The 288,358-nt window shown below is 37.9% G+C and overlaps 1 protein-coding gene across 1 annotated transcript; it reads right to left on the reverse strand.

The window, feature by feature from the left end:
* Positions 1 to 18,170: 18,170 nt before the first annotated feature.
* On the reverse strand, positions 18,171 to 234,844 carry ABCA12 (ATP binding cassette subfamily A member 12). The gene is made up of 53 exons (XM_030802777.1): positions 234,346 to 234,844; positions 201,142 to 201,235; positions 153,764 to 153,917; positions 144,222 to 144,313; positions 142,159 to 142,256; positions 139,314 to 139,499; positions 135,579 to 135,757; positions 126,460 to 126,572; positions 121,664 to 121,739; positions 116,974 to 117,092; positions 113,917 to 114,023; positions 107,969 to 108,225; positions 107,765 to 107,877; positions 106,441 to 106,565; positions 103,662 to 103,835; positions 100,132 to 100,296; positions 99,605 to 99,815; positions 98,488 to 98,627; positions 95,882 to 96,001; positions 92,373 to 92,463; positions 89,751 to 89,930; positions 88,898 to 89,213; positions 84,503 to 84,617; positions 77,520 to 77,849; positions 76,371 to 76,440; positions 76,148 to 76,282; positions 74,463 to 74,609; positions 73,353 to 73,539; positions 70,469 to 70,687; positions 69,010 to 69,206; positions 67,318 to 67,478; positions 65,612 to 65,848; positions 65,117 to 65,267; positions 62,599 to 62,851; positions 61,594 to 61,680; positions 60,736 to 60,829; positions 56,774 to 56,901; positions 55,218 to 55,305; positions 53,353 to 53,458; positions 45,631 to 45,685; positions 44,884 to 45,061; positions 43,283 to 43,398; positions 41,821 to 41,980; positions 40,478 to 40,731; positions 37,493 to 37,697; positions 35,638 to 35,747; positions 35,202 to 35,343; positions 34,033 to 34,167; positions 31,605 to 31,708; positions 29,538 to 29,630; positions 24,152 to 24,257; positions 20,754 to 20,891; positions 18,171 to 19,371 (listed from the first exon to the last, which is right to left on the reverse strand). The coding sequence occupies exons 1-53, from the start codon at positions 234,412 to 234,414 to the stop codon at positions 19,264 to 19,266; spliced, it is 7,788 nt and encodes a 2,595-aa protein (XP_030658637.1). The 5' UTR covers positions 234,415 to 234,844; the 3' UTR covers positions 18,171 to 19,263.
* Positions 234,845 to 288,358: the final 53,514 nt, after the last annotated feature.

Raw genomic sequence — 288,358 nt, forward strand, 5'->3', positions numbered from 1 at the left:
TCACTGTATTAGTCCATTTTCACACTGCTGATAAAGACATACTTGAGACTGGGCAATTTACAAATGAAAGAGTTTTATTGGACTTACAGTTCCACGTGGCTGGGGAGGCTTCACAATCAGGGCTGAAGGTGAAAGGCATGTCTCACATGGTGGCAGACGAGAAGAACTTGTGCAGGGAAACTCCACTTTTTAAAACTATCAGATCTCGTGAGACTTATTCACTATTACGAGAACAGCACAGGAAAGACCTGCCCCCATGATTCAGTTACCTCCCACTAGGTCCCTCCCACAACATGTGAGAATTCAAGATGAGATTTGGGTGGGGACACAGCCAAACCATATCAATCACTGACTTTGTTTAGAGGTGCCTTTGCTGGAGCTTGGTGAAAATAAGTTGATCCTGTTATTATTTTTAAATTCTCTACAGACATTGTACCCCAATTTTGTCTGCACTGTGGTGGATGATCCCTTTACCCACACCCCTTGAGATACCACAGGAAAGGAGTTGCAAACAGAGGGAAAAACGCAGATTGAGGAAGAGTGTGTTTTGTACCATGCACTCACAAACCCATCCCATACACCTCCCCGCCCCAATTGCGTGAGAGATATTTGCAAATTGTCTTATGTTTGCCCTCTGAGTCAGATTTCCTACATGTGCTGAAGTCAATCGTTGTTTTTATTTGAGGAAGAGAAGATTCACTGAGGATGCTTGAGTAAATGAACTCTGGCACCCTGTATCTCATTTGGGTGAGGTTTTAGTCCCCTCATCCCTTTAGTGGCTGAATTCCCCACCACCACTGCCTGCTGTTGGATCCAGAGTTTTAGCAACCTGTGGCTCTTATTTCAGCTCTGTCTCTGGTCCATGGGCCGGTTTATCTTTTTTAAAGTCCAGTTATGGTTTTGTTTTTACTTCTACATTTTATCTGCCATTGTTCAGTTTTTACAGTAAAGATGGGGCAACAGAGCTTGGATTTAGAGCCAGTTTCTCTGTTTTCTATTGGTATGTACCTGTGAATGTATATTAATGAAACAAAACATAATGAAAATGAGGGGAGCATTTTATAAATACCCACTGGTTTATTCTTTTTAGCTTTTTACTTAGAAGCATGATTTTTATGTCTGTTAAATCTTAATCCATCTATTTATGTGATATTTCTTTAATGGAGTTTTAATATAAAAATATATATTGTTGCGCTTCTTGCTTTGTTTAAAAGATGTTTACATTTTAAAAGCTGGGAAAGCATTCAAAGTATAATTTGCTGAAATATTGTAAGGAGACATATACTTTTCCATTGCTAAAATCTATAGAAATAGAAGTCTACTTCTGTGTTGCCATTTTTCTTAAGTAATCAATTTACTAAGAAAACTCATTTCTCTGTGGTAGGTTTTTACTCACTGATACATAACATAATGCCTTCACGCCTTAATTGGGTTGTTAGGTGGGATTTACATGATTCACATGTGATGCTGAACATGATTCATATTCTGTGCTATATTTTAAGAGAACAGAATAGAGCAACAACTACAAAAGCAGATGGGACAAATATGTTAGAAGCTGTTTCAGTACCTATAAGTATTGTAGAACCACCTGGTTAAAAAGCAAAAGGATGTTCATCATAATAGTTTTATATAGCATAGTTGTTGAGAACTTCTTTCTGAAAATAATGACCCCAAACAGGCTCAGCTGTTTCTTCCTCTTGTATATGGCAGTTGGACACATATCTTACTTTTTTATAGCTGCATTAGTTTTTAAATATGAGTTTAAAAGAAACAAGGCTAGAGCATAACTTGATTTTCACATCATTTAAAAGCATTATTAGATCTCTCAAAAGTCTCTTCTTTCCAATTCTAATTATACTGGCATGATTATAATACAAGTTTTCAAGGGGCATTAGTACCTGGGATCTATATTGAAGCAATACAATTTATAATTCTGTCTATGGAGCTGAAGTATAATATAAATTCAGTAAGATGTTCAAGAGTTACATATTGTTTCTGAATTTACTTCTTCAGTGAGATATCAATTATCCATAGTAGATAGAACTGTGGATCCCAACCTTGGCTGCACATTAAAAACACCAGGGAAACTTCCAAGATTCCCAGTGGCCACACCACACCCTAAACCAATTATTTTAGATTTTCCAGGGAAGGGTAAAACCCTGGAAGCAGTATAATTTCCCCAGGTAATTTCAATATGCAGCGCAAATTGAGAATCACTGAATTAGGAAGTACCATAATGGAGAAGTATGTCTAAAATCATTTTCTTCTTCTGATAAAATGCTGTATTGTAAAACTCAGACTTAGATTTTGTTGACAGAGAAAAGTTGAAAAAGGATTTTTAGGAATTATTACATTTATTTCTTCATTTATCCATCCATCTATTTATACATTCAGTATCACTTATTAATTTCCAATATGTGCCACATTGGGCCGAGTTTATAATCTTAAGTTACGGAAAATATATTTTTGAAGACAAGTTGATCATTTCTTGTGATAATCTAACCTTAAGAGATAAAGCAAAGGAACAGTTTTCTAACAATTGGGGTTCAGGCTACAGTGAAAATAATTTTGTCAATTGGAGAGCTTGTTAACACAAGACTCTTTTCTGTTTGAGTAGATACATTAAGGTGAATGTGCTTAATGAAACCCAGTTAAGGTGATTCCTGGAATCAACAAAATGCAGAAACTTCATCTTCCCACTGTTAGGTGAAAATAGTCATTATTTATAAAAATTTTTGCTTTGAGAATTTTTGTTTTAGAAGATATACCTGTGAGCAACAAAGTCTTTAAATCTGCATTCATTACTGGTTCTGAGAGCTGAAACCAAGCCGTGGCACCAAAATGTTAATGAGAGCTATCATTTATGCAGAATTTACCATGGGTACTCTGCTAAGTACTTTTAACATCCATAAAACTTTCATAACAATCCTTTGAGGAAGATATTAGCATTACCCCCATTTTAAAAATAAGGAAACTGAGTTTTATAGAGAGGTTAAGTAAAACATGCAAGGTCACTGTATTAGTCCATTTTCCCGCTGCTGATAAAGACATACCTGAGACTGGGGAATTTATAAAGAAAAAGAGGTTTAATGGCTCACGGTTCCAATTGGCTGGGGATGCCTCACAATCATGGTGGATAGCAAAAGGCACATCTTACATGGCAGCAGACGAGAGAAATGAAAATCAAGTGAAAGCAGTTTCCCCGTATATAGAACCATCAGATCTCGTGAGACTTATTCACTACCATGAGAACAGAACGAGGTAAACAGCCCCCATGATTCAATAATCCCCTGCCAGGTCCCTCCCATAACATGTGGGAATTGTGGGAGCTACAATTCAAGAGGAGATTTGGGGGGCGACACGGCCAAACTGCATCAGTCACTTCATGAGGGCAACTGGGTGTGAACCTCAAAACTAGGGGGTGAACTTCAAAAGCAGTTGGTGCTTAAGTTTAAAAAGCAATTATTTAAGTCCCTGTGTTATACTCCCTCTCAGAACTGAAGTGATTGATTTTATTTTTTATTATTATTGTTTTTTATTGAGATGGAGTCTCACTCTGTCACCCAGGCTGGAGCGCAGTGGTGCGATTTCAGCTCACTGCAACCTTTGTCTCCTGGGTTCAAGCCATTCTCCTGCCTCAGCCTCCCAAGTAGCTGGGAGTACAGATGCCCGCCACCACACCCAGCTAATTTTTTGTATTTTTAGTAGAGATGGGGTTTTACCATGTTGGCCAGGCTGGTCTCAAACTCCTGACCTCAAGCGATCCACCCGCCTCTGCCACCCACAGTGCTGGGATTACAGGCGTGAGCCACCGTGCCCAGCCTGATTTTATGAGGGCTTATGTAAGTATACACATAATTAGTGTAAATGTTGTAAGTATATATTGTCCATAGTGGAACCTTAGTGAAGAGCATAGAAATAAAGTGTATTATTCTCCAAATTTCTCTGAAAATGAAAATCCCCTGGGTACCTGTTAACACTGTCACTTATTCCCTAGTCACACTGACTCCCTGAATTAGAATCTCCAAGGGAAGAGCCTGGAAAGCTGAATTTTTTCCAACAACGAGCCCTAAGTCATTCCTATTGTAAGGGAAGTTTGGAAACACTGCTCTGAGTTAAGCATTATAATCAATAAATAATGAAGGCACAAACTCTTTATACCTGAAAAAATATCTTGATATTTTTTTCAGGTGTAAAGTGCTAGATTATCATGTCTAAAGAAATAAAGATCCATTAAAAGGGAGTTGCTTGGCCAAAGAAACATTGAAAAAGAGTTTCTGAAGGACAGAGGATGGTAGACCTCAAGGCCCACTCAGCTCTGATGAGGGAAGAAGGTTTCCAGAGTCAAGGATATATCTTTTGAAGGTGTATCTTACTATGGAGATGGATGCTTCAGGCTCAAGAAGCCTGATGACATTAAACATTGAAATCACATAATTATCTCAACTTGCCCTGAGTCTCTCTGCTCAGCAAGTAACCCTCTGATTAAAGCATGACTTCCTATATAGTGTGCATGAGGGGAGATAAAATTTGTTGGCTGGGGGGTAGGAGTGTTCGTTAAAGTTCTCATTGTAAATCAATAATCTGACACTCAGATTTTAGCCATCAGTGTTTTGAATTTTAATGCAAGTCCACCCATAAGAGCTGTATGCCTTTTGTGCTATTAAGTTATGATTCTGAGGCTGCAGAGATGAGATCTGGTGAAAGGCTTGCTATTCTGTGTGAGAAAGACCTGCCTGGATAGACCTGCCATTATAACCTCTCTGAAGCTTTTTGTCATTTGCCTCTCTGATTTCTATGCCTGTGTCCTGTAGTTCAAGGTGTTTATCTGCTGGAGGGTAGGAGTGGGGGCATGTTGGTGGAGAGGGAGGCAGGAGGGGTTAGGGAATTGGAAAAGTTCCAGAAAGAATGTGGAGGAAAGGCCAAGGTAACATTCAGTTTATAACAAACAAAATAGGAGTACAGAGCAGGACAGTAACTCTGAAAGGGACGGTATTGTTTTAAGAATGGATTTGCTGAATTTCTTTGACTTTCCTCCCTCCACCCCTTGTAGTAGATTAACAATCTATCCTGGAAAACTAGAGAATGAGTTTAAGATCACAGAGTTCTCTTATAAAGAAAAGACACTCTTTGTTTTAAGATTTGTTGTTCATTTGTGGAAGGAAGAGCAGATGTAAAGAAAGCATACCTGCTTTCTATCCTTGGGATTTAAGGGGAAAAAAAGGAGAGAAGGTAAGAGGAGAGAGGGGTGAACACAGTGCTAATTTTCTACCTCAGGGCATTGACCTGGAAGCATGTGTATCCATTAAATGAGCTTAATGTGGAAGGCAAGATATTTTAAATATTCATTAAATGAGTTTAACATGGAAGGCAAGCTGCCGTAGATCTCTCTTGTACATGCCACATCAAAGTAAACGATCCTGCACAAGATGGTACAGTAAAGGAGACATTGGGTTCTGGATTGGTCACCTTCAGTTGAGTATGGCATGGTCACTGACTTGTGAACAGTGTTCTGTCATGGATCCCACTCTGGTGAACTGGGTGACCTCTGAGCTAAGTGTGAGCTTACGTGCCTATGGGAAAAATGGAAGATGTAACAGACACTCGAGGGTGAAAGTGAGTTGGCCCAGAAGCACTACCATATTGTAACTAAGTCAAGAAAGAGACCAGATCACAAGTTATGTCAGCCCCTAATCCTGACATAGAAAATATTACCCAGGGAAGAGGGGACATTGTCCACCCCAGAAACCATCAAAGGTACAGGACGCTACCCTTGGCAAACTTGACCTTTTTCTGACCCCACTAGAATATGTGAGATCCCTCTTGTGATATAACTAGGAATTCTCCAGCTACCATGTATTTCTTTGCTCCCCTTTCCCATCCTCCCTACTTTCTGTCTTATATTTTATTCAACTCATTCATGAGGTTTTCTTTCTGTCATTCCCCAGAAACTTTTTTTGTCAAGGTCATCCCTGAATATGTCAGATCCAACTGTCAATTTTCAGGTTTTATTTTAATGTAACTAGCAGCTGCCTGGGCAAGGTCGGCCACTCTCTCCTTTTTAGAAACAATTTCTTTTCTTGGCTTGCATGTTACACGTTATTTCTGGATGCTCCTTCCCTACCTCAAAAATACTGTGCTGCCTTGGGATGCTCTCTTTAGGTTGCTTCACTGATCTGGCCACACTCATCTGCCTGCATAATCTCATTCAGACTTGTGGCTTGAATTTCCATCTATATGCCAGTGCCTTCCACATTATTTTTTTCTCCAGCAGAGATCTTTTCCCAAACTCCAAACACAGAGATCTATAGTTTAGTCAAAATTTCCTCTAGAATGTCTGACATCTCAAACATAATGCGTCTTAAACCCAGCTCCTGATTTCACCGCCTTAAACTGTCTTTGTGTCTCCAATTTTCTCATTCTCCAAAAATGACAATTCAATTTATCCAGTTGCTCAGGCTAAAACCCTTGGATTCATTCTTGATTCTCTTTATCTTATGTATTCTTCATTAATCTGGCAGTAATTTCTATCAGCTTTTCCTCAAAAATGTACCCAGAATTTAACCTTTTTTTTTTTTTTTTTTTTGCTATCTCCATAGCTGCCAAGTTATTCTGCTACACTGGTTTTCTAGATTGCCCTGACTTCTGCTTTAGATCACTACTGCCTGTCCTCCATAGCCGCCAGAGTGGTCCTTTGGGTTTCGCTGGATTCTATGGTAAAAAAAAAAAAAAAAAAAAAAACCAGCAGGACTTTCTTATGTAATTGTATTTTTTTTGTTGGTTCTGCTTGTCTCTGCTAGACTTTATTAAATACACAAGCTATTTCCATGTTATGAACAAGACAGCAACGGGGAGCCCTAGGCTTGTCCTAGACTTGTCTTCTCTCAGTTCAGCAATCCCATGAGAAGGAAATGTCTCTTCCAAAATTTAAATATTAATTCAGGAATGATTGACTAACTTTGCTAGAGTCATGTGTCAATCTGTAATCAAAGTGGTGAAGAGAATTAAGATGCTCTGGCCATCCAGGGTCATATGCACACCTGGTTGCTGGGATGAAGACGGGCCACCATAGTCACCGGCTTCATTGAGACAAGCTGGAATGGGAACAAAGGAACCACAGAAATAAGAAAAGAGACTAGGGGCCAGGCATGGTGGCTCACACCTGTAATCCCAGCACTTTGGGAGACCAAGGCAGACGGATCCTTTGAGGTCAGGAGTCGGAGACCAACCTGGCCAACATGATAAAACCCCATCTCTCCTAAAAACACAAAAATTAGATGGGCATGGTGGTGCACGTCTGTAATCCCAGCTACTTTGGAGGCTGAAGCATGAGAATCACTTGAGCCTGGGAGGTAGAGGTTGCAGTGAGCTGAGATTATGCCACTGCACTCCAGCCTGGGTGACAGAGTGAGACCCTGTCTAAAAAAAAGAAAAAAAAAAGGAAAAGAAAAGAAAAAGATTGGGATAGAATTTAGGGCAGATAAAAAGTATAGCTTAATACCATAATTTAATGTATCATCTTTTTTGCTATAAATCAATTATTTAATCCCTTTGATTCTTGTTCCCATCTAGGGGCAATAATACTGCACATGGTTGCTATGAGGTTCAAATGATTTTATACATGTAAAGTTTTTTCATAAAAAGTGAAATTTTATACTTAGATAATTGTTAGCTATTATGAAATCTAGATTAGTTCATCAGGGGCTTGCAAAATGTGAACAGATACAGAAGCTGACCTTCTGTGATTTGTAACAATAGCATAGATGTCGACAAGAGTCAGTCATACAAGCTTTTACCACCACTTCTACTCAACGTAGTACTGTAAATTCTTTTTTTTTTTTTTTTTTTTTTTTGAGACGGAGTCTCGCTCTGTCGCCCAGGCTGGAGTGCAGTGGCGCAATCTTGGCTCACTGCAAGCTCCGCCTCCCGGGTTCACGCCATTCTCCTGCCTCAGCCTCTCCGAGTAGCTGGGACTACAGGCTCCCGCCACCACGCCCGGCTAATTTTTTGTATTTTTTAGTAGAGACGGGGTTTCACCGTGGTCTCGATCTCCTGACCTCGTGATCTGCCCGCCTCGGCCTCCCAAAGTGCTGGGATTACAAGCGTGAGCCGCCGCGCCCAGCCTAGTACTGTAAATTCTAGCTGGAGCAATTAGGCAAGGGGAAGAAAAGGCATGCAAATTAGAAAAGAAGAAGTAAAATTATCTCTGCCTGCAATGATATTATATGTAGAAAACCTAAAGGTTTCACATAAAAAAATCCTGTTAGAACTAATAAATGAGTGCAGCAAAGTAGCAGGATGCACAGTAAATACAAAAATAAGTTACATTTCAATACACTAGTAATGAATAATTTGGAAAGGAAATTAAGAAAACAATTTTAGGCCTGGCACATTGGTTCATGTCTATAATCCCAGCACCTTGGGTGGCCGAGGCAGGAAGATCACTTGAGATCAGGGGTTCGAGACCAGCCTGGCCAACATGGCGAAATCCTGTCTCTATTAAAAATATAAAAATTAGCTGGGCATGGTGGCAGGTGCCTGTAATCTCAATTACAGGAGAATTGCTTGAACCCGGGAGGCGGAGGTTGCACTGAGCCAAGATTGTGTCACTGCACTCTAGCCTGGATGACGAGCGAAACTCCATCTCAAAAAAAAAAAAAAGAAAAGAAAGGAAAGAAAACAATTCTGTTTACAGTAGCATCTACTATGATCTGAATGTTCTTGTCCCTCCAAAATTCATGTGTTGAAACTTACCGATCAGTGCAGTGGAGCTGAGAGGTGAGACATCTGGAAGGTGATTAAGTCATAAGGGCAAAGCCCTTATAAATGGGATTAATGCCTTTGTAAAATAGGTCTAGGGAAGCTTATTTGTCTTCTCTGCCATGTGAGGACTAGCAAGAAAGTGTCATCTATGAAGTGTAGGCTGTCAACAGATACCTATGAATCTGCTGGCACCTTTCTCTAAAAAGGGTCTTGGTTCTTTTTTCTGACTATCCAAAGGGTTTTTCCTTTACGTTTCAATAATTTTACAAGAATATTCATCTCAGTGAAGTCCACCCAGATACACAATGTATCATTTCAATATTTAGCTTTGATGTTTATTTTTTAAGGTAAGTTTTTTTCAGTCATAATTTTTAACATGTGCTCTCTTCCATTGACTGGTTTTCAAAAAGAAAGGAACTTCTATTACATAACGTTTGATCTTCCTGTGTATCTTTTAAATCTATTATTGTCTGTCAAATCCCATCAGATAACTTTTTTAATTAATAACTTTATTTTTTATTTTTATGGATTCATAGATGTACATATTTATGGGTACATGAGATATTTTGATACAGGCATACAATGTGTAGTAATCACATCAGGGTAAATGGGGTATCCATCGCCTCAGACATCTATCCTTTCTTTGTGTTACACACAAATTCTATTATACTCTTTTACTTCTTTTAAAATGTCTGATAAATTATTATTGGTTGTAGCCACCCTGTTTTGCTATCAAATACTAGATCTTACTCATTCTATCTAACTATATTTTTTTACCAATTAACCATCCCCATTTCCCCCCTGCTCCCCCTCCCCGACTATTCCCAGCTGCTGGTAACCATCCTTCTGTTCTCTATCTTCATGAGTTCAATTGTTTTAATTTTTAGTTCCCACAAATAAGAGAAAACTGCAAAATTTATCTTTCTGTGCCTTGTTTATTTTACTTAATGATCTTTAGTTCCATCCTTGCAAGTGACAGGATCTCATTCTTTTTTTATGGCTGAATATTACTCCACTGTGTATAAGTACAACATTGTCTTGATCCATTCATCTGCTGATTGACACTTAGGTTGCTTCTAAATCTTGGCTATTGTGAAAAGTGCTACAGTAAACATGGGAGTGTAGATGTTTCTTCAGTAGACTGATCTCCTTTCTTTTGGGTATATACCTAGCAATGAGATTGCTGGATCATATCATACCTCTAGTTTTTGTGTTTAAGAAAGCTCTCCATAGTGGTTATACTAGTTTACATTCCCACCAACATTGTATGAGTGTTCTCTTTTCTCCACATCCTTGCCAGCATTTGTTTTATCTTTTGAATAAAAGCCATTTTAAGTGGGGTGATATGGTGTCTCATTGTAGTTTTGATGCACATTTCTCTGATGATCAATGATGCTGAGCACTTTTTCATATACCTGTTTACCATTTGTATGTCTTCTTTTAAGAATTCTGTATTCAGACATTTAGTTGTTCAAATAGACATTTTTTTAATCAGATTAGTAAATTTTTTCTTGTTGAGTTGTTTGAGCCCCTTATATATTCTGGCTATTAATCCCTTGTCAGATGTGTAGTTTGCAAATATTTTCTCCTATCCTGTGGGTTGTCTCTTCACTTTTGTTAATTGTTTCCTTTACTGTGCAGAAGCTTTTTAACTTGATGAGATTCTATTTGTCCATTTTTGCTTTGGTTGCCTGTGCTTGTGGGATATTACACAAGAAATCTTGGCCCTGTCCAATGTCCCGGAGAGTTTTCCAATGTGTTATTTTAATAGTTTCATAATTTGAGGACTTAGATTCAAGTCTTTAATCCATTTGATTTGATTTTTGTCTATGTTAAGAGGGGTCTAGTTTCATTTTCTGCATGTGGATATCCAGTTTTCCTAGCACCATTTATCAAAGAGATAGTTCTTTCTTCAATGTATGTTCTTTGTACCTTTGTTGAAAGTGAATTCACTGTAGATGTATGAATTTATTTCTGAGTCCTTTTTTATTGTGTTCCATTGATCTATGTCTGTTTCTATGCCAGTACCATGCTGTTTTGGTTACTATAGCTCTGCAGTATAATTTGAAGTCAGGTAATGTGATTCCTTCTGTTTTGTTCTTTTTGTTCAGAATAGCTTTGGCTCTTCTGGGTCTTTTGTGGGTCCACAGAAATTTAAGGATTGCTTTTTCTATTTCTGTGAAGGATGTCATTGGTATTTTGATAGGGATTGCATTGAATATATAGATTGCTTTGGATAGTATGAACATTTTAACCATATTGATTCTTCCAATCCACAAATATGGAATACCTTTCCAATTTTTTGTGCCCTCTTCAATTTCCTTCATCAGTGTTTTATAGTTTTCAGTGTAGAGATATTTCATTTCTTTAAATGAAATATTCTTTAATCTTAAAGTTAATTCCTAGGTATTTTATTTTATTTGTAGCTATTGTAAGTAGAATTATTTTCTTGATTTCCTTTTCGTATTGTTTGCTATTGGCATACAGAAATGCTACTGATTTTTGTATGTTGATTGTGTACCCTGCTACTTTACTGAATTATCAGTTCTAACAGTTTTTTTTATGGTGTCTTTAGTTTTTTCCAAATATAAGATAAATAATCTGCAAACAAGAATAATTTGACTTCTTTCTGACTTGGATGACTTTTATTTCTTTCTCTTGTCTGATTGCCGTAGCTAGGACTTCCAGTACTATGTTGAGTAACAGTGGTGACAGTGGGAATCCTTGTTTGTTCCAGAGCTTAGAGGAAAGGTTTTCAGTTTTTCTCTGTTTAGTATGATACTAGCTGTGGGTCTGTCGTATATGGCTTTTATTGTGTTGCAGTGTATTCCTTCTATACCCGGTTTTTGAGGGGTTTTTCTTGTTACCATGAAGGGATGCTGAAGTTTACCAGATGCTTTTCAGCATCAGTGATAATGATCATATGGTTTTTGTCCTTCATTCTGTTGATATGATGCATCATATTGATTGATTTGCATATGTTAAACCATCCTTGCATCCCTGAGATAAATCCCATTTGGTTATGATGAATGATCTTTTTAATGTGTTGTTGAATTTGGTTTTGTTAAAGCCAACTAAATATGTCCTGAGAAGGACTTCATGCTTCTATATTTGAGTCCTTGTGGATAAACTGCAACCTAACTTAATAGGTAGACAAGATTGAAAACCTAACTTAGGAGTATGCTCCTCTAACAATCACTGAGTCTTGGCCAGTCCCAGCAGCCATACTTCAACCACTCATACACTGCTGAGTGTTCAAACTGTGTTCAAATAAGGCAAACATGGAGCTGTAACCAATCCAGCTGTTTCTGTACCTCACTTCCAGTTTCTGTGCGTCACTACTTTTTTTGCCTATACGTTTTTTCTGACCATGAGGCACCCCTGGAGTCTCTCTAAATCTGCTGTGATTCTGGGGGCTGCCCGATTCGCAAATCGTTCATTGCTTAATTAAACTCCATTATATTTAATTTGGCTGAAGTTTTTCTTTTAGCAGTTTGCCAGTATTTTGTTGAGGATTTTTGCATCATTTTTATTTAGGGATATTGACCTGTAGTTTTCTTTTCTTAAATGTATCTGAGATAAAGTTTTAAAACAGATTAGTGTAAAAAGAAAATCTCCTAGCTTAGTTAATGTGTGCTTATGCATTTCACCAAAGAATATGACAGAAAGTTTCAGGATTTTTCTGGAGTTATATCTGGTTTGCCTTTAGTAGAACTTTCCATTTATTTCATTCTTAAATGATATATGCATTGGTTGGAGCATCTTGCCTACAATTTTTTAGCTCAGAATATTTAATGAATATCTTCTTTAATGACTGGACTGCTTTAAATAAAAGAAAGTAGGCCGGGCGCGGTGGCTCACGCTTGTAATCCCAGCACTTTGGGAGGCCGAGGCGGGCGGATCACGAGGTCAGGAGATCGAGACCACGGTGAAACCCCGTCTCTACTAAAAATACAAAAAAATTAGCCGGGCGTAGTGGCGGGCGCCTGTAGTCCCAGCTACTCAGAGAGGCTGAGGCAGGAGAATAGCGTGAACCCGGGAGGCGGAGCTTGCAGTGAGCCGAGATTGCGCCACTGCACTCCAGCCTGGGCGACAGAGCGAGACTCTGTCTCAAAAAAAAAAAAAAAAAAAAGAAAGTAAAACTTCTCTGGTAATACTAAATATTTCTTTTGGGCTGATTAGTGAAGCTTTTGTCTTTGAGAAGAATTCGGTTCGCAATTCTATGGAACTGCTAAGAGCATTAACTTAAGTGAAGGGTTTTCCTCTTCCACTAGAAACTTTCAGTGGATCCCATGAAATAAGAACTAAAAATCTGTTCTGAGGTGTTGAAAGAGCCATCTTGGCCATAACCTGTTTAGGGCATAGACCGTTTCACATTGTGGGCTTCCTTACACTGGAAATTATAGCTCCCATTTGAATGCAATAATAAAACATAAAAATGAAAATAGATATAAACTGAGGAAAGAAATCAAATAAACAGAATAGCAAAATTATCTGCTATATTGAAAACAACAAAATCTCAGTAAGTACAAACCACAACTCTTTCGAGTTAAAATAAATGGAAATTATTAGTAAACCTTCGCATATCTAATGACATTGCTGGTTTTCTCTGTGAGATGGTTCAGTGGAGGGGGGCGGGGGCAGGAGGTAGGAAGGTGAAAGAAGAGGATCGTTCCTAAGGATTTCTAAAGGAAGAGGATAGTCAGGGACAGAGTCTTCTTGTTTGTGCTAGAAACAGTACTGGAGATAGCTACAGTAGACAAGGGAGCAGTTTTCAGGGCCCACAGGACCAGTGATTCTCTTGCCAAGTCAGCACAGACATAAATACAGCTAATCACTAAATGATGAATGGATTTTAAATATGTAAGTTGACATAGTCAAGTCTTTTTGTGAGGGAGGGGTCTATGTCAGAATACAGTCTGTGGCATCAAATTCATTCTTTGGCTGTATGATTCTGGGCCAGATAGTTGCCTTTTTCCAACCTTCAGTAACCAATTGAAAGTTTGTTGTGAGAATAAGAAATGTGGCAAACTTGACCTGTATCTCACAGATAAAAAATTATGAATAAGTGGTAGGTCCTGCTATCTTAATTGTAACTTTTTTTTTTTTTTTTTTTTGAAGAGACAGGACTCACTCTGTTGTGCAGGCTGGAGTGCACTGGTGCAATCATGGCATACTGCAGCCTCAACCTTATGGGCTCAACCAATCCTCCCACCTCAGTCTCCCAAGAAGCTAGGACTACAGATGCACACCACTGTACCCAGCTAATTTTAAAACTTTATGTAGTGTCAGGGTCTTGCTGTGTACTCAGGCTGGTCTTGAACACCTGGCCTCAAGGGATTCTCCTGCCTCGGCCTTCCAAAGTGCTGGGATTACAGGCGTGAGACACCACATGCAGCCAACCTAACTACAACTTCTTTCTTACCTAGCTTTTCCACTTATGCAATGAGAGTGATTGAGTATAACTCTATCTTAGTGAAAGTATTTGATTTAAATAGCATTTTTATTTTCAATATCCTTGGGCAAGCTGGGCGTGGTGGCTCATGCCTGCAATCCCAGCACTTTGGGAGGCCGAGGTGGGCAGATCATGAGGTCAGGAGTTCAAGACCAGCCTGGCCAATATGGTGAAACCACATCTCTACTAAAAATACAGAAATTAGCCGGGCGTGGTGGCTCATGCCTGTAGTTCCAGCTAGTCAGGAGGCTGAGACAGGAGAATCACTTGAACCCAGGAGGCGGAGGTTGCAGTGAGCCGAGGTCATGCTATTGCACTCCAGCCTAGGTGTCATAGCGAGACTCTGTCTCAAAAAATAAAAAATAAAAAATAAAAGAAAATCCTCAGGCAAATGCCATAATAGGCAATAGTGTTACTAAAATAATTGTATGTCCAATGCTTGGCATTTTAATGAAATGCACTTTATGCAGAATCCACATTTTAACTTAAAATGTTGGTCATCTGCACATTTTCCCCAAGCAATTAACTTTCAGCTTTAAAATTAAAACAAACATGATTACAAAAAAGTTACAGCAAAAATCCTACAAGCATTTCTAAGTTGAAATAGACCTCTTTGGTTCTTCAAAAATTTATTGAGCAGCAACAATTTGTTGATATTTTGTTGGATATGGGAGGTACAATGATGAAGAAAAATAGGTCACTGTGCTTAAGAAACTTAGAATCAGGGAAGAAAGAGATATGTACAGAGATGATTTATAATGTGATATGAAAATAATTCTGCAGAGGCATGCACAAAAATGCTTTTGTAACAAAGGATAGAACAATTAACTCTGCCTGAGGCTCTCTTGGAAGTCTTCCTTAAAGATAAGGCCTAAGAGAAGTGTAATGAAGATGAAAAGGAGATTCTGGATAAAAGCTGAGTAGGGAGGGAGAAAAGGTCTTCCAAGAGAAAAGAGCAGTGTGAGCAAAGTTGCACACAACTGAGAGAGGCTCTGACATAAATAGGAAATAGCGAGAAATTTATTACAGTAAGAGCATAAACTACGTGGGGAAGAGAGATTGAAGTGTTGGAACCAGATTATTAAATACTTTGAAGATCAGTTAAGGGGTTTGTATTTTATCCTGCAGATTATGGAAAACCAATCTGGATTTACAAGCAAGGGAGTGATAAGATTAACCTTGAAACAAATGATGCCAAAGGAAATAGTATTCATTTCCTTGTAGCTTGTTGTCTTCTTATGTTGAAAAGCTTAGGTTAATAAAACAAGCAGACTTCTGGGGTCAGGTGAAGGTAAGAGGATGGAAGCCTAGTTCGTCATTCCCATCTTTACCTAGGTCAGCATTTGCTGTTTGTCTAGAAGTCGATCAATAAGGAAGAGAGCATACTGTGGAGAAGGCTGTCTGGATCATTTTTCTATTTTTTGAGACAGGGTCTCACTCTGTCATCCAGGCTGGAGTGCAATGGCGCAGTCAAGGCTCACTGCAGTTTCAACGTCCTGGGCTTAGGTGATCTTCCCATTGCAACCTCTTGAGAAGCTAGGACTACAGACGTGCACCACAATTCCCAGCTAATTTTTTGTATTTTTTTTTTAAGAGTCAGGGTTTTGCCATGTTGCCCAGGCTGGTGTGAAACTCATGGACTAAAATGATCCACCCACCTTAGCCTTTCAAAGTGTTGGAATTACAGGTATGAGTCACTCTACCTGGCTTATCATTTTCCCATTCTTGTGATTTTTTTGTACCCACTGTATAAATATTATGAAAATTAGGTTTTATGCATGAAGTAAAAATTGCCACTATCCTCAGAGGTAATTTAGGTAACTCACATTAAAAAAGTAGATTCTGGGACAGGCGTGGTGGCTCCTACCTGTAACACTAGCACTTTGGGAGACCATGGATGGAGGATTGCTTAAACTCAGGAGTTCAAGACCAGCCTGGGCAACATAGCGAGACCTCATCTCTCCTAAAAATAAAAAATAATTAGCCAGCCTTGGAGGTGCACACCTGTAGTCCCACCTACTCAGGGGGATGAGGTAGGAGGATCACTCGAGCCTGGGAGATCGAGGCTGCAGTGAGCTGTGATCTCTCCGCTGCACTCCAGCCTGGGTAACAGAGCAAGACCTTGTCTAAAAAAAAAAAAGAAAAACAACAAGAACAACAACAAAACAAAAACAAAAAAAAGCAAGCAGATTCTGTAGGTATTATCCAGAGTGGAAGTTACGGGAACTGGGAATTCTCTAAACATTTCCTCTACTGCAGAGAAGCCCAAAGGGATGTGGGTTCAAATATTTGTTCATATATGTTCCTTAATTACATATAAAAATGTGCCATGATACTCTTAAATAGTACATCCTAGCAGAAAAAAAGAGGAAGAAAAATAAATGTGCAAAAATGTACAAAAACAAAACCTAGCATTCTAATTCTAAAGAAGATACCCAAATCCTTCCATTGTAGTGGATTCACTGTAATATCTGTAATATGGGACTATGTATCATCCTTCTCTTTTCTTCTGTCAGAATAAACTACCGCATGGGAAACCTCACTGTATTTCAGAAATTTAAACAGAATCAGGTTGCTTGGTTTTCATATCAACCATGCCAGCTTCTCTTGTTTCTCCTTCATTTATTTATTCATTTAACCAACAAATATTTATTGAGTGCCACAAATATTTATTGTGTATATAGGTACCAGTTGGAGAGCCAGGAAGATCAAAATAGATCACTGTCCTCATGGAGTTTCAAGCCTAGTGAGAGAGAGAAATACTAATCACTCAAATAATGGTGCTACTATCATCGTCCAGAACCCAGCTGGGGCTTCCCTGCCCATTGAGAGGTAGATGAGATTGGCTGGAGTCCCTGATCCATGTCCTATGGTCAGAAGCTCTGCTCCACACATGTCCTGGCATCTCCCCTGTCTCATGGTCTGACAGCTTCTGGGATGAAGCTGTCACTGTACTGTACCTCTTTCAAAAAAGGAATTAACATATCTTCATTCCAGTTTCCACAAGACACTCAGTCACACAGAGCATTTGTAAGTGTGTCTGACTTCAATGAAGATTCAGTGGTAACAGGGACCATCCACAGTATGGCTGCACAGTGAGTGAATATGCAAAAAGTATTTGAATACTCATAGTGTTAAACGTCCATTCAACTGCTTCTCTTTCTCACTGGGCTTCCATCTGTTTCAGTACTTAGCCTTCTGCCATCTCACTGGTTCCACCTTTCTCCATGTCCCTTCTGTCCTTTTCTTTTGCTTCCTTTCCTACCATTGCTCAGAAACAAGCAGACAACCAGCCAACCACAACAAAGACAATGGACAGCAAACAAATTCCTTTTATTCTTTCATGGAACTCGGCTATCTATTTATTTTGTCACTTGGGACCCTAGAGACACCCACGCTCTCAGAGTTATACCTTCTACTCCAAAAGGCGTGCCTACATATTAAATTCAGCAAAGACATTTTCCATCCAGAAAGAAATTGTGTTACCATCTGTTAATGTACATTATATATATATATATATATATATTTAGTTAGTCTGGATATATTACAAATGATGATGCATGCTCTGACAGAAAAGTAGGAGGTTGGGAGGAACAACAAAGTATATAGTATTAGAACAGCAGACCAGATTTAAAATGAGAAAGCCGGGCAGTCTGGCTTCTCTAAGAAAGTATGACATTTCTGAAGCCTGTTAGCCAGGTAAAAAGTGTGGGGGGAAGAGCATTCCCAGCAGGAGAACAGCATGTGCAAAGATCTGGAGATGGGGAAGACTGTGGAGTACTGGAAAAAGTGGGAAGGGGCCAGCATGGCTAGATCCCAAAGGGCCAAAGAGAAAGATGGGGATGAGGGTGGAGAGGCCAACAGGGGCCAGATCAAGCGAAACTTTGCAGGCCACATGACTCCCATTTTTAGGTTCCTGTCTCCTCCCTAACAAATGAAATGACAGCATGAATGAGTTTTTCTAAACTTGAGTTTATTGGTTTTCGAAACAGTCATGCCAAAGCTGACAAACTTGTATAGATACACACCCACACATACACACACATACACACACACACGGTACATAAAGCACCTTTCCCCAGGGCCACGTCACTTGCCATTATTAAGAAGTCTATCCTATAGCCATATACACGATTCTGGGTCACCCAGATAATTAGCTGAAAATTATCTTCATATTCATTTTCCCTCCACAGGAATGTTTCCTGAAGAGAAACCCCAAATATGAGGGTTTCTGAAAGAGCTTTAAAAAATGTTGCCTGCCAGCAGCACATGGATTCTCTTTTCAGGGTTTGTATCTACCCAGCTGACACACCCATTCCCCCCTCCCTTCCCCCCAGAGCAAGTGACTTCTTGTTCCACCTGCAGCTTACTATTGGCAAGGCATGGCAGGAGTGAATCTAGGTTCCATTTACCACCAGGGTAAATTGCCCTCTCTATTGCATCCTTATGGAAAGGCACTTTTTCGGGTTCAGCACGTCCCCATGCATTCAACAGGTACCGAAAGTGACATACACATACATTGTAAACATTGTGCCCACTGCTCTGCAAATGTTCATTTGGCCCTTAGCAATTCACACATCACAGCAGATTCATGTATTCATGATGATGTTCATTCTGTTGTTTTCTGGAAATGAATTATGTTGTTTGCTTGCCCAGTGGCACCTGCCACAAACCATCTCACTTTTCTTCTCCACTCTTATTTTTCAACTACCAAAATCCATGCCTTTTAAATTGTCTTTTTATTGAAAGTAATAAATTAAGATATTCATCTTGAGGTGGCTTCACCTTTGCATAAGAATCACCAGCATATACATTAGCATGCTCACAGTGTTGAGTATACAGGAATTCATTTCAGTAGCAACAACACTCACTGACCTTAGAAGGAAAAGTTTCCTTTTATAATTACTTGTTAGTCTAACACAGTTGTAACTTTCCATACAGTATAATACTTTAAAATGAAGATATCTTGCGGAAGTGTATCTTCTGTGGCTTTTCTTCAAAATGAAGCCATTGATCATAGGCTGAGATTGAGTTTGCTGGAAGTGTTAAGACTCCATCTGGTCATCTTGTGAGTCAACACTTATAGTGGAACCTTGGCTGCTGGTATCAGCAGTTTCATAGGACTTCTGGTCTTTGGCAAAGTTGATGAAAACCTGATTTTTCAGGGAAAATAAAGCCATTAGTGCCTGGTAAGCCAAAGGAAGAAATAAAGTTAATTCATTCTCTCTCCCTCTCTCTCTCCTTCCTGTCTCCTAGTGCAAGCGTGTATATATGTGTAGGCAGGCCCCTATAAAATCCAAATCCTAGTTTTATAAAACTAGATTTTATAGGGGCCTGCCTACACATATATACACGCTTGCGCTAGGAGTCCTTTCAGAAAATCAAATTTAACTGGGGCTTGAAAACAGCACCTGTATCTATGACCACATTTATGACTATGATTTTATTTATAATCATGTCAATCTTAAGCCATAGTTGACTATCTGTAGCCACATTTCTGCATTCATATGACCTACATCAATGTCTCTATCACGTATAAACAAGGAGCCCAGCCCTGTGCCCTTATTGAATGATTGTGTAGAAATGTTGAGAGAAATTTCACTAGTTTCAAGAGTTAATGCATTAAGATAAAATTTGTATAGAAAGCCCATGTTAACACTGTGTTCAGTAAGCCAATTACTTAACAGGCAGATCTTTTCACTTTGTTTAAAGTCATTAAATCTATTAGTCATAGTTTCATCCAAAAACTATCAAGAGTCTATTTTTTGCCATGCTACTGGTAGTTGCTCATAGGTCGAAGACTAAATCTTCATTTTCGGCAAAGTCATGATTGTCTAAAGCCCCCATTAAAATGCGTAAAGCCCCACAAGAAGAGTTGTCCATCAAATGCAGCGCCGTATACTGACCCCTAAGGGCCTTACTTTCAGACCTAGTCCAATGACAGATATAATCAAACTTTCTATATGTTATGTTGGTTGAGCTGTGCAAAATTAAGACAGTACAGAAGTGATAAAGAATGACCTAATAAGTCTCTAGTTATTAAATGCAAATGTAATTAAGACAGATGATGTAAGTGAATGGAAAGGATTCTGCATTTACCAATTTAATTGCCTGAATTTAACAGATCTAAAGGTCTGGCACCAAATTCTAATTACCCTGTCCAACCCTAATCCAGGAAGCCAATCAATCAATAGAAATGTTCTTTAAGTAACCTACCATGGAAGAAGGAAGGAAAGTGTTAACAGCTGTTTGTTATGTATGTGAAAATAGTGGGGTTTTTTCTTTATGTATACATATAACTTTATGGATACAGATGTCTTATCAAATGGAAAAGTTAATGTCTTTCACATCTTTTTTTTTTAATATCTCCAAATTAAGTGAGAAATTGATTAGGCTCTTTGCTAAGTTTTTCAGGTGCAAGACTAGATATTAATTCAATTAAAAACAAATTGAATGTCATTAAAAAGAAATAACCAGAATGAATAATAATATTAATATGTGACGTTGTGCACATGGATCATGGTATATATCTTACCTCTTCCAGAGTGGTCTGACTCACTAAGAAATTTGTAATATTTAAAGCAGTCTTGTTGGCTTCCAGCAGATCAAAAATGTTTGCGACTCCTCCTGCTGTGACTGGTACATGATACTCTAGCATGCTGAGGTGCTGATCCTGTGGGAACCAAAGGAAAAAAATTTAATTTGCAATGTCTGGTACTACTGACATGACTACACATAACTTTACCAAGAGTTCAGGAAAATACTGAAGTTTATTCCACTGAAAATGATGCTACAGTATAAATAATGAGTATATTTTGAAACTAACAGCTTGCAAAGATGAGATGAAAGTTTTGTGAATGTCAAGGAGAAAACAAATTTAAAAGTTCATGAAAACTCCAAAGCATTCTATATTCATGTGAAGTTATACAGTCATTATAATCTTGCCTGGAAAAGAATTTGTGGAATGGTATTTCACATGTGACATTCTGCTCAGCTCACATGAGCTTTCTCAGTGCTCAATCTTAAGAAATTTCATTTTTGTGTTAGAATTGTTCTAAAACGCTAAAAATTAGCGGTTCCATTCATATTGGCTAAAGACAGTAGACTTCAAAAGCATTGAAGCTCCTTCAAATGACAGCTCATCCTTTTCCCAACTCACCCTAAAATTCTTCTCAATTTCTTTATTTTGGTCACCCATATCACCATCTACTTAGTTTAATCCATTCTTGTTGCCTTGGAGTATCTTTAACAATTTGCTTTTCTGGATATTTAGTCAGTTACCAGATCTTATTTATTTTTCCTTTAAAATACCTCTCAAACTTAACCTTTCCTCTGTATTTGCACCACCAATATGATTAACTTGATGCTTATTACTCCACATCTTAGTTACTGCAACAGCCTGTTCAGAACCCCAGAAACTCTGTACACTTACTTTCTTGCACAAAGCAGCTGGGATAATCTTTGCTGAGACTAGTTTGATCAGGATATTTTCTTATTCCAGAATCTACCCATGTGACCCCAATGCATCAGACCATGACCGTGTATTTCAGACCCTTCTCCTCCCCCTTTGTGCATTGCTTAGCATCTCCCATCGACATGTAGTTGCATTATATCTGTTACTACAATCGGGCCATCTCGCCTACTTTTGCTCTCAGATTGTTGTTTTGGCTATTTTCCTTCTAGATATCTAGAAACCACCACAGATTTGTAAAGAATGGTCTGCTAGGGAGAAATCAGACTTTTTATTATCACTGCATTTGCCTTGTATAGCCCTGGTCCCATGAGGAACAGACCAGGGAGAATGTAATTTCATCACTCAGTGAAACAACACAGATTTCAACCCAGAAATCCACTAAAAGAGAAAGCATTACTACCAACACAATTTGTGCAAGAAAGATGTCCTTTTACTTTTAAATTTGATTTAAATTTAGATGATAGAAAATGAGCTTTGATAAGAATCCTGAAAGCTAGGCCGAGTGTGGTGGCTCACAGCTGTAATCCCAGTGCTTTGGGAGACCAAGGCAGAAAGATTGCTTGAGGCCAGGAGTTCAAGACCAGCCTGGGCAACATAGTGAGATTCTGTCTCTACAAAAAATACAAAACTTAGCAGGGCATGGTGGCACATGCCTATGTGCTTAGCTACTTGAGAGGCAGAGGCGGAAGGATTCCTTGAGCCCAGGAGTTCAAGGCTGCACTGAGCTATGATCATGCCACTGCACTCCAGCCTGAGCAACATAGCGAGACCCTGTGTCTTAAAAAAATTTTTGTTTAAGAATTAGGAAAGCTATTCTTCCTAGAATATTCCCTATTTCTAGAGAAATAGAGAAGTTAGCCAAACTTGGAGAGGCTGAGGCAAAGGTTTTTTATGAAGATAAAATATATTTAAAATGCAGTTTATTTTCTCTAAAATCACTTCAAATTAACATTGTGTCTTATAATTTATGGAGTATCTTTGTGGACACTTTATCATTTAATTCTCACTTCAGTTTTGTGAAGTAGATGTTATTATAGTAGTACTCCCTTATTTGTGGTTTTGCTTTCTATGGTTTGTTACCTGAGTAGTGTGCCTTTCTGAGTAGTGTGATCTAATTTGGCACCACCCGATCTGGCATGTGAATCATTCCTTTGTCCAGTATATCTATGTTGTGTAAGCTACCTGCCTATTTCTATATAAGAAAAAGCATAGTGTATACCAGATTTGGTACTATCTATAGTTTCAGGCATCCACTGGAGGTCTTGGAATGTATCACCCATGAATAGTGGGACACTCCTGTATTCCTATTTACAAATGAGAAAAATGAGGCTCAGAGATTAATGGCTTGCTGGGAATCACATGGGCACAATTGGGCCTCAGCCCTAGTCTTTCCAATTTCTTTTTATCATTCCACATCCGATTTCCTTTCACATCTGATTTCAAAAACAATCATTTGAAATCATCATCTTCTACACATTGCCTGTATATCAAAGATGTAATAATGATAAATTTTCCTGTCAAGTACATTTATTTTAATTAAGTATGGGCTATCTTAGGTATATGTGCATATATATATGTGTGTCCCTCCCATGCCTACGCATATGTGAGATGAAATCAACTGTACAATATTTCATCTAGTCTAGAACTTGAGGACTTGATTTCTACTCAGTCCTGCTCCAACTTTTGTGGGCTTCTCTTTCAAATGAGGGGGACAAACCAGATAATCATTCTGGAGCTCTGTAGTTTTTTGTTTTTTTTTTTTTCTAAGAAGAAATGACCTTGGTCATATAATACCTGTCATCCCTCAGTTCCCTAATATATATAATGAGTAGATCAGCAAGGTATACAACTTGGAAACTAATACAATATGATCATAAATCCTTTGTGAGGAAGAAACAAAAATACATGTATGTGAAAGGACTGTGTTAAGTAAGTACAAAAATATATAATCAATTGATGCTATTTGTTCATACTAAGTATGCTTTGGCATATCTTACACATCTTGAACTAATCAATATATTAAGATTGATAATAAAGCTGTAGTCAACTTGGAAATCACAAATGTCACTATGACATTACCATCAAAACTAGTCAAGATCAAAAGGCAAGATAATCACTTACATTGTTGGGGTTTTTTTGTTGGTTTGTTTGTTTGTTTGTTTGTTTTAGATGGAGTCTCACTCTGTCACCCAGGCTGGAGTGCAGTGGCATGATCTTGACTCACTGCAACCTCCGCCTCCCAAGTTCAAGCAAGTCTCCTGCCTCAGCCTCCCGAGTAGCTGGGATTACAGGCATGTGCCACCATGCCCAGCTAATTTTTGTATTTTTTGTAGAGATGGGGTTTCACCATGTTGGCCAGGCTGGTCTTGACCTCCTGACCTCAAGTGATTGCCCACCTTGGCCTCCCAACGTGCTAGGATTACAGGCGTGAGCCACTGCACCCAGCCATCATCACTTACTTTTAAGTATGTTTTTGGAAAGTGCAGCTGCATGAACTTCGTGAGGGTCTCCATGGTCACTTTGTTATTCTTCAAGTGAACTTTGACAGTAAATCCTCGTCCAAACCTAGAAAGAAAAAGTGCAAAATATGATCTGAGTTACATTTTGCTGAAATAGCTCCTCTAGAATTCTAGATAATGAAACAGGACCCAAGCCAACCATTATAGCACCTTTTCTTTATATAAAGACTATCATTTTGCCATAAAAGTTCAGGACATGTTGCAAACTGGAAATAGTGCACTGCTATGATTTTTTTGTTTATTTCTACCTCTATATAAAATCAGAGTCTTTGGGTAAAAATTGAGTTGAAAAGAAAACATAAAATCTTGGCTTTCTATGACATTCATAAATTGGCAATGAATGTCAATTTCTGCAGTTAAATACCTCCCTTTTTTTCTTTGTGTTTATTATTATTATTATACTTTAAGTTCTGGGATACATGTGCAGAATGTGCAGGTTTGTTTCATAGGTATACATGTGCCATGGTGGTTTGCTGCACCCATCAACCCATCATCTACATTAGGTATTTCTCCTAATGCTATCCCTCCCCTAGCCCCCCACCCCCCAACAGGCCCTGGTGTGTGATGTTCCCCTCCCTGCGTCCATCTGTTCTCATTGTTCAACTCCCACTTATGAGTGAGAACATGCGGTGTTTGGTTTTCTGTTCCTGTGTTAGTTTGCTGAGAATGATGGTTTCCAGCTTTATCCATGTCCCTGCAAAGGACATGAACTCATCCTTTTTATGTGGCACATATACACCATAGTATTCCATGGGGTATATGTGCCACATTTTCTTTATCCAGTCTGTCATTGATGGGCATTTGGGTTGGTTCCAAGTCTTTGCTATTGTGAACAGTGCTGCAGTAAACATACATGTGCATGTGTCTTTATAATAGAATGATTTATAATCCTTTGGGTACATACCCAGTAATGGGATTGCTGGGTCAAATGGTATTCCTGGTTCTACATCCTTGAGGAATCGCCACACTGTCTTCCATGATGGTTGAACTAATTTACACTCCCATCAACAGTGTAAAAGATTTCCTATTTCTCCACATCCTCTCCAGCATCTGTTGTTTCCTGACTTTTTAATGATGACCATTCTAACTGGTGTGAGTTGGTATGTCATGGTGGCTTTGGTTTGCATTTCTCTAATGACCAGTGATGAGCTTTTTTTCATGTTTGTTGGCAGCATAAATGTCTTCTTTTGAGAAGTGTCACATCCTTTGTGTTGTTCACATCCTTTGACCACTTTTTGATGGGGTTTGTTTGTTTCTTGTAAATTTGTTTAAGTTCTTTGTAGATTCTGGATATTAGCCCTTTGTCAGATGGATAGATTGCAAAAATTTTCTCCCATTCTGTAGGTTGCCTGTTCACTCTGATGATAGTTTATTTTGCTGTGCAGAAGTTCTTTAGTTTAATTAGATCCCATTTGTCTATTTTGGCTTTTGTTGCCATTGCTTTTGGTGTTTTAGTCATGAAGTTTTTGCCCACGCCTATCTCTTGAATGGTATTGCCTAGATTTTCTTCTAGGGTTTTTATGTTTAAGTGTTTATGTTTATGTTTAAGTCTTTAATCCATGTCGAGTTAATTTTTGTATAAGGTGTAAGGAAGGGGTCCAGTTTCAGTTTTCTGCATATGGCTAGCCAGTTTTCCCAACACCATTTATTAAATAGGGAATCTTTTCCCCATTGCTTGTTTTTGTCAGGTTTGTCAAAGATCAGATGGTTGTAGATGTGTGGCATTATTTCTGAGGCCTCTGTTCTATTCCATTGGTCTATATATGTGTTTTGGTACCAGTATCATGCTGTTTTGGTTACTGTAGTCTTGTGGTATAGTTTGAAGTCAGGTAGCCTGATGCCTCCAGCTTTGTTCTTTTTACTCAGAATTGTCTTGGCTATAGGGGTTCTTTTTTTGGTTCCAGATGAAATTTAAAGTAGTTTTTTCTAATTCAGTGAAGAAAGGCAATGGTAGCTTGCTGGGGATAGCACTGAATCTATAAATTACTTTGGGCAGTATGGCCATTTTCATGATATTGATTCTTCCTATCCAGGAGCATGGAATGTTTTTCCATTTGTGTCCTCTCTTATTTCCTTGAGCAGTGGTTTGTAGTTCTCCTTGAAGAGGTCCTTCATATCCCTTGTAAGTTGGATTCCTAGGTATTTTATTCTCTTTGAAGCAATTGTGAATGGGAGTTTACTCATGATTTGGTTCTGTTTGTCTATTATTGGTGTATAGTAATGCTTGTGATTCTTGCACATTGATTTTGTATCCTGAGACTTCACTGAAGTTGCTTATCAGCTTAAGGGGATTTTGGGCTGAGAAGATGGGGTTTTTTCTAAATATACAATCATGTCACCTACAAACAGAGACAATTTTGACTTCCTCTCTTCCTATTTGAATACCCTTTATTTCTTTCTCTTGCCTGATGGCTCTGGCCAGAACTTCCAATACTATGTTGAATAGGATTGGTGAGAGAGGACATCCTTGTCTTGTGCTGGTTTTCAAAGGGAATACTTCCAGATTTTGTCCATTCGGTATGATATTGGCTGTGGGTTTGTCATAAATAGCTCTCATTATTTTGAGATACAGTCCATCAATACCTGGTTTACTGAGAGTTTTTAGCATGAAGGGGTGTTGAATTTTATTGAAGGCCTATTCTGCATCTATTGAGATAATCATGTGGTTTTTGTCATTGGTTCTGTTTATGTGATGGATTGCATTTATTGATTTGCATATGTTGAACAAGCCTTGCATCCCAGAGATGAAGCCGACTTGATCATGGTGTATAAGCTTTTTGATAATGCTGCTGGATTTGGTTTGCCAGTATTTTATTGAGGATTTTCGCATTGATGTTAATCAGGGTATACTGGCCTGAAATTTTCTTTTTTTGTTGTGTCTCTGCCAGGGTTTGGTATCAGGATGATGCTGGACTTGTAAAATGATTTAGGGAGGAGTCCCTCTTTTTCTGTTGATTGGAATAGTTTCAGAAGGAATGGTACCAGCTCCTCTTTGTACCTCTGGTAGAATTCAGCTGTGAATCCATCTGGTCCTGGGCTTTTTTTGGTTGGTAGGCTGTTAATTACTGCCTCAATATCAGAACTTGTTATTGGTCTATTGAGGGATTTGACTTCTTCCCGGTTTAGGATTGGGAGGGTGTATGTGTTCAGGAATTTATCCATCTCTTCTAGAATTTCTAGTTTATTTGTGTAGAAGTGTTTATAGTATTCTCTGATGGTAGTTTATATTTCTGTGGGATCAGTGGTAATCTCCCCTTTATCATTTTTTATTGTGTCTGTTTGATTCTTCTCTCTTTTCTTCTTTATTAGTCTGGCTAGTGGTCTACTTTGGTAATCTTTTCAAAAAACCAGCTCCTGGATTGATTTTTTGAAGGGTTTCTCAAGTCTCTATTTCCTTCAGTTCTGCTCTGATCTTAGTTATTTCTTGTATTCTGGTAGCTTTTGAACTGTTTGCTCTTGCTTCTCTAGTTATTTTAATTGAGATGTTAGGGTGTTGATTTTAGATCTTTCCCATTTTCTCCTGTGGACATTTTAGTGCTATAAATTTCCCTCTAAACACTGCTTTAGCTGTGTCCCAGGGATTCTGGTATGTTGTGTCTGTGTTCTCATTGGTTTCAAAGAACTTATTTATTTTTGCCTTAATTTCATTATTTACCCAGTAGTCATTCAGGAGCAGGTTCTTCAGTTTCCATGTAGTTGTGCGGTTTTGAGTGAGTTTCTTAAATTTGATTGCACTGTGGTCTGAGAGACTGTTTGTTATGATTTCTGTTCTTTTGCATTTGTTGAGGAGTGTTTTACTTCCAATTATGTGGTCAATTTTAGAATAGTGATGTGGTGCTGAGAAGAATGTATATTCTGTTGATTTCATGTGGAGAGTTCTATAGATGTCTATTAGCTCCACTTGGTCCAGAGCTGAATTCAAGTCCTGAATATCCGTGTTAATTTCCTGTCTTGTTGATCTGTCTAATATTGACAGTGGGGTGTTAAATTCTTCCACTGTGATTGTGTGGGAGTTTAAGTCTCTTTGTAGGTCTCTAAGAACTTGCTTTATGAATCTCGGTGCTCCTGTATTGAGTGCATATATATTTAGGATAGTTAGCTCTTCTTGTTGCATTGATCCTTTACCATTAGGTAATGCCCTTCTCTGTCTCTTTTGATCTTTGTTGGTTTAAAGTCTGTTTTATCAGAGACTAGGATTGCAACCCCTGCTTTTCTTTTTGCTTTTCATTTGCTTGGTAACTATTCCTCCATCCCTTTAGTTTGAGCCTACGTGTGTCTCTGCACAGAGATGTGTCTCCTGAATACAGCACACTGATGGGTCTTGACTTTTTATCCAATGTGCCAGTCTGTGTCTTTTAATTGGGGCATTTAGCCCATTTACATTTAAGGTTAATATTGTTATGTGTGAATCTGATCCTGTCATTATGATGCTAGCTGGTTATTTTGCGTTAGTTGATGCAGTTTCTTCATAGTGTCAATGGTCTTTACAATACACTTGTAAAGTTAAATGCATTCTAATTTAAAGCAAGCAAGGTCTTGATAAGCAGGTCATTGGAGATTTGGTGTCATCAATAAAAATTAATGTTATTGGGGTTTTAAAAATAAATATTAAATTAATGTGCTAGCTAACTGTTTGCACCAAGAATAGAGTTTGTAAAGAAGTCACAACAGACTCTCTAAGAGCAACATAATGCCTCTTTCATCCTTTTTTCCTTATCTTGGTTAATACTATCTTGCAAGAAAGTCAACTTGTTATAGAGAAAAGTACAAAATATTCCGAAGTTTGGAGATTAACATGGCTATGTATAAATGCATATACACTCTGGTGTATACAAACTATTAAATTTGATAGTAGTATGATATTTATGCACATTTCTCCAATGTATTCCTGATTAAAAGGTTTTGAATGTGGTACGAATGTTAGGTAGCTTACTGAAAGACTGTGCGAATGGCAAATGAACAATCTATGCCTTCATTTACTTGTCAAGGTCTAATTTATTATTGGGTAAACTCTAGAACTTCCACCTGAGAGTAATTTGGTTGTGAATTGTTTGTTATTCATTTTTTCAGCTTTGGCCTTCTAAATTTATGTGCTAACTAAAATACATTTATGAGTTAAATTTATGGGTTAACTAAAATATTTAAGTAAAAATTCATCAAATCCTCAATAAAATAAATTTAAGGTGAGTCAATGACTAGCTTCCAAAGATTAGCTTGTCCATTCTAGTTTTACCACTTAGGCTGCTGAGATAATCCTTGAATCTGAGTGAGCACCATTAGATTGATGACCCAACACTATCTGTTAAACAATGCATTTGTTCTTCACCTGCTCTTTATGTGCTGCAAAGATCCAATACATTGGAACTTTCCATTCACCATAATGGCCAACCTGGTACAGAGAGCTTCACATTCTTCCATGCTAAAAGACAAAGCAGGATCATATTAGCATTCAGGATACAGAAAACTTGGGTTGAAGTTCATGAGCATAAGCATAATTGTTTCATTATGGCACTTGGAAATACTATTTTAGTTTTTTTCTTTTTTCTTTTTTCTTTTTTTTGAGATAGGGTGTCACTCTGTTGCCCAGGCTAGAGTGCAGTGGCTTTAACATGGCTTACTGTAGCCTTGACCTCCTTTGCTCCAGTAATCCTCCTGTCTCAGCCTCCTGAGTAGCTGGGACGACAGATGTGCACCACCACATCTGGCTAATATTTTAATTTTAATTTTTTTTTTTGTAGAGATGGGGGTCTTGCCATGTTGCCCAGGTCTTGAACTCCTGGGCTCAAGTGATCCTCCTGCCTTGGCCCCCCACAAAGAGCTGGGATTACAGGCATCAGCCACCATGCCTGGCCTACTTTCTTGATTCTCTTTTAGTTTTTAGTTCTTTTAAAGGAGGACAAAAACCAATATTTTAAAATATAAATTAAATGTCTTCAGATAGGGTTTATTACTGTTTCTTCTAAAACCTGAGGCCATCTCTCTCTCACCTGGAATACCCCCCCATCAAACCTAATATTTCTTTCAATCTTTGATTCAAGACCTACACTTCCTCAGAAGTGTTTTCAAAATAACACTAAGCTTTTTCCATTATGCCACGTACCCCATATTCTGTTGGCTTTCCTACTTTTGGATTTATAACTAGTTAGCCTGTACTTCATTATACAGTCTCTAATTTCATGGTCTATGATAATTGGAGGTGATTTTAGGTATTACCCTGTCCACCTCTTACAAAAGCCAATGGAAATTAAACGATTGGCTCCATTGTGCTGGGGCAAACTAAACAAGTCTCTTGATAACAAGCAAATCTAATACTTTTTCTACTATATGACAATTATAATGCAAACATAAACTTAATACAAATTATAAGACAAGGCCATCCTCATAAGAGAGGCATGGATAAAATGATTTAATGTCTCTTATACTTAGCTGATTGGAAGTGTCTCCTTCGTGGAGGAGAGGCATATGAGCTGATTCCGGAAGGACTGGTAAGATTAGAACTTGGAGAGATTTTGTGAAAAGACCATTTCAGGCCAGGCGTGGTGGCTCATGCCTGTAATCCCAGCACTTTGGTAGGCCAAGGTGGGTGGATCATTTGAGGTCAGGAGTTTGAGACCAGCCTGGCCAACATGCTGAAACCCTCCCTTTACTAAAAATACAAATATTAGCCGGGCATGGTGATGGGCACCAGTAGTCCCAGCTATGTGGGAGGCTGAGGCAGGAGAATTGCTTGAACCCGGAAGGTGGAGGTTGCAGTGAGCAGATGTTGTGCCACTGCACTCCAGCCTCGGTGACAGAATAAGACTCTGTCTAAAAAAAAAAAAAAAAAAAAAAAAAAAACAAACCATTTCAAATAGAAAGCACAGCCAAAAAAGGGGCTTGGAGATGGGAAAGGGTATGGAGATGGGCAGAATGCAGAACCAGGAAGGAGTCGTTCAGATTGACTGATAGGAGAGGGTGTTGCAGGGGAAAAAGACTGAGCATTTAGATGAGGCCATAGAATGGAGAGCCTTGCATGTTGAGCCTAAAGATTCTGAACTTACAGGCAATAGGGAGCCACAGACGAGTTAAGAGGGCCATAAGTCATGAGAAATTCGATGTTAAAAAGACTGCTTAGACCTTAGACTCTGTCCCACCACAGAACTATATTCTCACCATAAAACCTGCCTGACTTGCTCCTACTACTATAAACATAAAATAGTTTGATTGAACTGTGGGCACTCGTCATCTATACATATACATATATGTGTGTGTATATAATTTTGTATGTATATATATATACACACACACATATATATGTATGTGTATATGTTTATTTATGTTATACAGGATTACCTTTTCCCATCTGTCATCCTAAAATTGTGTGGATTCGCTTTAAAGATTCCACTCAGTTTACCTGTGAGATGTGAGGATGACGGAACATTTGTTCTGTACTTCTTCCGAAATGATCTTCCAGAGGTGCCGTTTCGACTTCGGATCCATCCCAGAGCTCGGCTCATCCTTAATAGAAAGTTACAACAAAAATTTGTCAAATTAATTAATTTTTGATGAAGTTCTTTTCATGAGTTACTGCATTTCACTTCCCTAGAACAGAAACACTTTTCGAGGTCCTGTGACTAACTTGTTTTATACTTAATAGGCTTCTTTCTGCTGCTGTCAAAAAGCTCAAAATTAATCATTTAAAATTGTCAATCTGTTTTAAAAAGTGTCTAAGTGAAGTTGACACCCTGTTACTTTACATCCGTCTCTTATGTTTCTTTGGAAAAAAATTCCACTTCAATTACTGGCAAATTCTTATATTTAATTCTATCTTGCCACATATATAAGCCACATCAACAAGATTACCACCCTGTTCCTGATAGCAGAATTGTGGCTATGAGTGATAATATGCTATGTGAAGCAGAAAGAACATAATTTGATATTTCAGTTAATTTGTTTGAAGTATATTTTTAGTTTTCTGTTATTAATTGAAATTTAACACTCCTTGGGAAATAAAAACAAGATTTGTAGAAACTGCCAAGTAGAAAGATGTACGTTATTTTTCAAAGTAAATGATGTTATGAAAAATCATTCAGACATGAAATTAGAAAATGTAGCAGTAGATAATCTAAACATACAATAACAGATTTTGACAGAGGTTAAACAAACTATAGGTCAAGATTAGGTAAAAATTTAAAAAATATACTTGTAACAAAAAATATGTACATACCTAGAGGCTTGTTTTTACGGAATGGTGTAAAATCTAAAGAAAGGAATGGGTTATGTGGAAGCTAATATAGTTGAGCTCATAGAAGTAGAGAGTAGAATAATGGTTACTGGAGGCTGGAGGCATAGCGGGGAGAGGAGGACAGAGAGAGATTGGTTAATGAATACAAAATGACAGCTAGACAAGAAGCATAAGTTCTAGTGGTCTATAGCACTGTAGGGTGACTATAGTTAACAATAATTTATTGTATATTTTCAAATAGAAGAAAGGATTTTGAGTGTTCCCAACACAAGGAGATGATACATATTTGAGGTGATAGATAAGCTAATTACTCTGAGTTGATCATTACATATTATATACAGGAATCAAAATATCACACTGTACTCCATAAATATGTATAATTATTATGTGTCAATTAAAATAGTAGTTAAATAATTAAAAAAAAAATAAATTGGTATTAATTTGGGGAAACAAAGGATACATTGTCACTGCTCCTGTTTTTGAAGAAGATAGCATATTTAGTAAATGCATATAGAAGAAAACTTGGTATCTTTCATGTCAGTATTTCATTTTGGTTCATTAATACATAATGTTTACATAAAACGTTTAACATTTTAAAGTACTTTACATTTGTTATTTCACAGAGGTGCCTAAAGATTGTTTTGTTCAATTTAAGGAACATTTACACAATAGAATTCCATTATAAGCATCGATTGGCAGAGATATAATGCATTATAAGCTTCTGGTATTATAGAAAGATGGGCTGTGCATCATTCTATCTGGCAGTTGAAATGATTTGATCCACTGTATGACTTGATCCCTGGAATAATGTGGTGACTTATAACTGCATTATGATTCCTTATAGTTAAGGCTCTTTCAGAGTTTGGAGGTCCTTGAATGAAGGGGACTTTCCAAAATAAGGGCAAGTATATTTTTCTGAAATAAACACCCTTTTACAAAGTTAGACTTGGGGTGCAGAATATTAACATTACTACTATGTGTAATGTATATTTCCAGGTAATCAATTAAATTTTCCACCTCTTAAGAAAAATGTAAATGTGGACTGCATTTCTTCCCCACCCTATAACCCCCACATTCAGATGACATAGGATGGATCCATCACATCCTAAGCTAGATAACTCATATTTTAAAGTAACAAGGAAATAAAATTTTAGCACAACACATTGTCCTAAAATGTGTCTGTCCTCCATAGTAGAAGCTGGAAAATGTGAGTTTACCTACTCAGTTCCTAACAGAAAAAGAGAGATGATTTCTTCAATAGGTGGGAATCAAATTGTACCATATTCCATAACTTACTTATTTGAGTACCCTGAATTTGTTTCACTTCCCATTTCCGTGCCAGTGTTTCCTCGGAAACGCACTAAGCCATTGCTTTCAGATAAAACATTTTTGAGGGCATATTGTTGTGGTAACAAATTATTTGCTGATATAAAATCCTTTATTGAGATAGTATACATAAGGTGCTTTGCACAATAGCTAGCACATAGTGAGACCTCAATAAATGTTGACTGCAATCATGATGATGAAATGTTAACACATACAATCAGACATGCTGTTCTAATTATGGAGTGGCCTTTTTAAATAATGATTCTCTTACCAGCAGTAGAATGGAAGGTTTCCCTATCAAGGCTAGTGCAGTGGATAATTTTCTTTTTGTGCCATAACTGCACATAGAGGTAGCTCTGTCCTTGAAGGGCATCAGGTGAAGTCTCCTAAGGAGTTTATGAACAGTCTGTGGGCAATAAAAGAGGAGTTAGGTTGACCTTCCTGTGCCAAAACTTTTAAAGCACTAAATGGAAAAAAAAGATGCTCATGAAAAGAAAATTTTATCATGGAGAATATATCTGGAAAAAAATGAAAACACTTAAATTCAACATAGATTTTATTTTTATTTTCAAAGAATCACTTAAGGATTAATAGCTTATTTAAAGAGATTCTTTGGGGGCTTATTTTCAGATGGGATTCCCTCCCCCACTAAATGTGTGCGTGTGTTTACAATTGCAGATTGAACTATTTGCTGCATTACCACAAGATTCTCTAGTAAGGCTTAATAGAACTAAAACAGAATTCACAAGGCAGGGTTCTCAATGACTGTTACCACTGCTTCTTCTCTCTTCTTACTGAGGGGTGAGTTGTCACAAAGGCTTTCAACCTTTTTAAAACTGACCCAGTATCAAAACATTAGCACATTAGGAATCATGGGTTCTTGTAGTTATTTCTGTAAATAGTCCTGGCAAATAATGAAATCCTAGTTAAACAACAGGTCCTCAGGATTTCAAAAGTGGAAGAAACCGCCCTAAGGGTTAGCCATCTCATTAAAATGGCAAATAGTTGCAGTGAGATCTAAAGCCACAGATTAAAAACCAAAGTGGAAACTAATCTATTTTACTTGGGCATTTTGCCATTAACTCTATGTGTCGGTGCTAATCCAAACACTAAAAGATGTACAGGCATCACCAACCAATGCTCAGCCCAGAGCCTAACGCAAGTGTGATCCTCTATTTCACAGTTCTTAAAAGGGTAACTGAACAAACACGAGCCAAGGAGTTTCTAAAGCTAATTTCATAGGTGCATATATAATACACATGACCCAACTAAGAGGGACTCACTGCCATTGCCACTGCCAGAAAGAAAATGACAATGTTTTCCAGGTGGTTTTGTGGGGAAATGGTGGGGCAGGGGGGATAGTGGGGTGCAGTGGGGTGGGGGATGGAAGTAGAAACAATAATGGTTTCAAATTAAGTAGTTTTTCACACTTGTACTCACTTCTTTAATATCCTTTTCTGGAATTCCATGTACCCTGGCATAGAAATACAAATGTTCTTCCACAGTTACCAGGTCATCTAAGGCATCTTCCTGAGGACAGTAGCCAACTAATGAGCTGTGAGAATCAACGTGACCCAGAGATCTGAATTGACAGAATCAAAAACACAGATGAATTTCAAAAGATTTATCCCTCCTGGTTCCCAAATGCTGGGAAGGTAGCTCTATTTTGGTCATGGTGGTCAGTGACTTTGATAAAAAGGGATAAAATAATCCCACTATCAGATTCACATTTAAACATTTCCACCCACCCTAATAACTTTGTTCTCCCCTAAGGATTGAATAATATAACCACAAAATAACATTAAATGTTCATTTCAAGTATTTTTCTCATTTAAGTATGTTGTACTCGCTAAATTGAAGCATTAGTTTTTCATACCCGGTCTTATTTCTGATTAGAATGTTTCCACTTGAAGGAATGATGTCTCCTGTCAGCATCTTGAATATAGTGGTCTTTCCTGCTCCATTCACTCCAAGAAGCCCAAAACACTGGTTTGAGGGAGAAAAAGAAGATATAAGCCTTAATCCAAACCAATGAGACATTGCTTTTGTATCTCTCCCTCTTCTCCCTGGGTAAAATAAATTACCGAGAAAAATAAATCACTGGAATTATTCATGGATAGTGTAATGCTCTTGATAAAACTTTCTCTTTTAAAACAAATGGATACTATGTATTCTTTTTCCTTTAACCATCTGAATATATATATATATATATATACACACACACATACACACACACACACACACACACACACAGGACCTATTTTACATGTTATGTTATATCATCACTCTATGTGACATGATAAAATACCCCACAAATAAGATCTGCTAACCCAACAAAGTAATTATATTTATACATTTCACATTATTCACACAAAATCACAACTTTACTGAATAAGCTATTGTGGCAATAGTTTCTTCGTACTGTCAAATAAATTTGATGCGTGTAGTTTGCAGCTCTGCTTGGAAAACTAAGTGGCACAGCCATATTTGCTTTCTCTTTTCAACGCTGCCTTAATATTGCTTCTGTGAAAATGGCAAGAATATAAATAAATAGATGCAGTCCTAGGACCTCACTTCCAAAAACTGATGTCTTTATGCTGTTTTTTGGGAGGACTGGAAATGAAAGGGTGAAGACAGCACCCTGAACAGGCTTCCTGACCAAAATCTACCCCAGAGTAAGTGGACAGTAGTTTAGGAAGGGGCTCAGCACTTGCTGTGTGGTAGGACTTGTTGAATTCTCTCCGCCAAGCGAGAACTCATAGGGTAAATAATATTAACTTTTGCACCAAACTAATACCTGGACATGTGTAAATTATATATACAGTCAGCCCCCCTTATCCCTGAGTTTCTAACCTTTAGATCCAAAGGTTTGATTGAAATATATTCAGGGGGAAAAAAGCATCTGTACTGAACATGTACAGACTTCCTGTGTTCTTATTCCCGAAACAATAAATGGTAACAACTATTTACATTGCATTGGGTATTATAAGTAATCTAGAGATGATTTAAATATACAGTGGGATGTGCACAGATTATATGCAGTACTGAATTATTTTATATCACGGACTTGAGCATCTGTGGATTTCTGTGGATTTTGATATCCTTGGGGGTCCTGGAACCAATCTCCCATGGATACGGAGGGATGACTCTATATGTGTATACATATACATATATATATATGTATGTGTATACATATACATATATATATATGTATGTGTATATGTGTATGTGTGTGTGTGTATATATATATATATATGTATATATATATATGCATGTGTGTATTTTTTCCCATGGAAATATTCAGATTAACATTTATATTTCTAGAAAAAAAATTGTGGGAAAATAATTAAGATTTTTTTTCTTTTTTTTTTTTTTTTGAGGCAGAATCACTCTGTCACCCAGGCTGGAGTGCAGTGATACGATCTTGGCTCACTGCAGCCTCCACCACGCAGGTTCAAACGATTCTCGTACCTCAGCCTCCCGAGTAGCTGGGACTACAGACGTGCATCACCACGCCTAGCTAATTTTTGTATTTTTAGTAGAGACGTGGTTTTACCATGTTGGCCAGGCTGGTCTCAAACTCCTGACCTCAAGTGATCTGCCCACCTCGGCCTCCCAAAGTGCTAAGATTACAGGCGTGAGCCACTGTACCTGGCCAATAATTAAGATTTTAATTTGTCACATAGTATGCCAATGAAAAGGACAATTAGAAACAAAACACAGTTTCTTACCTCTCCAGCAGGTATCCCAATGCTGATGTTGTTTACAGCTATAATCTTTTTGTGGATAAGTTGGTAGGTCTTTGTGAGACGATAAAGTTGGACCAAGTCAAATTCAGCTGCACCGCTCTCAACTCTTAATCTCTCAGCCCGCACATCTTCATCTTCATCTATTGTCTCCCTTACATGTGAAGAATTAAATTTTCTGAAGAAAAGCCTAAAAATGGACCCAGTGATTTTACGTCAATGATTTTGAAATGACAGCATTCAATTTTGACATGTTTTGATGGATTTTCATGTCACTAACAGTGTACTAGTCATCATTAGACTTCTTTTACATTTGTAATGAATTATGCTACTCAGATAACTTAAGAAATCAGTATAGACCCTCCTCACTGTATTCACTATGATATTTGTGAAACAGCTTTTGTTCTCCATGCCTTAAATGTTTACAGATCCACTGTTAAGATTTATAATTCTAATTTCAGTAATAAGAAAAGTATGTGTTTGAAGGTTAGTTCCTAACAGAGCAACTAAGGAACTCCAGAATCATTAGGAAAACTCATCATCTACAAACCTAAGACCAATGATCACCTTTTTAAAAAAATCCTTTCAGCCGGGTGCAGTGGCTCACACCTATAATCCCAGCACTTTGAGAGGCCGACGGATCACTTGAGGTCAGAAGTTCAAGACCAGCCTGGCCAACCTGACAAAACCCTGTCTCTACTACAAATACAAAAATTATCCAGGCATGGTGGTACACGCCTGTAGTCCCAGCTACTCAGAAGGCTGAGGCAGGAAAATTGCTTGAACCTGGGAGGCAGAGGTTGCAGTGAGCCAAGATCACGCTACTGCACTCCAGCCTGGGCAACAGAGCAAGACTCCGTCTCAAAAAAAAATTTTTTTTTCAATTAAACTTAAAAAACCTCTCTACTTTTTTTTCTAATTTTAGAAATAGCATAAGATCTACCATTTTAACAAAATTTTAAGTGCACAATACAGTATTGTTAACTATAGGCACAATATTGTACAGCAGATATATCTACTTTTATAATCAATAATATGAATACTATTGTTATTCTGTACTTGTTTTACTAATGATTCACCTAAGATTTAGCCAATATTTTAAGGTTATCAGCCCTCCAAACTCATTAAGTCCCAAACCCACCTTGATATCTTGGCTAACACAGAACAACAACAACAAAAAAATTTAAAGAAATCAATCCAGGCTTTCTTCCCAATGTCCCTGTTTCTTCTGATGAGATCCCCAAAGACCCCAACTGCAATGTTTCTTCTAGTCTTCCTTATTCCAAAATCATGTAGTCAGTCTCCAAATACTGGAAATGCCTTTTTTGTTGTTGTTTATTTTTTATTTATTATTTTTTTTTTGAGATGGAGTCTCGCTCTGTCGCCCAGGCTGGAGTGCAGTGGCACCATCTCAGCTCACTGCAACCTCTGCCTCCTGGGTTCAAGCGATTCTCGTGCCTCAGCCTCCCGAGTGGCTGGGATTACAGGTGCGCGCCATCATGTCCAGCTAGTTTTTGTATTTTAAGTAGAGATGGGGTTTCACCATGTTGGCCAGGCTGGTCTCGAACTCCTGACCTCAGGTGATCTGCCCATCTTGGCCTCGCAAAGTGCTGGGATTACAGGCGTGAGCCATCGTGCCTTATAACACCCTATCATGGATTATTTTCTGCCTCGTCCTATAGGCTTTTATTCTTCTCACCTAGATTTCTCCAGGAGCTAAAACTGCTCCAGGGTCTCTGACTCTTCCATTCCAATCTGCGCTCCATCTACAAAATTACACTTCGTCAAGCACAACTTGATCATGTTTCTCTCTGTTCAACAACTCTCAATGAATGTTCATTTGTTTGTTGAATAAAGCCCAAACCATATCTCTTTGCCAAGCATTTAAGAGATTCCATAATCTCCCAACCGCATGTTAAACTGTAACTCCTACTTTTTCATTACATTTATTCTGTTCTAATTAAGTTGTAATACTTCTTTCTTAAATATGCTCTAATATATTTCTCTATCTCTGCTCTTTTATTTCTTCTCATTATTTACTTAAAATTTTATTTTTCAATAGATGATACATGTACATGTCATTAAAATTTAAATGGTACCGAAGAATATATAGTAAAAACTGGTCATCTTCAACCATATATATCTCTCATCAGCAGAGGCACTCATAATTAGAGATAGTCTATGGATATGTCTGCATAAATATTTCTTTTCTTTTTAACTTGAATGGCAATATACTGTACACATAGTTCTGAACCTTGCATTTTTAAATTAGTAAATATTAAAGACACTTCCAAATGTTACATAGAGAACTATATCATTCTTCCTAATGGCTGCTGAATGTTCTATTAGTGAATCTATGGATATAATTTAACTAGTCCCTAAATGAAGGACGTTTATGCTGTTTCTATTCTTTTGCTATTAGAAATGGTTACCATGATGAATAACTTTAAACATACATAAGTTTGTATACCTGTGAGCATATATGTAAACATTCCAGAAATGGAATTGCTGGGTCAATGGCATGTGTATTTCTCCGCATTTATGATGCTGTCTTCACTTTTTCTTAGTCTTCTTTTCCCAGACTCATTGCCAACATGCTCCACACTCAATCCTCTTTCCCCATTTCTGCCTTGAAAGTGTTTTCCATTTTCACAAACTCAACTCAAAGACTACATCTTTTGTTCATGTACATATTTACAGTTCACCACTGTACCTTAATCTATTTAAGGTTAACAACTGTGCTTATTTAATTTTATTCCCTCACTCAACAGCAATAGTTGCAGTCACATATTAAGATTTGATAACTATTTACTAGAATAAAATAGTGAATTATGTGATAATTTTTAAAAAGTTTTTGAGCCAAACATTTCCATATTACCAATGGAAAAGCTTAGACTATTGACTTCTTTCTCAATAGCTTGAATTGAGTTCTGTTTTAGATGTCAAACGTTATGGTTTCATTATATTTACCTGAGTTTCTTTATCAGGGATTCATTGATTAAGAGTCGCAAGAAAAAAAACATGGTGCCCTGAGAAACCAAAGCCACAAACATTGCACCTAGTTTATTCATCTCAAAGGTTTCATTTGGATATTCCACTCCATATGCTTTTAAGAAGTCTAGGACCGACTGTTGTTGAGAAAGTTCAATCAAACCGTAGCCAAAACAGAATTGTGGGAAAATCAGGAAAATGCGCTTGAGGGTTTCAGAAATAAGTTCTAAAGTCTGAAATAAGAGAAATAAAAATAAAACTCAGTGTTAAGTTTCCAAAAAGCTGACAAAAATTTAAAACTAGATGTAGACAAATAATGAAACCTAAAAAGCTTATCTGGATTGGCAATTATTTCCCATGTAGGCTGAATTTGCATACAAATATTTAGTATACTAAATGGTGGATGTTTATCACTGAAATACAAGCAGAAAATCATTATATGAGGCCACCTATAATGTTGGACCTAATCCTGGAGGCAAAATTATTTCTAGACCTGCCTTTAATCCCAGGAATGTAGGGCTAGCCAGTGTGTTGGGGTCTGATACACGGTATCATTATGTGCCTGAGGGAGGGAGGTACTTGGTACAGTAAAGTTTTGGAACCCAAGGTAATCCCTACTTGGAGAGGGACTAAAATGCTGAAATGAAGTAGAAGAAGAGCCAACATGTTTCCAAGAGGGGCAAATAGCTCATTTTCACATTATTCACACGTGGGCCAACTACTTCCACTTCATGAATTTTCTTCCTTCTCCCAGAGTATGCTTGTCTAGTCCTCAGTTCACTTCATTTCCTCTCTATTCTTTTCTGTTCAATTGCCTGGCACTGTTAGTGCTTCTCTTCTTACTAATCCTAATTGTCAGCTCTGAATGGAAAGTGATGCTTACAATGAAGTAGTCTCCAATACATGATTGAAAGGGGCTGAATTAGGTTTCTTCTCTATGAATGTTCAAATGATTCGAAGCTCATAGTCATATAATAAGTCATTGTCCTTGTCACCACCATACCATAAGAATTTGTTAATGAGTAAGATGTTTAGCTGACCAATGGTTGCGTGATTTATGTAGTGCCGCACAATACATCTGATTTCACCTCCGTCACCCCATTCAAGCCCTATCAGGTGTCAATAGTTTTGACACTCAATACATAAAATGATAGGCATTAACTTAGATGAGGCCCAAAAAGAATTTTAAAAGCTGCAGTTTCTCCTCTTCCAAATTTAATAGAATCAAATGATATTCTTCTTTTTTATGCAGAATAAATAAAATCTTTCCACCTGGAACATGTTGAAGCTTTTGATAAATTCACTGAAATAAGAGATCTTACCGGATCATTAGGCTTTTCCTTGGAAAGAAAGTATACCACTGACAGGGAAACAATGGAATTAATGCCAAAAAACAAGTTGACACAGACATAAGTGATGAAGGCCATTCCTGTTTCATGGAAGAGCCCAGCCAGCAAGTACATCCAGGAAAATGTTGCATACCTGCAGGTTAAAAACACAAAGAATTAAAATTATGCCTTGGCCAGAGATGGTGGCTCACACCTGTAATCCTAACACTTTAGGAGGCTGAGGCAGGTGGATCACTTGAGCCCAGGAGTTTGAGACCAGCCTGAGCAACTTGGCAAAACCCTGTCTCTACAGAAAAATACGAAAATCAGCCAGGTGTGGTGGCATGCACCTGTAGCCCTGGTTATTTGGGAGGCTGAGGTCGGAGGATCAAGCTGTGGTGAGCTGTGATCATGCCACTGCACTCCAGCCTGGGTGACAGAAGTGAGATCCTGTCTCAAAAAAGAAATGCCTTAATTATTCTATTTTACAAAAAATAACAAGTTAGATGGGCTTCCAAAGTAAAAATAACCATTAGGGATGAGTTGTCAAGCCTTCTAACTAGATCTCTCTTTCATTCCTTTTTGACAAAAAAAATCCAAAGAGTGTTTTTTTAGACAGTAAAAAGCCTCTTTTAAGAAACCTTGGGTAGTTCTACATCATTAAAACTACAAATTAATCCCTCCTGAATATGGTATTATCCCACCTAGGCAAGCCTTTTAGGTTGCTCAGAAATATGAGTTTAATCAGTATAAATCTTGTAATTTAAAGTTGAGGAAAAGTAATGACACTGTTCAAGTCTAGCTGAGCAGAAAGAGCATGCTTAGAAGCTGGCTAGCCTGTTTTGAGCAAAACCTTGAGCAATTTGGGGGGCAATTAAATAGATCTAGAGACAGAGTTCCTGCATTAGCTACAATTGCTAATTAAGGGTTACTACCATGTATTCAGGGCAGAAAGATTTGTTATGCTAAGCATTGATTATCTCAGCCTGTATTACCTGTATTAGCTTAATATAGAAACCATATTATGTGTGTGTCCTTATACATCTATAAAAAGATAAATATAAACAAGTATACATGAATGTATATGCACTTAATAATGCTGTGTATACTCATATAATTAGTCAGTACATAAATTTATACATGTATACACATTTTCTCATCATTCTAAAGCTTTCATTTTTATGTAAATGAGATCACGTATGTAAATTAGAAAGCATGACACTTGGCACCCAATAAATACTTATTAATTTTAGGTATTACTATTAATAACATTAATTTTCAAAAGTATTATACTTTACAGTCTATGGACTAGCAAGTGCAATGTATCGTTAGTCATCACTCATGTCAAATGAAACCCCAAGACAATTGTAATTTAGCTAATGAGATTTAGTCCTATTTGTGTCTAGGGGCATTTAATTCTATTAATTCTTCTTTCATTGCTTAATCAGCAGCTTACCCAAACAGGAGAAGTAGGAGAGATACAGCGCCTAGGTTGTTTTCACTGTAGAATGCAGGTAATTTGAAAATCGCAATGATACCAATTGAAAATGCTACAGGCACCAAGTAGAAAACCTATGGAAATATTTAAAACAATGTTTAATATGTGACAAGCATCTTTCAAAAAAAAATAACCCATCTAGTTTAAAACTGCAACAAGTTGACCTAGAAAAATTTGAAGAAATGAATTCTTATTTATGTTCCCATTGCTTATAACATTCAACTTATTTTACATTGATTTCACTTTAGAATTTGTCTCCTGCAATATGAGGTTAAGCCAATCTCCATCTTTAACAGATATACAAGGAGCCCCTGGTGTTCCTGCCTCTAGGCTTTGAGACTTGGAATGGTTCAGTGACAGAGGTTCAGTGAGAAAGATAAGACAGCCAGGTATCTTGGTATTACATTCAGTCCTCAAAGTATTGATTTCGTTTTGAATGCTGGAACTCTCTCAGATGGTTGATTTCTAAAGCTTGGTTATCAGTGTGAACCACTCTGTGCGAAGCAGCAGGGCATTGGGTCCCACATATCCTTGTAATCACAGGTATACAAACAAAGAACTTAGCATTTTGTTGGCAAGTAGAAATATTAAATGCTGAGGAGTTTGCAGGAAGACGGACACAATGAAGGTGGTGGTAATTTAATTTGCAGGGCGGGTAGGAATCTCCTAAATTGGAATGAGCTCCAGATATAAGACAACGGAATCCTAAAGTACTAAGTAGACCTTCACAGAAGTATGTACTTGAAATTTTCTTAACATTAAAGCTCCTGTTAAGTCCTGGGAAGTCATTACTATTCTTTTAGATTTGACTCCTACAACAAACACATTTTAGACCTCACTGGATACATTCACAAAATGGATATGCAGTTAATTACTCTCCAACCTTTAAGCCAATGATCTTGACAGCAACGCAGACAATTTCACCATAATCACCAGGCAAATGCATACCCATCCTGGGCTTTTGGCCAACATTGGTATGTCTGGAGTCAGGAACAACCATCTGAACTTGGGACCATTTTATGCAAATGAGAGAGCTATCAATGAAATACATCCCTTCTTTTTCCTACTAATCTTCTCTAATGTGTCATTAGCAGGGGATACTACTTCGCATTTTTCACTATTAGTTGATTAAATTTTTATAAGCTTGATTGTTTGGCACAATTAGGTAAGGATATTTTGCTGCTAAGCTTCTATGTCTCCACAGTACTGACTGTAAGACTTCAGCGTGCTTAAAATCACCTGGGGGATCTTTTTAAAAATGCATATTCTCCACCCTCCCCTCCTAAGATATGGATTTAACAGATCTGGAGTGGGGCCCAGAAATTCTCATTTTAAGTGCCCTAGGGAATCTGATATAGTCCACAGAGATGAGGGCAGGTAGGTTATCTTTCCTCCAACCACTGGATGAAGATAAGCCTGACTCAAGTCATTTTCTTTATTTCCTGTCTTTGTGATAACAATTTGAACAAACTAGAGTAAATAACTCTTGAATAGAAAACTGATGTCTTCTATCCAAATTGATTTTTTATTTCCTGCAATGAAGGACATAAGTTACTCACCATGTCATAAATGAAGTTTGTTACCCAGTAGCATGTCACACCAATGCCTGAAATGTGCTGCAACTGTTTGGCTTTGGTTTGATGTTCCCTTACAACATAGGTGACAAAGCTGGCGGTGGTGACAGAGTAGCCCATCAAGATAGACAGTGCCACTAAAATATCGATTAAACTGCTGATTCTAGAGTGAGCAATAGGGAGAGGAAAACACACATAAGTTTTTGGAACTCTTTTCCTTTCAGAAAGATTCATAACTAAAACCATCAACAAAACAGTACAAGAGTTGGCTGTGACACAAATGAGGCATCCTGCAAGGCAGCCAGATAATATTTCCAACGTGACTCTACCGTGACCCTAGAATAAATGTAGTTCTAGTGCATCTGAATTGACTAGGGATATTTGATAGAAAAACCTCGGTCTCCAACGGTTACAGAGTCTATGCAAGGGATGTATCATTCTTGAGCATAGGAACCATACTTAATTGCTATACAGGGAAGTTGAAGTGATGTAGCACTTATCACTTGACTTATAAAAGCAGCAAACGCTGTGAGTCTGCAGTCGACAAGCTCTACTTGGCAAGCCCACTCTACACCCTTGCAAAAACTTCCTTTTATCCCAGTCAGTGACATATTACCAGCCCTTCTAGATTGACATTCATTCAGATACAACTGTGATTTCCAAATACAGCACTTTATACAGAGGCTCAGCTATGTCAAGGAGAAAGTAGTCATGCTAGAGATATCTGCTTACGTGGCTTGTTCTTGGTCTTGCACTCCTGGATAAGGATGGCTATACATGATGATGCCTTAAAGAAGAAACAGTTCTTCTATTAGTAGGCATTCAGTTAATCAGAAATACCAATTTTTAGATGAATAATATTCAACACTTTCCTCCTTATATTATTATCTAAACAATTTTATTTGGGGGACCTTTTTTTTTAAAGGAAAATTATTTTTCCCCTAATCCAATTAATGCCATACAATTGATGGCACTCACATAAAAAGAAGTTTTTCACATTGTGTTTAGAATCTTTGGGAAGGGAACAAGAATTTATATTTCTTATATTGCATTTCTCTCTAGTTTGTTATATTTAAATAATTATGTTCCATTTATTCCTTCTATCTGGTCATATATATGTTTGTATTTCAACAGCACTTCAGAAATGCATTACATTTAAATAAGCAATTCAAAGCAGGACCGATTATTTACATGAGGATCCCTTAAAGAGCAGACAGTTACTTCCCCCATCCCTGTTTAGTGCTGTGTCTGTGGTGGGGAAATAGTGTAGCCTCAGCGGACTCCTCATTCCCGTTTATTGCTTCTAAGATGCTTATTTTTCTAGAGCTCTGCCAGAGTAGAGCTTAGGAACTTCAGCCATACCTGAGACCTTTTCATTGAGACATAAATGTCTAAGAGGATTCAGAGATACTAGCTGGCTTCAGAAAAGTGGTCACTTAATTCCAATACAGTCCCAAATTGTTGGGATCTCCCAGTGTTGCTTATACTTGAGTAAAAAGCAAGGCTCTTTTCTTCCCTTCCTTAGGGGACCTTGGTTAGCCAAAGTCAAAAATGAGCTGTCAACAGTTTCCCAAAGGAAAACAATGTGAAGGTAGAGTGTGTATTGTCTGAGCAACTGTGGAAAAGAGTGGTAGGGGATGCCACTGAAGATAGCTCCTAAATACTTGTTCCTATAGTGTCATAAACTAAGTGAGAGCTTTCTCACTTAACTGTTCATATAGTACTTGCTCATTGTACTACGATGTTAAGCCCCTTGCACAGCACTGAATATTACAGATGATTCTAAAGGCAGATTTTCTCAAGTTACATTTATAACTTTCATTAAGTTGAATGTAACATCTTTTGAATTTGAGTTCTGTAACTGTTGTATATTAAAGAAAAAATGTATGGTTAAAGCAAGAAACTAACAACAACAAAAACCAAGTTGATTTATAATGTTAATCACATCACTGGAGGGATACACTTTTCTTATCTTTTGTATAAATTAAGTGTCCCTTTTTAGCTGAGTTTCAGTTTTCCTGGGGGCCCTACTTGAACCCTAATGGTAAATTATTATATAGGTAAGGGAGAACTTTTATTTCTGCTTTGTATTTCAGAATCAAGAAATACTCTATTTCACCAGAGGAATCCTTGCAAATACATTTTACTCCACTATGCAAAATCCTGTGGAACCAGTTTTTTATGCATATTTTTAGCTGAAAGATCAAGGAAATGTGTCACAGTTGGGGACCTATATCATAGTTATCTCTGTAGGTTCTACAGCATCCAGCATGATGTCCAAAGTAGAGAGATTGGTCAATAAATGCTCTTAAATGAACTCAGATCTTAAGATTTCAATGAAATATTTTTCTCACATATAATGTATATTAAAAATAAGACATCTTCTGATGTCTCCACAGTTATAAACCTTAATTTCGATGCTTCCCATGTACCACTGCTTCTAATGCAACAAAGTAAAAATAAACACTGGGGTGGAAGGGGCAATGTGTTAGTATTCCTGAAAAAGAGCCTAGTTGTATAACATTTGTTAAGGAAAACAAGCAAACCTGTATTTTTTGAGAAGAAAGAAAAGAATTTTCATGTTATATTAACCACTAGAGGGAACCACATGAATAGAATAGATATTGACATTGCAAAGGAAAGCTAATGAAAAGATTTTTATTAGCATGTTAGAATTCAAAGAAAATCAATTTTATAGTTAAAGTAAAATCCCAATTCATGCAAAATCTAACAAAGATGGCTTCAAACAACTAGTGTGTTAGAGGGAGGCAGTGGGAGAATAATTGGGTTGATTTTTAAAACCAGTAATATTATTACAATGGTAGACTTCATATATGCATTAAGAAACAATAAAAGTAAGTTAGGGTGATGTAGCATTTCTTCTTTGAAAGAAATCGGGTTCCTTCTAGAGAGAGTGGAAACTTACCACTTCCGTAAGTCTATTTAAGAAAAATTATTAGAGGCTAGAAGACATACTATTACTAATTTCTATATAACTCAAACTACATCTTACATTAGTTTTAATTAAAATAAACTTCAGTTTAGGGTCAAAATAAACTTTATGTTTTAGAATTCTTAATTCTTTATACTCTGTAACTTAAAATGTAATGTTAAGAGCTACAACAAGCCTGCTGGAGTCTAGAGTGACTCAGATTGCCTTGGTCTAAATAAAGAGCACTAATTACAAAGGAAGCCAGAATACAGGTTTTAAAAAGCTGACCCTTCAGAAACAGTATTGGTCTCTTGTTCTCTTTATCTTTGCTACATTTCTCCCTAGTTATTTCTATAGTTCTTATACTTTCATTGTCTGTCTCAACAATTAATGTCTTTTGCTCTGAATAAAACACCCTACTGAAAGTACAGCGTCCAATAGTATTTCACACTGGTTACACTAGACCCAATTCACTTTAGTCATCATTTAATTTAATTTACCACTTTTGACTTTGCTCTTTATTGATGCTCTAGGTCTAAGGACTATCAATCTTGTATTTTCTTCTTGGTTTCTCCTGCTAGGAAAATGCCAAAGCGATTGGGGAAAAAGATACTGTTTTCTCTGAAATGAAGACTCCTCAAGATCCTGTTGCTGGAATGAGTATTGGACTCTGGTCTACTTCTACAGTCACCAGTACATCTGGCATACACTATGATGCCCAACAGTAGGGAGCTGAAAGAAATGTAGATGTTGGCATTTCTAAAAGAGATGTATCTTTTTTCCTACTTAATAGACTATTAGCCTATAAATCTCAATCTTGGCCAGCAAATCTGTTTGCCAGCTTTTCTTTATTCTTTTAAATTTTTTTTTAGGATCAGCAAGGAAAAACAATTTGAGCAAGGCTCAAGAAGATGAGATGATCTTATAAACAGTAATTGAAATATGTGTATTTTTTGAAAGTCTGTTTCGACTTTCAAACCTTATTTTAAAAACTATGTGAAAGCCTCTTGTGAAACTCAACTGAAGTAGGCATGGCTGAGTCCAGAGGAGCAGTGTGGAGGATTAGAAAGATAAACAGGCAGGAGTCACACAGCCCTGGATTCAAATCCCACTTCTAGGCCTTAGAGAAATAATATAATAGTAGGGGATAATGATATTCACCCTGAAGAGTGCTGTAGGGATCATCAATATTTCATATAAAGCATGTCATATGGTCAGTGCTCAATGAATGGCAATGCTTTTGTCCAGGTATAGAACTTCTTAGTATAAAAGTTTTGTCTTTCAGAAAATTAACAAAGATATTCAGGACCGGAATTCAGCTCTGGATCAAGTAGACCTGATAGATATCTACAGAACTTCCCACCCCAAAACAACAGAATGTACATTTTTCTCATCACCACATGCCTTACTCTAAAATTGATCACATAATCAGAAGTAAAACACTCCTCAGTAAATGCAAAAGAACTGAAATCTCAACAAACAGTCTCTCAGACCACAATGCAATTAAATTAGAATTCAAGATTAGGAAATTCAGTCAAAACCACACAACTACATGGAAATTGAACAACCTTCTCCAGAATGACTCTTGGGTAAATAATGAAATTAAGGCAGAAATCAAGAAGTTCTTTGAAACTAATGAGAAAAAGAGAGAATGTACCAGAATCTCTGGGACACAGCTAAAGTAGTGTTAAGAGGGAAATTTATAGCACTGAATGCCCACATCAAACAGCTAGACAGATCTCAAGTTAACAACCTAACATCTTAACTAAAAGAACTTAGAGAACCAAGAGCAAATAAACCCCAAAGCTAGCAGAAGACAAGAAATAGCCAAGATCAGAGCTGAACTGAAAGAGACACAAAAAATCCTTAAAAAAATCAACGAATCCAGGAGCTGGTTTTTGAAAAAATTAATAAAATAGACATCTAGCTAGACTAACAAATAAGAAAAGAGAGAAGAATCAAATAAACACAATCAAAAATGATAAGGGGGATATTACCGCTGACCCCATAGAAATACAAACAACCATCAGAGAATACTATGAACACCTCTATGTAAATAAACTAGAAAACATAGAAGAAACTGAATCCCTGAATAGACCAATAACAAGTTCTGAAATTGAGGCAGTAATAAAAAACCTACCAACCAAAAAGAGCCCAGGACCAGATGGATTCACAGCTGAATTCTACCAGAGTATAAAGAAGAGCTGGTACAATGTCTGCTGAAATTACTCCAAACAATTGAAAAGGAGAGACTCCTCCCTAACTAATTCTATGAGGCCAGCATCATCTGATACCAAAACCTGGCAGAGATACCAAAAAAAAAAAGAGGCTGTGCATGATGGCTCACGCCTGTAATCCCAGCACATTGGGAGCCCGAGGCGGGTGGATCACCTGAAGTCAGGAGTTCAAGACCAGCCTGCCCAACACAGTGAAACCCTGTCTCTACTAAAAAATTCAAAAAAATTAGCCAGGCGTGTGGCAGGTGCCTGTAATCCCATCTACTTGGGAGGCTGGGGCAGGAGAATTGCTTGAACCCAGGAGGCAGAGGTTGCAGTGAGCTGAAATCCTGCCACTGCACTCCAGCCTGGGCGACAAAGCGAGACTCTGCCTCAAAAAAAAAAAAAAAAAAACCAACTCCAGGCCAATATCCTTGATGAACGTCAATGCAAAAATTCTCAATAAAACAGTGGCAAACTCCAGTTTGCACATCAAAAAGCTTATCCACCACAAGTTGGCTTTCATCTCCAGGATGCAAGGTTGGTTCAACATATACAAATCAATAAATGTGATTTATCACATAAACAGAACTAAAGACAAAAACTGCAAGATTATCTCAATAGATGCGGAGAAGGCATTTGATAAAATTCAGCATCCCTTTTGTTAAAAACTCCAACTAGGTATTGAAGGAACATACCTCAAAATAGTAAGAGATGTATATGGCAAACCCACAGCCAATATCATACTGAATGGGCAAAAGCTGGAAGCATTCCCCCTGAAAACTGGCACAAGACAAGGATATGCTCTCTCACCACTCCTATTCAACATAGTATTGGAAGTTTTGGCCTGAGCAGTCCGGCAAGATAAAGAAATAAAGGTATTCAAATAGGAAGAGATAAAGTCAAATTATCTTTGTTTGCAGTTGACATGATCCTATATCTAGAAAACCCCATTGTCCAGCCCAAATGCTTCTTAAGCTAGGATAAGCAGCTTCAGCAAAATCTCAGGAGACAAAATCAATGTGCAAAAATTGCTAGCATTCCTATACACCAACAGCAGGCAAGCAGAGAGCCAAATCATTAATGAACTCTCATTCACAATTGCTACAAAAAGAATAAAATACCTAGGAATACAGCTAACAAGGAAGTGAAGGACCTCTTCAAGGGAACAACAAACCACTGCTCAAAGCAATCAGAGAGAACACAAACAAATGGAAAAACATTCCATGCTCATGGATAGGAAGAATCAATATCGTGAAAATGGCCATACTGCCCAAAGTAATTTACAGATTCAATGCTATTCCCATTAAACTACCATTGACATTCTTCACAGAATTAGAAAAAAATTTTAAAATTCATATAGAACCAAAAAAGGGACAGAATAGCTAAGACGATCCTAAGCAAAAAGAACAAAGCTGGAAGCATCACACTGTCCAACTTCAAACTATACTACAAGGCTATAGTAATCAAAAAAGCATGGTACTGGTACAAGAACAGACACATAGACCAATGGAACAGAATGGAGAACTCAGAAATAAGACCACATACCTACAACCGTCTGATCTCTGACAAACCTGACAAAAACAAACAATGGGGAAAAAGATTCCCTATTTAATAAATGATGCTGGGAGAACTGGCTAGCCATATGCAGAAAATTGAAACTGGACCCCTTTCTTACACCATATTCAAAAATTAACTCGAGATGGATTAAAGGCTTAAATGTAAAACCCAAAACTATAAAAACCCTAGAAGAAAATCTAGGCAATACCATTTGGAACATAGACACAGGCAAAAATTTCATGATGAAAATGCCAAAAACAAAGCAATTGCAACAAAAGCAAAAATTGACAAATGGGATCTAATTAAACTAAAGAGCTTCTGCACAGAAAAGGAAACTTTCATCAGAGTGAACAGACAACCTACAGAATGGGAGAAAAATTTTGCCATCTATCTGTCTGACAAAGGTCTAATATCCAGAGTCTTTAAAGAACTTAAATTTACTGGTGGCAGGGAGGAAGAAAACATTAAAAAGTGGGCAAAGGGCATGAACAGACACTTCTAAAAAGACATACATGCAGCCAACAAACACATGAAAAAAAGCTCAACATCACTGATCATTAGAGAAATACAAATCAAAACCACAATGAGATACCATCTCAAAATAGTCAGAATGGCTATTAGTAAAAAGTCAAAAAGCAATAGATGCTGGCGAGGTTGCAGAGAAAAAGGAGCACTTTTACACTGTTAGTAAGAATGTAAATTAGTTCTACCATTGTGGAAGACAGTGTGGTGATTCCTCAGAGATCTACAGGCAGAAATACCGTTTCACCCAGCAGTCTTATTACTACGTATATATCCAAAGGAATATAAATAATTTTGTTATAAAGATACATGCACATGTATGTTCATTGCAGTACTATTCACAATAGCAAAGACATGGAATCAACCTAAATGTCCATCAATGATAGACTGGATAAATAAAATGTGATACATATACACCATGGAATACTAATACTATGCAGCCATAAAAAGGAATGAGATCATGTTCTTTGCAGGGAGATAGATAGAGCTGGAAGCCATTATCCTCAGCAAACTAATGTAGGAACAGAAAACCAAATACTGCACATTCTCACTTGTAAGTGGGAGCTGAATGGTGAGAATACATGGACACATGGTGGGGAACAACACACACTGGGGCCTGTCAGAGTGCAGAGGATGGAAGGAGGGAGAGCATCAGGAAGAATAGCTAATGGATGCTGGGCTTAATACCTAGGTGATGCATTGATATGTGCAGCAAACCACCATGGCACATGTTTACCTATGTAACAAACCTGCACATCTGGCACATGTACCCCTGAACTTAAAATAAAAGTTGAAGAAAAATAATAATAAAAAAGTAACCACTAAAATATGTCAAAAAAGAAAGAAAAGTTTTGTCATCATATTTAGATTTGTGAACAGTATTTGTAAACATTAATTGTTTTTAAAAATTGTTTAGCCTATAGACAAGCATATCGTTTAAAAATATTTTTCTATGAGCTATAACTACTTGGTTGACAGCAGACATGCACGTGAAGTCAGCATTATTATCCTGATTTGATAAATGAGAAAACTAAATTAGCCTGAAGAGGATTATCCAGAATGTTCCATCTGGTGATAGTTACTACTTCTAAACTCTTTTTAAAGACCTGTGATTTAGATACCATAAAATACCTGCCACTGTGAAGAAACAGGATGTAAAGTGCATTTTTATACACAGAGTAACAAAAGTTGCAATACAGGACACTTTTGTGTTAGTAACTTTACCATGTCGGGCAGCATCGTATTTTGACATGTTAACTCGCAGAAGGAAATTATTCAGGCTGTTGAGGTAAGCTGGAAGGGAGTGATAGCCTTCTGGATCATACCACACCTATTAAATTCCAAAAGAAGGCAAGATCAATATTGTGTTCAACTAAATTAGGCTGTCTTAACATCTGACAGGCTATCTTATTTATATTTAAAATAAGAGCATCAGTTTTCCAATAATTTATTTTATCTTGGAAGATTATGCACTGTTCTCTAGAGTATTGACCATAGGCCTATAAATTTCCAATTTAGAAACAGGCAGAAATCGGGAAGAGAGTTGTTCTGTGGATAGCACTAAGTTATTAGTTACTCAGGATCTCTTCTAGGCAAAGCTTGAAAGAAACTGGAGAAATCATTATCTACATCCCTGTGGCAGATCCATGGGATTCTGAGACTAGAACTAAGGTATCCTGGCTGTCAATAATGGTAATAAAAACTAATGGAATAGACCAAGCTGGAGAAATAAATAAAATACATATACAAGCATTGTGTCCTTAGCACAAGATTGAAAACCTTGACATTCCTCCACTAATTTTTGATTCCTAATTATAACCTACAAAACAAGGCGTGATTTTACCTTCTATGTCAAAAACAGAGAGATTTAATATACTGGTGAACCTCAATTAAAGGAACCCAATTAATAATTCAAAATGGCAAAGTTGATTTGGAGAGAAATGATTTTATATTAGAAATTCACGTTTGTGCAAGAATATTTACTGTGTGCGCGGAGAGAGAGAAGAGAGGAAGAAAAGGAAGGCAGTGAAATCCCCAGCACCACTAATTACTTTCTATATGATTTACTGTAAAAATCAGCTAAGACAGACTCAGTGATATTTATCACACAGGGATGCTGTGAGCAGAAAATTAGGTAGTTTGTATAAAAGATGATACTAGTGGTTAGCACATAGTAGTCACGAAATGGACATTAATTTCCCCACTTTCCCAAGGACTGTGTATGTCTCTTACTACCAGATGAGAAATATGTGTAGACAATTTTAAATCCCTGTGACTACCATTGATCACATAGGTAAGAATATGCATCTGATCCCGTGACTCTACCTCATTTTAGGTATAATCTAAAAGGAAAAATAAGTGAGCAGAATTATTTATCTCCATTAAATTTGGTGAAGTTTCCCGGTTCTTTAAGATGCAAGGCTAAACATACACATTTTCATCTCTAAATAGTTATGACATATATATAAAGAAAAGTGCAGGTCATAAAGTATAGTTTTACCAAAAAAATTCTGAAGGAAGTACATCCCTTAAACTATCACATAGGTTGAGAAATAAGAATTGCCAGCCTCCAGAACGCCTTTTCCCTGACCCTCCATGTCCTTCCAAATCACAATACCCTCCCTTTCCCCTAAACAAATGGTTGAGTTTTGCCTATAAACTCTCAAAGTTTACAGTAAATGTAATCATAGTCAATGTATTCCTTTTTGTCTTTTCTTTATTAATAATGTTTGGGAGATTTAACTTGCTTGTTATATGGAGCTGAGTTCTTGCATTTCCATTGCTGAAAGTTTTATTGAATGAATATGAAACAGTTTATTTCTATATTCTGCATGTGGGCATTTTGGGTTGCGTTTTTGGCTATTATGAGAAATGCTTCCATGTATACACATTTGTACGTGTGTCCTGATGCTAATGTGTACATGTTTCCCTAGGGTATATACACAGAATTGGAACCACTGTGCCCTGAGTTATGCACCATGCCAAATCGATTGTACCCACATTTTGTTTTCACTTCATGAAAATGATTAAACATATCAATTTCACCTTCTCATTTGTATGACATTCCAGAAAAAAAGATCAAAACTTACCTTGGCAAGTGTTCTATTGGCAGGGACTCCTGTTATATCAAAACGAAGGTCTTTTGTCAAAGGCAGCCCAAAACTCCAACCTCCATATCTACAGAGAGTAATAAAAATATATCTTCGTTTTAGTGGAGAAAATCTTCTTAAATAAATCTAAAATACTTAACGAGGAGCTCAACTTTTTTTTTTCTGTTAGGAACACATTTACAGTATGAAATGAATACTGCCTGACAAATATTTTACATTTTTATCAATTCTTTTTATCATATTTCAGTCGCAAATGTACATTATAACTAGAGGAAATAAGTCCTTCTAAACAATTGCATATGTTTAGTAGTCATCCTGAAAATGAGTGACATACAATGTAATCAATTTCTCCATCTTAACTGACCCATCCACCATCTCAAATATCTTAATATCTTAGTACTCAAATATTCCTTTTAGGTAATTAATACGGAAATGATATAATACCAGTTCATACCTTTCTTCAAATGGCTCAATTTCTTCTATATAATAGATTTCCCCTATATTGTCCCCAGATATTGTACATTTTTTCTCCCTGAATATTTGAGGGCAAGTTGGGTCTTGTCAATTCATGTCAACTGCTTGTCAATTCATGGTATAAAAACGAAACGTTGATTTTCAAAATCCAAGTAGTAATTTTAAGAATAGGTTAATTTAACTGCCTACCAAATTAAGGTCAGATTAAATAAATAATGGTGCAGTCACACTAGAATAATCTTGTGACTGTCATCCTAAATGTTAGTGCTATAGAGCTATGTATTTTTGACATGCAAATAACATCACAGTATGTCATTCACTTGGTTTAAAGGCAGATTTTAAGACAGTTGGTTTATAATAAACCCATTTTGTTAAAAATATTTACATGTATATCTGTGACAAAGAAACTTCTGAAAGGACATACACCAAAATATCAATAGTGCTTATATCTGTGTGGAGAAATAATATTCTTTTTCTTCTTTTTGCTTATCTGTAGTTTCTAATTATTTTTTACAATGAATATTAATCATGGATGTATACTGAGAAACAAAGGAGGGAAGAGATGGAGGAAAGAAGAAAATGGTAGCCATTGAAGGTCTGCCAACTTTGTGTCCATGATAAATGCTTAGGTGACTTAAGTACAAGCCCATTTCCTTGCTACACATAAACAACACATTTTGTCCATATGCAGATATCACACTCTTAAGTTTTGAGATATTCATATGGAACTGAGGCCAATTGTCATCAAAAGTCATGCCTTAAACCTCTCCAAGTTGGTATAAGCCAGTCAATAAATTCCCTTTGGCTTCAAGGAAAAAAAAATATATACAAATTTAACAGTACATTTTTGAGGCCTAAAATAACCAATGGTTTTCCATTTTCTCAAATAAATCTTAGAGTCATTATTTACATTTCAGTATGTAAGGCTGTTTAAATAAAACTGAGAATTTAACCATGTAAAATATAAACAATAGAAATTTGTATCTATTGTCTCTAGTTTAGACAGCAGCTACCATTAAAATTAGAAAGCAATTAAATATGTTATGAACAGAGTATTTTACCTTTTTTGGACAAACTCGTTTGCAGTTGATATAAGATAATTTTCCACTCGTTGCCCAGTGAGGTTATAAATTACCTGGGATGAGTAAGTTCTTCTGTGCGGTGGGGAATAGTTAAATTTAGGACATTCCTGGAAAACAAAGTTAAAAATGAATTTTTTTCTGGACAATGCTGTGCAAGTTAAATAGACAATGTCAAGGAGCTTCAGTCTCATGATTTGTCTATTACTGCAACTGGTAGAGTGTGATAAGACTGTCCTTTGACTCTAAAGAGCTTTGAAAAAGAAGTCATCTCACCTACGCCAAGAAATTAGAACAAATAGTTATTATTCATGTAGAGCAAATCCCTATGTTTAGGACTCACTTAAAGGCCTGAAAGAACACAAGTTAACAAATGTGTGATATTTCCTTCACTGTGCTGAGGCTTAATATGTTTGGACAATAATGTTAAACATTAAGATGATAAAATTTCCTCAATAATTCTCAGGGAAGGAAAAAAATGTTTGCCACAAATTGAAAATATAACACTTTTCAAGGATTGATAGCAGCGGATGAAAAGTTTATGATACATTAGTTTTAGGTGTGTAACCTAAGAGTCAGAGCTTAGTTATATGTATATTAGTTAATCTTATATATGTATATATGTGTATATATATATATATATTAGTTTTATATATATAAACTTTTAGTTTGGAATTATTTTAGATTTACAGAAAAGTCACAAAGCTAGTGGAGAGTTCCTGTGTGCCCCTGGTCACTTTCCCTTGTGGGTACTTATATTACCAAGTATATTTGTTTAGAGCTTAGTTTAACCATTTATATTTATGCTTGTAACTTTCTGCGCTTCCTGACAACTTAATTTTCAGTGTAGCTTCTCACGCTTCATTGCAATAAAGTTAAGTTTGGGAAAAGTCTAGCACTTTTTTATAGTGACACCTGTCTATCTCAAGAACATAAAGTTCCAGCTTGCTCTAAAAAAAAAACGGTGCTGGATTTTATCTTTTATCAAGTTATATCAACGTGAAGATCGCATTCCAGAGTGACACTGCTTTCACAAATAATTAAAAGAGAATACCCTTATGTGTTCAGTGTAATTTTTAAATTATACTATACATAGAGAAATGCACATGTATTATCTGTACTGCCTGATGAATTCTGACAAACTGACACACCTGTGTAACCAGTCACCAACAACCAAGACAAGATACAGAATAGGACCAATACATCAGAAGCCCCCTCATCACACTCCCTTCAAATTAGTATCCTCCCAAAGTAACAGACACAGAGTAGTTTTGCCTATTTTTATATTTTATATTAATAGAATAGTATAAATGTGTATTCTTGTGTCTGGCTCTTTTCACTCTCTATTATGAGAATTTTCCACATGTTATGTATAGTGGTAGATCAATCATTCTCATTTTGTTTATATACTACTGTGGAAATATATTATATTTGACATTACCTATTCTGTTAGTGAGCATTATTCACATTTCTGATGGGTATATAGTAAGAGTGGAATTGCAGGTCCCACAGATACGCAAATTTTTACCATTAGGATATATTGCCAAGTAGTTTTAAAAACTGTTTGCACAAAATTAAAAAAAAAAAAAAAAAAAAAAAAAAAAAAAAAAAAAAAAAAAAAAAAAAAAAAAAAAAAAAAAAAAAAAAAAAAAAAAAAAAAAAAAAAAAAAAAAAAAAAAAAAAAAAAAAAAAAAAAAAAAAAAAAAAAAAAAAAAAAAAAAAAAAAAAAAAAAAAAAAAAAAAAAAAAAAAAAAAAAAAAAAAAAAAAAAAAAAAAAAAAAAAAAAAAAAAAAAAAAAAAAAAAAAAAAAAAAAAAAAAAAAAAAAAAAAAAAAAAAAAAAAAAAAAAAAAAAAACTGTTTGCACAAAATTAAATTCCCAGAGCAGAATATGAGAGTTCTGGTTGCTGCATATTTTTGTTAACACTTAGAATTTTTCCTCTTCTTCATTTTAGCCATTCTGGTGAGTGTGCAGTGGTATTGCTTTGTGCCTTAAATTTGTATGTCCCTGATGACTACCTTTTTATATATTTATTGGCCATTTGGATATGCTCTTTGTACAGTGTCTCATGTTTGTTGCTAATTTTTCTGCTGTGTTATTTGTCTTTTTCTCATTGATTTGCAGTTCTTTATATACACATTTATTCTGGATATGAGTCCTTTGTTGTATATTGTAAATATCATTCTCTACTCTGTGGATTTCTTTTTTACTCTCTTCATCTTTTGAGTATACGCAGTATAATTTTTTTCTCTCTCAAAAAACTTAGTACTTTATCCATATTGTATGTCTGGTATACAGAGCATCAATTATGCAAAGTGACCTCATTGTTATTAAATAGTTGGAAATAGATTTAGGGATGTTAATTAAATGACAAAATTGGTTGGAAAAAATTGAAGATCTACTGGATTTTTAATTTATTTATTTTGAGACAGGGTCTCTCTCTGTCACCCAGGCTGGAGTGCTATGGTGCAATCGCAGCTCTGCAGCCTTGACCTCATGGGCTCAAGCGATCGTCCCACTTCAGCCCCACCAAATAGCTGGGACTACAGGTGCACACCACTACACCCAGCTAATTTTTAAATTTTTTGTAGAGATGAGGTCTCACTATATTGCCCAAGCTGGTCTCGAACTCCTGGGCTCAAGCAATCCTCCCACCTCCCAAAGTACTGGGATTACAGGCATGAGCCACTGCACCTGGCCTAGATTTTTTAGATTAATAAAAACTATACAAATTTCAATTTTAAATATTAAGTTAGGTAACTTTTACTGTGAACTAAAGAAATACATAAAGAACTTCTGAAGTTAGCTAAATTAGATAAAGGATTTTAAAACTTTTAATACTGGGTTAAGACGAATTTTTTTTTTTTCACCCAGGCTGGAGTGCAGTGGTACAGCCTTGAACTCCCAAGGCTCAAGCCATCCTCTCACCTCAGCCTCCTGAGTAGCTGGGACCACAGACACGTGCCACCATGCCCAGCAAATTTTATTTTACTTTTTATATTTTTGGTAGAGATGGGGTTTCACCATGTTGCCCAGGCTGGTCTTGAACTCCTGAGCTCAAGCAATCCACCAGCCTCAGCCTCCCAACGTGCTGGGATTACAGGCTTGAGCCATCACACCTGGCCAAGACTAATTTTTAAATATGCAGGGATTCCAGCAGATTCTTGTTGGGTCCCAACTCTTATTGTTAGTAACTATTTTGCATAAGAACACCAAAGTAGGTTGCATTCACTGAAGATATTTTCATTATAAACTATTATACCAAGACACTTCAGTGTACAACCGTATGTCACTCTGAAGAAAATACTGCAAGAAATTTAGTTGGCAATATAGTAACTATTAGAAACTAACAGTGACCTTTTTTCTTCAACAGTCTTGAACTTTTCTAGTGAATCTGGTTCTCGTACAATTGTGGTGAACTGATAGGCTTAGAAAACTAAGGTCTGCATCTATAGAATACAGACAAAGTGGTGAATACTTTTTTTGTTTTTTCAGGAAATGATTTTTTTCCTGAAGCCTGGAGGTGTTGCTTAGAGACATATGGAGTTCTGTTCTAGACTTATACGTTTTTGACTTCCCAGCTGACCACTACAGTGGCAGTCTTGATATATTTCAAATATGACAGTTATGGTCGCATTTTTTCATGTGAAACATAGAGCCTTCTACTTAGTTCTAAATTGAGACCAAAAATTCATTTTCGGTTGGTTTCCACAAATACCATCATAGGATTACCTACCTTTGGAAATTGGTCCTGAGATGGATTTAAAACAGTAAGCTGATGTTCCAAGTCAGTATTTTTTGAGCTGCCCAGATCCATATTTCTGAGCTACTAGCTTCCATAAAATGAACTTACACTGATTCTTTGGTAACCTAGAGAGATCTTTCAAGCTTTCGATATTTATTCCCGTATTTTTCCCATTTCACTGAAACTGAATTCCATCTTACCTGGACATTTTCTGAGCAGGAGCAAACACCAAAATTAGTGATGGGTTCTCCACTGGTGTTCCATTTTTCCAGACTGTCTTTGTTTAAACACTGTCTGCAAGTTAAAATGATATTGCTGTGAGGTGTGTATGTGTATGTGTTCTCATGTTTACATATGAGCATGTAAACAAGTATTTGGTATTAAGTTCATATGTATAGTCACAGATACAATTTACTGATTTTTCATAACTTCAGTGTACATTGCTCCACCATTTCCAAATGATTTGGCATTTTGTGATGGGGGACAAGGGAAAGCATTTATTGATTACATAGTACTGAGACCAGTGCTTATTGGATTGTCTTACTGTGTCAGGATGGGGCTTTTTCTCTCCTTTTTTCTCTTTGCTCTTTTCATCCTCTCTTCTGAGAGGAAGAGGATACTTTAGCATAATAATACACCAGGGTCAAGTTTACAAGAGTTATGTATTAATACTATCTTAGACATTCGAATAAGCAACACTGTATAGTGCAAACGAGAACTGGAGTCTCAGCTATATAAGTATCTTAGTCTCTGTGAGCCTCAGTTCTTTATCTGTAAAATGGGATTAATAATCCACAAGACTGTGATTATTAAATGAAAATATGTATCCAAGAGAGTTGTACAAATCATAAGACATCTAATATTTATTAGTATAGCACAGGATAACTAAGAAATGAACAAAATTCATTAGAGATAGACAAAATCTGTTAAACAGGGATTTCTATCAGGGTACAGCTTTCTTCCAGGCAAATAACAGACACACACACCCACATACACATGCACACAATCAAACCGGAATGTTGAAAACAACAAAAAATAAAAGAGCAAGAACCACTTACAGATCACTAGTGTTCAGACACATGTTGTCAACTCCAGGGAAGTTCCACATTGCCGAGACAAGTGCCTCTGTGCTTGGGTGATAATTCCTGCAATATTAAAGGACAGAGACAAATTCATGATTTTTCTCCTAGTCTCTCATATTAAAATCATGCTTGAAGAAATGAAATGTGCTGTGTATAGAACGGTTTTCTTTTTCTTTTTTGAGACAGAGTCTTGCTGTGTTGCCCAGGCTGGAGTGCAGTGGTGCAATTGCACAGCTCAATGCAACCTCAGCCTCCTGGGTTCAAGCGATGCTTGTACCTCAGACACCCGAATTGCTGATATTGCAGGTGAGCGCCACCAGGCCTGGCTAATTTTTGTAGTTGTAGTAGAGACAGGGTTTTGCCACATTGGCAGGCGGGTCTCAAACTCTGGAGCTCAAGTAATCCGCCTGCCTTGGCCTCCCAAAGTGCTAGGATTAGAGGCGTGAGCCACTGCACTCAGCTTAGGACTGTTTTCTTAATCTAAGAAATCTAAAAAAAAGACACAGTCTCAGGAAAAGAAGGGTATCACAGGAAAATGCACATGTCTCTTTTTGGCTGCCTTCTTATTCACCTAATTGTCACATGCATCAGTGATCACCTATTGTATATGTAACATTATATTACACAGGATTCTGACATTGCTATTTAATATTTGTGAGACCAATAGAAAGTTATTTGCTGTATATTACAACAGATTGGGAACCAGACCTAACCTGGCTTTCTTAATTAAAGTCTAGTCATTAAAAATAAATATCTACTATAACTTTAGTTTTAGATGAATGCAAAAACTCTGAAAAAACTATTTGTTGGCAATAGAAGTAACATATTGCAATCAGTCAAACTGTTCATTCCTTTAGCAGAATCAGGTACCGTGGCTTCTAAGTACTTTATCCTCCAGCATCTCATGGCATTCATTCAGGTACAACCACACTCCTGGAAGCATTTTGGAAACATTCTTTTAGTTAACAGAAAGAAACTTACGCATAGAAGGCTGTCTGTTCAGAGGTACCATAAAGAGAGGGGGCAATCTGAATCTCTGGATAACTGTTGCTGGAATTTCTCAGTGTGCCAAGGCCCATGGCAGTGGTCACAAAGACGATGGGGAGGATAACCTGAGCGATGAGACCTTTCCAGTTCCTGCGGGTGTGGTGGAACCTCTTGATGAGTATAGCCATGATCTTCTTCAGCAACAGTCCAAAGCCATCCAGCCTCTCTCCTCTTGTCAGGATTTTGTCTGATTAAGAAAAAGAGATTGGATATGGTTCTGGGAAATCTTGATAAGCAATAAAGTAACTTCAGAAACTATAGATAAATGGTATAATACAGTGTGGTGGGAAAAGCTTTTAAAGATTTGGATTTGAGGTTCAGCAATTTTATTTCTCAGCCTTAGCCTTGCACCTTCCATTGGGGAAACTGAGAACTGTAATATCCATCTCATATAGAACTGTGTGTAAAGTGATTTGAAAATTCTAATTCACTATACACAAAATATTATTAGTCACAGGCATAGTAATTTTACATGTCAAAGTTAGATATCTAGAATTTCATAAATGAATATTGACCTCAAACCCTAAGGTCTCAATGCAGACTCAGTGTATATTACTAATACCCAAGAGATAGTTTCTATGAAGAGACTAAATTCATGTGAGACAAATACAAACTCAAACACCAACCTAATCTAACAATTTGTTCCTATTGTGAGTAACTTAGTGACTGTAAGTCTAATTGGCTTTGATTTTAACATGAGGTCCAATTACTTCACACTAAGAGTAGGAAAAGGGAAATCCTCTCTTCCAGAGTACAACTCTGGTTCAACCACATATTTATTACATTCTCTTTAGAAATTTGAAATGATTATATGGCCTTTCAAAACTCCATTTTTACCACTAGAGTTATTAAAAAAAGGAACTCATTAGAAAAAATATCTACCGTCCCCATACTTTGAAATGCTTTTCTAGTGCTGAGAAAAATTCCATGGCAGAGCAGCTATAGAGGCCATAAACCATTGCTTCCTCAATAGAGCTCTATGGCTAATAATTTCAGCAGCTCCCTCTAAAAACAGGTTCAAATACAGCATTCTCTCCGAAAGCCTGCCACCACGCACGCCTTCATAGGTGATAAGATGATGGTATTCATCAACTCTGCGTATATTTTAAGTTCTCCATCAGAAATTATGCAGCACAAAAATCATGATCTTCATTTAGCTGATAAGAAAAAAATACAAAGCTGCTTAATTTAAAATGAATTCCAATTAAACAGAGTGAACAAGTTTAAATGCAAACTCATATCTCTGCAAAAGGGAATTGTAGAAGGAGCTGAATATTTTCAGTTAATTAGTATGCTTTTCTGTTTCTTGAGAAATTACATGTGGATGACTTACAGGTGTATCAAATGAAATAAATGTGCTTTCTAAAAGATAATGTCAGTGAAGGGAACATTTGGACTGAAGAATAGTTTCAAATTATAAGACACATGCAGAGGCACATACTTAGCCTTTGCTTCCTGCAGCAGATGACCACTTTCTAATCAAAGTCCTCAATGCCATGGAGGCAACAATTATATTCCCCAAAAGAAAAGAAATGAGAAATATGACAGAGGACAAATTAGCCTCCAGTTCCAGAATTATACAAACATCAGAAATTATCTTTCCTGACTTTGAGAGCCAGGCAAATGTTTAATTAAAAGTTCTGTTCCTAGAGATTTTTTTCTGTAAGCAAAAACTGTTGAAATGACTACTCCATGATTTATATATCATTTTACTCTATGCTTCCTTAAGTAAATGGTGTTTCCAGAGGTATAAATTAACTATCAGAAAGAGAAGAGACAATAAAAGTTATTTTCAAAAGAGCCCAATCCCACAAAGTTGTGTCAAGCAACATGATTTTTTAAGCATATCCTATGTTAAGGACTGGGGGAGGAAATCTACTATTACAGACTCTTAGCCATCAAGTCCAAATTAACTAACTCAAGCTCTCCCCAAAAGCAGTTTCTCAGCACCTGAAAGACTCAGAGTCAGGTAGGTTACACATGTTTTCCATTGAGGGTACCATAAAGAGTGGCAACTCCTTTTTTTTTTTTACTTTTTTTTATGACTATTGTCTCTGCTTCATCATGTCTAATAACAAGGAGTGAACTACCTTACATGGTAATCTTGTCCATTGTTAGCCCCAATTACAAGAAGAATTTTAACTTGCTGAGCATGAATTGAAATTGTAGAAGTTACTTGTTGAAAACAGTTTCTGGTGGGTAGGTGGAATACTCATCACCATGCTATCAAGGGAGTTCTTTCCCATTCTTCAAAGTGCTTTTGAAATAGAGAATTCAATTTGGCTTAATGAATATTTTATATCTTAAAAAAGGAGGCTTAAATTTCCTTAGTGTTTTTTGAATTTCGAATGAAACTTTAGAGTTGAATTTTTATAAATCAAAGTCTGTCTGTGATTCTTCTCATTTATGTCATCTATTGGAATTAAACAAAATATCCACATTAGATTCATACCATCTCTGTCTGTGAAATTGCTGCTGCTCACAGATAAATCGTCAGGAGTTGAGATGCCATTGGCATTGGAATTCCCAATTTTCTTTTGCGTTAAGTGCTCAAGACTCATAGAACTATTTTTTTGTGACTCTTTGGTCAAGTTCAGAAAGACCTAGAAAGAGAAGCCAGATCACTTCATTAACATGAAAAGTGCATGTCTTTTCTCATTTCTAAGCTTACCTTTGATTTTGAACTTTTATCACATTTACTGAGACAAATTTTTCCCACCTGACTTCAAGTGAATATTTCTGTATGTAAAAGATATATGCTCTCTAGCTGGGGCAACATTTTATTCTCAGTCTTTCATAAGAATAGTATTGAAAAAATGTTAAGCTTTTCTAATTTTGTGAAATATTTATTTTAAAATTTTTTTTTTAGAAAAAATGGCACATATTTATTCAAAGGGAACACCAAGTTATATCAGCTTGAAGAAAAGAAAGAAATATTGAGGTATACCTCCTCCACAGTGGTATCTGAAATGCCGTAGCACCCGATGTTGAGGTCACCCATGCCATTGTCGAGTGCCCGTAGGAGTGACAGGTAGGCCCCTGAGACTTTGGTGCTGAATGGAGGAAGCACATAAACAAGCTCTCCCCCAATATCCTCCTTGAGGTAGGCTTCAGGGAGATGTGATCGGATCATTGCTGTCACGGCCATGGTGTCACATACTGCATTTGCATTTAAATTTGGACTCTAAGAGAGAAAAGTAGGAATTAAAACACTCTCCTCTCTTTACACTATAGTGCCTCAGGGCCCTAATCAGAGGGTGAGGTGATGAGCTCTTTTAGGTCACTCCACACCTGAGTCAGATCATACATCACTGCTCTAGAGACCCCTTTGTCACTTGGGTCCCTATTCTACTGGCCTCATTCTCCCACGTCACCCTGTCCCTTCTCTAACCCCCTCCCTCTCATTTGCTCTACTCTAGCAACAACAGTCTCTTTTCTGTTGCTAGAGGGCTTTGGGTTCAGGCACATCCCCTCCTCAGGGTCCTTGCAGCTGGTGGTCCTATGCCTCCAGATAGTGATATGTCCCATTCTCTCACCACCTCCAACTCTCGGCTCAACTGTCACTTTATCAAAGAACCTCTTTTCTTATTACCCTACTTAAATATTGTCCCACTCAGCATTCCCTGCTTTATTTCTATCCATAGCATAGAAATAAAAATTTACTAAAATATTATTTATTAATAAATATAAAAAATAAATATTTACTAATAGAAATAAGTGATTTACTAATTGCTAATATATGAAATAAGTTACTTATTGATTGTATCATCTGAATTCCTCATACTCCATCAGAATATAAACTCTAAGAGGCCAGAGATTTTCATATTATCAGTTCACTGCTGTGTCACCAGTGCCTGGGACAGTGCTTGGATATCATAAGGCATAATGCACCTAATACATAAATTTCTGAATTAATGAGTATAATAATTAAGAGTACAACTATTAATAGCATAACATTTTCTTATATTTTGTAAGTCACAGGAGGATTAGATATAAAATAAATGGAGGTAGTTGAAAACTTCCTAATAGCATATACATCTTGCACAGTATTTTTAAATCATATATTCTGTTAGGTGGTGCAGGGATCTTTAGCAAGCATTTTTGTTCTCCAAAAGATGTAAAGCCACCGTTGACCTGTGTAAGTTACAGTCCCTGCACTGCCACTTGAGGAGTACTAATCAGAAAGTGAACTCATGACTTCATATTCGTTTTATTTGCTTTTGATAAAGCAGAAAATTGAATTTTTGGCTTTCTAGGCTGAAATGTTAGGAGAACTTAAAGGCTGATTCTCCATCAGTAACCTTAAGATGTCAATCATTTTTTACCTAGCACATTGGTTCTGAATGTGCAGTCCCCAGACCAGCAACATCAGTGTCACCTGGGAACTTGATAAAAATATAGTACATTCTGCACTCCCATCCCAGACCTACGGGATCACTCTCTTGGGTTCAGAAGAGTGGGGTGGGGTGGGACCAGAACTCTGGGTTTTAGCCAAGACCTCCAAGATTTTGATGCTCACTCAAATTTGAGAAGCACTAAGCTAGTATACTAATGAATTTTAGCAATGAATAAAGTTGGAGAGACTCTGCTTCTATTTCATATAAAACTTAAATTTATGGCGCCATAATGCGGTATATTTTCTCCCATTCCTACCTTCTTCTTGGTGAGTGTGAGGTGATACCCATCGCCAAAGGCTTCCTTGAGGTAAAATGGGGACCCACAGCACCTAAGCCCACCCTGCTCCAGGAAGGCAATGCGGTCACTCAGCACTTCAGCCTCGTCCAAGTGGTGCGTCGACAGAATTATTGTTCTGGCTTGAAAATACAGACAAGAACAACAGAGAATGAAACATGAAAGTACAGTTCCTAAGACACACAGAGTTGGCCAGAGTAAATCCTGTGACATCTGAGAAGAGTCACGTTTTATGAGCTAACTAAAAAACTGACTGACCTCAAAGAGCTTCCAAAATGATGCAAGAAAAATTCAGGGTCAGGCTCACTGGTTCACGCCTGTAATCCCAGCACTTTAGGAGGTTGAGGCGGGCAGATCACTTGAGCTCAGGAGTTCGAAACCAGCCTGGCCAACATGGTGAAAACCCATCTACAATTAGCTGGGTGTGGTGGCGGATGCCTATAATCCCAGCTTGGGAGGCTGAGACAGGAGAATGTCTTGAACCCAGGAGGTGGAGATTGTATTGAGCCAAGATTTATGCCACTGCACTCCAGCCTGGGTGACAGACGAGAGTCCATCTCAAAAAAAAAAAAAAAAAAAAAAAAGAATAAAGAAAAAAAAGAAAAATTCAGAAGGGTGTTCTTAAATATTTGGACGCATTTTTTTCATATAAATTAACAGCAAATAATCCTTTATTACACTGAGTGACTAAATGTTCACCATTTGTCATGTGGGCATTGGCAATTCTTCACAGTCTATTAGAATTTTGCTCCCATGGGTTCATTTTGCGTTGTTTCTCTCTCTCTTTTCCCCTTTCTTCATTATGAAAAAGCAATAATTTAAGACTTTTTGAATATTCCTCTCTGATTATTCCACTCCACTCTGATTACTCTGTTGCTTCACATCCTGTCAGCACTTACTTAGTCTGTTTTCAGTTTATTTTCATTTGTGTATGTTTGGTATCTCTAATTTGATTCTTAGCTCCTATAAGCATTAAACTTTGAAACTTCTGTTGGATTTGCATGCTCTCAAAAAGGCCAGTTAAGTGCTCAACTCACAGCGGGCAGTACACAGATATTAACCAATTGACCCAGAAAGTTATCTGGGAGAAAAATCTTCAAAATCTTCAGAAAGGAAAGAGCCAATCTTAGACTTTTAAAAGATATCATACCCGATAAATATGTACAAGCATTATGTATCTATACAAATAAATTTTAAAATGTTAAAAAAGATATCATAAACAGAAAAGTCGTCAACTTGCTTTTTTTTTTTTTTTCTTTTTTAGACAGTGTCTCACTCCGTCATCCAGGCTAAGCGCAGTGACTTGATCATAGCTTACTGCACCCTTGACCTCTTGGGTTCAAGTGATTCTTCTCCAGCCTCAGCCTCCTGACTAGCTAGGACTACACATGCCAGCCACCACAGCCAGCTGTTTTTATTATTATTATTATTATTATTATTATTATTATTATTATTATTTTTAGAGACAGGGTCTCCCTATGTTATCCAGGCTGGTCTCAAATTCCTGGGCTCAAGCAATCCTCCTGTCTTGGCCTCCCAAAGTGCTGGGATTACAGGCGTGAGCCACTGCACCCAGCCTCAGTTTGCTTTTGTATATGCCAGAGGGCAGAAGTATGACTGTCGGGTGGAGAAGTTCTGAGAAACTACTCATACCAGTTTTGTTCTTGGATATAACATCCCATATACTTCGGCGAGAACATGGGTCAACTCCAGTAGATGGTTCATCCAAAATTACTACCCTTGATCCACCAATGAGTGCTATGGATATAGATAACTTCCTCTTCATTCCTCCTGACAACGTTCCAACTCTCTTATGACGATGGCTATATAATCCAGTATCTTTTAAAGTCCTTCAAAAATAATGTATGATGGTTATTTTTTACAGATATACTATTCGAGTACTGGAAACATACAATAACCCTAATTGATATGTATTCACTAAGTAACTATTATGTGCTCAGTAAGGTAAAATAAACTCTTGAGGTTTCATAATATACTTTTATTTATCACCTGGATACAAAATTAATACCCAGAAAAAAATTAATTTTTTATACAAAGTACAAAATTAATGTACTTTACAAAGTACAAAATTAATACTCAGAAAAAACCACAAAGGAATATATAATTCATTCCTTTGACAAATATCTAGAGAGTTCTTGCCTATTTTGTGCCAGGCTGTGTTTTATGTACTTGGGAAAAGCAGTGAACACATAAAATTTCTATTCATAAGGAGATTATGTTCTAGTAAGTGTGTGTATTGGGAGGGATATAGGGAAATCCAGTCAATAAATATATTCTCAAGTAAGTTTTGGTGGTGATAAGTGCAATTAAAAAAAAATAAAGCAGAGAATATAAGATAAGGAGTGGCTGGGACATGCTATTTTATGCATCAATTTTATGTATGGCAGTCATCTCAGAAAAGGTGACATTTCGGCAGAGACCAGGAAAGTGGTCATTTGACCAAGAGAAAGTCAAATGGCTATCTGGGTGGGGTGGGGTGCTGTAAGTAGAGGGAAGAGAAAGTAAAAAGCCCTGAGGCTGGAGCAGGCCTAGGACAGTCACGTGTGTAGCTAGGCCAGTGTGCCTTGAGCAGAGTGAATGTGGAGGTGAGTGGAAGGACATGAAATCAGAAGTGAGAATGGAGGCAAATCACTTAGGACCTCATAAGTCTTGATAAGGATGTTATTGAGTATTATGCTGAGCATGGAAGGAAGCCACTGGACGATTTAAATCCAGGAGTGACATAGTCTGATTTGCAGTTGAAAAAGATCTCACTGGCTGCTCTTTGAAGAGCAGATTTCACAAGAGATGAGTGAAATCCAAGAATCCACTTAGGAGGCTTGGACCAGTGTAGTAGCCATGGAGATTAGAAGCAAAGGATTCGGGGCAATATGGGAGCCAGAGATGAAGACAGTTAAACAATTTCACTGTAATAACTGGCCGGTAAGGATGACCTTCAGTGTTTGCAATATTAAAGAAGTAGAAAAACTAAAAAGTAATTATTTCGTGAGAAAATATTTCCTATTGGCATCATTACCAGAACTTTACCAACCAAGCTATGGGTCTTTGAGAAGAGTTAGCAACTTAGGTTCTCATTCCTGTCTTAACTTGCCTTTTTACTTCCTCGTGGAGCTGCTTTTTAGTCCAGTGAGGAACTTTGATGGAACCATATAGGAGAAGGTGCTCCTTAGTAGTGAGGTAACTGAACAAGACGTCGTGCTGCATACAGACTCCCATGTTCTTCCGTACCGTGTGTAAGTCTGTTTTGATATCTTTTCCATATACAAAAATGGTGCCTGCTGAGGCCCCAAACAGCCCAGTTAACATGGAACTGGAAATGAAGAAATGAGAAATTAGGTGTAAGCCAAGCATTGAAGCTAGACATTAGGACTAACTATATCTCAGTTGTTAGAAGGAAAAAATAGTGTATCTTCTCAGGCAAGGGCAAACTATGAAATAAAATGGTATTTAATGGGAATAAGAAATATTTTAAGTTTTGAATAATTCAGAGTATTACATAAATGCTACATGATGATGCCAAAAACGATCGGGCTATTTTTTTTTGAGACGGAGTCTCACTCTGTCGCGCAGGCTGGAGTGCAGTGGCGCAATCTCACCTCACTGCAACCTCTGCCTGCTAGGTTCACACCATTCTCCTGCCTCAGCCTCCCGAGTAGCTGGGACTACAGGCATGTGCCACCACACCTGGCTAATTTTTGTATTTTTAGTAGAGATGGGGTTTCACTGTGTTAGCCAGGATGGTCTCGATCTCCTGACCTCGTGATCTGCCCACCTCGGCCTCCCAAAGTGCTGGGATTACAGGCATGAGCCACTGCCCCCAGCCATGAGTGGGCTTTTAAATTCCAAGTACATTCTCACTCCTTGAGCAAACCCATGCACTTTCCTGACATCCCTGAGCATCTACAGGTTGGCATGTCTCAAATTTACATCTGTAGCCCAGACCTCATTATTCAGCTCCAGGATTGCTCTATATATCTATCAGACAATACCACTTCTCTGTGAGATTTCTTACAGGGTCCTTCAACTCAGTATGTTTAAAACGGAGCTCATGATCTTTACCCTAAAAGCCACACCCTCATTGATCTTGCCTCTTTCACCATGTGATAAATTCATATACTGGTTGCACAAGACTGGAATCCGTAAGTCATTTTTGCACTCTCCTCCTATCTTAATCTCCTAACTACATGCCCATCTCACCGTTTTCACAGCTATCCTCATGGGACCATCACCATCACCACCTGCCTAACCCATCACTCTAAGCTCCTAACTCTACTTCCCATATGCTCTTTGGTCATCTCCAGTCCTTTTCTCTACACTGTGATTAGAATATTCTCACCTGGATAATTCCCCATCATCTTTCAGATAGTTAGTAAACTGGGCAATTATTTAATACCCGTCTCCTCCACTATAATGTAAGCTCCACGAGGTCAAGGAAAGGTCCTGTTTTCTAAGCACTTTGTCTCAGTAATCTAATCAGTGCCTTGCAATGCAGACTTCTGGATTAAATTATGAACAAAGGAATATGCAGTTTTCCCATATGAACATTGAAATACAAATAACACACTTTATATTAAAGGTTTCTATTTAGAACAATAAAATGGGGGCATTCTCAGCTAAAATTATAGCCTCTTCAAGAGGCTTCTCTGTTCCTTTTCTTCATTAGCCTCTTATTGCCTATTAGAAACATGAATAGAGCTGGAGGCCATTATCTCTAGCAAATTAACACAGGAACAGAAAACCAAATACAAATATGTTCTCACTTATAAGTGGGAACTAAATGATGAGAATACATGGACACATAGAAGGTAACACCACACAGTGGGGCTTTCGGAGGGTGGAGGGTGGGAGGAAGGAGAGGATCAGGAAAAATAAATAATGGGTACTAGGCTTAATACCTGAGTGATGAAGTAATCTGTAAAACAAACCCTCATGATAAATTTACCTGTGTAACAAACCTGCACTTGTGACCCTGAACTTAAAATAAAAGTTAAAAAAAAAAAGTCTGGCCTTTTTGGCATTGTATTCTCCCTAGAAAGCCAACTCTGACTTTAAACAGGCCATGCAAATAGCAGAGGCTATATGCTCACTCATTTCATGACCTTGTTTGTCCCCTTTTATTTACAAAAAAAAAAAATTAATTCCAGTGTTTCTGCAGTCACTGAGCTGATTCGTGATGATGCTAAGTAAGATATGCAGCAACTGATCCTTTTTCTCAAACAAGGGCTAGAGCATCAACAGCATCTTAGAGCTGACTCAGCAACTAAGTGGATGTGGAGCATTGGAGGCAAATCACATAAAAATAACTCAAAAGAATGTCACTTTAAAAAACAGTTGAATCTCTTCTCCATTCTGACACAGGAAAATGCTACATAGGTGAGGAGTGAGAAAGAACAGCTTATGTTCTGCTCCTGGCCTTTTTGATTTCTGTCTGATAGCTGGTGGTTCCTTTGTTTCTTTATGAGTCAAGGCAAAGGTTTCCTGTGAAGGAGCAGCTGAGGCTAAGTGTGTTTATATCAGGATGCGCAATTTCATACTTATATATACACCAGGTTAGAAATGCAAATAAATGAAACAGGGTGGGTGTATGAAGCAGTGCAGCTTGGTAGAGACCAGGGATGAGCCAGAAAACAGATACTCCCTTTAAGAGTTCAGTTACTAATGAGCCCCAACCAATAGTCACTACCTAAGAATATGAACTCAGTGTTGTAGAATTTCCTATTATCTAAGAGGTGCCAAGAATATTTATTTTTATTAGAAACTCCCTATTTTACAAAATTGGCACTGAATTAAAAATTTTAAAAAGTATTACAACCTTTGATTTTGACTCCATTCTATAGCATACAAGTTGAACCATCTTCCTCCATCTGGGAAATGTAATAACTTTATGTTTTACAAACATAGGTTAGTTTATTTTTTTACACCTGTATTTTTTGTAATATGCTTCCATGGCAATAAGTGTCAAAAAGTTAACATACATGGTAGTAGTTTTCCCAGCTCCATTGGGCCCCAGCAATGAAGTAATATGCCCTTCATAAAAGTTCAGATTGAGGTTATCAACAGCAACTTTTGAGCCATAGATCTTTGTGACCCCATGCAGGGCAACCCCGACTGTGAGATCTTTAGGTTCAGGCTCGATGTTGGAGGAAAACACATATTCAAAACCTGGAGAGAAATCAAGAGAAGAGTTGTAAACTCACAAGTAAGGTAATGCAGCTAGAGTTAGACTTTATCTTTATTAAAAATTGAAGACTATAAAAATATAACCCTCTAAGTAAAATAAAAAATCCAGAAACAAATGATTTATTATAGTCTTCAGCTGCCTCACTTGGTTACAGAATGAATAAGAGTGGAGAAGCAAGGTTTATTTCATCCTTCTTTGTTGGAAAAAGCCGTCCCAGGATATGGTATTATAATTATAAATTCTCCTTTATTCAGCAGATATCAAATAGTCAAAAGATGTGTCTAAGGCTTGGTCCTCTGGTTGGGCAGGGTGATACCAAATTATAGAATAAATGCCTCCAAAGTTGTGATTTTAGAGTGATAAGACTAGTTCAGATCTGCGGTTTATAGAATCCAATTCATTAATAACTATCTACACCTCCTTCAGACATCACTAAAAGACCACTTATGTGGCCCGTACTCACTTTATAAAGATGACACGACTCACCTAGTATCAGGAAGACACAAGCTTTGAACTATTTTTCCAGTATTTGTGATGGGTTATGCTAAATTACTGAAACTTGTTACTTGGTTACCCCTTATGACTAGTGACAGATGGCTGGAGTTAGGGGTGCAGATTGTGGCCAAGGAACAAAATTTTTCTCTGTGTGAGTCTAACTGGACCACAAAGGGATCTGCAATCTTGGCCTAATTAGCACCATATGCTAACCAACTGAGCTAATGAGCCCAGAAAAAGCCACAATTTAATCCCCATAAGAGCCCAAAGACGCATGTGTAGACATTTTCATCCATGACTAAAAGGATGATAATTTTGCCATTTAGAAAAAAATAATTGAAACTACTAGTCATGTAATTTCATATCATTTCTCTCATAACCAGGCACGCTGTTGACCGACTTGTCTTACTGGCAGATGGGTTGGTGTTCTGCATCATGATGTTAGTAAACATGAGGCCATTGCTCTTCTCAGGCTTCACCTCTGCACACCCAAATCGCTCCTTCCAATAGGAAGGAAGAATTGGAAAATACCAGGGAGCTGCCATACCGTATGTCCCTGGAATAAAAATGTATCAGGAACAGTGAGTTTTAGTTGACTGTTAACATTAAGCATCAGAAACGAAACAGTAGATCCTATGTATGGTTTAGGAAGTAGTTTTATTTTTTGACACTATATAAAACTAAAAGGTGGTCTCAGTTTCCAAAGTAAAGCAAAAAACGATGCCTTTTTTCCTTGTTAGTTTTTAAGCATTTACTAAAACTTATCTAACTGTACACTTATTGTAATGGAAAAAGCCACTATTTATCTATGAAATAAATGTCTACAAGTTGTGATTTTACAGTGATAAGACTAGTTCAGATCCAGATTCTGGGTTTCCAGCCCAGAAAAAGCCACAATTTAATCTCCATAAGGGTCCAAACAGACATGTGTAGACATATTCATCCATGACCAAAGGATAATTTTGCCATTTAGAAAAATATAATTAAAACTATTAGTCATATAATTTCATATCATTTCTCTCATAACAATGCATGCTGTTGGCCTACTTGTCTTACTATTGTAAGTGTACAGGTAGATAAGATTTAGCTAATGTATAAAGTTGTGCAATTCAGTATTAGAACATTTCTATAACTCAAAAAATTTGTCTCATGCCCATTTGCAGATAATCCTTGCTCCCACCCCACATCCCAGGCAATCATTGATCTGCCTTCTGTCTCTATCTGTCTTTCACAAAGATCTTATATAAATGAAATCATATTCTTTTATTCATTTATAACATCAAAAAATGCATAAATATAAGTAGGGCTAAATGGAAAACTAAGCATGTTAGAAAGCATGACTGCTTGAGACCTAGAAGGGGGAACCCAACTTGTTTTCTTCCTTTAGAATCTGGTAAATTCTCCTTAAAATTAGGAGATTTGGTTATTCCCTTATTATATCTCACACTCCTATTTAGAGAGACTGGATTGATTTGACACTATTCTAAGCTTCTTAATTCACTCCATCTTTTAAAGGAATATCCGAGAGGAAATTTAGCAGTATATTATCTCATCCTGAAAATTTTTTGTTAGCTTTGGGATTTGAGTACTTCTTTTTGGAGATTATATATGGCAAATAAGATTTTTTTTTAATTAAAAAAAAGTTAAAGGCCGGGCATGGTGGCTCATGCCTGTAATCCCAGCACTTTGGGAGGCCAAGGTGGGCAGATCACTTGAGATCAGAAGCTCGAGAGCAGCCTGGCTAACATGGTGAAACCCCAGCTCTATTAAAAATACAAAAATTAGCCGGGCGTGGTGGCACGTGCCTGTAATCCCAGCTACTTGGGAAACTGAGGCAGGAGAATCACTTGAACCTGGGAGGTGGAGGTTGCAGTGAGCCGAGATCACACCACTGCACTCCAGCCTGGGCAACAGAGGAAGACTCCATCTCTCTCTCTCTCTCTCTCTCTCTTTCTCTCTCTGTCTCTCTCTCTATATATATATATATTTTTAATTTAAAAATTTTTTGCAAATGAAATATTAGAACATATTATTAGTTGATTTATATTGAAGTCAACCTTAAAAAGCATGTATCTGTAGGAAGCACATTCATACCTGGGAAGACATTCCTGACATACCAAGCAATAAGGAAATAAATGAAAGAGTCAGCTAGGATTAGACAGCACAGCCAGCCAAATGAGGTGGTGTCATCCTGAACCGGGGAGCTGTACATATTTTCCCACTGAAGACCTACAAAGTGAACACAAGTGTTTATTCTTCTGTGACACACAGCACAGTTGTGAAAGATAAAATCCAGTTTTAAAGAAAGGGGTCCTACCAATGCCCTGTTCTTCATATCTTGCAATGTATTGGCTTGCATAGCTGAATGCTGTTGGGGACAGCAGGCTCTGTGAAGAAAGCAAACGGCAATGATAGTTCTTGTAGATTTCATGTATTTCACCCACAGGTATCCTAAAATACTTAAAACTTTGGACATTTGTATAGATAAAATTGATGCTCATTCTCTAAGCATATTTAAAAATACATCAGTCCCTTACCAACCATGCTACAACTGTGAAGGAAGAGCAGAGAGAATAGCAGAAAACAGAAACAGGAAAATTACAACTTGAAAACCATTCGTTAAAAATTCAAAATATACATTTGAACTCATTAAATGTTGCTCAGCAAGTAATAAAATAGGTAATTATGGAGTAATTCAGTATTAAGACTAAAATTTATCAAAAACATTAAGGGCCAGAAGGCATTTTCACTCCATACATTTATTTCAGGTAATAGAAGTACTATGAATAAAAATATACTAAAATATCAGTTGATTGAATACTGATAATTGCAACAAATTAGAAATTTAAATATTGTTTAAACCCAAAGTTGTCAATGCTAGATAAAGTTATTCATTACTTTTTATTTCCATAAATAGCAAAGTTTTAATATGATGAAATTTGCTTCTGCTTTCTAAATTTGTCAGTAATCTTAATGTTTTAATTAAAATTCTTAAATTAATTTAGTGTTTCTGAATTGAAAAGGCAGGAGAGAATTTAAGGTTGATTATATGCTATCGGTGCATTTGTCTTTACACCTTTAACCTATATTATATGTCATGAGAACCATGAAAATTGTTCACATATGAGAATAATTCCAATACTAGAGGCTCCAAGATGTTTCAGGAATTGATCCAGAGAGAAGTCAGAATTCTTGAAGACCTCTAAAACATGATGTATGACATTTTAACTGTTCTTTCTTTAGGAACTATTTCTTAACAGTATCACATATCATGGTTTTGTAAGCTTTTCATTGTCTTGTATGGTATACAATGATGTAGGAAAAGCTATCATTAGGACATTAAGCTTACTTTACTTTCACTGAATTTCAAATTTAGATAAGTGAACTTTCAGTTTGAGAATCCAAAAATAAACAAACAAACAAAAATGGGTAATTTCCCCCTCTGCCATTCCAATGGTTGACTTACCATGAACACTTTCAATACATAGCTCAACTCATTCTCCACTGTAACCAGAACAATAAATGGAAAGAAGGCAATGATGTAGATGAGGCTTCCGATCAGAGCTGCAATGTTGGTGTTGTTGAAGAAGACACTGATAAGATAGCTCATGGCAATAACCGAGAAGCTGTAGTCCGAAAAATACAGGAACAGAATGAACCCATTTGTTTTAGGAAGAATATTGCCAAACTTGAGTATAATGATGAGGATCACGATGGTAACCAGTAAGAATCCAACACTCTCTATAAGCCAGGCAAAAAAATGGCTGCAGGAGTTCACACCCATCATCTTCATGTACTGTAAGAAGAAAAAATGTGAGGCGCTTGTTATGCTGATATTCTTCCAAATAAAAATTATTCCCTGTATTATGTCAAAATGTCATGATAGCCTCTCTATATATGGAACTAGGCATTTTAATAATTTACATAAATCAAGAATTTATCCATGCTTGCTATGTGAAATATGCCTATATACACCAGAACATCTTAGATTATTTGTTCACAGAATGGCACAATATAATAAACAATTTGGATTGTGAGGGTTTAATTACAGTTCCACTTTGTAATTGTTATCCAGCTGACATCTCTAGATTAAACTAATTTAGAATAGATTATCAAATTTATGGTATCCCCTGTAGAATTTTACATGATTTTGACATTTGTGCAGGCATGAGCATTTCAAACTGGCAAAAAAGCCATAGCTTAACTACTAGTTCAATGTGGAGACTGAGCTCATAAAAATCCATAATTTTTTTTTTACTAAACACTAATGAACAACACAATCAGTATTTATGTTCCTCAGAGAAACAGTATACCTGATTCCTAAGAATTTAAAACACAGAAACTTAAGGGAGACCTTCTGCCTTTAGCTATAGCCTTCCAATCCTTAACGCTTACTGTCAGTCTAGGTCAATATTTGTCATCCTTGTTTTCCAAAAAGCCATTTTTACATTCATAATAAACTCATGTATCTGAGATCCTCTATACCTCTCTCTCAATTGATATTCTCTGATACCTCAGTGATATCCCCAGAGAACAAGGCATTCCACAAGGTAGAAAAATAAACCAGCACAATCTATTTGTGCATTAACTCAAAAGGATTCTGAAAGATTTAAAGTCCCCTGGGAACATCACACACCGGGGCCTGTCAGGGGATGCGGGGAAGGGCAGGGATAGCATTAGGAGAAATACTTAATGTAGATGACAAGTTGATGAGTGCAGCGAACCACCATGGCACGTGTATACCTATGTGACAAACCTACACGCTGTGCACATGTATCCCAGAACTTAAAGTATAATAAAATAATACAAATAAAAAGATTTAAAGTCCCCTGGACCTTGGTTTGGTTGAATTTTGTGACATGTACTTTGCGGGAACCTGGATATCTTGGTTTCTAGTTTTAACAATTCATGATTAATGAGGGCGGATCACGGTGGCTCACGCCTGTAATCCCAGCACTTGGGGAGGCCAAGACGGGCGGATCACGAGGTCAGGAGACAGAGACCATCCTGGCTAACACAGTGAAACCCCATTTCTACTTAAAATACAGAAAAATTAGCCGGGTGTGGTGGCAGGCCCCTGTAGCCCCAGCTACTCAGGAGGCTGAGGCAGGAGAATGGCGTGAACCTGGGAGGCGGAGCTTGCAGTGAGCCGAGATCGCGCCGCTGCACTCCAGCCTGGGCGACAGAGCAAGACTCTGTCTCAAAAAAAAAAAAAAAAAATCAAAAAAACAAACAAAAATTCATGATTAATGTTAAGCCTAGGAACCTAGTATCCCCCCCCCCTTTTTTTTTTTTTTTTTTTTTTTTTCAAAAAAAAAAGGAACAAGAAATCTCCACTAACTGGCCGGATGCAGTGACTCACACCTGTAATCCCAGCTGTTGGGGAGGCCGAGGCAAGCGGATCACCTGAGGTCAGGAGTTCCACACCAGCCAGGCCAACATGGCAAAACCCCATCTCTACTAAAAATACAAAAATTAGCCGGGCGTGGTGGTGGGCGCCTGTAATCTCAGCTACTCAGGAGGCTGAGACAGGAGAATAGCTTGAACCCAGGGAGGTGGAGGTTTCAGTGAACCGAGATCATGCCATTGCACTGCAGGTCCAGCCTGATAGACAAGAGTGAAACTCTGTCTCAAAAATAAATAAATAAATAAATCTCCACTAACAGCTTTATAACCCAATTTTTTCTTTTTTTCAAAATCAAGGATAGTCAATGCCCCACCCCCTTAAACTTAACTTTTCCAGGAAAAAAAAAAAAAAAGCGAATGCACTGAATCTTTCACTCTACAAGCAAAATACTGAATTTTACTTTCTGCTTTTGTAACATCACATTTCGACAACTCTGCTGCTCCAGTTGTTACCAGGGAAACAGCTACCTGGCTGCCAACAGCCTAAGCTGTGGGCTTTAAGCTAATCACCACTAAGAAAGACCCTGTGACTTTCCCTCTTAACTTTACCCTCTTTCTCACCTTCTTCTCTCCCTAATGTTTTTCTCCTCCAAGGCCCTGTCACCATTTGTAGTAAAGACTCAACCTATGCTTCCCTGGGAATGGAAAATATGGGTCAAAGTAGCATGAAGCAAAGGTCACTATGGAAAGTTTCCCCAATTGCTACACATGCTATCATTGAAAACAAAATTACATTTTGGTGTGAAAAAGACCTCAGATATCTTATTCCAGCAATTCTTTGCGTGTACCCTACCCCATTTGAAAAAATTACTGTGTCATGTTTGGCGACTATTTCAGAGATATTCACCTGTTCCAATATGATATGTTAGTCCTTTTTATTTCCCTTTCCTACTATTTGTATTTTCAGATTTTTATGCCTATTTGAATATAATTAAGTGGGGAGTTATGGAACCTATATTACTACTTCCCAAGCTGATATTTACCACAGTTTTATGCAGCCTATACAAACATATTTCCCCCCAGTGGTAACGTATGTAAGTAGGAGACAATGTCAATATATTTCACAAGGTGGTTTATAAAATATCTAGACCATATCAAGGCCACAAAATAAAGCTGATGTCATGTGTATAAACATGTTTTTCTTCCCTGACAATTGACAGCTTTCTAGAAATCACTTATATATTGAGAATGTTCTTCATTCATGCACTTGTTAAAAGATAATTTGGCAGGCTTGAATACCAGGACTAAAGGTGTTTAATCACTGTAATTTTGAAATTTTTGAGACTCAAGATCAGATTCCAGTCCCAGGAATTTGTAAAAGTTAGAGACTGATCATTTTGCTTTTCCCGGAAACAGGGTGAGTTAGGTGCTTCCAAAAGCATTCACTATTTAACATTCTAGCATGAAACTTCAGTGTTAAACTTCAGGATTTTATGCCACGAGGAAAACAGCTGCTATTCATAAAGAGAAAGAGCAGTGAGAGCATATAAGTCATCCATAAATTATCCAGATTCACTGCCAACTTTGTTGTAATCAACAAGACCAAACTTGCTGATGGAAGGGGGCCCATCGAGAGCGGCTGGCTGTGCTTTCTTGGATGCCATTAGTTCCTCCTCAAAGTGACAGATGTCAGGTGCCAGCTTTGTAATCAGAGAGTCACTTTTCTCAAGCCTCCCAAGCCTGCCAGAGCAATTCATCAATATCTGATAACCTCTTGCTCAAAGAAAACCCCTCTGCCTAGTGGCCAAAGTCTGCCCAGTTTATAGCAGAGAATAAGAAAGAGATTCTAGAAGAGTTTGGATAAATGTGTTGCCACATTCATGAGAAGCTTAGGCACAGGGGTTGACGTAAATACTGTCAAGAAAGGAAATCAGAAATACTCATACATTTACTTGATAGCAATGTCTTCATTCAATTCTGCAGGAATGTCAAGTACTAACTCATAAGGAATAATAACATTTTCTACCTCAATTTCTATAATTCTATTAACAATAGACATTTACATATTTTTTATTATGATATAAAGGATGTTGTGACCATTACTGGAAACATTTCAAATTCCCACTGGTGGGGTGGATTAGTGTATGTCAGGAAAGCACAAAAAAATTGTTTAATGTGAAGCACTAGGAGACTAAAAAATCTTTGTATAATTCTTGGTAACATCTCTGCGGCCCACGTATATTTTAGGCTACCTGTCTGAACTGAGAGAATGACTCCAAAATTGTCTCCAACAAAATATAAGCACTGAAAGTCCCATACATGACTTACATTGGATCAAACAGATGAATTGAACTCATAAACCATGAAAATAATGAGAAAAAAATATACTCTTCTGTATGTGTTATCAAATCAGATTTTTATAGCTTCAGTATTTTAATTTTTAAAAGCGAAGTGCAGAACAAAACCCAATCGAAAGGCATTTTTAAAGTACTTTTTTTATACTATGGGCTTACTTTAATAAATAAACTTATTGGATTTGTGCTAATTTATTTAACAAGGGAAAGGGATTCATGGAATCATACTATAACAAAGTCAAAGATAAGTGGCTTCATTGAGATAGCAATTAACTTGATTTTCTTGCCAGGATTGAGAATAATTACAGAAGGAAAAGGGGAGAATATTGATTTTATTTACCTTTTTGGTTTAATTTGAATGAGAAAGAAGTAGGACTTGGGCAGCATTAGACTTTTATCAGAATATAAAAAGATAGTATTAAAAAGTGACTTTGAGTTTCTGGTAACTTACGAGATTATCTATCATCACCTGCAAATGTCCTTAGAAGTCTATGTTACTAAAGTAAGATTCTAAGGGTGAAGGTAGCTATGATCTGGAAGAGGATGGGTTGCAAGTCAAAATACTTCAGTTCTACTGCCAGATCTACCATTAACTAGCTCCAAGGTCTTCAGCAAGTCACTTCTCACTTTCTGAGCTGAACCTTACATCTTTAAAAAGGAGGAGTTTCGATGAGAACTGTGGGCAGTGGAGCGAGGCTGAGCAGGAGGCACTAGGGACATCCCACTCCTTCCACGCTCACCTCCATCAATTCATTTCACAAACACACCGTATTTCTTTGAATTTAGGACACCATTGAGGATGTGCCATTATTTTACATGCCATCAAGAAAGAAAGATTACTGCCAAATAAATCGTGACACCCTATCAAATGTATCCCAATTTCAGAGGCCTTAAAAAAAGGGGGAAAGTCAATGTCTTAGAATTGATATAATATGAATAATTGAGCTCCTCTGTTCTGGCAGAGAGAGAGAGCTACATTCTGGAAATAAATGTTGAATGAAGTCTAGATGATCAGACTCAGAGGGTTTAAGAGATTGAGCCCGAGTGTATATGGCTGGCAGAAATGGAACACAAAACCTGATATTCTGATTCCAAGTTCAGTGATCTTCCACCATGTGACTGTGACCCCAAGACAAAGTGGTTAAATTTCAAAGGTAGATGCAGGCCAAATGGAGACACAGAGCTACCAAAAAGAAACTGGTTCGTAGCTAACAACAAGTCTTTTGCATTTTCAGTTGAGAAATGACTTTTCGTTATGCTTTGATATTTTTTGGTGACATACATAGATGCATTCAGAGAGCATCATCTTCGAACACAAAATAATACAATGTGTGTGTATTATATACACACAGTTTTATTATATGCATATACATTTGTACATATACTGTATGCATACATGCTTCTATTTACTGTTTCTATCAAAAGTAATATTTTAAAGGTAGGTATTAATTTTGAAGTAGAAATGGACTCTGTTTCTGTCACAGTTTCTGTGTCAAAGATTTTCTTTACTCTGTGATAATTTGCTTCTGAATACTGGGAACCTGAAAGATAAGTAGAGGGTAGGGGCTTGCAATCATAATTATGGTTGAAGGCATGGATTCAACTTTCTAAATTGGAATTAGGAAACCATTGCATACAGTCCTGAATACAACAGGACTCAAACTAGTTGATGAGAAGTTTACCAAATTATAACTGAAATATAAAAATGCAGCTGTGTGGATCAACCAAAATTCAAATAGAAGAGGTAAAAAATGTAGGTTCAAATACTGGGACAACCCTGAAAGCCTGATGCTGAACTAACAGAAACATGTAGCAGCAACTTGTATCTTATAGGGAGAAATGATCAATTGTCTAAAAGCTTTGGCAAGGTAAGTCTGAAAAGGACAAGTGGATGAACAGGTTCCTCTAACCTCATTATTTCAGAATTCAGCCAGGCCTTGCAATAATTATTGTGCCCCAGTTTTGAAATGTTCCACCTTTGTTTCCACTCCATGAGTGAGTATAAGAAGGGACTCATTATGGGATAAGTACATAAAATAATTTCTACTCAAATACAATCTAAAAATCACATAATGCTTTATCATAAATTCTAAAAAGAAGTAAGATGTTTTGGATTTGGGGTTAATGATGAAGAACGTGCCCAGAAAGAGGTCATGCATCACACTCCTGGTTCTGTCTTCCACTGTGATATGGTTATTAACCCAATCAGTAGCATAACATGAAATTCTTAGTTTCTATAAGTCAGGAGTCAGTGGGAAATGGAGAAGGTAATCGAAGGAGACAAGGTATACTGGAAAGAGAATTTTCTTTGTGAGAGCCGAAATAAGCCATATGTCTATGTCTATGTTTATAGCTCTATCTAGATCTACATTTGGGTTATTTTAGTTACCATGACAACAATCTCTCTGCCTGAACAGTTGTTGTTGTTGTTATTTAAACTTCCTCTGTCAGATCCTAAGTCCTATAGGTAATTTCTTGGGCAAAAAATTACTCTAAGAATTATCATTGTACTCATATTTTATTCAGATTTTGTTTCTCAAAAGCACTTATTAAGTGACTTTTATGTCACTTTTTGAGAAAATAAAATATTGCCTTATCAGCTGCTTTTGTGATTTGTAAGAGGTTTTTCCTTCTGTTTAATTCACAAGGGATAAGTTAGGCTTTTTGAGTTTATAAAGGCATGATGAAAATCATAGTAATTGTTCTATGAACAGGACTTATTCATAACAAGAAGTGATTTTCAACATACCTCATGAAGCCGGAGGTCTTTCTCATAGACAAGCTTTTTTACAAAGGCGGCTATAAATACAACCCAGGCAACCATAAGCACAATTGGAAGAGAATAAGAGACACTGGTTAGGAAGCTGTAAAACAAACAAAAAAAGAAAAATTCAGTGACCAAAATGAATGCCATACTTGCAGAGATTATAATATATAAAGAACTCACTCTCTCTTACATTGAAGTTATGATCGTGTTTTGAAATTGAAAATATCAGTATTACCCCATTATTTATGAAGCGTGAAGCTGATTTAACCTTAGGTCTGTGATTTTTTTAGTGTAATGTTTCAAGAGTAAGAAAAAAAAATCTCTGGATTATTACATAAAATTGCCATATTGTGGCCGGGCGCAGTGGCTCACGCTTGTAATCCCAGCACTTTGGGAGGCCGAGGCGGGCGGATCACGAGGTCAGGAGATCGAGACCACGGTGAAACCCCGTCTCTACTAAAAAATACAAAAAATTAGCCAGGCGTGGTGGCGGGCGCCTGTAGTCCCAACTACTCGGAGAGGCTGAGGCAGGAGAATGGCGTGAACCCGGGAGGCGGAGCTTGCAGTGAGCCGAGATTGCGCCACTGCACTCCAGCCTGGGCGACAGAGCAAGACTCCATCTCAAAATAAAAAAAAATAAAAAAATAAAAAATTGCCATATTGTTTAAATTGTGTTTGAATATGTCCTGTCTGGGAAAATAATTACTATATAGATATAATTGCAAGGCTCAAAACCTTTATGTCTAAACTAAATTCTTATCTAAAAGGCAGATTTAAAATGAGACGATGATTGGTTTACCTAACTAAAAGCTATATCTTCCAAAATTACTGTATGTATAGCTACTCTTAGGAAGATCATGGTTATTATGAAACTAAATTTCTAAAAATGAAATAAAATCTAAACCATTCATTTGTTTTTGTTTGTTTGTTTGTTTTTTAGTAGAGATGGGGTTTCACCATGTTGGCCAGGCTGGTCTCGAATTCCTGGCCTCAAGTGATCCACCTGCCTCGGCCTCCCAAAGTGCTGGGATTACAGGCATGAGTCACTGTGCCCGGCCCAAAGCATTTGATTTAAAATGCAGACAGAGAACTTGGATTCTTCAAAATAATGCTCTGGAAGATGCTTTATACATGGTATAGAAATGTCTATTTTGATGATGTGCTAAACTAGAGAATCACTGGAAGACATCCTCAAGCCCAGATGTATTCCTCAATGTCCTGCTCATGAAGCCTGAAAGTTAAATTGGAGTGGTTCTCAAAGCACCCAAAGAGATTACTAAAACACAAGTTTCTGGGCCCCAGCCTCTGATTTATTATATCTGGGTGGGGCCATCTATTTGCTTTTTAAACAACTTCCCAGGTGATACTGATGCTGCTGGTCCAGGAACCACACCTTAGGAGCCATGGTTCTGACAATTGATGCCCTTATTTGGGCTGAGGCAAAGGCAGTAGATGTTGATGAGAGATTCTAAGTTGCTCTGTTTATATGTTGGGCTCTGCTCAAGCTTTCACTTGGAGAAAGGTCCCAAGGCCATTTCCTTTTTTTTTTTTTTTATTATACTTTAGGTTTTAGGGTACATGTGCACAATGTGCAGGTTTGTTACATATGTATCCATGTGCCATGTTGATTTCCTGCACCCATTAACTCGTCATTTAGCATTAGGTATATCTCCTAATGCTGTCCCTCCCCCTCCCCCAACCCCACAACAGTCCCCGGAGTGTGATGTTCCCCTTCCTGTGTCCGTGAGTTCTCATTGTTCAGTTCCCACCTATGAGTGAGAACATGCAGTGTTTGGTTTTTTGTCCTTGCGATAGTTTACTGAGAATGATGTTTTCCAGTTTCATCCATGTCCCTACAAAGGACATGAACTCATCATTTTTTATGGCTGCATAGTATTCCATGGTGTATATGTGCCACATTTTCTTAATCCAGTCTATCGTTGTTGGACATTTGGGTTGGTTCCAACTCTTTGCTATTTGAATAGTGCCACAATAAACATACGTGTGCATGTGTCTTTATAGCAGCATGATTTATAGTCCTTTGGGTATATACCCAGTAATGGGATGGCTGGGTCAAATGGTATTTCTAGTTCTAGATCCCTGAGGAATCGCCACACTGACTTCCACAATGGTTGAACTAGTTTACAGTCCCACCAACGGTGTAAAAGTGTTCCTATTTCTCCACATCCTCTCCAGCACCTGTTGTTTCCTGACTTGTTAATGATCAGCATTCTAACTGGTGTGAGATGGTATCTCACTGTGGTTTTGATTTGCATTTCTCTGATGGCCAGTGATGATGAGCATTTCTTCATGTGTTTTTTGGCTGCATAAATGTCTTCTTTTGAGAAGTGTCTGTTCATGTCCTTTGCCCACTTTTTGATGGGGTTGTTTGTTTTTTTCTTGTAAATTTGTTTGAGTTCATTGTAGATTCTGGATATTAGCCCTTTGTCAGATGAGTAGGTTGCAAAAATTTTCTCCCATTCTGTAGGTTGCCTGTTCACTCTGATGGTAGTTTCTTTTGCTGTGCAGAAGCTCTTTAGTTTAATTAGATCCCACTTGTCAATTTTGGCTTTTGTGGCCATTTCCTTTTTTAATCTACAAGGCTAAAAAATTACCTCCAAGTACCCCAAGAAAAATGTAAATATTAATGAAGCATGAGATCACTATCATTCAGTATCACTTTAGCATGCAGAAGTGTGTCATTATCAGAGAGATGAGGTGTTTTTTGGTGAGGGTGCAGTGGGAGTTGAGGCCATATTCCATTTTTTTTGTTGTTGTTTCCTAGTAAACTGTATGGCATGGGGTAGGCATTTAAAGAATCCTTCTTGAATGAATTTTGTTTTGGTTCAGGTACAGCCTTGAAGTGATTTCTGGATCTAGAACTAGGCAAAGGCCTTCATTCATTAACAACAAATCCCCTGTAATGTTTCTTCCAAGTGATAGTGTATTTTAGATTTGGTCTAGTATAAAGCAGAAATGTTGGTCTTACAAAGAGGAGGACTAGTGTAGTACCATTTACATTATCTTGGGCAAGTTAATTAGCCTTTCTGGATTTCAGTTTTTTCATCTGGAAAGTATGGACAATAATTCCTGCTCCTACTTACCTTATGAGGTTGTTGGGTGAAACAAATGAAATAATTTATGTGAAATCACTTTATATGCAACAATGTATATGTGTGTAAGCATAATGAACATATTCCCATAAAGAATACAGACTGTACTTATTCTTGTTCTTTAAAGAAACACCCAGGTACCCACCATCCTAGGTACCAAAATTTATAAGGGGAACAAATGAGCAGGTAACTAGATAAGAATTTTAATTGACCCCATAGATCTTTATAATTTGTGCAAGCCATTGCAGTTCACACATAGTTCAGGCAGCAAAGTCCCATCCACAGCAGCCTCCACAACAGCCAGCTAACCTTGAAAGTCCACTTGATGGACTCCTTACCTGCTTCCTCATGCTACTGCTACACTGGGTTACATTACCTCATCTCATTTATAACTGTTGAGGTAGCCAAGGGAGACAGAAGCATTGAAAGAAAGAAAAAAGAAGAGAAAAGAAAAAGCCAATACCATCTGAATTGTATATAAACTGCAATAACTGGGTTGCGTAGCACGTTCAATTCCTTTAAAGTAATATTCAGCCTCAAGCTTTTATATAGGAAGGTGAGCTTGAAAAACATAATCCGCTTATTTTTTAACCATCTACAGAGTGAAGGAAGCATTCAGTGCTACCCAACTGGCAGATTTCTCGAACATTCAAATTGAATTGTCTAAATGTCTAAAAGCATTATTGTTACTTTTTTATTCATCTAGAAAAACCATTTTAGAGATAGAGGATTCCTAGCAAATGAACTGATAGTACATGAAAGTTTCAGGTAGCACAATATTTATCTCAAATAGTTGATCAAAATGTGTTCAAGATTTCTTTTATCAATTTGTTTTCTTAAAATTGATCATGTGCTCAGATTTTTTAAAATCCAATTTGGGAGTTGGAAGGGATTTTAAGATCGTCTTGTTCATCCCTTTCATTTGCCTAGAGGGAGGTAAGCCCAGTGGACAGTGGGGAACATCAAAATCATGCAGCAATGTACTCAGGTCTGAAGTCCAATTATTCCAATTTTAGGGCCAGAATTTTTGGAGAGCTAAGGGTTTTTACAGATCATTTGGCAAACACTTTACCATCATTTTGGTATTGATGAGCAGTTATGATGAAGCTATGCCACTTCAGTGTGAACCCTTTCTCAAAACAAGCATATTACAAAAGTTTGGTGAATGTTGTTCCTTTCATCTAATACATCTGAATGAATGGACTGAAGTGAGTTCTCAGAAAAGTTGTTGATCATTAAAAAGGCTGAAAGTGCACACACTTACTTGTCTTTCATGAAGCAGGGATAAGGAATTGCTTGAACCTGGACTGCTATTTCCTGGGAGTTCCTTCCAGTTTGCAATTCAATGATTGCTCTTTCAATACTATCCTGTAAATAAATAAAAGCCCTGCCATAGATCTGGTTGTGTGATGGAGAATTGTGTGGCCCTGGGGCCCAAATCTTGGTTCTTAGGCTTCTTGTGGTCTGTGCGGTCTTGAGACTCATGCGGATGGTATATTTTATGACAGGAGGAAGAAAGACATTTTCAGAGTCATAGCCTCTGTGCCAGCTTCTGTTGGAAGGAAGCTTAAAAATAACACCTAAAAATAAAATGGCAACAACAGCAGAAAGGTTATTTTATGGTTGACATTATTCATTGTTTGGAGAGTACACAGAGGGGACAGCCAAACAGTTAATTGAGTTAGTAATGTGACAGTAGGTTCAGGTTCTTAATTTACAGAACACATGGTTAATTGGAGGTGTCAACCTCAGAAATTCAAAGCTGGAGTTTAAGAATATAATCACCAATTAAGTAGACAGATCAAATGCACCATTCTAAGCCACTTATTAATATAAAAACACTTTTAGATAAATAATGACTGATTATGAGGATGGACTCAACTTCACTCTGTAACTATGTAATCCTTTTCAATCTTAATTTGAAGTACACCAACAAAATTAGACATACTTAGAGATTATAGTTGGTTGCCTACATGAAAGGTTCTCTTTTCTAAGGACATCAGAGGACCTAATGACCCCCACCCTAGTTTTCTGAGTTCTGGATGAAAGACACGAGGAAAGAATTTGGCCAATTTTAGCACAAAGAGATGCTCAAACCCTAATAGAACAGCACTTACTTCCAAAGAGTTCATTGCTTTTGTAGAGCCTTTTAGCCTCTCTCTCCATTTCGTCTATAGTTTTTGCTGCCTGAATACGGTCATATAATACACAAGAGGAAATATTTACTGTCAGGGAAGATAGTGTGTTAAGCTGATCAATGATGTCAATGTTGTTCTCTAATTTCAGTCTTAGAATGTCTAAAGAGCCAAAGCAAAAGAGACAAAAAAAAATATTATGGTCTTGATTCTGGTCGTAATTAGATGAAATACTGATTTTTTGTAAACACTAAACTAGATTATAGATAACAAAAGGCTGCAGAATTTAGTCTAAAAATATCTAGTATTCTACACCAAAGAAAATGGGTCGTTATGCAAATATTCATTGAGGAGCCAAGCTAGTTACAAATACAGTAAACCTAGGTTCTAAGAAAGATACAAGATAATTTAAAAGTATATTTTGTTACAATTTAATTAACAAAGAACTAAGATGAATAAATTTTTTAAAATCTATGTACATGTAGTTAGAACAAGAACTATAAACCAGAGATGCGAGTTTAGAATAAACTAAACAGAAATGCCTGCTTTGTACACAGAATGTGAATGCACAAACTGAAACAAAGGAAAGTCTATGTAGAGTGCATAGGATAAATAAACTGTATTATTACATAAGCTGTGATATAGAAACATTTAAGATACCTGAAAATATATGCCACATAGTTGTGAGTTTCTAATACTGTTTGACTTAAAATCTTATGTGAGTTACTACTTTTGATATCTGTATTAATCTGACAAAATGATCAGATTTTATTTTGGGTAATTACTCTGGAATAAAGGGGACTTAATTTCTCTTCAATTTTATGATTCTTTATGAGGAAATCAACCGGAACAAAGGGTAAATATGAAATTGCAAGTTAACAAATCATTTGGCCAATTAAATTTTTACTGACTTGATCATCATGAATACTGAGAAGGCTGTGAATATCATAAATCCCTCCTCACAGAACCCAGACATGTCTCTTCCATCGTCCAAAATAGGACTAAATTTCTCACAGAAGACAACTTCTTAAATGCATTTCTCATTAGAATTTAAAGTGAAATGTTTTACTTGATGTAGATGTTGGTGGGGGAGGGGTAAATTGTGGTTGAACAGTGGCCTCCAGCGGCCACTGGAAATCAACACAACACCAAGGAATTATTTAGAAATTCTGGTAGACAGGATCATAAAAATACTTCAAGGGGTCAGAGTCCCCCAAATTCAAACTATATAACCTCTTCAATACTAAGTTACATATGTAATTATACAAACATAAGAGTCTCAGTGCTACGTTCATTTTAATCTTATTTTAAATTCTTAGCCTCACTTCCTAGTTCAGAAGTTAGAAATGACAAAATTTATCTAAGAACTTTGCAGTTTAGCCCTGATGTGTTAATCAAATAGTTCCTTGCCCAAATGATACTTTTAGAGAATAAATCCACTAGTACCTTTATTTAATCAAGCTGGGTTGACTATCGTAATATGTGTACAATCATATACAATACAAATATAGGCATAATTCTTCCCCACTGGTTTAGAACCTAAATCATTTAAGTCCCAGCAGTGCCAGGGAGGGGGAGGGGCGTTTGCTCTGCTACTGCCAAATTCTAATGCTCTCAATCCATTTCTCATACCCATGGTTGCATAGCAACAGTGAATCAGACACAGCCTGAATTAGATGTCTTGCATCCCTTAGGTTGAAGGTAGGGATGTGGCGCAGGGAATGCATAAGTTTAGACAGCTTCCTTTGATCTTCTGCAGCCTCTTCCTTTTAAATGACCAGGTGAGGAGGACCCAACCTTGAATACTGATTTCAGTTTATTTTCTTTTGAGTCTCCCCATTGCGTCTTTCTTGCTTTTGCTAACTCTATATCTCTTCCAATTACATTCTGGATTAGTCAAGTGATACTGAGGCCAGTGGAGATAAAAATGTTAAATGTAGCCAGAAATAAATAATTTCATTTTCCCTCATCCTTAAGGACTTGCCTTTCGTCGAGTCACTAAAATAAAGTGATCCCTTACTTCTAACAACCTACCTATGACTGAAGAAAAAAAACTGTATTTATATTGCATTATAATAATAATAATAATTTTTTTTTTTGAGTCAGGGTTTTACTCCTGTCACCCAGGCTGAAGTGCAGTGGCATGATCTTGGCTCACTGCAACCTCCGCCCCCCAGGTTCAAGCAATTCTCCTGCTGGGATGACAGGCGTGCACCACCACGCCCAGCTAATTTTTGTATTTTTAGTAGAGATAGGGCTTCACCATGTTGGCCAGGCTGGTCTCGGACTCCTGAATTCAAGTGATCTGCCCGTGTCTGCCTCCCAAAGTGCTGGGATTATAGGCGTGAGCCATCACGCCTGGCCTACATTGTAATTATTGAAACTAACTACAGACACTGGGCATCCAAATAATCATGACTGCTTGTAATTGTACAACTAACTGGGAAGAAGATAGGGGGGATATATCCAGGGTCTCATTTTTCTTTGAGTAACTAGCTAGACACTAAGTACAGAAGAAAAGGGGGAAAATGTTATCATATGGAACAATGTTGTTTATATTTCTGACGTGACTCATGAATAAAAGCTTTGTGAATTTGGACTTACCGAGTTCATCTATCTGTTTCAATAGTTCAACAGCATCAAGTCCCACGGAGAACTTTACAAAAACTTGCACAAAAGGGTTCCTTAGAGTATTCTAACAAATAATAATTAAAAATCAGTTTCAATACAAGAAAAATCATGTTTGACATTGTCTCTCTAATAACCACCACAGTGAAGTGCAGTAACCACAACTGGGCATTATCAATGCACTGTCTCGCAATGGCTCACAGAGAAATCCTTGAGAAGAAAAGAGAAGATTGGGGGCTGGTAATGACTTGACAGGCTGGGCTGTTGCTTGTCTATAGATACAAATTGGTCAGCATGCACAGTGGCCAGATGTGACTACAATTATCAACATTAGAAATTTATATTCAATTTAACAGAATTTTTCCTCATAGCTATATTATTCCTTTTTAATGTATACTATACACAATGTTGTGATTCATGGTTGAACTCTGTTCACTTGAAACAAAACTCTTAAAAATCATGATGTCTCCATGGAATTTGACATCACAACTAATTTATATTTAAGTTCTACTACTTCCTAGTCTGAAGCTTTTAGCAAGTATCTTTTCCAGTCTCAGGTAACCTTTCCGTGAAGTAGGTAAGAATGCCTCATCACATCAGAATAGTCCATTTCAATTATTATAATATTATTTTTGTACTGTCATCAGTGCAACTATGTGAATATGAAAGAATAAATTGATGATAAAACTTTAAATTCTATCAATGGAAAGACTGAAAAATTAAAAGAAAAACATAATTCTTTAAAATATAAAGGCCTTTATAGCTATTTGCCAAATTAGAAGACATAACTTCTATCACTCTAGGAGTACTATTACCTAATATTTGTTGAGCTCTTATAATACCATGTGCTGGGCACCATCTTACAGAGTTTAGCTTGACTTTCTCACTTCATTTACAAGAACACTTTGAGGTAAGTGCTATTATTACCTCTAAGTAATAGATGACAAAGCTATGGCTAAAGAAGCTATGTAAATTCTCCTAAGGACACACAATTAATAAGGGCTAAGGGAAAAAATGAAGGAGAGAATTCAACTCAATTAAAGAAATGTTTTTTCATCATATGTGTAAATTCATGGCCTGGTTTTTATGTAACTGAGGCTTGATTGTCCTTTTAGAGCCCCGTTTGGTACAACATATTCTCATGTCCTTCTTAGTAGTGTGTTTTGTTTTATTGTCATGGGGATGAGTGATTAACATATTAGTCGAGCACATATATGATAGAATTAGTTTGCTAAATCCATAGCTACTGAGGGTTCTAAGAGCAGCTGGTGGCATGTAGACTGATGGCTAGCTATCATGCAGCTGCATGCTGTGATAACAGTCCTTTAAGATGTTTATCAGGAATTAACTTCTGCATCTTGGAAAATCTGTATCAGAGCATTACTAACAAATAAAGTACTGTGTTAGTTGCAATCTGGAGACAATCCATTAAACCCTATTTCAGTTCTCCCATCACTCCTTTTACAATCAATCATATGACATCTAATAATAGGTACAATGTATATTATTTGGGTGATTGATATGCTAAAAACCCTGATTTGATCAATACTAATCCATGCATGTAGCAAAATTGCATTCGTATCACATAAATGTATAAAAAATTTTAAAATACCAAAACACCAAATGCTTCCACATATGTGATCTTCACAAGTCTGTCATTACCAATATACTAATTTTAGAGATCCATAAACTGCAGTTCACGTACTTTAAGTCATTCACCTAAGGGTTCACAGTGGCAAAGCCAGTTCTTGTGCCAAAAGCTTAAAATTTCAAATTCTGTGCATATTTACAATATTAAGTTTTTCCTCAATAATTGAAAATAATTAATTTTGTTCTGGACAGAATCAAGATCCTTCCATTAGATGATGATCCCTTTATGAACACAATCCCAGAGATTCCAGCAAATTACAGTACTTTGAAACCATTATGTATAGAACATGTCCTGTTAATTCACCACTTTAGCTGACAAAACTTTTCTTAACAAAATCATATGTGGCTTTTTTTTCTCCTCCTGGAAAAAAAGTCTTAGGAGAAAATAGCAATGTATTGTTCAGGAAAATATATTTGTCATGAAGTACTATCTAAGTAGCCTTCGTTATCTGAGACTCACTAGAAAAGACCACTTAAAATGAGCATGCTTAGAATTAGAACCAAAAATTAATAGGAAATTGTGGGGAAGACATTTGATGAAAAGTTTATGTTTATTAAATATATTAAATATCTCTTTTAGAAATTTATTTAATCATTTATAATAAAATTTGGGTTGTAATTATAACTATGCGTTAATTGTTAGTCAAAACAAAGACTGAATAAAAGCACCTTTGGAGTATAATTTTTCTGACCATCTCATATCGTATAACATCCTTCATTCTAAGTTTAACTTCCTAAGCATGATCATACAAAAGGGCATTATTTTCCCAAAAATATTTTAGGGCTCCATTAATCTTCCAAGGACCTCTCTTGGATATGCAAGCCAGTCTCTTGAAGCCCCTAGGTTGTCACCATTCCTGCCAATTTTCTTTTCTCCAACTGATTACTGGGCTAATTCTGCTGCTCCATCTTCAGTTGTCAATAGCTCTGTGAGTGGAATATTTCCCCACATTATTTGCATCATCTTCAGAAATTCCTGCCTTTTTTTTTTTTTTTTTGAGATGGAGTTTTGCTCTTGTTCTCCAGGCTGGAGTGCAGTGGCACAATCTCAGCTTACTGCAACCTCCACCTCCCGGGTTCAAGCGATTCTTCTGCCTCAGCCTCCCAAGTAATTGGGATTACAGGCGCCTGCCACCACGTCTGGCTAATTTTGTATTTTTAGTAGTGATGGGGTTTCTCCATGTTGGTCAGGCTGGTCTTGAACTCCCGACCTCAGGTAATCCGCCCTCCTCAGCCTCCCAAAGTGCTGAGATTACAGACGTGAGCCACCACACCTGGCCTAGAGCACTTTTTCCAATTATAACTTTTGCTTCCTTAAGTGGCCTTAAACGTAAATTCAGATAAATACGTTAATGAGAACACCTTGTCTATAACATGTTAAACTGAATTTGGAATTTATTAACACATGTGTCATAAATTTCTACCATGGAATTCCCCAAGTTTAATGTTCTCTAGCCTATTGGTATTTTAGGAATTCTGGTTAAGATAGCAAAGGAGAGTAATTTAACGGAGAGAAATCAATAACAAGCATTTTTTATAGCATTTTAAACTTTTGAAAAACTGATTTACATCACTAGTTATGTCTCTAGATCAACTTGTAAGATGTCTGCTCTGAATTACAGACAGAGGAGCTGCAGTACCAGAGGTGAAGTTAGCCAATTATGAACATGAGTGATATAGATCAGTTACCCTGTCTCAGACCTTCTCTCTGGAAGAGAGGCAATTTAATCTGTTGAATACGGAAAGTTACTCTCTTCCCATTCACATAATGAAGGCAATTAAAACCTCAAAGAATTCAAATTCCTACTAAGTTGAATGACAGAACCATCTCATACCTGGAGCATTGGAATTGCCTGGTTTAACAGATGGAAGGAATTCATGAAAAGTGGCGACTTATCCATCCACTCTTGAGATTTTTCTCTTAATTCTGCCAGCTGTCTCAGAGTTACATTGGACTTAATGACAAACAAAAGAAATGTGATCCATTAGTATTTTGTCTATATTTTAACAAGGTATCTTAAGGTTGTTTTGTTACATAACTTCAAAAGACAGTTCTAAAACATGAAGTTAGTACAAAAAAATTGTCAGAAATTTCCCACATGGTCAAAAGTTTCAAATGACAGCTTTTATAGGGTCAAGTTCATTTATAAAAATTCTGGATAATTTAGGGTTTGATTCATGTCCAGAGTGAGTTTATAGCCAAAATGAAAGCATGACTTCTGGAGTTCTTACCAGTTTTTCATTTTTACCAACGATACACTTAATTTTACTACTAAAGAAACATCCTAGTTCAAGGATAGCAGAAGAATATTCTCATGTATTGCTGCTGAGAATAGATGTTAGAGGTTTTTGGAAAGCAATTTGACAATGGCTATTAAAATAAAATACAATATCCTTCAACCCCTCAATTCTGAACATTCATCTTATTGAAATAAAAATACTGCTACATAAAACCATATGCACAAGAATATTTATTGCCACATTGTTTACATTAGCAAGAAAAACACACACACAAAACATTGGAAACAAAATTAATGCCCAACACCTGATGATTGGATGAGTAAATTTGGTGTTATAAAAAAAATTTGCAATTTCTAAAAAGAATGAATTAAATTATACCTATTGAGTTGGAAAAATTTCCACAATGTATTCTTGTATGAGAAAAACTATATATAAAAAAGGATTAAAATGCAGTATCATTTTAATAATGCAGTGACCTCAAAGAACTCTCATATGAACATATGTGGTATAATAATCTATAAAGGATTGGAGTATTAGAATAAATTATAGGAAGATGCATATATGAATGCTAACATAGTTTATATGAAAGGAAGAATAGGATCAAGAGAAGAGGAAAAGGGGAGGTGAGAACCAAATACAAAAGGGGGAAAAAAAAAAGAGACCACGCTTAAAACATAAGCTCATATGCTGCTGAGGTTGTGGAGAAAAAGGAACACTTATACACTGTTGGTGGTAGTGTAAATTAGTTCAGCCATTGTGGAAGACAGTGTAGCAATTCCTCAAAGACCTAAAGACAGAAATAGCATTCGACTCAGCAATCCCATTACTGAGTATATATCCAAGGGAATATAGGCCATTCTATTTTAGAGATACATGCATGCATATGTTCATCACAACACTATTCACAACAGCAAAGACACTGAATCAACCTACATCCCTAACAATGATAGATTGGATAGAGAAAATGTGGTACATGTACACCATGGAATACCACACAGCCATAAAAAAGAATAAGAGCATGCCCTTTGCAGAAACAGGGATGGAGCGGGGGGCCATTATCCTTAGCAAACCAGCACAGGAATAGAAAACCAAAAACCACATGCTCTCACTTAAAAGCGGGAGTTAAATGATGAGAACACATGGACACAGAGAGGGGAACAGAAGGGTGGAGGGTGGGAGGAGGAAAAGGATCAGGAAAAATAACTAATGGGTACTAGGCTTAATACCCGGGTGATAAAATAATGTGTACAGCAAAACCCCATGACAGAAGTTTACCTGTGTAACAAACCTGCACTTGTACCCCTGAATTTAAAATAAAAGTTAAAAAAAAATCAACAAATAATTGTTCATTCAAACTGAAAAACAAAGTTCATATATAACTTAATTTATGCAAAACTACATAGGAATATATAGTGAGTAAAGCAAATAAGGTATTAAATCACAATTTTTATAAAAATGGACAGAGATCAAATTGAATGTTCTTTGATAATAATGATCCCTCTCCATTATTCTGTAGAATATAAAAATAATGTTATGTTCATATAATTATAGTTGAATGGCCAAGTAATGGTGAAACAGAGATTTTTCTTTTACTTTAGCTCTGTCATTTTAAAAGTACTAAGTTTATAATTCAAATAATTAAAGCCAACTTTAAAGTGAGAGGAAAATACTATTATGGTTAAATGAAGTAAATGGTAAGTATAGTTAATAATGTTGTCTTATTCGACATCTATCTTCTGTATAAATGAGACGTTAAATGTACAACTAAATTGTACAACTAAATATGAAGCCAAGAATCTATACTTCAGGGATTGTTTTTGTTCCAACTAGTTATATAATGCTCAATATTACTTTTTCTAGTACAATAATTTTTACATACTTTGAAAGTTAGACACCAGTTGTAGAGAACTTTTCTGCTTTTTGAGATAAATGGAAAAATCTGAGGTCTTGCTTCAACTAACCTCATTCTCAAATGTTAACATGGTTCATTTCTCTTCAAAGGGCTCCCACCCAATCTATACTGCTTGCACATATCCAGGGCAGAAGTTGAGAATTTTACTAACAGTTTCAGAAAGCCAAGGATAATAATAATAGTAGGTAAGATAGAAATAAATCAGTCAGCTAAAGTAAATTTGGAAGTTGACTACTTTAAAAAAACATCTTAATACTCAAAATAGAAACTGAGTTATAATGGTCAAACCTTTTCCATTATTGCCTTTGTGACTGGGTTATATGGTGCATACAAAATTCTTCCCAACAACATAGGTTTCAAGAAAGCCCAAATCACAGGTCCAGCGGGCATGTTAATGATGTCTTTATAAAGGGAGAAGCAAAATGGTGCTGGAAGAAAAAAGTGAAATAAAACCATTTAATAGATGTACTTCAAATCCATTTCCTCATGGCAAATTGACGCAGATTATTCTTATCACACCCAAAAATACATGCTCTAGTACTTCCTATATTATTAACAGATGTGAGGCATCTGGTGTCAAAGTAAGAAAGCACAGTAACAAATCTTTTTTAGGTGAGAAAGTTTAACCCAATAAGCAAGCCCAGAATAAGTGATGGCATTTTGCCAAGAGGAGATAGAAAATGTTCTATCTATCTAGCCACATTTCAGAATGGCTAACAGATCCATTTCACCAGCATTTACTTTTTTAAAAAATACACTAAAACCAACCACTGGGATAGTACCAGATACAAAAGAGCTGTTCAATAAATGTTTGGTGAATGAATAAAAAGATGAATAAATGAATCCAATTGCTATACTAAACACCCATATATTATTTGAATGAGCTCACTCATCACATGTTGCATCTCCAAGTTTATAGATCAAGTAAATGGTTTTGATGTGCCACTAAACGTTTATGGTTCTGCTGCAGTCATGCAACTCTACCATGTGTGATAAAAATTCTAATTCTAGAAAGTTAGGAAAAAAATATCAACCCAAACAGATTTAAGGCAAGTTTTTATATTGTCTAGAAGGCTCAGTGATGACTGACAAAATCTAAGTGTAGTATTGTAGTTAAGAGGGTAGTCTTTGTAGCAGAGTACCTGGGTTCAAATGACAGCTCAGGCACTTCCAAGTTGAGCAACACAGGCCAGGTTACTTACCCTCCTTGTACTTCATCTCCCTGTACTAAAGTGAGTTAATGTATATAACATTCTTGACATGTGGTAAGTGCTGTACAATTATTTTCTATTTTTATTCTTGGGGAAAATTAATACTTCATTTATCATAAAAAACTAAGACAGAATAGACAATATTCTTATTGTCATTAAGAACAATTGTCATGCTTATTTTAAAGTATACTCACTGGTATTTATGGGAATTCCATATTTTGAAGCAATTTGCTCTTTAGTTAATTTATAAGTCAAAAAATCCTTGGTGTGGTTGCCTTTTGGCCTCTGGGAAGAGGGCAGCATGGCAGTTAAATATTCAGTGGTAATTCCTTGGGAACATAATGCTTGGGAGATGGTGCTAAATGATCCTTGTGGTGTGTTCATTCGGTTGCTTCTGTACATTGCCTGTGAGACAGAAATCCACAATTTATTGACACTATATGAGCTTCAGATGCTACTGAAAACAACAGAGGAAGAGAACCTGATAATACTTAGAGTATCCTTACAGTTTCCATAATTCCTTTTATACGTGTATCCCAAATGTAAATGAAGAACAATAAACTTCACTAATTAAAGTGGCAAAAATTGTTGCTAGGTAGAAGAGTTTTCTTGTAGGTGGTTTTTTTTTTCAATGTACTATGATTGAAGCTGAATGTATTATAACTACTCAATATGACAGAAAGCATTTTTCAACAAGAACATTACTGGGTGACTTTTCTACCTGTGTTAATGGAACACTTCTGGGCAGATGCATTTGTTTCAGGGATCTCATTTTGTCTAGCAGCGGATGTGTGCCGGAAGCCATCTGACTGAGAATCTCTCTTAGTCTTATGAAAAGCTCCATCATCTTTTCTACCGGCTTTTGATCTTTCCTCGGGAAAAACACCTAACAGAAACAGAATAAAAACAAATGCTTTATGTGGAAAAATCGAATCCTCATGCATTGTTGGTAAAGTTGTAAAAAGGTACAGCCACTTTGGAAAACATTTTTGAAGTTTATTAAATAGTTAAATGTAAACTTACCACTCAACCTGACAATTCCATTCCTGGGCGTTTACCTAAGAGAAGTGAAAACATGTCCACACAAAGATTTGCATGTGAATGTTTATAGCAGCATTATTCACGATAGCCAAAAAGGGAAAACAATCCAGGTGAGTGGACAAAGTATATATTCTTAAAATGGAATACTATTTGGCAATAAAAGGAAATGAAATACTGATACATGTATAATATGTATGAAACAAAAAAAATTATATTAAGTGAATGAATCCAGGCAAAAAGACCACATATATCTTGATTCAATTTATATGTAATATCTTTTTAAAAAGGCAAATCTACAGAGACAGAAAATAGATTAGAAGTTGCTTGGGCTAGAGATTGAAATGAGAGGTAACTGCAAATAGACATGAAGTTTCTTTTGGAAGTAATGGAAATGTCCTAAAATTAGATTGTGGTAATAGTTGCACAATTCTGTATATTTACTAAAAAAAACCATTGAGTTAATCACGTAAAATGAGTAATTTTTATGGTATATAAATAATACCTCAATAAAGTTGCAAAAATAGACGATTTTCTAAGTCATAAAGGCAAATGTCAACTACATATTTCTTCATGTATATTATTGCTCAAAAATAATATAATATGCACCTAAAAATTAAAATAAAACTGTCAAAAGGCTTACATGATTTATCAGGCTAAGTCATTTTAATCCCATAATGCTCATGTGCCACAAGAAGAAACACTGAAAATGTTTTAAAATTTTAATGTAATTTTTTTATCCTCTTATTTCATTTATTCAGGAACATGAAATGAGTGCCTGCTGTGTTCCAAGCACTGGGTGAGGCGATGGCTATGCAGTGGTGCTCAAGCTGGCACCATCTCGATACTCACGGAACTTTGATCTATTAAGAGGAACAGATATCAAACAAGCCAATGAACCAAAGGCTGGGGCATATGAGAAGGTAGGGAGTGTTAGGCTAGGAAATCAAAGGAGACCTTTCCAAAGCAAAATCTCAAAGAATGAGAAAGAACATACCATTGGAAGAACAAGAAGAGGAAGGGCATAGGCAGAGGGGCAAAGCTGTTTGAGGTCCCTGAGAGAAAACTTGTGATATTTCCAAGGAAGTCAAAGACCAAGATTATGAGTGCAAGATTCAGTTAGAGAGGTAGCTTTGTGTTCGTATCTCCCACACTGTACATCTCTCAGTCATGAAGATATGGTTACCTCAATAGCGGAGCTCCTAATTCCAATCATATTTTAAAAATTAGAACCAACATTTTTTTCTATTTTCTATTGCAGTTCTGCCAGAATTTTAGGCATTCCCACATTAATGTGAAATAAATTGGCATGCCCATGTTTAACGGCTAGACGCAACAGCAAATATTTAGTTTGATATCTGCTCGGTGGAGGCATTATAAAATTAGAGTTAAAATTTTAGGTGAAGTAATAATAATAATTTCATGTCATATGTGTTGTAGGTTATAGTTTATGTAAAATAACCATTGGTTGAGTTAATGGGTATTTGCTTCATTTCCGTATGGGCCACACACCGTTCTTTGCATTTAAAATATTTCAGTGAACAAAGAGGCCCTTGTGTAACTAACATACTAGTGGTGCAAACGGCAAATACATTTTAAAAATGGGCCAAGCACGGTGGCTCACTCCTGTAATCCCAGCACTTTGGGAGGCCAAGGTGTGAGGATCACTTGAGGTCAGGAGTTCAAGACCAGCCTGGCCAACATGATACAACCCCATCCCTACTAAAAATACAAAAATTAGCCGGGTGTGGTAGCACACGGCTGTAATCCCAGCTACTCAGGAGGCTGAAGCACAAGAATCTCCTGAACCCAGGAGGCGGAGGCTGCAGTGAGCCGAGATGGCACAACTGCACTCCAGTCTGGGTGGCAGAGAGAGACTCTGTCTCAAAAAAAAAAAAAAAAAAAAAAAAAAAGTTTAAAGATGAAAATTTAATAAAATATATAGTTGGCTGGAAGCAAAACAGAAACCAGAATAGGAAAAGGGGATTTGAGAGTGCCGTAGGTAGCATTAGTTGCATTTTAAATAGGGTGGTCAGGGTAGACCTTACTGAGAAGGTCAATGTTAAGCAAAGACAAAAAAAAAAATATAGCCTTGCAAATCATGTGAAGGGTTGTCTCTGGAGTTGTGCCACACAGCAACTCTGGAGCCAGGGTCCAGAAAGTAGCCAAGTTAAGAAATGAGATTTTAGTGATGAGGAATCGTTGTGCAGATCATGAGGCCCTTGTAAAATTTGGGGGTTTACTTGAATCAAATGGAGATCCACTGGAAAGTTTTGAGCAGAAGGGTGATATAATGAGACTTTAAGTTTTAAAAGGATCACTCAGGCTGCGTGCAAGGTGCTAGGGATAGGGGTAGAGGGTAGGTGTGGAAGCAAGGGATATGGTTAGGAGACCACTGCAGAAATATAGGTGTGAGATGACAGTAACTCAGAACAGGATTACTTATAACTAGCCCAAAACATTTTTATCCCTGTGGCTATGTCTCAAAAATATGTCAGCTATTTCCTTTCGGTTGTGTTTACTACAGAGAAGGACAATTCTTCAGTGTTTTTAAGAACACGTAAATATTTTTGACCCAGGTTAAATTTGGGTGAACATAGGTGTTTAATTTTCCTATGTTTATATTTTTCTTTCGGTTATTTAGTAAATAAGTACTCATAGAGCATCTGCATATTGCAAGATGAAGTCAATGCTGATTTCACTAAGCTCTAATAACAACCATTTGTTTTTCCTTCTGGGTATGTAATGGTAGCCTCTATCTAAATTGATGAAGGAAACAGGAAATTTTTTTTTAAGAACGCCAAAAAAATCCTATTTTTAATTAAGAAAACCCTTTTTTTCTAATCTTTTTTAACCCTACCAACTTCATGTCTGTTCACTGTTAAAAAAAAATAATAATTGCAACATTTGCATTTAACACTTTTGAAATACAACATTTGTATTTCACAGTAACAGTATGTATTAAATTTAATTATTGGTCTCTGATACACAAACCGAGAATTAGTAAGGAATAATATCAGTTTCCACATCTATAAAACGTGCAAAATTGCAATAAATGATCTCTAAGGTTGCATTCAGCTTCAACATAATGCAATAATTCCAAAAGCTGAATAAATGGATCTCATCCCTCATAGTATCAGAGAACATAAATGTATAATTAAACAGTTTTATATAAACCATGAATATAAACATATTTAACCGACAGCAACTTGCCTTGTATGTGAAGTTGTAAATGTTTAAGTAGTGGAGAAGAGTGAGTCCGATGAGGTAAGACTGCCGGGATCTCTCTGAAAGAGACAGGTTGCAGAATTCCTTCATTGCATCTTCTAGTTTGGGAGTGGTGATATTAGTATCACAGGAATGCAGCCAGAACACCTGAGAAATAATCTGCAAATGGAGGAAGAAAAATATTTCAGCTGTGAATCATTCGAGAGTCAACTGTTCATTTTGTGAGGTTTTCTGTATACTCTAAATTTTAAACTAAAACAAAAAGTCCTCAAGAATCAAACAACTTTAAAGCACTAATTACTATTAATAAAACAATAGAGAATTAATAGTTCACTTAAGAAATAAGATGGGAGGCCGGGCATGGTAGCTCACGCCTGTAATCCCAACACTTTGGGAAGCTGAGGCAGGTGGATCATGAGGTCAGGAGTTCGAGACCAGCCTGGCCAACATGGTGAAACCCCCATCTCTACTAAAGATACAATAAATTAGCCAGGCGTGGTGGCGGGCGCCTGTAATACCAGCTACTCGGGAGGCGGAGGCAGGAGAATCCCTTGAACCCTGGAGGTGGAGGTTGCAGTGAGCTAAGATTGCGCCATTGCACTCCAGCCTGGGAGACAGGGTGAGACTCTGTCTCAAAAATAGAAGAAAAAAGAGGCCAGGCGCAGTGGCTCATGCTTGTAATCCCAGCACTTTGGGAGGACGAGGCGGGCAGATCACGAGGTCAGGAGATCGAGACCATGGTGAAACCCCATCTCTACTAAAAATACAAAAAAATTAGCCAAGCGTGGTGGCGGGCGCCTGTAGTCCCAGCTACTCGAAGAGGCTGAGGCAGGAGAATGGCGTGAACCCGGGAGGCGGAGCTTGCAGTGAGCCAAGATTGTGCCACTGCACTCCAGCCTGGGCAACAGAGCGAGACTCCGTCTCAAAAAAAAAAAGATGGGGAAAAAAGAAACAAGGAGACATTCAGGATGACCCCTGGATTTCTTGCCTGAACAGCTGGGTGAATGATGATACCAAGACAGACAAGCAGTTTGGAGTAAGTTTGGGGAAAACGTTAGTTTAAGACTTTGCTCCCTGCCTGGGCGCGGTGGCTCACGCCTGTAATCCCAGCACTTTGGGAGGCCAAGGCAGGAGGATCACGAGGTCAGGAAATCAAGACCATCCTGGCTAACACAGTGAAATCCCATCTCCACTAAAAATACAAAAAATTAGCCGGGTGTGGTGGCGGGCGCCTGTAGTCCCAGCTATTCGGGAGGCTGAGGCAGGAGAATGGTGTGAACCCGGGAGGCGGAGCTTGTGGTGAGCCGAGATTGTACCACTGCACTCCAGCCTGGGCAACAGAGCAAGACTGCATCTCAAAAAAAAAAAAAAAGACTTTGCTCCCTTTAAAATCTCACTCTTAATAAATTCAAATTGCATTTAATTTTTGTAATCATTCAAAGTTATAATCTTAGGCAATATACTCTGTGAGTCCAGAGATGTAAAGCAAAGAAAAAGAGCTTCAGATCCTACAATCATGTGAATCACCCATCTTGAACAGTAATGCTCCTGTAGATAGTGAGGTATAATTACGCAAAATAAGATGTCATCTTTATTGCCAGAGTTGAAATAAAGAGAAAAGCCTATAACATTCAAGGCCATAGGAACTTTTCACTCTTTCCTCTTGAAAGTAATAAGAATGTAGACTCTCCATTTACATGTTTTATTTACTAAAATGAACCTGCTCTAGAGAAGCCAAAAACTTGATTGCTGAAATTATATCTTAGGATCAAATAATCAAAAGGTGAGATTAAAGAGAAAAGATCAATGAATATTATTTACTAGTACAGTAAAGGCAAAGCTGTTTTAATTTTTGTATGCGGGAACCAATTAAAATGACAAGAGATAGCTGCAATATTTTTCAAGGGGAAACTTAAAGGCTTTTTAGAAACTATCCAGTATTGGAAAATAACTGGGCTATGCTTAGAAATGACACACTCTGTCACAAGTAAGGTTTAAATGGATGAGGCCTTAAGCTCTGCAGCTCTTTTGGAAAATGTCCATGACACTTCCAGACAATGGACTTGAAAAAGAATAAAAGATAAGACATTTTGAGTGGAAAACCCTATTACCAGCATATGAAGAAATGACATTATTCATTTTCACATCAAAAAATGTTTACTACAACCACAAACTTACCCTTAGTTCCCTTGGCCACATCTATTGTATATGCTATGTCTTGCTGTGGGACTTTTAAAAAGTAAAAAATGAACATCCATTTTAATTTTAGTTGCAAGCAATAGTAAGTAGTGTCCATATATTTTCCCCCAATTAGGTTACTGAAGTTTGACTTTGATAGCATTTGAGTAGGTACAAATTCACCTCAGACAATGTAATTGTGACAGTGAATATAATTCTTTTTTTTTTTTTTTTTTTGAGACGGAGTCTCACTCTGTCACCCAGGCTGGAGTGCAGTGGCGCAATCTCAGCTCACTGCAAGCTCACTGATTGAGGAAGCCATCTGGGGGTAAGGAAAAGGAAAGAACAAATGGGGCATGGGAAAGGAGAAGGCAAAATAAAGAAAAAAGGGGCACATAGTAATAAAATTCTTGCTTCAAAATTTTTCTTCTATCTTTAATTAGGCCTCCAGGTTTATCGCTTGCATAGAAAATTCACCAGATTAGCATGCAACTTCTCAGTGTTTAACTGGTAAGCACTCAACAAAGGCTAAATGCTATTTAAATTTCTAAGAACTGCATGTAAGTACAAACACATGACACCCCACCTCAGCTCTGTTATCAGGGATGGGAATGGCCAGCAACTTGTCAATAGTCCTGTTGGACATTCCTGTTGTTCTCCTTAAATCTCCTTTCAGCTCTTCAACATTTTTAAACATTTCTAGTAACTGACCTGCAAGAAGAAAAATGTAAAAAGAAAACACATGTTGGTTTGTCAGGTCACTCTTTTTAGTATGACTAACGTAGAGAAACCTTCTAGACTAAAACATACATGCCTTCTCAGGGGCAGATGTCTCCCAGTTTTGGCAAACTTTGCATCTTTAGGATCTATTTCTATCTGATTTAGATTTGTTCTTATTATGATATCATAAACCCGAGGTAACAGATTGCTCTGGGTTATAAATTTTCCTTAGGTATCTACAAGTCAAGGTTTATTTAAGGAAAATATGCTTTCCTCAAAGATTTTGATCACATAATGCACTAAATATCTCTCCATTTGATTTAAAATATCACACAGATTCAATATGTTTTTTAATCTGGGATCATGTAATCTTGTCAATTTAGGACAAAGTTTGATAAATCCACACATAATGCCACAGAGCATTTTTCTTTAACTACAGTCACAGTCACACTACAATTATAAAGGGTTTTTACAATCATTATCTCACTTTTAAATAGAATGTGTTTAACTTCAAACTCTTTTAGGACAGTGATTATAATTCTTTTATTTCTGGGTCATTTATGGCACAATAAACAATATTTTGATTTTAGCAGATTGTAATAATCATCCTGCAAATGTCTTTCCATTTCTTTTAAGTATCCTTCGTGCAAATACATCTTTTTTTATTTTTGAATCTAGTGCCATTCCAATTTTGTGGCTGCCCATTGTCCAAAATTCTGAATGCCTTTCCTTTCAGTATTGAGGAATTATGCAAAGAAGAAACATATTGCATGATACCTCATGCTTGGAATACTAATAGAAATTTCTGAATTGAGATTTCTGTAGACAGCAGTGCATCCTTTTGGTTTTCTTCCATCAGATTATTTTCACAGAAGCAAGTAAATTTCATTGTTGCAGCTGACTATCGGATGCACTTTAATATATCAGAGAAACAAAAGGTGAATGGTCTAACTAAACTTCTGAAGATCTTTTTGCTGTGAAATCAAATTTCCCTGTTTCATTCTCTGCTAGCTTTCTGTGTGTTTACTTTAGACAAGTAACCATATTTGAATGCTTCAGGTTTCTCATGTGTAAGGGCAGATAGCAAAGTGAGTTTGGTTGGGAACTTCAAAAAAGGCTTTCTTAAACTGCAGCGTGAGAATCACATGCATTCTAATAAGACAAGGTTTAAAATGTGGATGGGGAAACACCTGGCTTTTCAGAAGCATCTGCACTGTTATTGACATGCAGCATGGCTTCTATGATCGGTATTAACTGAGTGATATTTTCCAAGTAATTCATTTGCAGTGCCTGTTCTAGAAACCTGGAACAAAACAGAAAAGAAGAAATTCAACTAAGTATATCAATATTTTGAAAGAGATTTCACCAAGGAAGAAGACAATGGAAAAACTTACTGATCCATATTTAAATTAATTTTGCTTGGATCCCCAGTCAGCAAATCTCTCACTTTTTTAGATATGACATTGTCATGGTACAGTAAGCTGCCTGCTATTTCGGTGCCCAGCTCTGCTGCTTCCAGGAGTTGCAGATCAAACTCACTGTCTTCACACAGGCTCCCAAAGCTCATATCAGAGAGCTGGCATGACTTCTCTATCAAACTGAAAGTTTCAGATTCACAAAGAAGTTCGGTCAAGTTTCGAAGTTGAGACAGCTTTCCAAAAAGGGAAAAGAGTGGGAAATAGATTAGTTACATTTTTCTATGTATATAGTAGTTGATAATAAGCAATCACAATCGATTTCCTTTAAGAAAAACATTCTGCCTGTGTGTTTGGTTAGTTGGCATTTGGCGTTAGTTTTATTATGAAGTACTTACTCTCTGTCATTTGAGTTTATTGTTCTCTTAAGAACGTGATAAAACTTTTGGGCCTATTAGACCTGTCTTTCTCTGTGGAGTCACAGGTTTAAAAAATGTAGTTTAGTTTTATCCAGCTTAACTCACAAATACTTCGGCTAATTTTATATTTTGATGTATAGTTTAAATCATATGTAAGGGCAGATAAAAAGCAGGTTTGTTTTAGAACTTTTAAAAAGTATTTCTTTCTCACACCCATTAAGATGACTACTATTTAAAAAAAAAAAAAACAGAAAATAACAAGTGTTGGAGAAGATGTGGAGAAATTATAACCCTTGTGCACTGTTGGTGGGAATGTACACACACACACAGAGTGGTATATTATTAAACCTTAAAAAGGAAAGAAATTCTGACACAGGCTGCAACATGAATGAACCTTGAGGATACTATGCTAAGTGAAATAAGCCAGTCTCAATAAAGGAAAGGTGAATGGTCTAATACTCTATGATTCCACTTATATGACAAGGTACCTAGAGTAGTCAAATTCATAGCAACGGAAGCAAAACGGGGGTTGTTAGGGGCTGGGAAAGTAGAGGATGAGGAGTTGTTTAATGAATATGGAGTTTCAGTTTTACAAGATGAAATGAGTTCTGGAGATTAGTTGCACAACAATGTGAATGTACTTAACACAACTGCACTATATAGTTAAAAAATGGTTAAGATAGTAAATGTTATGTTTATTTTACCACAATTCTTATTTTTATTTTTATTTTTTGAGACAGGGTCTCACTCTGTCACCCAGGCTGGAGTACATTGGCACCATCACAGCTCACTGCAACCTCGACCTCCAGGCTCAGGTGATCCTCCCACCTTAGCCTCTTGAGTAAGTAGCTAGGACTACAGGCATATACCTGCACTCCTGGTTAATGTTTAGTATTTTTTGTAGAAACAGGGTTTCACCATGTTGCCCTGGCTGGTCTCACGCTCAGGCTGAAGCCATCTGCCGGCCTCAGCCTCCCTGAGTGCTGGCATTACAGATGTGAGCCACTGTGGCCAGTCAACACTTTTTAAAGGTTAACAAAAAATTTTAAAAGCCTTTCTTGAAATGCAGCATGAAGATCACATTCATTCTAATAAGACTGTATTTAAACTATGGACGAGAAGATGCCTGATTTTTTGGAAGTGTCTGCGCCGTTATTGACGTTCTTTTCTCTCTTAGGTATTACAGGATACTGGGTGCTTTTGTCTTTCAAAGTGCTTTAAAAAGTGCTTAAAAAGGTTTAAAAATCCCACACCCGGAGGCAAAAGAGGAAAATGAAAATCAAATAACTTCCTATCCTGTCAATGATATTCCTCTATCAGTTCACTGTGTTCTATGTGTTCTGAGGATATATTCCATGCCCTACATCCTGGGGAAAAAATAATATGTGCCCATGGGAGAGAAAATTCTATTGTGCTTGGATGCTACCCTAGAGCTGTTTCTTTTAAGAAGGGAAATAAATTGGGACAACATCCTAAGAAACAAATATATGTGTCATTCATTGCAGTTCAGTTTCCAATCAGAAGTTACAGTTTGACTGAAATGAAGTATTTTATGGTACCGGCAAATGTTTGGGAATATTTATTTCTATATTATCAAATAAGAAAGGCACAATGATGTGTCTTTAATGAGAGATTTATAACTACACGTAGGTTATAGCAATTAAATGTTGGTCATCTTAGATAGTAAATATCACTGGTCTAATTTCCATTGTACTTAATATTATAATTGACCTCTGGGTTTGAACTATTCAAAAATAGGTTTATATGTACAAAAATTCTACTTACTAGTGTTATTGCTATGAGAAATTTTCCATTCTGGAATAGACCCAATCACTGTACCACCTATAACTGCATTTGCCACTCTAGTCTTTCTTTTGATTTTCCAGCTACTAGATATGATTAAACCTGTAATAAATGGAGTGAAGCCTCTATATTACATTCTCCAGTGAGTTTTTTTGGCTAATTTATTAAATAAAAAGATAAATTCTGTTGGACTAATATATTTGTTTTAATTGAGCTTTGAGGGTGTTGTACATTTGAATGACTTTTAACCAGTAGAGACTGAAATATGTTTTTTAATTATAAGTTTGGTGTACATATGTGGGAAACCAGCAAAAGTCCATATAGTATAGTCTTGGCTTAGTGAGATAAAAGTTATAGAAGAGGAAATTGGAAATCTAGCCACACTGTGGCTAATAGGCTTGGTTCTCTGAAATAAAAATATAATTCAGGGCCCATAATGTGGAATGCATTGAGAAGCATATCCACCAGGAAGCAACATTACGGTCACTTCATCTTTGTCATTACTTACTACTTTATTCTGAGAACAATACAGGCATTAAAGTTCTAGAAGCTTCACAGATCATTAATAATCAACATAAATTCAGTGAATTAGAATTCTTTCTTCAAAAGTATGTGTCAACTTCAGATTGCAGATTTGCCAAAGCTTCATGTACAGCCCTTCTCTCTTTCATCACGAGTAAAAGTTCAGGCTTAAAATAGAACAACGGATGACTAATGCCTTTTCCAGCTGTGACTGAATTCTCCACTGCCTGATGCTTTTCAAATGTATCTGAATCAGAATTGTAAGTGACATGATGGTACTGACCTCACAATAGCAATGGGCATAAAATGATAAAGCAGCAATATTCCTGAGCTCTTGGTGGGTAAATAGAGGGAAAAATGAGTCTATTTAAAATGTTACAGGTTTTACAATAAAAATATTGTGTTATTTGTATTTCTGCCCAATACAGGAACAACCACTTTATGCATAGCTCCCTAATCAGGAAGTTATTCTTCCCATCAAAGCAACTGGAAAGAAAAAAGATAAAACAATGAAGGGAGGAGAAAACACAAAAGTTCAAGAAGAGCAGAATGTTCTGGGAAGGAGAAAAAGCTGGGAAAAGTCACCAATGAACGACAGGGTTCACCACCATCTTAGGAATATCACAAATAAAGCATTAGATTGGGTGTGCCCTAACTGATGGTCACAAGCATGATACTGATTATCAGGGTGAACAAAGCAGGGGAGTAAGAGCATCAGTAATTGTGAAACTCTAAGAGTTTGTCTTCATCCTTTCAGTGATAGGTACTGAGTGTTTCCCATGTGTCATACCCTATGCCAGGTGCTGGGGATGCAATGGTAAAGGAACAGGCCTGGCAATATTCCTCATGGAGCTTGTGGTCTAGGACTGAATGGGTCCCGTCAATTTCAAATAACAGCCATGCTTGTTATAAATGATGACAGATTTTCTACTCAGAGGAAAAGAATGTAGTTTATTTCCACTTCTGTGGCTTCTAGAAATTTTTCCATAATGTAACCCTCAAGGAGAGCATTATATTCAAATTGGGGATGATGTTTTAAATTACTTTTAGCCCCAGTCCCATCCCATTAGTATAAATGGTTGAGACTGTGGTGTTTCCATTTCCTTAGTGTATATTATATGCTTCCTGGTGACTTTCTAAGTCAAGAACTACAATAAGTAATTGCCCAGGGAGCATGATTATATTGTCAGTACTCTACTTTAACACGCTCGCTTTTTCATACATTCATGAATCAAGCCTTAAGCTCCTACTATGTGGGGCTTTAGGGGTGATGAAATCATAATTTCATCAGCTTAAACTCTAGTGAGGAAAACAGACCTGACATATGCAACAAATTGTAATGCCAAGTAATGATTCCAAAGGACAGAAATCTCTGTCATTGGAGATGTCATCTCATTAGAGATGTCTCTTTCTAAAATGCAAATTTCACCTTCAAATTTACAACTTTCATGATCAAATTCAAACTCCTTGCCAAGGAAGTCAGGATCTAGGCTCAGCCTCACCCTGCAGCCCTCTTTTCTGCCTATCACATGGGCATCTTCTGTTGCAGCTGAACACATGACTGCAGATACCCCATACCTGTCTTTCAAGTTCACGCCTCTATCTTCTTAAACTCAGGACTCTATGTCTAGAATGCACAACTAACCTAATTCTACACAGCCTTCAAAACTCAGAGAAAGCATTATTTTCTCTACGGAATTTCTTCTGTCCACCTCTATCCCTTACAATCCATGTTAGATATCCCGCCTCCATGCACAGAAGCCTCTATCCACCTTATCACACTTATCTCACTGTATTACAATTGTTGGTCTGCTTTTCCATCTCCACTGGATTGACTATAAGCACTTTGGGGTTAAAGGGTATGTCTTACAGATAAATAGATTAGTATTATGGGAGCACATATAATTGATAAAAAAAAGGAATGGACAAATATTATAGGAGCACAGAAGAAAAAGTCATTATCCTGGCTGAAAAACAGAAAGATGATACTCTAATATGGAAGAAGTGGTGTTTAAACTTGTCCTTGAGGGATGAGTAGGAATTTTCCAGATGAATGCACAGCTTCCTTCTCATTTGCACAAACAAATTAAGATAATGCTAAATTAAGTATATTAGAAATTTTGATGCATGTAGAAGACTAGGGCTAAAATGTAGGTAATGGTAACTAGCACATTTATTTGTAATATACATGGACATAATGTTTTGCATGCCTGCTTAATTATACCGTGTTCACTATACAAGTCATCTTGCTTGCCCTGAATAAACCAGTTCTTAATTTCACTTTATTCCTATGTAAATCCAATTAAATAGCTATTCTTTCCAGGAAAACAGCTTTCAAATTTTAATAGGGTTATTTAAAAAATAAACTAAATTTCATGATAACCTGTATACTATATGTATGAGATAAAGAATAATAGACAAGCATAAAGTTATTCCCACATAGAGTTATATATTTTTTGGTTGCCTTTTCCCACATTATCTAGTATCATAAATTTTAATATGAGTTATTCATTTTAGCTTCTGATGACAGCAATAAAAATAGGGTGAACCACATTTTGAGATTTTTGTATGCTGTGAAATCTAAAACATCAGCTTTCAAAATCTACTTTTACAAATTTTAAAACTTAGGACATCTCAAATTAGAAAGCATTATTACGAATCCTTTTTCAAATCTCTTTCAAATTATGAAGTTTAATACGATAACTATTGTTAGCCATTCCCTTATAAATGTGCATACTGTAGTTAGCTCTTTTGGGTCATTTCATGCAGAGATCTCCACTGATTAAAAACAAAATACTATTACGTAACGTCAAACTCTTTAAAAACTTTTTTTTTATTTTTATTTTTTAAAGACAGGGTCTCACACTGTCACTTAGGCTGGAGCGCAGTGTGACAACAGCTGACTGCAGCCTCAAACTCCTGGTCTTAAGTGATTCTTCCCACCTCGGCCTCCTGAGTAGCTGGAATTACAGGCATGAGCTACGGCATACAGCCATAAACTCTTTTGTCACCATTTTTCTAGAGTCATAAGTAGGGCCATTATAAATCTAGAGTTTAAATAGGATCATTATTTACAAAGAGATTTAAAACTTAAAATAAAAATGTATCTTGCCAAATATTATGGGAAGTGTTAAGGTTTTTTTTTTTTTTTTTTTTTTTTTTTTTTTTACTGTCATGGCTTACTTTTGATTTTAGGACTTCAGGAACTGGAGGAAAGTGATCCTTATAGGAACCATTGCGAAGAAAAGATTTTTTAAATCGTATTGTGGACTGCAGGAGTCTTAGATTTTCTGTAAAGGAAGGGAGAGGAGTTACTTTATGTGAATTGCAAGGTCATTTAGGAAACCAATTTGAAAGACACCTCTATCCTGATTTATTACTAAATTTTGCCTAAGATAATATAGCCTACTTCAATATAAATATAAGACGAGTGAAAATTTAACCTTTATTTGAACCATGGGGACAACAGAGTTCATTATTTTAAAAATATCTGCTTAGAGATAAAAATATTTCTAGCAAAGGTGCTACATAGTTTTGGCTCTTTGTGAACTGACTATGCTTTCATTCCTGACTTTTGTATATACCGTTAAGTTGAAGTATCTTGGAGAGAATAGGTTATAGAATCACTGTGATATAAATATGCCTTTCCAACCTTGATTAATTCATACCTTGTAAACAAAGTCCAGACTTACATATTTGTTGTGCTATTTGCTTGCCATTAACTCTCAGAAAACTATTTTTGGTGTAGGAAAAAAGAATGTGTGTGTCCTAGAAAATGTGAGAAAGTAGGTCTTTTCTCTCAAAAAAAAAGAAACGTTTGATTAAATATAATCTTTTTGGTTGCCCATGTAGGCAGAAAATTGCAAATAAAGTGTGTAAGGGTAGAAAATAAAAATAGTCTGCCACAAAATGCCTTTGTTTATGTAATTTACACCTGCTTTTAGAACTCTATATTATCTTTAATGTTTTGAAGGGTTTTTTGTGTCTCTATTTCCTTCAGTTCTGCTCTGATTTTAGTTATTTCTAGCCTTCTGCTAGCTTTTGAATGTGTTTGCTCTTGCTTTTCTAGTTCTTTTAATTGTGATGTTAGGGTGTCAATTTTGGATCTTTCCTGCTTTCTCTTGTGGGCATTTAGTGCTATAAATTTCCCTCTACACACTGCTTTGAACGTGTCCCAGAGATTCTGGTATGTTGTGTCTTTGTTCTCGTTGGTTTCAAAGAACATCTTTATTTCTGCCTTCATTTCATTATGTACCCAACAGTCATTCAGGAGGAGGTTGTTCAGTTTCCATGTAGTTGAGCGGTTTTGAGTGAGTTTCTTAATCCTGAGTTCTAGTTTGATTGCACTGTGGTCTGAGAGACAGTTTGTTATAATTTCTGTTCTTTTACATTTGCTGAGGAGAGCTTTACTTCCAACTATGTGGTCAATTTTGGAATAGGCGTGGTGTGGTGCCGAAAAAAATGTATATTCTGTTGATTTGGGGTGGAGAGTTCTGTAGATGTCTATTAGGTCCACTTTGTGTAGAGCTGAGTTCAATTCCTGGATATCCTTGTTAACTTTCTGTCTCGTTGATCTGTCTAATGCTGACAGTGGGGTGTTATAATCTCCCATTATTATTGTGTGGGAGTTTAAATCCCTTTGTAGGTCACTGAGGACTTGCTTTATGAATCTGGGTGCTCCTGTGTTGGGTGCATACATATTTAAGATAGTTAGCTCTTCTTGTTGAATTGATCCCTTTACCATTATGTAATGGCCTTCTTTGTCTCTTTTGATCTTTGTTGGTTTAAAGTCTATTTTATCAGAGACTAGGATTGCAACCCCTGCCTTTTTTTGTTTTCCATTGGCTTGATAGATCTTCCTCCATCCGTTTATTTTGAGTCTATGTGTGTCTCTGCACGTGAGATGTGTTTCCTGAATACAGCACACTGATGGGTCCTGACTCCTTATCCAGTTTGCCAGTCTGTGTCTTTTGATTGGAGCATTTAGCCCATTTACATTTAACGTTAATATTGTTATGTGTGAATCTGATCCTGTCATTATGATGTTAGTTGGTTATTTTGCTCGTTAGTTGATGCAGTTTCTTCCTAGCCCTGATGGTCTTTTCAATTTGGCATGTTTTTGCAGTGGCTGGTACCGGTTGTTCCTTTCCATGTTTAGTGCTTCCTTCAGGAGCTCTTTTAGGGCAGGCCTGGTGGTGACAAAATCACTCAGCATTTGCTTGTCTGTAAAGTATTTTATTTCTCCTTCACTTATGAAGCTTAGTTTGGCTGGATATGAAATTCTGGGTTGAAAATTCTTTTCTTTAAGAACGTTGAATATCGGCCCCCGCCCTCTTCTGGCTTGTAGAGTTTCTGCTGAGAGATCAGCTGTTAGTCTGATGGGCTTCCCTTTGTGGGTAACCCGACCTTTCTCTCTGGCTGCCCTTAACATTTTTTCCTTCATTTCAACTTTGGTGAATCTGACAGTTATGTGTCTTGGAGTTGCTCTTCTCGAGGAGTATCTTTGTGGCGTTCTCTGTATTTCCTGAATCTGAATGTTGGCCTGCCTTGCTAGATTGGGGAAGTTCTCCTGGATAATATCTTGCAGAGTGTTTTCCAACTTGGTTCCATTCTCCCCATCATTTGCAGGTACACCAATCAGACATAGGTTTGGTCTTTTCACATAGTCCCAAATTTCTTGGTGGCTTTGTTTGTTTCTTTGTATTCTTTTCTCTCTAAACTTCCCTTCTCGCTTCATTTCATCTTCCATCAGCGATACCCTTTCTTCCAGTTGATCGCATCTGCTACCGAGGCTTCTGCAATCTTCGCGTAGTTCTCGAAACTTGGCTTTCAGCTCCATCAGCTCCTTTAAGCCCTTCTATCCATTATTCCTTAATATTTTTTAATAACTAAGATTATTAAGAGCATAAAAATGTCATGAAGGGTCATGTGAACCTCTAATGACTCCGGACACTTGGAAAATTTGTCCCAGTGGCCATTATCATATTATCCATTATATGGCCATTATATATTAAAGTTTGTCCAGGTAGCCAGCTAGTGCTAGCAGCAGCAACGGAATAATATGATAATATGACAAGGCATTCCCTTTGTATATCAAATCACCAGACTGAAACTGATGCATATGGAAACTAAGATTTTACAAATTTTCTTTCCTGTGTAAGCAAATGCCTCAAAAACTCACTACTTTAGAACAGAGGTAGAAACCATGAGCAGCATTTTGACTGTTAAGAACAGTATTACCTGGTGAACCTCTGGCCAAACTGTCAGTCACATTTCTCACACATGCCAAGTAAGGAATATAAGGACTATTTGCTGATATATTTAAGAGGGCATCTTCAAAGTTTTCCAGAATTAGGAGCCTGCAGAATTAGAAAAGAATATAGAAATTAAGACATGTAAAAATAAAGCAAAGCCATTTTGTTGAGGTCATTTTGGTCCCTGGTTGTTTGGCATTGGTTGACTTGGACATTGAAATTCTATTCAGTTGGATGTCTTCCCTCACCCAGTTTAACTGTACCAGGGCAGCACTCCTCTAGATCCTCTGAGCACTTGCCTTTTCTATGTGTGCTATCTTTATATTTAATTGTTTTAATATTCCATCATAGGTCATCTTAAGGCCATTTCTAGGCACACTTACCTAAAAGAAAAAGGTCACTGGGTGAGGGTTGCCAGGTAAAATACTGGACTCCCAGTTAAAGTTGAGTCATAGATAAACAATGAATAATCTTTTTTGTGTATAAGTACATCCCACGAGTCCTGCAATTTTTTTTACTTTTCTTTTTATTTTCTAAATCTGGCAACCCACTTCTGACTCTCCGATTCTTCTCTTTTCAATTGAAAGCTAGGGGGCTAGATGATCTGCTAGGTCCTTTCCACCTATAATGTTGAATAACTAGATTTGAATTCATTTGATTTTGAACTAATGGGATCCCATTGACCAATATAAGTTCCTTTTTTCTCCAGTCAACCAATTTAGTGTTTCCAAATTAACCACTTTCTGGTTTCCTTTCAAAGTGATTGGCATGTAAGGAAAGGGCCTAAGATTTTTAAGGCTACATGAGTGAGTAAAGCTATGTGAATGAGTATGTGCGTATTATGTGTGCTCTGTCACTTCAACTGTGAGGCTGCATCTCTATTTATTTTGTAACTTCTTCCCTTAGTGTCTACTATTGAATTTTATGTAAAGATAGAAAAAATGTCAATGGCTGATTTGAGGATCATCTGTTTTGAATCAAACTGTACAATACACAAATTAACTAGTCCTACTGGATGTTTAACTTAGATTTTATTAAAATGCGAGTGGGAATGATTAACCTTGGCATAGCTAGTAAATGCAGGAAAATATTTTCATTAATATTAAAGAAGACTCAGGGTGTTTAAATGTGGGTTAACAACACTGGATCCTTGAGGAACTTTAAAAGAAAAAAAAATACATGGCAAGAAAAGTCTCTAACTTGGCAGTCAGAGCACAGCAAAGTGGTCAGAGGGCTGACTCATTTAAATACTATTCATAGTCTTTATATTTTTTTTAAAAGTATCCATTTTACAAGCGCTCATCCTTGTGCATAGGCATTTCCTTGACTAGAGACTCTTGGTAATACTATATTTGGTGGTCTCAGACCTTAGAGATTTTAGACAGTGAGCTTCATTATTTATCAAAGCCTCCTTATAGATAGTCAATGACATTGATCAATTTACAAATGAAGGACCAGGAGAGTGTATTCTTAGAGTAAGTTTTCTGTCCTAAATAAAAGAAACTATCTATTAGGGAAATTTCTAAATCACATTATTACTGTTAAAAATGCAACAGGAGTGTGACAGGTGACAAAACTAACCCTGTTGTATAGGTTACCCATATAATATGAAGTCACACCTAGAGTCAAGTTTCATGGACTGTAGTCCACCTATGACATCAGTGAGTCAAGTCAAATCAAATCAAGCCAAGGGCTAATAATAACCATATACTCACAGCACTTACTCAAAAAACCCTGAGCAGGTATTTTGAAATGATAGTTTCAGAATGTTGAGGGTAGTGGGAAGCAGTGTCAGGAAGAATATTCTAAAGATAAGCTGGAAGATGAGATTTGAGAATCTAAGACGTCAAAGAAGAGACAAATGAAATTATGAGAATAATTATAAATTTACTGCATCTGTTTTGGGAAGAGGAGGTAGAATAATCCATCTATTTTATTTGGCTATAGTGATAAGCAGAGGTTTCAAGATAAACATTTCTCCTCTGAGCAAACTGAAAGAATGATCCATTTAGTTTTGTATCCCATTCCCTGTTCACCCCTGACCCCATCCCCCTCACAGAATATCTAGCATTTGTATTTCGCACCTCATACACTTGAGTTAATATCTGTGGAAAGGATAAATACACAAGGAAAAGAGATGCAGGAAGTTGCAGAGATACTGGCCATTTATCTGAGAAGTGTCCAATGAGGCATCGCTGGATAAGCACACGTCGGGTCATTCTCCTGCTTCAGTAAGGTGGTTCTCCCTTCCTCTCCTCACCTTTCCCCACACTTCCCAATATTGCCCTTCCGCCTTTTGTGTTTGTCTTTCTGTCTGTCATCATTGTTACAACATAGAGCTATTTCCACTTGGTGCATTGCTCAACAGCAAAATATTGGCCTTATCTACTTAGATGGACCGGAACAAGAGATTTTCATGGTGTATTGTCAAGCTTAAAATAGAGGACAGTCGAGATAGAATTGACCTTGATAAGCCATTCTCTTAGTTTCATGAAGAACATTTGATTACAAAAATTTCTGAGAATAGACTTAGTATACTCCAAAATAAGATCTCATATCTGTGTGCCACAATTTTGGCATAAATACCCAATTATTCCCTTAAAACACTGGAGTAATCCTTTATACAAAATCCTTCCTACTTCCCAAGAGTGCTTACAATAAAAGGTAAGTGTCTGGATGTGCACATTCATGTGCATAAGTACAAACACAAAACAATAAAAATAATGACTTTAGAACAAAAATAATTAGGAGAAAGTAGAGCTATGGGGAAAAAGTATTTTTGAGCATCTTTCTTTAGAAAATTCTGAGCCAAAATAACTTTTATCTTATACCAGTATTGCCACTCTGTGATTATTTTAAAGCTGGAATAGAAAGGAAATCTGAAGATAAGAAATCCCTTAATTTCATCAATCACAACAAGAGCCATCTTAGAAGTATTGAATTCTTCCTAATAAACTGTCAGCCAGCTGTCAGCAACTAACCACATTTGCTGTGGAATTTGCAGGTCTGTGGCGCTGACATTGTCAATGCTATGGATGCCTCAAGGCTCTGATAAAAATACCTGGCTTCAGCAATAAGCATGCAGTTATCTCAGTTTAAAGGTATTTTGCTATTATTATTTTTGATGACTATATAGGGAATGTGTTTAAAAGACATGACTATTTGGCCGGGCGCAGTGGCGCAGTGGCTTACGCCTGTAATCTCAGCACTTTGGGAGGCCGAGGCGGGCAGATCACGAGGTCAGGAGATCAAGACCATCCTGACTAACACGGTGAAACCCCGTCTCTACTAAAAACACCAGAAAAAAAAATTAGCCTGGCGTGGTGGCAGGCGCCTGTAGTCCCAGCTACTTGGGAGGGTGAGGCAGGAGAATGGCATGAACCCAGGAGGCGGAGCTTGCAGTGAGCCGAGATGGCACCACTGCACTCCAGCCTGGGCGACAGAGCCAGACTCTGTCTCAAAAAAGAAAAAAAAGACATGACTATTTGAAACATGGCAGCCTGGCTAGGGTGAAATTGCCTAAGGACTTGGTTGCTCTGAGAGAAGCACCTGGGTCAGCCACCTTAGAGGATGAGAGAGATGGTGGCAGAAAGAGGAGGTAGTTGTTTATGCAAGGATTTTGGCCAGAATCTACTCAGAGTTGGAGAACTTCTCGTTAAATAATAGAAAGTTTGTAAACAACTATGTACATTCTATTTTAGAAAAAGAAAAAAATTGGTTAAACCTAAGTACTCTTGTTTGTTTTTATTTGTATAGATTTCCGTTAGCACAAAAATGTATCCTTTGGGACTAAAATCAAAGAATTTCAATAGTATAATTTACAGGCTAAAGTAATCTTTACCTAACAGGCAGGCCATCTCGTCTCTAAATTTGCCTTGAACTACAGGAATTTACGTCAATTAACTACCATAAGCAACTGTTTGCATTTCTGACCATAATTATCACAGTTACTTCAGTATCTGCTTACATTAATGGTCTTTAGACAGCATCGTTGCTGCTGTTATTTCCACTCCCTATTCCCAGGACTTTATATATGCCAATAAAAGCCCCAAATTAAATTACCTACAAACAGTTTTGCCTAACTGAATACCACTGAAAGCAAACAAATTTTGCATTATCTTGTTTAAGCATAAAAAATATTTTTATTCTCTAGAAACCCAAAAAATAGTAATAAAAAAATTGGAGGCTGCTATGGTATGAATGAGTATGTTCTCCCAAAATTCATATGTTGAACTCCTAACCCTCAAGATGACGGTATTAGGAGGCTTGTTTATAAGCTGCTCAGATTATGGTATTTTGCTATAGCAGCCTGCACAGAGCAAGAGACAGATACTTATACACTGTTTGTGGTGAAAGAAAAGTGTTGGCAGCCCTCCAGCTAGATCATCCTCACAGGCATAAGGTAACCAATCCAGACATGACACATTAGATCTAGTTATGCAAGCTTGGAACTGAAAAAGAGATTTTCTTGTGCAATGCTAAAGTATCATTAAATAATATCAAAAAATAAGTTTCAACTTTACTACACTTGGACTATGCCCTTTCCTTAGCTCAGTCAATAGTTGATTTTTTTATTCCATGCTTATGTACACCGATAAGCGAATTATGTTTAGAAATTGTTTTGATTGTTTATTCAGCCAAGTTATCTACCTATTTAGAAATAAACAAAGACTTACTGTGTAGCCAGACTGCTTGGAGATAATGTCTGTCCATCATCCTCATTCCACACATGTGTTATATTATCGGAGTCACCTAAAGTAATAATTTTTATATAGGTAAACATTTAACATGTTTGCTTAAAGATTTTTTTCCTCAGTGAAAACCATCCCAGGTCAAATTAATGAGGAGAAAATGCAGAAATCTGCAGAATCATTCTCCAAAGAATTGTATAAAAGACATCTATGCTCTTTTATTGGAAATATTTGTGATATTTATAGGAAATACATGCCTACTGATCAAAATAATCCCGATGGTCAAGCATATGCATTTCTAACAAGTTCTTTGTCTGTGCATCAAGCCACTACATTATTTTATCCCAGGACCTGCATATGCAGATGACTGTTAAGTACTATAATGAAGATTGACTACCACGTGATTTGTTATCAAATGAAGCCAATTTTAGTCTTATGGGTCACTGGATTTTTTTTTTTTTTTTTTGCCTTTAGTTGTCTAGAATGTAGCCTCAGGAAACATCTGCCATCACTAATCTATATTTTCTATCTTTCAAAAAGCAGCCACTAATCTCAATTGAATGCAGCTGTGAATGCAAATTGACTGATGTTAACAGAACTGTTCTGAGAGTTCTCAAATAATATGAAGGTGCATAGTGTGGAAGGCAGTCACTAAGTTTGGTCTAATGGAAACCACATAACGAAGATCTAATTCAACACCATGAGTTACCCCCAGAAGTTAAATATGTCCCTAATTCAGCCTGCTGCATAACGTTGTATCATAAAAGAGTAAGTGTGCAAGAGCATTCACATAAAAATTGAAAATGAAAATGCTTTAAATGGCCCCTGCATAAATAAAAACATCATAAATCCACTACTTTAATTCAGCTCCTTTAGGGAAATGGTATCACTTATTTCCCTTCTCTTCAGACTCCACTCATTCCTTATAAATAATCCAGTATGTTTCAATGCTGTCATTTTTAGCATTGGCCTAATCACTTTCAATGGGATATTTTATTACCAGCTTCAATAGTTCTTGTATTGTCTCTAGTTAGTGCAACCTAAAGCCTTCTAAAAAGGTACTAACACAAAACTATGCAATCACCCATTTTTTTTCTGGTCCTGATTATTAACTTTATTTAAATTAGTATGTGTGTAAAAAAGACTATCCTAGAATTAAAAATCTCCTTGTCTGTCACCTGTATCAGTCATGTTTAAGTAATGTTTGTACAGCCCCTACTATCTGGCAGAGTGGCTGTCTCAGTTTTTCCTGTTCAGCAGAGTTTTCCTGTGCTCTGTTCATGATGCAGCTGAATATTATTGCTCTAATAATAGTAATGCATCAGTGAGTTAAAGGGCCAAGAATGAATGGGATGCCCAGAATAAATAAACCTAATTAACAATAGTAATACCTATTATGTATTGGCATCTATATATAGAATAACTATAGATTTAAGAACCTGTTGAGATTTATGCTTTTGCAATGTAAAGGTATATAAAACTCTTTTTCTAAGATCAAATTTTGCTCACTTTGAACTCCTATGTGATGCTCAGCAAGTTAATTGTTATTTGTAATACTATGTGGTTATAGAGTTTCTCTTTTTCATCAAGCCATTAAAATAAGTAACTAATAGAAAATTAACTTTATATTATCAATGATAGACTTGACCCTGAAGTTAAATAAAGACTTTTCCCTCTGGTCACTAAGGACTATAAAGTATATTGAAAGAAATACTATACTAAACAGGACTTAATGAAATAGAAAATGTTACAGACCCTTAAAAACTGAGATTTTACTTCTTTTTTATTTGTAAGATTAGGCATACTTAAAATTGTATTCACAGGCCAGGCGCAGTGGCTCATGCCTGTAATCCCAGCACTTTGGGAGGTCGAGGTGGGCGGATCACGAGGTCAGCAGATCAAGATCATCCTGGCTAACACGGTGAAACCCCGTCTCTACTAAAAATATAAAAAATTAGCTGGGCGTGGTAGTGGGTGCCTGTAGTCCCAGGTACTTGGGAGGCTGAGGCAGGAGAATGGCGTGAACCTGGGAGGCGGAGCTTGCAGTGAGCAGAGATCACGCCACTGCACTCCAACCTGGGCGACAGAGCGAGACTCTGTCTCAAAAAATAAAAATAAAAATAAAAAAATAAATATATGTACTAGGATAGATACAGCTAAAAAAATTGTGTTCACAGACACAGAAATATGGTGCATAGATAACCTCTTTTTATCAGTAAGGATGTCTATCCTAAATTACATCCTAAAAATGTAATTTTATATAATGTACTATTTTGCAAAAGAGCAAATTCCAGTGAGTCACAAACATAATCTCTGCTCCCAAAACTCAGTATTTATAAATGGACATACTATGGAGTGTATTAACTGTGTGGCAAGGATCCTGGCTGGAGCCGAGCTGAGAATTAGGTATCTTGAGATAGGAAGTTAGGAGGCAACTTTCTTCCCAGGTGTTTATTAGCAACTCTCTATTTTCTTGGTTGCTAAGGAGGCTCCTGAAGAAATCTTGAAGTGTGCTCCTATTTCAGGGTGGATCAGAGATAAACATGGTGTGAGGAAAGTGGGTAGAAATCAGACTGTGGAGAGGAATGGGCGAAGGCAGTGGAAAAAATGTAGCATATGGCTTCCCACAGAATGTGTGGATGGGGAGCCAAGCTCCATCAGTGACTAAAAGTGTGGGCCCTTCTGAGGTTAAGCAGGTACTTGCATGTCCCAGTGAGATACCTCAGAAGCAAGTATGTCCCAGAAGGTAAATGTTTAAGTGAGGTTGTTCATAAAAGAGCTCCTGAGGCCTAGCTTTGGAGATATACAGATCCAAGTTCTAATCTGGCCACTTGCTGGATGAGTAACAGAGGCCAAGCACCCAGCCTCCTTAAGCTTCTGTTTTTTGGTCTATAAAATGGGATAATAACTGTAACTCACAGAGTTATTTAGATGATAAAACGAATTTCAGATACTAAAGTACTGAGCATTGATACAATAAATATTACCTATTATGTTCTTTACTTGAAAGAGCTTTGTAGGCTTACAAAGCTATCTTAACCATTATATTAGAGAGAATCCAAGCAACTCTGCTATGAGATACCACCCCACTCCAGCATAACAGAGTAAAAAACCAAGGGAGAAAGGATGTTCATTTTCAAAAATACTGCTGAACACTGTGAAGACTAAGAATGAGGTGGCCTGGGTTACGGGGCAGGTATCTGTACTTGGACCAGAGACCCCAGTGGCTGATGAACTGTAGTCACTAGTTCTGCCTTCAATGGCAAGTTTAAGTTCCCTGAAAGATTCCTAAAAATACTTAGGAGGGTTTTCAAAGTCTACAAAACTTCTGCTCAAACTGGTAGGGTTTTGAAGTTAGTAACTTTTAGGAATTGACATTAATACATCTGCATTGATATTCTTGGCTTGATGAACTCACAGTGCAGGAAATTTAAAAACAAAAGGTAAATATATCAAATTTTACGAATAAAAATACATTTCCTTGGTGTATGTTCTTGTCTTCTTGACCATCCAATGACGTGTTTTAAGACTTGCCAAAATGATTAGCACAGTTATAGACATAAGACATGGTCACTGTTAAATATTGAAAACCGAATACATTTTTCACCAGGAAACGTGTTCTGCTCCCTGCTTAATAAGAAATGTTGCTTACTTCTCCAGCTTTTGAAGCACAGGTGAGCTTGGTACTTAAAATTTTTTTAAATGTAACTTTATTACTTTACTTTATATTAATTATAAAGTATGAATCTGAAGATAAAAAGGAAAAGGTAGTAAGGAGAAACATTGAGTTCTTTAGCCTTTAAAATGCAAATATGAAAAGAATACAGAGGAAAATTATGTCTGTTAGCACATTGGTTTTCTAGCCTAAACTTTTTTTTTAGAGTAATCCTGTTTTTCTAATGGACGTCAAGACCATCAAATTTAATAACAGTCAATCCTGCAAGCTAACCATCAATTCTGCAATTGTAGATATAAAAGATGCTCTAGAGTAACAGAAAATGGCATCCAAGAGTATTGTTGGACCCTCCAGTGAGAATTCTTCAAAGCCTTCACAGGCGTGCTTTCTTTTTGTACGAAAATTGATATTTCAATACTACATAATGAACAGTCAGCTTTTGATCGGATGATCTCGGGATGCTTATTTTGTAATCTAAAGGTAAAAGCTGAAATATGTAAAAGCTGACAAACTCAGCTGAGAAAGCATAATTCTAAATTTATTCACCAGAGATAAATTGTTAACCAAACTTGGCAAGTAGGGATTTATTCCTTACATCTCCAAACCTTTGTCTATATGTGTGTGTATGTAGCTGTATGTCTCCGTGTGAGTGTAGACAGTACTATTCTAGATATGCCAAAGGGACATTTTGTGACTCACTACCAATATCTTATACCTTGTCTTACTGGAAAATCAAAATTTGAAAATGAAGTTAAAAATACTGCAATTCACTTTAGGCATTTGTTTCAAATAGTAAGGTAGAAATCTATTTGTTGAGGCATATTCCCTGATTTTTTTTTCTATACCAAGTATAAACATAGTTTTACAAACTAACAGAGATCATTTTCACCTAACTAAAAACCCTAGAAAGCCACAGTTCCCTCTTCTTGGCCATTTCTCCCTTTCTCCACACTTTGATTAACCTGAGATCCAGATTTATTCATAGCATATGTCCCCACCTAAGAATAATATCATCTCTACATGATTACTTTCATTGCACTCTGCTTTATATTTCCAATGGGCTTTGCGACACTGAATTTAACACAGTAAGACGGAAATATAATACCTTGAGCTGGGGAGTCCAGAGTGTACAGCAGATGTTTAACAGACTTCTGGAGGGTTCTGAAACCTTCGTTAGTTGCAAAACGTGGATAAACCTTCTGCACAACCAGCAGAACACTAAGGAGTCAAAAAACAATTAAACCAGATTCTGTTTCAAGGTTTGCAGACAGAAACAAAAGGTTATTCAAGGAGAAAATGGCTACAGTATAAATTATTCTTATAACATAAAAGACAAGATGCTACTTTTTGTAATTTAATTACTTGTTTGTCTGTTCATGCACAAAATCTCAACAAAATATTCTTAACCAGACAGAGCAGTTTATGTTTCCAGGTTTCTAAAACATCAGGAATCACCAGCCTTAAAGTAATGGAGCAAGGTTCCCATCAATTTTTTTCTAAGACTTAGAAATAAGTAGTTAGGAAAAGCAACTTTCAATTAAAGAATACATCTTGTTTTAACTAAAAAGAAAAATTAAATATTAGAAAGTATTTTCATTAAAAACCAAACCCAAATAAAGGATCTAGTTTCAGGAATAATTATTATTTAAGCATTTATAATATTTATCTTTTGCTAAACAGATAGTAATGCTTTTGAAAAAGAAAATGGAGCTTGCCCTAATTAAAGACTATATTCTGTCTTCTAAGTGGTCTATAGGCACTATTCCAGAGGTAGTTCAAAATTAATATCCATACTCTGTTTCTACAGCTTTTATGTTACCAATAAGATGGGCAGTCTACACTGGGGATAGAAAATCAGAAAATTCAGTTATGCTTGAGTACATCCTGTATTTCGAAAACACAATTAGTTTCTCAAAACATGTCTTTTAGTTCCTTTATAGCCATTAGTGCATTTTAAAGAAATATTGTTATTGCACATGCATTTCTACATTATACAAATACTGTGATTTATATCAATGGTTGAGTCAATGCTTTTGTTAAGTAGTAGTGAGAACAAAAGGCTTTCGTTAAAAATTTGACATTGTGAAGTTAAATGTAGTACAAATTAGCTAATAGTAATTTTTCCCTATCTAGTTTCTTAGTAAACTGGATGTGTATTCCAGCAATAGATAGTATTTGTGTACACTTTCATGGCATTCTATAATGTTTTTGGAATTTTTGAAATTTAGATTAAACTGATGTTAATTTTAGTCCCCTAGATATGAATGACAGCTGTTTAGAGAACTAAATTTTGGGTGCCATCTGGGTAGTTCCTAGTATAACATAAGGATACACATGTGGATATGTATGTTTATAAACATACATAAAAATATATGCATATATATTTTCTAACATTTAGTTTTCTAATAATTCTGTAAAATCAATTTATTTGTCCAGTTTTGCAGATGGGAAAACTAAAGTTGAAAAAAGTTAAGTAACTTACACAAGGTTATTTAGTTAATAATAAGTACAGCTGGGGTCTCTCTATTTCAAAGTTTATGTTCTATCCACTGTATATGTTGCCTCTAGCACAAAAGCTTTGCTTCAACATGGTGGGGAGGAGGAGGGCAGAATATTTCTGCACAGAGCCCACAGGCATTTTTAACTTGTCACCCAGCTGTGTTCCGAACAGTTGGCCACAGAGGCATGGCTGTATTTTTCTCATCTCTGCTCTGTATATATGACGGGTGATACCTCAGGCATTTTTATGTTTGCCCCAAGAATCTCTTGGTTCTCAGGTGTTGGGTTACTTCCAAACCCTAGCAACCACGGAGATCAGTTAGACTGTCTCAGGGCGTAAATCTTGGCCGGCCTTCAAGCCTGACCCTCTGCCTAACTCACCTGACCTATTGTCCCAAAGTAACATCTTCAAAGACTGAACATTTGACAATCTCATTAAATCTTTCAGCATTATTATCATTAACATTATTAATTAAATGTCAGTAGATTTCATTCATCTTTATCTAACAAAATTTAACTTAATAAATAATGACACCTGGGCTCCCATCTTCTCTGAAATCCTTTAAACCATTGATACTTGATATTTATTTTACTTCATAGATTATTTTTCTTCTCTTCATCATATAAAAATGGAAATCATCAAAACAAAACATCATCAAAAACAAGTTGCCCTCTGAGTAAAGGTAATTTTTAAAAAGGGTTTTTGTGATTTATGTCTCAGCATAGCCTTCATCTCAGTAAGGCAACAATCCTGTGTGTCCTTTCATATGCTTTTCTCGACTTTTGAGATTGCTCATTTCTGCTAATTACTGTCTTAACTTTAACATTATATAATCTGATTTTGGTGGTTGGTTTATATACAACATACAATATAAAAAAGTGCTAGAGAAATAATAAAAATTCCTATGGGGTCCATTTGTCTCTATTACTTGTTCAACAAAGACTAAGATAAACCAATGAGACCATAATGTTGTGATAAAATACAGTCATTTGTGAGAAAATTATGGCTTTTAGTGACACCGTCAGCTTAATCATAATAATAAACAGCTGACTTTAAAAAGTCCAAGCCATGTATTTAACTTAGAATTTTCTATTAGTCACATTAAAAAAGTAAAGGCCAGGCGCGGTGGCTCATGTCTGTATTCCCAGCACTTTGGGAGACCAAGGTGGATGGATCATGAGGTCAGGAGATCAAGACCATCCTGGCTAACACAGTGAGACCCTGTCTCTACTAAAAATACAAAAAATTAGCCGGGCATGGTGGCGGGCACCTGTAGTCCCAGCTACTCGGGAGGCTGAGGCAGGAGAATGGCATGAACCCGGGAGGCGGAGCTTGCAGTGAGCCCAGATCCCACCACTGCACTCCAGCCTGGGCAACAGAGCAAGACTCCATCTCACAAAATAAATAAATAAATAAATAAATAAATAAATAAATAAATAAAATAAGTAAAAAGAAACAGATGAAATTAATTTTAATAATATAACTCCACACATCCAAAATATTAGCATTTCAATATTTAATAAATATAAAAATTACTAATGAAATATTTTAGGTCTTTTACTGTACTAGGTCTCCAAACTTATGGGGCATCTCAATGCAGATGCTAAATTTTAACTGAAAAGTCTTCACCTGTATTTAGATTTCATTAAATTTACAGATGAAAAAGTAGATTCACATACCTAAGCCATTGTAAATATACTAAAAAGTATTACAATAACTGAACCAAGTATCAGTTTTTAAAATTTAAATTAATCAAAGTTAGTAACGTTACACATTCAGTTCCTTAGGCACACTAGCACATTTCAAGTGCTCAAAACCACATTAACTAGGGGCTACCATGTTAGAAAGATCAAGTGTATAAATTACTAGACCACTAAAAGAAGAGTTGTTCTGACTAAATAAAAGTCAGATGCTACTCTACCAAAAAGGCAACCTATACAATGGTAGAAAATATTTGGAAACCATTTATCTGATAAAGAGTTAATTTCCAAAATATAAAGAAAACATATAAATAGCCAATAGACATGAAAAAATGTTCAATCATCAGAGAAATGCAAATCAAAATCTCAATATCATTGCACAGCTGTCAGGATGCATATTATTAAATAAATAAAAAAGACAAAAAGTATTGGCAAAGATATGAAGAAATCCAAACCTTCCATGCTATTGGTAAGAATACAAAATGTTGGCTGGATGCAGTGGCTGACACCTGTAATCCTAGCACTTTGGGAGGCCAAGGCTGGCGGATCACCTGAGGTCAGGAGTTCAAGACCAGCCTGGCCAACATGGTGAAACCCCATCTCTACCAAAAATACGAAAAAAATTAGCTAGGTGTGGTGGTGCATGCCTGTAATCCCAGCTACTCGGGAGGCTGAAGCAGGAGAATTGCTTGAATCCAGGAGGTGGAGGTTGCAGTGAGCTGAGATCACGCCACTGCACTCCAGACTGGGCCACAGAGGGAGACTCCGTCTCAAAAAACAAACAAAAAAAACAAAAAAACAAAATGTTATGTGTCCCAAAAATTTTTTTTAATTTCTTCTAAAAAAAAAAAAAGGGGCCAAGTCCAGCCCTAAGGCCTGTTTATGTAAATACAAGTATATTAAACACAAAAAAGTTGTTAAGCTAGTAGATTTCAAGTGTTCTCACCACAAAAAAATAAGCATATGAAGGAAATACATATGTTAAATAGCTTGATTTAGCCATTCCACAATGTAGATATATATTACAACATGTAGTATGCCATAAATATATACAATTTTTGTCAGTTAAAAATAAAAAAAAGAAATACTGCTGAATTAAAGAAAATTAAAGATAAAAAATTTACTAAAAGAATACAAAATAGGCCAGGTGCTGTGGCTCATGCCTGTAATCCCAGCACTTTGGGAGGCCGAGGCGGGCAGATCCCAAGGTCGGGAGTTTGAGACCAGCCTGGCCAATATGGTGAAACCCTGTCTCTACCAAAAATACAAAAATTAGCCAGGCGTGGTGGCATGTGCCTGTAGTCCTAGCTACTCGGGAGGCTAAGGCAGAAGAATCTCTTGAACCCAGGAGGCAGAGGTTGCAGTGAGCCAAGATCGTGCCACTGCACTCCAGCCTGGGTGACAGAGCGAGACTCCATCTCAAAAAAAAAAAAAAAAAAAGAATACAAAATAGTGCAGTTGCTATGGAAAACAGTATGGAGGTTCCTTCAAAATTACAAATAGACTATCATATATGATCCAGCAATCTCACATCTGGATTCTTATCCAAAAGAATTGAAATCAGAATCATGAAGAGATAGTAGTATTGCTGTGTTCATTCCAGCACTATTCACAATAGTCAAAATGTGGAGATAACCTAAATGTCCATGAACAAATAAATGAATAAGAAAATGTGGTATATAAACACAATGAATACCATTCAGCCTTAAAAAAGAATGCATTTTGAAATATGCAACAACATGGATGAACCTTGAAGACATGATGTGAAATGATAATGCATAACCACTTAAGCCAGTCACACAAAGCAAAATACTACAAAATTTCTTGTATGGGAAGTATCTAAAATAGTTAAATTCCTAGACTCAAAGAGTCAAATGATGGTTTCTAGGGTCTGATTAGAAAGGGAAATGGGAGTTGCTAATGAACAGGCATGGAGTTTCAGTTAAACAAGATGAATAAGCTCTAGAGATCTGCTGTACAGCACTGTACCTATAGCTTACAATTTAAAAATTTGTTAAAAGGGCAGAGTCCATGTTAAGTGTTCTTATGAATATAAAATAATTTTTAAGTCAAATGTCATTTGCGGCCAGGCGTGGTGGCTCACACTTGTAATCCCAGCACTTTGGGAGGCCGAGGCGGGCGGATCATGAGGTCAGGAGATCGAGACCACGGTGAAACCCCGTCTCTACTAAAAATACAAAAAATTTAGCCGGGCATGGTGGCGGGTGCCTGTAGTCCCAGCTACTCGGAGAGGCTGAGGCAGGAGAATGGCGTGAACCCGGGAGGCGGAGCTTGCAGTGAGCCAAGATCGCGCCACTGCACTCCAGCCCGGGTGACAGAGTGAGACTCCGTCTCAAAAAAAAAAAAAACAACAAATGTCATTTGCTTCATAATCATTTGAAGCTATTTCTCTTTAGGTTTTATGTTTGTTTGTTTGGCACAGAATCTCACTCTGTCACCCAGGCCAGAGGGCATTGACATTATCATGGCTCACTGCAACCTCAAACTCCCAGGCTCAAGCGATCCTCCCACCTCAGCCTCCCAAGTAGCTGGGACTACAGGTATGCACTACCATGCCCAGCTACTTTTTTATTGTATTTTATTTTTTGTAGAGATAGTATCCCACTGTGTTGCCCAGGCTAGTCTTGAACTCCTGGGCTCAAACAATTTTCTCACGTCCACCTCCCAAATTGTCGGGATTACAGGCATAAGCCACTGCACTCAGCCTCTTTTAAGTTTTATTTTATTTTTAATTGACACATAATTGTTCATATTTATAGAGTACAGTGTGATATTTTGGTACATGTATACGATATGTAAAGATCAAATTAGTATAATTAACATATCCATTGCCTCAAACATTTATTATTTGTTTGTGATGAGGACATCCGAAATCCTCTTTTACCGTAATTTTGAAATTTACAACAGATCACTATTAACTGCAATCACCCTACTGTGCAATAGAACACTAAAATTTATTCCTCCCATCTAATTGTAACTTTCTACCCCTTGATCAACCTTCCCTCACCCTGCCCTTTCACCCAGCCTCTAGTAACCATTATTCTATATTCTACTGTGAGATCAACTTTTTTAGGCTCCACATAAAAATGAGATTATGTAGTATTTGTCTTTCTTGCATGGCTGTTTTAATTTGTTGAGGAACCTCCATATTATTTTCCACAATGGCTATTCTACTTTACATTCTCACCAAGAGTGTGCGAGAGTTTCCCTTTCTCTGTATCCCTGCCAGCATCTGTTATTGTTTTTGTCTTTTTGATAATAGCCATTCTAACTGCAGTTAGATGATATCTCATTATAGTTTTGATTTTCATTTCCCTGATGATGAGCGATATTGAGCATTTTAAAAATACATGTGTTGACCATTTATATGTGTTATTTTGAGAAATATCTATTCAGATCTTTTGTCCATTTTAAATTACATTATTTGGTTTTTTTTTTTGCTACTAAGGTGATTGAGTTGAAGCTATTTATTAATAAGCTATTTTCATTATTATGCAGACTCTTTTACATTTATAATCATTACTTGACAACATACTCTATTGCATAGTGCCAAAATATGCAATGATTTTATTTTAAAATTTAAAGGGAATTAAAATAGCTGCAGAACTTGGATCAGAGGTTGTTGTTAAAATAGCCACAGCACAACGTTTTTGCCAGTGTAATTTGCTCCAACAAAATAATGCCTAGAGTATTTTTAGATCTTCTGTCTTTTACTAAATATTATTTTGTGGAATTTTTGTTGTTGTTGTTGTTATTGTTGTTGATTTTTTAATCAAATTTCATTGAGGTATAATTTAAATACAGTAAGATGCACCTATATTAGGTGTACAATTAAATGAGTTTTTTTAAAGTTGTAAAGTGATAATTTTTAATTGTATAAACTTATGGGGTACAAAGTGAAGTTATAAGTTTTGACAAATACACATACATGTAACCACCATGCCAATTAAGATACAAACATTTCAATCACCCCAGAAAATTTTTCTGATGCAATTGCTCCTGAATCCACTGATCTGATTTCTAACACTACAGATTAATTGTGTCCATTCTAGAACCTTCTATAAATTGGATACGTTATCTACATACACAGTATATATTTTTTGTTTTGATGTTTTTGCCAGCATAATATTAATGAGACTTATTTACCTTGTGTGACTCAATAATCTGCTTATTTTTATTGTTGTGTTGCATTTTAATATATGAATAAACCACAGTTTGTTTTGCCATTTTGTTTATAGAGATTTGATTACCCGGCTCGACTTTTAGCTATTATCAAGAAATAAACATCAGCATACAAGTCTTCATATGGGTGTATATTTTCATTTTCTTGGATAAATACCCAAAAGTAGAATGCAGCCTCATATGGATCTACTGTTTAACTTCATTAGAAACTGTCACACTATTTTCCAAATGATTGTATTGTTTCCCATGCTAACTTGTAATATATGACTGCTTCAGTTGCTCTATGTTCCTGTCAACACTTGGAATTATCTATCTTTTAACATTTAACCCAGTCCAGTGAGTGTGTAGTGATATCTTATTTGTGGTCTGAATATTATGTTGACTCTTTTCACTGCTATACTATACAAGTCAAATAATTCCCCTTCTCCTTTTACAGATTCACCTGTTTGCTTCCTAAGACAGAAGATAAATAGGAGGAAAAGGATCAAGTGTCAAAATTCTGAGTGAGTGAAAATTTCCCTAAGAGATAAAATGAGGGTTAACACAGAGAATCAAACTTCCTAATATCTTGCTTCTTCTGTATTCCAGTTATGGTGTGTTACCATGGAAAGAGTATAGGACTGGGATTCGAATTCTTTAAGTTTAGGTCCTGGCTTTGCCATGTACTAACTGTAGAACCTTGGGGAAACCATTTGACCTCCATAAGGATTTGTCTGCTCTTCTATAAAATGGGAACCTGTTGTCTCCAGCTCAAAGCACTATTCTGAGAATCAAATGAGATTGTTGTATCAATACAAGGGCTTATTATAAGGTCTTTGAACAGATATAAGCTCTTAAAAGCACTCCAAAAGTAAAAAACAATCTCCTCTGATGCTTCAGACATGTAAAATAGACTACATTATGCTATTAGTGACATATAAGAGAGGCAGCTTGGGTTCTAGAGTTAGAAAATCTAGTTGCAAACCCTTCTAGTTGCAGAATCTGCAAATATTTAATTTTTATGACTGTTATCTAATTTATAAAATGAATACTGTTTGTTGTAAGATTCAATGTGATAATGTGTACAAACGGCTTGTTAACATGTCTAGCATGTAATAGGCACTTAATAATCGAACATCATTGATGCAGTAGTTGGATTTTTAAGGCACATTTTCAAATTAGCTATACAGGGCAATCAAAACCTAGGTACTGTCCATTAAACTCTAAATACTGGCCATGCCCAGATCTCTTTTATGAATAAAGTAACCTTTAAAGGTGTTTCTCCTGCAAAGGTTTTAAAATCTTTATAACATATATACCAAGGCTAACTGATATGCAGGCTTGGAAAGGTCATTTCTAAGCTGACTACACATGAGGGAGGCCAACCTCTTTGAGGTGGCTTGGAACAAAACTCTTACCAGTATGGTTATTTTATATTGGATGGTACCAAACAAAACTCACTGAGATATTTTATTTCTGGATAGTTTAAATGCTAGATGCGTAGAGCTCAGGTTGTCCCTGAATGAGCTGGAGTCAGTGCTGCAATATACCGTTGGTCCTGCTGTACACCTCATTCTTAGAAGCTCTGTGATACCCAGTAACAATACAACAGTTAGGATCAGTTCCTTGTGGACGTTTCCATAACCTTGATGACCATAGTATATGTTTCTTCTTTGCTTAACTAATACACTCACCTTCGTTGCTAAAATCTACAATAAGAGGCTGAAGGATTATTTGCTCTGTGTTTAAATAACCCATCTAACAGTAATCATCACAGGTAACATTTTTTTAAAGACTTCTTTGTGAACACTAATATTACATTTAATTCTTACATTTTCTTACCTGTTTGCCTTTCGAAGAACATCAAATAGATTGCTTAGTGATGTGTCATTCTGAAACACATTTGGAAAACTAGAAAGAAGCTGCCACACAGCTTTCTGCTCTTGCACTTGTGAGAAGAAAGACAGCACTCTGACTATTTCCTGAAACACTATCTTCTGATTGTTGGGGTCACTGGATAGCTTAAAATATAAAACCACAAACAGAGTAAAATGAGACTTTAACATTCGTAATCACGTGGTTTGCTGTTTTTAAAAGCATCAAAAAATCTAGATTTTCACATAAGCAATTCTTTTAGATCTTCACTCAGTTTGAAGCCAATCTTTTATTTGGAAAACCAGCAACTACTTCTAATGTTCTTAAACATAATTGGATCTTTTCCCTGTAACTTCAGAAATTGGCATAAAGTTTGGTTAACAAAGCTGTATTTATATAAAATATTTCAAATTATATATTTGGAAATTAAAATTAAATTCCTAAAATAATACTAGCCCTGAGTAATGTTTTTTTTTCTTAGGACTTGGTTTAGGGTTGCAGATATATCTTCCCTATACTTATTACTAGATGTTATATTGTTTGGATGGAGTACTCCTTAAACTAATATATAGATTAGTAGAGATATAGATTTATATATATATATATAATATAATATATATGAGTGTGTGTATACAATTACACATACTTAGTGCTATGTGATTTTGAACAATGTCTTTTTTACCACATGTTCTATTCTACATGACTGCCAATTTTGTTAAAAAAATATTGTAAGTACTTTACATCGGATTGGGGATTATTATAACTGTACTTTTTTGTGATCTCTCATTGTATGTGGGGTTGCATTAAATGTAGATTATTGGTGTCTCATTTTTACCATTGTTGTTTAAGGCTAGTGTATGCACTATTCATAATAGCAAAGACATAAAATCAGCCCAAATGCCCATCAATGATAGACTGGATAAAGAAAATATGATACTATACACCATGGAATACTATGCAGCCAGAAAAAAGGAATGAGATCATGTCCTTTGCAGGGACATGTATGGAGCTGGAAGTCATTATCCTCAACAAACTAACACAGGAACAAAAAATCAAACACTGCATGTTCTCACTTGTAAGTGGGAGCTGAACAATGAGAACACATGGACACACAGAGGGGAACAACACACACTGGGGTCTGTCAGAGGTGGACAGGGGGAGGGAAAACATCCAGATAAATAGCTAATGCATTCTTGGCTTAATACTTAGGTGATGGTTGATAGGTGCCGCAAACCACCATGGCACACATTTACCTATGTAACAAACCTGCATGTCCTACACATGTATCCTGGAACTTAACATTAAATTAAATTTGTTTAAAGACTAATGTATGCAAACACTCCATAGTAGAGTGTTCTTGCTTCTAATGTATAATATTTTGGTGAGAGGGATATATTGTTTTATCAAAATTTAACTTATTGCTGAGGAATCACGTTACCTAACTTCAAACTATACTACAGGGCTACAGTAACCAAAACAGCATGATACTGGTACAAAAACAGACACATAGACCAATGGAACAGAATAGCAAACCCAGAACTAGGGCTACACACCTACAACCATCTGATCTTCAACAAAGGTGACAAAAACAAGCCATGGGGAAAGAACTCCCTATTCAATAAATGACATTGGGATAACCAGCTAGCCATATGCAGAAGAATGAAACTGGTTACACCATATACGAAATTCAACTCAATTAAAAAATATACACCTTGCTTACACCATATACAGAATTCAACTCAAGTTTGATTAAAGACTTAAATGTAAGACCCCAAATTATAAAAACCCTGGAAGACAGCCTAGGCAACACAATTCTAGACACAGGCAGTGGTAAATATTTTATGACAAAGATGCCCAAAGCAATCAAAACAAAAGCAAAAGTTGACAAATGGGATCTAATTAAACTTAACAGCTTCTGCACAACAAAGAAACCATCAACAGAATAAACAGACAACCTACAGAATGGGAGAACATTTTTGCAAACTATGCATCTGAAAAAGGTCTAATATCCAGCATCTATAAGGAAGTTAAACAAATTTACAAGAAAAAAAAAAACAACTCCACTAAAAAGTGGGCAAAGGACATGAACAGATGGTTTTCAAAAGAAGATATACCTACAGCCAGCAAGCATATGAAAAAAAAGCTCAATATCACTGATCATTAGAGAAATACAAATCAAAACCACAATGAGATGCCATCTCACACCAGTCAGAATGGCTATTAAAAAGTCAAAAAATAACAGATGCTGGTGAGGTTGCAGAGAAAAGGGAACACTTAAACACTGTTAGCGGGAGTATAAATTAGTTTAAACATTGTGGAAAACAGTGTGGTGATTCCTCAAAGACCTAAAAACAGAACTACCATTCAACCCAGCAATCCCATTATTGGGTATATACCCAGCGGAATATAAATTATTCCACTATAAAGACATATGCACACATATGTTCACTGCAGCACTAGTCGCACAATAACAAAGACACAGAATCAGCCAGGTGCAGTGGCTCATGTCTGTAATCCCAGCACTTTGGGAGGCCGAGGCAGGCGGGTCACTTGAAGTCAGGAGTTTGAGACAAGCCTGGCCAACATGGCAAAACCCTATCTCTACTACTAATAATAATAAAAAAAATTGGCTGGGCATGGTGGCCTGCACCTGTAGTCCCAGCTACTCAGGAGGCTGAGGCATGAGAATCACTTGAACCCAGGAGGCAGAGGTTTCAGTGAGCTGAGATAGCACCATTGCCCTCCAGCCTGAACGACAGAGTGAAGCTGTGTCTCAGAAAAAACAAAAAACAAAAAAACAAAACAAAAACAAAGACATGGAATCAACCTAAATGCCCATCGATGGCAGATTGGATGAAGAAAATGTGGTACATATACACCACGGAATGCTATGCAGCCATAACAAAGAACAAGATGATGTCCTTTGCACGAAAATGGATGGAGCTGGAGGCCATTATCCTTAGCAAATTATGCAGGAACAGAAAACGAAATACTGCATTTTTTTCACTTATAAGTGGGAGCTACATGATGAGAACACATGGACACAAAGAGGGGAAAAACAGACACTGGGACTTACTTGAGGGTGAAGAGTGGGAGGAGGGTGAGGATCGGAAAAAAATAATCACTGAGTACCAGGCTTAGTACCTGGGTGACAGAATAGTCTAGACAACAAACCACTGTGACATGAGTTTACTTATATAACAAACCTGCAATATTTGCCCCTGAACCTAAAATAAAAGTTTTTGAAAATTCACAATTAAAGAAAAATTAGCTTTTCAAACTAGGTTTGAAGTCAGTGAGAAAAATAAAAAGATTTTACCCACTATTCTAAATTCTGGCAGTTACATGACTGTGACAGTTTAATTATTAAACTTGTATCACAGCCTGAGTAATCTCACCTAAAGATCTCAGAGAAAACAATCAAACTTCATTTACTGTAGAGCAAAGCCATATTTTATTTATAAAGGTGTGTCCACATTAACCATAATGTAATATTTTTGGTTTAGCATTGAAATCATTTCAACCTTTCACATTAAATAAGTAATACTACTTAAGATTAAACTTCGTGTGCAAATGTCTATGTGAGGAAAACATGCCTAAGGTAAGCAAATATCCCAGTCAGCATTTCCCAGTCTACATGGGCTATAGATTTGCCCTTTAATTCATGTTGAGTCACTTTGTGGATCAAAGATCTACACTCACCTGGGAGAACTGTTTGTTTAGTTCTTGGAGAGAAGACTCTAAAAGGGTCATGTTAGAAAAGCAAAATTGGTTAAAAACATTTCTTCCTAGAAAGGTCCAAGAGAAGGCATCATCCACAATGTATCCTGGATAGCTGTCACACAGTTCTCTTCGTATATCTTCTGAAGTTGAATTTTGCTTTAACAGCTAAAAGCACGTGTGAAAAGAGTAAAAGTGTTAATAAATGTGGATGTTCAAATATTCTATTCTTCAAGGAATCTAAGCTGTCTTCAAAATAGCCATTTCGGCGTCCTCCATTATAGCAGCTATTAAAATAACAATAAAGTACATAGAGTTTACCCATGAAACTTGTAGACTGAATGCATGAATGTGGTAAATTCTTGTCATTGTTATTATTTAAATGATTTATATATGAATTGTTTGACTGAACTCATTTCTTGTCTCTGACCAGAAAACCTCAATGCACAGAGTCTTTGCTTACAAAAATCTTCATGCATAAAAATCTTATTCACTTTTTCTGGACATTGAGCAGCAGAAACTCAGGTGTCCTAACTCTTCATGACACTCATAGGAAACCGGTTGTGATCTTTGGAAGACTTCCAACAGAAGGAGCTTTGAGGTCTATTCCTAGGATGAACAGTGTTTATTTACAGAAGTGTACAAATATAGATTGCTTCATTTGCAAAGCAATTCTTCCATCTAAGTCTTATATGTAAAAGAAAAAGGAAAACATATGTGAAAATATATAATAGCAGGCATAACTACTAAAAGTAGTCATTGGAAATCATTTTCATAATGGAATCATCACGATCTCCCTATATATTTCATAATTCAGGCCAGTCACAGATATAGCATTATTTTACCTATAATATCGATCATATTTACCATTATTAAGTTGTTTAGATATTTACAGAGCTGATGACAGTTAGTTGTTAGACTTAAGGGGTCCATCTTAATAATTAATTCTTATTACTCCATGAGGTGAGGTCAATTTCATCCTCCCCTTAAGTGTATATTACAAAACCTACACGCTAACTTCTAGTGACTCAAATTCTAAAAGTAATGGAACAAGACAGAATCCACTTATCTAGGATGTACTATAAGTGTTAGGCCTTCAAGTCATTCATCCATATCTCTCTTCTAACATTCCACATAAACTCACCCCAAAATGATTTCTCTACTCATTCTTGCAAGTGTTGCAGAAAGCAGTAAAGAGAAAGAAAGAGGAATCAGAGAGATTGCTGACACAGGCATCAATATATCATCCTAATTTTTACATCCCTTCCCTGCTCCAACTACTCTAAAAATATGTATCCATACATAGAAATTTCATTTTTGGCTCATCTCCCCTGGATATATAGCTCTATGCTGCCTCACAAAATTCTGAAATTCTATTCCATATGAGAAAGATAACCTGGGAGTTTCAATATGACAAAGTAGCATTTTGGAGAATAGCATTGCTCTTCTAGATATTAAAGAATTTATCTGATCCAATGCAAGACTGTCTACTTCTAGGAACCAATATGTAAGAATTGGAATGGAATAGAATAATGTTCTCTAATTTATACACTGTGCTTGACTGGGGGAAGCTTTAGACTGGAATTAACTGGGCATATTGAGAGACTTCTACGCCAGACAAAAGACATTAGAAACCTCAAATATTATGTAAACTAGACTTTCAATGTCTAGATTGGACAGACTGAAAAGTCCTCTATTTTGGCCAGCATGGGCAGAGTTGATGAGTGTGATGCCATTTCCTGGAGTCCACTTTTGTGCTGGCCTTTGGCTCATTTATATAACTCAGTTTATTGAGATGCCTCAGTTAAACAGAGCATTAATTTAAGTATAACTAACAAAGTCATATTAAGTAGCAGTGGTTATGGTTACTGGAATGTTAATAAATGTTAAAGACATGTCTCATGATCAGATAAAAGAAATGGTTGCTATATAAGACATAGATATATTATTAAAAATGCTTGTGTGTGCGTGTGTGTGTGTGTGTGTGTGAAGGTGATGAGGGAAGGAGAGAAGAAAGGTGAGTGGGAGAGAGAGAGAGAGAGAATAGTATCTCTAATGCCAAATGTTGAAAATGATGTCTTTTCATTTCTAAAGAGCACATAAAACAGGACTTAAATACCTGTAGGACCAGCCAAATAACTTAAATATATTAATCTGGCCAGATGAAAGACAACAAGGGGAAGTAGAGATTGTAGTTACAAAGAGCACATGTTCTGCTTAAAGGCATTCACATTCAATTTCTTAAAATCTCCGTACACACACTCACATACACATTTAGCTCACAGGCTGCCAGTTCACACCTCTGATAGAAATTATGTTCATTATCTTGCAATTGGGAAATCTTAAAGTAGATGATCTCTAGGAAACAGAGAAATCCATAGGTAAGCTCTCTAAAATACGCTAAGAAAAAGGATTTTCCTACTTTGGGGCAATATTTTCCTTAGCTCTAATTTTTCCCAAGACTTGATTAGCATGGATGAGGCAGCAAATTCAAAGAGCATTATAACTTCATTTGGTCTTTTTTCTTTCCTGCTTCAGAAGATTAAAACATCACATATAATGCCACCCTAATTTCTTATTAAGTGAAAACTTTAAGTTCAATTAAGGGACTTAACAGGGAAGTAAATAAATACTCAAGATCTTAAGGAATTGAGAATGTCTTAAAATTAAGCTGTTTATTGAAGGGTTCCTAAGAAGAGAAGCTGCCTGAGATATTACCCTAAATAGGAAAGGTGCTCCCAACATCTTGCTATTTGAGAGATCCTTCTATTAACCTAAAAGGCCTATGTTGAATCACTCTACCCATTACAAAACTGAATCAAGTTACCTTTTCCAAGCCAAGAATTTGTGTGAGCACTTGACTGCCATTGAAAGTATATGTTCTGTGGCTTTCCAAATCAGAACTTGGACTGGGAAATACTGTGGCTGTAATCAAAGAAGGAACAGATTAGCATTCCACACACACAAACACAAATGCACAGGACCACATGAGAATCCATAAATATCACTTGTGACCTCACATACCCTACAGCAAGGATGTGCTCAAATGAAAGTTTTATACTGGAAAAATGGCAAATTCCATGAGTTTTTCTTTTCATATAAAATTGTGATGACTTTGGTCTGTTCTTGTTTTTTATCCAATCATTTAGATGTCATTTGCTTTCATTCCAGTCTGTGACATTAAACTTCATCACCAATATTATTGCCCAATAAACCGAATCATTTCTGTGCAGGCCTGGAGGATGTGAGGTGCCTACACTAGCTCCACAGATCCATCATATCCAACATCTGTTCAAAGGATCTGCCAATGCACATCTGGTGATAATGGTCTTTTCTTTTAATTATCCAATTGGGACACTGAAATCTGCTTAGAATCATAACTTCTCTCCTAAAAGTGGTTTCTGAATGACATTTTAGATCAAATAAATGGGATAAAGCAATTAGTCTGGACTACAGTATACTCTAATTTCCAATGCATCTTCATCTAGTATTATTTATTTATGATGTGGCAGAGTTTTCTGGGTTTGGAGCATTAGCTAGAAGACTACATTCATATCTACAACATGGATGTTCATTAAGCCAGTATATTGACTTTTGTAAATGTAATACAGAAGTCTTTCGTCATCCTCAGAGCAAAGAATCTTAATATTCAATGATACCAGTGACTCATCATCAGTAGGGCCTAGGCTTTATTTTCGTGCCCACAGGGCTGAAGAATTTGCCATCTGATTCCTTCAGACTATGGCAATTATTTGTGAGATAACTGGCCAGAGTGAGAAACATAATCTGTGGTTACCAAGCAAAGCAAAACTTACTGGACCATAACATTATAACCTTATTTCTATGGTGCTTTAACCTACTCAGCCAAACACCCACAGATCATTCATAACAGAACATTAACTCCTCAAAACCATTCACCACCATGTTCCTACTACATTAACACAGGACTTTTTTTTTTTTACTTGCTCCATCAACTTGCATTGGAATGTTATTTAATATCATAAAGTCTTAAATATCCCATGTCCTATTTAAAGAATCTCCCTTTTTATCCAGAGCACCAATCATATTTCAACATACAGGAATCTTGTTTTGTTCACTAATATATCCCCAGCCCCTAAGACAGTGGCTGCTTAGTATTAGGGACTTAGTGAATATTTGTCAATGAATGTTGGCCAGTCGTGCTGTTTTGAGCATTCATTTTTTTTAACATGTGGCTTCTAATCAGTGTTTCTCAAGTCCACTTGCAATTGAATCACTTGCGCCTAAGGCCCAGAGACGCATGTTTTAAGAGAGCAGCTCAGGAAGAGTCTCTGCACGTGAAAATTTGAGAGCTACTGGCCTAGATATGAAGCAAGTCCACAGTCACACTGAAGACTGTGATACTGAGCGTTAAGTGTGAGGAAGAAGTGTACAGCTGAAAGAGTACTGGTCTGAAAGTCCTTCTAATGCCAGCTCTGCTGTATGGCTGTAGATACAGCACTTAACTTTGTTGAGCCTCATATTTCTCATCTGTAAAATGGAAAATCTGGACAAACCTCTGAGATTCTTTCCAATAATTTTTATTAATGGGCTTTCTAACCCATCCCAGCATCATCTAATTGCAGACAACCAAAGAGTCTAGAGTCAGTTGTGGGAAATGGTGCAATTCTCAACATGTAGGCTTTTGCTCCTATCGAATATTTCAATAAGAACTTAATTTCTAATTATTCTCGACACCTTTGCATAATTGCACCGCCATACTCAGGCAACCATGAGGAACATTTAGATCTCTCAGGGCTATTCTAAGCATTCCATCTTTGTTTGAAAAGTTTAAAGTACAAACCTTTCAAAGATTAGACCTTTACTGTTCCATAAGGCTTGTTCTAAACTCTACAGAAGAAAATAGCTTACCTAGTGATGCATGCCTTCTTTCTGGAACTTGGGTGCTCTGGAATGATAAATTGCTGTCCTTATCCAGGTTGGATGACTTTCTCAGAATCTCACTAGAGAAGAAAAAGCAAGAACTCTGTAACTTCTCCCACATTAATTTTAGTTAGTTACAGCAATGTATTATGTGGCAGATTCCAGGGCTGTCTGAGGACTTTCAAATATTTAATATAGTTCCCAGGATTTTAATGGAAGAATTCACCTAACCACACACCAATGAATATATAAGGTCTCCTACAAAGTATATTTTTATTCAGAGAAAATGGCCTAGATGAAGTTTAAAATAGTTATTTTTACTTTAATCTTGTAGAAAGGACATTTTAAAAGACATTAGAGATAAATACTTAAAATATGTATGATATATATTTTTCTTTTAAAAAGTTGATAGGTCCCAAATAAATGAGAATCCAAGAGTGCTTTGGGGACTGAAACAAAGGTCTGCTTATTTGTCAATATTAAAAGAAAAATAAGTTTTCCATGTTAAATTATAGTTGGCCTTTTAAAGATTTTCAACACAGATTCAAGGAGGAAGAGAAAGGCCAAACATTTATTGAATACCCAGTATGTGCCAGGAATTATGGTTGATGTCATCACAGATGGCACCAAGTATAAAGGGAATAACATTAAAATAAATTTTCCATTGCATTTAATGTGTCAAGGCAGTAATAATTACATTGTAGTGCCAGGAATCCCTGTACAACATGATCACACTAGGTTTTGGAAAAAAACATTTCTGGGCCTTCCCACAATTAGTAACCCCCTCTTTTCTAAAAATTCGTTTTCTTTAGTTTATTATTAAAATGGAGATGATCACATTTTCTTGAAAACTGGATGTATCTAAAAGCTTGTGTCTAAAATAAGTATGTATGTTTCAAAAATAAAATCAGTCTAAATGCCAGGATGCAAATAATTTTTAGAATTCCAAAAAGTCAGTAAATTTTATGTAGTTATTTATAAAAACCTTAAGGTACGTAACAATGGCTATAAAAAGATAACAGAAAAGCAAGAAATTCTGCTTACTACCATGGTTCAATTTGACTTCTGTTTTAGAAACAAGATCTGAATCCTGGCTCCAGGGTACTTTGTGTTTATAATTGGAAAAAGAAAAAGAAGTGATATTTGTTTTCATTCCCTAGTGTTTTTCCAATATTCTCCATAAAATGTACTTTTTGCTCCAAAAGTTCTGCATTCTTAATATATATTTGAATTATTCATGACCCTGACTGTATGCCCCTAAATCTTTTTACATTCCTTATGCTGACTATGTGATGGGAAAATTGTTCAGGTAAAAACAAGAACTGACCTGAACATTTTCCCTTTTCTCAAAAAGAAGTTTTAGAAAGTTTGAGAAGGTCGAGTTTACTTTTCTTTTTCTCAACATTTTTTTAGTTTGGCTTGAAATCCTATGAGGACTATTGAATATCAACACATTCTGAAAACACAAGCAAAAATTGCCTTCATAAAAATTGAAGGACTAGCGACAGCAACAAAAACGAAAGGGAGGATGACAAAGATCAAAATGAGCAATGAAAGAGCAAGAGAAAATAGACTGAATAATGAATGGTGGTGAGGAAGTGGGAAAAAAAGAAAGAAGAGGCAATAGGAAACTAAGCAAGTGTGCTCTTGGGGAAGCAAAAGCTGCATCTGCTCCACAGAGGACACTTTCCTCATCTTCCCACATTCAGATAAGAAACCTAAAATTACTCCTACAAATAGCATTTAAACACCATGGAAAGACAAACTCATTCCCTTCTCAGCAAGCAGCTGGCTCTGCAGCTCTGAGCTTGCTCAACAGTAAAATGACTGCTCCTGACAAGGACGCACAGCAGCTCCCATTCTAACAGCACCTTTCTCTCACCAGGAAGTGCCCAGTGTGACATGGTTGCCCACATCCTTTTATGTAGCCTTAATGTGTCTTTTTTTTGGAAGCAAGAGTTGGATATCATGTGTGCTTTGCTGTTCCCCTTCCTGAAAATATTCTCCAGCTTCATTTTGCATTGACAAGGTGTGGTGTGACAGCATGTGTCTACTCCCGTCGCACATCAAAACTGTTTTCTGTAAACTCTTAAAATGGAAACCACAAAATAAATGTACAATAGAGCACGTGCATAAAAAGATGAATTAATGCTGTAAATTGAAACACAGCTTACTTTCCCCCCAAACAAAGGTAATTAATTCTATTAACTCCCTATTAAATTACTTAAAGAGGGCAAGAAAGTAGCTGGTCTTACTGAGTTAATGGCATTCCCTGAAGTTTCTAATGAGCAGGATCATGCTTATAGACAAAGCACTGCATGCTTCTTAGAACAGTGGTTGAGAAATAGCACCCTTCCTGTTATTTCACACGAGCACTTAGTGCACACTTATTTCATATCTATCTGTACCTATTCCCACCACTTTTTCTATTTCAGCTGTGACATCTTTGGGAAAAGCTGCCATGTCTTATTTATCTTTATATTCCCAATATCTAGCATAGTATAGGACCATAAGATCTGATGGCTGATTAAATAAAAAGAGACCATATTGTTGGGGTGTGGCAGAAAGTACTTTATAGAGTTCGAAGATATCTTTGGAATTTCAGCTCTCTCTTCCTAAAAAATCTCAGCCATCGTCTCCCTCATCAGCAAATTAGCAGTAATAACACCTACCTTCCAAGGTTGTTATGAGTATGATGTGAGGTGTGTGTACCAAGAGTCTCTCTGGGTCCTGTCATCATAGGTACTCATCAATATTAGCTCTTGGTCAGAGTACTCACAAAAGAAGATGTTGCAAAGATGCAACCTTCACCATCAGTATGGATGGCGCATACTTTAGATGCAATCCCTTTAGAATCCTAGAAACTTCAAAAGCTCCAGATACCAAATGGATGTACTCCATTATTTTATAGATCTGGAACCTACAAGTATTGACTAGTGATATGGAATGAGGCACAGGCCCTCCCCCAGAGCTGTATAACCCCTTCCTCATTTTATGGGTTTATGTACCTTCTTTATCTATTTATGAGATAAATAGTGTTTACCAGTAGTGTTTACCAGTTTTGTAAATAGATAGTGTTTACACCAGTAGTGTTTACCAATTTCTCCCTTTTTAGAGTGTAAGGTTCTTAAGAAAAGCCTACAGTGTATTATGTTGGCACATAGGATGTTTAGCACATGACAAGCACTGGATACTTGATCATGAAGAACATTACTTGGAACAACTTACCGCTAAAGCATCTTTTTTTAAATGGCTGTGGCCTGCTCTCCATTGTTGCATATCTGATTCTGCAAGGATCCTTAGAAAAGGAAACACCCAGCCACAGCCCCAAAGTTATCATCTTACATCGTACCTACCATATTCATTCATTAACTCACCAACATTGATTACATTCTTATTATATGTAAAATAATGGGCAAGTAAAATAAGAAAACCAGGGATTATGGTACATTCATGAGAACAGCTAAGTAAGGACATGGGCAAAGGACGACTGGAACACATGACAGGGCCCCTAAATCTGAGTTAGTCCCATTTGTATTTCTTACAGAGCAATATCCTTACTCACATCCTTAATGCAAGCCTCTTGCAACCAGAAAAATTTTTCCTTCAGCCTTCTATTAGCCCAGTGGTTCTCAAGTGTGGATAATTCCCCTACCCCAGGGGACATTTGGCAATGTCTGGAGACATATTTGATTGTCACGACTGTGCATGGAGTGTCACTGGCATCTAGTGAGCAGAGGCTAGGGGTGCTGCTGAACATCCTACAATGCACAACACAACAAAGAATTATCTGGTCCCAGTTATCAGTAGTTGAGAATCAAGGTTGAGAAACCCTGTACGAGACAATGACAGATAATGGAATTATTCAACTCATCCCCATTTCCAGTCCCCATGACCAAATCAAATCAGGAGAGAGAAAAATCCTATTCAGGAACTCTAAATAGCTCCAAGGAAGTCTCAGACCCTGTATCTCATACTGGATATCTCTGGGAAGTATATGAAAGTATTGCACAAAACTTAGCTGTCCGCTGAATTCGGGACATAGGCCCATCTGATTCCAGAAAATTCAACCCTCTGGGTGAACCAACAAAACCTGGGTCAAATCACCAAGTAGCCCATGGCATCAGTTTACTAACTTTTACTGGACCCAGCCACATGCACGGTACGATGGGCATGGCTAAGGGCCTCTCCTCTAAGATGGTGAAGATGTAGATTCTGCCTCAGTGACATTTATAGGGCTCTATTTTGGAGTGGAATCCAATACGGGAAACATTTTGGATTTAAGAATTCCATCATTCTGAGGGAAAAAAAAAAAAAGCTAAACACTGAATAGATTTTACTTGTTCTCAGACATGTCTACCGATAGTTACGTTCAGGAAATGTCACATTTATATATATCGTCTTAATGGTAAAATGCATGTACTTCTACTGGGTATCTTTTTCCTATGAGTAGGAAACATCACTACCTGTATAAGTGGTACTGTGTGCCATGGCATAATCTATTTATAAGAGGAAACCCTATCAGGAAAGGGACATATGGCAAATCCTGGAAAGAAAATTCTGACATTCTTTTTTGTCTCTAAGGGTTAGTTAAATTTGTATATGTATTTTTTCTCATTTCCCCAGAATTACAATTACATGGGTATGTAGTGGCACCTGGAAACATAGGAGATTTGCTATAAGTCTAGTTCTGATCCCACTTCCAGATGACATTTGTCATTAACTTTTAACTGCAAATAAGGACTAAGGACACTGTAATGGTCTTGAGGCCCCCTCAGTGATTTGACGCAGTTGTCCTTCCTGGATATCCCAAACAGAAGTCACCCACAGGAAAATTTTAACTGTTTTAATTATTCATATTTCATCCTGACCCTCATTCTCTAAGGGTCATACATACTTTAGCTATGGATATCTGTCCACATTCAAAACATGTATCTCTTATAAGTGGCCCAGTTATAATCCAACAATCCGTATCAGTTAAAACATTAAGATTTAGAAATGACTTAATATGTTACTGTGTCTTAGGGTTTTTTATATTCTTAGGAAAGACTTTGGAGTTAGTTATAGTATATAGTGAGTAGAGGCTAACTAATGCATTTCTAAAATTTGTCGGGCTGTTATTATGAGCAGATTAGGGGGTATCCTACATGTATCAGGAACACATAGAATATGAGGAGAAGGAGATACCACCACTGTGTCTCTCAGATGACACTGTGCAGATTATGTTCTACCTAACCATGAAACAAGCAGATTAATTTGGCAACACTGCAAGGAAACGTGTAATCTCTCCATCACAGTCAGTAGCAAAGCTATCTGCCTATTCCTGTAAGCCAACTATGCAAGTGCCTCTATTTTTCCCTTTCACTGAATTCTGGCATTCTTTCTCCATGACCTATCTCAAATATACATTCCGCTATTCTGGTAACCACCACCCTATCTGTTCTCAATGACCACACTCTTAAAAGCCTCTGAAAGAACTCTCCTGGCATCTGCCCACCCACACCTATCTCCACTTCACTAATACACTCTCCAGTAAGATCCATATTCCTCAGGCAGAAACAATGTCTTATGGTACCTGTGTAACTATTCACCATTTGTTGTCTAATATTCTGGGCACAGTGAGACGTAAACAGACATTCATTACATTTACCATGTTATATAGCAGTTTACCTGTTATCTTGTCTCTCCGTCTCTCTTTCCCACTTGAACTGTAAGTTTATATAGGGCAAGACATATGCCTCATGCATTTCTCTATCTACAGTGACTTGCATAGCCTCCCGCATGCTGTACGAATTCATTATGTTCTTATTGAATGAATGGTTGGGCTTACATAATAATTAAGACATTCTTCTACTTTGTTTTTTGATAAATAAAATTTTAACCACTTTTATCAATTTCATTTCATAGTGATCAATGTTTCTGTTTAAATTACATGTAATTATGTTTTAATTCATCTATCTTTGTGATTTTAACTATGTAATAACAAAAATGTAATACTAACACAAGCTAGAGGAAAGTTTTAAAACTCTTAAATTCTTATTGTCCTTTCTTTTTACACTGATTTTAGCTAAAATGGTTACTAAATGGTTATAAATTAATCTAAAATTAATACAAGGAGAGACCTCTACATCCTTTCTCATCTATATAACCAAATGAAGGCAAACACCTGTTTTACTTTCAGTTATCTTACACTCCTAATAATATCTTTTGGTCAGTTTCTAAGCTCATCCATATTTTTCAATATTAAACAAAAGCCTTGGCACTTTAAAATTTGACCCGACTAAACTCTGATTAAATATTTTTTCAAGTTCTGCAGGAGCCATATAATAGGAGCAGAGGTACGAATTTAGAAGCTTCAGGCCATGAATGAGTGTCAACAGAAATAGGGAGCAAATCCACAGAGGCAATTGCCCCCAGGATCTCAGGAAAGCTGAATCCCTTCTCCAAATAATGACCCTGTGCGCTCTAGGGGATGATCTTTGCTATTCGCCAACTGTGTGAGCAATGGCACACGGCCAGGGGCTCCCATTGTGCTGATAGATTCTGAGAGGCAGTGTAAGGAGGAAAGAGAAGGGTAAGATCTGTGATGTTGGATCATCTGTTGTGCAAATGAGCAAGAAAACCATAAACGTAGTTGTTTCTTTTTTCAGACAGCTAGTTGGAGTCGATGCTGTGTACAGTGTTGGATTTTTTTTTTAAACATCTCATCCTGAAGCTAATGCTTAGAGATGTATGAATTTAATAACAGAAAGCTGGTGCCAGACGCAAAATCACATCAAAACACTTGGCGACTGGCCAACAAGTAGTGACTGCAGTGTGATCATGTCTTTCAGAAGAGCATTCTATTAAAAGAAACATGGCAGGCCTCTTTTGATGAGACCAAAGGTGGCATTTTTTCCCCCTCACTTATAGAACAGAAAAGGAAGACTGTTTTGTTTCCTAATGAGTCTATGCTGGTGAATCTTCCTTCACTAAAGGGAAGCAATTTTAGTGGAATTGTTTATCCAGTAAAATATATGCCAGTTTCATTGCACAGCTATATAAAGCATGAAAGTTAATAGCATGATGGGAAATATCATTAATGCAACTTTATTATTGTACATAATTTTATAAATTAAACTCCAATTACTTAGTAGTTTAGAGAAAATAGTGAATATACAGCAGTATACAACTTGAGCTAGATAAACTACCTGGAGGCAAAACTAAAATTAAGTAAAGCAGACATGATCAGTCATCTAAAGAATAATCAACAGATGATAAAATAAACCTGGACTTTAATCCTACTTCCAAAACCAACTCAGTGTCTCATCTCATGCAACCCCATGAATTTGGTTGTCTATAATATTAGATAGACAAATACTTCTTTAGAGGGAACTATAGTTATCTACTTCTTAGATACTGTTAATTATGTCCCTTATAATTCTTTGTAAAATGGTAATCCAGTTTGTAAATGATGGATATTAATTTTTCTCACAGCTCCTCTAATGCCTGGTTCACAAAATATCTGTCTCAAGTAAACCTCTTTGTGAAGATTTACCTGATTACCCCAGCTGAAAGCTCTCTTTCTGCTTTAAGTATAGAGGGTGTCTTGCTTCAGCTTCCCTCTGGCACTCTTCATTGTACTATCTCCTATTATTGTTATTGATTTAATGTTTTCCCTCCCCTGCTAGAACATCAGCATACATTATTGCTAATTCATCACTCACTTAGTGACAAACATAGAGACCATCAACATTGGAACAAGAAGGAATGCCATTCTTCTTCCATCCCACCTTTGCACTGACTATACAAGAGGGAATAGACACTAGCTGGCTGTGGTCTTCTTACAGAATTACACACTGGTGCTCATTGAGGTCATGCTTGTATATGCCTAGAACTGTGCCATTCTCATAGACAATGTATCATGTCATCTCCCCACTCAAAACTTTCAGATGGCTTCTCCTTATACTGAACACACAATGCGAATCCCCTTACCTTTTCTTTCATGATCGATTCTGCATGCTCTGGTCTCTGAGGTTCCTTTTCTACGTATCCCAATCCCTTTCCTCATCCCTTGCCATGTTGCAACCATGTTAGCTGACTTTTTGCTCTTCTAAATGGTTGGGTTTGTCCCCCACCTCAGGATCATTTGCTGTTTCTCGGCATGCAACACTCTCTTCCAGATATTCATATGCTGTTGCTGATTTTTCCTTGTCCTTGTTGGTCTCTACTGAAATGTCACTTCTAGCAGAGGCCTTCTTTTGACACTCTATTAAATCCCTACTTTATAATTTCTACCTGTTAACCTGCTTTATTTTCTCACTAGCACACTCATTATTATTTAATTACACTATTTATTTATTTGATCATGCTGTTGCTTTCCCTTCCTTTAGAATGCAAGTAACAAAAGGATAGAGAAACTGTTTTATTCACCTCTGTATCCCAGTGCCTAGAATGGTGCCTGGCACATAGAAGCCTCTCAGTCTATTAATATATTTTTTAAATAGATTAATAAATGAATGAATGAACATCAGATTGTTTTACGCATCAAGGCTAATTATTGAAACAACAAAATCAGTGTGAATCAGCAACCCAACAATTAGGGGTCCCAAGTTGTGTCTCATGACAATTCTTAACATGTTTATATTTTTTGCTAAACGGGTTGCAGTTGCACTCTTAAAGTATCACCTATATTATTTGACGACCAAAATAATGAGAATGTTATTAAAGGAGAAATTGTGCTACAGGCTAAGGAATTTAGTATTAAAGTTTGGCAACCAAATATCTATAATTATAGATAAATATAATATTTTCTTGAGAGATACTAAAAAAATACCTCTAACAGAATTAGCTCATGGTTGATTCAAGATTACAATATTGTTTTCAGTTCTGAAGACAGATAGGCTTCTGGAAGTCTTTTTAGGTTTAGAATCCCAGGAAGGAAAATTGAAGTTGTAAATGGTCAGGTTGTTAATGGCTTAGATTCCCTATTCATTCTTCAACTGCTCCTCACACCATAAAGCAGAACACGCATTAACCTCATTTAAAGGTTGCCATTCAATTACGTATACTTTTAACTTTATTACTTTGAATTTCAGGACCCTTAATTTCCTTTTTTGCACTTCCTGGTTTTTATTGTATCTCAAAGTATCACACATGGTAGTACCAGTACGTGATTCTTCCAGGATGATGGCCCTGATGCTTATCTTACACCTATGACATCTCATGCTTGTGATGAGTCTCAGGCAATGTGTCACTGATAATTTAAGGTTGGATAGAGAATCTTTGAGGGATGTAAAGGAGGCCTACCTTAGTCACCCATCTTATAAAGCAAATTTGAGACATTCACCCAAACTAGATTGTACTCAATCTCACATAAACACAGTTATTCCAGTTTGTACCTACTTTGTTATTTCATATTTAGATCATCACATTTATAGACATAGAAAACAAAATCGTGTATCTAAGCTTGCATGGCTTCCTGGCTATCTCAGAAGGAAACAAGATTTGATCTCTCAGAACAATTGAACAAACTTGAGAAGTGCCCCCACCTGTCTTTAAATAGTGCATCATCAATTCCTTTCCTACGAAGCAGATCTTGTGGGCCATAGGGTGTGTCTTTGCATTTAGAGTCTGTGTCACAGAGTAGGGTCTGCAGGAACGGGAAGAATCCAGTACTAGGAAGGTTTCGAGGTGCGAGGTAACCTAAAATTAAAAAAAACAGTCATTACGTCACTATGGCACATTTGCCTAGGAAACAAAATAAATGCAGTAACTCTGCTTTGTGAAGTTACCTCCTGGATTACCACTGTCCGGGTCCCCCAGCCGAGCCCCAACTCTTCAACTAACACTCACCACTGAGTAGGAGCAGTCTTGGAGGGTGTTATGTTTAACTTCCCTTTTCCGGATATGCTAAAAATGCCTGGTTACCCCATGAATTCCCTTCCTGGGATTTATTCTAAGGAAATACTTACAGGTAGTTGCAAGAATGTTTGCCAGAATGTTTTAAAAATAAATCACAGCGTATCCACATGATAAAACACAAAGCAGCCAATACAAATGTTGTCAATTAATACAAAAAGTGTTTATAACACATTGTTAGTTTAAAAGAACAGATCAGAAAACAGTATGAACAGAAGAGTTCTAATCTTTTAATACACACACGCACACACACACGTATACTAAAAAATCCAAAAGATTGCATCACCAAAATTTGATTGATGGCTTTTTTCCTGGTTAGTGTACTTCATTTCATTTTCTTCCTTTTGACTGTATATTAACTGTGTGTTATCACAATTTACATGTCTTCTTTTGTAATCAAAGTAGGTATAAATGCAGCCATTCTTCCAGAACCCAGGAGCTATTTTTGGTCTCTTTAAAATTTAACATTTTAATTATCCTATATACACAACTTCTTTTTCCTATTTAAAAACCAATAGAGAACGGTATGAATGAAAATGCAAATTTTCTCCAAAATTAAAGTCATACAAAAGAGTAATTTTAATAGTAAGGGATTTTGTAAACTTTAACATTTCCTTTATAAAATACGATGATGGCATACACACGAGTCATGACAATAGGCAAGCTGGGAAACACACATCTTTTCACAATTAGGTTTGGTATGAAAACATTAGATTTCTTCCTTTGCGGGAATACGCAGACAATGAACTTTCAAAAAAGGCAAGTTTAGGAAAATTAAGGCTAAAAAGCAAAACTTGCATCTCCTTATGGATGTGTTAAAAAAAAAAAAAAAAAAAAAAAAAAAGAGTGCCAGTACAGGTCTGTTTTCATTTTAAAGAGAAAGGAGAAAAGTGAAAAAAAAAAGAAAGAGAGAATGGTAAGAGCAACATGGCCATGCATTAATCTACCAGTAGAAAGCATAAATAGGTATTTGATTCCAGTAACTTAAATATAGGTCTATATAAAGAAAGAGCTGGGGGGAAAAATAAAGAAGGGAAAATATGAAAGCTTGCCAGAAGAAAAGCAAAGAGGGAAAAATAGAGATTGGAGAATGCTCTACTGTTGACCTTAAAGATGGCGGAAAAAGCTGTAAGTCAAGGAATGTGGGGAGCCTCTAGAACTTCTAACTAGAACAATCTAGAAGACAGCTTTTCCTCTAGAGGGTCCAGAAGGAATGCAGCCCTGCTGACATCTTGGATTTTAGCTCGCTGAGACCAAATTCTGGACTTCTGACCTCCAGAACTGTAAAATAATAAGTTTGTGTTGTTTTAAGACACTCCATTTAGGGTAATTTATCACAGTAACTTTAGAAAAAATAGTTTAGAAATTAATACCAGTATGAATGAAGGATTTGAAAACTCGGAAGAAATTGGAGAGAACTGAAGCCCACCAAACTATTCACTAGTTCCTTCCACGTGGACCCTCTTTGACACCAGAGAGATTAGTGCCTCTCCTAATGTTAAACCTAAGTGAAAATTGCAGTGAACCAATAATAATTCCCACCACTGCTTTCATTGTATGCAATTCCCTGAATAAAATAGAGAGTAGCTGCTAAACTGCCTGTTAGCTTTTCATGTCATCCCTCTGAAACAAAATTTTACCACAGTAAACTGTATATGGCAAGACCTTTTAAAGTCTGCAGTGGAGGTTCACCATTCATGGTAATCCACTCTGTTACACAGATCTCCGCTGTAGCCTCTCAACTCAGGGTGTGGGACTGCAAATGAGCTTATTCCTATCTCTCTCAAACACATGCAGTGGCTGATTTGAATGGAAGATAGATGGAAGGGCAACAGAAAGAGATGACCAGATGACCCCTCTGCTCTATGCCACTTATCAGCGTGATGGTGTGGCTGAGTCAGGCAGTACTGAAAAAATGAGACACTCAAGAAAAGCCATGTTGCAATACAAAGAAAGAGAAAGAAGGAAAAAGATGTCATGGAAAAAAGAGCTTTCAGTGACATCAAATTACCTTTCCTGGCATTCATTACAAATTGCAAATGATTTGAGAGGAATTTGAAGGAATTTAACCCACAACATTCTTTGGTATGATATCTACAGAGGACAAACCTAATTTATAGGAAAATTCATCACAGAGTTTCTTTAAAAATAAACTCCCATGGTGTTGAAAGTATAGACAGTCTATGCTTTGCACAGTTTTTTGATAATGGATTTTTAACATGTTACATGGGATCGTGCAAATGAGGAATTGATTCAGGCATGCACAAGTTTCAGCTAACAGGGTGCCATGCAGAGTATGGATGGCTTGCATTATTTGTCTTGCCATAATCTTTTAATCAAGACCTATACCCTCATCACTGTAAGGGTGCCTGTTGCAACAACAATAACAACAGTGATTTATTAAGTATCTACTGTATCCCATGTACTGTGCTAGGCATGTAACATTTACTTATGTTATTCATCCTTCCTTGACATCTATAATATACTTTCTCATATACATCAACTTTTCATAAATTCTGGAAATCCTCTAGAAGTGATGTCTGAATTAAATAGAATTAAATTTCCTGTAGCTTTCTTGTAAAAAAATGATATTTTTCCCATTCTCTTCCCATCTGTCATGTATACAAATAAAAAGAGCAATGGCGGAATCAAACTGTTACACATTTTAAAGAGCTGCTAATTTTAACTTGAGCCCATTCTATCCTTGAAGGTGTTTCTGGCACTTTCAGTTCTGAAATTACATTCCCCATTAAGTTCCCCAGTGCTAGGATAAAGAAAAAAGAGAAGCCTCTCTCTCTCTTTCACAAAACTTCCACGCAGCAAGCATAGGAATTGCAAAATTAAGGCTAATAATTGAGTGTCTATGTTCCCAGCCAAAGCACAAATTTAAGGACACAAGTAAAGGAAGATCATGATTGTGCAAACCATGGCAGCCCCATACAAGTAAAAATAATAATAAAAAAAAAATCTCAGGCAGGGTTTTGAGACAGAGTGTTTAAGCAGGATAAAGTCCATGGTACCATGATTCCCGAAAGTCTTATCCCAGGATAACATTCATGCCCATCTCCAGGAGAAAAGCTATTGAAGAATCTGCCGATTTCATAGGGTCGAATTCAGAAGATGTCAGCATCATCTGGGAGTAGGGTGAGGTATGTGTTGGTTGGCAAAATCCAAAGCTGGTTATGGCTTAGTTTCTCAGGGGCCCCAGGCAAAGGCAGTGAGCAACCAGCCACCCATGGGTGGAGAGAGGTCATTCTCATTGAATGGATACAGTCTACCTCATTGACACTGTCCAGTCATAACACTGACACAATCCACATTATTTCAAGGAGTTGAATCAAACCAAACTATGAAACAATTTTGGGAACAAACCACCAATTAACTCAGCTTTAAAGTAAATCAGATTCATTTTTCATTGCTGTAAGAATGAAACTAGAATTACAAAAAGAATCAGTTCTAAGAATTTTTTAAATGTATGCTTTGTAAACAATTGTGGTATCAGTGGATATATGTAATGTTTACCTCAAAGGGAGATCAATTTTGATTTTCCTTTTCCTTTCCTCGCAAAAGACTCTATTCCGAACACTGTCAATGTGACAGAATGTAAAGATTAGAGTGATGGTTGTCCAAGTTTGATCCTTGGACCAACAATATCAGTGTCACCTGGGAACTTATTAGAAATAAAAATTTCAGATCCCACCCCAGATCTCCTTAATCAGAAACTCCGGGGGTGGGTTCATCAATCTGTGTTTTAATAAGCTCTCTAGGTAATTCTGATGCACAGTGAAGTTTGGGAATCACTGGATTAGACTACAAAGCTTTTCATGAGAATCAGTAAATATTTTTAAGCTTGTGGGCCATACTGTCTCCATTACAATTACTGAATTTTGCAATTAGAGTATGAAAGCAGCCATAGACAATGGGTGCCTCAATGAGCCTGGTTGTATTCCAGTAAAACTTTATTTATGGCAATAGGCTGGAATTGGCCCACGGGCTGTAGTTTGCTGACTCCTGCGAGGATAGCCTTTCTTACAGGCATCTCCCTCCTTCTCCTGCCTTGTTCACTTCCTGTTTTCACTTTCTCCCACATCCTTCTTTTCCTCTTCCCTCGTTGCATCTAATCGACTTAATTCTTTTTCCTCTATTTCTTAATGTCTTCTTCTTTCCTTTTCACTCACGACTTCCTCTTTTCATTCAATTTCCAACTCTTCTTTTCCCTTTTTCTCCTGATGCTGCCTTTCCTCCCTGCTCCCCTCTCTGTATTCATTGATGCAGCCGAGAATGCAGTTGTCTCTCAATGTCTTCCTTTACTTTGTCTTTTTCACCACCATAGAAGAATTTTGACTCACTTCCGTAATAAATTCAGGAGCACATTGCTCATTGGTACTGTCTAGAGAAGTGCTATTTTCTATCTATTTTATTATTGCAGAAAGTTATGCCATGGTCTTTTCAGGAATGAAGCTACTTTCATTTGAAATCATTAGGCTCTGGAAATATTCTGTAGGCTGCCTTGGTGACATTTGTACATATTATAGCAATGGTAGAATCAGAGGCTTTCCACTGTTTCATTCTGTTTTTCTCAAAACAGGTCAGAAGACAACCTAGTCAGTATTTTTTTATTTCCAGGTGAAAGGCATTTATTTAGTCTTTACCCCAGTGAAGAATAGAATGATACATTTTGGAAGTAAAATTCTGACTTTTTAAAAAATATATGGAGTTACTCATTTGAGAGCATTATATTTTTCCTAATTTCTTTGGATACAGGGTCACAGTGGCAGAATAAGTGTCAGGCCTTCTGATCATGCAAATAATATCTCCTTGTCAAGCACCACGACAGGGACTTAACACCATAACAAGAGTACAGAATGAGAGAAGCATATCAAAAATATCACCCGTAAACAATCAAATACCTAAATGTGAATTTTCAAAACATAGGAAAGGAAATGAATCTTAGAAGCATATTTGTAATAATTTATTAAAGTTTTTTTTAATCTTCTTGTAGTTTTCAAGCACGTTTTGTTCTCGATTACATTCGAAAAGACAAGTTAAATTGTAAATGATATAAACTTGGCCTTTCAAAGTAGTTCGTAACATTATAGCAGGAGCCTGTAGATCTGTTCCTGTTCTCCTTCGCATGCACCTTTCATTTGAGGGATCAGTCTACTTACTGAGGGGAGGTGTCCTGTCCACCACCCACCTTCAGATAAAATCAAATACACCAGCTCTTCCTGATTCCAGTCCCTTGGAATGAGGGTTTCTACAACTATGTAGCCTAGAGTGACTTTAGCCTAGGGCTAAAAACCAATATGACTTCGAACCTGCAAATAGAGACCCTAACCTAGTAAAATTGCATCTTTTTAAGAGACTGGATAAAAAAATAAGCTATTTAAAAGAAAGAAAAAACCTTACACAGTTCTTAGCACAATGCTTTACACATTGTAAACAATTATTAAATATGTGAATAAATGCATGGCTGTAGGAACCCCTGGGGGTATCCGAGGAAGACTGCACGACTCAAGACTCTAACCTAATATACATCGTTATGTTTATCGTTTGTAGGACAAAGATTCAAATTGTATCCCAATGTTATAGTAAGTTCAAGGGATAATATTGCATTATATTCACATGCCTTGCAAAATAGATTTAATTGATTAATAAAATCAATAATATTTATTGTTGTAGGGCCTTTCGTTATTGGTTTTTCTGAAAATCTGACTAACACACATTGACATCCATAAATGTCAACCTCTGGATTTATTATCCACAAAGTGAATCCATTCGCCATCTATTCAATAATATTTACTGGGCAGGTATTGTGTGCTTGGCACCAAGAAAGGTGTTAAGTAGGGTTCATCATTATATTTTTTAAAAACTTGTTCATCTTAACAGTTAAAAAATATTACTCTGGGTTATTATGGAAAGAGAGAAAAAGACAGAGAGTATGTGAATCTGGTTTACAAGGTCATCACAGTTTTATTAAGTAAAATGCATATAGAAATCATTTGTTTTCCTGAACTGCCAGAAATATTGTGTACTAAAAAGTGTATATTTGAAAACAAACAAAAGACATTGGTTAAAAAATAAACCTTCAGCTAGGAGCAAGGCCTCACACCTATACTCTCGCACTTTGGGATGCCAAGAAGGATGGATTGTTTAAGCCCAGCAGTTCAAGACAAAGCCTGGGCAACATGGTGAAACCCTGTTTCTACAAAAAATACACACTCAAAAAAACCCACAAACTATCTCGGCATGGTGGTATGGGCCTGCAGTCCCACCTACTCCAGAGGCTGAGGTAGGAGGATTGCTTGAGCTCAGGCGTTCAAGGCTGCAGTGAACCGTGATCATGCCACAACACTCCAGCCTGGGCAACAGAGTGAGATCCTGTCTCAAATAAAAATAAAATAAAATAAAATAAAATAAAATAAGAAATAAATCTTCATGGTTTTGAAGGAATTTAACAAACATCATTTCATACAAGCTCCATGACAATTCTGCAAGATAGGCAGGTTGAGGGTTTATGCCCATTTTGTAGATAACCTCCGAGAAATCAAGCAATTTTGTCAAAGTCCAAATAAATAATTAATAATAAACTAACATAAATAATAAAATGCCAGAGATGGATCTAGAACTATATGATAGATTACAGTAATGAAAACAACATGTTCAGCTAAGCTTCAGAATCTTAGAGGAGGAAAGAGACTGAGAATTTGAAAAACAGGTACACTTCTAGTTTTGCTGTTGAATCACTGAATCACCAGGGGGTAAATTAACCTAGGACTCTATTTCCACACCTCCCAAATTGAATTTTTTTTGGGATTTTGCCATCTCACAGGGCACAGGGAAGATCAATTAGGCAATGCTTGTGTAAGGTACTATAAGCATTGAAGACACAAGGCCCCATGGAACCATGAGTTGCCATTGCTCATCGGGCTCCTCTTGCATCATTCATCTTATTTTCCACTTGCTGGCTGTGGCTTCCCTGCTCGACCTGGTCTCCCGGCTCGTGCCTTGAGCCAGTGAATGGTTTGGAGTGTTGCATGATGCACTTCTCTTCCTAGTAATTCATAATATGTACCTGTATCAACCGGTGTAGTGTTTAAATTACTGTGTGCTCAGTGGGTGTGGTGCCATGATACATTCTCCCTCCTTCTCCCCAGGCAAGTCTTGCTTCATAGCACAGATTCTTTTCCAAGTTCAAATCCATTGGCAAAAAGGTAGACTGTAGGTGGTAATGAGGGCTGAGGCAAGATGCCTAATCCTGAAAGCAGTGATTAAGGAGGTCCTGTACTCAAAATATTGACACCTGAATATGTTCAATTGCTACAGCCACAAGGAACAAGAACAAACCTTGGGTCATTTGGGTGGGTGTCCTACAATGTCGGGATCTTTCTGACATCCTCTGCATCCCTCGTAGCTGCTGCCAAGTACCACAGCCAGACGGATTTTGAAAGGTACAAAAAGTGTCCCTATGGATAGGACATAGGGACACTTTTCATACCTTGAGACTCTGGCTATGAAACTATAGGCAAGAGGCATTGGGGAAAGATCTCTGCCTTCTTTATATTGTTGGCTTATTGCTATTATTATTTTTTAAGGGAAGCAGAGTTTTTAGAAGGCAGTCTGGACTCAGGACCTTGCCGTCTCTTTGGATGTTATCTCTTTGACCCTTTAGTGTACACTTGAATTGATGGTCAGCCCAGAAGACTCCATAACCCCACCTTCCTGCATGTCCAGACCAAAATGTAGCTCCTTCTTTTCTGAAGGTTAAGGAGACCCTGCTGGGTGATGGGTTCCAAAGATCATGGCCTGGTCTCTTTAAATTTTAAACAAAATGTTTTGATTCAAGGCTGGGAGATATAACAGTAACAAATACATGGCAGATAATAAACTCCCTTGTGGACTGAATCTGGGGGAAGTTTAAAAATAAAAATCTCACTCATACTTTCAAAACATTTCCACTTAACAAGGAATGTTGAGCTCTTGGCCAGGTTCGGTGGCTCACGCCTGTAATCCCAGCACTTTGGGAGGCCAAGGTGGGTGGATCACGAGGTCAGGAGTTCGAGACCAGCCTGGCCAACATGGTGAAACCCTGTCTCTACTAAAAATACAAAAATTAGCTGGGCGTGGTGGCAGGCACCTGTAACCCCAGCTACTTGGGAAGCTGAGGCAGGAGAACTGCTTGAACCCGGGAGGCAGAGGTTGCAGTGAGCTGAGATCACGCCATTGCACTCCAGACTGGGTGACAGAGCAAGACTCTGTCTCCAAAAAAAAAGAAAGAAAGAAAAGAAACAAGGAATGTTGAGTTCTATGGCTCATCTGGGGTGAGTAGGGTTTATTAGTCTTGTTAGATAAACCTTACAGTAACTGACATTTTGCTTTTCTGAAACTTGTCTTTTAGTAACAAAAATTCACAATTGCATTTTAAAAAATCTCCCTGCTATGGCCATTTGCAAATAGAATCCTGGCAACTATTTTTACCCTCTAAATATAAATTAAATTTTTTTTAAATAGACCCCTAGAATCTCATTTCGTTGTAGGACATTCTCCCTGTAAAATTTAGCCTCCTAATTCTCCTTAGATGCAGCTAACCAGGAGATGGTTTTTAGCCTCTGGGCAGGTCTGAATTAACTTGGGTACTCAACACTGGGTATGACTGTGCTGATTGGTCATATCAGAAAGGCCGGTGCTGGTGGGTAAACAGCCACTATGCTGAGCCCCATCAGTTGCAGCCCGTCCCCTGAGATATTCTCCCTTTCCACAGATCCAGCAACACCACTTAGCATCCAGGAAAGGAGGGGTACCCTGGAGGAATGGTACACTGGGGGAGTGGTACTTCCTGCAGCGCCACTGCATCTGTTCTGATTGAGGAGGGAAGTGCTGTGCTGATAGTTAACTGTGTTGCTGATCACCTAGGCATCTAGGAGTTAACTCACAAAGCCTGCACTGAGAGAACGAGTTGAGGATTTAATTCCTCTCCTGTTACTATGATCTCCAATGTGATGTTGGGGTTTGGAGGAGTAGAATGGGGAAGCATCAAAGATTTCTCTAAACCAGACTCTGGGGCCAAATGAGTTTAGGAAACTAAACTGTATCTCCCCTTCTGGGAAAGCCAGAATAAATTTGCCTATTAAAGACTCTGAAAAGTTTTTCAGTAAAAAACCTGAATAACCTTGGTTAATTCCAGATTTCCACGATCTGATTACAGAACATGTTTTCCTTTCCTTCTTTAAATTTTTCTTCCTGTTTTTTAGGGTAGCATTGGATAATATCCTGGGAATGAATATTCCATGGGGCACACTTTGGAAGACAGAGCCTTAATCCATGATCTCACATATTCCCAGCTGAAAGGATGCCTGGAATTGAAAAGTTGTTTCTCCCCCTCTCAGGAAGAAACTTCTTACATGAGAAAATATTTCGGTTTCAAGTCTTAATGTACTAAAACTTATTTGTAAACTGTCACCTTGCTAATATGGCTTACAGATGGTAATTCAGCAAGCACCTTAGTGTTTGTGCATTACTGTTTGTGGCAGTCCCTCAGCAAAACCTATCTCAGACATTGCCTGGAGAAGGGAGTTTCATTCTAGAAGGATTTGAGGAGGCTTATTAAAGTACACACTCTATAATGGGGAAAAATAATGAGGGACTCAGAAGAGAACAAACAAGGATAGGAAAAAATAAAGCCAATACAATAATATGGGCCACAGGTCTGTGTATATTGATAGAGGTTGGCCACAAATTTGGATCTGGGTGTCAAAGAAATACAGAAATGTGATCATTTACCGAGTTCACAGTGTCCATAAAATAAAAAAATAAATAAATAAATAGGCCAAGCATGGAGGCTCATGCCTGTTAATCCCAGCACTTTAGGAGGCCAAGGTGGGCAGATCATGAGGTCAGGAGATCGAGAACATCCTGGTCAACATGGTAAAACCCCATCTCTACCAAAAATACAAAAATTAGCTGGGTGTAGTGGTATGCGCCTGTAGTCCCAGCTACTTGGGAGGCTGAGGCAGGAGAATCACTTGAACCCAGGAGGCGGGGGTTGCAGTGAGCCAAGATCATGCCACTGTACTCAAGCCTGGGCAACAGAGTGAGACTCTGTCTCAAAAAATAAAAATAAATAAATAAATAAATGTACTGGGATAGATACAGCTTTTACTATACAGAGAGAAATCACACTTGTCAGGCACTACAGGGCTTCACTTTAGTGAGTCAGATGTGAGAGTGTATTTACCCCCCACCACCAATGCATGGGAGCTTCAGTGAAAGTGATGCATTATTCTAGTGGCCAATTCTTAGCAGGAGGGAGACGGAGGTGTTTGCCACTTGCAGGCAAAGAGGGGGAAACTTGAGTAATGTTCTCCCTTCGCCACTTCTAAAGGGGTCACTGCCAATTTGGGCCACCATCATCATGATACGAGTGTACAGAATATCAAGAAAGATAGTGAAAATAGTGTAAAGTTGTTAGGGGTTAATCGGAGAAAATGTCCTTTTCAACTTCTTCCCCAAATCTTTGCCCTTCTAGTAACCTGAGCTAACTTATGAGTTATTGCCCGGAACTATATACTGGCAAAATTTTCAGGAAGTACTCTAGTGAGTGAAGGTTCAGACAGGAGCAAGAGTCAAAAAGCATCCTCTTAATCCTAGCTTTGCAAATGATTTATTGTGCAACCATAACCCTGTATCTTGAGTCAATTTCCTCACTTATGCAGGAAAAAAAAATCTGGGCCATCCATCCATCACAACTGTCCCAAGTAGAAGAATCCCCTATAAAAGGAGATGAGCATGTTCCAGTATTAAGCACTTAAAATGAAGATTATGTTTGGAAATCAAAATGTAATTTTGAGAACCCATTAAAAGTAATGAAATGGAGAAAAAAAATTTAGTAATTACCCCAATAGAGGTATGTTACTAACAACTATCTTTTCACTTGGAAATCTGACTCAGTTATTATCACAGTGAATTTTGTGTGCTATGGTGTAAAACTAAAAGCCAGTGAAATTTATTGCTGGGATCACTGTATGGAAAAAAAAATAGACCTCATCAAGGCAGAAGCTTAGTCACTTCTTTAATTCAACAGATGGTCTATTCACTCGGGAAGCTCGAAGTCTGGTTCCAGATCCTATCACTCCTTAACAGTTTGTGTAATATTTAGGTCTTTGGTATTCATATTCCACCTATTTACAAATGATACTTGTGACAGCCCACCAGTGGAAAATGTGTGTCACAACCTTTTCTTTCCAGCAGCACTGCTGACAGGTAGCAAAACCCCATCTTCTCGTCAGACTTGACTTTTTTCCTCAACCAAAGATTTCCTTGCCAAGACCTCTGCCAATCGCAAAGAGACAATTTATGTGACCCGTGGCTTGCTTTGTATCCCACAACATGTTACTGGCCTTCTCCCTCCCTCTTTGCAGATCCATTTTTCATCAAACTTACTGTCTCATTAAAGGGAAAAACAGCAGAGAAAAATTCCCTGGTGGTATGTTCCCACGCTGTACAGTTAAAATTTATCTTTAAAAATATTTTAACGTAGCAATTAGTATTTCTGGTTTTTTTTTTAAGAAAAAGTTCTTTTTTTTCTGAAAAGAAAACACTTCAGAAAAATACACAGGAAAACCAAGAGATTCCGTTTTACATCTATCAGATTGGCAAAAGTTTAAAACAAAGTGTTGAGAGGATATGGAGGAATGGGAACTCTCATCCCATGGTGGGGAAAAGCAAATTGGTAAAGCTAGTATGGAAAGCATTTGGCCACATTTGACAAAGTTTAAAGTGTGCCTAAGTCTAGAGGGGTACTCTAGAAAAACACACACATGTGCAAAAGGAGACATATAAAAGAATATCCATTATGGTAATAAATTGAAAGTGTTCATCAAAAGACCATGGACAAATAGATTGTGATATATTTATGCATGGAGTACATGGGTCAAAGTGAATAAACTCAAGCTGCCTAAATCAATGGAGATAAACTATACAGCACAGTGCTGAGCAAAACATTATGTTGAGCCCAAAAAGCTTAATGCAAAAGGATGTGCGAGTGGGATGCCATTTACATAACATTTAGACACTTGAAAAATAATACTATGTGATGTAGTCAAGTAAATAAACATATAGTAAAAAATATAAAACAAGCATAAGAATTTTACACACTGAATTAGTGATAATGGTTTCCTTCAGGAACAGAAGGAAGAAGGCAGGAAGGGAGGGAGAAAATGGAACCTACTTGGTTTACACAGGGGCCTCCAAGGTACATTTAATGTTTGATTTCTTTTAAATGATAACACCGATGCTGAGACAAATATGACATCAAAATATTAGAGTCTGATAAAGTTGGGCAGTAGATACATGAAGGTCTGTTATTTCTGTGCTTGCCAATGTGTTTGAAATATTTCACAATTTTCTTAATAATGATGTATTGGAATTGCATTCGACCATAACTAGGTTTAGTTACAAAGTACCAGAGACGGCTCATTACAACGTAAGCTTACCTACAAGCCAGTTCAAGAATAGCTTTATAACAATGCTCTCTGAGTTGATAAATTCCATTCTTTGGTTTTATCAATTTTGTGGGTAACTCATTTACCTAGGTTTTATTTTTTTACGCACTGTCCTCCTTGCCCTGTTTATTATGATACTAGCTGGGATTTCTCTTCCTGAGGGGTAGAGCTAATTCAGAGCTCATTAAATGCATAACTCCAAACTGTTCCATTATATATTACCTCTATCTTCTCTCCACTGAGAATCATCTGCTATTGTGTTTGCTCCATTACCGAGCTAAATTTAGTCCTTCAAGAGTCTCTCATAATCCTTCAAACTTCTGGTTGTTGGCAAACATGTGCCATTTATTTGTATTGCTTCTGAATTATTAACAAGTATGTTTTTAAATTGTCTCTAGGTTTCTAAAAGTCAACTCACTGTTCAATGAATGCTGTGCCCTCATTTTACATATTTGCCCATCTCCGCTGGTTTTTGGAATCTGAGATCGGACCTTTTATCTATTATTAAATTATACCTCAAATTACTTAATGCAACAGTTGTTCATAGCCTTGTGGGAAGATCACACACAAAAAATGTAAAGCACTAGATGTTCCTAACCACAAATATTCAGTCAATCCTTTCAAGGAATTTCCACAGATTAGAAAGACACAACCTAATTTATTAAAACAATACCATGTTTGCTGCCTGTGCAGTCATTGCTTTTTCCTGTGAAAGGTAAAATTTGCTCAACTCCTAATGTGAATTCCCAAGATCTCTCTTCTCACATTTTTAAAAAACAAGTTAGCCATTAGCCAGATGGCAGCTCTTGAAAGATATTCTCACAATTAATAGTAAATGATACCGCTTTATTAGTGGTTCAGTCGTATTCTGCAGTTTCTTAAGATTTTTAAAAATGATAGCCAGGGAAAACAATCCTATTTATTCCCCTTGACTCCTACAGCTTTCATTGGCAAACTCAGGCCAGCAGTCTGCCACTTGGTAGAGCAAAGTAACTTGAGATCATGTAGCATTGTGTTTAGCCTTTGTCTTCCTTGAGAGAATACTGATCTAATAGTTTCATATGATTTTACTGTATGGATGCTACCATAGAATTCTTGTTACTCTTTCACATTTCGGGTAATGTTGCCTTCAAATTCATTTTGAATCTTAAAAGTCCCAGCTCTTATGCAGTCCTAGTTGATAAGTATCCCCTTTGTTGTTTATTCCTGTGTAGATATTGATCCAATCTGTGTGTCTACACCCACAATGGAGAATCATTACTCATTCATTCATTCATTCATTCAATCCAAACATGGCTATTGAACATCTTCTATGTCCATAATGTGGAGATACTGTTGGTGGGCAAGAAAACTATAACCGTTTCTCCCCTTAGTGAGAATAATGAGAAATAGGAAAAAAACACAAGGTTCATAGCAGAGCAAAACAAATCCTAGTCACTCCGTCTTTATTTTGGGCCATTATACCTAAGAATTAGATCTAAATTAATACAATACCTTTCAGGCAATTACTCCTCTTTTCCTAGTTTGAAACTCCCAAGATTAGACTTCTCTAAGGCAATAATAAAATTAAATCCTACCCACGGGTCCAAAAATTAAAAGAAAGTGGGATGTGAATCAGCACATGATCTAGGTAACATGGTATATTTTGCCTCTTCCCTCTTGTCCTTTTTTATGCATATTTAGTGAAACTTCAGTAGCCCCTTCTGTGTCTCAGGCAGGCAGATGGCTTTTATTCTTTTAGCCTAATGATATGAAGAAAAACCGAAGGATGGGAAAAAGTCTTCGAGTGCTTCATTTGCAGAGATAACAGATACTGAAATTGCAACCCTCATACCATCTTTTCTTCCTGGTTCAATAGATAGAAAAGGTGAAAGACGCAAGAAGGTACAATATAGCACACAAGAAAATCTTCCTGTAGACAGTGGTGGATTTCTTTTTGGAAAAATGTGACTATGTGAAACAGAAGGATGAGAACTTGGAAGTCATAGCACTTTTTCCTGACTCTAAAACAATAAAATGTAAGTGAGGGAAACTTACTCAACAGCCAGTGTTCAATATCAACTCCTCGGTGCCTGCTGTGGAAAATATTGATGGATAAATAATAGAAATGAAACGTGGAAGATATCTGGAAGCTTGAACTGATCTCTAATTTTCAAATATCAGAATTGGTATAAGTTTATCATTGACTGCTTAGTATGCTTAAAGGAACAGTTAAGTCAGGGCAAATGTCATTAATGCCTCCCAGTCCAATTATTTCTTTCCCTTTCTATTGCCCCTCTCGTTTTGTTTCACTCAGGTCAAAATGAGCTACCAGCTTTTGCTTATTGCTCCTAGACATTCACAGATTCCCCCTGAGCATCAGACCCTTTTAATTTTTCCTTTTGGTGAGGTCGTACAGTTTTTAATCTTGTGTTACTTAATAAAATGTTTAGGGAAATAAATGAACAGAAGCATTAAATTCCAGGCAAGCGGCTTTCAACGTTAAGACAGGCCGATGAAATCAGACACAACATAGAAAGCTGAAAAGAAATTAAGTTTAGATATATCAATAGGATTAATAACAAAATACTGGTTGGGGATAGATAGACTAATGGCTACCATTTATTGTATTTCTAAAATGTTTTCCTCTATGTGACATGTATTGTCTTTAATTCTTATAACAACTCGGCTAGTTGGGGATTTTCTTTCTGCTATATATGGTAATTAGAGGAATCTCACATGTAATTGAAAAAACTTTGCATCTTTATTCCTAAATCATTTTTCCTGCTTACTTACAGGAAAATAAGGTATATTATTAGTAACTTTAATGTAGTTACTTGAAATTCCTTTAAAAATATACAGTGATGAGGCCGGCCGCGGTGGCTCACGCTTGTAATCCCAGCACTTTGGGAGGCCGAGGCGGGCAGATCACGAGGTCAGGAGATCGAGACCACGGTGAAACCCCGTCTCTACTAAAAATACAAAAAATTAGCCGGGCGTGGTGGCAGGCGCCTGTAGTCCCAGCTACTCGGAGAGGCTGAGGCGGGAGAATGGCGTGAACCCGGGAGGCGGAGCTTGCAGTGAGCCGAGATCGCGCCACTGCACTCCAGCCTGGGTGACAGAGCGAGACTCTGTCTCAGAAAAAAAAAAAAAAAAAAAAAAATACAGTGATGAATTCTCTGAACTAAAGGCCAGGTGCAGTGGCTCATGCCTGTAATCCCAGGACTTTGGAAGGCCAAGGCAGGTGGATCACCTGCGGCAGGGAGTTCGAGACCAGTCTGGGCAACATAGTGAGATGTCATATCTACCAAAAATACAAAAAATTAGCCAGACGTGGTGGTGCGTGCCTGTAGTCCCAGCTACTCAGGAGGCTGAGGCATGACAATCGCTTGAACCCAGGAGGCGGAGGTTGCAGTAAGCTGAGATCGTGCCACTGCGCTCCAGCCTGGGCAACAGAGCAAGACTTGGTCTCAAAAAAAAAAAAAAAAAAAAAAGATGCAACTGAGTCAGAAATTTATCATAGGATTTATCATAGAACTAAGACATATTCTTACTTAAATTTCAAAATGCTTTAAATATATATATTTATAAATCTAAGAAACAATCACCCTAGGCTGTTTAAGAGAGAAAAAATCACTTATTTACACTTTATAGGCTAGAAAAGGAAGACACTGCAAGAGTAAATGATATGCTGGAGGCAGCCCAGTCAGTAGCCATAAATAACATCCACTTCTTGTCACATCCAGTGGGCCACTCCATTGGGAAGTCAAGACTGTATCTTAAGTGCTGTATTCCACTCGATGCTCCATTTTCCTGCTTGCTGCAGTAACTATGGTTTCATACAGAGAATACGAGAACTACCAGGTAACCCTTGAAAAATGTTCTAAGTCCCTCTTTCCTCCCCCTCAGAACCATATTATTTTAAATCTTTTCTCAACCAGTGCTGGAAAATTCTCCTGTTAGTTGACCAAGAAGTTGAAAATCACTTGGTTTATTATTCATTTTTGCTTCCTATATTAATAGTTTTATGATGCCAGTTTCTGGCCAGGAAAGACAGAAATCAATTACCCTCAGTTTCATGTTGCACATATTTGTATTCAAAAGCTTCAGTTAAAGTTTATGTTAATTGACTCTCTTTAGCCTGTTTGCCTTCACTTCTTAACAAAACAAGCAAACAGGCCGGGTGCAGCGGCTCACGCCTATAATCCCAGCAATTTGGGAGGCCAAGGCAGTCCGATTACCTGAGATCAGAAGTTCGAGACTAGCCTGGCCAACATGGTGAAACCCCATCTCTACTAAAAGTACAAAAATTAGCAAGGCATGTTGGTGCACGCCTGTAGTCCCAGCTACTCTGGGGACTGAGGCAGGAGAATTGCTTGAACTCTAGGGAGGCAGAGGTACAGTGAGCTGAGATTGTGCCACTGCACTCCAGCCTGGGCAACAAACCAAGACTCTGTCTCAAAAAAAAAAAAAGTAAAAGTAAAAGAAAAAGAAAAAGAAACAAACAAAAAAATGGGGGAAGGGATTTAGATTTAGATTCCCCCCTAAAGGTGACCAAATTATTACACTGCTCCTTGGATTACTTTTAAACATTGGAATGCTCTGATACATACTACTTTATAGTACATTACCAAACTAACACATGAAATTATACATTTAAAAGTATGTGTATATAGATATCTTAAATATATACACACACAATACATATGTTTTAGGAAGCCCAGGAGAGAATGTCAGGACAGGGAACAGAAAGAGACCTGGAAGAAAAGATTGACAATGAAGTTTTATTTCCCTATAAAACAATTAAGAGGATCTTGAATTTTCAAATACAAAACCGATATTAAAGGAGCACTGGGGGTTACGTTTTGTTACTGGAGGATTGGAATTATTCTTATTAATAGTGTTACACACATTGTATTGACCTCAGATGAAAGTATGAGTCCCACTTCACAAGTCCATATGCAGTTACATGTTATTTACTGAAATTGTCAATTCTCTTTTTTTTTTTTTTTTTTTTTGAGACGGAGTCTTGCTCTGTTGGCCAGGCTAGAGTGCAGTGGCATGATCTCGGCTCACTGCAACCTCCGCCTCCTGGGTTCACGCCATTCTCCTGCCTCAGTCTCCCGAGTAGCTGGGATTACAGGTGCCTGCCACCGTGCCCAGCTAATTTTTGTATTTTTAGTAGAGACGGGGTTTCACCATCTTGGCCAGGCTGGTCTCGAACTCCTGACCTTGTGATCCACCCGCCTCGGCCTCCCAAAGTGCTAAAGTTGTTAATTCTTCCTGGCATTGTAATGCTTTTTTCTGAACAGCCTTCCCACCCTCAGGATAAAACCCAACCCTTAGCGCTAAGCAGGACTCCCACCAGCCCTCACCCGGTACTAACTTTCAACCATAGTCTGTCTCTCCTGCCTACTAAAGTGAATCACATTGTTTATATTTTGCAATAATACTTTTATAATTGTGCTACAGGGTTCAAAGGAACATAGGCCCAGAGCAATCAATACTCTTTGTTCAAGCAATTGCCTTCTTTCTCTTCACCATTTAGCAGCCTGATGGTCTTAAACCTGAGTGGACAGGAAGGAGGACCAGTGGCCTGTGAAGAGTCATTAAGGATGCTGATGCATAAATATTCAAGCCTGTGACCCACCATTCCACCACACACAAGCCCCCTGCTAACTGCCAGTCCTGTCGTAGTTTTCTGGAATCCATATAACCTGTTATCTCTCTTAAAGAGTTTGCTCAAGGGATCTCCTTTTCAATTACTGTAATAATAACATATGTAACAGAATGTGTTTTAATGCTTTTTAGCTTTAAAAGTACTTTCAGAAATAACATCCTTTTGAGCTTCATTCACATAACCATGGAAGATAAACATCATTTCCCTTCTTATGGATTAGGGAATAAAAGCTCAATGATATTTGTAAGTAAACAAAGTTGGAACATGAAATAAGAGTTGTAATTTCAAGCCCCACACTCTTTCCACGAAATCATTCTGTACATATCGTGTGAGCTGAAAGCTGATGGAAGTCTCCTCTAATTAAAACCTCTTCCCTAACTTGGCTATGTAACAGGCATTTCCATACAGTAATGGTTCTCTGGAGATGAGTGCATTTAAACCAGACTAATATATTATGTTACTGAAATGTGTAAGACATTGGGTACCTGACATCTCTATAGAAATTGCTGCCTGTTAGTCAGCAACACCTACAGTCACCCAGCAGAGAACAGGTGTTGTGGTAACGGATAGTGGAATGTAAAAGTTTATAAGGAAAGGAGGCTGCGTACTATCCCGAGCATGAGGTCATTCCTGAATATGACATCACAGTGACAGGTCAAGACATCAGGGTTCAGTACAAAGGTATCAGAGAGGGCTTGGACTCATCATGGGAGACAAGGAGAAAAGCCAGAGCGTCTGATGGTTTTAGAGCATTGATTGCATTTGGGTATCATAAGCAATTTTAAGTCAAAGTCTCTATGCACCAAACAAGCAGGACAGAATTTACAAAAACAAAAGAAAAAAATTAACCACACTCAGTTTCTTTTGGATGAATGTAATACTGATTTTCATTGTTTATCTAGAGTATACTAACTATTAATAGAATTCCTATACACTTTACCATTCTGGTGCTCTCTTGGGGACAATGAGGTTGAAACCCACAGTTCCGATGGGTATACCAAGGCAGAGTAGCTCACGAGACATAACAAGCAGCTTTATCATGGGTATTCAATTCATTGAAAAGGTAAGTGGCATGTCATGCTGGGTGCCCTAGCTTTAACTCATGTACAGATTTTCCCCTTAAGCTACCACTAATCCATCAAAATATCATTTGGTATGGCTTGGTCTTTGTGATTTTCAAGTTTATTATTATGAAGTTTCTCTTTCTTCCTTTTATCTTTTTTATAAAGAATATTTTTGACCTGTACCCAAGATAGCAATTTTTTTTTGAGACAGGGTCTTACTGTGTTGCCCAGGCTGGAGTATAGTGACATGATCATAGCTCACTGCAGCCCCGACCTCCTGGGATCAAGTGATCCTCTCATCTCAGCCTCCTGAATACCTGGGACTACAGGCATGTACCACCACACCTGGCCAAATTTGTTTGTTTGTTTTGTTTTGTGTATAAACCACGTCCCATTATGTTGCCCAGGCTGTTCCCATGGGCTCACGTAGTGCTCCACCTTGGCCTCCTAAAGTGCTGGGATTGCAGGCATGAGCTACCATCCCTGGCCAGCAAATGTTTACATGTGTTCACAGTTTCAGCTTATAGACTGCATTATTTCAGAACCCCTCCCAAAAAAGTGCAAATAACCCTTTATTTATCAAGTGGCAATCTGAGTCACAACAGTTGATTTTCTTATTACTCAAATTAAACAAAATATTTGAACTTGTTTTCCGGTAATTCTTTAAATCCAAAGATATAAAACTGGAGAAGGAACTACAAATGCTAAGGTCAAAGACACTCTCCTACTGACCTCAACAGCCTTAACACTAAAACTTTTCAATTCCCAGGGCAGAATGGAGATCCTTAACCATCAAAAGGGGGAAACTTAGCCGGAAGCTTCTCGTAACTATTATCATCCCAACTGCATAAAAGGTGATGTGCTCCTTTGAAGTTAGGAACCAAATAATGGTTACAATTCTCCATGAGAGTCAATTTACCTTACTGGCAAAGTTTTATAGGTATACCATGCCATATATAGACCTGTCACAATATGATTGGATAAGGAACTCAAAAAACCACTGTTGAAGGGCTGGGCGCAGTGGCTCACACCAGTAATCCCAGAACTTTGGGAGGCTGAGTCAGGCAGGTCACTTAAGGTCAGGAGTTCGAGACCAGCCTGGCCAACATGGTGAAACCCTGTCTCTACTAAAAATACAAAACTTAGCTGGGCATGGTGGCACACACCTGTAATCCTAGCTACTTGGGAGGCTGAGGCAGAAGAATGGCTCGACCTCAGGAGGCAGAGGTTGCAGTGAGCTGAGATCATGCCACTGCACTCCAGCCTGGGCAACAGACCCTGTCTCAAAAAAAAAAAAAAAAAAACCACACACATTGTTGACTAAAGTGAGTGAAAGATACAGTTCTTTGTGCCTGTGTAAGAAGCTTGTGCTATAAAGCCCAATTCTCAGGAACAATGAGCTTTCTATTCTTTTGATGCACAAGACTTTCACTGTTTTAAATGTTAACTGAAAATAAGTGAACTGAATCAAGATTTGGTGAAAAAGATTTGGTGATAGGTTACAGTGTAGATTTGTGTGGTGTTAGCCCAGGCCTGGACTCAAAACCTGGTTCCAACTCTACCACCCTAAGACCTTGGCCCACTGACTTTACTTTCTCTTCTTCTTAGGGGCAAACCAGAGACAACAGCATCTACCTCAGAGTAATATTTTAGAGATTAAATGAAAACTTGTAGGTAAAAGATTTACCGTTCTCCTGGGTACAATGAGTGCTATTTCATCATGCAAAAATCTCAATTCTATAATGGGATTTATTTCAACAAGACCTCGCCTAAAGTAATTTGCTTTATTTGTAACAATTCTGCCTCCTCCATTTTAGCTTTACGTACACAAGGATAAGATTCTTCCTTCCATAACATGGAATGTCATTCATTCATTCATTCATTCTATAGACATTTTAGCACTTTATATTTGTAAGTAACTGCAGTAGAATTATTGGGGCAGGGTGGGGAATGAAGAAGGGAGGAAGAAGGGCAGAAATGTTAATAAAGCATCAACCTGCTTCCACAAGAACATCAAATACATAGGCACTTGAAGAGTCAAATAATGTTATGTAATCGCAGATTCCTAATATAAATGAAAAAATCATTATGTAGTTTTTATATAAAGAATAAAAAGTAAGAGTGGTGGAAGAAGTCAGGATCTCTGGATTGAAGGCAGACAATGACAGAGGGGAAATAAATAATGGGAAGTATTGTAAGCCATGGGCAAGATACTGTTTGCTCAGCTAATCAGTCATTCTGGCTAGCATCCATTGCTGTCAACTACATTTATTGTGCACCAACTATTGGAGTGGGGATGGCAAACCACCATCATAACTGGCCAAAGGATCCAAGATTGTCTATACTTCATAAAATACATCCAGATACAATGGGTTAAGTACATTAGTCAATTTTAACCTATAACCTAGCAACTATCCATTAACTTTTGTAGTTACTTCTAATCTACAATCCAGAGGCTGTTAGTCAACTTTTGAAGTTACCAAATCAGGAATACACAGACCAAGGATACTTAAGTCTAAATGAGAGCATCTAGGAGAATTCAAGCCAGCGAAGCCCTTTGCATGGAAATGCTTCTCCTGTGTGTACCTTCAGTCAGTCCTGGGATGTGTTAGGTACCATGAGGGGTGTTGGAAGTAAGGTTTTATCTGTGAAATGAAAAGTGGTCAGTTAATGTGGCTTGACTAGAAATACTGTAAATGTACCTCCACCTTTACATGAACACAGCTAAGAATCAGCAAACCCAGGCTCCTGATACCATCCAGAGTTCACCTGTAGCCTAGAAGTTCCATTCAGCCTTGTGTCCCATCACTCACCATGTGATTCTGGAGCTAATGCCCACTTCTGCTAATGTATTGTTGCATGTGCCTCTAAAACATTTTTCCAGCAAGGTCCTTATCAGAGTGCCTACAAGGACAAACAGCTGGGTATTTTCAGAGGTTCATGAGTAGGTTCATTGACTGCTTTTGTGCATGCTTGCAAAGAAATATTTTCATGTGTGGCAAACTGTGAGGCTTGTTTTCACTGTAAACATACCAATTGCCAACAAGATTGTACGGGACAAAGACCCACAGAACTTACCTTTCTCTAACTACCAGTTGTTTATTATTATTATTATTATTATTATTATTTTGTGACAGAGTGTGGATCTCGTTGCCCAGGCTGGAGTGCAATGGCGCAATCTTGGCTCACCACAACCTCCACCTCCCAGATTCAAGCTATTCTCCTGCCTCAGCCTCCCAAGTAGCTGGGATTACAGGCATGCACCATCAAGCTCAGCTAATTTTGTATTTTTAGTAGAGACTGGATCTCTCCATGTTGGTCAGGCCTGTCTCAAACTGCTGACCTCAGGTGATCCACCCACCTCGGCCCCCCAAAGTGCTGGGATTTCAGGCGTGAGCCACCATGCCCGGCCCAGTTAACTATTAATATTGTCTATTAAGATGAACCTGACAATCAATGAATGTCCAAATTCTTCACGGATTGGAAAGTGCTGCCAAATATTTATTAAAATGGTTGACTGCAAATACAGATCTTTAGCTTCGATTAACACACAAATTTTTTCTATGTGCTTGTCACTGGACTGAGTCTTAAGAGCAAATATAGATATGAAAAATAAAATTCTTACCTAAATGTGCATACAGGCTTCGTGTGTGTGTGTGTGTGTGTGCGTGTGTGTGTGTGTTTTGTGGTGGGGGAAGTTCAGAAAGATAGGAGAAAAAAGACAAGTATATGTACAAGACAATTTCAATTGGCATGATTCTTCTTACGCTAATAGAGTCATGCACAGGGTATGATATTAAAGTACGAAATTTGGGCTCCTAATACAACTTGGTGGCAGACAGTAAAGTGAGCAAGTGAGTGCTACAGAAAGTGGTACCTGCCATGTGTTTTGAAGGATAAGTTGGAGCTAACTGAGAGAATGACAGGGAAGGGAGAGAATAATATATTCAAAGGTATAAATGTAAGAAAACCCTTGAGGAGCCTGAAGTACCATAAAAGCCCCATGATAATGCAATAATTTAAATTCAGATATAAAGCAATTGGCTCACCTGGTCATTTCATTACCCTTGCAAGACAGCTCTTTGCATGTTACATGATTGAATGTTCTAGATCCCACTTATGCTGCTATGGCAGCATTTCCTTCAGCTCATTGAAAGTGGCTGGAGTGTGAAGTATGTGACAATGAGTGATGGAGAGGGGGCTGTGTAAGAGATGGCTCTGAAGAGTTAGGTCATGAAAAATCTTAGGTGCCACACATTAGAGTCTATATTTTATCCTGAATGCAATGTTGAGTCAGAAGAATATTAAGCAGAGAAAATGGCATGTACAGGTTTCTGTTTAGGAAAATAACTAGCATTAATATATAAGATAGACTGAAGGAGCTAAAACATATGCATGGAGATGGGATAATATAATGAAGATCTGAACTAAGAGAATTGTAGCAGAAATGGAGACAGAGGGTTTCAAGAGATGTTTGGAAGGACACATTGACAGAACTTAGTGACTAAAGGACGTGGACATGAAGGGAAAAAATGGCTGCCATCTTACTGTTTTGAATGACTCGGTAGAAGACAAATTCATTTCCCACATTAGGCAATGGCCAGTTTGGGAAAAAGGGAAGATAAAGGATTTAGTGTTAAATGTGTTGAAAATGTGTAATATACCCACATTTCCTTGATTATTTTTCTTTAGGTATTGCAATTGGGTTAGTCTAGTGTAATGAAAAGCTATTAGATTCCAATAGGTGGAAGTGAGCTGGATTTGATTCATTTTTCATGAGTTGATGGGGAGATTGGAAACAAAGCTGTCAGAGGCTTAGTGTGACATTATTTGTCATCAGCTCAAACTAGAATTTTAATAAATGGGAAGAGGCAAAATTGATTTCATTAAGGAAGAGGAAATGAGAATGGAGACACCTGTTCTTGGAAAAAAGACTGCTAATTCCTGGTTAAGATCGTGCATTTATCATTAGTAATGCTGAATTATGTTAGTGATGTGACACAGCGTCTCCTGGAATGAGCTTTAGTAGCAAAAAAGGGTTAATTTTTTTTGAAACTTTATTGATTCATTGATTTAACCATTCCATTAATCATTCATATATATCATTCATATATGTCCATCCATCCACCCCTCCCTCACTCCCTCCATTTAATAAATATTTATTGAACATCTGCTAAATGCCAGGCACACTGAAAGAGCAGGGAGAGTTTAGGAAATTTTTAAACAGAAAGGATAAAATTGTGGTCAGAACATTCTCCTGGAGATAATATGGGATCTAGGAAACAAGATAGCAATAACTAAAGTAGATTAACACCTACTTTTTGTTGAATTAGTTTTAGCTATGGCTCAAGTTTTGCTTTATTTTTTTTCCCAGGCCTTATTTATGCTCAGTTTCCTTATAAACCCTATAATCTTTCCTTGCTTACGGTTTCATGAGATTCATATTCCTTCTCCTAAGAATGGGAAAAAAAACATGTCAAAAGGAAAAACATTATAGGCTAAAACTACTAGGAACCGCTACATTCACAAAAATCTAGACCTTTACTAGCAAGGATATAATAATAAAACAAGAGCTACATTTTACTAATTAGTGCACAGGCCCAAAAGCCTCTGAATATTTCCACGCTCAGAAACCATTTTCTTATCAATTTACTTCTGTGTGATTGCTATTTGGTTACTACTGGAGCAGAATTCTTTCAAATGTTGGTTCTATGAAGCATCTTTAGTGCCCTCTCTTTTAAAGTTCAAAAAGAAACTAAGTCCATTAACAGTTGAGGTCGCTAAAGATTTTAGGACTAACTTAGCATCCAGAGGATTTTTATCCATTGTTTCTCTTAGCACAATTTCACATATATGATTCAGTACAGAAGTATAGCAGCCAAAAACCAATTTGTGTCCTTTCTCAAATCTTAGGATAATTTACATTAGCAGAACTAATATAAGAACCATTGATTTCCCTTTTTCCTCCAAACACTAGACCAGTTTTTTAAAGCATGAACTGCAATAAACAAGTGGTGTTCTTTGACTAATAAGCAACTAATAGTTCAGTTCTACCCCTGTGACTTAATTTTTACCTCTAGTAGCAACATGATACGTATCAGGCCTCTGAGCTCAAGCCTGCATGTATACATCCAGATGGCCTGAGACAACTGAAGAACCACAAAAGAAGTGAAAATGGCCAGTTCCTGCCTTAACTGATGACATTACCTTGTGAAATTCCTTCTCCTGGCTCAGAAGCTCTCCCACTGAGCACCTGGTGACCCCCGCCCCTGCCTGCAAGAGAACAACCCCCTTTGACTGTAATTTTCCACTATCTACCCAAATCCTATAAAACTGCCCCACCCCTAACTCCCTTTGCTGACTCTCTTTTCAGACTCAGCCCACCTGCACCCAGGTGATTAAAAAACTTTATTGCTCACACAAAGCCTGTTTGGTGGTCTCTTCACATGGATACGTGTGACATTTGGTGCTGAAGACCCGGGACAGGAGGACTCCTTTGGGGGACTGGTCCCCTGTCCTTGCTCTCACTCCATGAGGAGATCCACCTACAACCTCGGGTCCTCAGACCAGCCCAAGGAACATCTTACTGATTTTAAATTAGGTAAACGGCCTCTTTTTATTCTCTTCTCCAACCTCTCTTCCTATCCCTCCACCCTTCAATCTCTCCCTTCCTTAATTTTGGTTCCTTTCCCTTTCTGGTAGAGACAGAGGAGATCTGTTTTATCCATGAACTCAAAACTCCAGCGCCAGTCACGGACTCGAGAAGACAGTCTTCCCTTAGTATCTAATCACTGTGGGGATGCATGCCTGATTATTCACCCACTTTTCAGAGGTGTCTGATCACCACGGGGATGCCTGTCTTGATCCTTCACCTTAGTGGCAAGTACCACTTCCCCTGGGTGGCAAGTACCCACTGCCCTCTCTCCACGTCTCTACCCTCTTTTATCTAGACTTACCTTTTTACTATGGGCAACCTTCTGCCTGCCATTCCTCCTTCTTCTCCCTTAAGGCTAAGTGTTCTAAAAAACTTAAAACCTCTTCAACTCTCTCCTGACCTAAAACCTAAGCATCTTATTTGCTTCTGCAACACCACTTGGCCCCAGTACAAACTCGACAATGGTTCTAAATGGCCAGAAAATGGCACTTTTGAATTCTCTATCCTACAAAATCTAGATAATTTTGTCGAAAAATGGGCAAATGTTCTCAGGTGCCTGACGTCCAGGCATTCTTTTACACATTGGTCCCTCCCTAGTCTCTGCTCCCAATGCAACTCATCCCAAATCCTTCTTCTTTCTCTCCTGTCTGTTCCTTCAGTCTCCACCCCAAGCCGAGTCCTCTGAATTCTCCTTTTCTATGGGCCCATCTGACCTCTCCGCTTCTCCCCAGGCTGCTTCTCGCCAGGCTGAGCCGGGTCCCAATTCTTCCTCAGCCTTTGCTCCCCAACCCTATAATCCTTCTATCACCTCCCCTCCTCGCACCTGGTCTGGCTTACAGTTTCGTTCTACAACTAGCCATCCCCAACCTGCCCAGTAATTTCCTCTTAGAGAGGTGGCTGGAGCTGTAGGCATAGTCAAGGTTAATGCTCCTTTTTCTTTAGCTGACCTCTCCCAAATCAGTTAGTGTTTAGGCCCAGTTCACAGGTCATTTGGCAACAACCCTTAGACACTTTATTGCCCTAGACCCAGAGGGGCCAGAAGGCCATCTTATTCTCAATGTGCCTTTTATTATCCAATCCACTCTCGACATTAGAAAAAGCTCCAAAAATTAAATTCTGGCCCTCAAACCCCACAACAGGACTTAATTAACTTCGCCTTCAAGGTGTACAATAATAAAGAGGCAGCCAAGTAGCAACGTATTTCTGAGTCAAAATTACTTGCCTCCACTGTGAGAGAAACCCCAGCCACATCTCTAGCACACAAGAACTTCAAAATGCCTAAACTGCAGTGGCCAAGCATTCCTCCAGGACCTCCTCCCCCAAGGATCTTGCTTCAAATGCCGGAAAACTGGCCACTGGGCCAAGGAAAGCCCACAGCCCAGGATTCCTCCTAAGCTGTGTCCCATCTATGAGGGACCCCACTGGAAATCAGACTGTCCAACTCGCCTGGCAGCCACTCCCAAAGCCCATGGAATGCTGGCCCAAAGCTCTCTGACTGACTCCTTCCCAGATCTTCTCAGATTAGCAGCTGAAGATTGATGCTGCCCAATTGCCTCAGAAGCCTCCTGGACCATCACAGATGCTTTCGGTAACTCTTACAGTGGATGGTAAGTCCATCCTCTTCTTAATCAATATGGAGGCTACCCACTCCACATTACCTTCTTTTCAAGAGCCTATTTCCCTTGCCTCCATAACTGTTGTGGGTATTGATGGCCAGGCTGCTAGACCCCTTAAAACTCCCCAACTCTGGTGCCAATTTGGACAATATTCTTTTATGCTCTCCTTTTTAGTTATCTCTACCTGCCCAGTTCCCTTATTAGATCGAGATGTTTTAACAAAATTATCCACTACTCTGACTATTCCTGGACTATGGCCGCATCTAATTGTGCCCTTCTCCCTAACCCACAGCCTCCTTTGTGTCTTCCTCTTGTATCCTCCAACCTTAACCCACAATTATTGGACACCTCTACTCCCTCCCTGGCAACCAATCACATGCCCATTACTATCCCATTAAAACCTAATCACCCTTACCCCGCTGAATGCTAATACCCCATCCCACAGCAGGCTTTAAAATGGTTAAAGCCTTTTATCACTCACCTGTTACAACATGGCCTCTTAAAGCCTACAAATTCTCCTTACAACTCGCCTATCCTACCTGTCCAAAAACCAGATAAGTCTTACAGGCTGGTCCAGGATCTTCGCCTTATCAACAAAATTGTCTTGCCTATCCACGCCATAGTGCCAAACTGATATACTCTCCTATCCTCAATACCTCTGTCCACAACACATTATTCTGTTCTGGATCTCAAACATGCTTCCTTTACTATTCCTTTGCACCCTTCATCCCAGCCTCTCTTCACTTTCACTTGGACTGACCCTGACACCCATCAGTCTCAACAACTTATCTGGGCTGTACTGCCACAAGGCTTCAGGGACAGCCCCCATTACTTCAGTCAAGCCCTTTCTCATGATTTACTTTCCGTCCATCTGCTTCTCACCTTATTCAATATTTTGATGACCTTCTACTTTATAGCCCCTCCTACAAATCTTCCCAACAGGACACCCTCCTGTTCCTCCAACATCTATTCTCAAAGGGATATTGCATATCCCCCTCCAAAGCCCAAATTTCTTCCTCATCCATTACCTATCTCAGCATAATTCTTCATGAAAACACATGTGCTCTCCCTGCTGATCATGTCTGGCTAATCTCCCAAAGCCCAACCCCTTCTACAAAGCAACAACTCCTTTCCTTCCTAGGCATGGTTAGGTACTTTCACCTTTGAATACCTGGTTTTGCCATCCCAACTAAACCATTATATAAACTCACTAAAGGAAACCTAGTTGACCCCATAAATCCTAAGTTCCTTCCCCACTCCCCTTTCTGTTCCTTAACAACAGCCCTAGAAGCTGTTCCCACACTAGCTCTCCCTAACTCATCCCAACCCTTTTTCATTACACACAGCCAAAGTGCAGGGCTGTGCGGTTAGAATTCTCACACAAGAACCAGAACCGCGCCCTGTAGTCTTTTTATCCAAACAACTCGATCTTACTGTTTCAGGCTGGCCCTCATGTCTGCGTGCGGTGGCTGCCACTGCTTTAATACTTTTAGAGGCCCTCAAAATCACAAACTGCTCAACTCACTTTCTATAGTTCTCATAACTTTCAAAATCTATTTTCTTCCTCACACCTGACGCATATACTTTCTGCCCCCCCCCCCACCCACTCTTTCAGCTGTACTCACTCTTTGTTGAGTCTCCCACAATTACCATTGTTCCTGGCCCGGACTTCAATCCGGCCTCCCACATTATTCCTGATACCACACCTGACCCCCATGACTGTATCTTTCTGATCCACCTGGCATTCACTCCATTTCCCCAAATTTTCTTCTTTCCTGTTCCTCACTCTGATCACACTTGGTTTATTGATGGCAGTTCCACCAGGCCTAATCGCCACTCACCAGCAAAGGCAGGCTATGCTATAGTATCTTCCATATCTATCGTTGAGGCTGCCGCTCTGCCCCCCTCCACTACCTCTCAGCAAGCTGAACTCATTGCATTAACTCAGGCCCTCACTCTTGCAGAAGGACTGCATGTCAATATTTATACTGATTCTAAATAAGCCTTCCATATCCTGCACCACCATGCTGTTATATGGGCTGAAATAGGTTTCCTCACTAAGCAAGGGTCCTCCTTCATTAATGCCTCTTTAATTAAAAACTCTTCTCAAGGCCACTTTACTTCCAAAGGAAGCTGGAGTCCTTCACTGCAAAGGCCATCAAAGGGCCTCAGACCCCAATGCTCAGGGCAACGCTTATGCTGATAAGGTAGCTAAAGAAGCAGCTAGTATTCCAACTTCTGTCCCTCATGGCCAGTTTTTCTGCTTCTCATCAGTCACTCCTACTTATTCTCCCACTGAAGTTTTCCACCTATCAATCCCTTCCCACTCAAGGCAAATGGTTCTTAGACTAAGGAAAATACCTCCTTCCAGCCTCACAGGCTCATTCCATTCTATCATCCTTTCATAACCTCTTCCATGTAGGTCACAAGCCACTAGCCCGCCTCTTAGAACCTCTCATTTCCTTTAAGATATTTGCCCTCCATTTCACTCCATCCTTAGCTACCTTCCCCTTGTTCTTCGGACTCTCCTCCTAGCCCCTCCTCTTGCTTGCTTATACTCAGCCCCATGAATAGCAGTGAAAGGTTACTCATAGACACTATGTGCTTTCTAATACACCATAAAAATCGAACCACCCCCTCTACCCAGTTGCCCCATCAATCCCCATTACAACCTCTAACAGCTGCTGCCCTCACTAAATCCCTAAGAGTCTGGGTGCAAGACATCATCTCTTTTGGTGCTCCCTCTCATCTTTTCACTTGACATTTCCAGTTTTGCCTTACAAAGTTCTCTTCTCCCTCTGTGGCTCCTCCACCTACATGTGTCTACCTATCAACTGGACAGGCACATGTACACTAGTTTTCCTTATCCCCAAAAATCAATTTGCAAATAGGACCGAACAGCGCCCTGTTCCCCTCATGACAGCAACACTTCACTACTATTTTGTTTTGTTTTGTTTTGTTTATTATTAATACAAGATGACAGGAATAGGCCTTGACTTACTCACTGCTGAAAAAGGAAGACTCTACATTTTTAAATGAAGAGTGTTGTTTTTACCTAAATCAATCTGGCCTGGTATATAACAACATAAAAAAACTCAAAGATAGAGCCCAAAAACTCGCCAACCAAGCAAGTAATTACACCAAACCCCCTTGGGCGCTCTCTAATTGGATGTCCTGGGTCCTCCCAATTCTTAGTCCTTTAATACCTGGTTTCCTCCTTCTCTTATTCGGACCTTGTGTCTTCTGTTTAGTTTCTCAATTCATACAAAACCACATCCAGGCCATCATCCATCATTCTATATGACAAATGCTCCTTCTAACAAACCCACAGTATCACCCCTTACCCCAAAATCTTTCTTCAGTTTAATCTCTCCCACTCTAGGTTCCCACACCTCCCCTAATCCTGCTCGAAGCAGCCCTGAGAGACATCACCCATTATCTCTCCATACCACCCCAAAAAATTTTCGCTGCGCCAACACTTCACCACTATTTTGTTTTGTTTTTCTTATTAATATAAGAAGACAGGAATGTCAGGCCTCTGAGCCCAAGCCTGCACATATACATCCAGATGGCCTGAGGCAACTGAAGAACCACAAAAGAAGTGAAAATGGCCGGTTCCTGCCTTAACTGATGACATTACCTGGTGAAATTTCTTCTCCTAGTTCAAAAGCTGCCCCACTGAGCACCTTGTGACCCCCACCCCTGCCTGCAAGAGAACAATCCCCTTTGACTGTAATTTTCCACTACCTACCCAAATCCTATAAAACTGCCCCACCCCATCTTCCTTTGCTGACTCCTTTTTCGGACTCAGTCTGCCTGCACCCAGGTGATTAAAAAGCTTTATTGCTCACACAAAGCCTGGTTGGTGGTCTCTTCACATGGACGTGCATAATAATATGTATAACAAATACACCAGAAGACCTGGGTTCAAGTAAGAAGCTCTGCCATTTACCAGCTGTTTAATCTTGGGCAAGTTACCTACTCATAGTAATCTTATTGAGCCCTTACTATATGCATCTATAGACTGCAGGCATCCTTTTGTGTGATACCACAAATTATCTTATTACATGCTATCTTATTAGTTTTATTCTCTTATTTTACTCCCCAACAATGCTATGAAGTAGGTTCTTTGATTATCCCCAACTGAGGCACAAAAGAATTAACTTCCCAATGACACAAAGGTCAAGCTGAGACTTGAATTGAGTACCCTGATCAAAGGCCCAGGGGTTTGATCATTAGGCTCTACTTGTTTCTCTAAGAGTTTTGATTTTTCTCATCTGGAAATGAAAATCACAGTAATTAATCTCTCAGGTTTGGTACAAGAATTGAAAGACAAGTTACATGAAGGAAATCATTATTGTCACTATTCTGTTTTCTCAGACTCCCAAATCAAAAGCCCAGAGAGTGCTTTTATTTCAAACCATTCCTTTGTCCCCCAAATCCACTCTCTAACATATTCTACTACTGCCTCTTCCCAGTATCTTTAAGACTTACTCATTCTTCTCCATTTTTGTTTCTCCAATTACATTAGTGAGAGTACCCACTACTTTTTATATTATAATTTCAATAACTGTGTAATTATTTTTCTTGCTCCATCCTTTCCTTGCCCTGATCTAGTCTTCTGACACTATCTGATTAATATGCACAAAACTCCGTATTTTTATTGCCATGGGTCATTCTTCATTGCTTATGGAATAAAGATATTCCTATCTCTTCACTCTGGTATTTACAACTCTGGGTCTCTTTGTCCAATTTAATAGATTCAAACTCATTTCCCAGTAGAATCTAAAGGAATTTAGGAAAAAGGGGGCATTTCCTTATCTGTTAAGTATCTGATATGCTAGGCACTGCTTGTATTTGGTAGGAAAAACAGACTTAGGTATAGATCCTATGAAGGGAAGACCAGAGGCACAAAAATCAAATAAATGCATACTTAGTCAATTACAATTATAAAGGAGGGCTGGTGTAGGAGTGAAAACTAACCTGGTATAGAGGTTCAGAGAAAGTTCCCTGAAGCAAAATAAACGCTTCACCCCCACCTTCACGAAATTGTTCATTCTCTTCCTTTCCTTACAAAACTCCCCACTCTTCTCCATGCAAATCCAAGTATCCTATTAGTTTTTTTTTAAGGACATAGCTTAAGTCTTATTTATGCTATTAAGCTTTACCTTACTTCTCTAGCCTCCAAAAATCTTTTTTTTTTCTAAAAATCTTTGTGCATTGATGGTTCTTTGTTCCTGCTATCACACTTGATTATGTAATAGATTGTGGACTTTACAGTTACCATAACTTGATTATCCATGTTTTTACCTAGAAATCCTGCGTTCTTTTCCTTTAGATTCCATATGATGCTATAAAAAATAAATATTTGCTTAACAAATAGTTGAGTGTTTTGGGGTGTGCACATCTAGATGCTAGAAATCTATGTAACAAAAGCAGGGACTGGAATCACGGCTGTAATACGTTGAGCAACCTTCCTAAAGCTTGCAATTAACCTAATCCCACTCTTGTTCTTTTGCTTTCAGTTTTATTTGAGCTAAAATTTAATACTCTTTGCACTAACATTGCAGAAAAACTGATTGCTTATTGTTCTGGAAGTTTGGCTATATTAATACTACCTAATGTTAACAAATTCCATAAAAGCCCCAAAGTTAAACCTGCCTATGAAATACATTGGTCCCTGTTATTTACCTTCTGGATTATATATTTAATGCCAAATTTCCACATGAAACCAAAGAGAAATCAACAAAATAAAGACCTTAAATTTCAGTTCTTGGATATGTCTCTGAAAGGAATGTAATCTGCATAACAAAGTTCTATAATTATTTTTCCCGATTTTCAGAGTTCTGCTTATCATAAAACCTAAAAACAGCTAATTAAAGCTAACAGGATTCAGTGGACGTAAGTGAAGTTTTCACAGGAGTTAGGTTCAATTTTGGTCCAAAATTTTTCCAGAATGAACCATGTTAGAGCTGTGTAGAGAGGTGTATGAGAGTTTAGGTATGCCATGTGGCATCCTAATTTATTTGTTACTCTTTGTGGGTTAAATGTCAAAGTACAACACTACTCAAATGGGAGGAATTCCAGCTGATCCACACTTATCGCAGCCCCCACACCCCCTGCAATATTACCACTCTTGAAAAGACTAGTTCACAACAATGATTCAATGATAGGAAGTTCATTTGCCATAGAATCCTTCTGAGTGGTTATCATAGGGCTTCTCAAACTCCAAGAGTTCCATCTCTTCTATATCCAGAATATCTAACTTCTGCCCTTGGAACATGGTGCCCTTTCAGCGAATATGACAAAATAATAACCTGCACAAAAGGCAACCACTCCGGATTGTATTCCCGTTTTCCACTGACTTGTAAGTAAATTTGAACAGACTCCTTTAAACTTCCAGCCTTCAATTATTGTTGCACCAAATTCACTCATTTGTTCAACAAATATTTGTTGGGTGACTAAGTGCCAGGCAATATTCCAGAGAGTAATTCTGTTAGCTGTGCCAACAGCAAGGTGAGCATCTCTACAGACATGAGTGACTCTGTTTGACAGATAGCATAGAGAGTAGAAAGAGGATATGGGAAGTAAGAACAAATTAAATCTTGCTTCAACACTTAGTGAGGCCTGTCACTAAAATCGTTGAAAGTAAATGTCTCCATCTGTAAAACAGTAATAGCTCAAAAACATTTAATGAATGCCTCAACATGCAGGCCCTGCTAGGTAGTAGGAATTCAGTGTGTCCCAAAGCAGATAAGGACACCGCCGTGATGGGGCTGAATATTGCAAGCACGTTTATGCCCTTTGTTATTGCACCATTGAATCTTGTTAGGCTGTGTGGTGGTTTTAAAATGTATCCACAGAATCTTCGGCTCTTTTTCTTTCAAAAGGTGGAGCCTAATTCCCTTAAATATGAGTCAGGCTGAAGCACTTGTTCTCATGAATAGAAGTGGCAGTGTGATGCTCTAAGGTATATAAGGGCAGGACAGAAAAAGGATAGTTTCTGACTATCTTGGATTGCTTGCTCTGGGGAAAGCCAGCTACCCTGTCTCGAGGACACTCAAGTGGCCTCAAGGCCCAGTGGGGGAGAAACTGAGGCCTCCCACCAACTGTCAGTGCCAACGCACCAGCCATGTGAGCTATCCACCTTGGAAACAGATCTTCCAGCCCTACTAGAGTTGTTGGATGACTGACAGCCCAAATCCTGACTGCAAACTCATAAGACACACCGAGGCAAAGCCATGTGGCTAAGTCACTCTTTAATTTCTGACCCCGGCTGGGCGCCGTGGCTCACACCTGCAATCCCAGCACTTTGGGAAGCCAAGGCGGGCAGATCACAAGGTCAAGAAATTGAAACCATCCAGGCCAACATGGTGAAACCCCGTCTCTACTAAAAATACAAAAATTAGCTGGGCATGATGGCGTATGCCTGTAATCCCAGCTACTCGGAAGGCTGAGACAGGATAATCACTTGAACACAGGAGGCGGAGGTCGCAGTGAGCCAAGATCACGCCACTGCACTCCAGCTTGATGACAGAGTGAGACTTCGTCTCAAAAAAAAAAAAAAAAAAAAAAAAAAAAAAAAATTCTGACCCCTAGAAAATGGAGGATGATAAATGTTTATTGTTGTTGCCACTAAGTTTTGAGGGGCAATTTGTTATAGAGCAACAGATAACTAATACAGCCTGTGATATAAACATCTGGATAGATATAAACAATTATGGTGGAAAACTTAACAAACTTCCTTTAGTTTACCTCCCATGCTGTGAAACACAAAATTAAATAACTCTTCACAGACTTCCAATGTTTCCATTACTACAGGATAAAATCTAGACTCCTAGTCTAGTATTCAAAACCCTACATGATGAAACCCCACTCAAATTGATCTCTCTCTCTCTCTTTTTTTTTTTTTTTTTTTTTTTTTTTTAAGAAACAGGGTCTTACTCTCTTTCCCAGGCCTGGAGTACAGTCAGTGGCACAATCATGGCTCACTGCAGCCTTGACCTCCCAGGCTCAAGTGATCTTCCCAACTCAGCCTCCCAAGTAGCTGGCACCACAGGCACATACCACCACATGTGACTAATTTTTTATTTTTATTTTCTTTGTAGAGATCGTGTCTCCCTCTGTTTCCCAGTCTACTCTCAAGCAAAACACTCTACTTTGGCTAGACTAGTCTACCTATCTTTAGCCAGTTAAGCCTGAGAAGTTCTGCCGCCAAGATCTCGATCATGCCCCTTCTGCCTCTTGAAAGCCACTTCCTCTTGTTGCATATTCACTTTTTTTCTTCCAAGCTTAATTTAATCCTGAAGTAATTCTCGATTACCCTAATTCGCAGCCATCTTCTCCTTTTTAAACATCCAGTAGTTTTCATTGCCAATGCTTCCTACTTAATATTTATTTTCCTATTTGCACAATTGTTAAATGTCACTATTAAATCAATGAATATTTGAGTTCCCATTATGTGCAAAGTACTGTGCCAAGATCTATATTTAACACTTTTACTTTAATTATATTTAACTTTTTGTTTTTAAAAATATATTATGGCCCGTAATCTATCTTGTGTGTTTCTTCGCTTTACAATTTGATCGTAAGCAACTTGAGGTCAGAACGCAGTCCTGCTCTTTACAGCCCTAGGCACATCCTTGTAGAATATAAATCTCCAGAAGCATCTTTTTTTACCATCTCCACATAGGGCAGCAATTTCAAAATAATGAAAAGATTTTGACATTTCTCATTCTTTTGATATTTATGAAGCCATAAATGCAGTGTTATAAAGCTAGAGTGGGAAGTGCTTGTTTGCATGGACCTGGGTTCCCTGGGCATGTAACTCATCAATGAAATCATCTTAGAAAAACACCAGTTCAGGAAATTGTGAACACGTCCTTCTTTAGACGCTGCTCCAGCAGTACTCTCTGAGAGGAGGTTTGCTCCTCTTCGCAGCTGTCCTAAAAACGTGTCTTAAATATAAGACATGAAGAGTAGTGTGAGACTTCTTATATCCTGAGGATTCCAGTGAAAGACTGAGTGCTGAAAAGAAGGATAGGACGCTGGCAGCCACCGAAAGCCTGCAAGCTAACTCAGGTGAAAGGCAAGTTCTTCTCTGTGATTATTCAAAGAATTAAATCCATTCTCTGGTTTGTTTTCACAGTGATGAGCTGATCTAAAATTATTTTTAAGTTGAAAAGAAAGGAAAAAGTAGCTCACAAACTTGAAGTAGCATAAGAATCACCTGGCAATTTCTTCAAAATTTAAACTTTCTAGTCCTCAACACCATCCCACTCACCACCACCTCCAACTCCACCTCCACCTCCAGATGCCAACTCAGAAAGCCTAGGGTAATACTCTGCCATCTATCTATTTCAGCAGACATACTTAGATCATTTTGATTGAGGTAGAGTAGCTGGGTACATCTGTTTGTAAATCCCCAAAATAGAGAAAAGACAAAGAAGAAAAATATTGATAATAGCATGTGATTTCTGTATTATTTGCTCCTTAGTTTACTCCATTTTCACTTCCCAAATTTCTCCTAAATTGTGTAAATCTTATTTTGGACAGTATGAAATTAGAGGGTTATGGCTAACCTTGCATTGAAAACCTTCATAGTATAAAGAGTAATTCTCTATTTTTAAAAGAAATCTGCATTTAAAAAATCTGAAAAGAAAATGGAGGATTGAAGGAGGGGGTGTTTAAAAAGCCTAAGGAAATAGCTAGCTCTGATAGAGAAGTATACAGATTTCTTTTAGCCTCAGTTACTATTTCTCTTGGGCAATCAAGAGATCATGTAAAAGAAGACCAAAGTGGAAGTGTCAACTCCAGAATTCCCAATCCAGCCACCAGCTCCTACTCCTTAAAACCATCTCCCACACAGCTGCAGGAACACCTTCTAAACTATTGTCTAGTCCCAGTGGTCCTATTGTATTTGTTTGTACACGTGTGTGTGTGTGCCTATGTATGTGTATTTGTGAGTATTTGGTATATACATAGAAAAAAGTCCTAGCAAATGTACACTGAAATGTTAACAATGGTTCTCTTTAGAGGTTGAGATCATGCATGACTTCCATTTTTTACAGTATGCACACTCGTATCTCATTATTTAATTTTTAATAATGAGCATGTATATCTATAGTCAGAAAAATCTATAAACATTTAAAAATAAAACTAATTTAGTAAAATAATTCCAGTGGCTTCTCATCTCCTTTAAAATAAAGTCTAGGTCTGATGCAATGGCTCACGCCTGTAATCCCAGCACTTTGGGAGGCCAAGGTGGGTGGATCACTTGAGGTCAGGAGTTCGAAACCAGCCTGGCCAACATGGTGAAACCCTGTCTCTACCAAAAATACAAAAATTAGCCTGGCATGATGGCACGCACCTGTAGTCCCAGCTGTTTGGGAGGCTGAGGCAGGAGAATTGCTTGAACCCAGGAGGCAGAAGTTGCAGTGAGCCGAGATTGCGCCACTGCGCTCCAGTCTGGGCAACAGAGCAAGACTCTGTCTCAAAAAAAAAAAAAAAAAAAAAAAAAAACTCTAATACTTTCGGTTTGGACCAAGCAGCCTTATCTTTCAGTACTCAACAAGCATCTTCCTTTTTCAGGCAAAAGAGATTCCAAATTCCTGGTACATCTAACTCTTTCACATTCTATGTCCTCACTCATGTAAGTTGCTTTCTGTAAGAAATGCAACGACGCTGGTTATCTAACTGACAAACTCCTACTCATTCTTCAAGACTCATGCTAAGTCTTAGCACTGAACTCTACATTGGAGCTAAGGAAAAAGAAAAGTTGGTACCCCTGATCCTGTTTTTACTTTGAATATTGAAATTTTGTTCATCATAAGGTTTTGTATTGATTTTGATTTTGTAAAATTCTCTCTTGAACTATTATTGATCTTGATCACTGAGTTTTTTCAAATTCTCTGATTTTGTACTGCACTTGCCTTGGTCCCAGGCAGTTGCTGACTCCAACTTCTTTGCTTCTGTCTTGGACCTACCTCCACTGTGGAATTTTTCACATTGCAATAGTTTCTGATAGACTTATTGCTCTCTTATAGGCTTGATTGCTGTGAGGGCTCATGGCTTTCTTAATTAGTGCTTAATAGATGCAACAGGTGACCTTTAAATATGTGATGATGGCAAGAATAAAGGTGAAACTTTAATAATGTCTCTTAAAATTTATTTTTCTTTTCTTTTTTTTTTTTTGAGACAGAGTTTCACTCTTGTTGCCCAGGCTGGAGTGCAATGGTGTGATCTCAGCTCACTGCAACCTCTGCCTCCTGGGTTCAAGCAATTATCCTGCCTCAGCCTACCAAGTAGCTGGGATTACAGGTGACCACCCCTAGGCCCAGCTAGTTTTTTGTATTTTTAGTAGAGACAGGGTTTCACCATGTTGGCCAGGCTGGTCTCGAACTCCTGACCTCAGGCGATCCACCCAGCTCAGCCTCCCACAAGTGCTGGGATTATAGGCATGAGCCATGGCACCTGGCCCCATAATGTCTCTTAAAATTTCTGAGCCTCAGTTTCCTCATCTGACAAATAATGACAAGATACTAGATTAGCTTCATGATGCTCAAGGACAGATGCTATACTCTATACAAATATAGTATCATAAATAATACAGTATAGAAAATAATGTCCAACACTTTTATAGCTCTTACCATATAGCAGGCACTAATCTAAGTATATCAAGTTTTTGTTTAGTTTAGTTTAGTTTAGTTTTGTTTTTGCTATTTACTTCTCAGATCCAGGTAAATCTGACATTAGCCAGGCATGTTGGTGGATGCCTGTAACCCCAGCTACTCAGGAGGCTGAGGCAGGAGAATCACTTGAACCCGGGTGGCGGAGGTTGCAGTGAGCCGAGATCACGCTACTGCACTCCAGCCTGGGCAACAGAGACAGACTCCATTTCAAAAAAAAAAAAAAGTTATGAAGATGTTATAAATATTCAACCATTCATCTTTACTTATCGGATAGACTTGGACATTAGCACTCCCTATCTGAGAGGAGGCCCTGTCTGACAAAAGGCCTTCTGCTCTTATGAAGGAAAGAGAAAAGGAGTAAAAACCAGAAGACATTTGGTTCCCATGGCCGATTTCACTGAGACAATCACCTTTGGGAAGCTTGCAAGGTAGACCACACAATGTGGGGATGATACAGGATGGAGAGAAAATACCCTTCCTTACTCTTAATTTTTCTACTTGTTAAAATTAAGTTTTGTTGTACTTCAGAGATATTTCCTATTCTCTGATGCAATTCTGTATACTGAGCCTAAGAGGGCATTAGCTGACAAATCTTGTCATCGTGTTAGCTGGCATTAGGGCGTGCCCATCCACATTGCATGAGAGTCAGGCCAGGAGCTGGGGGAGATGGACCACTGCCAGCAGGAGGTGTAGTCATCCCTGTGAGTGAGGCAGCCCTGTCCACATCTCCCTCCGCTCTGCATGTTTCAGACAGCTCTGCACAGGACACTGGAGAAAACAGGGTCCCAATTAAATCCCAATTTCAGTTTCTATGGCTTCCACAGAATTTATCTCCATGTTGGTATCTGAAGGGTCAGTAATGTTTCCCAAAAAGTCACTTACTACAATTTGCTGATGGAGGAAGTACAGGATGGGTCTTTGGCCGTGAAATTCAAAAGCTGTTCCAAAATTTTCTGAAACTTCTTAAGCAAGAAGCAGTCTGTTAATGCTCCTACACAAAAATCTCTCCTACATATTTGGAACTCTTTCGTATTCGTGATGGAAATTTCCAGGTGGATGTAGCTGGGAAGGAGTGACGGGGCTTTATATTCATATTCTTTCCCCCATATGGGCATTATAGACATTATTTTGATCCCATAGTCAGATTTACCTGGATCTGAAAAGTAAATAGCAAACCTAAACAAACTAACTCCTTGTCCCTTACCCATTTCAGACTCACATTGAGTTTTTTTTTACTATCTATCATTGGGTGAATTTTGTAATCCAGTCACCCATATAAATCTTCCAAACTGTATCAGATTCTGACCTGCTGCATTCTGACTGTGTTCCCTGTTAGGAATCATGCTATACCTTGTGAGTACGGTGGTATGAGGTGATTTCTGCTATTAATATACTACCTATCCAATAAGTGAGTCACGATTGACGCATCAAACACTTAAAGACCATTATAAGCCAATTCTTCAACAAGAGAGATATAAAGGAAAATTGATTGGGGTTTGAGTGATCAGACAAGGCTAAATGGGAGCACCCTGGATGTGAGCTTGGCTTTTAATTGGCATGCGGGGAAGATATAAGGACGTGCATCAACGTGGGAGTGAGAATGAGATGTGTGGAGGACATTCAGACACCTCCTGCCTAAGCACAGGCATTCTACTGCAGAACAGAATGAACACAAAGTTGGAAGAATCCTGATTATGCAGGTCTTGAAAGTCAGACAAAGAGAAGGTGAAACCTAATGGGTCCAAATAGTATTCTAGGGAGATTATCTGATGATGAAACATGGAAAGAGTTGGAGTTAGGGCTTCCAGACACACACACACACACACACACACACACACACACACACACACTTTCACACAGTCACAAAGCTATGGAAGCAATCCAAGCATGAGACAATGGGATCTTGAACCAAGGGGTGGCAGGAAGGATGGAAGGGCAGCAGTAACTCTGGGACACATTTCACAAATGGATTCTGGCTTGCATGCCAGCGGTTATGGGAGGTAAAGGAAGGGAGGAGTCATGGATGATTCAGATGTTTCTAACCTGAAAGACTAACTAGTGTTGCTGGTACTCATGAGAATGCAGAAACTGGATTGGGCAATCCACAGCAAAAGACGAATGATGATGCATTCTGAGCTTCTCAGAACAACAACGAAAAAACCTATGTAAATTTTTAGCCAATCAAGATAGCAAACGAAATTATTTCTTGTGGGTCCTTCAGTTTTCATCATTAGATCACTGGTGTGCTGGAGAGCAAGGTGCAGTCTGGAATCCTGCACTCATGCCCTTGTCCTCACTTCCCTGAAAACATACCACAGGAAAAGTCAGCAGCAAGAGCAAGGCGAGAACACACCTCACTCCTCTGACTTTCACAACCCTCATCAGTGAGATGCCCCAGAGGCTCTTTCAACATTAAGACTGTACAATAGCTCCTCTTAACAATTCGGGCGCTGGAGTCATAACAACATGCATGGATCCCACAAACCACTTGCTGATCAACAATTTCAATCTTCCTTCTCACATTTTTTTTCCCAGAGCTACTAACAAGTAGAAAAACAACTTGAGTTCATTTTTACAGCAATGCTCAATCTATGATAGTCCTAATAAGTGGTATGAGGAAGAAAAATGAGTTACTGTAATGAACCAGACCTCAGGACTGCCATCGGTGGCACCCATGACCTAGATAAAACCACCTGTCTGCAGGTATCTTGTCCAAAAATCCAGGCTCCAGCACATAATAACGATGTGAACATTGGTAAATTACTTAACACGCTTTTTCGTGTCTCAATTTTCTCATCTTTAAAATAGGGACAATCCTATTACAAGGTCCAAAGAAATGATGTGAGTATTAACTAAGGCATGCAAAGTACTTAGCACAGTGTCTGACACACAACAGTGTTCAATAAATGTTGATCCCTGTTATTGCTTGTATGCATCCCTGAAGATAAAGGGTATGCTTTGGAGGCACAAAAAAGAAAAGTCAGGCTGAAAATGTTGGACGTTCTTGCATTTACCAAAGCTGTTGAGTAACATCTGGATGGGTGCTATTTAGTATAACTCTGTGATAATATAAATTTGGATATAATTCAATTCGTGGCTGGCTCCTGCCTTCCATCGGCCCTGATTTTCAAATGCAAGATGGGCTGAATTTCTTATCCGCAGAGGGCCCAGGAGTGTTAGAAAGTGACAGCCTTGAGATAGTTGGGGCTTAATGTAATGTATGGTCATATTTGCACAGTATGATTTCCACTGTACTTTTAGAGGTATTTAGGGAACAATAGAAAAACACTGTTTTTCATTAACTTCACAAAAGTGTGACTCCTTATTTGACATGACTACTTTTTCTGGAGTCTACTTATCTCATTCTGTCAGGGTTTTACTGTACTTGAAAAATAGTTGCACAGCAATTAGGGACTGCTTGTGTGGACATTCATGGGTATATATGTATTAAAGGGAGACAAAATAAGCTTGCTGCACATTACAGCTTGGCTTAGTCTAAGTGTGTCTTGTAGAGATTTGTGCTGCTTTGTTGGCCCTTGTTCCTAAGCAGGGTTTTTTTGGCTTTAACATTTGCCTCTTGACAAGCTGCTGCATGTGGAGATTATAAGAGGTTGAAACTACTTCAAACTTGGCACCTCAGCTCATTTCTTCCCTGTTTGAATGAGAAGAATTAGGGCCTGCCTGCCAGGCTTAAAAGGTTTTCTTTACCTGGGATTTATTATTTGCAGAGGCTAGTTACCTAAGCCGTTTGTTGCAACACAAAAGGGAGTGAGTGAAGTCAGGTGATGTCAGGAATATGTATGTTATCTGCACCAGCACCAGTGGTGTCAGGGATTGCAGCTGGTTCCCGCTCATCAAAAATGCAGACTTCTCCAGATGCCCAACAATCAAAAAGACTAGGAAGGGAATCCTTTATGTCACTAATTATATTTGTTCTAAATGAGTTATCAAGTCCTACAGACCTGCCTGACTCTTCTGGGAGCAGAACGTACCCACAGTATTACAGAACAGAAGTTGCTGTGGGATCCATGCATGTTGTTATGACTCCAGCGCCCGAATTGTTAAGAGGAGCTATTGTACAGTCTTAATGTTGAAAGAGCCTCTGGGGCATCTCACTGATGAGGGTTGTGAAAGTCAGAGGAGTGAGGTGTGTTCTGGCCTTGCTCTTGCTGCTGACTTTTCCCATGGTATGTTTTCAAGGAAGTGAGGGCAAGGGCATGAGTGCAGGATTCCAGACTGCACCCTGTTCTCTAGCACACCCATGATCTAATGATGAAGACTGAGGGACCCACCATGGCTGAGTTTCATTTAGAGGTGGATTCTAGAGTTTCATCTTCACTTCTCTATTGCCCAACTAGCACTGTAGCCCACAAATGATTTTAACTCTATTAAAGAGGACCTAATTTCTATGATACTTCAGCTACAATGCTTCACGAAGAATTAGTTGGACACAGGTAGCACTGAATACTAATAGGATAACTCTAATACATACATTGGAATGCAGCTACTCCCCATATTTCTTGATTTCATACTTGAGACAAAGCAGGGGTGCTTCCAATCCTAGTTTCTAATTTTAGTTCACTTTTACAAAATGTAAATGATGCAATGTGAAAAATTAGTACTGACTACTAGATGTAAGAAATGTGAGTTCATGAGCTTAAAACCAGATTCTGGAGCCAGACTGCTTAGTTTCAAATCCTGACACCACCACTTATTAACAGTACCATCTTGGTCAAGTTACTTAAGTTCTCTGTGCATTAGTTTTCTCAACTGTGAGATGAATAATACAGTCACCATCTTACTAAGTGTCTGGTGCACAGTATGAGATCAAGAAATATTTTTATTATGATGAATTATTGACCAATTCTAATCTTTCAGCATAAAAGACATATATGAGAAACAAAGAAAAATAAGAGCAATTTAAAAAACAGGATAAAAGCATCTAAATCCAAATTGTCATCTCGAAGTTATTCCTTCTACGACAAAAGAGGGGGAAAAGGCCAGGCGTGGTGACTCACGCCTGTAATCCCAGCACTTTGGGAGGCAAAGGCGGTGGATCACAAGGTCAGGAGTTCCAGACCAGCCTGGCCAAGATGGTGAAATCCCGTCTCTGCTAAAAATACAAAAATTAGCCGGGCATGGTGGTGGGTTGCCTGTAATCCCAGCTACTCAGGAGGCTGAGGCAGAGAATTGCTTGAACCCGGGAGGCAGAGGTGGCAGCAAGCTGAGATTGCACCACTGTACTCTAGCCTGGGTGACAGAACGAGACTCTGTCTCAAAAAAAAAAGGTAGGGGTGGGGGGGCGGGGGGGGCGGGGAGAAAAAGTAACTGCTTCTCTACCAGTCTTACATTCTCCAAATTACTCCATAGCACCTCTAATTACAAAATTACATTTTATATTCTATTGATTATAGAATGTATTGAAACTTTGGGCATAATTTTTACTTGGCTCTTGTTTACCCAAATAGGAGTTTCAGACTTAGAAAAAATTTGTGTGTAAAAGGGTAAGATGTGGTAAATCTCATGGACAAAGAAGCGGTTTTCACCACCTTTCTTTCCTATCCCACATGACTGAATTTCGGCAAACTGTAATCTCCCTGTGTTGCAGGTTTCTCATTTGTAAAGTGAGAGGGTCACTTCTAGTTGTAATAACAAACCAAAAAACTATTTTTTAGACTGAGTCTGATAAGGTCTAAGAGACTAACAAACATACTTTCAGTGTTTGAACCATCCTATAATTTTGTACTGTCCTACCCACAAACAGAAAGATAATCACTTCCTTGGCTAGTTATTATTAGAGTATGATAATAGGTCCATAGTAAAAAGTTACTCATCTCCTCCCAGATACAATGTTTTTTCAGAGCTCTTTAGGTTAGGCCTAAGGGGCACATGTCACATTATTTCTCTAGTATTTTTTTTCTTCCTAATTTAGTAGAATTATAAGAGCTTTCCACAGTTTTCTCCATGAATCGCTAATGCTATCAGGTAACACCAATTAATTTAAGACTACTCATTCAAAGACCTTATATTTCTCTCTTGGAAGTTTTACAAGAAGAACTTTATGTAACTGAAAAGTCCTTAAAAACAAGAAATTGGTGAAAATAGATGTTGAAAGGAGCTATTAAAATCCTCCCATCACTATTGTTAGAAAATTGATAGTTAGCATATTAAACCAGAATATTTAAGAGTATTTGTCCTACTTATATGGTATTCCTGAAGCCCATTCTACTTAAGATATGTACAAATATATGAATGGGTTATTTCTGAGACCCATGCTACTTAAGATATGAACAAACATATAAACTCCAACAGTATATGGAGTCAATCTGTTATAAATAACTAATATACACATAATACGAAGAGAGCAAAATTATGCTGTTTTTATGAACAATCAAATAAAATCTCATCAATAACTCAAATGACTTGAGAAAAAATCCTTTAGAAATAAGGTACTATTGGCCGGGTGCAGTGGCTCACGCCTGTAATCCCAGCACTTTGGGAGGCCGAGGTGGGTGGATCACAAGGTCAGGAGATCAAGACCATCCTGGCTAACACGGTGAAACCCCGTCTCTACTAAAAATACAAAAAAAAATTAGCTAGGCGTGGTGGCAGGTGCCTGTAGTCCCAGCTACTCAGGAGGCTGAGGCAGGAGAATGGTGTGAACCCAGGAGGCGGAGCTTGCAGTGAGCAGAGATCGTGCCACTGCACTCCAGCCCGGGTGACAGAGTGAGACTACGTCTCAACAAAACAAAACAAAAAAGAAATAAGGTACTATTTAAATGTAAGGAACTATTTATTCTAGCACTAACAGTTTAAATGCTTTCCACTAACCGAGTTGACATTTTCTTTTGAATTAGCCTATTGAGCATGATTCACATAAATTCTGCTATGGTTCTCATCTGATTTCTTAGAACTGGGTGATTCAAAAACACTGTAATTATTTTTAAAAGTCACTAGCTTTTTACTCTCTTTACAAAATAATTCAGCATTGTCTTCTTTTACATAGCAAATTACCATAATTTATGTGAAATACAATCCAATTTATAGAAATTTGATTTACAGGAAGCTTTTTAAGAGATGGCTGCTTTGTGAAGCAAGAAGCATCTGGTTTGACTTTTCCTCCTCTTCTAAGAAAACCGGCTTCACAGGGAAAAAATAAAAATGAAAACAGCATTCATCAAGCCACTGGGGTTAAAACCCTCATACCCCTCAGTTCTGAGGACTTTTCTTAGTCCTTTCTACTTTTTCATTCTGGATCCAAAAGAAAATAACGGAGTGTCAGGCATTCTGCCCATTTTACAACTTGACAATTACTAAATGTAACTGAAAGAGCGCTAATTAGAGAACAATCTTCTCTTGAACTAAATGTGTTGACACACTTACACCATTCAAATATCAGCCCTAAAGAAAGAGAAGAGATTTGTATACTACTCTGGATTTTCATTTGTTCAGTTGATCAAATACAAGACTATGGTTTCCATTACAAAAGTAAAGAATGATATAGCATGAGATTGCTGCTTGTTTGTGCTGTGCATATCATGGCAAGATTCATGAAATGAATAATAAATGGGTCAAAATTTTATAAAGGCTAAAATATCTTCTGGCTTCTACAAGCTTCATATTTTTCTAGATAAATATTACAAACTCAACTTTCTGACTAACTTGAAAATCTAGGGTAAAAAACCCACAAATTGTTCATATTAATCCTTCCAAGTGAAAACACTATACAAAAAAAATTTTTTGAAATGAAACACTAAAGTGGTACCAAAATAATTTTAACTAGAATCCAAAAATTAGGGAAATAAACAAATGTCATTTACTTACAAGTTGGTTTTGCAGTTGGAGGAAATTTGGTCCGAGTAATAGCCAAAATTATGAAAATAATGACCGGCCATAAGATCAAGACAAGTGTCCAAAGCTGCAAAATAATGGTAGAAAAAATCATTAGTTTTATTGTTGAACCAAAGATTTTTAAAACCTGACTACAAAAAGTGTGTCATACTATCATATTTCAACACAAGCTGAATATTTGACCAACTGTAGATATTATTAATAAAAAATGAATGAGAGATTTTTTTAATATGTAAAAGACCTGTAAATGCACAGATGATTTTTCCAGGCTTAAAACCATGAAATAACCTTCTGAAGATTTATTTTGGGTCACCTCTCATGACTGCCCCAATCATGATTATATTAAAATTAACCCTGATTGGTTACTTCATTCCTTAAAAATCCTTTAGAGTTTCCCACTTCCCTATTGGATAAGACACAATGTTCTAAACAGGCCATACAAAACCCAAAATAATTTCAACCTATGCCTATTTTAGCCCTTTCAATGTCAGCATTCTATGCTCAGTCATAAAGACTGGTGTGTGAAGTGCGTCATGACCCACAAATATTGTTGAATAAATGAACCTAAGAATGAACCAAAAAAGAAATAATTGAGTCAATGACTAAAGAAGTAAAAAGGAACTTCAAGTCCCATGCAGTCCTATGTACTACTTAATGTCTTGTGTGTCTGCTTCTATCATAGAACTTACACTGTTATAGTCAACGATTTTTTTTTTTTTTTTTGCCTAGTTCCCAAATCAACTGGACGTTCATTTATGGTAGGGGCAGTGTCTTATTGATACCTAAATTTCCACCACTCGATGAAAAATAGATGCTCAAAAACACATACTGCATTGAAATTTCTTTTTTTTCTTTTTTTCTTTTTTTTTTTTTGAGACAGAGTCTTGCTCTGTCACCCAGGCTGGAGTGCAGCGGCGTGATCTTGGCTTGCTGCAACCTCTGCCTCCCAGGTTCAAACAATCCTCTGCCTCAGTCTTCCAAGTAGCTAGGATTACAGGCACCCGCCACCATGCCTGGCTAATTTTTGTATTTTTAGTAGGGATGAGGTTTCACCATCTTGGCTAGGCTGGTCTTGAACTCCTGACCTTGTGATCCACCTACCTCAGCCTCCCAAAGTGCTGGGATTACAGGCGTGTGAGCCACTATGCCCCGCCTGAAATTTCCATTAGAGAATTTCACTTTAAGTACTTTAGGAGCTGCTTTTCCTCCCCATGTAGAAGTGATTCAGTTTGAACACTAACTCCATAATATTTTATAGACCTATATAATTGGCTCCAGAACCATGAAAAACATATTCACAAGAACATTAACTGTGATATCCAAATAGTTATGGTGCTAAAACCAAACCACAGGGACAAATTTTGCCTATACTTAATAAAATGAAACTTGGAACTGTATAGTTTTGTGGTCAGACTTATCTTTTCTTTCCCACTTTTCAGACACAATTTGCTTCAGCCAAATCTCAAACTATCTACCTGGAGCTCTTCAATTCACTAAAGCAATCCAAACCCCATGAATTACTGATCCTTAAATAACTCCTAATCTACATTTGCTACTAAAATCTCCATTTTGTGTCCAAGAGTGCTGCTCTCCTCGCTGGTAGGCCTGTCACCAACTTCTTAGACTTTGGGTATAACGGTAAGTTTTCAAAAATAGAAGTTCACGAAGTTCACTGTAGATCCAAGGAATCCTGAGGCACTCGGTATGAACATAGCTTGAAAAGCACCCATACAGACTGTACAACTTAATCTAAAACAGCACTTCTCAAACACTAGTGTGGACTTCCTGATCAATTCGGGATCTTGTAAACATACAGATTATGGTTCAGTAGATCTGAGGTGGGGGCTGAGATTCTGCATTTCTAAGAAGCTCCCAGGTAAGTGATGCTGATGCAGCTGGTCCATGGACTGCACTTTGAGGAGAGTGGATCTAGATGTATGCCACCCTACCTATCTTCCAGGAGTGTTTACAAAGTCCTGGAATATTTTTGTTGGAAAATTTCTTTGGGATCACCTAATGAATAGAATTCAGGGCATTTGTAAATTTGAATGGGAGAAAAAGAGATTATATTTTTTTCTCTAGCTTGTTATTAACATTTAGTATTTCCATTAAGGACGAATGTAGGCAATGAACCACAGTGTTCTTAGAAGTACCTGTGACTTTGTCACTAATAGAAATTATGGATATTTAAAAATCACAGAGTTGTTGCACATACCTTAAAGTGCTGTTTATACTAAATACTACTTAAAATTAGTTATGAATTCACCACTAGACCTTTTATTTAATACTATAATAAAGAGACACACATATTACCATATCATAAATTTGCTTTTTTTTTCTTTGAGATGGAGTCTTGCTCTGTCGCCAGGCTGGAGTGCAGTGGTGCAACCTCGGCTCACTGCAACCTCCACCTCCTAGGTTCAAGCAATTCTCCTGCCTCAGCCTCCAGAGTAGCTGGGACTACAGGCACATGCCAGCACGCCCAGCTAATTTTTGTATTTTTAGTAGAGACGGGGTTTCACCATGTAGGCCAGGATGGTCTTGATCCCTTTACCTCGTGATCTGCCCGCCTTGGCCTCCCAAAATGCTGGAATTACAGGTGTTAGTCACTGCACCCGGCCAAATTTGCTTTTTTAATACCTTGATAACTGAATTTCAATATAATTGGTTTTATTTATAATCCTTTTTATTTTATTTTACATAATGAATTTTAAAACATTATTCTTAAAGGAGCTGTAGGTTTGACCAAACTGCCAAAGCCATCCTGAGGTCCTGTGATCTGATCCAACTCTTTTTCTCTGGGTGCAGAAAGTTAGCATAACTTGTCCAAAGTCATATATCCAATTGTGAGGCAGAGCAGGGGACAAGGATCTGAATCCCAAGATACATAGGAGGCCAGGATTTTTTTTTTTATAATTATCATGCTGTTCTGAGCAGCAAATAAGAAAGCATTACAGAAAGTGTATTGCAAAAATATGAGTGCTACAGAAATGTAAGATGTGTTATTATTCTAGCCTCATCTCTGATTTATTTCAAAATTGGAGCTTGTTCTTTAAAGATCCTGGATACAGGTATCATCTTTATTTTACGTTTCTCATTTGAAATGTAGACTAGGCCGGGCGCAGTGGCTCACGCTTGTAATCCCAGCACTTTGGGAGGACAAGGCGGGCGGATCACGAGGTCAGGAGATCGAGACCACGGTGAAACCCCGTCTCTACTAAAAATACAAAAAAATTAGCCGGGCGTGGTGGCGGGCGCCTGTAGTCCCAGCTACTCAGAGAGGCTGAGGCAGGAGAATGGCGTGAACCCGGGAGGCAGAGCTTGCAGCGAGCCGAGATTGCGCCACTGCACTCCAGCCTGGGCGACAGAGTGAGACTCAGTCTCAAAAAAAAAAAAAAAAAGAAATGTAGACTAGAAAGAATTAAGGTTAAAAAATTAGGCCGGGCGCGGTGGCTCAAGCCTGTAATCCTCGCACTTTGGGAGGCCGAGGTGGGCGGATCACAAAGTCAGGAGTTCGAGACCATCCTGGCCAACATAGTGAAACCCTGTCTCTACTAAAAATACAAAACAAATTAGCAGGGTGTGGTGGCGGGCGCCTTTAGTCCCAGCTACTCGGGAGGCTGAGGCAGGAGAATGGCGTGAACCCGGGAGGCGGAGCTTGCAGTGAGCCGAGATGGTGCCTCTGCACTCCAGCCTGGGGGACTGAGCCAGACTGTGTTTCAAAAAAAAAAAAAAATTAATGTTTGTGGATTTATCAGTTTTGTATTTGAGGCCATAGTTATTCTTTAAGGAAAGTATTCATCTGAGTAGACTTAATGCCCCATAGCTACTTTTAGGAACATCTATTCATTTTCTATGGCAACTTCATGAGAATTCAGTGACCAAGATCAACTATAACAACATATCCACATTCAGACAAGGGGCATATATTGTATGGTATGTTTAAGTTGTCTTTTGCTTGATCTAATTTGATGATTTCATGAAGATGTTTTGGTGAGTTTTAAAACTAATTTTAAACATATTTTGAATCTAGACAAAAATATAATCTATACCAGAGACGTTTAAGGCATTTTAGACTCTGTTGAAGGCAAAAACCACGGCCAGACTATAAACAAATCCATTATTAAAAGGTTTCCCTGGGATTTCAGGTCAGAGAGAGGTTTAGACAACATTTCTGCATACTGCATTTTAGGGCGATAATAAATACAAAGCCCTCTACACTACGGTCTCACAAATGTTAAGGTTGACAGGTTAATCACAAAAGCAAGAAATAAATAAAATTTAAATTTTCATAGCAGCAGTGTTGCTCACCACACCATTCTAAATATGTTCATAAGCAACCTAGAAGCAAATGCAGTGTCAAGGATTCAAACTCTAAACCAATGAGCCATGACTTTTTTCTGTTTGTTTGGAGAAAGGGATGATATATTAATTTTACACATATAGACACAGGAGCTACTGGAGATGTTTGAGGAAAGCAGTGTTTAAAGGTTTAGTATTTTTGCTTAGAGCGTAATTATTTCACACTGTCTCTACATCTCCTTGGCATTCCACCCCCCTATACTCTTGGCATCAAAGGGTATGTGCACACTGAATAGTTTATGATTCCTTAGCGGGCCAAGGCATTTGTGTCCTTTTATTTCTCCAGGATTTATTTTCTACTGAGATGTACCATTCTGTTCTCTTTTTCTTCTTCTTTTCCTGAAAAATTCAATCCAAAAGTCCGTAGGTAGGTCCTAGCAAGGTAAGTGTACATGCTAGTACTTGAGGAGCCACAGCGACCCAGTGAGGGAAGTGGGGCCTTAGAAGGGTGAAGAGAGATAGGCACTGAGGCAGTGAGATGTGGGATGTCAGAGATCAAGTGGGGTGAAGAAGGTGTCAGTGCAGGGAGACAGGATAGAGGCAGTGGCAGGTGACTGATTTCAAAAGAGCAGGTGGATGATAAAAGTAGATATATCCCCCATTAGGGGAGTCAGTCTTCTCACTATCCATCAGGGTAATTATAACAATTGGAAAAGAAGGAAACTAGAATGATCTTGGTAGTGTTAGGTTAGAGTGAGCAAAATGGGCATAAACTCCTAATTCACAAATGTATAAAGAGGCATAAAATGCAGATAAAAATGCGTGTGTGTATTATTTATTTTTTACTTTCTGGTTCCACAATTTGTTTCTGCCTCATTGTGTACCTTCTTTGTCCAATTCCTGAAAACACCTATTTTTCCAAAAAAATGCTAGCTTCTTTTAGTAGACAACGGAGTGCTAGGTGTGATCATTGCTAGTGGGGTCTCAATATTTTCAATACTCGACATTGCTAAAGATGGTATGTAGAAGATAGAGAAAGAGACAGATGATACAAAAGAATAGATAGTTATATAGCTTGCTTGATTGATTGATATAGATAGGTAAGTAGATTGATAGAAGGGTGATGGATTTACGGCAAAGGGATTGGCAATGAATGATGAGGACACATCCAAGAATACAGATACCAGCCTGTGGCTGTATTTAAACATTAAAATATATTTGAAAATAAAATATATTTAATTAAATAAACTAGGAATCCATGAATCTATGCTGATGGAAACAAACACATAGGTAAACATAAATAAATTGAAAGCTTAATGAGGAATGGAGTATGTACCTACAAAATATTTCTCTATAAAATGGGACAAAATGTCATCACGCACAATCTAATGTGATGAAACGGAAAAAAGAGCATAATTTCTGTGACATTCTTGCCAAAGATGAATAATAACCTGACTCAAAAAATAAAGAAACAACCGATACTTTACAAGACAATTGGTCATGAAGGTTCAAAAGTGTCAGGGTCATGAAAGTCAAGGAAAAATTGAGAAACTGTTACACATTAAAGGAGACAAGAGCCATGAAAACTAGATGCAACACGTAATTCTAAACTGGATCCTTTTGCTACATAAAGGCCACAGTTCCAACAAGTGGTGAACCTTGAGTCTAAGGATTTGATGGTGGCATTGAGATTTGTTTACTTGTAGAAAATGTACATTAAAGTATCTGGGGGTAATGGAGCACCAATTTCAAATTGTTCTAGAAAAAATGTTATTTGCACTGTTCTTGCAACATTTCTTTAAATTTGTTTCAAAATAAAAAGTTTAGAAATCATTTAAAAGATTTCTGCATTCCTTTTTGAAAATCTAGACTAATTTTTAAAAGAAGGCAAGAGATGAAGAAACAGAAAAAGAGATAAAGACAATTTTCGATGGCCGAATAGGAACAGCTCCGGTCTCCAGCTCCCAGCCCCAGCGACACAGAAGACGGATGATTTCTGCATTTCTGCTTGAGGTACCGGTTTCATCTCACTAGGGAGTGCCTAACAGTGGGTGCAGGACAGTTGGTGAAGCGCACTGTGCGCGAGCCGAAGCAGGGCGAGGCATTGCCTCACTCGGGAAGCGCAAGGGGTCAGGGAGTTCCCTTTCCTAGTCAAAGAAAGGGGAAACAGACGGCACCTGGAATATCGGGTCAGTCCCATCCTAATACTGCGCTTTTCCAACGGGCCTGGAAAACGGCACACTAGGAGATTGTGTCCCGCACCTGGCTCGGAGGGTCCTATGCCCACGGAGTCTCGCTAATTGCTAGCACAGCAGTCTGAGATCAAGCTGCAAGGCGGCAGCGAGGCTGGGGGAGGGGCGCCTGCCATTGTCCAGGCTTGCTTAGGTAAACAAAGCAGCCAGGAAGCTCGAACTGGGTGGAGCCCACCACAGCTCAAGGAGGCCTGCCTGCCTCTGTAGGCTCCACCTCTGGGGGCAGGGCACAGACAAACAAAAACTCAGCAAGAAACTCCACAGACTTAAATGTCCCTGTCAGACTGACAGCTTTGAAGAGAGTAGTGGTTCTCCCAGCACGCAGCTGGAGATCTGAGAACGGACAGACTGCCTCCTAAAGTGGGTCCCTCACCCCTGAGCAGCCTAACTGGGAGGCACCGCCCCAGTAGGGACAGACTGACACCTCATTCAGCCGGGTACTCCTCTGAGACAAAACTTTCAGAGGAACTATCAGACAGCTGAATTTGTGGTCTCACGAAAATCCGCTGTTCTGCAGCCACCACTGCTGACACCCAGCCAAACAGGGTCTGGAGTGGACCTCTAGTAAACTCCAACAGACCTGCAGCTGAGGGTCCTGTCTGGTAGAAGGAAAACTAACAAACAGAAAGGACATCCACACCAAAAACCCATCTGTACATCACCATCATCAAAGACAAAAAGTAGATAAAACCACAAAGATGGGGAAAAAACAGAACACAAAAACTGGAAACTCTAAAAAACAGAGCACCTCTCCTCCTCCAAAGGAACGCAGTTCCTCACCAGCAACGGAACAAAGCTGGATGGAGGATGACTTTGACGAGTTGAGAGAAGAAGGCTTCAGACGATCAAACTACTCTGAGCTACGGGAGGAAATTCAAAACAATAGCAAAGAAGTTAAAAACTTTGAAAAAAAATTAGAAGAATGGATAACTAGAATAACCAATGGAGAGAAGGGCTTAAAGGAGCTGATGGAGCTGAAAGCCAAGTTTCGAGAACTATGCGAAGATTGCAGAAGCCTCAGTAGCAGATGCGATCAACTGGAAGAAAGTTCATCGCTGATGGAAGATGAAATGAATGAAATGAAGAGAGAAGGGAAGTTTAGAGAAAAGAGAATAAAAAGAAATGAACAAAGCCTCCAAGAAATTTGGGACTATGTGAAAAGACCAAACCTACGTCTGATTGGTGTACCTGAAAATGATGGGGAGAATGGAACCAAGTTGGAAAACACTCTGCAAGATATTATCCAGGAGAACTTCCCCAATCTAGCAAAGCAGGCCAGCATTCAGATTCAGGAAATACAGAGAACGCCACAAAGATACTCCTCGAGAAGAGCAACTCCAAGAAACATAATTGTCAGATTCACCAAAGTTGAAATGAAGGAAAAAATGTTAAGGGCAGCCAGAGAGAAAGGTCGGGTTACCCACAAAGGGAAGCCCATCAGACTAACAGCTCATCTCTCAGCAGAAACTCTACAAGCCAGAAGAGAGTGGGGGCGATATTCAACATTCTTAAAGAAAAGAATTTTCAACCCAGAATCTCCTATCCCGCCAAACTAAGCTTCATAAGTGAAGGAGAAATAAAATACTTTACAGACAAGCAAATGCTGATGATTTTGTCACCACCAGGCCTGCCCTAAAAGAGCTCCTGAAGGAAGCACTAAACATGGAAAGGAACAACCGGTACCAGCCACTGCAAAAACATGCCAAATTGTAAAGACCATCAAGGCTAGGAAGAAACTATAGCAACTAACGAGCAAAATAACCAACTAACATCATAATGACAGGATAAGATACACACATAACAATATTAACGTTTAATGTAAATGGGCTAAATGCTCCAATCAAAAGACACAGACTGGCAAACTGGATAAGGAGTCAGGACCCATCAGTGTGCTGTATTCAGGAAACCCATCTCACGTGCAGAGACACACATAGACTCAAAATAAAGGGATGGAGGAAGATCTATCAAGCAACTGGAAAACAAAAAAAGGCAGGGGTTGCAATCCTAGTCTCTGATAAAATAGACTTTAAACCAACAAAGATCCAAAGAGACAAAGAAGGCCATTACATAATGGTAAAGGGATCAATTCAACAAGAAGACCTAACTATCCTAAATATATATGCACCCAACACAGGAGCACCCAGATTCATAAAGCAAGTCCTGAGTGACCTACAAAGGGACTTAAACTCCCACACAATAATAATGGGAGATTTTAACACCCCACTGTCAACATTAGACAGATCAACGAGACAGAAAGTTAACAAGGATATCCAGGAATTGAACTCAGCTCTACATAAAGTGGACCTAATAGACATCTACAGAACTCTCCACCCCAGGTCAATAGAATATACATTTTTTTCAGCACCACACCACACCTATTCCAAAATTGACCACATAGTTGGAAGTAAAGCTCTCCTCAGCAAATGTAAAAGAACAGAAATTATAACAAACTGTCTTTCAGACCACAGTGCAATCAAACTAGAACTCAGGATTAAGAAACTCACTCAAAACCGCTCAACTACATGGAAACTGAACAACCTGCTCCTGAATGACTATTGGGTACATAATGAAATGAAGGCAGAAATAAAGATGTTCTTTGAAACCAACGAGAACAAAGACACAACATACCAGAATCTCTGGGACACGTTCAAAGCAGTGTGTAGAGGGAAATTTATAGCACTAAATGCCCACAAGAGAAAGCAGGAAAGATCCAAAATTGACACCCTAACATCACAATTAAAAGAACTAGAAAAGCAAGAGCAAACACATTCAAAAGCTAGCAGAAGGCTAGAAATAACTAAAATCAGAGCAGAACTGAAGGAAATAGAGACACAAAAAACCCTTCAAAAAATTAATGAATCCTGGAGCTGGTTTTTTGAAAAGATCAACAAAACTGATGGACCGCTAGCAAGACTAATAAAGAAGAAAAGAGAGAAGAATCAAATAGATGCAATAAAAAATGAAAAAGGGGTATCACCACCGATCCCACAGAAATACAATCTACCATCAGAGAATACTACAAACACCTCTATGCAAATAAACTAGAAAATCTAGAAGAAATGGATAAATTCCTCGACAAATACACCCTCCCAAGACTAAACCAGGAAGAAGTTGAATCTCTGAATAGACCAATAACAGGTTCTGAAATTGTGGCAACAATCAATAGCTTACCAACCAAAAAGAGTCCAGGACCTGATGGATCCACAGCTGAATTCTACAAGAGGTATAAGGAGGAACTGGTACCATTCCTTCTGAAACTATTCCAATTGATAGAAAAAGAAGGAATCCTCCCTAACACATTTTATGAAGCCAGCATCGTCCTGATACCAAAGCCTGGCAGAGACATAACCAAAAAAGAGAATTTCAGACCAATATCCTTGATGAACATTGATGCAAAAATCCTCAATAAAATACAGGTAAATCGAATCCAGCAGCACATCAAAAAGCTTATCCACCATAATCAAGTGGGCTTCATCCCTGGGATGCAAGGCTGGTTCAACATACGCAAATCAATAAATGTAATCCAGCATATAAACAGAACCAAAGACAAAAACCACATGATTATCTCAATAGATGCAGAAAAGGCCTTTGACAAAATTCAACAACCCCTCATGCTAAAAACTCTCAATAAATTAGGTATTGATGGGACATATCTCAAAATAATAAGAGCTATCTACGACAAACCCACAGCCAATATCATACTGAATGGGCAAAAACTGGAAGCATTCCCTCTGAAAACTGGCACAAGACAGGGATGCCCTCTCTCACCGCTCCTATTCAACATAGTGCTGGAAGTTCTGGCCAGAGCAATCAGGCAGGAGAAGGAAATAAAGGGTATTCAATTAGGAAAAGAGGAAGTCAAATTGTCCCTGTTTGCAGATGACATGATTGTATATCTAGAAAACCCCATTGTCTCAGCCCAAAACTCCTTAAGCTGATTAGCAACTTCAGCAAAGTCTCAGGATACAAAATTAATGTACAAAAATCACAAGCATTCTTGTACACCAATCACAGACAAACAGAGAGCCAAATCATGAGTGAACTCCCATTCACAATTGCTTCAAAGAGAATAAATACCTAGGAATCCAACTTACAAGGGATGTGAAGGACCTCTTCAAGGAGAACTACAAACCACTGCTCAATGAAATAAAAGAGGATACAAACAAATGGAAGAACATTCCATGCTCATGGGTTGGAAGAATCAATATCGTGAAAATGGCCATACTGCCCAAGGTAATTTATAGATTCAATGACATCCCCATCAAGCTACCAATGACTTTCTTCACAGAATTGGAAAAAACTACTTTAAAGTTCATATGGAACCAAAAAAGAGCCCGCATCACCAAGTCAATCCTAAGCCAAAAGAACAAAGCTGGAGGCATCACGCTACCTGACTTTAAACTATACTACAAGGCTACAGTAACCAAAACAGCATGGTACTGGTACCACAACAGAGACATAGATCAATGGAACAGAACAGAGCCCTCAGAAATGATGCCGCATATCTACAACTATCTGATCTTTGACAAACCTGACAAAAACAAGAAATGGGGAAAGGATTCCCTATTTAATAAATGGTGCTGGGAAAACTGGCTAGCCATATGTAGAAAGCTGAAACTGGATCCCTTCCTTACACCTTATACAAAAATTAATTCAAGATGGATTAAAGACTTATATGTTAGACCTAAAACCATTAAAATCCTACAAGAAAACCTAGGCAATACCATTCAGGACATAGGTGTGGGCAAGGACTTCATGTCTAAAACACCAAAAGCAATGGCAACAAAAGCCAAAATTGACAAATGGAATCTAATTAAACTAAAGAGCTTCTGCACAGCAAAAGAAACTACCATCAGAGTGAACAGGCAACCTACAGAATGGAAGAAAATTTTTGCAACCTACTCATCTGACAAAGGGCTAATATCCAGAATCTACAATGAACTCAAACAAATTTATAAGAAAAAAACAAACAACCCCATCAAAAAGTGGGCGAAGGACATGAACAGACACTTCTCAAAAGAAGACATTTATGCAGCCAAAAAACACATGAAGAAATGCTCATCATCACTGGCCATCAGAGAAATGCAAATCAAAACCACAATGAGATACCATCTCACACCAGTTAGAATGGCATCATTAAAAATCAGGAAACAACAGGTGCTGGAGAGGATGTGGAGAAATAGGAACACTTTTACACTGTTGGTGGGACTGTAAACTAGTTCAACCATTGTGGAAGTCAGTGTGGCGATTCCTCAGGGATCTAGAACTAGAAATACCATTTGACCCAGCCATCCCATTACTGGGTATATACCCAAAGGACTATAAATCATGCTGCTATAAAGACACATGCACACGTATGTTTATTGCGGCACTATTCACAATAGCAAAGAGTTGGAACAACCCAAATGTCCAACAACAATAGACTGGATTAAGAAAATGTGGCACATATACACCATGGAATACTATGCAGCCATAAAAAATGATGAGTTCGTGTCCTTTGTAGGGACATGGATGAAACTGGAAAACATCATTCTCAGTAAACTATCGCAAGGACAAAAAACCAAACACTGCATGTTCTCACTCATAGGTGGGAATTGAACAATGAGAACTCATGGACACAGGAAGGGGAACATCACACTCCGGGGACTGTTGTGGGGTGGGGGGAGGGGGGAGGGACAGCATTAGGAGATACACCTAATGCTAAGTGACGAGTTAATGGGTGCAGGAAATCAACATGGCATATGTAACAAACCTGCACATTGTGCACATGTACCCTAAAACCCTAAAGTATAATAAAAAAACAAAAAACAAACAAACAAACAAACAAAAAAAAACAAACAAAAAAAAGACAATCTTCACATCTAGAAACTCTATCCTGTTGCATGCAAGTATTGAGGTTTGGAGAATTAATGATAATGCCAGGGAACATTTCAGTGACCTTGTAGTCACTAAGTCATCAACTCAAAATTACAAGTTTAAATCTTAAGCAATTCCTTGAATTAATCAAATGTAAATTCACTGCAAAATTTTCATTTAAAGCTATCCTGCAGTATCTATTAACGAAACTGAATTATCTAGTAATATTTTCCTCTGTACCTAAGAACTATTATTTCAAGTATTCACAAATTTCAAAAACCTGATGTTCTAAAAAATTTGGGCAAAGCATATAATTTCAACTTTAGGTCATCACTACTTTATTATGTTGTCAGAACCCTTTATTCTAATTAATGCTAGTCTATCTGATTCTATTTTTGTCTACCATTGTTATTTTCTTACCATTTTCACTAAACAGTAAAGAAAATAAGATACAAGTGAATTTTAAGTAAAAGTAAAATTTTAACTATATATTTTTAAATTATATGAAACTAAACTGTTTGGAGACTCTGTGAATTTAATTACTACATCTTGTTATCCTAGAGCAGAGGTAACAGGCTGGTGGTAGAAAGATCACATCAGACTCATGGAAGTGTTTTGTTTCTTGCACATGGTTTTGTTATTGTTTTCAATGAAATGTGAATGCCTTTAAATAGGGAAAGTACTCTGTAGTTCATCATAGATGTCACCTTTCCTCACTTTTTAATGAAGTGCATGGCGTACTTTACCTATCACATTACATATTTTGCCCCTACAGACATTTGAGTTTGTGCCTTTATACTAGAGTAGCCTGAGGCTGGTTATGTCAAAAATGAATGATACACGACAGGGCATGGTGGCTAATGCCTGTAATCCCAGCACTTTGGGAGGCCGAGGTGGGCAGATTGCTTGAGGTCAGGAGTTTGAGACCAGCCTGGCCAACATGGTGAAACCCCGTCTCTACTAAAAATACAAAAATTAGCCGAGCATGGTGGCACACGCTTGTAGTCTCAGCTACTGAGGAGGCTGAGAGAGAAGAATCATTTGAACCCAAGAGGTGGAGGTTGCAGTGAGCCGAGATCTCGCCACTGCACCCCAGCCTAGGTGACAGAGTGAGACTCTGTCTCAAAAAAAAATTTAATTAATAAAAAAAAGAATGATATGATACTGAATAGCAATACAATTTCTCTATTTGAATAGGATTTCTTTTGCCTCACTCCAAAAACAAAAACAAAAGGCTAAGATGAAGAGTTTTCATTCCCCTTCATAGCGTCATAGTTTTGGAGAGTTTTAAGAAAATTAGGAGTATAAATATATATATAAAACGGTAATCATTTATTTGAGATTTATACATAAATACAAAAAAAAATTGTTGAGCACCTACTATGTACCAGACACTGGGGATACAGCAATGTAAGTTTTCAGTCTTTTGAGAAAGGGAAACAAAAAAATAATTACAACTAATTTGCATTTCTCTATGATTAGTGAGGATGAGCATTCTTATATGTTTGTTGGCCACTTGTATGTCGTCTTTTGAGAAGTGTCTGTTCATGTCTTTTGCCCATTTTTTAATGGGATTATTTGTTTTTTGCTTGTTGATTTAAGTTTCTTATAGATTCTGGATATTAGACCTCTGTTGCATGCATAGTTTGAGAATATTTTCTCCCATTCTTTAGGTTATCTGTTTCCTCTATTGATAATTATTATTTTATTTTTGAGACCAATTCTCGCTCTGTTGCCCAGGGTAGAGTGGCACAATCTTGGCTCACTGCAACCTCCACCTTCCAGGTTCAAGCAAGTCTCCTGTCTCAGCCTCCCAAGTAGCTGGGATTACAGGCATGTAACACCATGCCTGGCTAAGTTTTGTATTTTTAGTAGAGACAGGGTTTCACCATGTTGACCAGGCTGGTCTTGAACTCTTGACCTCAGGTGATCTGCCAGCCTTGGCCTCCCAAAGTGCTGGGATTACAGGCATGAGCCACTACTCCCGGCTGATGATTTCTTTTGCTGGGCAGAAGCTCTTTAACTTAATTAGGTCCCATTTATTAATTTTTAGTTTTGTTACAATTGCTTTTGGGGACTTAGCCAAAAATGATTTGCCAAGGCCAATGTCAAGCAGGGTATTTCCTAGATTTTCTTTTAGGATTTTTAGAGTTTGAGGTCTTATATTTAAGTCTCTAATCCATCTTGAGTTAATTTTTATATATGGGGAAAGGTATGGGTCCAGTTTTATTCTTCTGCATATGGCTGGTCAGTTATCCCAGCACCTCTTATTGAATAGGGAGTCCTTTCCCCCATTGCTGGTTTTGTGAGCCTTGTCAAAGATCAGTTGGTTGTGAGTATGTCGCTTTATTTCTCAGTTTCCAATTCTGTTCCATTGTTATATGCACCTGTTTTTGGACCAGTGCCATGCTGTTTTGGCCTCACATGAGTCAGAATGGCCATCATTAAAAAGTAAAAAAAAAAAAAAAATCAAAACAAACAAACAAAAAACAGATGCTGGCAAGGCTTCAGAGAATAGGGAACACTTATCTACTGTTGATGGGAGTATAAGTTAGTTCAACCACTGTGGAAAGCAGTTTGGAGATTTCTCAAAAGAACTTAAAACAAAGCTACCATTTAACCCTGCAATCCCTTTACTGGGCATATAACCAGAGGAAAAAAGATCATTATACCAAAAAGATACATACACTCACCATGCTATTCACAATAGCAAAGACATGAAATCAACCTATGTGTCCATCAATGGTGAATTGGATAAAGAAAATGTGGTACATATACACCATGGAATATTACATAGCCATGAAAAAGAATGAAATCATGTAATCATGTCCTTTGCAACAACATGGATGGAGCTAGAATCCATAATCCTTAGCAAGTTAATGTAAGAACAGAAAACTAAATACTCTGTGTTCTCACTTGTAAGTGAGAGTTAAACATTGAGCACTTATGGACATACACATGGGAACAACAGACACTGCAGAGTACTTAGAGGGAAGAGGGAGGGATGGAGACATGGGTTGAAAAACTACCTATTTGGTACTATGCTCACCACTTGGATGCAATATACTCATCTAACAATCCTGCACATATACTCTCCATATCTAAAATAAAAATTGGAAAAAATAATTACAGCTAGTTGGAACAGATAATATGATATAGGAAGTAAAGAATGCAAGAGAAAGATAAATCAAAGAAAGCTGAGTCTAAAACATGAAGGATGAAAAAGGGTCAAACAGAAGAAATAAATGTGTGTTGGATGGATGGATGGAACGTAAGAAAGAAGTGGGAGTCTTTCGAGCAAAAGCAGCATATGTGTGAAGATCCACAGATGGGGAAGAGAGGGGGATATTTCAGGAACAGAAATAAGTCCAGAATGACTGGTACGTTGAGACTTAGGGAAAATATATCTGCCATATGGTTATCCAACCTCTATTTGAATGCTTCTAGTGACCAGAAGTTTACTATGAAACTCTTCATCATTGGACAACTCATGTTGTCTGATATTTTTGCTTATATTAAGGTGAAATCTTTCTTCCCGTAACTACTGCCTATTTGTCTAAGTTTCGCCTCTTCTTCCACATAAGAATTCTATGAGCATTTGAAGAGAGACAAAATCCCTTCTTAGCCTGGGCAACTTACAATTCTGTTAAGTACTGTTAAAAAATATGTTCCCCAGGATGAATTCTTGTTGTCAAGTGGTCTTCTTATAATTAATGTCAGCATTCAATACAATACTCCAAATGATAATAGCTAATATATATTGACTGTTTAGATTGTGCAACATGCGCTGCTAAACACAACATGCGTTATCACTTTTAACATAATAACCTCCTTTCCTCTTGCAGATGGGAAGACAGGATCTTAAAGTGACTAAATAAGCTTTTCTTCCAGAAGCCACTAAGCAGCAGAGCTGGTGTTTGAACCCAGGGAGTCTGGCTACACTAGCAGAGTTAATCACTAAATTATAGAGCTAACCCACTACAAAATGGATTACTGGCTATCTTTGATTTGAATACTATACTTTTATTAATTGATTCTATGAGACCACTGAAAGTCATTTAAAGGACTTCCTGTAACCTAGAATTAGAACTTTTTATTGAAAACTTGACAATAAAAATTGCTCAAACTTCCATATATAAAGTACACTATCTCTTTTTTCCTTTTTTATTTCTTTCTTTTAGCATTGTCCTATAAGACAAGAATGACTGTTATTTGATGGTAACAAGAGGATTCCAAGGTTTATATTGCGAAGTGAGAACTTGGTGCCTAAGACCCAGAATAAACCTTAGTTCCCATGAGGAACTTTAGTTTCCCAGTGAGGAAATAAAAATGGCTCAGAGTTCTCAATTAATTAGTCTTTCTGGTTGATATGATATGGCTGTGTCCCCACCCAAATCTCATGTTGAATTGTAGCTCCCATAATCCCCATGTGTTGTGGGAGGAAGCCAGTGGGAGGTAATCGAATCATGGGAGCAGGTCTTTCCTGTGCTGTTCTCATGACAGAGAACAAGTCTCATGAGATCTGATGGTTTTATAAATGGGAGTTACCCTGCACAAGCTCTTGCCTGCTGCCATGTTAAGATGTATCTTTGCTCCTTCTTTGCCTTCCACCATGAATGTGAGTCTTCCCTAGCCATGTGGAACTGTGAGTCCATTAAACCTCTTTTGCTTTATAAATTACCCAGTTTCAGGTATGTCTTTATTAGCAGCACGAGAACAGACTAATACACTGGTGTACCTCACTGCCATCTAAAGAAATGACTCATCAAAAAACTGGAATCAAGAAAGTTTTGTGAAATCCATACTTATAGATTTGAACTTTAAAGATTGGTAAATTTTTTATGGTGTTTACAGAAGCAATGGATTTTTATCAGACATTAAGTCAATTAACTCCTCTATTGCTCCCATTTCTGAAACGTCTTCACCTCAGTTACTTTTTAATGGTTGACTACATTCATAAAATTTGCATGTGTACAATGTAGCAGGCACCATAATCAATAGGTAGAACTAAAATTTTCGAGCAATTAAAAGGGATTAAGGGAGTAAATGATACCAATTCAGAAGAGATAAAAGGAACTGGAACATTGACCACATAGTTGAGTAAGTTGAGCAGGACCGAGTTTATTTCAATCTGATTTAGGACTATTTTGAAATTAGGGTTTAATCCTAAATTGTTTTATTCTAAAAAATATTTTAATGCATAGACAAACTTGCTCTTAAATTCTGAAGCAAAGTTTTCCTCTTTCTCTAGTCACTGTGAAAGGTGGTAATATGAGCAAGGTGGGGATTGCAGGAGAGTATGTCAAGCTTGATCCAAAATGTAAGCCTTTAGCAAGTTGTGACAACATCTGAGTCGAAAACCCAGTTCTATCATCAACTGAGCTACAGTGTGATCCAGTAGCGAAACAGTTACCACAGAAAATAAACAACTAAAGTTAATTTTCCTTCTTTAGGTCAGAAGGCTGGAATTAGATCCCACCTCTGTTGAAATTTGAAGTCACTCTTGATATGCCTATTTAGGACCCATCTTCTTTTTTAAAAATTTGAGATTTGGGGGTACAGGTGCTTGTTGGTTACATGGGTATTACACGTGTAATGGTGAGGACTAGGCTTCTAGTGTGCCCATCACCAAAATATTGTACACTGTATCCAGTAGGTAATTTCTCACCCATCATCCCTTCCCTATTATGGCATTCCCAGAGTCTATTTTTTCTGTCTTTATGTCTGTGTATATACCATTTGTTTAGTTACCACTTATAAGTGAGAACATATGATATGTGATTTTCTGCTTCTATGTTAGTTCAGTTGGGATAATGGCCTCCAGCTCCATCCATGTTTCTGCAAAGGACATGATTTCATTCTTTTTTATGGCTGTGCAGTATTCCATGGTACTTATATACCACATTTTTTTTTTCTTTTTGTCTCTTTTTTAAGATGGAGTTTTGCTCTGCTGCTCAGGCTGGAGTGCAGTGGTGCAATCTTGGCTCACTGCAACCTCCACCTCCTGGATCCAGTGATTCACTGCCTCAGCCTCCTGAGTAGCTGGGATTGTAGGTGTCTGCCACCACAACTGGCTAACTTTGTATTTTTAGTAGATATAGGGTTTCACCATGTTGGCCAGGCTGGTCTCAAACTCCTGACCTCAGGTGATCTGCCCGCCTCAGCCTCCCAAAGTGCTGGGATTACAGGTGTGAGTCACTGGACCTGGCTTGCCATATTTTCTTTATCCAATCAACTGTTGGTGGACACTTAGGTTGTTTCCATGACTTTGTTATTCTAAGTAGTGTTGCAATAAACATATGAGTCCATGTGTCCTTTGGGTAGATACAAAATAGTGAAATTGCTGATTCAAATGGTTGTTTTATTTTCAATTTCTTGAGATATTTCCATACGGTTTTCCATAGTCTGAACTAATTTACATTCTCATCAACAGTGTATGAACGTTTTCTTTTCTCTGCATCCATGCCAACATCTGTTATTTTTTGGCTTTTTTGTTTTTTCCTTTTTTCATCTTTAATTTTTTTTAAATAAGTTATTGGGGTACAGGTATTATTTGGTTACATGAGTAAGTTCTTTAGTGGTGATTTGTGAGATTTTGGTGCACCCAGCACCCAAGCAGTATACAATGCACCACATTTGTACTCTTCTATCCCTTGCCCCCCTCTCACTCTTCCCCCCAAGCCTCAAAAGTCCATTGCATCATTCTTATGCCTTTGTGTCCTCATAACTTAGCTCCCACATATTAGCGAGAACATACAATGTTTGGTTTTCCATTCCTGAGTTACTTCACTTAGAATAATAGTCTCCAGTCTTATCCAGGTCACTGCAAATGCTGTTAATTCATTCATTTTTATGGCTGCGTAGTATTCCATCACATATATATACCACAGTTTCTTTATCCACTTGTTGATTTACGGGCATTTGGGTTGGTTCCGCAATTTTGCAATTGTGAATTGTGCTGCTATAAACGTGTGTGCAAGTACCTTTTTGAATAATGACTTCTTTTCCTCTGAGTAGATATCCAGTAGTGGGATTGCTGGATAAAATTGTAGTTCTACTTTCAGTTGTTTAAGGAATCTCTGCACTGTTTTCCATGGTGGCTGTACTAGTTTACATTCCACCAGCAGTATAGAAGTGTTCCCTGTTCACCTCATCCATGCCAATGTCTACTCTTTTTTGATTTTTTGATTATGGCCGTTCTTGCAGGAGTGAAGTGGTATCACATTGTGATTTTGATTTGCATTTCCCTGATCATTAGTGATGCTAAGCATTTTTTCACATGTTTGTTGGCCATTTGTATACCTTCTTTTGAGAATTGCCTTTTCATGTCCTTAGCTCACTTTTTGATGGGATTGTTCGTTTTTTTCTTACTAATCTATTTGAGTTCATTGTAGATTCTGGATATTAGTCCAATGTCAGATGTACAGATTGTGAAGATTTTCTCCCACTCTGTGAGTTGTCCATTTATTCTACTGACTGTCCCTTGTGCCGTGCAAAAGCTCTTTAGTTTAATTAGGTTTCAGCTATTTATCTTTGTATTTATTGCATTTGCTTTTGGGTTCTTAGTCATGAAATCCTTGCCTAAGCCAATGTCTAGAAGGGTTTTTCCAATGTTATCTTCTAGAATTTTTATAGTTTCAGGTCTTAGGTTTAAGTCCTCATTCCATTTTGAGTTGATTTTTATATAAGGTGAGACGAAGATCCAGTTTCATTCTCCTATATGTGGCTAGCCAATTATCCCAGCACCATTTGTTGAAAAGGGTGTCCTTTCCCCACTTTATGATTTTGTTTGCTTTGTGGAAGATTGGTTGGCTGTAGGTATTTGGGCTTATTTCTGGGTTCTCTATTCATTCTGTTCCATTGGTCTATGTGCCTATTTTTATACCAGTACCATGCTGTTTTGGTGACTATGGCCTTATAGAAAGTTTGAAATCAGGTAGTGTGATGCCTCCAGATTTGTTCTTTGTGTTTAGTCTCGCTTTGGCTATGTGGGCTTTTTGGTTCCATATGAATTTTAGAATTGTTTTTTCTAACTCTGTGAAGAATGATGGTGGTATTTTGATGGGGATTGCATTGTATTTGTAGATTGCTTTTGGCAGTATGGTCATTTTCGTAATATTGATCCTACCCATCTATGAGCATGGGATGTGTTTGCATTTGTTTGCATTGTCTATGATTTATTTCAGCAGTGTTTCCTAGTTTTCCTTGCAGAGGGCTTTTGAGTCTTTTGTTAGGTATATTCCTAAGTATTTTATTTTTTTACAACTATTGTAAAAGGGGCTGAGTTCTTGATTTGGTTCTCTGGTCGCTGTTGGTGTAGAGAAGAGCTACTGATTTGTGTTCGTTAATCTTGTATCTGAAAACTTTACTGAATTCTTTTATCAGTTCTAGGAGCTTTCTGGAGGAGTCCTTAGGGTTTTCAAGGTAAACAATCATATCATCAGCAAAATAGCGACAGTTTCACTTCCTCTTTACTGGTTTGGATGCCCTTTCTTTCTCTTGTCTAACTGCTCTGGCTAGGACTTCCAGTACTAAGTTGAAAAGGAGTGGTGAGAGTGGGCATCCTTTTCTTGTTCCGGTTCTCAGAGGGAATGCTTTCAACTTTTCCCTATTCAGTATTATGTTGGCTGTGGGTTTGTCATAGGTGGCTCTTATTACATTAAGGTATGTCCCTTGTATGCCGATTTTGCCGAGTTTTCGTCATAAAGGAACACTGGACATTGTCAAATGTTTTTTCTGCATCTATTAAGATGATCATGGCCAGGCGTGGTGGCTCACGCCTGTAATCCCAGCACTTTGGGAGGCCGAGGGGGGCGGATCACTAGGTCAGGAGATCGAGACCATCCTGGCTAACACGGTGAAATCCCGTCTCCACTAAAAATACAAAAAATTAGCCAGGCGTGGTGACGGGCGCTTGTAGTCCCAGCTACTCGGGAGGCTGAGGCAGGAGAATGGCGTGAACCTGGGAGGCGGAGCTTGCAGTGAGCCGAGATCTTGCCACTGCACTTTAGCCTGGGTGACAGAGCAAGACTCCATCTCAAAAAAAAAAAGATGATCATGTGATTTTTGTTTTTAATTTTGTTTGTGTGGTGTATCACATTTATTGACTTGCATATGTTAAACCATCCATGCATCCCTGGTATGAAACCCACTTGATCATGGTGAATTATCTTTTTGATATGTTGCTGGATTCGGTTAGCAAGTATTTTGTTAAGGATTTTTGGCATCTATGTTCATCAAGGATATTGGTCTGTAGTTTTGTTTTTTGCTTATGTCCTTTCCTGGTTTTGGTATTAAGATGATGCTGACTTCATAGAATGAATTAGGGGTTGGGAGTTCTTTCTTTCTCTATCTTGTGGAATAGTTTCAAAAGGATTGGTACCAATTCTTTGAATTTGTGGTAGAATTCTGCTGTGAATCTGTCTAGTCCTGGACTTTTTTTCTGTTGGTAATATTTTAATTACCATTTCAATCTCCCTGCTTATTAATGGTCTGTTCAGGGTATCTAATTCTTCCTGATTTAAGCTAGGAGGGTTGTATTTTTCCAGGAATTTCTCCATCTCTTCTAGGTTTTGTAGTTTATGTGCAGAAAGGTTTCATAGTAGCCTTGAATGATCTTTTGTATTCCAATGGTGTCAGTTGTATTATCTCTTCTTTCGTTTCTTAGTGAAGTTACTTGGATTTTCCCTTTTCTTTTCTTGGTTAATCTTGCCAGTGGTCTATTTTATTTCTCTTTTCAAAAAACCAGCTTTTTGGTTCATTTATCTTTTCTAATTTTTTTTTTTGTTTCAATGTCATTTAGTTCTGCTCTGATCTTGGTTATTTCCTTTCTTCTGTTGGGTTTGGGTTTGGTTTGTTCTTCTTTCTCTAGTTCCTTGTGGTGTGACCTTAGAGTGTCAATTTGTGCTCTTTCAGTCTTATTGACAGGCATTGAGGGCTATGAACTTTCCTGTTAGCACTACCTTTGCTGTGTCCCAGAGGTTTTCATAGGTTGTGTCATTATTGTTGTTGAGTTCGAAGAATTTTTAAATTTCCATATTGATTTTGTTTTTGACCCAATGTTCATTCAGGAGCACGTTATTTAATTTCCATGTGTTTGCACGGTTGTGAAGGCTCCTTTTGGAGTTCATTTCCAGTCTGATTCCACTGTGGTCTGAGAAAGTGTTTGATATAATTTCAATTTTCTTAAATTTACTGAAACTTGTTTTATGGCCTATCATATGGTCTATCTTGAAGATAGTTCCATGCACTGTTGAATAAAATGTGTGTTCAGTCATTGTTGGATGAAATGTTCTGTATAGATCTGTTAAGTCCATTTGTTCCAAGGTATAGTTTAATCCATTGTTTCTTTGTTGACTTTCTGCCTTGATGACAGGTCTAATGCCATCAGTGGAGTACTGAAGTCCCCCACTATTACTATGTTGCTATCTCATTTCTTATGTCTACCAGTAATTGTTTTATAAATTTGGGAGCTCCAGTGTTAGGTGCCTATATGTTTAGGAATGTGATATTTTCCTCTTGGACAAGGCCTTTTACCATTATATAATGTCCCTCTTTGTCTCTTTTAACTGCTATTGCTTTAAAGTTTGTTTTGTGTGATGCAAGAATAGCTACCCCTGCTTGCTTTTCATGTCCATTTGCATGAAATGCCTTTTCCCACCCCTTTACTTTAAGTTTATGTGACTCCTTTTGTGCTAGATGGGTCTCCTGAAGGCAGCAGATGTTGGTGAGTTCTTATCCATTCTGTGGTTCTATATCTTTTAAGTGGATCATTAGGCCATTTGCATTCATTGTTGGTATTGAAATGTGAGGTACCATTGCATTCATTGTGCTCTTTATTTCCTGTGTACTTTCTTTATTTTGCTTTTGCTTTTTAACTTGTATTTTTGTTTTATAGGTCCTGTGTGATTTATTCTTTAAAGAGGTTCTGTTTTGATATGTTTCCAGGATTTGTTTCAAGATTTAGAGCTCCTTTTGGCAGTTCTTGTAGTGGTGCTTTGGTAATGGCGAATTTTCTCAGCATTTGTCTGAAAAAAGACTATATCTTTTCTCCATATATGATGCTTAGTTTTGCTGGATACAAAATTCTTGGCTGATAATTGTTTTATTTGAGGAGGCTATAAAGATAGGGCCTCAATCCCTTCTAGCTTGTAGGGTTTCTGCTGAGAAATCTGCTGTTGATCTGGTAAGTTTTCCTTTATAGGTTACCTGGTGCTTCTGTCTCACAGCTCTTAAGATTCTTTCCTTCATCTTAATTTTGGATAACCTGATGAAAATGTGCCTAGGCAAAGATCATTTTGTGATGAATTTCCCAGGTGTTCTTTGCTTCTTGTATTTGCACGTCTAGGTCTCTAGCAAGGCTGGGGAAGTTTTCCTCGATTATTCCCCTAAATGTGTTTTCCAAGCTTTTAGAATTCTCTTCTTCCTTAGGAACACCAATTATTCTTAGGTTTGGTCATTTAACATAATTTTAGACTTCTTGGAAGCTTTGCTGATATTTTCTTATTCTTTTTTGTCTTTGTTGGATTGGATTAATTCTAAGACCTTGTCTTTGAGCTCTGAATTTCTTTCTTCTACTTGTTCAATTCTGTTGTTGAGACTTTCCAGAGCACTTTGCATTTCTAAAAGTTTGTCCAAAGTTTCCTAATTTTTTATGGTTTTTTTCTTTAAGCTATCTATATCCTTGAGTATTTCTCCCTTCACTTCTTCTTTCATGTTTTGGATTCCCTAGCACTGGGCTTTGCCTTTCTCTGGTCCCTCCCTGATTAGCTTAATAACTAACCTCCTGAATTCTTTTTCAGGTAAATCAGGGATTTCTTCTTGGTTTGGATCCATTGATGGTGAACTAGTGTGATTTCCTGGGGGTGGTGTTGAAGAGCCTTGTTTTGTCATATTACCAGCATGGGTTTTCTGTTTCCTTCTCATTTGGGTAGGCTCTGTCAGAGAGAAGATCTATGTCTGAAGGCTGTTGTTCAGAATTTTTTGTCCCATGGGGTGTTCCCTTGATGTAGTACTCTTCCACTTTTCCTGTGGATGTGGCTTCCTGTGAGCCAAGAGCAGTGATTGTTGTCTCTCTTCTGGGTCTAGCAACCCAGAAGAGTCCTGGCTCTGGACTAGTACTGTGGGTTGTCTGCAGAGAGTCCTCTGATGTGAACTGTCTATGGTCTCTCAGCCATGGATACCAGTGCCTTCAGCTTCTCCTGTGGGGGTGTGTGATCGGGAGAGGAGAGTCTCCCTTTCCACTTCCACAGTTGGGGCACTCACAGTTTTGGAAGGGTCTTGGATCCTTCAGGAGCAGTCCACTTCCTTCAGAAGGTCTGTGTCTGATCTCAGGTCTCCGGGTCAGGTCCCTGGTGCTGCCTGATCTGCATCCAGTGCGAGCAGGAATTGCTGCGGGCTCCACACTGACTTTTTAAGTAATAGTCATTCTGACTTGTGTAAGGTGGCATCTCAGTGTGGTTTAAATTTACATTTCTCTTATGATTGATGATACTGAGAAATTTTTCATGTATTGGTTGACCACTTCCATTTCTTCTTTTGAGAAATATCTGCTCATATCCTTTGCCCGGTTTTTAATGGGGTTGTTCATTTCCTTTCTGTTGATTTGTTTGAGCTCTTTACAGATTCTAGATATTAATTCATTTTCAGAGGCATAATTGGCAAATAATTTCTCCCATTCTGTAGATTGTCTGCTTATCCTGTTGATTATTTCTTTTGTTGTGCAGAAACATTTTGGTTTGATTAAGTCCCATTTGTCTATTTTTGCTTTGTTACATTTGCTTTTGGGGTCTTCATTATAAATCCTTTGCCTAGGCTAATGTCCAGAAAAGTTTTTCCAAGCTTTCTTTTAGGATTGTTATAGTTTAAGTCTTATGTTTAGGTCTTTCATCCATCTTGAGTTAATTTTTGTATGTGATGAGAAATAGGGATCCAGTTTCATTCTTCTGCATATGGCTAGCTAGTTACCCAGCACCATTTATTGAATAGGATGTCCTTTCTGCATTGTTATTTTTGTTAGCCTTACTGAAGATCAGTCAGATGTAGGTATGTGGCTTTATTTTGGCATTCTCTATTCTGTTCCATTGATCTGTGTCTATTTTTGTATCAGTATCATGCTGTTTTAGTTACCATAGCCTTGTAGTATAATTTGAAGTCAGGCGACGTGATGTCTCCAGATTTGTCCTTTTCCTTAGAAGTACTTTGGCTATTCAAGCTTTCTCTTGGTTCTATGTAAACTTTAGGATTTTTTTTTTAATTCTGTGAAAAATGATGTTACTAATTTGTTAGGAATTACATTGAGTCTATAGATTTCTTTGGGAATATGGTCATTTTAACAATATTGATTCTTCCAATTCATGAGCATGGAATGTTTTTCCATTTATTGGTGTTATCTACAAGTTAAAGAAATTAAAGCATCACTGTTTTGTAGTTCTCCTTGTAGAGATCTTTCACCTCCTTGGTTAAATATATGTCTAGGTATTTTTTGTGTGGCTATTTTAAATGGCCTTAAGTTCCTGATTTGGTTCTCAGATATACCATTGTTGGTGTATGAAAAATGCTACTGATTTGTGTATGTTGATTTTGTATCCTGAGACTTACTAAAGTCACTAATCAGGCCTAGAAGTCTTCTAGAGGAGTCTTTAGGGTTTTTTAGGTATATGATCATGGCATATACCTGTTCATCTCATTGAACAGAGATAAGTTGACTTCCTCTTTTCCAATTTAGATGCCTTTTATTTCTTTCTCTTGCCTGATAGCTCTAGATAGGACTTTCAGTGCTATGTTCAATAGGAGTAGTGAGACTGAACATCCTTGTCTTGTTCCAATTCTTAGGGGAAATGTTTCAACTTTTCCCCATTCAGCATGATGTTGGCTGTGGGTTTGTCATATATGACTCTTATTATTTTGAGGTATGTTTCATTTATGCCTAGTCTGCTGAGGGTTTTTTCTTTTTAATCATGAAAGGATGTTGGATTTTATGGAATGCTTTTTCTGCATCTATTGAGATGATCATATGGTCTTTGTGCTTAGTTCTGCTTATGTGGTGGATCATGTTTATTGATTTGTATATGTTGAGCCATCCTTGCTTCCCTGATCATGGTGAATTATTTTTTCATGTGCTGTTGTAGTTTACTAGTATTTTGCTGAGGATTTTTGCATCTATGTTCAGCAGAAATATTGGCCTGTAGTTTTCTTTTTTGTTGTTCTGTCCTTGCCAGATTTTGATAATCATGGTGATACTGGATTCATAGAATGAGTTGGGAAGGGAGCCCTCCTCTTTGATTTTTTTTGGAATAGTTTCACCAAGATTGGTACCACCTCTTTTTTGTACATCTGGAAAATTTGGCCATGAATCCATCTTGTCCTGGGCTTTTTTTATCAGGAGATTTTTTTTATTATTGATTTAATTTCATTACTTGTTATTGGTCTGTTCAGGGTTTCTATTTCTTCCTGGTTTAATCTTGGGGGTTATATGTTTCCAGGAATTTATTCATTTTCTTTAGGTTTTCTAGTTTGTGTGAATAGAGGTATTCATAGTAGTCTTTGGTGATCTGTTCTGTTTCTCTGGTAACAGTTGTGATGTCATCTTTATCATTTCTAGTACTTATTTGAATCTTTCTTTTTTCCTTAGTTTAGCTGGTGGTCTGTCAATTTTGTTTAGCCTTTCAAAGGATCAACTTTTCATTCATTGATGCTTTCTATCTTTTTTTTTTCTTGGCCTGAATCTCCTTTATTTTTGCTGTGATCTGTGCTGTTCTTTTCTTCTGATAGCTTTTATTTTATTTTGCTCTTGTTTTTCTAGTACCTTCAAGTGTGATGTTAAATTGTTAATTTGAGAGCTTTCTATCTTTTTGATGTAAGCATTTAATGCTATAAACTTTTCTCTTAGCACTGCCTTTGCTATATCCTAGGAGTTTTGGTATGCTGTGTCTTTATTTTTATTTGTTTTGCATTTTTTTTAAATTTCTGCCATTATTTTATTGTTTACACAAAAGCTGTTCAGGAGAAAGTTGTTTAGTTTCCATGTACTTGTATAGTTTTGAAAGCTTCTCCTTAGTATTGATTTCCAATCTTATTCCACTGTGGTCCAAGAAGATACTTGATATGATTTCAATTTTTTTGAATTTATTGAGACTTCCCTTTTGGACAAGCATACAGTTAATTTTGGAGACTGTTTCATGCACAGATGAGAAGAATGTATATTCTGTACTTGTTGGGTATAATGTTCTATAAATGTCTATTAGGTCCTTTTGCTCCATAGTCCAATTTAAGTCCAGAGCTTCCTTGTTGATTTTCTGCCTTGATTATCTGTCTAGTAATATCAGTGGGGTGTATAAGTCCACCACTATTATTGTATTGCTATTAATCTGTTTTCCTAGGTCTAGTAGTATTTATTTTGTAAAGCTGGGTGCTTTAGTATTGGGTTCATATATACTTGGGATAGTTAAATCTTCTTGTTGTATTGAACCTTTTATCATTACACAATGCCTTTGTTTTTTTTTTTTTTAACTGTTGTTGGTTTAACGTCTGTTTTATCTAATACGAGAATGGCTATTCCTGCTTGCTTTTCTTTTCCATTTGTGTGATATATCTTTTTCTACCTTTTTGAGTCTGAATGCATCTCTACCCAGTAGGTGAGTCTCTTGTAGACAGAAGATGGCTATGTCTTTTTTAAAATCCTATTTGCCATTCTATATCTTTTAAGCAGGGCATTGAGGCATTTATGTTAAAAGTTAATGTTGATACGTGAGACTTTGTTCTTGATGTAATGTTGTTAGCTAGTTCTTTTGAGGTTTCTATTGTGCAGTTGCTTTACAAGATCTGTGAGCTTTGTACTTATGTATCTTTTTCTGTGTTGTCCTTTTGTTTCTATGTTTAGAAATCCTTTGAAAATTTCTTGTAGGACCAGGCTAATGATGACAAATTCTCTTAGTGTTTTCTTGTCTGGGAAAGACTTTCTCCTTCATTTATGAAGCTCAGTTTGGCAGGATATAAAATTCCAGCTGGCATTTTTTCTTCTTTAAGGAGGCTAAAAATAGATCCTCATCTTTTCCGTTATAGGGCTTCTGCTGAGAAGTTCACTGTTAATCTAATCAGTTGTCCTTTGTAGGTGCTTTGATTCTTTTCTCTAGCTGGCTTTTTTTTTTTTTTTTTAGTATGGACTTTGGATGGTCTGCTGACTATATGAGTTGGTGACATTTGGCTTGCATAAACTCTCACAAGTGTTCTCTAAATTTATCTGAATCTCTGGTAATATCTGGATATCTACCATTCAAGCAAGATTGGGGAAATTTTCTTGAATTATTCTCTAAAATATGTTTTTCAAGTTGTTTACTTTTTCTCCTTCTCTATCAAGAATTCCAATAATGTGTAGGTTTGGTCACTTTACATAATCTCATATTTCTCATGGACTTTGTCATCTGAATGGAAGACAAACTCTTATATTATCTAGTCTTTCAGCCTGCAATCTCTTTGCTGTCCCAGGACTCTTCCCTGTCATTAACTAGCATCTCATTAGGTAAGCCTTCCTATTGCTAACCATATCTGCTGGAATATTTCTTCATTATTTCATTATTTTTAAAGTTAAATTACAAGCCCAGCAGGTTAGCAATTGCACCTGGTTGGCTTTCTCTATTACCTAACATTTCTGTTAGTACTTAATATATTTTTCTTTACTTTCCTTTAGTATTCATTTTTTTGGCAATACAATTGAGAATTGATATTACCACAGATATTAAAAATCATCAATTTCTAAGGCCTCCTTGGCAGATACGATCTGTTCTTTGGTGGGCTAATTGTTAAGTGGGATCAGAGAATGTTAGGGAAAAAACTCAACTCAGGAGCAATAGAGAAGCATCAGGAAGTAATGGAAAGAATAAATTCATGCTTGAAGAAATCTGACTTTGAGCTTTAAATTTGCTGTGTGACCTTGGACAAGTCCCTTGAGCATTGTAGGACCCTGTAAAATTAAGTCAGTTAGATATGTCCCAATATTCCAGAATTCTGATATCTTACTTTACAAAAAAAAAAGAGAGAGACATTTACTCCAAGAATAATTTTGAGGGGAGTCACCACCAAAATTAGATTCCCTTTATTTATAGCCAAACTAAATATTTAGCTTATGCTATTCTCATCCTGTTTCTCAGATTGTATAGCTGTTTGTAATTCACTTCTCATTTTATATATATATATATGTGTGTGTGTATATATATGTGTGTATATATATATATATGTGTGTATATATATATATACATGGAGAGAGAGAGAGAGAGAGAGAGAGACAGGGTCAAAGTTTTTTGCCCAGGCTGGAGTACAGGGGCTCAATCTAGGCTCACTGTAGCCTTGACCTCCCAGGTTCAGGTAATCCTCCCACCTCAACTTCCCAAGTAGCTGGGAATACAGGCATGCACCACAATGCCCAGCTAATTTTTTGTATTTTTAAATAGAACAGGGTTTACCATGTTGCCCAAGCTGGTCTCGAACTCCTAGGCTCAAGTCATCCACCTGCCTTGGCCTCTCAAAGGATTATAGGCATAAGCCACTGCACCTGGCCAGCATATATTTTTTTTAAAAAAAATTATTTATTTTTCTTTTTTTGAGACAGAGTTTCACTCTGTTACCCAGGCTGGAGTGCAGTGGCACGATCTCGGCTCACTGCAACCCCCACCTCCCAGGTTCAAGGATTCTCCTGCCTCAGTCTCCCAAGTAGCTGGGATTACAGGCCAGCTGCCATCCCGCCCAGCTAATTTTTGTATATTTTTTGTACAGTTTTGCCATATTGGCCAGGCTGGTCTTGAACTCCTAACCTTAAATGATCCACCTGATTCGGCCTCTCAAAGTGCTGGAATTACAGGCATGAGCCACTGCGCCCAGCCCCAGCATATACTTTTATAATCAACACATTTCCTCATTAATCTCCAATCTACCTTAATATTTTTTACTATATCTTTGTTTTCCTTTGCTTTTTTCATGTGTCATTTGTTTCTCCATTAATAGATTTTTAACTTCTTCCCTTTTGAATTAGTCTTCCCACCAACTTGCTTTGTGATGGAATTTCTAAAAAAAACAAGGCAAAGTTGTCATGGCGGTGATGCTTCCATTTTTCTTTACCACTAAGTAAGGACTATACATTTCCTGTGTCCATAGCTTAATTTCTGTTTTTCTGTGAGTAAAAGTATATTTTGAAAGTACAATTTTTAGAATGATTATGAATGTAGAAATATAAATGCTTGCATTTTAAATTATTATTTGATGGATAACCAAGTCTAGTTCCTACAAAAACACTCTTCTCCTCAAATTCACATGTACCTTCATTTCACAGTTTGTCTGTCTTCCAATTTGCCTATAATTTCTCTTTAGACAATTTTTTTCATTTTATCTCCCTTTAGATCTTTAATTCCAACTTTCCAACCTCTTATTCCTCTCTTCCTTTTTAAGTGTCATCACACATATATCCTTTCCACATGTGTCTTCAAGTCTTTTTCCCAACATGGAGAGACAGAGCTGACCCTAGGCGAAACTGTGAAGGAAATTTCTCTTTCTTTGCCCTTTCCCCCTCCACTTAGAATTGTCCTTCCTTTTCCTTTTGCATCACCATCTTCTACAGGTCTCTCTTGTCCCTCTGGTTGGTTATAATAGATTCAGGTTAGCCTTCTGTATTGTCCCAAATTTTGAACTTTTTCTGACCTCACTCTGCCATGAAGACTTATCTGTTCTGGTTTCCATTTGTTTAAGGTGCAGTTAAGATCTGAATCATTCCCTGTCCCAGAATGAACTAATGGCTCATGTATTCTCCCTCCCTAGGAAAAGTATAGTTACCAGAGTTTATTTAGGGGTTTTGACTAGATGGGAATAATGCAAGGTGTCATGCTTGAAAAACTTCTTTTAATATCTGACTTGGATCTCCCCTGAATATTTCAACATGACCAGCAAACACTGACTAAAATGAAGAGAAACCCCAAAGGAGAAAATTGATATGCCCACTACTTTCAAAATGAGGAAAAAAATTTGTCATTAAAATTTCTAAAGATAAAATTTCTCAATGAAAAACAAACGTCTTCACCTGAGATTTGGGTGTTTTTTTTTTTCCTATAACTTTTTTTACACAAAATAGAGTTGTAAAAGAAACAGACCTCAGCATTCAGATTATTGACAGTAACACATACAGATTTTAGTTCCTCTGTTTTTGTTTTTAGCTATTGAATTCTTATCACTTACAAGTTGATTCTATGTGGATTTTTTCCTTTAACGCACAGTATCTTCTCCTGAATTTCCTTTCATTATTAATCTGCATAAAATATGACACACATTGCCTCAAATCCCTCACTAATCTATTTGCTAAGTGTGTCAGCATTATAAAGCACTTTGAAATACGTTAGCACATTTGGTACTTCCCCCAATATGAGTTAGATGTGGCAGGCTTCATGCCACATCTAACTAATCATGTCACATCTAACTCATCATGCCACATCACGGTGGGAAAAACAGTGCTTAGAGAAACTGTCTTAAGCTACTTAAGTTACACGAGGAGCAGTGGCAGGGGCCCCAACTCACATCCTCTGACCACATGACCACAGCCACACACCCAGGATCCTTTCCCCGCTAATGCCACACAGAATCAACTACATGATAATTATGGGGAGGTTTTCTTCTGTGCTTTTTTTTTTCCAGTTAAAAACAAATAAAAACATGAATGAGTTTATAATTTTATATTCAAACCCCACACCCATGCAATCACATGCCTTAGAATTTTAAAACCCTACCCACAGAATTCACAAGGGTAAGTGAACATCTATGCCCTCCTCTTACTACACACATCAAAACACTCAAGTAAAGTGTCAGGCACTCCAAGCAAGCCTAGAGCGAGATAAGGTGCATAGATAAAATGCTGGTTTCTGTGTGATGCATATTATTTGCATAATATTTACATTGCTCATTCAAGGCTGGGAATTACCACTTTAAAATAAAGTATATTGAATACCTTTTTGGATTTCCCCGATTTTCAAACATTCTACTGAATATATAACAATTCCCAGAAACCAATTCCTTTCTCAATCATCCTGGGAGCCATCTGATGAGAATCTAATAGCTAACTTTGTAATTAGAATGCAAACATTAATGTAAGAGTACAAAAAAGACGTTGCAATGAGCAAGAGAAGATAGATTGTAGTAGTAAAGCTAAGTGATTCAATAATATTCTTAAAACACGGCACATATACATATCTTGTTTGGTATTCCCAGTAAATGATTTTTAGATACTAAAATTTCTCAGTAGCTTTTCTACACTAACAGCCTTCAAACTATTTCTGTTCTGTATTATACCTTTCAACCAAACTTTCTATGGCTTTCAGTTTTCCAGTATATTTCTTCCCATTTATTGTACATTTCAAATAATACTTTTCTTTCCTCTATCCCATTTTTAACTAAATTCATTAAGAAAAATTCTGAAAGCCTTTTGGCTTGAAACCAGAATTCAACGTTCCAGTTCAGCCACTAACAAGTCATGTTCTTTTTTTTGCCCAGGGCATGTCCTGGTTTACTCTTTTAATTCACTGAAATCAAAAGGCTGCTTTTGGGGGCATGTTAAGACTCACTCCATTAGCTATAACACAGATAGGGGGATGAATTCTAAATATCTTACTTCCTGCTTTGGAAAATGCCTTTAAACTCTTCTGTTTTTACTTCTCATTAAGATCACATTTTAGGATTACCTGGCATATTGCCCCATGACCCATACTCCCACACTTTTTTTTTTTTTTTAACTTACCGGCTGCCTTTTTACACCTAGCCAATTTTTCCAGACCAGGATCTGAAGCTGATGAAACAGGGAAGCCATCCTTCAAATGCCCCAAATGAGAGATTTCCTCTTCTTTTCTCCACTCCACAAATGAAGAACTGATGCCCCGTCCAACTTGCTGTATGTCAGTCTATCAGTACCCCTTTCACGGCATAGCTTCCTTGAGGGCTGGGGTAAGAAACCCACAGTTCTTCTGTTTCTGCTGGATTTTTCCCTGTGGTTAATCCTTAACCAAGAGGCACTTCTCAATCAACTCTTCTTCCAAAAGAAGGACCCAGATCAGTATCTTTGGGTGGCTTATGCTTATTTTAAAATAATATCCAGTTGCTGCTTGTTGCACGAAGTCCAGACTCAAGACAGAATGAGCATCATTCAGATAATGCCTCACTGAAAAAAAAAAAAAAAAAAAAAAAAAAGCAGCAGCTTAACCCACACCTCCTACTCTCCATGAAGTTAATTGCCTATCCACACCTTAGGGAACATGTCACCTGCACTGGATGCGTCACAGGAATTAGGGGGTGGGACCCTTGCCAGGCCAGTAGGACTTGTCCTACATTCTCGTCTTCTTTCCTGCACACAGTGTCTGCTCTAGCAGAGGCAGGACACAGAGAACATTTCACAGACACTGGGCCCAGTGACTCTTTAATATTAAAGTGTCATTAAATGATTTAAGTCCATAAGGCCAGAGCTTAGCTGCAAAGCTCTAAGCCTCAGCCCCATCACTAGATACTAGGGAAAGTATTCATCTTTAACCTAAAGTTGAATGTTTCGATTTTGGGGAAGTGACTATGTTGGACAGGTCCCGCCTTTCATCACAATGTACTAGGTTAAGCACAGAGCAGAAAAGGAAAGGTAGGCTGTAGGGGACATAAATGACAAAACTGGAGTCCTTCAATTCGCGAGTGGAGATCCACGTGTCTATTACAGGCAAGGCACATTGTTTCAGGCTCTGATAGTGAAAGGGGACACAGGCTGATCCAAGATATTTCTTTTTTTTTTTTTTTTTCGAGACAGAGTCTCCTCTGTCGCCCAGGCTGGAGTGCAGTGGCGCGATCTCGGCTCTGCAAGCTCCACCTCCCGGGTTCACGCCATTCTCCTGCCTCAGCCTCTCCGAGTAGCTGGGACTACAGGCGCCCGCCACCATGCCCAGCTAATTTTTTGTATTTTTAGTAGAGACTGGGGTTTCACCGAGGTCTGGATCTCCTGACCTCATGATCCGCCCGCCTCGGCCTCCCAAAGTGCTGGGATTACAAGCGTGAGCCACCGCGCCCGGCCTATCTATTTCTATTTCCTCTTTCCGTGATACATTCCTCCCTCTGTAAGATCCTGCCTTTCAAAGTTATCCTCAAGTTGACGTCTTCAATGAAGGCTTTTTGGATATACCCCATAGGATAGATTCTCCTGCCTTTGAATCTAGCATCATTCTTTGTTGCCCTCTCTCAAGGAACTTAAAGTTTTTGCATTGTTTTTATTTGTGTATGTCTTATTTTTCCTACAAGATTATAAATTATTTGAGGACATGGACTATTTTATATCGCAGTACTTTACATATCATTAGTGTTCAGTACTTGCTGCTGAATGTAATTGAATAAACTATTGGAGCCAAGGCTAGTAGGGTGAAGCTCCCCTTTGATCCTCACACCTACCCTGACTAATCCAGACTCTACTTGCAAAATCCGCTAAAGCATTAAGAGTTCTCCTTTAGCCAGGTGCGGTAGCTCATGCCTGTAATCCCAGCACTTTGGGAGGCCAAGACGGGCTGATCACTTGAGGTCGGGAGTTCAAGACCAGCCTCACAAACATGGTGAAACCCCATCTCTACTAAAAACACAAAAATTAGCCAGGCATGGTGGTAGACACCTGTAATCCCAGCTACTTGGGAGGCTGAGAAGGGAGAATCGCTTGAAACCGGGAGGCAGAGGTTGCAGTGAGCTGAGATGGTGCCACTGCACTCCAGCCTGTGCAAAAGAGCGAGACTCCATCCCCCCTCAAAAAAAGGAATCTAGCGCAGGTCCTGCCTCATAGTAAGTGGTCAATTGATTCTTATTAATTGGGTAGCAATGTTTGCTAAGGACTTATTGAATCATCCTAGGAGTCCTATTATATAGAAACTGTCATTATTCGCATTTTCGGTGGAAGAAAGCGGTATTTAGAAGTGCCATAACTTGCGGGAGTTCACCTAGTTAGCAGTGAGGACAGTGGGAACAGCAGAGAAGGACCTCAAACCTCGTTTCTGCACTGTTAATCTCTGTGCTATGTTTTCCCCAGTCCCGTGTATTACACTTCGCAGGAAGAGCTGAGAAACAAATGAACATCAGGGATTTTCCCTGTTTCTCTAGCGGGGTCTATAAATCACTTGTAGAGATTTTTTTGTAAGTACTCGCATGAAAAATTATGGCCAAAATGAGTGCACAAAGATTAGTTGCTCCAGGAATTCAGGAGAAGGCAGGCTGCTCTTTTAGGCTTCTCAATAGAGCCTCACGGCACTTCCCAGCCTGGATCTTGCCAGCTTCATCAGTTGTCTCTCCACCTTCAGCCCTCCCTCCTGCCATCTGCTAGAATACTTTAGATGAGGACTGTTCACTTTCAGGCTTTGGTCATACTGTTCCCTCTGCCCAAAATGAAATTGTGCTCATTCTCAAATGACTGACTCAAGTGTTACTTCCCCTCTGAAGCCTTTTCCAGCACTTCCACCCACCACACCCCCACCCCCAGCTGAATTAATCACCCTTTCATCTGTTTTCCCATAAAGCTTTGTTCGCACAGCTAGTCAACACCCTTATTACCTTCTAGTATAGTCAGTCTGTCTCTCTGTCCATATTCTGAGCCCCTTGAGTACACAGACCAGGTCTCATGGAACACCACGATTTTGAGATAAATTCTGTATTCCTGAATGGTGAGAATTCTGACCCAATTAAATCTAAGAGCTGGTCTGAAGTAGTAGAAGACAAAGTTGAAGAGTTAGGGACCCAAAGCTAAAGAGGAGAAGATGACATATTGTGGATTTAAAATGAAAAGTTCCTGGAAACTCTTCTTAAGAGATAGAGTATGATAAAGCCGATGCTGTGGGATGATGAAAATGTTGGTAGAATGAGAAACTGATTGAAGTTGAGACTTGAAACCCTTTTTCTGAATAGAAAAGCAAGTGAATTGAGTTAGTGATGATGTAAAACAGTTCAGAAATTTTAACAGCAACCAGATTATAGTTTTACTCCTTTGTCTCAACACTGGTTTTTGTGTATAGCATCAGTGACAACTTTGTTTGTTTGTTTGTTTTACCATCAACTGACTTTTACATTAAGGTGTTATGGGATACTCATTGCATACAGGACCTGATCTTTATAATAAACCTGTGAGGTCAACATTATTATACCTGCTGTAAAGATGAAGCTGCATAGGACAAGTAGCTTCCTGAGGTCACACAGATAATGAGTGTCAGAACAGTAATTTGAACCCAGGTTTCTGTGTCTGCAAAGCTTGTTCTCCAACAGGCCCTCATAAAGCAAGCATGGGTAAGAAAACACAGCAAGTGCACGCATGTAACCTAGGTGGAAATGTGCAACAAGCTGGGAAATTGAAGCTAACTCATGGTAAAAATAACAGCATCCTTCTTTTATAAGAAGGGTGGGACTCCACCCAAGGATTACAATAATGAGGCACCAGTTGCTAATACCTCATTACCCAAGATCCACCTGTGATGTAAGACGTTGATAGCTGATGCTATGAAGCAGGTGGGTGTGAGGAAGGTATCAGATTCAGGATTTTCAAGTGCTTTATCAGCACTGAGATACTCCAATGATAATGTAGACAAAAGAATTGTGTCAAGAAGCAACTGGTAAAACTCTGATCCACAAAACCCGAAAACAAGACATATTTCAAGGGAGCTTTAAAAAGTCTCGCTCACTCCAAGCTGTTACAGAGCACCTTATCCCTCCAAGGTGATTTCAATGGCACAGAATTCCTCATCACAAATAACACAGTCATGTCAGGGACCAAGTTTGATAAACTAATTGATTATCTTTCATTGAGCCATGTGAATATGGCAATTTCATACTCACATGAAATTGATTTCCCATCTTGTGAAGAATTTTTCATCCACTCACTCAGGGTGAGTAATCATTGTCTTAAACTGGTGATGTTGAATTAATTTTACTACATGTGTAGCTGTAATCTTATGAGGCTAAGAAAAAAAAATGATGCCTGTAAAATTTAGAATTTTTTGGCCAACCTATTCAAACTGATGGAAAGATATGGGGTAGAGTATTGAGAAAGATCATCTCCTCCTCTTTGCAATGTAAGTTTTAATAATCAATTCTCCATTTTAAAGGAAAAATGAAAATGAAAAATAGTATTTTTTCTTCTCAATTTATGTTTTCCCCCTCATAAAACCTTAAACAGCTTAAAAGACAAATCTATATATTTATCTACTATCACTTGTTTCTTCATGGAAAAAATACAGCAAGCCAATTTTTGCATGTGTTTTAGTCTTTGATGACTGGCCTGTTCCCAGAACAATTTAAAAAAGAATATCTCAATAGTAAAGGTTTCTATAGCATGCATTCTCTTGGGCACAACAAAAACTATGTTAGAAAAGATTAATTTTATTAAATAAGCTAGAAAATGATCATTTCTGGCATTTTCAAATTCCAACTTACAAGAAAAATAAGTCACCCAGTTATCTGTCCCCTCAATCTTGAGCAACACACAGGTTTTCTTTCTTTTTTTTTTTTTTTTTTTTGAGGTGGAGTCTTGCTCTGTCACCCAGGCTGGAGTGCAGGGGTGCAATCTCGGCTCACTGCAACCTCTGCCTCTCGGGTTCAAGCGATTCTCCTGCCTCAGCCTCTTGAGTAGCTGAGATTGCAGGCATGCACCACCATGCCCAGCTAATTTGTGTATTTTTAGTAGAGATGGGGTTTCACCATGTTAGTCAGGCTGGTCTCAAACTCCTGACCTCATGATCCGCCCCCCTCAGTCTCCCATTTTGTATGTGCAACTACTACTGTATTACTTTGAAAGCATAAGGCTAGGGGTAAAGGAACTAGTCAATAATTTCAATTCATATCAATAATCAAACATTTTAGTTGAAAAGTCTCATTCAAGCACTAACTGATCAGCAATTTTTTTTTGTTTTTGTTTTTGTTTTTGAGACAGAGTCTTGCTCTGTCGCCCAGGCTGGAGTGCAGGGGCGCAATCTTGACTCACTGCAACCTCTGCCTCTCGGGTTCAAGCGATTCTCCTGCCTCAGCCTCCTTAGTTGCTGGGATTACAGGCATGCACCACCATGCCTGGCTAATTTTTTGTATTTTTGGTGGAGACGGGGTTTCACCATATTGGGCAGGCTGGTTTCGAAGTCATGACCTCAAGTGATCCACCAGACTCAGCTTCCCAAAGTGCTGGAATTACAGACATGAACCAACACACCCAGCCTGATCGGTAATATTATGGAAACAGAGGAGAAGGAAAGGTACAGGGGGAAGTGAAAGGGAACAACTGATTGGCATGTATAGTGGTAGCTGATAGCTTGACTCTTGAACAAGAGAATGTACAAATAGAGTAGGATAAATTCACAAGTCCACACTCAAAAATATCCATTTTTGTATGTGTTTATATAGATGTAAATATGTACCATATATGCTTCTTTAAAAATATGTAGCTAGAGATAAAAAGCATATTTAAAAGTATGTAAAAAAATTTCACAAAATTTTAACCATTAGATAAGCACATATGGATTGTAAATGGGAAGAAAATGGTATATAATAAAAATGAAACATCTGGCTCTCCAGATATGCATTTTAATGAGTGTTTTAATGATAGCATGTGACAAGCAGAACATATGGCCATTATATCAGTGAAGTCTTGCTACAGATAACTGGACAGAGATTTTGAATCAAATTTTGCAGCATATAGTTTCACCCATGGTATTTTTCTAAACACGTCAACTCCTAAATTAACTAACTGTGCATTCATTAATTTGTATTATGATTGGGAGCATCAAGTTTGTATTTTAACCCTTTTCCAAGGGGGAAGTCCTCCCATATAACACACAATAAATATATCTCAATCTAAAATAATCATGTAAGTGGCAGGAATGACGTTAACTTTGCCCATTCTGTTACTACCTGTGATTTTTTTCTGGACCATGGAATTGTTTTGAAAGCCAGTTGTGACCTATACATAGACAATAATAAAAGAAGAAATTTGTCCAAAACACTCTGAGAGACTTGCACAAACTTCCCTACCATGGAGACTTTTATGGGAAACATAATCTCATTCTCACCCACAGCTTGACCCTCAAATCATCAGCCTTTCTCCAATAATGAAAGTTCACTGCTTAGAGCCAACGACCATTTTGTGTAGCACAAGGAGCCCATGAAACAGAATTCTGTTGACACCATGGCCCTGCAGCCTCAGAAGGTCATTGGCAAGATGCCACTTTGATATAGCAACTTCATTCCCTAAACTAGGGGCCATGTAAGAAATGTCAAATCACATTGAAAGCAAAGGTACAAACTTACTGCAAGGGGAGAGAATGCCATAGGGCTTATTGAAAGAATTGTTTTGATGCACAAGGAAGCAGAGAATGTGAAGGGAAAGAGCAGAGGAGCCCTACTGAAGAGATAGGTGTTGAGGCCAAGCTAGCACTTTCTGAGGGTCAATTGCTTTATCTAGAAAGTGAAGTGATAATTATTCTCAGCCTACAGGTTTACTGGGGAATTAAACTAAAAGATCAAACAAATATAAATAACCTAGAGGATAGTTGAGGCCACGTCTGCCTCCCCGATTCCTGCCATGTGTGCAGCGGCTTGGGTTAAGACCCTATACAACACAGACGGAAACTCATTGGTGGTGTATATTAATTGAAGGCAAAAAAAAACAAAACAAAAACAAAAAAACCACACACAAAGTATTCTGTGAGTTTAGCACACTTTTTTTTTTTTTGAGACTGAGTTTCTCTCTTGTCGCCTAGGCTGTAGTGCAATGGTGCAATCTTGGCTCACTGCAACCTCCACCTCCCAGGTTCAAGCAATTCTCCTGCCTCGGCCTCCTGAGTAGCTGGGATTACAAGTGCCTGCCACCATGCCCAACTAACTCTAGTATTTTTAGTAGAGATGGAGTTTCACCATGTTGGCCAGGCTGGTCTCGACCTCCTGACCTCAAGTGATTCGCCTGTCTTGGCCTCCCAAACTGCTGGGATTACAGGCGTCATTAGCACACTTATTAATGATTAGGGGGTGACAAGTTGTTGCATCTATATGGCCTCTCACAATCTCCCCAACTCAACCTTTTTTCTCTCCCCTCTTCCATTTCCTTCTTTACTCCATTCTTCCTCATCCCTTTCTAGGACAATTAAATTCCTCTCGTTTCTGCTGAGTAGTTTAGAATCCTTCTCAGAAGCTTTAGTGCTTCCTGACCTCCAGACTCCAGAGGAATGCATTCACATCTAAGCTTCTCAGTCACTAGAATAAAAGCTGATCTCTTCTCACTACATGAGAAACTCTGGTAGCAGCTCCTAAAGTAGTAAAAATTTCACCAACTCTTTACAGTTAATTACTATTATTATTGGCTAAAATAATGCTTGATCACTTGGAACCTTCAGAACAATGACAATCAAGGAAGATAATGAGATTAATTCCACAGCAATTATTTCAAACTCAAAGTAATATTCAATTACACATCAGGACACATGAAATACTGTCACTTTCTATTTTTTCTTATACTCAAGACAGTGTGAGGAGAAGCGTAAACCCCTCTGGGATCCCTGACATATTCTCAGGAGCCCAGAAATTCTTTTTGAAGATTGAGTATTTTGTTGCTTTCATATTTATAACACCCTTTGAAAAATTAAAGTTAGCCTACTCTGCTTCATCTGGATGACCCAGTCTGAACAATTAAGTATGAAGCAATCCATCTGTGGTAGAAATGTTTAACCTCTCCATGAATTAATAAGATTATCTAGCTTCTTAATATGGCAATGTAAAAATGACAGCAATTGTTACGTAACTGCTATTGTAACTCACACTCAAAAGAATTGCTCAATTCCTTTAAAGTTATAAAAGTAATATGTCTCTTTAGCAATGATATTTCCTAACTAAAATGTTTTTTTAAATAAAGTCTTTGATTTTGAATCATGACATGGCAAAGCAAAGTAAATACTACTTTAATCGCAGTAGGTCAGTGAGAAAAGGAGGTGAACTTAATACAAAAATTATACATGCACAGTAGCATTGAACAAGTACATACAAAGGTTTTTTTTTTTTGGTTTTTTTTTTTTGAGGCAGAGTCTCACTCTGTCCCCCAGGCTGGAGTGCCGTGGCGTGATCTCAGCTCACTGCAAACTCCGCCTCCCGGGTTCACGCCATTCTCTTGCCTCAGCCTCCTGAGTAGCTGGGATTACAGAAGCCCACAACCACGCTCAGCTAATTTTTTGTATTTTTAGTAGAGACAAGGTTTCACTGTGTTAGCCAGGATGGTCTCAATCTCCTGACCTCATGATCCACCCACCTTCGCCTCCCAAAGTGCTGGGATTACAGGTGTGAGCCACTGTGCCCGGCCCAAGTGTTTTTTTAAATTATGTTTCAGCACAGAGTTGGCCTGCAGACTGCTTAAAAAGTCAGCAATAAATAACTTATTCATGATATTCTAAAAATTGTTTGAACATAAATGGAAGTTTCTTAGTTATAGTTTAAATCAAGAGGCGATTTCTCTTTGGAAGGTTCTTATGAAACATAAAGTCTGAACTAGCAAACAAAGCCTAAGAGTATTAACACCATTATGTATAACTTATATACAGCTGAATTTCCTACATTTAGAATATACTGACTATACTAACTCTTCCTTGTAGGTTGGAGTCAACCATTTAAATATCCAAAGGTATCAGGTAAATATTCACAATTAATCCCTATGATCAAAGGGATAATTGACAAATGGGATCTAATTAAACTAAAGAGCTTCTGCACAGCAAAAGAAACTACCATCAGAGTCAACAGGCAACCTACAAAATGGGAGAAAATTTTCACAACCTACTCATCTGACAAAGGGCTAATATCCAGAATCTACAATGAACTCAAACAAATTTACAAGAAAAAAACAAACAACCCCATCAAAAAGTGGGCAAAGGACATGAACAGACACTTCTCAAAAGAAGACATTTATGCAGCCAAAAAACACATGAAAAAATGCTCATCATCACTGGCCATCAGAGAAATGCAAATCAAAACCACAATGAGATACCATCTCACACCAGTTACAATGGCCATCATTAAAAAATCAGGAAACACCAGGTGCTGGAGAGGATGTGGAGAAATAGGAACACTTTTACACTGTTGGTGGGACTGTAAACTAGTTCAACCATTGTGGAAGTCAGTGTGGTGATTCCTCAGGGATCTAGAACTAGAAATACCATTTGACCCAGCCATCCCATTACTGGGTATATACCCAAAGGACTATAAATCATGCTGCTATAAAGACACATGCACACGTATGTTTATTGTGGCACTATTCACAATAGCAAAGACTTGGAACCAACCCAAATGTCCATCAACGATAGACTGGATTAAGAAAATGTGGCACATATACACCATGGAATACTATGCAGCCATAAAAAAGGATGAGTTCATGTCCTTTGTAGGGACATGGATGAAACTGGAAATCATCATTCTCAGTAAACTATCGCAAGGACAAAAAACCGAACACCGCATGTTCTCACTCATAGGTGGGAATTGAACAATGAGAACACATGGACACAGGAAGGGGAACATCACACTCCAGGGACTGTTGCTGGGTGGGGGGAGGGGGGAGGGATAGCATTAGGAGATATACCTAATGCTAAATGACGAGTTAATGGGTGCAGCACACCAACATGGCATATGTATACAAATGTAACAAACCTGCACGTTGTGCACATGTACCCTAAAACTTAAAGCATAATAATAATACAATTAAAAATAATAATAAAAAAAGAACAGAAAATTAGATCATGAGCAACATTGGAAAAACTCTGGGGACAAACACTTTGAGACCTGTGATGATCTTTTGATGTGTCAACTTGGCTAGGCTAAGTCTCCAGTTATTCAACCAAAGGCTAATCTTGGTGTTGCTGTAGGTGTGATTAAAGTTCATAATCAGTTACCTTTAAGTAAGGGAGGATCATCCTAGATTATCTGGGTGGGCCTGATCCAATCAGTTGAAAGTCTTTAAGATGGAACTGAGGGTTCCGTGATAAAGAAGCCATTCTGCCTGTGGCTAGAAGTTCCAGCCTGCCCTTCCTGACATCCAGCCCTACAGATTTCAGACTTGCCTATCTAGCTCCCACAATTACATAAGACAGTTCCTTTTAATAAATCTCTCAATATATATCTCCTACTGGTTTATCTTCTTTGGTTGAATCTTGACTGTTACAGGGCCCCAATGACCTGATGACATGCAGATGTTTGGCACACATAAGGTACTGATATCCAATACATATTTTAATCCAGCAGAACTTTGTAGGTATTTAAAAACTAACACTTCATTTAAAAACATTTTTTACTTTTTAAAAAGTTTGAGACAGTTATGCCTGTATCCCAATACTTGAAGGGAAAAAAGTACTTGCATTAATTTTTTTAACTGGCAACTACTTCTTATGAAGTAATGTTGTTTATTATAAAACTGGGAAAGCTTTTTCAAGCAATTGCTGTAAACTTTACCGAACAATAAAGAGAATGCAATGTAGGAAAACTTCAATGCAAGACAAATGGTCTTAGCAAATGGCCATTAATGGTAGGTACCAGCATGGTGTCTCAAAACGTCAGACAGAACTGACTCAGGGGTTACACATCCAGAGAAGAAACAGAATTTGTCACTCTAGGAGAAACCAAGGAAGATTCAGAATGAATGTGGATCCATGATCCTCCCTTTTCCCAAATCTCACCAGCACCTTGGCCTGTGATATTCCAAGATTATAAAACCAACCCTCCACAAATCCCATTACCATCTGTTAAATTTTTTTATTTTTTAATTTTTGTGGGTACATATTATGTGTATATATTTATGAGGTATATGCAATATTTTGATACAGGCATACAATGTGTAATCACATTAGGATAAATAGAGTATCCGTCACCTCAAGCATTTATTCATAGTGTTACAAACAATCCAATTATACCCATTACCATTTTAAAGAGAATCATAGTGGGTGAGAGAAATGTAAGACACTAAGCATTTATACCAAAGACACTGAGCCATAATAAAGACATTATGTAAACTGGAAAAGACTGTTAAACTGTAAATTACCAAGTTTCTACAATTGTTTTTCTTCCACATTATCCAGTGAAGCAAAATCTTGTAAAGAAGATCTGATCTAGCGGCTGGGCGCGGTGGCTCACACCTGTAATCCCAGCACTTTGGGAGGCTGAGGGGGGTGGATCACAAGGTCAAAAGATCAAGACCATCCTGGCTAACATGGTGAAACCCCATCTCTACTAAAAATACAAAAGATTAGCCGGACATGATGGTGGGCACCTGTAGTCCCAGCTATTTGGGAGACTGAGGCAGGAGAATGGCGTGAACCCGGGAGGCGGAGGTTGCAGTGAGCTGAGATCACGTCACTGCACTCCAGCCTGGGCGACAGAGCGAGACTCCATTTAAAAAAAAAAAATCTGATCTATTAAAGGAAGAAGTTATATTTTATTGGCACGTTTAAGGCAGTGTAAATACATTTTCAACCCTGTCATATAAGGGCTCTTTTAATGAAAGACCTGGGATTCAGAGTTTAAATGATTTCCCAAAGTGTCCAGAAATATGCCTTTGATTTTATAACTGTAAAAGGAGTGAGAGTAGGGGAGTGGTTGTTGAAGATGAGTTAAAGTAGAAAAATAATGGAAGGGAGTACATGGCATCTATTCCTTTTCAGACAAACTGGTCTGGACTGAGTTTGGATCCCTGGACAGCGTTCAGAGTAAAAAAACTAATAGAAATGCTTACAAAATATTTTGTAGAACTCAGTACAACTAGATTTTCTTTGATGCCCAGGTGATAAATATACAGCATAAAATTAAAATGACAAGACTGGTCTTTCTGCAAAATAAAAGTTAAGAGCCATTTACCATCAGGAATTAAGGGTCTGAGTCTTCAGACACCAAACCTTCCGGCAAAGCACAAACTTGGAGAGAGGAGAAAACAGACAAAGGGGATCTGAAAGAGTCCGGAATGGTTCCTTAAGACAGCTGCAGTTTCAGAAGGTTTAGCAGTTCTTTGGTAAGGAGGAAATTGATCTTCATGTCAGAATTCACCAAAGGCCTTATGTAGTGGAACTGTACTGAGGTTTGGCTTTGGCCTCATTATTTGACTCAAATCTGTCTGGGACAGCCTCAGCCTTTGGAAGATGAAGAGTCGAATACCTGAGTAAATGTCATTTCAGACATCCCTGAACTTGTATGTGATGAATGGTTATGTCATCATGTATGTTACCAATACACCTAATCAGAATTACATTATCATAATACAAATAAGACAAGTCATTTGGATTTATTATTATTCACTAAATTGTTCCTTTACTGGTACAATTTCAAGATATAGTTTGAAGTGAAACCTGTTTATGTGTTTGCTGTATTGAAATTCTATGTTGGCCGGGCGCGGTGGCTCACGCCTGTAATCCCAGCACTTTGGGATGCTGAGGTGGGCAGATCACAAGGTCAGGAGATCGAGACCATCCTGGCTAACACGGTGAAACCCTGTCTCTACTAAAACTACAAAAAATTAGTGGGACGTGGTGGTGGGCGCCTGTAGTACCAGCTACTCGGGAGGCTGAGGCAGGAGAATGGCATGAACCCAGGAGGCAGAGCTTGCAGTGAGCCAAGATCGCGCCACTGCACTCCAGCCTAGTGACAGAGCAAGACTCCGTCTCAAAAAAAAAAAAAAATTCTATGTCAACTGAAATATAAAGGTACATTTATCATAGCAAGTGTAAAGATTTACTATTGTCAACTGAAACATCCCAAGATCTACAAATCTAGAAAAGGAGACCTTACTTGTAAAGGGTTACAGCCTACAAAGTGGCCATCCCACAGGCTGGGAAGCACAGCCTCCAGCAACGACCAGAGACAGGCACTTTGAAGGGGGAGGAGTTGGGAGAGAGCTTTATGCTAAGCTTATTGGCCAAACATACATATTCAACACCTTACAGGAGGAGCTATGATTATTCATAAAGGTGGTCTTGACACATGTGTATTGAACAAACATGCATATAACATATGAGCCATGTTCACTCTGGGGTGGCGACTTAACATTTAAGTATTTTACAGTCAGGCCCTACACATCCAAAGATCTTTTCAGGACATAAAGGCACTCAAGTGTGCATCCTCCGTAAACCCATCAGAACCAGTTCTGGTTGGTGACCTTATCAGGAGAAAATTATTAAGATCAGTCTCTTGTCCAATCAAAGCTGTAGTTATGGCTTGTGAAACAGGGAGAGTTAGTCAGTCAGTGTCTGGTGGTGAGCTACAATCGCTTTAATATTGCTTATATTGAGGCCAGTGCTTGGTTAGCTGCTAGAGAAAGAGGAAAACCTTATGGCAGTTAGAACATAGTCTATTCTTTAAGTGTAGTGGTGTGTGACTTAACCCTACCTGGCATTGCCTTAGGTCTTGGTACATTATTGTCACAAAGAGTCTGTTTTGTCAGTATTATGATCTCAATTTTAACATTAATGCTGGTCAGTTGTTCTGTCTAAACTGCAGAAAACAGAGGACATCATGAAGTGTGTCCAACTTCCCATGCCAGGGGTCACCTCGGTCAAGAAGGTGTTCTTTCAATCCATGAGTGAACTTAGGATTTTGTTTTTACACTACAATGGTATGTTTTGAAAGCTGTTAATTTAATGTACAAGAACAATTATTAGGAATTTTGAAGTAGGTAAATAAGAAAATATATTGACAGTTAATATGAACATTAAGAGAAAATATACAAGCTTGTTACCTTTAGGAACACTACAGTAGTAACTAGCCCCCAGGATGGCGCCTAATGATCCTTACCTCCTGGTGTGGTATCTTCCCATACTGAATAGGACTGACTTCCATAAATGATAATTGCATTAAGATTTCCAGGGCTATGTTGAAATAGATATTGAGGCTTCCAACTTCTCTCTCTTTAATTACCTTTTCTAGAGAAAGTCAGCTACCGTGTTGTAAGGACACTCAGGCAGGCTATGGAGAAGTTTGGGAAGAAATGAGGCCTCCAGCCAACAACCAACACCAACTTGCTGTTATTCATGTGCACCAACTAGGAAGTAGATCTTTCAGCCCCAGTAAAGCTTTCAGGCAACTGAAGCCCTAACCAACATCTGGACTGCAATCTCGAGAGACCCCACCCCCACCCCAAGCCCAAACTATGGGATAAGACATTTTTAGTTCCTTTTGCTGTGCAGATGCTCTTTAGTTTAATTAGATCCCACTTGTCAATTTTGGCTTTTGTTGTCATTGCTTTTAGTGTTTTAGTCATGAAGTCTTTGCCCATGCCTATGTCCTGAATGATATTGCCTAGGTTTTCTCCTAGGGTTTTTATGGTTTTAGGTCTAACATTTAAGTCTTTAATCCATCCTGAGTTAATTTTTATATAAGGTGTAAGGAAGGGGTCCATTTGCAGTTTTCTGCATATGGTTAGCCAGTTTTCCCAACATCATTTATTAAATAGGGAATCCTTTCCCCATTGCTTGTTTTGGTCAGGTTTGTCAAAGATCAGATGGTTGTAGATGTGTGGTGTTATTTCTGAGGCCTGTGTTCTGTTCCATTGGTCTATATATCTGTTTTGGTACCAGTAGCATGCTGTTTTGGTTACTGTAGCCTTGTAGTGTAGTTTGAAGTCAGGTAGTGTGATGCCTCCAGCTTTGTTCTTTTGGCTTAGGATGGTCTTGGCTATGTGGGCTCTTTTTTGGTTCCAGATGAAATTTAAAGTAGTTTTTTCTAATTCTGTGAAGAAAGGCAATGGTAGCTTGATGGGGATAGCACTGAATCTATAAGTTACGTTGGGCAGTATGGCCATTTTCATGATACTGATTCTTCCTATCCATGAGCATGGAATGTTTTTCCATTTGTTTGTGTCTTCTCTTATTTCCTTGAGCAGTGGTTTGTAGTTCTCCTTGAAGAGGTCCTTCGTATCCCTTGTAAGTTGTATTCCTAGGTATTTTATTCTGTTTGTAGCAATTGTGAATGGAAGTTCACTCACAATTTGGCTCTCTGTCTATTATTGGTGTACAGGAATGCTTGTGATTTTTGCACATTGATTTTGTATCCTGAGACTTCTGTTTTTAAGGCATAATCACTATTTACATTAATTCTAAGATGGAATTGGGTGGTATGTATTATACAAGTCAGTTTCAACAATAACAGAAAAATTCTTACTATTGTACTTTGTTGATAGCAATACCCACGTAGCAAGTCTTATTAGCAAAGAGTGACTGCAAAAAGCACTGTGTGGCTGGGACTTGCTGAAGAAGTAAGCATCCTGATGGGTCTTGAAACTGTAAAGACTTCTCACATGCTGCCAGCTCTCAAGACTCTCTCATCATTCTGCTTTAGGGAAAATGCTGAAATTGGTTTGTAGGCAATGAATGCAGAGATACAAGTGGAAATTAATAGAAAATTCTGTTATCTTTAAAGAGTTACATTGCGCCATCCACATATTTCTAAAATCCAATGTTTAAGGAACAAATGTGTTTCAAGTGGTGGAAATGGAATAGAACACTAGAATGTTTCAGAGAACGTGCCTTTCCCCAATTGTGATATTTGTACTACAGTGAATTTAGTGCTCAATTCATAGTGTCAAGTTCAATTTTTACTGTCTTTTAAGACTTTTTTAGTTTGAAATAATTTTAGGCTTACAGAAGAATTAAGAACACTGTACAGTGAGTTCCCATATCCCCTTCATCAGTTTCCCCAATGTAGCATAACCACAGTTCAATGATTGAAACCAGGAAATTAACATGGGTACAATACTGTTAACTAAAATACAAGCTTTATTCAGATTTTCCTCGTTTTCCTGCAACAGTCTTCTTTTCTGTTCCAGGATCCAATCTGGAATCCTACATTGCATTCAGTTGACATGTCTCCACACTCTCCTCCAAACTGTTGTTTCTCAGTCTTTCCTTGCCTGCCTTTCAGGACTTCAAAACTTTTATGTAGTACTAAGTTACTACCTAATTTAGCTAATTTGTAGAGTATATCTCAGTTTTGGTTTGTCTCATGCTTGCTCATGATTGGAGTGAGCTTTGCATTATTATTGGGAAGGATAGTACTGAGACAATGTACACTTCTCAGGGCACCATATCAGAAGGGTGCATGATGCCACTTGTCACTATATCTTACTACCTGTGATGCTAGCTTTGAGTCCTTGGTTAAGGTGGTGTCTGTCAGATTTCTCCCCTGTGATGTTACTATTTTGGAAGACATAATTTGGGGTGCAAATATACTTTTTCTCTTTAAAATTTTACCCAAAATTTCACCCAAAATTTCAGCATCCATTGATGCATCTTGCCTGAAACAATTATAACCGTAGTGTTGTAATGGTAATTTTATATTATCACCTTTCTTCTAGAATTACTAATTGGATTCTTTTTCTGTAAGGAAGTGTAATCTCTTGTCTACCATTTGTATATTTATTCAGTTGTTTATTTATGTCAAGAAAAATACTTATTCTTTTTTGTCTTCTTACATGATGGTAGCAGGCAATTTTTTAAGACTGTATTTTTTAAAAGCAGTTTTAGCTTCACAGCAAAACTGAGAGTAAGATACAGAGACCTCTCATCCATCCACCACTCCCACACATACATATTCACCCACAGAGGAGCACATTTTTAAAAACTGATGAACCTATACTGACATACCATTATTACCCAAAGTCAATAGTTTATATTAGGGTTCCTTCCTGGAGCTGTGCATTCTGTGGACTTGGACAAATGTATAAAAGTATGAATCTACCATTATAATACCATACAGAGTAGTTTTATTGCCCTAAATATCCTGTGTGCTCTGCCTATTCATCCCTCCCTCCTCCCAAGCTCCTGACAACCACTGATGTTTTTACTGTCTCCATAGTTTTGCCTTTTACAGAAAGTCATATTGTTGAAATCATATAGTATGTAGCCTTCTCAGATTGGCCTCTTTCTCTTAGTAATCTATACTTACATTTCCTTGTCATCTGCTCATGGCTTCAGAGCTCATTTCTTTATAGCACTAAATAATATTCCATTGTCTAGAAGGACCACAGTTTATTTATTCACCTATTGAAAGACATCTTGTTTGCTTCCAAGGTTTCACAATTATAAATCAACTTGCTATAAACATCTGTGGGCAGGTTTTATGTAGACATAGCTTTAAACTCCTTTGAGTAAATACCTAGAAGCATAATTGCTGGATCATATGGTAAGAATGGGTTTAGTTCTGTAAGAAATTGCCAAACTGTCTTCCAAAGTGGCTGTGCTATTTTGCATTTCTACCAGCAATGGATGAGAGTTTCTGTTGCTCCACATTCTTGCCAGTTCTTGGTGTTGCCAGTGTTTTGGATTTCGGATGTTCTAATAAGTGTACAGTGCTATCTCATTTTGTTTAATTTGCATTCCCTTCCTGATGACATATGATATCATGTGGAAAATCTTTTCATACACTTACTTGCCATCTATATCTTCTTTGGTGAAGTGTCTGTTAAGGTCTTTGGCCCCCTTTTTTTTTTGGAGATGGAGTCTCACTTTGTTGCCCAGGCTGGAGTGAAATGGCGCCATCTTGGCTCACTGCAAGCTCCGCCTCCCGGGTTCACGCCATTCTCCTGCCTCAGCCTCCTGAGTAGCTGGGACTACAGGTGCCCACCACCATGCCCGGCTAATTTTTTTTTTTAATTTTTTTACTTTTAGTAGAGACAGGATTTCACCGTGTTAGCCAGGATGGTCTCAATCTCCTGACCTCGTGATCCACCCACCTCGGTCTCCCAAAGTGCGGGGATTACAGGCATGAGCCACTGTGCCTGGCCATTTGGCCCATTTTTTAATTAATTGTTTATTTTCTTACTGTTGAGTTTTAAGAGGTCTTTGTATAATTTTGATAACAGTCCTTTATCAGAGATACAGTTTCTCCCAATGTATCTTGACAATCTTTTTTTCAGAGCAGAATTTTTAATTTTAATGAAGTCCAGATTATCAATTCTTTCTTTCATGGACTGTGCCTTTGGTGTCTTATCTAAAAGGCCATTGCCAACCCCAAGGTCATCTAGATTTACTTTGATCTTATCGTTTAGGACATTTATAATTTTGCCCTTCACGTTTTAGGTCTCTGACCCATTTTGAGTTAATTTTTGTGAAAAGTGTGAGGTCTGTGTCTAGATTCTTTTTTTTTTTTTTTTTTTGGATGGATGTCCAGTGTTCTAGCACTATTTGTTGAAAAGGTGATATTTCCCCAATGTATTGCCTGTGCTCCTTTGTCTGTACTGTAGTCTTATAATAGTGAATTTATATTACCACCTTCCTTCTACAGTTACTAATTGGAACTCTTCTGTAAATACGTGTTAACTCGTCTACCATTTTTCTATTTATTCAGTTACTTATCTATATCAGTATGGACTCATTGATATTTATTTTATTCTTTGGGTTAACTTCAATTATGTTTAACTAATTTATGTTGGTTTTATAAATCCAGAGTTAGAGATAGCTAACCTAGTAGAATCCAATGTGAATATTTAGGTCAAAATTCTGAAACTCAGTGTAGTCTCAATCATGTAACAGAATTCTTTAAAGAGTTGTTTCTTGGCTGGGTGCAGTGGCTCACACCCGTAATCCCAGCACTTTGGGAGGCCGAGGCAGGCAGAGCACCTGAGGTCAGGAGTTCGAGAGCAGCCTGGCCAACATGGTGAAACCCACCTCTACTAAAAGTACAAAATTAGCCAGGGGTGGTGGTGCATACCTGTAATCCCAGCTACTCGGGAACCTGAGGCAGGAGAATCGCTTGAACCCAGAAGGCAGAGGTTGCAGTGAGCCAAGATCGTGCGATTGCACTCCAGCCTGGGCGACAAGAGCGGAACTCTGTCTCAAAAAAAAAAAAAAGTACTTTTTTAAATGTGTGTGTGTGTATATGTGTGTATTCCATACTAGATTTTCTACAAATGTTTAATAAATGTTTGCTTTTCAAATGAGTAATTTCTTATCACTGAGCACTTACTAAGTACTCAAGGCATAACAAGTAACTATGTCAGACAAAGATTATGCCCCTGATAGGCCAGGTGCGGTGGCTCACGCCTGTCACCCCAGCACTTTGGGAGGCCGAGGTGGGTGGATCACCTGGGGTCAGGAGTTCGAGACCAGCCCAGCCAACATGGCAAAACCCCATCTCTACTAAATATACAAAAAAATTAGCCGGGTGTGGTGGCGGGCACCTGTAATCCCAGCTACTCTGGAGGCTAGAATCACTTGAACCCAGGAGATGGAATTGCAGTGAGCTGAGATTATACCACTGCACTCCAGCCTGGGCGACAGAGTGAGACTCTGTCTCAGAAAAAAAAAAAAAAAAAAGTTTATGCCCCTGACAATAAACATTATGGAGCTTACATTTTACCAGGCTTTTATTTCATCATGAGTATACATGATCAAAGAATATAAAATTTTTCTCTAGGACAAACTGTTAACATCACCATTATATCATTTGCCAAATGTTAGTTATGAGCCTTGGTTCAAATAATGTATGCCAAGTTTCTTCACTATAGAATGACTATTTTCAGTGGGATACTTTGAGACTATGCAAAAATCCTGTTCCTCCTTAAACTTTTTCCCACAATTTTACCCACTAAGTCAATCTTCCAGACTTTTATTTACTTGATTACTGGGTCCAAAGAATTCAAAATACTTTGACTAAATAATGGTAAAATTAGAAATCTTTGCCAAAAAAAATGTACTGGCCTAACAGAATATAAAGGTTTAAGTAAAAAATATATACATAATTTCAATCAAGCCCAAGGCTTCTGCCCGTTAGTAGGATGTTTTAGTTAAAAACACATGAAAGGCTTTTGCCTGAATTTACCCAGATAGTTACAGTTGAATGACTAAGATGAAAGGTTAAATGCTTTGTCAGCATTTCAAAGATGAATTTCAATATCTATTATAACATCTTTATGATATGAAATATTTTCTTTTCTGCTAATGCCCTACTGCTGTGAATAATCAAACCATTCAAACTACTTTCTCTAATGCAATTAAAAAAAACTAATAAAAATTCTGAGTTGTGATTCTAGGCCATACGTCTGGCTGTAGTGGGAGAAAAAAAAGGTGGGAAAGTCATTCATTGTCATTCTCCAGGAATTTTAGAAGACAGTACACTTTTAAAGCTTCTTGGAAACTCTAGATAATAGGCAGCAAATATTACAAATACAGGTTAAGCAAGAGACGTTAATTAAAATCGTCATTTAGGGAAGAACATTACTGTTACCATTAATTTAATTTCTAAAACAATTTATAGATTTTACCTTTTATCACTTTAAAGAGAATGGAGAAAGATTTTATTAGAAGGCCACAGTTCATATACATCATTTTTTATGGGCCTAACATGCATCAACTCTCAAAACTCCCTCATGTTCACTGCAGTAAACACACAGCCTTTGGCAAATCTATATGGGGTAGAATTGAGAACTTAGTGGCATCCTTATAAGTTCATAAAATTACTGTGTATAAACCTAAAGGGTAAATAAGTAACATGAAGGGATTGATGAAATTAAGTGAAAAAGTGAACAAAATGTGTACATAAAGTGTAAAAATTGAGGTCAACGGTGCAGTTTCATGCTTAGAATAACCTTAGGGAGATGTGTGCCAAGTCTACAACACTATGCTTAATTGTGATCTAACTTTAAGTGCTCTAAGACATTTCTGGTGAATGCCAAGTCATCTAGACAACTCAAGGAATTGAAAGCTTGAGAAGAAAGTCAACAGTTAGCACTGCTATTCAATTTTTTCATGACCCAGGACAAGTCACTAGGTCTCTCTGTACCTAGGTTCTTAAACTCCACATCTGTAAAATTGAAATTATGACCCCAAATTGCTTCTTAATGTTGTTGTGAAAGTTATCCAATAAAAGCTATGGCATTTTAAAACACTGAATGGGTTCCCTTGTAATAGTCAAATGTCAGTATCTGTTCCCAAGAAATATAGTAGATTTTCTCTTCTGAGAGATTTTTTAAGTCATTTGTCCTGAAAGTTTTCAGCAGCCACTAATCTAGGAGAATATCAGATTGAAGTTTTTGACATCCATTACAGTTTTATTCTCTTATAAATTAAATGCTGCTTTCATGTAACAGTTCTCAATAAGGCTTGACCAGTGATAGATGATCTACACACAACTACATATTCACTCTTGCCTTTCCAAATTATTCTCCAAATTGCAGCCAAAATGATCTTTTCAAAGCACAGGTCTAAAGATGTCTCTCCCTTTCTTAAAGCCCTTGAATGGCTTCCCTTTGTGTTTAGGACAAAGACGGAACTGCTTAATGGTCCACAAGATTGTCTATGGTCTAATACTTAGAGTCCACCATCCTCCAAAACTCTCCCTACCTGTTTTCTTTCACTGTCTCTTCATCCCACTCTTTCCCTTCCCAGGGTCACGATCTTGTACACACTTCCCTCCTGCCCTCTCTGAGTTTCATACCCACTCACTCTCTTTGGCAGTCATTTTCTTACAAATTTCTAACCTAACATCCACAGCACTGTGCTTATCTCTTTGGTAGCCCTTACAGAGTTGGCATTTACATTTTTTGTGCATGAGTATTTCATTGCTCTTTGTCTCCCTCATTAGATTGTAAACATCAAAATCCTTCACATATTGGCATCACAGTGTATCTCTAGGGCCTAAATAGTGCTGGACTCAGTACATTTTTGCTGAATAAAAAGTATTTCCTTAAATCAATATTTTCCATTGCAGCCAATGGTGGTCAATGACACTAGGCAGGAAGAAGCTCCATTTCTGGATGACGTTTGATCACATTAAAGATAAACAAAACAGTTTATTGGTAATGACGCTGATCGCTTTTGCAATAGCTTCCTTTCAATAAGCTATTTTTAAAAAACCAACTTATTTCCAAGCCTGGGACCCCTACTGAGAATACAAGCTTCTCTCATCACAGCAAGGAATAGAAATGCAGTGATGATCGCAGTCACTGTTGAAATGCATTAGTAGGTCTCCGAGTTGTCCCTCAAAGGACAACAGCCCAGCCTGCTAAAAGGTCTAACCTAGTTTTCTGCCATTTGGTATCATGTGATAATGCCTTTTTCCACACTCCTTAATTCTCTTGTGCGATAATACTAATCGTTTTAGCTTCCTACTGCTAAAGTCCTCTGGGTATCCTCTTTTTATTTTTTCTAGGCAGAGTCTTGCTCTGTCGCCCAGGCGGCAGTGCAGTGGTGTGATCTTGGCTCACTGCAAGCTCCGCCTCCAGGGTTCATGCCATTCTCCTGCCTCAGCCTCCTGAGTAGCTGGGACTACAGGCGCCCACCACCACGCCAGGCTAATTTTTTGTATTTTTAGTAAAGAAAGGGTTTCACCATGTTAGCCAGGATGGTCGCGATCTCCTGACCTCATGATCCGCCCGCCTCGGCCTCCCAAAGTGCTGGGATTACAGGCTTGAGCCACCGTGCCCGGCCTGGTATCCTGTTTCTTTAAGGACAACAGAAAACAGCTGAAATACTTACTGAAGTATACGGGATGGCATATGATTCCTGTTTCTATGAAAATAAAGCCTGTCCATAAATATTAGTACATCTTTAGGAAAACAAATATATTAAAGAGGAAGCAAACATTTGAGTGACATCACCTCTCAGGGGAAATATTTGAGTTCTGTGAATTAAAGGGCTTCACAGCAGATTTCTGGAGTAGAATAAAAACCAAATCAGATGTATACTGGTTAAAGCCCCAGACACTCGGGATGAAGGAGCTCTGAATTCTCTTTGAGCGCAAAAAAGATTCTTTCTGCCCTAGAAGAAGGTGACTTCTTTGGATCTCTGTTACTCTCTTCAATAACATGGATTTCATCTTGTTTCATCTGTCTTTTTTTCTCAATTATTTATCAATTTTTCAAATGTCTTTTCTAGGATATAAGCTAGTTCAGAGTAGGATTTTATTCGAAGTAAGGGCCCTTTTAGCAAAACTGTAGGTAAAAAAGTGGTATTTACTTAATAAATTGATGTTAAATAATGGATAATTATGTATCTAATAATAGTTCCTGTGCCAAGAACTACTTTAAGTGCCTTACATATATGTTAAGTCCTATCTTGTATCTTCTGTCTTGTAGCTGGAGGCTCAGCAATGTAGTCATTGTGATGAAAGTGTAGGCCTTTCTAGCCTGGCCAACATGGTAAAACCCAGTCTCTACTAAAATACAAAACTTAGCCAGGTGTGGTGGCATACGCCTGTAATCACAGCTACTTGGGAGGCTGAGGCAGGAGAATCCCTTGAACCCGGGAGGCAGAGGTTGCAGTGAACTGAGATTGTGCCACTGCACTCCAGCCTGGGCAACAAGCAAGACCCTGTCTCAAAAAATAAAACAAAACAAGGTCAGGCGCAATGGCTCATGCCTGTAATCCCAGCACTTTGGGAGGCCGAGGCAGGCAGATCACAAGGTCAGGAGATGGAGAGCATCCTGGCTAACACGTGAAACCCTGTCTCTACTAAAAATACAAAAAAAATTAGCCAGGTGTGGTGGTGGGTGCCTGTAATCCCAGCTACTCGGGAAGCTGAGGCAGGAGAATGGTGTGAACCCAGGAGGCGGAGCTTGCAGTGAGCCGAGATCACGCCACTGCACTCTAGCCTGGGCGACAGAGCGAGACTCCGTCTCAAAAAAAATAAAAATAAAATAAAATAAAACAAAACAAAACAAAAAACAGAGTAGGCCTCTCTATTGTTGAAGCTTTTTAATCCCCTTTCACAGTTTCTAAAGGGACACCCATGAAGCATGAAACAATCACTTAAATCAACCCTGACAAATAATAGTGTGACAAATATCCCAGCCAAACTGCCAACATCTTTATGTCACAATATGCAAGCTGTCTAGCTCATTCCCATGAGAAATGCTACAATGAGTAAGATCTGGCTCATTCTCCAAAGAGCACTTAACTTTTGGGGGCTGATAAAATTGGCTGCTCCTTCCACCCCCACTCCCTTCACCAACAACTTTTTCCTGCTGGACTCCCAAAATGCTTACAGCAAAGTATATATCATTAGGTAGGAGACTGAAGACTTTACTTTTGAGAAAATTGATTTAACCAAAAGAAAATACTTCAAATCTTATTTGGGGAGCATCCCAGTGAGATAGCCAGATGCTCCATCCAATCACTCTGTGGCAAGGTCCACAAATTGGCAAACTGTGCCTAGAAACAGAGCTCTCAATAATATTTTCTTTAAAAATGAACAGCCAGAGACCACCAGGCAACTAAGGGAAGTTTAAACTCGAAGATGGAAACTGAACAAACAGAACAGAGAAAACAATGATGAAAGAGAAAACAAACGGAAACTTTAAAACGCTTACATGATTTTACTTAAAATGTAAGAGCAGATACTGCAACCATCTAAAAAAAATACAGATTACTGAGGGATCATGGCAGATGGGAGGCAGGACTAGAATTGCAGCTCCAGACAGAACAGCAAATGGAGGCTTGCATTGTGAATTTTAGCTCCAGATCGACTGCAAAAACAGACCAGCAATCCTGAGAGGACCCACAGAAACTCTGAAGGAAGCAGACTGCTCCTGCAGGACTCAGAATACACCTCAAATATTGTGAGTGCCCCAACTGCGGAAGTGGGAAAGGGAGACCCTCCTCTCCTGAACACACACCCCCACTGGAGAAGCTGAAGGTCTGATTGCAGGATAAGTTTCCAACTGTACCTGGGGCTGAGTCAAGTTAGAGAGCCAAGCTGAGTGAAAGACAAGAGCAGAGGAAGCAGCAGAAAGGCCCTGGGAATTCGCTGGGTCCCTTAGCAGCCCCATTCCTGCCTGACACCACAAGGATCCATCGGAAGGGTGGCCAGAGGAGCAGGGGGTAAAACTCCATAGGGAGAAGGACTTCTTTAGCTTAACTTTGTAACAATGTGAACGGGGTGAGAAGCCTCCTGGCTAGAACTCACAGGCAGAACAGAAGCCTCCTGGCCAGAACTGCACAGGCGTGCAGACTTTACAGGCAGGGGAAAGAACTAAAGCCCTTTTCTTTCACAGATAGGAGGCGGAAAGCCTCGGGCAAGTTTTCAAGCCCATCTTGCCCTCCACCTGGAAACAGACTCTGGGCTGTTGGGGTAGGCATGGTGGGAGTGAGACTGGCCCTTCAATTTGCCTGGGAGCTGGGTGAGGCCTGTAACTGCCAGCTTTCCCCCCTTCCCTGACAATCTACATGACTCAGCAGAGGTAGCCATAATCCTCCTAGGCACACAATTCCAGTGACCTGGGAATCTCACTCCCATTCCCCACAGTAGCTGCAGCAAAACCCGCCCCTAATGGTTCTTATCTAATGGTTCTTCAAAATTCACCCTAGTAGCCAAACACAGAGGGCATTTAATATTGAGAGTTCTAGGGCCCCATCCACCGCCAGTCCCTCTCCACACTACTACAGCTGATGCTTTCTGGAAAGCGCCACCTCCTGGCAGAAGGCCAACCAGCACAAAAATAGTGCATTAAACCACCAAAGCTAAGGACCCTCATGCAGTCCACTGCACCCTCCACCACCTTCACCAGAACAGGCACTGGTATCCACGGCTGAGAAACCCATAGATGGTTCACATCACAGAACTCTGTGCAGACAACCCCCAGTACCATCCCGGAGCCGGGTAGACTCACTGGGTTGCTAGACCCAGAAGAGAGACAACAATCACTACTCTTGGCTCACAGGAAGCCACATCCACAGGGAAAAGGGGAGAGTACTGCATCAAGGGAACACCCTGTGGGACAAAATTCTGAACAACAGCCTTCAGACATAGACCTTCCCTCTGACAGAGACTACCCAAATGAGAAGGAAACGGAAAACCAACCCTGGTAATATGAAAAAACAAGGCTCTTCAACACCCGCCAAAAAAATCACACAGCTTCACCAGCAATGGATCCAAAAGAAGAAATCCCTGATTTACCTGAAAAAGAATCCAGGAGATTAGTTGTTAAGTTAATCAGGGAGGGAACAGAGAAAGGTGAAGCCCAATGCAAAGAAATCCAAAACATGATACAGGAAGTCAAGGGAGAAATATTCAAGGAAATAGACAGCTTAAAGAAAAAAGAATAAAAAAACTCAAGAAACTTTGGATAAACTTTTAGAAATGCAAAATGCTCTGGAAAGTCTCAGCAGTAAAACTGAACAACTAGAAGAAAGAAATTCAGAGATCTAAGACAAGGTCTTAGAATTAACCCAACCCAACAAAGACAATAGACTTAACAGATACATACAGAACATTTTATCCAAGAACCACAAAATACACATTCAACAGTGCATGCAACTTTCTCCAAGATAGACCACATGATAGACCATAAAACAAGCTTCAATAAATTTAAGAAAATTGAAATTATATCAAGCACTCTCTCAGACCACAGTGGAATAAAACTGGAAATCAATTCCAAAAGGAACCTTTAAAATCATGCAAATACATGGAAATTAAATAATCTGCTCCTGAATGAGCATCGGGTCGAAAACAAAATCAATATGGAAATTTAAAAATTCTTTGAACTCAACAACAATGACACAATCACATAACCTATCAAAACCTCTGGGATATAGCTAAGGTGGTGCTAAGAGGAAATTTCATAGCCCTGAATGCCTACAACAAAAAAACTGAAAGAACACAAACAGACAATCTAAGATGATACCTCATGGAACTATAGAAACGAGAACAAACCAAACCCAAACCCAGCAGACAAAAGGAAATAACCAAGATCATAGCAAAACTAAATGAAACTGAAACAAAAAAATACAGAAGATAAATGAAACAAAAGCTAATTTTTTGAAAAGATAAATAAAATTGATAGACCACTGGCAAAGATTAACCAAGAAAAGAAGAGAGAAAATCCAAATAACCTCACTACGAAACAAAACAGGAGATATTACAACTGACATCACTGAAATACACAAGATCATTCAAGGCTACTATGAACACCTTTACACACATAAACTAGAAAATCTAGAAGAGATGGATAAATTCCTAGAAAAGTACAACCCTCCTAGCTCAAATTAGGAAGAATTAGATACTCTGAACAGACAAATAAAAGCAGCGAGATTGAAATGGCAATTTAAAAATTACCAACAGAAGGCCAGGCGCAGTGGCTCACGCTTGTAATCCCAGCACTTTGGGAGGCCGAGGCGGGCAGATCACGAGGTCAGGAGATCAAGACCATGGTGAAACCCCATCTCTACTAAAAATACAAAAAATTAGCCAGGCGTGGTGGCGGGCGCCCGTAGTCCCAGCTACTCGGAGAGGCTGAGGCAGAATGGCGTGATCCCGGGAGGTGGGGCTTGCAGTGAGCCGAGATTGCGCCACTGCACTCCAGCCTGGGCGACAGAGAGAGACTCCATCTCAAAAAAAAAAAAAAAAATTACCAACAGAAAAAAGGTCAAGGACCAGACGGATTCACAAAAGAATTCTACCAGACATTCAAAGATATGGTACCAATCCTTTGACACTATTCCACAAGATAGAGAAAGAAGGAACCCTCCCAAATTCATTCTATGAAGCTAGTATCACCTTAATACCAAAACCAGGAAAGGACACGACCAAAAGAGAAAACTACAGACCAATATCCTTGATGAATATACCAAGTAGGTTTCATACCACAGATGAAGGGATGGTTTAACATATGCAAGTCAATAAATGTGCTACACTACATAAACAGAATTAAAAGCAAAAATCATATGATCAGCTCAACAGATGCAGAAAAAGCATTCAACAAAATGATTAAAACTCTCAGCAAAATCAGCATACAAGGGACACATCTTAATGTAATAAAAGCCATTTATGACAAACCCACAGCCAACATAATACTGAATGGGGAAAAGTTGAAAGCATTCCCTCTGAGAACTGGAACAAGACAAGGATGCCCACTCTCACCACTCCTCTTCAACATAGGACTGGAAGTCCTAGCCAGAGCAATCAGACAAGAGTAAGAAATAAACACCATCCAAATCAGTACAGAGGAATTCAAACTGCCACTGTTTGCTGACGATATGATTGTTTACCTTGAAAACCCTAAGGACTCCTCCAGAAAGCTCCTAGAACTGATAAAAGAATTCAGCAAATTTCTAGATAAAAGATTAATGTACACAAATCAGTAGCTCTTCTCTACACCAACAGTGATGAAACAGAGAATCAAATCGAGAACTCAACCTCTTTTACAATAGCTGCAAAAAACAAACAAACAAAAACTTGGGAATATACCTAACAAAGAAGTCAAAAGCTCTCTGCAAGGAAAACTATGAAACACTGCTGAAAGAAATCACAGACAACACAAATAAATGGAAACACATTCCATGCTCATGGATGGGTAGAATCAATATTGTGAAAATGACCATACTGCCAAAAGCAATCTACAAATTCAACACAATCCCCATCAAAATACCACCATCATTCCTCACAGAGATAGAAAAAACAATTCTAAAATTCATATGGAACCAAAAAAGAGTCCACATAGCCAAAGCAAAACTAAGCAAAAAGAACAAATCTGGAGGCATCACACCACTTGATTTCAAACTCTACTATAAGGCCATAGTCACCAAAACAGTATGGTACTGGTATAAAAATAGGTGCATAGACCAATGGAACAGAATAGAGAACCCAGAAATAAACTGAAATACTTACAGCCAACTGATCTTCGACAAAGCAAACAAAACCATAAAGTTGGGGACAGGACACCCTTTTCAACAAATGGTGCTGGGATAATTGGCTAGCCGCATGTAAGAGAATGAAACTGGATCCTCATCTCTCAGCTTATATAAAAGTCAACTTGAGATGGATTAAGGACTTAAACCTAAGACCTAAAACTATAAAAATTCTAGAAGATAACATTGGAAAAACCCTTCTGGACATTGGCTTAGGCAAAGATCTCATGACCAAAAACCGAAAAGCAAATACAGTAAAAACAAAGATAAATAGCTGGCACCTAATTAAACTAAAGAGCTTTTGCACAGCACAAGGAACAGTCAGCAGAGTAAACAGACAACTCACAGAGTAGGAGAAAATCTTCACAATCGGCTGGGCGCGGTGGCTCACGCTTGTAATCCCAGCACTTTGGGAGGCCAAGGCGGGAGGATCACGAGGTCAGGAGATTGAGACCACAGTGAAACCCCATCTCTACTAAAAATACAAAAAATTAGCCGGGCATGGTGGTGGGCACCTGTAGTCCCAGCTACTCGGAGAGGCTGAGGCAGGAGAGTGGCGTGAACCCGGGAGGTGGAGCTTGCAGTGAGCCGAGATTGCGCCACTGCACTCCAGCCTGGGCGACAGAGCGAGACTCCGTCTCAAAAAAAAAAAAAAGAAAATCTTCACAATCTATACATCTGACAAAAGACTAATATCCACAATCTACAACGAACTGAAATAAATCATTAAGAAAAAAACAAACAATCCCATCAAAAAGTGGGCTAAAGACATGAACAGACAATTCTCAAAAGAAGATATACAAATGGCCAACAAACATATGAAAAAATGCTCAGCGTCACTAATGATCAGGGAAATGCAAATCAAAACCACAATGCAATACCGCTTCACTCCTGCAAGAATGGCCATAATCAAAAAATCAAAAGAGAATAGATGTTGGCACGGATGCAGTGATCAGGGAGCACTTCTACACTGCTGGTGGGAATGTAAACTAGTAAAGCCACCATGGAAAACGGTGTGGAGATGCCTTAAAGAACTAAAAGTAGAACTACCATTTGATCTAGCAATCCCACTCCTGGATACCTACCCAGAGAAAAAGAAGTCATTATTCGAAAAAGATACTTGCTCACGCATGTTTACAGCAGCGCAATTTACAATTACAAAATCATGGAACCAACCCAGTGGTGTGTGTGTGTGTGTGTGTGTGTGTGTGTGTGGGTGTGGGTGTGTGTGTAGACAGATAGATAGATAGATTCCATTATACATATATAATAGAATACTGTGCAGCCATAAAAAGGAATGAATTAACAGCATTTGCAGTGACCTGGATGAGACTAGAGACTATTATTCTAAGTAAAGTAACTCAGGAATGGAAAACCAAATGTATGTTCTCACTGATACGTGGAAGCTAAGCTATGAGGATGCAAAGGCATAAGAATGATGCAATGGACTTTGGGGACGTGGAGGAATAGTGGGAGGGGGGCGAGGGATAGAAGGCTACAAATATGGTGCAGTGTATACTGCTTGGGAAATGGGTGCACCAAAATCTCACAAATCACTGCGAAATAACTTACTCATGTAGCCAAATACCATTTGTACCCTAATAACTTGTGAAAAGGTTAAAAAATTAAATTTAAAATTAAAAGATATAGCATCTATAAAACAAAAAAAGATGCTATACTACTTTGAAAAAACCAACAAACAAAAACAAAGTACTCTTGAAAATTAACAGTATGATATAGAAATCAGCACATATTTGTGTTTTCTTTTCTTTTTTTTTTGAGACAGTCTCACTCTGTCACCAAGGTAGGAGTGGAGTGGTGTGATCATGGCTCACTGCAACCTCCACCTCCCAGGCTCAAGTGATCCTCCCACCTCAGCCTCCTGAGTAGCTGGGACTACAGTCGCACACCACCATGCCTGGCTAGTTTTTTGTAATTTTTGTAAAGATGGGGTTTCGCCTTGTTGCCTAGGCTGGTCTCGAACTCCTGAGCTCAAGCGATCCACCAGCCTTGGCCTCCCAAATTGCTGGGATTACAGGTGTGAGCCACATGCCAGGCCAGAAATAAACATTTCAACAGAGGCATTGAAAAGTAAAATAAAGAATAGGAATAAAATATGGAGATACTGCAATCGAGGGAAAAATTTATTTATTTAGCCAATCCAGAAAGCCTAGCATCTAAATAATAGTTGCTGATATAGAGAGCACAGAAAACAGAAGAGATTATCATAGGATAAAACATAAATATTTTCTAGAACTAAAAGGCATACATTTTTACCTTTAAAGAGACCCATTGATAAGCCTCACCTCAAGCCACAACATATAAAATTCATGAATAGGCCGGGCGTGGTGGCTCACGCTTGTAATCCCAGCACTTTGGGAGGCCGAGGCGGGCGGATCACGAGGTCAGGAGATCGAGACCACGGTGAAACCCCGACTCTACTAAAAATACAAAAAATTAGCTGGGCGTGGTGGCGGGCGCCTGTAGTCCCAGCTACTCGGAGAGGCTGAGGCAGGAGAATGGCGTGAACCCGGGAGGCGGAGCTTACAGTGAGCCGAGATTGAGCCACTGCACTCCAGCCTGGGCGACAGAGCGAGACTCCGTCTCAAAAAAAAAAAAAAATTCATGAATAACAGAGACTGAGGATAGATCTTAAACACGGGGAGGGGAACGTCACGCACCGGGGCCTGTCGGAGGTGGGTGGCAAGGGGAGGGAGAGCATTAGGACAAATACCTAATGCATGTGGGGCTTAAAACCTAGATGACGGGTTGATGGGTGCAGCAAATCACCATGGCACATGCATACCTATGTAACAAACCTGCACATTCTGCACATGTATCCCAGAACTTAAAGTAAAATAAAATTAAAATAAACAAATAAATAAGTCTTCAGAATGTAAAAAATATATATATTTTACAGTGGATCAACAATCAGTATAAAATTATCACTCAATAAAGTTATTAATGTATAAAAAGAATCATTATAGCACCAAACTTCCCAATTGCACACTGAAATCTGGAAGAATGCATTTGAAAAGGTAATTTTTATCCTACAATATGTACTCAGCAAAATTAGCAAGTGTGAAAATAGAATAAAGATATTTTCAGTCAAAAAATAATTAAACGTACTTACCACAAACTCTTTCCCAGGAAACTACTGAAGGATGTACTTCTTTAAAATTGAGGAGTAAATAGGTAAGATAAAGATACAAAGAACAGAGAGCCCCAAAGAGGAGGGAGATGGAGAGCCTCCCGCGGATGGGGAAGAGGCGTAGTCTTGGGGCGGTAGGTGTGTTGCCAGCTCTGGAGCAGCTCGTCCCCATTACAGCAGGACAAAGTCTTAAGGAGGCCCATCTCCAAGAAGCACATGCAGATGACAAAACTGCAGTATGTTTAAAATTTCAGAGGAGGTTGGGAAAACATAAAGATGAAGAGCGACACCTGTTAAGGAAACTAAGACTACAAACTCAGAATTTAGCAACAAACCTTTGTCACTAAGAAAAGCTCTGCAGAAAGAGAGGAAGGGCTGGCTCACCAGCCAGAGGCCAGGGATGATGGAGTCACAGCTCCTAGGCACGTCAAAGTTTGCCTTTCTTTTATGCTTGGATACAAGCTGAGGTCTCTTCTAAGAATTGTGGTCAATAGGATCTCTAGAAGCGAGAGCTTGGAATGCAGGCCTTGTAGATGCTGAGCTAAATTTTAAAATGGGCATTTGAAAGCAGTGTAGACAACAAAAACTCTTTAACTGTCTACTATACAGAGTGATCTTATGGGGTAGCAGGTCCCTTCATCAATATAAATTCTAGAAAAAGCAAAAACTGTGCACAAAAATGCTCATGTGCACAACTATAATACTCACTAATAATGTCTCAGCTATGAACAATGTTTTCATAACACTATAATGATTCAATTGTTCTAAAAATGATATAACTATATAGAAGAGGTGTGTGTGTGTGCATGCATGTGTGTGTGTGCTAGCTGCATGGATGTGTATCAGTGTGTGTAAGCTAGCAACATCCTCCTCTTTCATCCTAAGAGATAAGTAGAAAATATCTAAAATTTTAAAAATCAAGAAATCAACACCAGAGGCATGCAATTTAGAAATATGGGGGTAAATATCAGAAGAAATAGCTTAAAGAATTCAAAGTGGTAACAGGAATTGAGAGTTTTCCATTATAAGCCAAATACTTAAGTCAAATACTTTTTATTTGTAAATTATGTCCAGTTATTACTGTAATAATGATTAAACGTAAACTTTAATTGGGTATGCAGAAGTAGAATAGTCTAGAAAGAAGTCTCCCTCGGTGACATTCCTTACCTCGCTAAATGTATAACCTTCAGCTGCTAGTCCTTCACCCTGCAGGCTCAAAAGCTTAATTTCACCTTTACATAAAAAGCAGATCTGTTTCTGGGAGAAGCAGTGAAACTCACTTTAATCACACTTATGAAATGAGGTATATTAATTTAAGATGAGACCTCATTGCACCAGCAGACAGCACGCCCCATTCTGGATAAATGGTTCATTCTTTTTCTGTGTTTAGTAAAGCAACATGGGTAGGTAAATGAGAATCACTGGTTTACACTAGGAAATGACTGGTAAGATCTAGAAGCCCATTTGGTCACCACAAAATCTGGAGATACCTATCAAGAAAACTACACATAGTTAGAAGGTTTCTTGGAATCAAAAGAAATTCAATACATTGAATGTTTAATGGCTTCATCCTAAACTGTTAAAATGATTCCACAAGGCAGTGTTATTATTCCCTGCCCTGGATATTTGGAACATTATCTTCTTCTGAGAATAAGAAACTGATGCTCAGGAAATTAAATAGTTTGCTCAAGGTCACACAACTAGCTGGGATTTAAACATAGGTTTGCCTGACAGATATTATTTCTGTTGTGCCACATTGCCTTTCCAAAACAAACAAGAAAATGGGGGGTCCAAGGAATAACTTTTCTTATTAAGCATTTTTTATTCTTTTTGCCATGACCAGGTCATTAAACCTATCTTCTAAATACAAAGGGTTAAGAATGAAAGAAAACAAGCGCAATGAATAGTTAATGAATTCCTACTATGTAAGGCTCGGTACTAGCAAATATTCAATTCTTATCTACTTCTTTTTACACAATTTCTTTATTAAGTACATTTATGGGTTTCTATTTATTTTTACACACCGTTGTTTATTACAAATAAGTAGCAGTTATTTTGTATTATTAAACCAGACTTGAAAATTTGTGTTGTCATATTTTGGAAACTTGGTTGGTATTTTTACTTCTGTGAATTTGATTGGATAAAAACATATCTAAAATGTCTAATGTATCTCCAATGAGTAATGCCACAGTCATTTCAGAAAATGAAAATGAAAGTAATAACATATCATAGTTTGTCACCACCATTGCTCTACAGGCCAGATTTTAATGAGCCCAGCTCTGTAATCTGCCTGAGCATTTATGGACCTCAGGAGGGGCACTCTATGGCTTTGGGCTAGAAGCAGCTGAAAAGAATGTCTCTCGCTCATGTAAGAACAGCGTTGAGTATGGCTGTTCTGTGTGCAGGCTCACCAATTGTGCTACTTGCAGTGGGGGCACTGTTCAGGGAAGGAGTAGGGCTGGCCAAGTTTGCCATTAGACATTAAGAGGGTACGTAAAATCTATCAATATTTCTCCATCCCATTGCGAAGAAATGGAAAAGAAGACAGTAGCCAGCTACTGTATTGCCACTACAGAACAGTAACATTACAGATTTTATGACATTTTTCTTGCAGAAATCCAACTATATACCTTGGGAAGATAGGGAAAGGGCTGCAGGAAAGACAGAAAAATAACATTTAAGATGGTGCCAGAAATTCCACCTGCCATTCCTCTCAATATGCTGAGTAGGTGCCCAAGATGAGTACGAGCGGGAGACATAAGTCTGTTCCCTCAGTTTATCTCACTTTCTCTGAGCCACTCATAGCATGAGAATCAGATGCACTTAATAGAATTGTGGCACTCAGGTGCCAAGGATTGTTTTCTTACCACATGGTCCCTACACACACGAGCCAATTCCTTCATCTGGTGCTCAACTGAAGAAAAAGTCACTCATTCCAAAGCTGGAGGAAAAACTGGCAGAACTGGATTCAGCTGTGAGACAGCATGCTGTGGCCTCCAACGTGGCATTATTCTAAAAGAAGTTCAGGAGTAACTTTGACTATAAGTAGTTGTTCCTTAACTCCCACTTAAGATGTAACCCAGCCACACTAGGCTCTAAGCAGCTTCAAGATAGGATAAACCAACAGTGCCAGGCTAGTCTAGAAATTGAGGAAGTCAGTAAGATTTTTTTATTATTATACTTTAAGTTTTAGGGTACATGTGCACAACGTGCAGGTTAGTTACATATGTATACATGTTGGTGTGCTGCACCCATTAACTCGTCATTTAACATTAGGTATATCTCCTAATGCTATCCCTCCCCCATCCCCCAACCCTACAACAAGCCCTGGTGTGTGACGTTCCCCTTTCTGTGTCCATGAGTTCTCATTGTTCAATTCCCACCTATGAGTGAGAACATGCGGTGTTTGGTTTTTTGTCCTTGCGATAGTTTGCTGAGAATGATGGTTTCCAGCTTCATCCATGTCCCTACAAAGGACATGAACTCATCATTTTTTATGGCTGTATGGTATTCCATGGTGTATATACGCCACATTTTCTTAATCCAGTCTATCATTGTTGGACATTTGGGTTGGTTCCAAGTCTTTGCTATTGTGAATAGTGCGGCAATAAGCATACGTGTGCATGTGTCTTTATAGCAGCATGATTTATAATCCTTTGGGTATATACCCAGTAATGGGACTGCTGGGTCAAATGGTATTTCTAGTTCTGAGGAAGTCAGTAAGACTTTGAGATACCATGAGGACAAAAGTCATAGTGAAGACATTAGCTATTCTAATGCATGACTAAGACACTGCAAGTCTGAGGCTCAGCCCACTTCAAAGACCAGGAGTTCTATGTAGTCACTGGGTAGCAGGAGAGAAAATTCCAAGAAGAGTCAGGTCTAATTCTTGAAAATACAATGGTACTAATGGTGTGGGTAGTTCTATATTTTAACTTGTTCTATAAAGCAAAGATTTCTTTCTTTCTTTTTTTTTTTTTTTAAGTATTCCCTAGTTGTATAGTAGTGTAATCTGAGAGGTCTTCATTATTTTTGAACTCTTGATAGTGGGCTCTACCAGGACAGGAAAGCTAGTTTAGAGCTATGTGTTCACTTTCTACAGTTCAAGATATCTAGTTTATCATTGTAGGGTCCTATCTTTGTTTGGGGATAGATCTCTCATACGTCATTTTGACCAAGCAGATGTAAATCAAATGCCTACTCATGGTCCTTTGATCCTTGGGATTGCTTCAGATATTGGCAATTTTTTTTTTTTTTTTTTTGAGATGGAGTCTCGCTCTGTCGCCCAGGCTGGAGTGCAGTGGCGCAATCTTGGCTCACTGCAAGCTCCGCCTCCCGGGTTCACGCCATTCTCCTGCCTCAGCCTCTCCGAGTAGCTGGGACTACAGGCGCCCGCCACCACGCCCAGCTAATTTTTTTGTATTTTTAGTAGAGAGGGGTTTCACTGTGGTCTCGATCTCCTGACCTCGTGATCCGCCCGCCTCGGCCTCCCAAAGTGCTGGGATTACAAGCGTGAGCCACCACGCCTGGCCCTATATTGGCAATTTAATACAAATGCAAATATACTAGACTGCAATGTTAAGTATTTTATTTCATAATGTAAAAGATGTTCTTGTGGTTTAAAAAAAGAGTACATTTCACTATACACCTATTAGTATGACTAAAATAATAAAACCCTCGCTGTATCAAGTACTGACAGAGAAATTTCTGCAACTCTCATTCAACACTAGTGAAGATGCAAACTGGTACAGCTACCCTGTAGAACAGTTTTGCAATTTCTAAGAAAATCAAACATATGATTATCACATGACCCAGCAATTTTGCTCCTAGGTATTTTCCGAAGAAAAATGAAAACATATATCCACACAAAAATCTGCACATGAATATTTAGAGGAGCATTATTCATAATTGCCCCAAACTAGAAACAACTCAAAAGTCCTTCAGCAGGGGAATAAATAAACTGTTGTACATCCATATGGTAGAATACTATTCAGCAATAAGAAGGAACAAACTACTGATACATGCACCAACATAAACGAATCCTCAATACATCACACAAAGTGAAAGAAACCAGACTCGAAAAATCATTACTATCTTATTTCACTTACATGACAGTCTAAAAACACATAACACTTTAGGGTCAGAAAACAAATCAGTAATCGACAAGGATTAGGGCTGAGAGTGGGATTTGACTCCAAAGGGGCAGCTCAAGGACATTTTTAGTGTAAGAACACTATTCTATGTCCTGAGTGTGGTGCTCAGGACTATGCATTTGTCAAAACTTATATAACTATACAACAAAAGAAGACTAATTAAAATCAAATTTTAAAAAATGTACAGATCCACAAGAAGATTTGTTTAAAATGCAGAGATTCGCTAATTCCCCTAGCAGTGTGAAGGTACATAAAAAGGTAAGAGAAGTGGTTATGAAACAAAAATGAACACATATAAGAACTATGGTGCCAGACCTGGCCCAAGGAAAGGACTATCAGAAGTAAGTCCTCTGTGACATGGTCTACACATCACTGCAGGACACAGAACCGCTGGAAAAAAATGGAAGTATTTCTGTATTTAAGAATCAGCTCCAATTTATAAAAAATAAAAATAGAAAATCATTTCAGAATTGTTCATTGCTCTTTCTCTCTGGAATGCGGGCATGCAAAGAATTTTTCATATAACAAATCTGTGGAGACAGTGAGCACAACAAAATGTGTGTGGAATTGATTTTAAATGAACCTTGCATTTTCTCCAGCATTCCACACAATAATTTGATAGAAAAATAATTTTTAGTAAAAATATAGAAACACAATATATTAACAGAAATAGGCAACATAATTAATTTGTAAAAGTTCTCCTCACTTCTATGGGCATTTCTATAAGTTACTGGAGGACAGCTGGTAAGAGAACAAGAAGGAAGTAGATTTCAGATGTGGACAGAATCTGAGAGGCCAGTATAGCCTAAGGTGAGTAATGTTGACTGGCTACTCAAGTGGGTGAGGAATTAAGAAGCTGGAAAGACAACTTAAACCTCATCTAAGAAACCCTCTTATTTTATGGATGCGGAAAGCTGTGGCTTAGGGATATGTAGTGGCTTACCCAAAGTCAAGAGTTACTATGTAAAATCTAGTCTTCTGCTTCCAAGTCAAGAGTTTTTTTTGTTTTGTTTTGTTTTTTGTTTTTCAGCAAAAGTGTGATTTGCTGTTCTTTCCAAAAGTGAAGAATATAGACTGAAATGTACAATTTAAACCCCCATGTGACACAATGGGCAAAATACTGTATATTTGGGAATTTTACTGAAGTGGTAAAATGCAATTCTTTCTAAACAATGTCCTGTTATTAATAACTATAATTCTGTAATTTTCAGAACTCAACCAAGTGGAAAAAAATCATTATTAGTTCTCAGAAAGGATGAGGCTCTTTTCCCCACCTCTAGTAACAAGAAAGTCATATCAACACCAAGGAGACAGAGACATGAGCTCAGTATCACAGTTGCATATAGGAATGTATAGCAGGTACTTGATTTGTTCTGGAAGGTTTGCCCTCTAACCACAACCTGTTCAATTAATTGTATAACCAAAGCTCAATACTTGGTATGCATTTATCCATTCCTTTAACAACAACAAACAGTATTGCCCCTAGAAAGTGGGCAGACAAGGTCCTAACAGATGGGTAAGGGGTTAAGGCCAGAAATGGCCCTCCTCCTGTGAATACTGACCCTTGCCTTCAATTTGCCATTATTTTTTATTGATACATAATATTTGTACATATTTGTGGAGTACATGTGATATTTTCTTACATGCACAGAATGTGTAATGATCAAGTCATTAAAGGTATTAAAGGTATCCATCACCTCAAGTATTCATCATTGCTGTGTGCTGGGAACATTTCAAGTGTTCTCTACTAGTTTTTTTTAAACATATGGTACATCGTTGTCAACTATAGTCATGCTACTCTGCTGCCAAACATTTTAACCAATTACTTCTATCTAATTATATGTTTGTACCCATTAACCAACCTCTCTTCATGCCCTCTCTCCTATCCACACACCTTTCCTAATCTCTGGCCTCTATCATTCTGCTCTCTACTTCTATGAAATCCACATTCTTCAGCTGCCACATATGTGTGAGAATATATGATATTTCTTTTTCACAGCCTGGCCTATTTCACTTAACATGATGACCTCCATTTCCATCCACACTGCTGCAAATGACATGATTTCATTCTTTTTTATAGCCAAATAGTATTCCATTGTGTATATATACCACATTTTCTTCATTCATTCAGTGACAGATCTTTGGATTGATTCCGTATTTTTGCTGCTGTGAATACTGCTGCAGTGCAGGTATCCCTTTGACATACTGATATCCAAAAGAAAGGATATCAGTATATTGATATCAGTATTTCGAAGGGATACCCACTCAAATATTGGGATTGCTAAATTGTATGGTAGTTCTATTTTTAGTTTTTTGGGAAATCTCCATACTGTTTTCCACAATGGCTATACTAACATACGTTCCCACCAACCATGTATAACAGTTCCCTTTTCTCCACATTTTCAGCAGCATCTTTTCTTGTTAATAATACTCAATCTACCTAAGGTAAAATGATATTGTGGTTTTGATTTGCACTTCCTGTTGATTAGTGGTGTTGATCATTTTTTATATAACTATATGTCTTCTTTTGAGAAATGTCCATTCATGTTAACTTTTTAATGGGATTCTTTGTGTTCTTGCTGTTGTTTTCGTTCCTTGTACATTATGGAAATTAGTTTCTTGTTGGGTAAACAGTTTGCAAATGTGTTTTCCCACTCAACAGGTTGCCTCTTCACTGTGTTGATTATTTTCTCTCCTGTGCAGAAGCATTTTAGTTTAATATGGTCCTATTTGCCTACTTTTGTTTTTGTTGCCTATGCCTTTGAGTTTCTAGCCATGAAATGTTTGCCTAATGTCTTGAAATGTTTCCCCTATGTTTTCCTCTAGTAGGTTTATAGTTTGGGCTCTTATATGTAAGTCTTTAATCTACTTCGAGTTTATTTTTGTATATGGTGAGAGATAGGAAATCAGTTTCATTCTTCTGAATATGAATCCACTTTTGCCAGAACCATTTATTGATGAAGATATTCTTTCCCCAGTGTATGTTCTTGGGGCCTTTGTCCAAATCATTTGGCTATAGATTTATGTTTTCCCTATTCTGTTCCATTTGTCTATGTGTACGCTTTTATACCGATATTATCTGTTTTGGTTACTATCACCTCGTAAAATATTTTGAAGTCAGGTAGCATGATGCCTCCAACTTTGTTCTTTTTGCTTAGGATTGCTTTGGCTATTTGGGATCTGATATGGTTTAGATTTGTGTCCCCACCCAAATCTCATGCTGAATGGTAATCCCTAGTGTTGGAGGAGAGGCCTGGAGGGAGGTGATTGGATCCTAGGGGCAGTTTTCCCCTTGCTGTTCTGTTGATAGTGAGTTCTTATGAGAACTGGTTGTTTAAAAGTGTGTAGCACCTCTTCCTTGTCTCTCTTCCTCCTGCTCAGGTCATGTAAGATGTACCTTCCTCCCCTTCGCCTTCTGCCATGATTGTAAGTTTCCTGAGGCCTCCCCAGCCATGCTTCCTGTTGAGCCTGTGGAACTGTGACCCAGTTAAACCTCTTTGGCTTATAAATTATGCAGTTGTGGTGTTTCTTTACAGCAGTGTGAAAACAGACTAATACAGGCTCTTTCTTGTTTCTGTACAAATTTTAGGATTTTTTTCTGTTTCTATAAAAAATTCCATTGATATCTTGATAGCAATTGCATTGAATCCACAGATGGCTTTGGGTAGTATGGGCATTTCAATACTGTTAATTTTTCTGATCCATGACCATGGGATGTCTTTCCATTTGTTTGTGTCCTCTTCAGTTTATCAGTGTTTCATAGTTTTCCTTGTAGACATTCATCCACTTGGGTAAATTTATTCGTAGGTATTTTTTTGTAGCTATTGTAAATGGGATTGCCTTCTTGATTTTTTTTCAGCTAGTTCATTATTGGTGTATAAAAATATTACTAATTTTAATGATTGATTTTGTATCCTGAGACTTTACTGAATTTCTTAGTCCTAAGAGTTTTTTGGTGGAGTTTTTGGTTTGTTAAGAGTTTTTATCATGAAGAGAAGTTGAATTTTATCAAATGCTTTTTTTTTGCTTCTTTTGAGATGATCATATGCTTTTTGTCCTTCATTATTGTATTAGTCTTTTCTCACACTGCTATAAAGAACTACCTGAGACTGGGTAACTCATAAAGAAAAGAGGTTTAATTGACTCACAGTTTCACAGGCTGTGCAGGAGGCATGGCTAGGGAGGCCTGAGGAAACTTTCAATCATGGTGGAAGTCGAAGGGGAAGCAGGCATAATCCTCGCATGGCAGAGCAGGAGAGACAGCATCTGGTCTCATAGAATGAGTTAGGGGTAATTCCCTCCTCTTTAACTTTTTGGGATAGTTTCAGGAAAATTAGCATTAATTCTTTATACATTTGGTACAATTTGGCAGTGAAGCATCTGGTCTTCGGCTTTTCTTTCCTCAGAGACTTTTTATTACTGGTTTAATCTGGTTACTCATTGGTCTGTTCAGGTTTTCTACTTTTTTTTTTTTCTGATTCAACCTTAGAAGGTGGTATGTGTTCAGGAATTTATCCATTTCCTCTGGGTTTTCCAGTTTGTTAGTGTATAGTTGTTCATAATAATCTCTGATGAGACTATCCATTTCATTAATCATTTTTTTTTTTTTTTTGAGACGGAGTCTCCCTCTGTTGCCCAGGCTGGAGTGCAGTGGCTCAATCTTGGCTCACTTCAAGCTCCACCTCCCGGGTTCATGCCATTCTCCTGCCTCAGCCTCCCCAGTAGCTGGGACTACAGGCGCCCGCCACCACGCCCGGCTAATTTTTTGTATTTTTAGTAGAGACGGGGTTTCACCGTGGTCTCGATCTCCTGACCTGTGATCCGCCCACCTCGGCCTCCCAAAGTGCTGGGATTACAAGCATGAGCCACCATGCCCGGCCTGTATTGTTTTTTTAAGTCGCTATTTTATTTAGTTCTACTCTGATCTTTATTGTTTCTTTCCTTCCGCTAATCTTGGATGTGGTTTGTTCTTGCTTTTCAAGTTCCTTGAGGTGTATCATTAGACTGTTTATTTGAAATCTTCTATTTTTCTGATGTAGGCATTACTATTACAAATGTCCATCTTAGCACTGCTTTTGCTGTATCCCATAGTTTTGGGTATGTTGTGTTTCAATTTTCTTTTGTTTCAATATGTTTTTTAAATTTTCCCTCTTAATTTCTTCATTGACCCAATGGTTGTTCAGGAGCATGTTGTTTAATTTCTATGTATTTGTATCATTTCCAAAGTTACCCTTATTGATTGCTCATTTTAGTCCACTTTTATTCCAGTTTTATTAATAGTGGAAAACTTCCTGAGCCTAGCAAGATGTTTACACATCTGGATACAAGAAGCTGAGATTCTCAAATATTTATAATGCAAACAGACATTCTCCACAGCACATTATAGTCAAGCTGTCAAAAGTCAAAGATAAAGAGAGAATTGTAAAAACAGTAAAAGTATCTAGTCACATATAAGAGAATCTACTCAGATTAACAGTAAAGATACTTGATCTGAGAACATACTTGATATGATTTTGATTTTTTAAAAATTTTCTGAGACTTCTTTTGTGAACTAATGTGATTTATCCTGGAGAATGTTTCATGTGCTAATTAGAAGAATGTGTATTTTGTAGCCATTGGAAACAGTAAAGGTTAAGTTCGTTGGTCTAAAGTCCAGTTTAACTTCAGTGTTTCTTTTTTGTTTTCTATCCACATGACCTGTCTAATGCTGAGAATGAGGTGTTGAAGTTCCCCACTATTATTGTACATTGTATTGGAGTCTATTTTTTCCTTTACATCTAGTAATATAATTTTTTTTTTTGAGACCAAGTCTCATTCTGTTGCCCAGGCTGGAGTGCAGTGGTGTGATCTTGGCTCACCACAACCTTTGCCTTCTGGGTTCAAGCAATTCTCCTGCCTCAGCCTCCTGAGTAGCTGGGACTACAGGCATGTGCCACCGTGCCCGGTTTTTATATTTTTAGTAGAGACAGGGTTTCACTATGTTGGCCAGGCTGGTCTCGAACTCCCGACCCTGTGATCCACCCGCCTCAGCCTCCCAAAGTGCTAGGATTACAGGCGTGAGCCACCACGCCTGGCCTACATCTAGTAATATAATATTTATATATCAGAGTTCTCTGGTGTTGAGTGCATATAAATTTGTAATTGTTATATCCTCTTGCTGAATTGATCTCTTTATCATTGTATAATGACCTTCTTTGTCTTTTTAAATGTTTTTTAATTAAAGCCTGTTTTATAAGTACAACTACTCCTGCTTGCTTTTGGTTTCCATTTGTATAAATTATCTTTTATCCATCTCTTCTTTTAGTCTATATGTATCTTTACATATAGACTGTACATATGCTATCTACAAGATATATATATATATATATATATATATATATACATATAGACTACATATAGACTAAAAGGTAAAGTTAGTTTCTTGTAGATAGCATATAATTGGTAAAGACAGTACATATAGACTAAAAGGTAAAGTTAGTTTCTTGTAGATAGCACATGATTGGATCATTTTTTAAAATCCATTCAGCCAGTCTATACAATTTCAGTGGAAAACTTATTCCATTAATTCAAGGTTATTATTGACATATCAGGTTTTGTTCCTATCATATTTTAAATTGTTTTCTGAATGTTTTATATAACCTTTGTTCCTTTCTTTTCCTCTTATTGTTTATCATTATAGTTTGGTGGTTTTCTGTATAAAAGATACATTTTGTAGTGGTAACATTTCAGTCATTTCTCTTCGTCATTTGTGTGTTTGCCTGCCCAGCGTGTTTTATACTTTTGTGTGTTTCATTAAGGTAGATATTGTCCTTTTCCTTATAGGTTTAGGACTCTCTTAAGCATTTCTTATAGGTCCTTTCTAGTGGTGATGAATTCCTTCAGTTTTTGCTTATTTGGAAAATATTTTGTTTCTCATTTGTTTATGAAAGATAACTTAGCTTGGTATAGTGTTCTTGGCTGGCAGTTTTTTCTTTGAGCACTCTGAATACATCATCCCATTCTCTCCTTGCCTGTAAGGTTTCTGCTGAGAAATCCACTGTTAGTCTGATGAGATCCCCTTATAAGTGACTAGATGCTTTTCTCTTGCTGTTTTTACAATTCTCTCTTTGACTTTTGACAGCTTGACTATAATGTGCTGTGGAGAATATCTTTTTGTATTATAAATATTTGAGAATCTCTAAGCTTCCTGTATCCAGATATGTAAATGTCCTGGTAGATTTGGGAAGTTTTTCCACTATTAGTTTATTAAATGTACTTTCTATCTCTTTGGTTTTCTCTTCACTTTCTAGAATACCAAAAATTTGATTATTTTATCACTTATAGTATTCCATATGACATGTAGGCTTTGTTCATTCTTTTTAATTCTTTTTTCTTTTTTTCATCTGACTGGGTTATTTTAAAAGGGCTGTCTTGAAGTTCTAAAATTCTTTCTTCTGCTTGATCTAGTCTATCATTGAAGCTCTTTAATATTTTGAATTTTTATTTTATTTAATGAATTATTCAGTTTCAAAATTTGTCTGGTTCTTTTTTTACTTTTGTAAATTTCTTATTTATATCCTGAATTGTTCTTCAGATTCCTTTGTATTGTTTATCTGTGTTCTCTTGTATCTCACTGGGCTTCCTTAATATCATTATTTTTAATTATTTTTCTGGCATTTCATAAATCTTTTTCATTGGAATCTGTTGCTGAAAAATTATTGCATTCCTTTGAATACGTAACAGTTCCTTACTTTTTTTCTGTTTGTTAGGTACTTATGTTGATACCTGCTCACCTAGCACAATAGTCACTTTCTCCAATGTTTTGGATTTGCTTTCACCAGGGAAGATTTTTTCCTGAACATGCATCTCTGCTGTTGGTTGGGTAGGGCACTTTGGTTTTGAGTCTGGGTGTGCGCAGCAGTGTAGTCATCATATAATTTTGGGTCAGTGGTGTCTGTTATTTCCTCAGTATCTTAGATTATGGTTGTTAGTGGAGGCTGTGGTGAAATTTTGCTGGAGATGGGGATGCCAGGTGGGCTGATCCCTTGTTCCCAGTGGTGGCAGTGGTTAGCTGAGAATGCCTCTCCTTGAACCTAAGGGCAGCATACACTGGCACTGGTGTTAGTGGGTTCTGGAAGGCTGATTCTTAGGCTTCCAGGTAGCTTCCTTGGGTGCCAGCAGTGGTAGTAGTGGGCTGGGCAAGTGAGTGGGTCCTCAGGCCCCTAGATAGTAGGCATGGTGTTGGTGATGGCAGTAGCAGTGTTGGGACAGCTCTTATAATCCCAAGCGGTCCGTGCTGGTTTTGGCAGTGTCTGCTACAGTCCAGGTGGACCAGTCCACAGGGCCCTGGGAGGAGTACTCCAGTGCCAATCAGTGGTGGACATGACAGAGTGATCCCTTAGCCTTGCATACTGTGCTCAGACACTGGGGGAAGCAAAGCTAGGCTGGGTGGACCTGTCCTTAGGTCCCCAGGTATGTATATGTATGGGTACTGGCTGCGGTGAGTATTGTTGAGGTGATCCCCTGCCCCCTCTCAGAGTGCTCAGGTGGTGAAGGCAGCACGTGTGCTGCAGCCCTGCTGCTGGGGAGGTCAGAGTGCTGTAGGTTGGTGGCTGTAGGATGGCGGCTGGGGATCACAAACTTCAGGCCTAGGTGGTGGCTGCGAGTTGGGTTCCCTGGCTTCAAGGCACGTGAAAACGTACAACGGCCCCACTTCTTGGGGGTAGGTTTGCTGCCAGTGGCTCCTGCTTCAGCCCAAGAAGTGGCAGCCAACAGCAGTGACAGCTGTAGGCAGGGGATGTCAATGGGGTACCAGGGATATAGAGATGCAGGGACTACTGGGCCCTAGGGAAGGATTCAGTCTGGTAGAGACTGGACTCTCAAAATCTTACCATGCTGTAGCTGCTTGGGATCTTGGGGTGTGTGGGCCCCCACATGAGATCACTTTCTGGAGCAATGCTGTCATGCAATCTCCAGGCAGCCCCCTATGCTACTTTCAGGGTCTGCAATGGTGGAGGGGCTTTCCCATGGCTAGGACTGGAGGAGTCCATGGTGGAAACGTAGACGACTGGGGATGTCTCACTTACCCTTTTCTCACGTTGGGGAGCTTCTCTGGGCTCCCAGCCGACCCTGCCAAGCAGACTGCCTCACTTCCTTCTCTTTCCTTTTAGGTGTTTCTTGTCACTTCACTTTTGAAATCCAGTATTTACTCGCTATTTTGATTCTTCTTTATGGAGGAGGTGACTGTCAGATGCCTCTAGTTAGCCATCTTTAATCTCCTCTGCACAATTTGCCATTCTTGAGAGACTATTGTGCTAATGAACATGAGGGAGAGAGGGAGAGGGAGAGAGATAGACTCAATCCAACCAAGAACTGATCATAAATTTTTCACTTGAGTACTAACAACTATAGTTATTGGTTACAGGACATTGTTTACAAAGTTTGCAATATGTAATTTTTATTCATTGACCAAATAAATGCATCACTGATCAATAAAATATTTTTTGTTTATAGGCTTTTATACACGCTCCTTAGTCCCTGGAAATTTGCAAGAGCAAATCATCATAAAAGGACCAGACACATAATAGCAGAATAGCAGCATTATCTTTCCAGAATTAACTGTTAACCATTCTTGATCAAGCTCAAGCAAGTCCAGCCAGTCAGATACTTATAAAGATAACACCAGTAAAAATTTCTCCATGTCCTTTTAAATTTTCTCCTTCCTCCTAAATCCACATATGCCTGTTAGAAAATTACTGCTGAAGCCTGGGCATGGTGGCTCATGCCTGCAATCCCAGCACTTTGGGAGACCAAGGCAGGCAGATCACGAGGTCAGAAGATGCAGGAAATTGAGACCATCCTGGCCAACATGGTGAAACCCTGTCTCTACTAAAAATACAAAAATTAGCTGGGTGTGGTGGCTAGTAATCCCAGCTACTTGGGAGGCTGAGTAATCGCAGTACTCAGTACTCAGTGGTAGTAATCCCAGCTACTCAGGAGGCTGAGGCAGGAGAATTGCTTGAACCAGGGAATCGGAGGTTGCAGTGAGCTGAGATCACGCCACTGCACTCCAGCTGGCAACAGAGCGAGACTCTGTCTCAAAAAAAGAAAAGAAAAGAAAAGAAAAGAAAAGAAAAGAAAAGAAAAGAAAAGAAAAGAAAAGAAAAGAAAATTACTGCTGAAACTCCATCAATGAAAAATAATTTAAAATGATAGATGATGTTGATCAAATTAATCACCAATGGTGGATTAAGTGATAGGAAAAGGAAGCTGAAACTCAAGCTCTGAGATGTTTTTATATTTTTATCTTGTTTGTCTCATAAATTTGAATTCTATTCACATTCAAATATAAGCTCGCCAGAAACTGTCCTTGCTTCTCGTGTTCATTGCCATGTCTTGAAGGTCTAACACTAATAGACATTTATTTATAGAATGAACAAATTGATGAATTAATAGGGTAAAAATCTATGATCAAGAGAAACTTCAGGTGTTTATTAGGTCTTCATTTAAAAAATGAAGTGTCTTTTTTGGGACTTCAATAAAATTTTTTGAAGAGGTTAACTAATATATGAATGAAAGATATTGTCAATATAATTTCAGGTTGAGCATATTCACCTTTGGTATACATCGTCTGCACCACATTTGCTTTAAGACAGCGTGACAGTTGTCTATGCCAATAATTTTAATACTCACTACATCACTCCAAGTATTAGTCATTCTAAATATGAAATCTCAAGACATTTTGACAGAAGGCTACCTACAAATGTGTCTGAATTATACATGCAAACAAACCTGAATGAATATCAAAGGCAAAGAAGATCTTTTTCTCGGAGGGCAAGAAGAGAATTCATACCAGTTTATCATTTAATACTTTGGCAAAGGCTTTTGCTAGAAGACTTTTAATGTTCTTTTCAGTATTCAATCATACAACTGTCTGAAGAGGATGTTGTGATTTGGGTAATAATTTTCTCAAACACATTTACATCCCTAATTTCTTTTTGAGCTGAGTCAATCAACATGCCATTTGGGATGCACCTGGAGGCTACTTGTTTGAAGGTTTTTTCTTTTTTTTTTTGAAAGTGAGAACTGTTGGACATCCATTTGCACTTGAACTGCCTGTAAATACCTCCCAAAGCCCCTTAGCTCTACAGAGGGAGAACAAAGGAAACAGCCATATTCAGTCGGCGCTTTGTGATTTTTGTATTCCATAGGCTAGAGAATAGAATAGAAGAGGCACTCGACTCTTTTTGGGGTCACTGTCTGGAAATAGACAGAAAGAGGTTGTTTTCCACATTTTCAAATGCTCTCCCTCTCAGTTTGCTGCAACTTCCTTTGACAGCCATGTTCGTGCATGGCACTGCCTCATAGGAGTTTCTCCTGGTTTTGCACTCATATGGCAAGTGAAAAGTGCGGTAAATATTACACTCTGTAATTACTTATTAAATGTTGAGTCCCAAAATCCTTTTTTTAGTTTTATTTTTTTCTCCTTTCATTCATACTCAGGGTTCCTAGACCTTCAGCCTAGAACTCAGAGCCAGAACCTGCATTCAAAGCTTTAACTGCAGCTCAGACTCGGCACAGTTCTTTGGGGAGGAGAAAGGAGGCAGAGTGATGTGGTGGATGGGTGGAAATGAAAATAAAAATACAATACCTAAGCTGCTCTGTTCATATAACCAACTCCTCATCACCCATCATTACATTCAAGGATCTGTAATATGGCTCATGCCCATCTTTCTGTCTCAATGTTCCATAGCTTACCAACATTAATTTTAATGTTCAGCCATTCTAGAGCAATCCGTCTTCCAAGATTGTGCTCTGCACTTATCTCATCCCTGTGTTTGGTTCATGTTAATCCTGCCCCCTGAATTATACCCAGTCTATCTCAGCCCACTCTAATCCTACTCATTCTCCAAGAGCTAGTTCAAATCACAACTAGCCTTTTATTTCTGACCCCCACCTAAATAAAACAAGATTTTAAAATGGAATTAATTTTTATAGCTATATGGGAAAACACTTGGCTAACCTTCTTGAGATGGAAAGTGGTGTCCAGAGGCGTAAGCCCAAAAAACAAAATGAAACCTGTCCTGCTCTCACAGGAAAAGAAAGAGAAAGCTCACAAAGAGGAGGTGAAATAGAGACCCTGCAGGGAAACAGCTAGTAGAGATATCTAGTGGCTGAGTAGCCAAAAGATGTTTGAAAAATGGAGAAACCAACTTCAGGTTAAAATTATTTGCATGGAATGGGAATTTTTGTGTCAACTTGGCTAGGCCTCGGTGATTTAATAGAGTACTAATTTAAGTGTTGCTGTGGAGGCATTTTACAAATTTGGATAACATCTACAATCAGTTAGATACTCCTTTGAGTACAGGACATTACTTTCAATAATGTGGGTGGGCCTCATCTAATCAGTTGAAGGCCTTCCCAGAGTTGTGGGTTTTCTGGAGAAGAAATTCTGCCTTAAGACTGCAGCATTAACTCCTGCCTGAGTTTTCAGGCTGTATATATGTATCTAGTGTATCTATATCTACATATATGTATATTGCAATGTTTATGTATATATAATGTATATAATAAATATGTTTATATTATGTGTATGTACATATGTAATATATATGCATTATTATATGTATCTATTCTGTAATATATACAGATATAATGGATGCTTATATGTGCAATATATACATATATAACACACATATACATAACATGTATATTCACATACAGTCAATCCTCATTATTCATGAATTCTATATTTGCTGTTTTGCCTACTTACTAAAATTAATTTGTAACCCCAAAATCAATACAATATTTTTGCAGTCATTTGTGGACATGCACATAGGAGTGAAAATGCTGAGTTGCTCCTCAGGTACGTTCCTAATCAAAGCCAAACAGGCAACGCTCTGCCTTCTTGTTTCAACTCTTTTTTTGAGATGGAGTCTCGCTCTTGTTGCCTAGGTTGAAGTGCAGTGGCGTGATCTCGGCTCACTGCAACCTCTGCCTCCTGGGTTCAAGTGGTTCTCCTTTCTCAGCCTCCCGAGTAGCTAGGATTATAGGCACGCACCACCACACCCAGCTAACTTTTGCATTTTTAGTACAGACGGGGTTTCACCATGTTGGCCAGGCTGGTCCCGAACTCCTGACCTCAGCTGATCTGCCTGTGTTGGCCTCCCAAAGTGCTGGGATCGCAGGAGTAAGCCACCACGTCCAGCCTTGTTTCAACTCTTATACTGTAAACAAGTCTCCTTTCTGTGGTATATTTAATGCCATGTTTTTCACATCATTGTGATTTTTGTTGATTTTGCTGTTTAAAATGCCTCTCCCCTGGCACAGTGCTGAAGTGCTATCTAGTGTTTCTAACTGCAAGAAGGCTGTGACACGCCTTCCACAGAAAATGTATGTGCTAGATAAGCTTTATTCAGGCAAGGATTTTAGTGCTCTTAGCCTTGACTCAATGTTAATAAATCAAAAATATATAGTCATGCATTGTTTAATGAAAAGCTATGTTCTGATAAATGCATCATATTTTGTCATTTTACAATCATAGGGTGTACTTACACAAACCTAGATAGCATACGTACATTTTTATTTATATAATTTTTTATATGGAAAACCAAACATCCCAGCACCATTACTGAATATTAATCATTTCCTCTATTTGATGTGCAATGCCAATATCAAGTGCCATATATCGGTTTTCTATATATGGTCCATTATAATTTTATGGTACCACCATCATATAGACAGTCTGTTGTTGACTGAAACATCATTAATCAGTGCTTGACTATATTAAGTAAGGTGTCTTTAAGCAGAAACACACATAAAGCAAGGTTATGTCTTGATCAATTGATGAAAATGTTGTGGACAGAGAGACTCTATGAATCCAACCCTGTATTTGCCATTGTATTTCTTATTATTCATACAAGCGACCATTCAATATTTGCTAATTCAGTATTTGCAGCAGCATAATAGAACATAATTACTAGGAATTGTAACAATAACTGACTGTGTATCCATATACATGCATACATGTATCTATGTATCTATGTATATATCCCATTGATTCTGTTTCTCTGGAGAACCTGAGTGACACACATGGCTACTGTCTCACATTGCAAACTGCCCCGAGTGCTCCCAAGAGAAACTAGAAAGGGAGTGGAGGAGGCAAGTGAGAGAATGAGAAGCCAGACACAGAAGTAATTTCAGATCAAGTCCCCTCCATCTGTCATTGGCTGTAGCCTCCCTTGGGGGACATAAGTGCCCCATGCACTTTCTGCTCTGGGTTATTCCTGGCAACAGGCTTCCATGGCCCAAGCATTGTCCTCTGAGGAAGAATGCAAGGCCAAGACCACAGTAGAGAAGCAGCCACAAGCTGATAGGCCAGAGGAGGAAGTGACTAATAGATATCACAATGGCACTAGAAGGAGGAATCACCCTTTTTCTTCGTAAACCTCCTGCCCTGCTCCAGGAGCTCACCAGTGCCTGTGTATAGTAAATGCTGAATAAATGTTTAAAAAGGAAGTGACCTGTCCTGCTGCATTTCACTAAGATGCAAGATGCACAGGGACAAACAAAGCAGAAAATCAACCATTCTCAGGAGTACTTTTTTTGATGCTTCTCTAGAGCACAGCTGTTGAAAAATATCTGTGAAAAGAAAGAGTTTTGAAAATATTTTCATGGTTACTTGACAGATAATTCCTTTTCCAGAACCATATGATATAATTAAAGCTGTTAGTCTTTTGCCAGGAAATTTTGAGAGCTTGTCCTAACAGTAAGTCAGGGAAGAAGTCATGCATAATCAAAACAGCTTTGAGAAAAACAAAATGGACATTGACAAATCAGGAAGCTCTTCTTCTTCTTTTTTTTTTTTTTTGAGATGGAGTCTCGCTCTGTCACTCAGGCTGGAATGCAGTGGCACGATCTCAGCTCACTGCAACCTCTGCCTCCCAGGTTCAAGAGATTCTCCTGCCTTAGCCTCCCAAGTAGGTGGGATTACAGGTGCCCGCCACCATGCCTGGCTAATTCTTTTTTGTATTTTTAGTAGAGACAGGGTTTCACCATGTTGGCCAGGCTGGTCTCAAACTCCTTAACACAAGTGATCTGGCCACCTCGGCCTCCCAAAGTGCTGGGATTACAGGTGTGAACCACCATGCCCGGCCTAAATCAGGAAGCTCTTCTAATCTCTCTTTCTCTCTCTCTCCCTCTTTCTCATACACACACACACACACACACACACACACACACACACACAAAAGTGACTTTTGCCATAAAAAATTTATACTCACCATAAAATAAATAGAAGAGCAGGGAGATCTAAGCTATACGTTTAGGTATATTTTTCTACAAGGTATCCACAGAACAAGGAAAAATATTTGTGTGTAAAATGTGGGAAAATATATTTGTAGAGCTATTTACCATGACACCTGCCTTCCGGAAGAATCACACCAGACTTATGTAACTTTCAGAGCACTGGACTCCTACTGTTTTCTTAAAACACTGTGAATAAATTTTTTGGCAGTCAAGAAGGACTAGATTATTCCATAAGGCAGTTGAGGAATTGCTCAACTCTCAGGGAGCAGTCCTATCACCTGTAGAATCAGGTCTCAACTTTTTAGCATAGCATACAAGATCTTTCATCAGAGGTCCTCAACCTGTCTCTCCAGCCATATTTCCTGCCCCTCCCATTTCAATGCTGCTTATACTGGAGCCATCCAAGTTATTCATGCTTCCTCCAGTGGAATGGGCCATGCTCTGACATGCCTGGGTACCTTTCCATTTCCTGTTTCTTCTGCTAGGCATATAGTACCCCCTATGGCAAACTCTTACTCATTCTTTAGGAACTAGCTAAAATTGGCTGTTAGGCAACCACTGATCATTTCACTACAAAGGAGGTAAGTCAAACTCACCTCTGTCCTCCCAGAGTTCCTTACACATCACACCTGATAGAACTTTTATTATATTGTATTGTAATTGCGTAGTGAGTAAGTTCCTTAAGGACAAGGACTACGTCTTATTTGTCATTAACGATCTTGCTGATTGTTTCACTGTAAGGCAAACTCACCTCTGTCCTCCCAAAGTTCCTTATGCATCACACCTGGTAGAACTTATATTGTATTGTAATTGTGTAGTGAGTGAGTTCCTTAAGGACAAGGAGTATGTCTTATTTATCTTTGTACCCCAGGTGCCCGGGCAAATAACAAGTTTTTTTTGTTTTTTGTTTTTTCTGTTTGTTTTTTTGAGACAGAGTTTCGCTCTGTCGCCCAGGCTGGAGTGCAGTGGCACTATCATGGCTCACTGCAAGCTCCGTCTCCTGGGTTCAAGCCATTCTCCTGCCTCAGCCTCCTGAGTAGCCGGGACTACAGGCAGTCACCACCACATCAGGCTAATTTTTTGTCTTTTTAGTAAAGACGGGGTTTCACCGTGTTAGCCAGGATGGTCTCGATCTCCTGACCTCGTGATTCGCCTGCCTTGGCCTCCCAAAGTGCTGGAATTACAGGTGTGAGCCACCGCGCCCGGCCATAGCAAGTTTTTAATGAATTAATATTGTATAACCTTTCCATTTGAGGAACAATCATGATATGACATTTTTTGACAGAGACAGGTAGTAGGTGAATTATTTGTTACTTTAAGGACACTTAAGAGCAATATAGAGTAAACAAAACAAAAACTCTCCCAAAATAGATTAAATATTGAGAAATAAACCCAAGAAAGAGTGGAGACTGGCTGCAGTGGCTCACCTGTAATCCCAGCACTTTAGGAGGTCAAGGTGGGAGATCACTTGAGCCCAGGATTTCGAGACCAGCCTGGGCAACATGATGGCAGGAACCTGTCTCAGACACAAAAAAAAAAGAAAAGAAAAAGTAGAAGAATGAA

The sequence above is a fragment of the Nomascus leucogenys genome, chromosome 22a (assembly GCF_006542625.1).
Source record: "Nomascus leucogenys isolate Asia chromosome 22a, Asia_NLE_v1, whole genome shotgun sequence".
Taxonomy (NCBI): domain Eukaryota; kingdom Metazoa; phylum Chordata; class Mammalia; order Primates; family Hylobatidae; genus Nomascus; species Nomascus leucogenys.

Excerpts from the sequence above, each read along its gene's own strand:
- ABCA12 (XM_030802777.1), bottom strand. The coding sequence starts at position 234,414 with ATGGCTTCCCTGTTTCATCAGCTTCAGATCCTGGTCTGGAAAAATTGG. Across the intron at positions 106,566-107,764 it reads AGATGCTTCTGAAAAGCCAG|GTCAGTTACTAGAAATGTTT; the intron begins GTGTTTCCCCAT and ends TTCTTCTTGCAG. Across the intron at positions 65,849-67,317 it reads TCACACTCACCAAGAAGAAG|AGTCCAAATTTAAATGCAAA; the intron begins GTAGGAATGGGA and ends TTTCTCTCTTAG.